Source organism: Pristiophorus japonicus, chromosome 4 (genome assembly GCF_044704955.1).
Source record: "Pristiophorus japonicus isolate sPriJap1 chromosome 4, sPriJap1.hap1, whole genome shotgun sequence".
Taxonomy (NCBI): Eukaryota; Metazoa; Chordata; class Chondrichthyes; family Pristiophoridae; genus Pristiophorus; species Pristiophorus japonicus.
Genome location: NC_091980.1, coordinates 146,622,342 through 146,867,509, shown reverse-complemented (window position 1 = coordinate 146,867,509; position 245,168 = coordinate 146,622,342). Strand labels below are relative to the sequence as shown.

At 47.5% G+C, this 245,168-nt stretch overlaps 2 protein-coding genes across 3 annotated transcripts; one reads left to right on the top strand and one right to left on the bottom strand.

Moving 5' to 3' along the window:
- Window positions 1-78,548: 78,548 nt before the first annotated feature.
- On the bottom strand, window positions 78,549-81,947 carry LOC139262235 (uncharacterized). The gene is made up of 3 exons (XM_070877377.1): window positions 81,388-81,947; window positions 79,787-79,964; window positions 78,549-79,640 (listed from the first exon to the last, which is right to left on the bottom strand). Exons 1-3 carry the CDS (start codon window positions 81,625-81,627, stop codon window positions 78,598-78,600), a joined length of 1,461 nt encoding a protein of 486 aa, XP_070733478.1. The 5' UTR covers window positions 81,628-81,947; the 3' UTR covers window positions 78,549-78,597.
- A 127-nt stretch (window positions 81,948-82,074) lies between these two features.
- LOC139263094 (F-box/WD repeat-containing protein 11) lies at window positions 82,075-242,214 on the top strand. 2 transcript variants are annotated; one of them, XM_070878638.1, is made up of 13 exons: window positions 82,075-82,218; window positions 121,956-122,057; window positions 166,960-167,022; window positions 179,438-179,660; window positions 202,581-202,767; window positions 204,607-204,697; window positions 227,108-227,245; window positions 228,401-228,519; window positions 230,447-230,696; window positions 232,759-232,877; window positions 238,016-238,126; window positions 239,882-239,960; window positions 242,025-242,214. In XM_070878638.1, the coding sequence occupies exons 1-13, from the start codon at window positions 82,174-82,176 to the stop codon at window positions 242,184-242,186; spliced, it is 1,689 nt and encodes a 562-aa protein (XP_070734739.1). In that variant the 5' UTR covers window positions 82,075-82,173; the 3' UTR covers window positions 242,187-242,214. The 2 variants fall into 2 exon arrangements, with proteins under 2 accessions (XP_070734739.1, XP_070734738.1); XM_070878637.1 differs by lacking the exon at window positions 121,956-122,057.
- The last annotated feature ends 2,954 nt before the right edge of the window (window positions 242,215-245,168 follow it).

Sequence of the window (245,168 nt, the reverse complement as noted above, 5' to 3'; positions counted from 1 at the left end):
TTTAATGTTTTATGTAGTGTTTGAGTGTTTCGGGGCATTTCTCATTCATAGTAATAGGAGTTTCGGACTTATGAAACTCCTGTTACTATGAATGAGAAAATACTTTACCATGATTGGGTGTCCAGGCCCACGTGAACGCGCTTCATTGCACAAGAAGAGGAGGCCTCGACTCTGGGATCTCTGGCGAGCATTCGACCAAAAGGTAGGCGCGCATCTTTTCTCTTATTTTTAATCTAACGCCCGGGGAAGAAGAAACCGGGATTTCTGGGCCATTATAAAAAGGCATTGGAGAGGGTGCAGAGAAAATTTACAAGGATGATATCACAAATACAAGGGTATACATATCAGGAAAGGATGAACAGGCTGGGTCTTTTTTCTATTGAAAAGAGAAGGCTGAGTGATATAATAAAGGTCTTTAAAATTAGGAAAGGTTTTGATAGAGTAGGTACAGTGAGAATGTTTCCACTTGTGGGGAAGAGCAAAACTAGAGGCCATCAATAAAACAGTCATCAATAAATCAAATGGGGAATTCAGAAGGAACTTCTTTATCCAGAGAGTGGTGAAAATATGGAACTCACTACCACAGGAAGTGGTTGAGGTGAATATTATAGATGAATGTCAGGGGAGGCTAGATAAGCATAGGAGGGAGAAGGGAATTGAGGGTTATAGTGATACAGTTAGATACCACAGAAAGTTGTTGAGTCCAGTTCGTTGGATATATTCAAAAGGGAGTTAGATGTGGCCCTTACGGCTAAAGGGATTAGGAGATATGGAGTGAAAGCAGGAGTGGGATACTGAAGTTGCATGATCAGCCATGATCACATTGAATGGTGGTGCAGGCTCGAAGGGCCGAATGGCGTATTCCTGCACCTATTTTCTATGTTTCTATGAGGAAGGATGGGAGGAGGCGCGAGTGGAGTATAAACGCCGGCATGGACTGGTTGGGCCAAATGACCTGTTTCTGCGCCATATATTCTATCATCCCAGTCACTTACAGCAATGTGGTCTCAAGACATGAATGACGGGGGTATTACCCAATCGTCTCCATTCAGGTTGGGAATAGTACTATCAATATATGCAGCCAGATCAAAATTTGGGATTGGAGGGTGGATTGGGTCTGTAATGGATTCGTTGGTGGGCATTAGGAATTCGGGATCACGGAATCACCCTGATATGCAAAGCTCTGTGATAAGTGCTCTAAAGCATAAAGTTTGCCTTGTATTTCTTTTCTATTTTAATTCTTTTCAATATTTCTGAAAAAAAATCAATACACTTTAAATCGAACATAAAATTACCCACAGAAAATCGATATGGAGCTATTTTGCTAATGAATGTACACAAATCATTTAAAATAAATGAAGGTTTGATTATCGCAAATAATAACATGGAGATTTCCTCTCATTTTAAATCCACGCTCCCATTCCTTCTTTCTGTACTTTTGTGATTCTTGAAATTAAAAGGATTTCAGGAACAGAAGAAATACATGCAAGTAAAGCAAGAGAGATGATTGCATCTGATTTTCAGGGAGGTGCTGACTCTGCCACTTGTTTACCGGGTTCCTTAAATCGAACAAGAGATTCAGATCTGATTATTTCAAACAAAGATGGAAAATTCAGAACAGAGCATTGGAAAAGCCACTTACTAAACTTGCCCTTTTTTGGGAGATTCACTGAATATTATGAAGGGTGTTGATAGAGTAAATAAGAAGAAATGGTTTCCACTGGCAAGAGGTCGGTAACCAGTGGACACAGATTTAAGAAAGTTGGAGGAAGAACCAGAGGGGAGAAGAGGAGAATTTTGTTTTACGCAGCGAGTGGTTAGGATCTGGAATGCACTGCCTGAAAGGGTGGCGGAGGCAGATTCAGTAGTAACTTTCAAAAGGGAAATGGATAGATACTTGAAGGGGAAAAATGTGCAGGACTGTGGGGACTAATTGGATCGTTCTTGCAGAGCCAGCACAGGCACGATGGGCCGAATGGCCTCCAGCTGTGCAGTATCATTCTGAGATGCAACTAACAAAGATAAAAGCTCTGAAAGACGGAATATTAATCTGTATTGTCGCTGTACAAATTTCAAGTAGAGATTTTTGAAAACAACCAACTTAAAGGTACTTTAGAACTCATAAAAAAAAAGAGTTGATTTGTACTAATTAATTGCTATTCCAGATCCTTGTAATAGAGGAAACCAATTGCCCACTGCACCTGACCCATTGTAACCATGCGGCATCCATCTCAGGCTACACGTGGCTCTTTTAACAAAGGGATGGAATCGACACTGAGCCAGACGCGGGGCACATCACCGGCTGCGGATCCCTTTCAAACCCACCAATGGATAGCGGCCCGTCCCTCCCTCCACGGCCCCAAGGCAACGGCGATGGGGATGCAGAACCATAAATCTGCGCAGCAAACCTCACGGCACGTCGCTTTGGGACGAACCAGCCACTCACATTGACCCACAGGGGTGATGATGAACGAGTTGTGCGAGTTAGGATATGGGCAGCAGAGTTTTGGAATAGTCAAGACTGGAGGTAACAAAGGCGTGAGTGAGGTTTTCAGCAGCCGATGGGCTGAATCATGGTGGAGACAGACGATAGTCAGAGGTGAAAGATCAGCTATCTGCAGCACAGACTTCAACCAGGTATGTTACAGGAATGCTGCCAGTGGAATATATCACCTCTATGGTCCCTCAATGATTCAAATTAAACATTTTCATGCAGCAGGCCACATCCCTCCGTTTCTCTGTAACTTCCCCCAGCCCTATAAAACCCTCCGCAAACAATCCGTTCTTCCAACTCTGCCTCGTGCATTTTGCTCCCTCCCTTTACCCTACCTTTGGCATCCATGCCTTCAGACATCCAGGCGACATATTTTGGATTTCGCTCCACAAACCTCTCATTTAGGATCCATTTAACCAATTAGGAGTGAAATCAAGAAGGACTTGTTGGGGGAATGAGTCACTGCCTACAATCAGATCTGGTTACCATGGGCCTGTGTCTACAATCTGATTTGGTTACCATGGGCATGTGTCTACAATCAGATCTGGTTACTATGGGCCTGTGCCTACAATCAGATCTGGTTACCGTGGGCCTGTGTCTACAATCAGATCTGGCTACCGTGGGCCTGTGTCTACAATCAGATCTGGTTACTGTGGGCCTGTGTCTACAGTCAGATCTGGTTACCATGGACCAGTGCCTACAACCAGATCTGGTTACTGTGGGCCTGTGTCTACAATCAGATCTGGCTACCGTGGGCCTGTGTCTACAATCAGATCTGGTTACCATGGGTCACTGTCTACAATCAGATCTGGTTACCATGGGTCACGTCGAAAATCAGATCTGGTTCCCATGGGCCTGTAACTACAATCAGATCTGGTTACCATGGGTCTGTACCGAATATAAGATCTGGTTACCATGGACCACTGTATACAATCAGATCTAGTTACCATAGGTCACTGCGACAATCAGATTTGGTTACCATGGGCCTGTGTCTACAATCAGATCAGGTTACCATGGGCCTGTGTCTGCAATCAGATCTGGTTACCATGGGCCTGTGCCTACATTCAGATCTGGCTACCATGCGCCTGTGTCTAAAAGCAGATCTGGTTTCCATGGACCACTACCTACAATCAGATCTAGTTACCATAGGTCACTGTCGACAATCAGATCTGGTTACCATGGGCCTGTGTCTACAGTCAGATCTGGTTACCATGGGCCACTGTCGGCAATCAGATGTGATTACCTTCAGATCTGTTTACCATGGGCCTGTGCCTACATTCATATCTGGCTACCATGCGCCTGTGCCTAAAAGCAGATCTGGTTACCGTGGGCCTGTGTCGACAATCAGATCTGGTTATCATGGGCCTGTGTCTACAATCAGATCGGATTACTGTGGGCCTGTGTCTACAATCAGATCTGGTTACCATGGACCAGTGCCTACAATCAGGTCTGGTTACTGTGGGCCTGTGTCTACAATCAGATCTGGTTACCATGGGCCTGTGCCTACAATCAGATCTGGCTACCATGGGCCTGTGTCTACAATCAGATCTGGTTACCATTGGCCATTGTCTAGAATCAGATCTGGTTACCATGGGCCACAGTCGAAAATCAGATCTGGTTGCCATGGGACTGTGACTACAATCAGATCTGGTTACCATGGGTCTGTACCGAATATCAGATCTGGTTACCATGGATCACTGCCTACAATCAGATCTAGTTACCATAGGCCACTGTCGACAATCAAATCTGGTTACCATAGGCCTGTGTCTACAATCAGATCTGGCTACCATGGGCCACTGCCTACAATCAGATCTGGTTAACATGGCCTGTGTCTACAGTTAGATCTTGTTACCATGGGCCACTGTCTACAATCAGATCTAGTTATCATGGGCCTGTGTCTACAATCAGAACTGGTTACCATGGGCCTGTGTCTACACTCATATCTGATTACCATGGGCCTGTGTCTATAACCAGATCTGGTTACCATGGGCATGTGTTTACAATCAGATCCGATTACGATGGGCCTCTGGCTACAATCAGATCTGGTTACCATGGGCCTGTGTCTACAATTGGATCTGATTACCATGGGCCAGTGTCTACAATCAGATCTGGTTATGATGGGACTGTGTCTAGAATCAAAACTAGTTACCATTGGCCTGTGCCTACAATCGGATCTGGTTACGAAGGGCCTGTGACTACAATCAGATCTGGTTACCATGGGCCTGTGTCTACAATCAGATCTGCTTACCATGGGCCTGTGTCTACAATGAGGTCTGATTACCATGCGCCTGTGCCTACAGTCAGATCTGGTTACCATGGGCCTGTGTCTACAATCAGATCTGGTTACCATGGGCCTCTGGCTACAATGGGCCACTGTCGACATTCAGATCTGGTTACGATTGGACTGTGTCTACAATCAGATCTGGTTACCATGGGACTGTGTCTGGAATCAGATCTGGTTACGAACGGCCTGTGACTACAATCAGATCTGGTTACCATGGGCCTGTGCCTACAATCAGATCTGCTTACCATAGGCCTGTGTCTACAATCAGGTCTGATTACCATGTGCCTGTGCCTACAATCAGATCTGGTTACAATGGGCCTCTGACTACAATCAGATCTGGTTACCATGGGTCTTGTGTCTACAATTGGATCTGGTTACCATGGGCCACTGTCGACATTCAGATCTGGTTACAATGGGACTGTGTCTAAAACCAGATTGGGTTATGATTGGGCCCGTGTCTACAATCAGATCTGGTTACCATGGGCCTGTGTCTACAATCAGGTCTGGTTATCATGGATCTGTGTATACAATCAGATCTGGTTACCTGGGGCCACTGTCCACAATTGCCTACAATCAGACCTGGTTACCATGGGCAACTGCCTACAATCAGATCTGGTTACCATGGGCTTGTGTCTACAATCGGATCTGGTTACCAGGGGCCTGTGTCTACAATCAGATCTGGTTATCATGGGCTTGTGTCTACAATCTGATCTGGTTACCAGGGGCCTGTGTCTACAATCAGATTCTGGTTACCATGGGCGTGTGTCTACAATCAGATCTGGTTACCTTGGACCTGTGCCTACAATCAGATCTGGTTACCATGGGCCACTGTCTACAATCAGATCTGGTATACCATGGGTTTCTGTCTACAATCAGATCTGTTTCCCATGGGCCTGTGGCTAAAATCAGATCTGTTTACCATGGGCTTGTGTCTAAAATCAAGTCTGGTTACCATGGGCCTGTGTCTACAATCAGATCTGTTTACCATTGTCCACTGTCTAGAATCAGACCTGGTTACCATGGGGCTGTGTCTACAATCAGATCTGGTTACCATGGGCCTTTGTCTAGAATCAGATCCGGTTAGCATGGGACACAGCTTGCAATCAGATCTGGTTACCATGGGCCTGTGTCTACAATCATATCTGGTTAGCATAGGCCTGTGTCTACAATCAGATCTGGTTTCCATGGGCCACTGTCTACAGTCATATCTGGTTACCATAGGCCTGTGTCTACAATCAGATCTGGTTAGCATGGGCTACTGCCTGCAATCAGATCTGGTTACCATGGGCCTGTGCTGACATTCAGATCTGGTTACCATGAGCCACTGCCCACAATCGGATCTGGATACCATGGGCCACTGCCGACAATCAGAGCTGGTTATCATGGGCCTGTGCTGACATTCAGATCTGTTTACCATGAGCCACTGCCTACAATCGGATCTGGATACCATGGGCCACTGCCGACAATCAGAGCTGGTTATCATGGGCCTGTGTCTGATTGCAGGCAGTAGACCATGGAAACCAGATCTGGTTGTAGACATAGGCCCATGGTAACCAAATCCGATTGTAGGCAGAGGCCCATGGTTACCAGATCTCATTGTAGGCACAGGGCCATGGTAACCAGACCTGATTTCAGACAGTGGCCTATGCTAACCAGATCTGATTGTAGACAGGGGCCCATGATAACCAGATCGATTGTAGGCAGTGGCTTATGGTAATCAGATATGACTGTAGACAGTGGCTCATGGAAACCAGATCTGATTGTAGACACAGGCCCATGGGAACCAGATCAGATTGTAGACACAGCCCCATGGTAACCAGGTCTGATTCTAGACAGTGGACAATGGCAAACAGGTCTGATTGTAGACACAGGCCCATGGTAACCAGATCTGATTGTAGACAAAGGCCCATGGTAATCAGATCAGATTGTAGGCAGTGGCCAATGGTAACCAGACCTGATTGTAGACAAAGGCCCATGGTAACCATTCCTGATTGTAGACAGTGGCCCATGGTAACCAGATCTGATTGTAGACACAGGTCCATGGTAACCAGACCTGATTGTAGATACAGGCCCATGGTAACCATCCCTGATTGTAGACACAGGCCCATGGTAACCAGATCTGAATGTAGACACAGGCCCATGGTAACCAGATCTGATTGTAGACACAGGCCCATGGTAACCATCCCTGATTGTAGACAGTGGCCCATGGTAACCAGATCTGATTGTAGACACATGTCCATGGTAACCAGACCTGATTGTAGACACAGGCCCATGGTAACCATCCCTGATTGTAGACACAGGCCCATGGTAACCAGATCTGAATGTAGACACAGGCCCATGGTAACCAGATCTGATTGTAGACACAGGCCCATGGTAACCAGATCTGATTGTAGACACAGGCCCATGGTAATCAGATTTATTGCAGGCAGTGGCCCATGATAAACAGATCTGATTGTAGACACAGGCACATGGTAACCAGGTCTGAATGTAGACACAGGCCCATGGTAACCAGATCTGATTGTAGACAAAGGCCCATGGTAATCAGATCAGATTGTAGGGAGTGGCCAATGGTAACCAGACCTGATTGTAGACACAGGCCCATGGTAACCATTCCTGATTGTAGACAGTGGCCCATGGTAACCAGATCTGATTGTAGACACAGGTCCATGGTAACCAGACCTGATTGTAGACACAGGCCCATGGTAACCATCCCTGATTGTAGACACAGGCCCATGGTAACCAGATCTGAATGTAGACACAGGCCCATGGTAACCAGATCTGATTGTAGACACAGGCCCATGGTAACCGTCCCTGATTGTAGACAGTGGCCCATGGTAACCAGATCTGAATGTAGACACAGGCCCATGGTAACCAGATCTGATTGTGGACACAGGCCCATGGTAATCAGATTTATTGCAGGCAGTGGCCCATGGTAAAAAGATCTGATTGTAGACACAGGCCCATGGTAACCAGATCTGATTGTAGACACAGGCCTATGGTAACCAGGTCTGATTGTAGTGAGTAGCCCATGGTAACCAGATCTGATTGTAGACACATGCCCATGGTAAGCAGACCTGATTTAGACACAGGCCCATGGTAACCAGATCTGAATGTGGACACAGGCCCATGGTAACCATTCCTGATTGTAGACAGTGGCCCATGGTAACCAGATCTGATTGTAGACACAGGTCCATGGTAACCAGACCTGATTGTAGACACAGGCCCATGGTAACCATCCCTGATTGTAGACACAGGCCCATGGTTACCAGATCTGAATGTAGACACAGGCCCATGGTAACCAGATCTGATTGTAGACACAGGCCCATGGTAACCATCCCTGATTGTCGACAGTGGCCCATGGTAACCAGATCTGATTGTAGACACAGGTCCATGGTAACCAGACCTGATTGTAGACACAGGCCCATGGTAACCATCCCTGATTGTAGACACAGGCCTATGGTAACCAGATCTGAATGTAGACACAGGCCCATGGTAACCAGATCTGATTGTGGACACAGGCCCATGGTAATCAGATTTATTGCAGGCAGTGGCCCATTGTTAGAAGATCTGATTGTAGACACAGGCCCATGGTAACCAGATCTGATTGCAGACTCAGGCCCATGGTAACCAGGTCTGATTGTAGTGAGTAGCCCATGGTAACCAGATCTGATTGTAGACACATGCCCATTGTAAGCAGACCTGATTTAGACACAGGCCCATGGTAACCCGATCTGATTGTAGCAACACGTCGATGGTAACCAGATCTGGTTGGAGACACAGGCCTATCGTAACCAGGTCTGATTGAAGACACAGGCCCATGATCACCAGATCTGACTGTAGACACAGGTCCATGGTAACCAGATCTGTTTGTAGACACAGGCCCATGGTAACCAGATCAGATTGTAGACACAAGCCCATGGTAACCAGATCTGATTGTAGGCAGTGGCCAATGATAACCAGGCCTGATTGTAGGCACAGGCCCAGGGTAAACAGGTCTGATATTAGACACAGGCCCATGGTAACCAGCTTTGATTGTAGGCAGTGGCCCATGGTAACCAGATCTGATTGTAGACACAGGCCTATGCTAACCAGATCTGATTGTAGACAAAGGTCCATGGTAACCAGATCAGATTGTAGGCAGTGGACAATGGTAACCAGACCTGATTGTAGACACAGGCCCATGGTAACCATCCCTGATTGTAGACAGTGGCCCATGGTAACCAGATCTGATTGTAGACACATGTCCATGGTAACCAGACCTGATTGTAGACACAGGCCCATGGTAACCATCCCTGATTGTAGACACAGGCCCATGGTAACCAGATCTGAATGTAGACACAGGCCCATGGTAACCAGATCTGATTGTAGACACAGGCCCATGGTAACCAGATCTGATTGTAGACACAGGCCCATGGTAATCAGATTTATTGCAGGCAGTGGCCCATGATAAACAGATCTGATTGTAGACACAGGCCCATGGTAACCAGGTCTGATTGTAGTGAGTAGCCCATGGTAACCAGATCTGATTGTAGACACATGCCCATGGTAACCAGACCTAATTTAGACACAGGCCCATGGTAACCCGATCTGATTGTAGCAACACGTCGATGGTAACCAGATCTGATTGGAGACACAGGCCTATGGTAACCAGGTCTGATTGAAGACACAGGCCCATGATAACCAGATCTGATTGTAGACACAGGTCCATGGTAACCAGATCTGATTGGAGACACAGGCCTATGGTAACCAGGTTTGATTGAAGACACAGGCCCATGATAACCAGATCTGATTGTAGACACAAGCCCATGGTAATTAGATCTGTTTGTAGACACAGGCCCATGGTAACCAGATATGATTGTAGACACAGGCCCATGTTAACCACATCTCATTGTAGACACAGGCATATGGTAACCAGGTCAGATTGTAGACATAAGTCCATGGTCATTAGATCTGTTTGTAGACACAGGCCCATGGTAACCAGATCTGATTGTAGACACAAGCCCATGGTAATTAGATCGATTTTTAGACTCAAGCCCATGGTAACCAGATCTGATTGTAGACACAGGTCCATGGTAACCACATGTCATTGTAGACACAGGCCTATGATACTCTTTTGGGGTAAACATAATTAAACATTAAATCAAGTGCCCCCCGATCTGGGGGACACTCCAAACACTTTTCATGTGCCCTTTTTTTTGTTGATTTTTTACGTTTTTTTTTGTTTATTTTGGGTAGTAAAATCATAATTTACAAGTGCCCCCTATAAAAGGGGAGGGGGCCATTGTCTACAAAAGGCCTGATTACCATAGGGCTGTGTCTATAATCAGATCTGGTTACCATGGGCCTGTGTCTTCAATCAGATCTGGTTACCATGGGCTACTGCATGCAATCAGATCTGGTTACCCTGCGCCTGTGTCTACAATCAGATCTGGTTAGCATGGGCTACTGCATGCAATCAGATCTGGTTACCTTGTGCCTGTGTCTACAATCAGATCTGGTTACCATATGCCTGTGTCTACAATCAGATCTGGTTACCATGGGCCTATATCTACAATCATATCTGGTTTGCATGGGCGCGTGTCTACAATCAGATCAGGTTACCATGTGCCTGTGTCTATAATCATATATGGTTACCAATGGGCCTGTGTCTACAATCTGATCTGGTTACCATGGGCCTGTGTCTACAATCAGATCTGGTTACCATTGGCCATTGTCTAGAATCAGATCTGGTTACCATGGGCCTATGTCTACAATCAGATCTGGTTGCCATGGGACTGTGACTACAATCAGATCTGGTTACCATGGGTCTGTACCGAATATCAGATCTGGTTACCATGGATCACTGCCTACAATCAGATCTAGTTACCATATGCCACTGTCGACAATCAAATCTGGTTACCATAGGCCTGTGTCTACAATCAGATCTGGCTACCATGGGCCACTGCCTACAATCAGATCTGGTTAACATGGCCTGTGTCTACAGTCAGATCTTGTTACCATGGGCCACTGTCTACAATCAGATCTAGTTATCATGGGCCTGTGTCTACAATCAGAACTGGTTACCATGGGCCTGTGTCTACACTCATATCTGATTACCATGGGCCTGTGTCTATAACCAGATCTGGTTACCATGGGCATGTGTTTACAATCAGATCCGATTACGATGGGCCTCTGGCTACAATCAGATCTGGTTACCATGGGCCTGTGTCTACAATTGGATCTGATTACCATGGGCCAGTGTCTACAATCAGATCTGGTTATGATGGGACTGTGTCTAGAATCAAAACTAGTTACCATTGGCCTGTGCCTACAATCGGATCTGGTTACGAAGGGCCTCTGACTACAATCAGATCTGGTTATCATGGGCCTGTGTCTACAATCAGATCTGCTTACCATGGGCCTGTGTCTACAATGAGGTCTGATTACCATGCGCCTGTGCCTACAGTCAGATCTGGTTACCATGGGCCTGTGTCTACAATCAGATCTGGTTACCATGGGCCTCTGGCTACAATGGGCCACTGTCGACATTCAGATCTGGTTACGATTGGACTGTGTCTACAATCACATCTGGTTACCATGGGACTGTGTCTGGAATCAGATCTGGTTACGAACGGCCTATGACTACAATCAGATCTGGTTACCATGGGCCTGTGCCTACAATCAGATCTGCTTACCATAGGCCTGTGTCTACAATCAGGTCTGATTACCATGTGCCTGTGCCTACAATCAGATCTGGTTACAATGGGCCTCTGGCTACAATCAGATCTGGTTACCATGGGTCTTGTGTCTACAATTGGATCTGGTTACCATGGGCCACTGTCGACATTCAGATCTGGTTACAATGGGACTGTGTCTAAAACCAGATTGGGTTATGATTGGGCCCGTGTCTACAATCAGATCTGGTTACCATGGGCCTGTGTCTACAATCAGGTCTGGTTATCATGGATCTGTGTATACAATCAGATCTGGTTACCATGGGCCACTGTCCACAATTGCCTACAATCAGACCTGGTTACCATGGGCAACTGCCTACAATCAGATCTGGTTACCAGGGGCCTGTGTCTACAAACAGATCTGATTATCATGGGCTTGTGTCTACAATCTGATCTGGTTACCAGGGGCCTGTGTCTACAATCAGATTCTGGTTACCATGGGCGTGTGTCTACAATCAGATCTGGTTACCTTGGACCTGTGCCTACAATCAGATCTGGTTACCATGGGCCACTGTCTACAATCAGATCTGGTATACCATGGGTTTCTGTCTACAATCAGATCTGTTTCCCATGGGCCTGTGGCTAAAATCAGATCTGTTTACCATGGGCTTGTGTCTAAAATCAAGTCTGGTTACCATGGGCCTGTGTCTACAATCAGATCTGTTTACCATTGTCCACTGTCTAGAATCAGACCTGGTTAACATGGGGCTGTGTCTACAATCAGATCTGGTTACCATGGGCCTTTGTCTAGAATCAGATCCGGTTAGCATGGGACACAGCTTGCAATCAGATCTGGTTACCATGGGCCTGTGTCTACAATCATATCTGGTTAGCATAGGCCTGTGTCTACAATCAGATCTGGTTTCCATGGGCCACTGTCTACAGTCATATCTGGTTACCATAGGCCTGTGTCTACAATCAGATCTGGTTAGCATGGGCTACTGCCTGCAATCAGATCTGGTTACCATGGGCCTGTGCTGACATTCAGATCTGGTTACCATGAGCCACTGCCTACAATCGGATCTGGATACCATGGGCCACTGCCGACAATCACAGCTGGTTATCATGGGCCTGTGTCTGATTGCAGGCAGTAGACCATGGAAACCAGATCTGGTTGTAGACATAGGCCCATGGTAACCAAATCCGATTGTAGGCAGAGGCCCATGGTTACCAGATCTCATTGTAGGCACAGGGCCATGGTAACCAGACCTGATTTCAGACAGTGGCCTATGCTAACCAGATCTGATTGTAGACAGGGGCCCATGATAACCAGATCGATTGTAGGCAGTGGCTTATGGTAATCAGATATGACTGTAGACAGTGGCCCATGGAAACCAGATCTGATTGTAGACACAGGCCCATGGGAACCAGATCAGATTGTAGACACAGCCCCATGGTAACCAGGTCTGATTCTAGACAGTGGACAATGGCAAACAGGTCTGATTGTAGACACAGGCCCATGGTAACCAGATCTGATTGTAGACAAAGGCCCATGGTAATCAGATCAGATTGTAGGCAGTGGCCAATGGTAACCAGACCTGATTGTAGACACAGGCCCATGGTAACCATTCCTGATTGTAGACAGTGGCCCATGGTAACCAGATCTGATTGTAGACACAGGTCCATGGTAACCAGACCTGATTGTAGACACAGGCCCATGGTAACCATCCCTGATTGTAGACACAGGCCCATGGTAACCAGATCTGAATGTAGACACAGGCCCATGGTAACCAGATCTGATTGTAGACACAGGCCCATGGTAACCATCCCTGATTGTAGACAGTGGCCCATGGTAACCAGATCTGATTGTAGACACAGGTCCATGGTAACCAGACCTGATTGTAGACACAGGCCCATGGTAACCATCCCTGATTGTAGACACAGGCCCATGGTAACCAGGTCTGAATGTAGACACAGGCCCATGGTAACCAGATCTGATTGTAGACAAAGGCCCATGGTAATCAGATCAGATTGTCGGGAGTGGCCAATGGTAACCAGACCTGATTGTAGACAAAGGCCCATGGTAACCATTCCTGATTGTTGACAGTGGCCCATGGTAACCAGATCTGATTGTAGACACAGGTCCATGGTAACCAGACCTGATTGTAGACACAGGCCCATGGTAACCATCCCTGATTGTAGACACAGGCCCATGGTAACCAGATCTGAATGTAGACACAGGCCCATGGTAACCAGATCTGATTGTAGACACAGGCCCATGGTAACCATCCCTGATTGTAGACAGTGGCCCATGTTAACCATTCCTGATTGTAGACAGTGGCCCATGGTAACCAGATCTGATTGTAGACACAGGTCCATGGTAACCAGACCTGATTGTAGACACAGGCCCATGGTAACCAGATCTGAATGTAGACACAGGCCCATGGTAACCAGATCTGATTGTGGACACAGGCCCATGGTAACCAGATCTGATTGTAGACACAGGCCCATGGTAACCATCCCTGATTGTAGACAGTGGCCCATGGTAACCAGATCTGATTGCAGACACAGGCCCATGGTAACCAGGTCTGATTGAAGTGAGTAGCCCATGGTAACCAGATCTGATTGTAGACACATGCCCATGGTAAGCAGACCTGATTTAGACACAGGCCCATGGTAACCATCCCTGATTGTAGACACAGGCCCATGGTAACCAGATCTGAATGTAGACACAGGCCCATGGTAACCATTCCTGATTGTAGACAGTGGCCCATGGTAACCAGATCTGATTGGAGACACAGGTCCATGGTAACCAGACCTGATTGTAGACACAGGCCCATGGTAACCATCCCTGATTGTAGACACAGGCCCATGGTAACCAGATCTGAATGTAGACACAGGCCCATGGTAACCAGATCTGATTGTAGACACAGGCCCATGGTAACCATCCCTGATTGTAGACAGTGGCCCATGGTAACCAGATCTGATTGTAGACACAGGTCCATGGTAACCAGACCTGATTGTAGACACAGGCCCATGGTAACCATCCCTGATTGTAGACACAGGCCCATGGTAACCAGATCTGAATGTAGACAAAGGCCCATGGTAACCAGATCTGATTGTGGACACAGGCCCATGGTAACCAGATCTGATTGTAGACACAGGCCCATGGTAATCAGATTTATTGCAGGCAGTGGCCCATGGTAAAAAGATCTGATTGTAGACACAGGCCCATGGTAACCAGATCTGATTGCAGACACAGGCCCATGGTAACCAGGTCTGATTGTAGTGAGTAGCCCATGGTAACCCGATCTGATTGTAGCAACACGTCGATGGTAACCAGATCTGGTTGGAGACACAGGCCTATGGTAACCAGGTCTGATTGAAGACACAGATCCATGATCACCAGATCTGACTGTAGACACAGGCCCATGGTAACCAGATCTGTTTGTAGACACAAGCCCATGGTAATTAGATCTGTTTGTAGACACAGGCCCATGGTAACCAGATCAGATTGTAGACACAAGCCCATGGTAACCAAATCTGATTGTAGGCAGTGGCCCATGATAACCAGGCCTGATTGTAGGCACAGGCCCAGGATAAACAGGTCTGATATTAGACACAGGCCCATGGTAACCAGCTTTGATTGTAGGCAGTGGCCAATGGTAACCAGATCTGATTGTAGACACAGGCCTATGCTAACCAGATCTGATTGTAGACAAAGGTCCATGGTAACCAGATCAGATTGTATGCAGTGGCCAATGGTAACCAGACCTGATTGTAGACACAGGCCCATGGTAACCATTCCTGATTGTAGACAGTGGCCCATGGTAACCAGATCTGATTGTAGACACAGGTCCATGGTAACCAGACCTGATTGTAGACACAGGCCCATGGTAACCATCCCTGATTGTAGACACAGGCCCATGGTAACCAGATCTGAATGTAGACACAGGCCCATGGTAACCAGATCTGATTGTAGACGCAGGCCCATGGTAACCATCCCTGATTGTAGACAGTGGCCCATGGTAACCAGATCTGATTGTAGACACAGGCCCATGGTAACCATCCCTGATTGTAGACACAGGCCCATGGTAACCAGTTCTGAATGTAGACACAGGCCCATGGTAACCAGATCTGATTGTAGACAAAGGCCCATGGTAATCAGATCAGATTGTAGGGAGTGGCCAATGGTAACCAGACCTGATTGTAGACAAAGGCCCATGGTAACCATTCCTGATTGTAGACAGTGTCCCATGGTAACCAGATCTGATTGTAGACACAGGTCCATGGTAACCAGACCTGATTGTAGACACAGGCCCATGGTAACCATCCCTGATTGTAGACACAGGCCCATGGTAACCAGATCTGAATGTAGACACAGGCCCATGGTAACCAGATCTGATTGTAGACACAGGCCCATGGTAACCAGGTCTGATTGTAGTGAGTAGCCCATGGTAACCAGATCTGATTGTAGACACATGCCCATGGTAAGCAGACCTGATTTAGACACAGGCCCATGGTAACCATCCCTGATTGTAGACACAGGCCCATGGTAACCAGATCTGAATGTAGACACAGGCCCATGGTAAATATTCCTGATTGTAGACAGTGGCCCATGGTAACCAGATCTGATTGTAGACACAGGTCCATGGTAACCAGACCTGATTGTAGACACAGGCCCATGGTAACCATCCCTGATTGTAGACACAGGCCCATGGTAACCAGATCTGATTGTAGACACAGGTCCATGGTAACCAGACCTGATTGTAGACACAGGCCCATGGTAACCATCCCTGATTGTAGACACAGGCCCATGGTAACCAGGTCTGATTGTAGTGAGTAGCCCATGGTAACCCGATCTGATTGTAGCGACACGTCGATGGTAACCAGATCTGGTTGGAGACACAGGTCTATGGTAACCAGGTCTGATTGAAGACACAGGCCCATGATCACCAGATCTGACTGTAGACACAGGTCCATGGTAACCAGATCTGTTTGTAGACACAAGCCCATGGTAATTAGATCTGTTTGTAGACACAGGCCCATGGTAACCAGATCAGATTGTAGACACAAGCCCATGGCAACCAGATCTGATTGTAGGCAGTGGCCCATGATAACCAGGCCTGATTGTAGGCACAGGCCCAGGGTAAACAGGTCTGATATTAGACACAGGCCCATGGTAACCAGCTTTGATTGTAGGCAATGGCCCATGGTAACCAGATCTGATTGTAGACACAGGCCTATGCTAACCAGATCTGATTGTAGACAAAGGTCCATGGTAACCAGATCAGATTGTAGGCAGTGGCCAATTGTAACCAGACCTGATTGTAGACACAGGCCCATGGTAACTATCCCTGATTGTAGACAGTGGCCCATGGTAACCAGATCTGATTGTAGACACATGTCCATGGTAACCAGACCTGATTGTAGACACAGGCCCATGGTAACCATCCCTGATTGTAGACACAGGCCCATGGTAACCAGATCTGAATGTAGACACAGGCCCATGGTAACCAGATCTGATTGTAGACACAGGCCCATGGTAACCAGATCTGATTGTAGACACAGGCCCATGGTAATCAGATTTATTGCAGGCAGTGGCCCATGGTAAACAGATCTGATTATAGACACAGGCCCATGGTAACCAGGTCTGATTGCATGCAGTAGCCCATGGTAACCAGATCTGATTGAAGACACATGCCCATGGTAAGCAGACCTGATTTAGACACAGGCCCATGGTAACCCGATCTGATTGTAGCAACACGTCGATGGTAACCAGGTCTGATTGTAGTGAGTAGCCCATGGTAATTAGATCGATTTTTAGACTCAGGCCCATGGTAACCAGATCTGATTGTAGACACAGGTCCATGGTAACCACATCTCATTGTAGACACAGGCCTATGATACTCTTTTGAGGTAAACATAATTAAACATTAAATCAAGTGCCCCCCGATCTGGGGGACACTCCAAACACTTTTCATGTGCCCTTTTTTTTGTTGATTTTTTACGTTTTTTTTGGTTTATTTTGGGTAGTGAAATCATAATTTACAAGTGCCCCCTATAAAAGGGGAGGGGGCCATTGTCTACAAAAGGCCTGATTACCATAGGGCTGTGTCTATAATCAGATCTGGTTACCATGGGCCTGTGTCTTCAATCAGATCTGGTTACCATGGGCTACTGCATGCAATCAGATCTGGTTACCCTGCGCCTGTGTCTACAATCAGATCTGGTTAGCATGGGCTACTGCATGCAATCAGATCTGGTTACCTTGTGCCTGTGTCTACAATCAGATCTGGTTACCATATGCCTGTGTCTACAATCAGATCTGGTTACCATGGGCCTATATCTACAATCATATCTGGTTTGCATGGGCGCGTGTCTACAATCAGATCTGGTTACCATGGGCCTGTGTCTACAATCAGACTTGGTTACCATGGGCCTGTGTCTACAATCAGATCTTGTTACCATGGTCCTGTGTCTACAATCAGATCTGGTTACTATGGGCCCATGTCTACAATCAGATCAGGTTACCATGTGCCTGTGTCTATAATCATATCTGGTTACCAATGGGCCTGTGTCTACAATCTGATCTGGTTACCATGGGCCTGTGTCTACAATCAGATCTGGTTACCATTGGCCATTGTCTAGAATCAGATCTGGTTACCATGGGCCACAGTCGAAAATCAGATCTGGTTGCCATGGGACTGTGACTACAATCAGATCTGGTTACCATGGGTCTGTACCGAATATCAGATCTGGTTACCATGGATCACTGCCTACAATCAGATCTAGTTACCATAGGCCACTGTCGACAATCAAATCTGGTTACCATAGGCCTGTGTCTACAATCAGATCTTGTTACCATGGGCCACTGTCTACAATCAGATCTAGTTATCATGGGCCTGTGTCTACAATCAGAACTGGTTACCATGGGCCTGTGTCTACACTCATATCTGATTACCATGGGCCTGTGTCTATAACCAGATCTGGTTACCATGAGCATGTGTTTACAATCAGATCCGATTACGATGGGCCTCTGGCTACAATCAGATCTGGTTACCATGGGCCTGTGTCTACAATTGGATCTGATTACCATGGGCCAGTGTCTACAATCAGATCTGGTTACGATGGGACTGTGTCTAGAATCAAAACTAGTTACCATTGGCCTGTGCCTACAATCGGATCTGGTTACGATGGGCCTGTGACTACAAACAGATCTGGTTACCATGGGCCTGTGTCTACAATCAGATCTGCTTACCATGGGCCTGTGTCTACAATGAGGTCTGATTACCATGCGCCTGTGCCTACAGTCAGATCTGGTTACCATGGGCCTGTGTCTACAATCAGATCTGGTTACCATGGGCCTCTGGCTACAATGGGCCACTGTCGACATTCAGATCTGGTTACGATTGGACTGTGTCTACAATCAGATCTGGTTACCATGGGACTGTGTCTGGAATCAGATCTGGTTACGAACGGCCTGTGACTACAATCAGATCTGGTTACCATGGGCCTGTGCCTACAATCAGATCTGCTTACCATAGGCCTGTGTCTACAATCAGGTCTGATTACCATGTGCCTGTGCCTACAATCAGATCTGGTTACAATGGGCCTCTGGCTACAATCAGATCTGGTTACCATGGGTCTTGTGTCTACAATTGGATCTGGTTACCATGGGCCACTGTCGACATTCAGATCTGGTTACAATGGGACTGTGTCTAAAACCAGATTGGGTTATGATTGGGCCCGTGTCTACAATCAGATCTGGTTACCATGGGCCTGTGTCTACAATCAGGTCTGGTTATCATGGATCTGTGTATACAATCAGATCTGGTTACCATGGGCCACTGTCCACAATTGCCTACAATCAGACCTGGTTACCATGGGCAACTGCCTACAATCAGATCTGGTTACCATGGGCTTGTGTCTACAATCGGATCTGGTTACCAGGGGCCTGTGTCTACAATCAGATCTGGTTATCATGGGCTTGTGTCTACAATCTGATCTGGTTACCAGGGGCCTGTGTCTTCAATCAGATCTGGTTACCATGGGCTACTGCATGCAATCAGATCTGGTTACCCTGCGCCTGTGTCTACAATCAGATCTGGTTAGCATGGGCTACTGCATGCAATCAGATCTGGTTACCTTGTGCCTGTGTCTACAATCAGATCTGGTTACCATATGCCTGTGTCTACAATCAGATCTGGTTACCATGGGCCTATATCTACAATCATATCTGGTTTGCATGGGCGCGTGTCTACAATCTGATCTGGTTACCATGGGCCTGTGTCTACAATCAGATCTGGTTACCATTGGCCATTGTCTAGAATCAGATCTGGTTACCATGGGCCACAGTCGAAAATCAGATCTGGTTGCCATGGGACTGTGACTACAATCAGATCTGGTTACCATGGGTCTGTACCGAATATCAGATCTGGTTACCATGGATCACTGCCTACAATCAGATCTAGTTACCATAGGCCACTGTCGACAATCAAATCTGGTTACCATAGGCCTGTGTCTACAATCAGATCTGGCTACCATGGGCCACTGCCTACAATCAGATCTGGTTAACATGGCCTGTGTCTACAGTCAGATCTTGTTACCATGGGCCACTGTCTACAATCAGATCTAGTTATCATGGGCCTGTGTCTACAATCAGAACTGGTTACCATGGGCCTGTGTCTACACTCATATCTGATTACCATGGGCCTGTGTCTATAACCAGATCTGGTTACCATGGGCATGTGTTTACAATCAGATCCGATTACGATGGGCCTCTGGCTACAATCAGATCTGGTTACCATGGGCCTGTGTCTACAATTGGATCTGATTACCATGGGCCAGTGTCTACAATCAGATCTGGTTACGATGGGACTGTGTCTAGAATCAAAACTAGTTACCATTGGCCTGTGCCTACAATCGGATCTGGTTACGAAGGGCCTGTGACTACAATCAGATCTGGTTACCATGGGCCTGTGTCTACAATCAGATCTGCTTACCATGGGCCTGTGTCTACAATGAGGTCTGATTACCATGCGCCTGTGCCTACAGTCAGATCTGGTTACCATGGGCCTGTGTCTACAATCAGATCTGGTTACCATGGGCCTCTGGCTACAATGGGCCACTGTCGACATTCAGATCTGGTTACGATTGGACTGTGTCTACAATCAGATCTGGTTACCATGGGACTGTGTCTGGAATCAGATCTGGTTACGAACGGCCTGTGTCTACAATCAGGTCTGATTACCATGTGCCTGTGCCTACAATCAGATCTGGTTACAATGGGCCTCTGGCTACAATCAGATCTGGTTACCATGGGTCTTGTGTCTACAATTGGATCTGGTTACCATGGGCCACTGTCGACATTCAGATCTGGTTACAATGGGACTGTGTCTAAAACCAGATTGGGTTATGATTGGGCCCGTGTCTACAATCAGATCTGGTTACCATGGGCCTGTGTCTACAATCAGGTCTGGTTATCATGGATCTGTGTATACAATCAGATCTGGTTACCGTGGGCCACTGTCCACAATTGCCTACAATCAGACCTGGTTACCATGGGCAACTGCCTACAATCAGATCTGGTTACCAGGGGCCTGTGTCTACAATCAGATCTGGTTATCATGGGCTTGTGTCTACAATCTGATCTGGTTACCAGGGGCCTGTGTCTACAATCAGATTCTGGTTAGCATGGGCTACTGCATGCAATCAGATCTGGTTACCTTGTGCCTGTGTCTACAATCAGATCTGGTTACCATATGCCTGTGTCTACAATCAGATCTGGTTACCATGGGCCTATATCTACAATCATATCTGGTTTGCATGGGCCCATGTCTACAATCAGATCAGGTTACCATGTGCCTGTGTCTATAATCATATCTGGTTACCAATGGGCCTGTGTCTACAATCTGATCTGGTTACCATGGGCCTGTGTCTACAATCAGATCTGGTTACCATGGGCCTGAGTCTACCATCAGATTTGGTTACCATGGGCCTATGTCTACAATCAGATCTGGTTAGCATGGGTCACTGCCTGCAATCAGATCTGGTTTCCATGGGCCTGTATCTATAATCAGATCTGATTTTCATGTTCCTGTGTCTATAATCAGATCTGGTCACCGTGGGCATGTATCTATAATCAGATCTGGTTTCCATGGGCCTGTGTCTACAATCAGATCTGGTTAGCATGGGCCACTGCCTGCAATCAGATCTGGTTTCCATGGGACTGTGTCTACAATCAGATCTGGATACCATGGGCCTGTGGCTACAATCAGATCTGATTAGCATGGACCACTGCCTAAAATCAGATCTGGTTAACATGGCCTGTGTCTACAGTCAGATCTGGTTACCATGGGCCACTGTCTACAATCAGATCTAGTTATCATGGGCCTGTGTCTACAATCAGAACTGGTTACCATGGGCCTGTGTCTATAACCAGATCTGGTTACCATGGGCATGTGTTTACAATCAGATCCGATTACGATGGGCCTCTGGCTACAATCAGATCTGGTTACCATGGGCCTGTGTCTACAATTGGATCTGATTACCATGGGCCAGTGTCTACAATCAGATCTGGTTACGATGGGACTGTGTCTAGAATCAAAACTAGTTACCATTGGCCTGTGCCTACAATTGGATCTGGTTACGAAGGGCCTGTGACTACAATCAGATCTGGTTACCATGGGCCTGTGTCTACAATCAGATCTGCTTACCATGGGCCTGTGTCTACAATGAGGTCTGATTACCATGCGCCTGTGCCTACAGTCAGATCTGGTTACCATGGGCCTGTGTCTACAATCAGATCTGGTTACCATGGGCCTCTGGCTACAATGGGCCACTGTCGACATTCAGATCTGGTTACGATTGGACTGTGTCTACAATCACATCTGGTTACCATGGGACTGTGTCTGGAATCAGATCTGGTTACGAACGGCCTGTGACTACAATCAGATCTGGTTACCATGGGCCTGTGCCTACAATCAGATCTGCTTATCATAGGCCTGTTCTACAATCAGGTCTGATTACCATGTGCCTGTGCCTACAATCAGATCTGGTTACAATGGGCCTCTGGCTACAATCAGATCTGGTTACCATGGGTCTTGTGTCTACAATTGGATCTGGTTACCATGGGCCACTGTCGACATTCAGATCTGGTTACAATGGGACTGTGTCTAAAACCAGATTGGGTTATGATTGGGCCCGTGTCTACAATCAGATCTGGTTACCATGGGCCTGTGTCTACAATCAGGTCTGGTTATCATGGGCAACTGCCTACAATCAGATCTGGTTACCATGGGCTTGTGTCTACAATCGGATCTGGTTACCAGGGGCCTGTGTCTACAATCAGATCTGGTTATCATGGGCTTGTGTCTACAATCTGATCTGGTTACTAGGGGCCTGTGTCTACAATCAGATTCTGGTTACCATGGGCGTGTGTCTACAATCAGATCTGGTTACCATGGGCCTCTGGCTACAATGGGCCACTGTCGACATTCAGATCTGGTTACGATTGGACTGTGTCTACAATCAGATCTGGTTACCATGGGCCTCTGGCTACAATGGGCCACTGTCGACATTCAGATCTGGTTACGATTGGACTGTGTCTACAATCAGATCTGGTTACCATGGGACTGTGTCTGAAATCAGATCTGGTTACGAACGGCCTGTGACTACAATCAGATCTGTTTACCATGGGCCTGTGCCTACAATCAGATTTGCTTACCATAGGCCTGTGTCTACAATCAGGTCTGATTACCATGTGCCTGTGCCTACAATCAGATCTGGTTATAATGGGCCTCTGGCTACAATCAGATCTGGTTACCATGGGTCTTGTGTCTACAATTGGATCTGGTTACCATGGGCCACTGTCGACATTCAGATCTGGTTACAATGGGACTGTGTCTAAAATCAGATTGGGTTATGATTGGGCCCGTGTCTACAATCAGATCTGGTTACCATGGGCCTGTGTCTACAATCAGGTCTGGTTATCATGGACCTGTGTATACAATCAGATCTGGTTACCATGGGCCACTGTCCACAATTGCCTACAATCAGACCTGGTTACCATGGGCAACTGCCTACAATCAGATCTGGTTACCATGGGCTTGTGTCTACAATCTGATCTGGTTACCAGGGGCCTGTGTCTACAATCAGATTCTGGTTACCATGGGTGTGTGTCTACAATCAGATCTGGTTACCTTGGACCTGTGCCTACAATCAGATCTGGTTACCATTGGCCATTGTCTAGAATCAGATCTGGTTACCATGGGCCACAGTCGAAAATCAGATCTGGTTGCCATGGGACTGTGACGACAATCAGATCTGGTTACCATGGGTCTGTACCGAATATCAGATCTGGTTACCATGGATCACTGCATACAATCAGATCTAGTTACCATAGGCCACTGTCGACAATCAAATCTGATTACCATAGGCCTGTGTCTACAATCAGATCTGGCTACCATGGGCCACTGCCTACAATCAGATCTGGTTACCATGGGCCTGTGTCTACAATCAGATCTGGCTACCATGGGCCTGTGGCTACAATCAGATCTGGTTAACATGGCCTGTGTCTACAGTCAGATCTGGTTACCATGGGCCACTGTCTACAATCAGATCTAGTTATCATGGGCCTGTGTCTACAATCAGAACTGGTTACCATGGGCCTGTGTCTACACTCATATCTGAATACCATGGGCCTGTGTCTATAACCAGATCCGATTACGATGGGCCTCTGGCTACAATCAGATCTGGTTACCATGGGCCTGTGTCTACAATTGGATCTGATTACCATGGGCCTGTGCCTACAATCAGATCTGGTTACCATGGGCCTGTGTCTACAATCAGATCTGGTAACGATGGGACTGTGTCTGGAATCAAAACTAGTTACCATTGGCCTGTGCCTACAATCGGATCTGGTTACGAAGGGCCACTGTCGACATTCAGATCTGGTTACGAAGGGCCTGTGACTACAATCAGATCTGGTTACCATGGGCCACTGTCTACAATCAGATCTGGTATACCATGGGTTTCTGTCTACAATCAGATCTGTTTCCCATGGGCCTGTGGCTAAAATCAGATCTGTTTACCATGGGCTTGTGTCTAAAATCAAGTCTGGTTACCATGGTCCTGTGTCTACAATCAGATCTGTTTACCATTGTCCACTGTCTAGAATCAGACCTGGTTACCATGGGGCTGTGTCTACAATCAGATCTGGTTACCATGGGCCTTTGTCTAGAATCAGATCCGGTTAGCATGGGACACAGCTTGCAATCAGATCTGGTTACCATGGGCCTGTGTCTACAATCATATCTGGTTAGCATAGGCCTGTGTCTACAATCAGATCTGGTTTCCATGGGCCACTGTCTACAGTCATATCTGGTTACCATAGGCCTGTGTCTACAATCAGATCTGGTTAGCATGGGCTACTGCCTGCAATCAGATCTGGTTACCATGGGCCTGTGCTGACATTCAGATCTGGTTACCATGAGCCACTGCCCACAATCGGATCTGGATACCATGGGCCACTGCCGACAATCACAGCTGGTTATCATGGGCCTGTGTCTGATTGCAGGCAGTAGACCATGGAAACCAGATCTGGTTGTAGACATAGGCCCATGGTAACCAAATCCGATTGTAGGCAGAGGCCCATGGTTACCAGATCTCATTGTAGGCACAGGGCCATGGTAACCAGACCTGAATGTAGACAGTGTCCGATGCTAACCAGATCTGATTGTAGACAGGGGCCCATGATAACCAGATCGATTGTAGGCAGTGGCTTATGGTAATCAGATATGACTGTAGACAGTGGCCCATGGAAACCAGATCTGATTGTAGACACAGGCCCATGGGAACCAGATATGATTGCAAGCTGTGTCCCATGCTAACTGGATCTGATTCTAGACACAGGCCCATGGTAACCAGATCTGATTGTAGACACAGGTCCATGGTAACCAGATCTGTTTGTAGACACAAGCCCATGGTAATTAGATCTGTTTGTAGACACAGGCCCATGGTAACCAGATTAGATTGTAGACACAAGCCCATGGTAACCATTCCTGATTGTAGGCAGTGGCCAATGATAACCAGGCCTGATTGTAGGCACAGGCCCAGGGTAAAGAGGTTTGATTTTAGGCACAGGCCCATGGTAACCAGCTTTGATTGTAGGCAGTGGCCCATGGTAACCAGATCTGATTGTAGACACAGGCCTATGCTAACCAGGTCTGATTGTAGACACAGGCCCATGGTAACCAGATCTGATTGTAGACAAAGGCCCATGGTAACCACATCAGATTGTAGGCAGTGGCCAATGGTAACCAGACCTGATTGTAGACACAGGCCCATGGTAACCATTCCTGATTGTAGACAGTGGCCCATGGTAACCAGATCTGATTGCAGACACAGGTCCATGGTAACCAGACCTGATTGTAGACACAGGCCCATGGTAACCATCCCTGATTGTAGACACAGGCCCATGGTAACCAGATCTGAATGTAGACACAGGCCCATGGTAACCAGATCTGATTGTAGACACAGGCCCATGGTAACCATCCCTGATTGTAGACAGTGGCCCATGGTAACCAGATCTGATTGTAGACACAGGTCCATTGTAACCAGACCTGATTGTAGACACAGGCCCATGGTAACCATCCCTGATTGTAGACACAGGCCCATGGTAACCAGATCTGAATGTAGACACAGGCCCATGGTAACCAGATCTGATTGTGGACACAGGCCCATGGTAATCAGATTTATTGCAGGCAGTGGCCCATGGTAAAAAGATCTGATTGTAGACACAGGCCCATGGTAACCAGATCTGATTGCAGACACAGGCCCATGGTAACAGATCTGATTGCAGACACAGGCCCATGGTAACCAGATCTGATTGTAGTGAGTAGCCCATGGTAACCAGATCTGATTGTAGACACATGCCCATGGTAAGCAGACCTGATTTAGACACAGGCCCATGGTAACCCGATCTGATTGTAGCAACACGTCGATGGTAACCAGATCTGGTTGGAGACACAGGCCTATGGTAACCAGGTCTGATTGAAGACACAGGCCCATGATCACCAGACCTGACTGTAGACACAGGTCCATGGTAACCAGATCTGTTTGTAGACACAAGCCCATGGTAATTAGATCTGTTTGTAGACACAGGCCCATGGTAACCAGATCAGATTGTAGACACAAGCCCATGGTAACCAGAACTGATTGTAGGCAGTAGCCCATGATAACCAGGCCTGATTGTAGGCACAGGCCCAGGGTAAACAGGTCTGATTTTAGACACAGGCCCATGGTAACCAGCTTTGATTGTAGGCAGTGGCCCATGGTAACCAGATCTGATTGTAGACACAGGCCTATGCTAACCAGATCTGATTGTAGACACAGGCCCATTTTAACCAGATCTGATTATAGACAAAGGTCCATGGTAACCAGATCAGATTGTAGGCAGTGGCCAATGGTAACCAGACCTGATTGTAGACACAGGCCCATGGTAACCATCCCTGATTGTAGACAGTGGCCCATGGTAACCAGATCTGATTGTAGACACAGGTCTATGGTAACCAGACCTGATTGCAGACACAGGCCCATGGTAACCAGATCTGAATGTAGACACAGGCCCATGGTAACCAGATCTGATTGTAGACACAGGCCCATGGTAACCAGGTCTGATTGTAGACACAGGCCCATGGTAATCAGATTTATTGCAGGCAGTGGCCCATGGTAAACAGATCTGATTGTAGACACAGGCCCACGGTAACCAGGTCTGATTGTAGTGAGTAGCCCATGGTAACCAGATCTGATTGTAGACACATGCCCATGGTAACCAGACCTAATTTAGACACAGGCCCATGGTAACCCGATCTGATTGTAGCAACACGTCGATGGTAACCAGATCTGATTGGAGACACAGGCCTATGGTAACCAGGTCTGATTGAAGACACAGGCCCATGATAACCAGATCTGATTGTAGACACAGTTCCATGGTGACCAGATCTGTTTGTAGACACAAGCCCATGGTAATTAGATCGATTTTTAGACTCAGGCCCATGGTAACCAGATCTGATTGTAGACACAGGTCCATGGTAACCACATCTCATTGTAGACACAGGCCTATGATACTCTTTTGGGGTAAACATAATTAAACATTAAATCAAGTGACCCCCGATCTGGGGGACACTCCAAACACTTTTCATGTGCCCTTTTTTTTGTTGATTTTTTATGTTTTTTTTTTGTTTATTTTGGGTAGAAAAATCATAATTTACAAGTGCCCCCTATAAAAGGGGAGGGGGCCATTGTCTACAAAAGGCCTGATTACCATAGAGCTGTGTCTATAATCAGATCTGGTTACCATGGGCCTGTGTCTTCAATCAGATCTGGTTACCATGGGCTACTGCATGCAATCAGATCTGGTTAGCCTGCGCCTGTGTCTACAATCAGATCTGGTTAGCATGGGCTACTGCATGCACTCAGATCTGGTTACCTTGTGCCTGTGTCTACAATCAGATCTGGTTACCATATGCCTGTGTCTACAATCAGATCTGGTTACCATGGGCCTATATCTACAATCATATCTGGTTTGCATGGGCGCGTGTCTACAATCAGATCTGGTTACCATGGGCCTGTGTCTACAATCAGGGATGGTTACCATGGGCCTGTGTCTACAATCAGGTCTGGTTACCATGGACCTGTGTCTACAATCAGATCTGGTTACCATGGGCCAATGGTAACCAGACCTGATTGTAGACACAGGCCCATGGTAACCATCCCTGATTGTAGGCAGAAGCCCATGGTTACCAGATCTCATTGTAGGCACAGGGCCTTGGTAACCAGACCTGATTGCAGACAGTGGCCTATGCTAACCAGATCTGATTGTAGACAGGGGCCCATGATAACCAGATCGATTGTAGGCAGTGGCTTATGGTAATCAGATATGACTGTAGACAGTGGACAATGGCAAACAGGTCTGATTGTAGACACAGGCCCATGGTAACCAGATCTGATTGTAGACAAAGGCCCATGGTAACCACATCAGATTGTAGGCAGTGGCCAATGGTAACCAGACCTGATTGTAGACACAGGCCCATGGTAACCATCCCTGATTGTAGACAGTGGCCCATGTAACCAGATCTGATTTTAGACACAGGTCCATGGTAACCAGACCTGATTGTAGACACAGGCCCATGGTAACCAGATCTGATTGTAGACACAGGTCCATGGTAAAAAGATCTGATTGTAGACACAGGCCCATGGTAACCAGATCTGATTGCAGACACAGGCCCATGGTAACAGATCTGATTGCAGACACAGGCCCATGGTAATCAGATTTATTGCAGGCAGTGGCCCATGGTAAAAAGATCTGATTGTAGACACAGGCCCATGGTAACCAGATCTGATTGCAGACACAGGCCCATGGTAACAGATCTGATTGCAGACACAGGCCCATGGTAACCAGATCTGATTGTAGTGAGTAGCCCATGGTAACCAGATCTGATTGTAGACACATGCCCATGGTAAGCAGACCTGATTTAGACACAGGCCCATGGTAACCCGATCTGATTGTAGCAACACGTCGATGGTAACCAGATCTGGTTGGAGACACAGGCCTATGGTAACCAGGTCTGATTGAAGACACAGGCCCATGATCACCAGACCTGACTGTAGACACAGGTCCATGGTAACCAGATCTGTTTGTAGACACAAGCCCATGGTAATTAGATCTGTTTGTAGACACAGGCCCATGGTAACCAGATCAGATTGTAGACACAAGCCCATGGTAACCAGAACTGATTGTAGGCAGTAGCCCATGATAACCAGGCCTGATTGTAGGCACAGGCCCAGGGTAAACAGGTCTGATTTTAGACACAGGCCCATGGTAACCAGCTTTGATTGTAGGCAGTGGCCCATGGTAACCAGATCTGATTGTAGACACAGGCCTATGCTAACCAGATCTGATTGTAGACACAGGCCCATTTTAACCAGATCTGATTATAGACAAAGGTCCATGGTAACCAGATCAGATTGTAGGCAGTGGCCAATGGTAACCAGACCTGATTGTAGACACAGGCCCATGGTAACCATCCCTGATTGTAGACAGTGGCCCATGGTAACCAGATCTGATTGTAGACACAGGTCTATGGTAACCAGACCTGATTGCAGACACAGGCCCATGGTAACCAGATCTGAATGTAGACACAGGCCCATGGTAACCAGATCTGATTGTAGACACAGGCCCATGGTAACCAGGTCTGATTGTAGACACAGGCCCATGGTAATCAGATTTATTGCAGGCAGTGGCCCATGGTAAACAGATCTGATTGTAGACACAGGCCCACGGTAACCAGGTCTGATTGTAGTGAGTAGCCCATGGTAACCAGATCTGATTGTAGACACATGCCCATGGTAACCAGACCTAATTTAGACACAGGCCCATGGTAACCCGATCTGATTGTAGCAACACGTCGATGGTAACCAGATCTGATTGGAGACACAGGCCTATGGTAACCAGGTCTGATTGAAGACACAGGCCCATGATAACCAGATCTGATTGTAGACACAGTTCCATGGTGACCAGATCTGTTTGTAGACACAAGCCCATGGTAATTAGATCGATTTTTAGACTCAGGCCCATGGTAACCAGATCTGATTGTAGACACAGGTCCATGGTAACCACATCTCATTGTAGACACAGGCCTATGATACTCTTTTGGGGTAAACATAATTAAACATTAAATCAAGTGACCCCCGATCTGGGGGACACTCCAAACACTTTTCATGTGCCCTTTTTTTTGTTGATTTTTTATGTTTTTTTTTTGTTTATTTTGGGTAGAAAAATCATAATTTACAAGTGCCCCCTATAAAAGGGGAGGGGGCCATTGTCTACAAAAGGCCTGATTACCATAGAGCTGTGTCTATAATCAGATCTGGTTACCATGGGCCTGTGTCTTCAATCAGATCTGGTTACCATGGGCTACTGCATGCAATCAGATCTGGTTAGCCTGCGCCTGTGTCTACAATCAGATCTGGTTAGCATGGGCTACTGCATGCACTCAGATCTGGTTACCTTGTGCCTGTGTCTACAATCAGATCTGGTTACCATATGCCTGTGTCTACAATCAGATCTGGTTACCATGGGCCTATATCTACAATCATATCTGGTTTGCATGGGCGCGTGTCTACAATCAGATCTGGTTACCATGGGCCTGTGTCTACAATCAGGGATGGTTACCATGGGCCTGTGTCTACAATCAGGTCTGGTTACCATGGACCTGTGTCTACAATCAGATCTGGTTACCATGGGCCAATGGTAACCAGACCTGATTGTAGACACAGGCCCATGGTAACCATCCCTGATTGTAGGCAGAAGCCCATGGTTACCAGATCTCATTGTAGGCACAGGGCCTTGGTAACCAGACCTGATTGCAGACAGTGGCCTATGCTAACCAGATCTGATTGTAGACAGGGGCCCATGATAACCAGATCGATTGTAGGCAGTGGCTTATGGTAATCAGATATGACTGTAGACAGTGGACAATGGCAAACAGGTCTGATTGTAGACACAGGCCCATGGTAACCAGATCTGATTGTAGACAAAGGCCCATGGTAACCACATCAGATTGTAGGCAGTGGCCAATGGTAACCAGACCTGATTGTAGACACAGGCCCATGGTAACCATCCCTGATTGTAGACAGTGGCCCATGTAACCAGATCTGATTTTAGACACAGGTCCATGGTAACCAGACCTGATTGTAGACACAGGCCCATGGTAACCAGATCTGATTGTAGACACAGGTCCATGGTAACCAGACCTGATTGTAGACACAGGCCCATGGTAACCATCTCTGATTGTAGACACAGGCCCATGGTAACCAGATCTGAATGTAGACTAAGGCCCATGGTAACCATCCCTGATTGTAGACACAGGTCCATGGTAACCAGACCTGATTGTAGACACAGGCCCATGGTAACCATCCCTGTTTGTAGACACAGGCCCATGGTAACCAGATCTGAATGTAGACACAGGCCCATGGTAACCAGATCTGATTGTGGACACAGGCCCATGGTAATCAGATTTATTGCAGGCAGTGGGCCATGGTAAAAAGATCTGATTGTAGACACAGGCCCATGGTAACCAGATCTGATTGCAGACACAGGCCCATGGTAACCAGGTCTGATTGTAGTGAGTAGCCCATGGTAACCAGATCTGATTGTAGACACATGCCCATGGTAAGCAGACCTGATTTAGACACAGGCCCATGGTAACCCGATCTGATTGTAGCAACACGTCGATGGTAACCAGATCTGGTTGGAGACACAGGCCTATGGTAACCAGGTCTGATTGAAGTCACAGGCCCATGATCCACAGATCTGACTTTAGACACAGGTCCATGGTAACCAGATCAGATTGTAGACACAAGCCCATGGTAACCAGATCTGATTGTAGGCAGTGGCCCATGATAACCAGGCCTGATTGTAGGCACAGGCCCAGGGTAAACAGGTCTGATTTTAGACACAGGCCTATGCTAACCAGATCTGATTGGAGACACAGGCCCATTGTAACCAGATCTGATTGTAGACAAAGGTCCATGGTAACCAGATCAGATTGTAGGCAGTGGCCAATGGTAACCAGACCTGATTGTAGACACAGGCCCATGGTAACCATCCCTGATTGTAGACAGTGGCCCATGGTAACCAGATCTGATTGTAGACACAGGTCCATGGTAACCAGATCTGATTGTAGACACAGGTCCATGTTAACCAGACCTGATTGTAGACACAGGCCCATGGTAACCAGATCTGAATGTAGACACAGGCCCATGGTAACCAGATCTGATTGTAGACACAGGCCCATGGTAACCAGATCTGATTGTAGACACAGGCCCATGGTAATCAGATTTATTGCAGGCAGTGGCCCATGGTAAACAGATCTGATTGTAGACACAGGCCCATGGTAACCAGGTCTGATTGTAGTGAGTAGCCCATGGTAACCAGATCTGATTGTAGACACATGCCCATGGTAACCAGACCTGATTTAGACACAGGCCCATGGTAACCCGATCTGATTGTAGCAACACGTCGATGGTAACCAGATCTGGTTGGAGACACAGGCCTATGGTAACCAGGTCTGATTGAAGACACAGGCCCATGATCACCAGATCTGACTGTAGACACAGGTCCATGGTAACCAGATCAGATTGTAGACACAAGCCCATGGTAACCAGATCTGATTGTAGGCAGTGGCCCATGATAACCAGGCCTGATTGTAGGCACAGGCCCAGGGTAAACAGGTCTGATTTTAGATACAGGCCCATGGTAACCAGCTTTGATTGTAGGCAGTGGCCCATGGTAACCAGATCTGATTGTAGACACAGGCCTATGCTAACCAGATCTGATTGTAGACACAGGCCCATTGTAACCAGATCTGATTGTAGACAAAGGTCCATGGTAACCAGATCAGATTGTAGGCAGTGGCCAATGGTAACCAGACCTGATTGTAGACACAGGCCCATGGTAACCATCCCTGATTGTAGACAGTGGCCCATGGTAACCAAATCTGATTGTAGACACAGGTACATGGTAACCAGACCTGATTGTAGACACAGGTCCATGGTAACCAGACCTGATTGTAAACACAGGCCCATGGTAACCAGATCTGAATGTAGACACAGGCCCATGGTAACCAGATCTGATTGTAGATACAGGCCCATGGTAACCAGATCTGATTGTAGACACAGGCCCATGGTAATCAGATTTATTGCAGGCAGTGGCACATGGTAAACAGATCTGATTGTAGACACAGGCCCATGGTAACCAGGTCTGATTGTAGTGAGTAGCCCATGGTAACCAGATCTGATTGTAGACACATGCCCATGGTAAGCAGACCTGATTTAGACACAGGCCCATGGGAACCAGATATGATTGTAGCAACACGTCGATGGTAACCAGATCTGGTTGGAGACACAGGCCTATGGTAACCAGGTCTGATTGAAGACACAGGCCCATGATCACCAGATCTGACTGTAGACACAGGTCCATGGTAACCAGATCAGATTGTAGACACAAGCCCATGGTAACCAGATCTGATTGTAGGCAGTGGCCCATGATAACCAGGCCTGATTGTAGGCACAGGCCCAGGGTAAACAGGTCTGATTTTAGACACAGGCCCATGGTAACCAGCTTTGATTGTAGGCAGTGGCCCATGGTAACCAGATCTGATTGTAGACACTGGCCTATGCTAACCAGATCTGATTGTAGACACAGGCCCATTGTAACCAGATCTGATTGCAGACAAAGGTCCATGGTAACCAGATCAGATTGTAGGCAGTGGCCAATGGTAACCAGACCTGATTGTAGACACAGGCCCATGGTAACCATCCCTGATTGTAGACAGTGGCCCATGGTAACCAGATCTGATTGTAGACACAGGCCCATGGTAACCAGATCTGATTGTAGACACAGGCCCATGGTAACCAGATCTGATTGTAGACACAGGCCCATGGTAATCAGATTTATTGCAGGCAGTGGCCCATGGTAAACAGATCTGATTGTAGACACAGGCCCATGGTAACCAGGTCTGATTGTAGTGAGTAGCCCATGGTAACCAGATCTGAATGTAGACACATGCCCATGGTAACCAGACCTAATTTAGACACAGGCCCATGGTAACACGATCTGATTGTAGCAACACGTCGATGGTAACCAGATCTGATTGGAGACACAGTCCTATGGTAACCAGGTCTGATTGAAGACACAAGCCCATGATAACCAGATCTGATTGTAGACACAGGTCCATGGTAACCAGATCTGTTTGTAGACACAAGCCCATGGTAATTAGATCTGTTTGTAGACACAGGCCCATGGTAACCAGATATGATTGTAGACACACGTCCATGTTAACCACATCTCATTGTAGACACAGGCTCATGGTAACCCGATCTGATTGTAGCAATACGTCGATGGTAACCAGATCTGATTGGAGACACAGGCCTATGGTAACCAGATCTGATTGTAGACACAGGCCCATTGTAACCAGATCTGATTGTAGACAAAGGTCCATGGTAACCAGATCAGATTGTAGGCAGTGGCCAATGGTATCCAGACCTGATTGTAGACACAGGCCCATGGTAACCATCCCTGATTGTAGACAGTGGCCCATGTAACCAGATCTGATTTTAGACACAGGTCCATGGTAACCCGACCTGATTGTAGACACAGGCCCATGGTGACCAGATCTGTTTGTAGACACAAGCTCATGGTAATTAGATCTGTTTGTAGACACAGGCCCATGGTAACCAGATATGATTGTAGACACACGTCCATGTTAACCACATCTCATTGTAGACACAGGCCTATGCTAACCAGATCTGATTGTAGACACAGGCCCATGGTAACCAGATATGATTGTAGACACACGTCCATGTTAACCACATCTCATTGTAGACACAGGCTCATGGTAACCCGATCTGATTGTAGCAATACGTCGATGGTAACCAGATCTGATTGGAGACACAGGCCTATGGTAACCAGGTCTGATTGAAGACACAGGCCCATGATAACCAGATCTGATTGTAGACACAGTTCCATGGTGACCAGATCTGTTTGTAGACACAAGCCCATGGTAATTAGATCTGTTTGTAGACACAGGCCCATGGTAACCAGATATGATTGTAGACACACGTCCATGTTAACCACATCTCATTGTAGACACAGGCCTATGCTAACCAGATCTGATTGTAGACACAGGCCCATTGTAACCAGATCTGATTGTAGACAAAGGTCCATGGTAACCAGATCAGATTGTAGGCAGTGGCCAATGGTATCCAGACCTGATTGTAGACACAGGCCCATGGTAACCATCCCTGATTGTAGACAGTGGCCCATGTAACCAGATCTGATTTTAGACACAGGTCCATGGTAACCCGACCTGATTGTAGACACAGGCCCATGGTAACCATTCCTATTTGTAGACACAGGCCCATGGTAACCAGATCTGAATGTTGACACAGGCCCATGGTAACCAGATCTGATTGTAGGCACAGGCCCATGGTACCCATCCCTGAATGTAGACAGTGGCCCATGGTAACCAGATCTGATTGTAGACACAGGTCCATGGTAACCAGACCTGATTGTAGAAACAGGCCCATGGTAACCATCCCTGATTGTAGACACAGGCCCATGGTAACCAGATCTGAATGTAGGCACAGGTCCAAGGTAACCAGATCTGATTGTGGACACAGGCCCATGGTAATCAGATTTATTGCAGGCAGTGGCCCATGGTAAAAAGATCTGATTGTCGACACAGGCCCATGGTAACCAGATCTGATTGCAGACACAGGCCCATGGTAACCAGGTCTGATTGTAGTGAGTAGCCCATGGTAACCAGATCTGATTGTAGACACATGCCCATGGTAAGCAGACCTGATTTAGACACAGGCCCATGGTAACCCGATCTGATTGTAGCAACACGTCGATGGTAACCAGATCTGGTTGGAGACACAGGCCTATGGTAACCAGGTCTGATTGAAGACACAGGCCCATGATCACCAGACCTGACTGTAGACACAGGTCCATGGTAACCAGATCTGTTTGTAGACACAAGCCCATGGTAATTAGATCTGTTTGTAGACACAGGCCCATGGTAACCAGATCAGATTGTAGACACAAGCCCATGGTAACCAGAACTGATTGTAGGCAGTAGCCCATGATAACCAGGCCTGATTGTAGGCACAGGCCCAGGGTAAACAGGTCTGATTTTAGACACAGGCCCATGGTAACCAGCTTTGATTGTAGGCAGTGGCCCATGGTAACCAGATCTGATTGTAGACACAGGCCTATGCTAACCAGATCTGATTGTAGACACAGGCCCATTTTAACCAGATCTGATTATAGACAAAGGTCCATGGTAACCAGATCAGATTGTAGGCAGTGGCCAATGGTAACCAGACCTGATTGTAGACACAGGCCCATGGTAACCATCCCTGATTGTAGACAGTGGCCCATGGTAACCAGATCTGATTGTAGACACAGGTCTATGGTAACCAGACCTGATTGCAGACACAGGCCCATGGTAACCAGATCTGAATGTAGACACAGGCCCATGGTAACCAGATCTGATTGTAGACACAGGCCCATGGTAACCAGGTCTGATTGTAGACACAGGCCCATGGTAATCAGATTTATTGCAGGCAGTGGCCCATGGTAAACAGATCTGATTGTAGACACAGGCCCACGGTAACCAGGTCTGATTGTAGTGAGTAGCCCATGGTAACCAGATCTGATTGTAGACACATGCCCATGGTAACCAGACCTAATTTAGACACAGGCCCATGGTAACCCGATCTGATTGTAGCAACACGTCGATGGTAACCAGATCTGATTGGAGACACAGGCCTATGGTAACCAGGTCTGATTGAAGACACAGGCCCATGATAACCAGATCTGATTGTAGACACAGTTCCATGGTGACCAGATCTGTTTGTAGACACAAGCCCATGGTAATTAGATCGATTTTTAGACTCAGGCCCATGGTAACCAGATCTGATTGTAGACACAGGTCCATGGTAACCACATCTCATTGTAGACACAGGCCTATGATACTCTTTTGGGGTAAACATAATTAAACATTAAATCAAGTGACCCCCGATCTGGGGGACACTCCAAACACTTTTCATGTGCCCTTTTTTTTGTTGATTTTTTATGTTTTTTTTTTGTTTATTTTGGGTAGTAAAATCATAATTTACAAGTGCCCCCTATAAAAGGGGAGGGGGCCATTGTCTACAAAAGGCCTGATTACCATAGAGCTGTGTCTATAATCAGATCTGGTTACCATGGGCCTGTGTCTTCAATCAGATCTGGTTACCATGGGCTACTGCATGCAATCAGATCTGGTTAGCCTGCGCCTGTGTCTACAATCAGATCTGGTTAGCATGGGCTACTGCATGCACTCAGATCTGGTTACCTTGTGCCTGTGTCTACAATCAGATCTGGTTACCATATGCCTGTGTCTACAATCAGATCTGGTTACCATGGGCCTATATCTACAATCATATCTGGTTTGCATGGGCGCGTGTCTACAATCAGATCTGGTTACCATGGGCCTGTGTCTACAATCAGGGATGGTTACCATGGGCCTGTGTCTACAATCAGGTCTGGTTACCATGGACCTGTGTCTACAATCAGATCTGGTTACCATGCGCCAATGGTAACCAGACCTGATTGTAGACACAGGCCCATGGTAACCATCCCTGATTGTAGGCAGAAGCCCATGGTTACCAGATCTCATTGTAGGCACAGGGCCTTGGTAACCAGACCTGATTGCAGACAGTGGCCTATGCTAACCAGATCTGATTGTAGACAGGGGCCCATGATAACCAGATCGATTGTAGGCAGTGGCTTATGGTAATCAGATATGACTGTAGACAGTGGACAATGGCAAACAGGTCTGATTGTAGACACAGGCCCATGGTAACCAGATCTGATTGTAGACAAAGGCCCATGGTAACCACATCAGATTGTAGGCAGTGGCCAATGGTAACCAGACCTGATTGTAGACACAGGCCCATGGTAACCATCCCTGATTGTAGACAGTGGCCCATGTAACCAGATCTGATTTTAGACACAGGTCCATGGTAACCAGACCTGATTGTAGACACAGGCCCATGGTAACCAGATCTGATTGTAGACACAGGTCCATGGTAACCAGACCTGATTGTAGACACAGGCCCATGGTAACCATCTCTGATTGTAGACACAGGCCCATGGTAACCAGATCTGAATGTAGACTAAGGCCCATGGTAACCATCCCTGATTGTAGACACAGGTCCATGGTAACCAGACCTGATTGTAGACACAGGCCCATGGTAACCATCCCTGTTTGTAGACACAGGCCCATGGTAACCAGATCTGAATGTAGACACAGGCCCATGGTAACCAGATCTGATTGTGGACACAGGCCCATGGTAATCAGATTTATTGCAGGCAGTGGGCCATGGTAAAAAGATCTGATTGTAGACACAGGCCCATGGTAACCAGATCTGATTGCAGACACAGGCCCATGGTAACCAGGTCTGATTGTAGTGAGTAGCCCATGGTAACCAGATCTGATTGTAGACACATGCCCATGGTAAGCAGACCTGATTTAGACACAGGCCCATGGTAACCCGATCTGATTGTAGCAACACGTCGATGGTAACCAGATCTGGTTGGAGACACAGGCCTATGGTAACCAGGTCTGATTGAAGTCACAGGCCCATGATCCACAGATCTGACTGTAGACACAGGTCCATGGTAACCAGATCAGATTGTAGACACAAGCCCATGGTAACCAGATCTGATTGTAGGCAGTGGCCCATGATAACCAGGCCTGATTGTAGGCACAGGCCCAGGGTAAACAGGTCTGATTTTAGACACAGGCCTATGCTAACCAGATCTGATTGGAGACACAGGCCCATTGTAACCAGATCTGATTGTAGACAAAGGTCCATGGTAACCAGATCAGATTGTAGGCAGTGGCCAATGGTAACCAGACCTGATTGTAGACACAGGCCCATGGTAACCATCCCTGATTGTAGACAGTGGCCCATGGTAACCAGATCTGATTGTAGACACAGGTCCATGGTAACCAGATCTGATTGTAGACACAGGTCCATGTTAACCAGACCTGATTGTAGACACAGGCCCATGGTAACCAGATCTGAATGTAGACACAGGCCCATGGTAACCAGATCTGATTGTAGACACAGGCCCATGGTAACCAGATCTGATTGTAGACACAGGCCCATGGTAATCAGATTTATTGCAGGCAGTGGCCCATGGTAAACAGATCTGATTGTAGACACAGGCCCATGGTAACCAGGTCTGATTGTAGTGAGTAGCCCATGGTAACCAGATCTGATTGTAGACACATGCCCATGGTAACCAGACCTGATTTAGACACAGGCCCATGGTAACCCGATCTGATTGTAGCAACACGTCGATGGTAACCAGATCTGGTTGGAGACACAGGCCTATGGTAACCAGGTCTGATTGAAGACACAGGCCCATGATCACCAGATCTGACTGTAGACACAGGTCCATGGTAACCAGATCAGATTGTAGACACAAGCCCATGGTAACCAGATCTGATTGTAGGCAGTGGCCCATGATAACCAGGCCTGATTGTAGGCACAGGCCCAGGGTAAACAGGTCTGATTTTAGATACAGGCCCATGGTAACCAGCTTTGATTGTAGGCAGTGGCCCATGGTAACCAGATCTGATTGTAGACACAGGCCTATGCTAACCAGATCTGATTGTAGACACAGGCCCATTGTAACCAGATCTGATTGTAGACAAAGGTCCATGGTAACCAGATCAGATTGTAGGCAGTGGCCAATGGTAACCAGACCTGATTGTAGACACAGGCCCATGGTAACCATCCCTGATTGTAGACAGTGGCCCATGGTAACCAAATCTGATTGTAGACACAGGTACATGGTAACCAGACCTGATTGTAGACACAGGTCCATGGTAACCAGACCTGATTGTAAACACAGGCCCATGGTAACCAGATCTGAATGTAGACACAGGCCCATGGTAACCAGATCTGATTGTAGATACAGGCCCATGGTAACCAGATCTGATTGTAGACACAGGCCCATGGTAATCAGATTTATTGCAGGCAGTGGCACATGGTAAACAGATCTGATTGTAGACACAGGCCCATGGTAACCAGGTCTGATTGTAGTGAGTAGCCCATGGTAACCAGATCTGATTGTAGACACATGCCCATGGTAAGCAGACCTGATTTAGACACAGGCCCATGGGAACCAGATATGATTGTAGCAACACGTCGATGGTAACCAGATCTGGTTGGAGACACAGGCCTATGGTAACCAGGTCTGATTGAAGACACAGGCCCATGATCACCAGATCTGACTGTAGACACAGGTCCATGGTAACCAGATCAGATTGTAGACACAAGCCCATGGTAACCAGATCTGATTGTAGGCAGTGGCCCATGATAACCAGGCCTGATTGTAGGCACAGGCCCAGGGTAAACAGGTCTGATTTTAGACACAGGCCCATGGTAACCAGCTTTGATTGTAGGCAGTGGCCCATGGTAACCAGATCTGATTGTAGACACTGGCCTATGCTAACCAGATCTGATTGTAGACACAGGCCCATTGTAACCAGATCTGATTGCAGACAAAGGTCCATGGTAACCAGATCAGATTGTAGGCAGTGGCCAATGGTAACCAGACCTGATTGTAGACACAGGCCCATGGTAACCATCCCTGATTGTAGACAGTGGCCCATGGTAACCAGATCTGATTGTAGACACAGGCCCATGGTAACCAGATCTGATTGTAGACACAGGCCCATGGTAACCAGATCTGATTGTAGACACAGGCCCATGGTAATCAGATTTATTGCAGGCAGTGGCCCATGGTAAACAGATCTGATTGTAGACACAGGCCCATGGTAACCAGGTCTGATTGTAGTGAGTAGCCCATGGTAACCAGATCTGAATGTAGACACATGCCCATGGTAACCAGACCTAATTTAGACACAGGCCCATGGTAACACGATCTGATTGTAGCAACACGTCGATGGTAACCAGATCTGATTGGAGACACAGTCCTATGGTAACCAGGTCTGATTGAAGACACAAGCCCATGATAACCAGATCTGATTGTAGACACAGGTCCATGGTAACCAGATCTGTTTGTAGACACAAGCCCATGGTAATTAGATCTGTTTGTAGACACAGGCCCATGGTAACCAGATATGATTGTAGACACACGTCCATGTTAACCACATCTCATTGTAGACACAGGCTCATGGTAACCCGATCTGATTGTAGCAATACGTCGATGGTAACCAGATCTGATTGGAGACACAGGCCTATGGTAACCAGGTCTGATTGAAGACACAGGCCCATGATAACCAGATCTGATTGTAGACACAGTTCCATGGTGACCAGATCTGTTTGTAGACACAAGCCCATGGTAATTAGATCTGTTTGTAGACACAGGCCCATGGTAACCAGATATGATTGTAGACACACGTCCATGTTAACCACATCTCATTGTAGACACAGGCCTATGCTAACCAGATCTGATTGTAGACACAGGCCCATTGTAACCAGATCTGATTGTAGACAAAGGTCCATGGTAACCAGATCAGATTGTAGGCAGTGGCCAATGGTATCCAGACCTGATTGTAGACACAGGCCCATGGTAACCATCCCTGATTGTAGACAGTGGCCCATGTAACCAGATCTGATTTTAGACACAGGTCCATGGTAACCCGACCTGATTGTAGACACAGGCCCATGGTAACCATTCCTATTTGTAGACACAGGCCCATGGTAACCAGATCTGAATGTTGACACAGGCCCATGGTAACCAGATCTGATTGTAGGCACAGGCCCATGGTACCCATCCCTGAATGTAGACAGTGGCCCATGGTAACCAGATCTGATTGTAGACACAGGCCTATGCTAACCAGATCTGATTGTAGACACAGGCCCATTGTAACCAGATCTGATTGTAGACAAAGGTCCATGGTAACCAGATCAGATTGTAGGCAGTGGCCAATGGTAACCAGACCTGATTGTAGACACAGGCCCATGGTAACCATCCCTGATTGTAGACAGTGGCCCATGGTAACCAAATCTGATTGTAGACACAGGTACATGGTAACCAGACCTGATTGTAGACACAGGTCCATGGTAACCAGACCTGATTGTAAACACAGGCCCATGGTAACCAGATCTGAATGTAGACACAGGCCCATGGTAACCAGATCTGATTGTAGATACAGGCCCATGGTAACCAGATCTGATTGTAGACACAGGCCCATGGTAATCAGATTTATTGCAGGCAGTGGCACATGGTAAACAGATCTGATTGTAGACACAGGCCCATGGTAACCAGGTCTGATTGTAGTGAGTAGCCCATGGTAACCAGATCTGATTGTAGACACATGCCCATGGTAAGCAGACCTGATTTAGACACAGGCCCATGGGAACCAGATATGATTGTAGCAACACGTCGATGGTAACCAGATCTGGTTGGAGACACAGGCCTATGGTAACCAGGTCTGATTGAAGACACAGGCCCATGATCACCAGATCTGACTGTAGACACAGGTCCATGGTAACCAGATCAGATTGTAGACACAAGCCCATGGTAACCAGATCTGATTGTAGGCAGTGGCCCATGATAACCAGGCCTGATTGTAGGCACAGGCCCAGGGTAAACAGGTCTGATTTTAGACACAGGCCCATGGTAACCAGCTTTGATTGTAGGCAGTGGCCCATGGTAACCAGATCTGATTGTAGACACTGGCCTATGCTAACCAGATCTGATTGTAGACACAGGCCCATTGTAACCAGATCTGATTGCAGACAAAGGTCCATGGTAACCAGATCAGATTGTAGGCAGTGGCCAATGGTAACCAGACCTGATTGTAGACACAGGCCCATGGTAACCATCCCTGATTGTAGACAGTGGCCCATGGTAACCAGATCTGATTGTAGACACAGGCCCATGGTAACCAGATCTGATTGTAGACACAGGCCCATGGTAACCAGATCTGATTGTAGACACAGGCCCATGGTAATCAGATTTATTGCAGGCAGTGGCCCATGGTAAACAGATCTGATTGTAGACACAGGCCCATGGTAACCAGGTCTGATTGTAGTGAGTAGCCCATGGTAACCAGATCTGAATGTAGACACATGCCCATGGTAACCAGACCTAATTTAGACACAGGCCCATGGTAACACGATCTGATTGTAGCAACACGTCGATGGTAACCAGATCTGATTGGAGACACAGTCCTATGGTAACCAGGTCTGATTGAAGACACAAGCCCATGATAACCAGATCTGATTGTAGACACAGGTCCATGGTAACCAGATCTGTTTGTAGACACAAGCCCATGGTAATTAGATCTGTTTGTAGACACAGGCCCATGGTAACCAGATATGATTGTAGACACACGTCCATGTTAACCACATCTCATTGTAGACACAGGCTCATGGTAACCCGATCTGATTGTAGCAATACGTCGATGGTAACCAGATCTGATTGGAGACACAGGCCTATGGTAACCAGGTCTGATTGAAGACACAGGCCCATGATAACCAGATCTGATTGTAGACACAGTTCCATGGTGACCAGATCTGTTTGTAGACACAAGCCCATGGTAATTAGATCTGTTTGTAGACACAGGCCCATGGTAACCAGATATGATTGTAGACACACGTCCATGTTAACCACATCTCATTGTAGACACAGGCCTATGCTAACCAGATCTGATTGTAGACACAGGCCCATTGTAACCAGATCTGATTGTAGACAAAGGTCCATGGTAACCAGATCAGATTGTAGGCAGTGGCCAATGGTATCCAGACCTGATTGTAGACACAGGCCCATGGTAACCATCCCTGATTGTAGACAGTGGCCCATGTAACCAGATCTGATTTTAGACACAGGTCCATGGTAACCCGACCTGATTGTAGACACAGGCCCATGGTAACCATTCCTATTTGTAGACACAGGCCCATGGTAACCAGATCTGAATGTTGACACAGGCCCATGGTAACCAGATCTGATTGTAGGCACAGGCCCATGGTACCCATCCCTGAATGTAGACAGTGGCCCATGGTAACCAGATCTGATTGTAGACACAGGTCCATGGTAACCAGACCTGATTGTAGAAACAGGCCTATGGTAACCATCCCTGATTGTAGACACAGGCCCATGGTAACCAGATCTGAATGTAGGCACAGGTCCAAGGTAACCAGATCTGATTGTGGACACAGGCCCATGGTAATCAGATTTATTGCAGGCAGTGGCCCATGGTAAAAAGATCTGATTGTCGACACAGGCCCATGGTAACCAGGTCTGATTGTAGTGAGTAGCCCATGGTAACCAGATCTGATTGTAGACACATGCCCATGGTAAGCAGACCTGATTTAGACACAGGCCCATGGTAACCCGATCTGATTGTAGCAACACGTCGATGGTAACCAGATCTGGTTGGAGACACAGGCCTATGGTAACCAGGTCTGATTGAAGACACAGGCCCATGATCACCAGACCTGACTGTAGACACAGGTCCATGGTAACCAGATCTGTTTGTAGACACAAGCCCATGGTAATTAGATCTGTTTGTAGACACAGGCCCATGGTAACCAGATCAGATTGTAGACACAAGCCCATGGTAACCAGAACTGATTGTAGGCAGTAGCCCATGATAACCAGGCCTGATTGTAGGCACAGGCCCAGGGTAAACAGGTCTGATTTTAGACACAGGCCCATGGTAACCAGATATGATTGTAGGCAGTGGCCCATGGTAACCAGATCTGATTGTAGACACAGGCCTATGCTAACCAGATCTGATTGTAGACACAGGCCCATTTTAACCAGATCTGATTATAGACAAAGGTCCATGGTAACCAGATCAGATTGTAGGCAGTGGCCAATGGTAACCAGACCTGATTGTAGACACAGGCCCATGGTAACCATCCCTGATTGTAGACAGTGGCCCATGGTAACCAGATCTGATTGTAGACACAGGTCTATGGTAACCAGACCTGATTGCAGACACAGGCCCATGGTAACCAGATCTGAATGTAGACACAGGCCCATGGTAACCAGATCTGATTGTAGACACAGGCCCATGGTAACCAGGTCTGATTGTAGACACAGGCCCATGGTAATCAGATTTATTGCAGGCAGTGGCCCATGGTAAACAGATCTGATTGTAGACACAGGCCCACGGTAACCAGGTCTGATTGTAGTGAGTAGCCCATGGTAACCAGATCTGATTGTAGACACATGCCCATGGTAACCAGACCTAATTTAGACACAGGCCCATGGTAACCCGATCTGATTGTAGCAACACGTCGATGGTAACCAGATCTGATTGGAGACACAGGCCTATGGTAACCAGGTCTGATTGAAGACACAGGCCCATGATAACCAGATCTGATTGTAGACACAGTTCCATGGTGACCAGATCTGTTTGTAGACACAAGCCCATGGTAATTAGATCGATTTTTAGACTCAGGCCCATGGTAACCAGATCTGATTGTAGACACAGGTCCATGGTAACCACATCTCATTGTAGACACAGGCCTATGATACTCTTTTGGGGTAAACATAATTAAACATTAAATCAAGTGACCCCCGATCTGGGGGACACTCCAAACACTTTTCATGTGCCCTTTTTTTTGTTGATTTTTTATGTTTTTTTTTTGTTTATTTTGGGTAGAAAAATCATAATTTACAAGTGCCCCCTATAAAAGGGGAGGGGGCCATTGTCTACAAAAGGCCTGATTACCATAGAGCTGTGTCTATAATCAGATCTGGTTACCATGGGCCTGTGTCTTCAATCAGATCTGGTTACCATGGGCTACTGCATGCAATCAGATCTGGTTAGCCTGCGCCTGTGTCTACAATCAGATCTGGTTAGCATGGGCTACTGCATGCACTCAGATCTGGTTACCTTGTGCCTGTGTCTACAATCAGATCTGGTTACCATATGCCTGTGTCTACAATCAGATCTGGTTACCATGGGCCTATATCTACAATCATATCTGGTTTGCATGGGCGCGTGTCTACAATCAGATCTGGTTACCATGGGCCTGTGTCTACAATCAGGGATGGTTACCATGGGCCTGTGTCTACAATCAGGTCTGGTTACCATGGACCTGTGTCTACAATCAGATCTGGTTACCATGGGCCAATGGTAACCAGACCTGATTGTAGACACAGGCCCATGGTAACCATCCCTGATTGTAGGCAGAAGCCCATGGTTACCAGATCTCATTGTAGGCACAGGGCCTTGGTAACCAGACCTGATTGCAGACAGTGGCCTATGCTAACCAGATCTGATTGTAGACAGGGGCCCATGATAACCAGATCGATTGTAGGCAGTGGCTTATGGTAATCAGATATGACTGTAGACAGTGGACAATGGCAAACAGGTCTGATTGTAGACACAGGCCCATGGTAACCAGATCTGATTGTAGACAAAGGCCCATGGTAACCACATCAGATTGTAGGCAGTGGCCAATGGTAACCAGACCTGATTGTAGACACAGGCCCATGGTAACCATCCCTGATTGTAGACAGTGGCCCATGTAACCAGATCTGATTTTAGACACAGGTCCATGGTAACCAGACCTGATTGTAGACACAGGCCCATGGTAACCAGATCTGATTGTAGACACAGGTCCATGGTAACCAGACCTGATTGTAGACACAGGCCCATGGTAACCATCTCTGATTGTAGACACAGGCCCATGGTAACCAGATCTGAATGTAGACTAAGGCCCATGGTAACCATCCCTGATTGTAGACACAGGTCCATGGTAACCAGACCTGATTGTAGACACAGGCCCATGGTAACCATCCCTGTTTGTAGACACAGGCCCATGGTAACCAGATCTGAATGTAGACACAGGCCCATGGTAACCAGATCTGATTGTGGACACAGGCCCATGGTAATCAGATTTATTGCAGGCAGTGGGCCATGGTAAAAAGATCTGATTGTAGACACAGGCCCATGGTAACCAGATCTGATTGCAGACACAGGCCCATGGTAACCAGGTCTGATTGTAGTGAGTAGCCCATGGTAACCAGATCTGATTGTAGACACATGCCCATGGTAAGCAGACCTGATTTAGACACAGGCCCATGGTAACCCGATCTGATTGTAGCAACACGTCGATGGTAACCAGATCTGGTTGGAGACACAGGCCTATGGTAACCAGGTCTGATTGAAGTCACAGGCCCATGATCCACAGATCTGACTTTAGACACAGGTCCATGGTAACCAGATCAGATTGTAGACACAAGCCCATGGTAACCAGATCTGATTGTAGGCAGTGGCCCATGATAACCAGGCCTGATTGTAGGCACAGGCCCAGGGTAAACAGGTCTGATTTTAGACACAGGCCTATGCTAACCAGATCTGATTGGAGACACAGGCCCATTGTAACCAGATCTGATTGTAGACAAAGGTCCATGGTAACCAGATCAGATTGTAGGCAGTGGCCAATGGTAACCAGACCTGATTGTAGACACAGGCCCATGGTAACCATCCCTGATTGTAGACAGTGGCCCATGGTAACCAGATCTGATTGTAGACACAGGTCCATGGTAACCAGATCTGATTGTAGACACAGGTCCATGTTAACCAGACCTGATTGTAGACACAGGCCCATGGTAACCAGATCTGAATGTAGACACAGGCCCATGGTAACCAGATCTGATTGTAGACACAGGCCCATGGTAACCAGATCTGATTGTAGACACAGGCCCATGGTAATCAGATTTATTGCAGGCAGTGGCCCATGGTAAACAGATCTGATTGTAGACACAGGCCCATGGTAACCAGGTCTGATTGTAGTGAGTAGCCCATGGTAACCAGATCTGATTGTAGACACATGCCCATGGTAACCAGACCTGATTTAGACACAGGCCCATGGTAACCCGATCTGATTGTAGCAACACGTCGATGGTAACCAGATCTGGTTGGAGACACAGGCCTATGGTAACCAGGTCTGATTGAAGACACAGGCCCATGATCACCAGATCTGACTGTAGACACAGGTCCATGGTAACCAGATCAGATTGTAGACACAAGCCCATGGTAACCAGATCTGATTGTAGGCAGTGGCCCATGATAACCAGGCCTGATTGTAGGCACAGGCCCAGGGTAAACAGGTCTGATTTTAGATACAGGCCCATGGTAACCAGCTTTGATTGTAGGCAGTGGCCCATGGTAACCAGATCTGATTGTAGACACAGGCCTATGCTAACCAGATCTGATTGTAGACACAGGCCCATTGTAACCAGATCTGATTGTAGACAAAGGTCCATGGTAACCAGATCAGATTGTAGGCAGTGGCCAATGGTAACCAGACCTGATTGTAGACACAGGCCCATGGTAACCATCCCTGATTGTAGACAGTGGCCCATGGTAACCAAATCTGATTGTAGACACAGGTACATGGTAACCAGACCTGATTGTAGACACAGGTCCATGGTAACCAGACCTGATTGTAGACACAGGCCCATGGTAACCAGATCTGAATGTAGACACAGGCCCATGGTAACCAGATCTGATTGTAGATACAGGCCCATGGTAACCAGATCTGATTGTAGACACAGGCCCATGGTAATCAGATTTATTGCAGGCAGTGGCACATGGTAAACAGATCTGATTGTAGACACAGGCCCATGGTAACCAGGTCTGATTGTAGTGAGTAGCCCATGGTAACCAGATCTGATTGTAGACACATGCCCATGGTAAGCAGACCTGATTTAGACACAGGCCCATGGTAACCCGATCTGATTGTAGCAACACGTCGATGGTAACCAGATCTGGTTGGAGACACAGGCCTATGGTAACCAGGTCTGATTGAAGACACAGGCCCATGATCACCAGATCTGACTGTAGACACAGGTCCATGGTAACCAGATCAGATTGTAGACACAGGCCCATGGTAACCAGATCTGAATGTAGACACAGGCCCATGGTAACCAGATCTGATTGTAGACACAGGCCCATGGTAACCAGATCTGATTGTAGACACAGGCCCATGGTAATCAGATTTATTGCAGGCAGTGGCCCATGGTAAACAGATCTGATTGTAGACACAGGCCCATGGTAACCAGGTCTGATTGTAGTGAGTAGCCCATGGTAACCAGATCTGATTGTAGACACATGCCCATGGTAACCAGACCTGATTTAGACACAGGCCCATGGTAACCCGATCTGATTGTAGCAACACGTCGATGGTAACCAGATCTGGTTGGAGACACAGGCCTATGGTAACCAGGTCTGATTGAAGACACAGGCCCATGATCACCAGATCTGACTGTAGACACAGGTCCATGGTAACCAGATCAGATTGTAGACACAAGCCCATGGTAACCAGATCTGATTGTAGGCAGTGGCCCATGATAACCAGGCCTGATTGTAGGCACAGGCCCAGGGTAAACAGGTCTGATTTTAGATACAGGCCCATGGTAACCAGCTTTGATTGTAGGCAGTGGCCCATGGTAACCAGATCTGATTGTAGACACAGGCCTATGCTAACCAGATCTGATTGTAGACACAGGCCCATTGTAACCAGATCTGATTGTAGACAAAGGTCCATGGTAACCAGATCAGATTGTAGGCAGTGGCCAATGGTAACCAGACCTGATTGTAGACACAGGCCCATGGTAACCATCCCTGATTGTAGACAGTGGCCAATGGTAACCAAATCTGATTGTAGACACAGGTACATGGTAACCAGACCTGATTGTAGACACAGGTCCATGGTAACCAGACCTGATTGTAGACACAGGCCCATGGTAACCAGATCTGAATGTAGACACAGGCCCATGGTAACAAGATCTGATTGTAGATACAGGCCCATGGTAACCAGATCTGATTGTAGACACAGGCCCATGGTAATCAGATTTATTGCAGGCAGTGGCACATGGTAAACAGATCTGATTGTAGACACAGGCCCATGGTAACCAGGTCTGATTGTAGTGAGTAGCCCATGGTAACCAGATCTGATTGTAGACACATGCCCATGGTAAGCAGACCTGATTTAGACACAGGCCCATGGGAACCCGATATGATTGTAGCAACACGTCGATGGTAACCAGATCTGGTTGGAGACACAGGCCTATGGTAACCAGGTCTGATTGAAGACACAGGCCCATGATCACCAGATCTGACTGTAGACACAGGTCCATGGTAACCAGATCAGATTGTAGACACAAGCCCATGGTAACCAGATCTGATTGTAGGCAGTGGCCCATGATAACCAGGCCTGATTGTAGGCACAGGCCCAGGGTAAACAGGTCTGATTTTAGACACAGGCCCATGGTAACCAGCTTTGATTGTAGGCAGTGGCCCATGGTAACCAGATCTGATTGTAGACACTGGCCTATGCTAACCAGATCTGATTGTAGACACAGGCCCATTGTAACCAGATCTGATTGCAGACAAAGGTCCATGGTAACCAGATCAGATTGTAGGCAGTGGCCAATGGTAACCAGACCTGATTGTAGACACAGGCCCATGGTAACCATCCCTGATTGTAGACAGTGGCCCATGGTAACCAGATCTGATTGTAGACACAGGCCCATGGTAACCAGATCTGATTGTAGACACAGGCCCATGGTAACCAGATCTGATTGTAGACACAGGCCCATGGTAATCAGATTTATTGCAGGCAGTGGCCCATGGTAAACAGATCTGATTGTAGACACAGGCCCATGGTAACCAGGTCTGATTGTAGTGAGTAGCCCATGGTAACCAGATCTGAATGTAGACACATGCCCATGGTAACCAGACCTAATTTAGACACAGGCCCATGGTAACACGATCTGATTGTAGCAACACGTCGATGGTAACCAGATCTGATTGGAGACACAGTCCTATGGTAACCAGGTCTGATTGAAGACACAAGCCCATGATAACCAGATCTGATTGTAGACACAGGTCCATGGTAACCAGATCTGTTTATAGACACAAGCCCATGGTAATTAGATCTGTTTGTAGACACAGGCCCATGGTAACCAGATATGATTGTAGACACACGTCCATGTTAACCACATCTCATTGTAGACACAGGCTCATGGTAACCCGATCTGATTGTAGCAATACGTCGATGGTAACCAGATCTGATTGGAGACACAGGCCTATGGTAACCAGGTCTGATTGAAGACACAGGCCCATGATAACCAGATCTGATTGTAGACACAGTTCCATGGTGACCAGATCTGTTTGTAGACACAAGCCCATGGTAATTAGATCTGTTTGTAGACACAGGCCCATGGTAACCAGATATGATTGTAGACACACGTCCATGTTAACCACATCTCATTGTAGACACAGGCCTATGCTAACCAGATCTGATTGTAGACACAGGCCCATTGTAACCAGATCTGATTGTAGACAAAGGTCCATGGTAACCAGATCAGATTGTAGGCAGTGGCCAATGGTATCCAGACCTGATTGTAGACACAGGCCCATGGTAACCATCCCTGATTGTAGACAGTGGCCCATGTAACCAGATCTGATTTTAGACACAGGTCCATGGTAACCCGACCTGATTGTAGACACAGGCCCATGGTGACCAGATCTGTTTGTAGACACAAGCCCATGGTAATTAGATCTGTTTGTAGACACAGGCCCATGGTAACCAGATATGATTGTAGACACACGTCCATGTTAACCACATCTCATTGTAGACACAGGCCTATGCTAACCAGATCTGATTGTAGACACAGGCCCATGGTAACCAGATATGATTGTAGACACACGTCCATGTTAACCACATCTCATTGTAGACACAGGCTCATGGTAACCCGATCTGATTGTAGCAATACGTCGATGGTAACCAGATCTGATTGGAGACACAGGCCTATGGTAACCAGGTCTGATTGAAGACACAGGCCCATGATAACCAGATCTGATTGTAGACACAGTTCCATGGTGACCAGATCTGTTTGTAGACACAAGCCCATGGTAATTAGATCTGTTTGTAGACACAGGCCCATGGTAACCAGATATGATTGTAGACACACGTCCATGTTAACCACATCTCATTGTAGACACAGGCCTATGCTAACCAGATCTGATTGTAGACACAGGCCCATTGTAACCAGATCTGATTGTAGACAAAGGTCCATGGTAACCAGATCAGATTGTAGGCAGTGGCCAATGGTATCCAGACCTGATTGTAGACACAGGCCCATGGTAACCATCCCTGATTGTAGACAGTGGCCCATGTAACCAGATCTGATTTTAGACACAGGTCCATGGTAACCCGACCTGATTGTAGACACAGGCCCATGGTAACCATTCCTATTTGTAGACACAGGCCCATGGTAACCAGATCTGAATGTTGACACAGGCCCATGGTAACCAGATCTGATTGTAGGCACAGGCCCATGGTACCCATCCCTGAATGTAGACAGTGGCCCATGGTAACCAGATCTGATTGTAGACACAGGTCCATGGTAACCAGACCTGATTGTAGAAACAGGCCCATGGTAACCATCCCTGATTGTAGACACAGGCCCATGGTAACCAGATCTGAATGTAGGCACAGGTCCAAGGTAACCAGATCTGATTGTGGACACAGGCCCATGGTAATCAGATTTATTGCAGGCAGTGGCCCATGGTAAAAAGATCTGATTGTCGACACAGGCCCATGGTAACCAGATCTGATTGCAGACACAGGCCCATGGTAACCAGGTCTGATTGTAGTGAGTAGCCCATGGTAAATAGATCTGATTGTAGACACATGCCCATGGTAAGCAGACCTGATTTAGACACAGGCCCATGGTAACCCGATCTGATTGTAGCAACACGTCGATGGTAACCAGATCTGGTTGGAGACACAGGCCTATGGTAACCAGGTCTGATTGAAGACACAGGCCCATGATCACCAGACCTGACTGTAGACACAGGTCCATGGTAACCAGATCTGTTTGTAGACACAAGCCCATGGTAATTAGATCTGTTTGTAGACACAGGCCCATGGTAACCAGATCAGATTGTAGACACAAGCCCATGGTAACCAGATCTGATTGTAGGCAGTGGCCCATGATAACCAGGCCTGATTGTAGGCACAGGCCCAGGGTAAACAGCTCCTATTTTAGACACAGGCCCATGGTAACCAGCTTTGATTGTAGGCAGTGGCCCATGGTAACCAGATCTGATTGTAGACACAGGCCTATGCTAACCAGATCTGATTATAGACAAAGGTCCATGGTAACCAGAACAGATTGTAGGCAGTGGCCAATGGTAACCAGACCTGATTGTAGACACAAGCCCATGGTAATTAGATCTGTTTGTAGACACAGGCCCATGGTAACCAGATCAGATTGTAGACACAAGCCCATGGTAACCAGATCTGATTGTAGGCAGTAGCCCATGATAACCAGGCCTGATTGTAGGCACAGGCCCAGGGTAAACAGCTCCTATTTTAGACACAGGCCCATGGTAACCAGATCTGGTTGGAGACACAGGCCTATGCTAACCAGATCTGATTGTAGACACAGGCCCATTGTAACCAGATCTGATTATAGACAAACGTCCATGGTAACCAGATCAGATTGTAGGCAGTGGCCAATGGTAACCAGACCTGATTGTAGACACAGGCCCATGGTAACCATCTCTGATTGTAGACAGTGGCCCATGGTAACCAGATCTGATTGTAGACACAGGTCCATGGTAACCAGACCTGATTGTAGACACAGGCCCATGGTAACCAGATCTGAATGTAGACACAGGCCCATGGTAACCAGATCTGATGGTAGACACAGGCACATGGTAACCAGATCTGATTGTAGACACAGGCCCATGGTAATCAGATTTATTGCAGGCAGTGGCCCATGGTAAACAGATCTGATTGTTGACACAGGCCCACGGTAACCAGGTCTGATTGTAGTGAGTAGCCCATGGTAACCAGATATGATTGTAGACACATGCCCATGGTAACCAGACCTAATTTAGACACAGGCCCATGGTAACCCGATCTGATTGTAGCAACACGTCGATCGTAACCAGATCTGATTGGAGACACAGGCCTATGGTAACCAGGTCTGATTGAAGACACAGGCCCATGATAACCAGATCTGATTGTAGACACAGTTCCATGGTGACCAGATCTGTTTGTAGACACAAGCCCATGGTAATTAGATCTGTTTGTAGACACAGGCCCATGGTAACCAGATATGATTGTAGACACACGTCCATGTTAACCACATCTCATTGTCGACACAGGCCTATGGTAACCAGGTCAGAATGTAGACACAAGCCCATGGTAATTAGATCTGTTTGTAGACACAGGCCCATGGTAACCAGATCTGATTGTAGACACAGGTCCATGGTAACCACATCTCATTGTAGAACACAGGCCTATGATACTCTTTTGGGGTAAACATAATTAAACATTAAATCAAGTGCCCCCCGGTCTGGGGGACACTCCAAACACTTTTCACGTGCCCTTTTTTTTGTTGATTTTTAAGTTTTTTTTTGTTTATTTTGGGTAGTAAAATCATAATTTACAAGTGCCCCCTATAAAAGGGGAGGGGGCCATTGTCTACAAAAGGCCTGATTACCATAGGGCTGTGTCTATAATCAGATCTGGTTACCATGGGCCTGTGTCTCCAATCAGATCTGGTTACCATGGGCTACTACATGCAATCAGATCTGGTTACCCTGCGCCTGTGTCTACAATCAGATCTGGTTAGCATGGGCTACTGCATGCAATCAGATCTGGTTACCTTGTGCCTGTGTCTACAATCAGATCTGGTTACCATATGCCTGTGTCTACAATCAGATCTGGTTACCATGGGCCTATATCTACAATCATATCTGGTTTGCATGGGCGCGTGTCTACAATCAGATCTGGTTACCATGGGCCTGTGTCTACAATCAGACTTGGTTACCATGGGCCTGTGTCTACAATCAGATCTGGTTACTATGGGCCCATGTCTCCAATCAGAGCTGCTTACCATGGGCCTGTGTGTACAATCAGATCAGGTTACCATGTGCCTGTGTCTATAATCATATCTGGTTACCAATGGGCCTGTGTCTACAATCTGATCTGGTTACCATGGGCCTGTGTCTAGAATCAGATCTGGTTACCATGGGCCTGAGTCTACCATCAGATTTGGTTACCATGGGCCTATGTCTACAATCAGATCTGGTTAGCATGGGTCACTGCCTGCAATCAGATCTGGTTTCCATGGGCCTGTATCTATAATCAGATCTGATTTCCATGGGCCTGTGTCTATAATCAGATCTGGTCACCGTGGGCATGTGTCTACAATCAGATCTGGTTAGCATGGGCCACTGCCTGCAATCAGATCTGGTTTTCATGGGACTGTGTCTACAATCAGATCTGGATACCATGGGCCTGTGGCTACAATCAGATCTGATTAGCATGGACCACTGCCTACAATCAGAGCTGCTTACCATGGGCCTGTGCCTACAATCAGATCGGGTTACCATGTTCCTGTGTCTATAATCATATCTGTTTACCATGGGCCTGTGTCTATAATCAGATCTGGTTACCATGGGCCTGTGGCTACAATCAGATCTGGTTACCATGGGCCTGTGTCTACAATCAGATCTGGTTACCATGGGCCATTGCCTACAATCAGATCTGGTTACCATGGGCCACTGCCTACAATCAGATTTGGTTACCATGGTCCTGTGTCTTCAATCAAATTTGGTTACCATGGGCCACTGCCTACAATCAGATCTGGTTACCATGGGCTTGTGCCGACAATCGGATCTGGTTACCATGGACCTGTGTCTACAATCAGATCTGGTTACTGTTATATGTGCAACACCATGTAACGAGCATTCTACCGCCAGCAGAGGGCGCATCTGTTGGAGTCCCAAAGGATCCCAGCGTCCCTCTCCTTTTCCATAGTTAGTCTAAACGTTATGATACTGTGATCACTGTTCCCTAAATGTTCCCCGACTGACACTTGCTCCACTTGACCCACTTCATTCCCCAGAACCAGGTCCAGTAACCATCGTTGCGCTGGAAAGATACCGATCAAGAACGTTCTGCTGAACGCAGTTCAGAAATTATTCTCCGTCTCTGCCTTTTACAGTATTATTATCCCAGTCTTTATTATGATAGTTGAAGTCCCCCATTATCACTACTCTAAGTTCTTGCACCTCTTTGTAATTTCTGTGCAAATTTGCTACTCCATAATTTTCCCACTCGTTGATGGCCTATAGAATACGTCTCATCATCATCATCATAATCGAGGAAGACTTGATCGATTATGATGATGATGATGAGGTGTATTCTATACTTAGCATCAGTTCTTAGGTGACTGTACAGTCCAATACGAGAACCACAGTCTCTGTCACAGGTGGGACAGATAGTCATTGAGGGAAAGGGTGGGCAGGGAGCCTGGTTTGCCGCACGCTCCTTCCGTTGCCTGCTCTTGATTTCTGCATGCTCTCGGTGATGATACTTGAGGAGCTCAGCGCCCTCCCAAATGCACTTCCTCCACTTAGGGCCAGGGACTCCCAGCTGTCAGTGGGGATGTCGCATTTTATCAGGGAGGCTTTGAGGGTGTCCTTGTAACATTTCCTCTGCCCACCTGTGGCTCGTTTGCCGTGGACAAGTTCCGAGTAGAGCGTTTGCTTTGGGAGTCTCGTGTCTGGCATGTGAACTATGTGGCCTGCCCATTGGAGCTGATCAACTGTGGCAGTGCTTCAATGCTGGTGGATGTTGGCCTGGACGAGGATGCTAATGTTGGTGCATCTGTCCTCCCAGGGAATTTGTAAGATCTTGCGGAAACATCGCTGATAGTATTTCTCCAGTGACTTGAAGTGTCTACTGTACATGGTCCACGTCTGTGAGCCATACAAGAGGGCGGGTATTACTACGGCCCTGTAGACCATGAGCTTGGTGACAGTTTTGAGGGACTGGTCTTCAAACACTCTTTTCCTCAGGCTGCCGAAGGCTGCACTGGAGGCGGTGTTGGACCTCGTCGTCAATGCCTGCTCTTGTTGATAGGAGGCTCCCGAGATAGGGGAAGTGGTCCACATTGTCCAGGGCCATGCTGTGGATCTTGATGTTTGGGGGGTAGTGCTGTGCAGCGAGGACAGGCTGGTGGAGGACCTTTGTCTTACTAATGTTTTGCATAAGGCCTATGCTTTCATACGCCTCGGTCAATACGTCGACTATGTCCTGGAGTTCAACCTCTGTGTATGCAGACACAGGCGTCGTCCATGTACTGTAGCTTGACGACAGAGGTTGGAGTGGTCTTGGACCTGGCCTGGAGACGGCGAAGGTTGAACAGCTTCCTACTGGTTCTGTAGTTTAGTTCCACTCCAGCGGTGAGCTTATCAACTGTGAGGTGAAGCATGGCAGCGAGGAAGATTGAGAAGAGGGTTGGGGTGATGATGCAGTCCTGCTTGACCCCGGTCCGGACGTGAATTGGGTCTGTGATGGAACATGGTGGAGGTTACACCTTCTTCTGGAAAGGGATACCAGAGGCAGAAAGCTGCCTCCACGGAGTTGGCTTCGCCATCAAAAACGAGCTGGTCAACTGCCTCAAAGACTCCCCCTGCAGGGCTCATGATGCTTCGAATCACCCTATCCTGGAACCAGTGCACCAGACATCAATGTGTACGCCCAACACTCGATGCAACAGATGAGGCCAAAAAAGGCTTTTACTCCAACCTTGAAAAATCCCTGACCTGCATCCCCGTGGGCGGCAAACTGATCCTCCTCGGTGACTTCAACGCCAAGGTCGGCAAGGACACAGACCTCGGGGAGACGTGATTGGCAGAGAGGGAGTAGGGAAAGCCAACTCCAGCGGTACACTACTCCTGACAAAATGTCTAGAGCATGAACTTGTCATCACCAACACCTTGTTCCGCCAGAGGGACAAATACAAGGCATCATGGCAACATCCTCGCTCCAAACACTGGCACCTGCTCGACTATGTCATCGTCTGAGCCAGGGATCGCAAAGATGTGCGCATCACCCATGCCATGACAGGAGCTGACGACTGCTGGACGGACCACCGCCTAATCCGATCCATCAGTGACATCATAGAATACACCTAGTAGTGTAATGGCATCTCTATTATTTAATTCTAACCAATTAGATTCTGTCCTTGACCTCTCCAGGACATCCTCTCTCTTCGGCACTGTAACTATTTTTCTTAATTAATATTGCCACCCCACCTCTTACCTTTCCTGAACACCTTATATCCAGGAATATTTAATACCCAATCCTGCCCTTTTCTGAGCCAGATCTCCGTTATTGCCACAACATCATATTCCCATGTAGCTATTTGCCCCTGTAGCTCTCCAACCTTATTTACTCTCTCTCTTAGGAAATTCCCCGGAGTTGAGGATGACTTGCTTCCACACTAAAATGAGTTCTAAATGCGGTTGTGCATGAGGGTCCTGATGTTCCAGGTCCCGAACTTCATTTGAGAGGGTGGAAGATGCCTGTGTGTGAATTATTTTAATGTGGGGTGGCCATTGCACGTCAGCTTGTTTACTATGCTTCGTGCATTCGCATACATACACTGTAAACCTATCTTAGACCATCCTATGTTCTCTCTTAGTTTGATCCAACCTACTACCTTGTAACAAGCATTCTACCGCCACCAGAGGGTACATCTGTTGGAGTCCCAAGGGATCCCAGCATCCCTTGGGAGAACTGCATATAAGCTGGCCTCCCATGCTGTGCCAACACTCTGGAGTCAGAATAAAGCGACTAAGGTCACACTTACTCAAGTTGACAGGACTCAGTCACGTTGTTTTATTTGAGACATAACAACTGGCGATGAATAATAGATAACGAACCATCACGCGAAAATGCAGAGAACTGTTGGTATCCTGGAGAAAGTCTTAGAAGGTGACGATTGGGAAGCCTTCGTGGAGCGACTCGACCAATACTTCGTGGCCAACGAGCTGGAAGGGAATGAGAACACTGCCAAACGAAGGGCGATCCTCCACACCGTCTGCGGGGCAACAACCTATGGCCTCATGAAGAATCTTCTTACTCCGGTGAAACCAACAACCAAATCATATGAAGAACTGTGTAAGCTAATCTGGGAGCACCTTAATCCAAAGGAGAGCGTTCTGATGGCAAGGTATCGAAATTATACATGTCAATGGTCCGAAGGCCAGGAAGTGGCGAGCTATGTCGCCGAACTAAGGTGCCTTGCAGGACATTGTGAATTCGGTGGATTCCTGGAGCAAATGCTAAGAGACTTTTTTGTGCTTGGCATGAGCCATGAGGTTATCCTTCGCAAACTATTAACTGTTGAAACACCGAAACTGAGCAAAGCCATAATGATAGCCCAGGCATTTATGTCCACCAGACCAGCGATAACACCAAACAAATTTCGCAGCAAAAAAATGCATTGGCAAGTTACGTCTGCAGTTGCACGACCTCAGATGATTCAGAGTCCGCCATCAAATGTGAATGCGAGGCAATTAATACCTTGTTGGCGCTGCAGAGGTGATCATCGAGCCCATCAGTGCTGCTTCAAACACTATGCGTGCAAAGGCTGTGGAACAACGGGACACCTCTAGCGATTGTGCAGATGAGCTGCAAACCCTGCAAACCACCACATTGCAGAGGAAGACCAATCCATGGTGGAACTGAACTAGAGACTCGAACCGAGGAGGCAGAAGTGTACGGGGTACACACCTTCACCATGAAATGTTCAACGATCATGTTAAAAGTTGAACTGAATTCCAGTATCCATTGAATTGGACACATCAATCAGTCCATCATGAGCAAAAAGGCCTTCCAGAGGCTGTGGTGCAACAAGGCACACAGGCCTAAGCTGAGCCCCATTCACACCAAGCTGAGATCTTGCACTAAAGAGCTGACCCCTGTAATCAGCAGTGCAGCAGTAAAAGTCTCCTATGATGGAGTGGTGCACGAACTACCACTATGGATTGTACCAGGAGATGGCCCCACACTGTTCGGCAGAAGCTGGCTGGGAAAAATCCGCTGGAACTGGGACAACATCCGAGCGCTTTTGTCCGTCGACGATGCCTCATGTGCCCAGGTTTTGAGCATCCTGTCATTGTTTGAGCCAGGCATCGGAAATTTCTCTGGGGCGAAGGTGCAGATCCACTTGGTCCCCGGTTCATGACCCATCCACCACAAGGCATGTGCAGTGCTATACATAATGCGAGAGAAAGTGGAGATCGAACTGGACAGGCTGCAACGAGAGGGCACCATCGCACCAGTTGAGTTCAATGAGTGGGCCAGTCCGATTATTCCGGTTCTCAAGGGCGATGGCATGGTCAGAATTTGTGGAGACTATAACGTAACGATTAACCGTTTTTCGCTGCAGGACCAGTACCCGCTACCCAAGCCAGACGACCAATTTGCGACGCTGGCAGAAAAGAAGACGTTCATAAAGTTGGACCTGACCTCGGCCTACATGACACAGGAGCTGGCGGAATCTTCGAAAGGCCTCACCTGCATCACCAGACTGATTCCCAGGTTGGCAGGACTGACATATGAGGAGAGACTGGATCAACTGGGCCTGTATTCACTGGAGTTTAGAAGGATGAGGGGGATCTCATAGAAACATATAAAATTCTGACGGGACTGGACAGATTAGATGCAGGAAGAATGTTCCCGATGTTGGGGAAGTCCAGAACCAGGGGACATAGTCTAAGGATAAGGGGTAAGCCATTTAAGACTGAGATGAGGAGAAACTTCTTCATTCAGAGAGTTGTTAACCTGTGGAATTCCCTACCGCAGAGAGTTGTTGATGCCAGTTCATTGGATAAATTCAAGAGGGAGTTAGATATGGCCCTTGCGGCTAAAGGGATCAAGGGGTATGGAGAGAAAGCAGGAAAGGGGTACTGAAGTGAATGATCAGCCATGATCTTATTGAAGGGTGGTGCAGGCTCGAAGGGCCGAATGCCCTACTCCTGCACCTATTTTCTATGTTTCTAACACGGACAAAGGTCTGTTCATCTACAATAGACACCTGTTTGGGATTTGATCGGCCGCGGCTATTTTTCAAAGGAACATGAAGAGTCTGCTAAAGTCAGTTCCGCGCACCGTGGTTTTCTAGGACGACATATTGATCACAGGTCGGGACACCATCGAAGACTTGCAGAACCTGGAAGAGGTTCTAAGTCGGCTAGATCGTGTGGGACTCGGGTTGAAATGCTCGAAGTGTGTTTTCCTGGCGCCAGAGGTCGAGTTCTTAGGCAGAAGAATCGCGGCTGACAGCATGAGACCTGAAGCCAAGACGGAGGCCATCAAGAACACGCCTAGACCACAGAACGTGACGGAGCTGCGGTCATTCCTGGGATTCCTCAATTATTTTGGTAATTTCCTACCCGGGTTAAGCACCTTGCTAGAACCCCTATATGTGTTGCTACGCAAGGGAGATGACTGGGTATGGGGGAAATCACAAGAGACTGCTTTTAAGAAAGCCAGAAATCTGTTATGTTCCAACAAACTACTTGTTCTGTATGACCCATGTAAACGTTTAGTGCTAGCTTGCGACGCGTCTTCATACGGGGTCGGGTGTGTGTTACAACAAGCAAACGAACCAGGAACATTGCAACCGGTTGCTTATGCGTCCAGGAGTTTGTCCAAGGCCGAAAAGACCTACAGCATGATTGAAAAAGAAGCTCTGGCATGCATTTATGGGGGTGAAAAAATGCACCAGTATCTGTTTGGGCTTAAGTTCGAGTTAGAAACTGACCATAAGCTGCTCATATCGCTATTCTCAGAGAACAAAGGTATTAATACCAATGCCTCTGCTCGCATCCAAAGATGGGCGCTCACGCTGTCTGCATATAACTATGTAATTCTCCACAGGCCAGGCACAGAGAACTGCACTGATGCTCTCAGTCGGCTACCATTGCCCACCACCGGGGGTGGAAATGGCACAGCCTGCAGATTTGCTCTTGGTGATTCATTTGAAAATGAAAAGACACTCGTTACGGCCTGCCAGATCAGGACCTGGACCAGCCAGGATCCTTTACTGTCCCTTGTAAAAAACTGTGTCCTCCATGGGAGCTGGTCCAGCGTCCCAGCAGAGATGCAAGAAGAGATCAAGCCATTCCAGCGGTGCAAAGACGGAATGTCCATACAGGCGGACTGTCTTTTGTGGGGTAATCGCGTGGTTTTGCCTAAGACAGGCAGGGAAACATTCACACGTGACCTACACAGGCATAGTGATGATGAAAGCTATAGTCAGATCCCATGTGTGGTGGCCCGGCATCGACTCAGATTTGGAGTCTTGCGTGTGCCAATGCAACACTTGCTCTCAACAGAGCAATGCACCCAGGGAGGCACCGCTACATTTGTGGTCATGGCCCTCCAAACCGTGGTCTAGGATCCACGTTGACTTCGCTGGCTCGTTTCTAGGCAAAATGTTTTTGGTTATTGTGGATGCTTATTCAAAATGGATTGAGTGTGTAATAATGTCTGTAAGCACGTCCACTGCCAACATCGAAAGGCTATGAGCCATGTTTGCCATACACGGCCTGCCTGATGTCCTTGTCAGCGACAATGGGTCGTGCTTCATCAGCGCTGAATTCAAGGAATTCATGACCCGTAATGTGATCAAGCATATCACATCTGCCCCGTTCAAGTCCGCTTCTAACAGCCAGGCAGAACAGGCAGTCCAAACTGTTATGTATCTGGACTTGTATATACTCTGTACAACCACCAGAGTGCTCATTCCCCAGAGTCCCAAGGGATCTCATAATCCCTTGGGGGCACAGGTATTTAAGAGTGCTTCACAGGTTGGAGAGGCACTCTGAGACCTGCAATAAAAGACGAAGGTCACACTTTACTATGAGCTCACAGTGTTCAGTCTGACTCTTTCTCCATACACTACAACTCTCGATGAGATACAGATAGCGAACCCAATGATGCAGAGAACAGTGGGCATCCTGGAGAAATTCTCAGAGGGAGATGATTGGGAAACTTTTATGGCCAACGAGCTACATGGGGAAGAGAGCGCTGCCAAACATTGAGCGATCCTCCTCACCATCTGTGGGGCACCAACGTATGGCCTCAAGAAGAATCTGCTCTCTCCAGCGAACCCACGGAGAAATTGTACGACGATTTGTGCACACTGGTCCGAGAGCATTTGAATCCGAAGGAAAGCATTCTGATGGCGAGGTACCGGTTCTACACCTACAAAAAATCTGAAGGCCAGGAAGTGGCGAGTTATGTCGCCAAGCTAAGACGCCTTGCAGGACATTGCGAATTTGAAGGACATTTGGAGCACATGCTCAGAGACTTTTTCGTACTTGGCATTGGCCATGAAACCATACTTCACAAGCTTTTGACCGCAGAGACTCCAACCTTGAGTAAGGCCATAGCGATAGCCCAGGCGTTCATTGCCACCAGTGACAATATTAAGCAAATCTCTCAGCACACAAGTGCTGCTACAAGTACTGTGAACAAAGTGATGTTGTTTTCAAATTGTAATGGACAGGGCAGGTCACGCATACCTGCAGCTACATGTCCGCAGATGTCTCAGAGTCCACCATCAAGGGTGATGAATGCAAGGCCATTAACACCTTGTTGGCGCTGCGGGGGTGATCATCGTTTCCATTCATGCTGATTCAAACGATACATTTGCAAGGGCTGTGGAACAATGGGACACCTCCAATGACTGTGTAGGCGAGCTGCTAGGTCTGCTAAACCTGCAAACCACCACATTGCAGAGGAGGACAGATCCATGGAGGATCACGACAAAACAGAACCTCAGATAGAGGAGGTAGAGGTACATGGGGTGCACACATTCACCGCGAATTGTCCCCCGATAATGCTGAAGGTTGAACTAAATGGACTCCCGGTGTCAATGGAACTGGACACGGGTGCGAGCCAGTCCATCATGGGCAAAAAGACTTTCGAAAGTTTGTGGTGCAACAAGGCTAGTCTTAACTCCAATTCGCACGAAACTAAGGACTTACATGAAAGAACTGATTCCTGTAATCGGCAGTGCTACTGTAAAGGTCTCCTACGGTGAAGTGGTACACAAGCTACCACTCTGGGTGGTACCAGGCGATGGTCCCACGCTACTCGACAGGAGCTGGCTGGGAAAGATACGCTGGAACTGGGATGACATCCGAGTGCTATCGCCCGCTGACGACACTTCGTATGCACAGGTCTTAAACAAATTTCCTTCACTGTTCGAACCAGGCATCGAGAAATTCCTAGGAGCAAAAGTGCAGATCCACCTAATCCCGGGGGCATGACCCACCCATCACAAGGCGAGAGCAGTACCGTACATGATGAGAGAAAGGGTAGAAATCCAGCTTGACCGGCTACAAAGAGGGGGCATCATCTCACCGATCGAGTTCAGCGAGTGGGCCAGTCCTATTGTCCCAGTCCTCAAAGGATATGGCACCGTCAGAATCTGTGGCGATTACAAAGTAACTATCAATCGTTTATCCTTGCAGGACCAATACCCACTTCCAAAAGCCAATGACCTCTTTGCAACGCTGGCGGGAGGGAAGATGTTCACGAAGCTGGATCTGACCTCAGCCTACATGACGCAGGAACTGGAGGAATCATCGAAGGCCCTCACCTGCATCAACATGCACAAAGGTCTTTTTGTTTATAACAGATGCCCATTTGGAATCCGATCAGCGGCGGTGATATTCCAGAGAAACATAGAAAGTTTACTGAAGTCGGTCCCGCACACCGTGGTCTTTCAGGACGACATCTTGGTCACAGGTCAGAACACAGTCGAGCATCTGCAGAACCTGGAGGAGGTTCTTAGTCGGCTCAATCGTGTGGGGCTCAGGTTAAAACGCTTGAAGTGCATTTTCCTGGTGCCTGAAGTGGAGTTCTTGGGAAAGATAATTGCGGCGGATGGCATCAGGCCCACCAACGCGAAGACGGAGGCAATCGAAAATGCACCGAGGCCACAGAACATGATGGAGCTGCGGTCGTTCCTGGGACTCTTGAACTACTTTGGTAACTTCTTACCGGGTCTCAGCACCCTGCTAGAACCACAACATGTCTTACTACGAAAAGGGGGCGAATGGTTTTGGGGCAAAAGCAAAGAAAGTGTCTTTGTAAAAGCAAGAAAATTGTTATGCTGAAACACATTGCTTGTGTTGTATGATCCATGTAAGCGTTTGGTACTCGCACGTGATACATTGTCATATGGCGTTGGGTGTGTATTGCAACAAGCTAATGATTTTGGGAAACTGCAACAGGTTGCTTATGCATCTAGGAGTCTGTCTAAGGCCGAGAGAGCCGACAGCATGATTGAAAAAGAAGCGTTAGCATGTGTCTATGGGGTAAAGAAAATGCATCAATACCTGTTTGGGCTAAAATTCGAATTAGAAAATGACCATAAGCCACTTATAGCCCTGTTTTCCGAGAGCAAAGGGATAAATACCAATGCGTCGGCCCGCATTCAGAGATGGGCGCTCACGTTGTCCGCATACAACTACGCCATCTGCCACAGGCCAGACACAGAAAACTGCGCCGATGCTCTCCGTAGACTGTTATTGCCCACCACGGGGCATGGAAATGGTGCAGCCCGCAGATCTAGCCATGGTTATGGAAGCATTTGAGAGTGAGCAATCACCCGTCACTGCTCGGCAGATCAAAACCTGGACAAGCCAGGACCCCTTATTATCTCTAGTCAAAAGCTGTGTGCTTCACGGGAGCTGGTCCAGTGTCCCAGTGGAAATGCAGGATAAAGCCGTTCCAGCGGCGCAAAGGTGAAATGTCTACACAGGCAGACTGCCTTCTGTGGGGCAATCGAGTAGTGGTCCTTTATCAATGACCTCCACAGTACCCACCCAGGCATCATAATGATGAAAGCGATAGCTAGATCCCATGTGTGGTGGCCCGGCATCAATGCAGACTTAGAGTCCTGCTTTCACAGATGTAATACATGCTCGCAGTTAAGCAATGTACCCAGGGAGGTGCCACGAAGTTTATGGTCTTGGCCCTCCAAACCGTGGTCTAGGGTACACGTCGACTATGCAGGCCCGTTCTTTAGTAAAATGTTCCTTGTGGTTGAAGACACGTAATGCAAGTGGATTGAATGTGAGATAATGTCGGCTAGCACGTCCGCTGCCACCACTGAAAGCCTGCGGGCCATGTTTGCCACACATGGCTTACCCGATGTCCTGGTGAGCGACAACGGGCTATGTTTTACCAGTGCTGAGTTCAAAGAATTTATGACCCATAACGGGATCAAACATGTCACACCTGCCCCGTTTAAACCAGCGTCCAATGGTCAGGCAGAAAGAGCAGTGCAAACTATCAAGCAAGGCTTGAAGAGGGTAACTGAAGGCTCACTGCAGACTCGCCTATCCCGTGTCCTGCTTAGCTACCGCACGAGACCACACTCACTTACTGGGATCCCACCTGCTGAACTGCTCATGAAAAGAGCACTTAAGACAAGGCTCTCGTTAGTTCACCCTGATCTACATGAACAGGTAGAGAGCAGGCGGCTTCAACAAAGTGCATACCATGATAGCACAAATGTGTCATGCGAGATTGAAGTCAATGATCCTGTATTTGTATTAAATTATGGACAAGGTCCCAAGTGGCTTCCCGGCACTGTCATGGCCAAAGAAGGGAGCAGGGTGTTTCGGGTCAAACTGTCAAATGGACTCATTCACCGGAAACACTTAGACCAAATCAAACTCAGATTTACGGACTATCCTGAGCAACCCACCTTGGATCCCACCTTTTTTGATCCCCCAACATACACACCAGTGGCAACCGACACCACGGTTGACCACGAAGCAGAACCCATCATCCACAGCAACCCTGCAGGGCCCAACACACCAGGCAGCCCAGCAAGACCAGCTGCACAGCAACCCAGCGAGGGGCCCAACAAATGATTCAACAACACCAGCCTACACACCAAGACGATCAACCAGGGCAAGAAGGGCCCCAGATCGACTCATATTGAAAATAGTTACACTACTGACTTTATTGGGGAATGTTGTTATATATCTGGACTTGTATATACTCTGTACAGCCACCAGAGTGCTCATTCCCCGGAGTCGCAAGGGATCTCATAATCCCTTGGGAGCACAGGTATTTAAGAATGCTTCACAGGTTATTGTGGCACTCTGGAGACCTGCAATAAAAAACTAAGGTCACACTTTACTTTGAGCTCACAGTGTTCAGTCTGACTCTTTTTCCATACACTACACAAACCATCAAGCAATGCTTGAAACGTATGTCGGAAGGCTCCCTGCAGACCTGCCTGTCCAGAGTCCTGCTCAGCTACTGCAAAAGACCTCACTCGCTCACCGGAGTCCCCCTGCCGAACTGCTCATGAAAAGGGCACTCAAAACAAGGCTCTCTAGTCTACCCTGATCTCCATGATCATGTCGAGGGCAGGCGGCATCAACAAAGCATGTACCATGATCGCGCAATTTGTCAGGCAATATTGAAGTCAATGACCCTGTATTGTACTCAACTATGGACATGGTCCCAATTGGCTCGCTGGCACTGACGTAGCCAAAGAAGGGAGTAAAGTGTTTGAGATCAAACTTGCAAATGGACTAACTTGCAGAAAGCATTTGGACCAAACCAAACTGCGATTCATAGACAGCCATGAGCAACCTGAAGAGGACACCAACAACTTTGACCCTCCCATACACAAACAAGTGGCAACTGACATCACGGTTGAACTCATCATCCCCAGCAGCCCAGCAAGGCCAGCTGCGCAGCAGCCCAGCGAAGGCCCAACCAACTCACCTGCACCTGTGTTTGTACTGAAATGATCGACTAGGGAGCGGGAAGCCCCAGATCGTCTCACCCTGTAAATAAGTGTACTATTGACTTTGGAGGGAGTGATGTTATGTATGCAACACCCTGTAACCAGCATTCTACCGCCACCAGCGGGCATATCTGTTGGAGTCCCAAGGGATCCCATCATCTCTTGGGAGCACTGCATATAAGCAGACCTCCCATGCTGTGCCAGCACTCTGGAGTCAGAATAAAGAGACGAAGGTCACACTTACTCAAGTCTACAGTACTCAGTCACATTGCTTTGTTTGAGACATAACACTTATTATTTCTTGCTTTAGTGCTATCTATCTATCTCTCCTAGTCCTTTGTGCCCTTTGTTTCTCCTTTCTGATGCTACATCCTGGTGTCATCCCCTGCCAACTTAGTTTAAACCCTCTCCAAACAGCACTAGCAAACCTCCCGGTGAGGATATTGGTCCCGGCTCTGTTGAGGTGCAGTACAGGTCCCACCTCCCCCCTCCCCCAGAACTGGCCCTAATGCCCCAGGAATCTGAAGCCCTCCCTCCTGAGGAGGTATAGTTAACACTGAGGGAGACAGCAACAAGAAGACATTTACAAACTTGCAGAATGGGCATGTAAATAGCAAATAAATTTCAATATATACAAGTGTGAGGTGGTATATTTTGGTAGTAGGACTAAGGAGATCATATACTCCTTGGAAAATGTCTAAATAGGGTAGAAAAGAAAAAGAGTCTTGGGGTACAGTTACACAAATCATTAAATGTAGCGATGCAGGTTAATATGGCCATAAAAAAAGCAAACCAAGCACTGGGGTTAATTTCTAGAGGAATAGAATTAAAAAGCAGAGAAGTTGTGTTAAATTTGTATAGAACCTTGATTAGACCACAGAGTACTGTGCACAGGTCTGGTCTCCATGTTACAAAAAGGATATAGAAACACTAGAGAAAGTGCATAAAAGATTTGCAAGGATGATATTGGTATTGAGAGGGTATAACTAGCAGCAAAGATGGAACAGGGTGGGGCTCTTTTCTCTAGTAAAGAGAAAATTGAGAGGTGACCTGAGGTCTTTAAAATGATGAAGGGGATCGACAGGGTTGATGTAGAGATGTTTCCACTTTTGGTGGAGTCCAAAACAAGGTGCCATAAATATAAGATACTCACTAATAAAACTAATAAATTGTGAGGTGGACGTAAAGAATCTGCAAAGGGATATAGACAGGCTAAGTGAGTGGGCAAAGATTTGGCAGATGGAGAATAATGTGGGAAAGCGTGAGGTTATCCACAGGAAAAATAAAAAAGCAAATTATTATTTAAATGGGGAGAGATTACAAAATGCTGCAGTACAGAGGGACCTGGGGGTCCTTGAGTATGAAACACAAAAAGTTAGTATGCAGGTACAGCAAGTAATCAGGAAGGCAAATGGAATGTTGGCCTTTATTGCAAAGGGGGTGATGCAGTATAAAAGAGGGAAGTCCTGCTACAACTGTACAGGATATTGGTGAGACCACACCTGAAGTGCTGCGTACAGTTTTGGTCTCCTTATTTAAGGAGGGCTTTACTTGCATTGGAGGCAGTTCAGAGAAGGTTGACGAGGTTGATTCCTGAGATGAAGGAGATGTCTTATGAAGAAAGGTTGAGCAGGTTGGGCCTATACTCATTGGACATTAGAAAGATGAGAGGTGATCTTATAGAAATGTATAAGATTCTGAGGGGGCTCGACAAGGTAGATGCAGAGAGAGTGTTTCCCCTTGTGAGGAAATCTAGAACTAGGGGGAATAGTTTCAGAATAAGGTGTTGCCCATTTAAAACTGACATGATGAGGAATTTCTTCTTTCAGAGGGTTGTAAATCTATGGAATTCTCTGCCTCGGAGAGCTGTGGAGGCTGGGTCATTGAATATATTTAAGGTGGAGATAGACAGATTTTTGAACCATAAGGGAGTCAAGGGTTATGGGGAGCGGGCAGGGAAGTGGAGCTGAGCCCAAGATCAGATCAGCCATGATCTTATTGAATGGCAGAGCAGGCTTGAGGGGCCAAATGGTCTACTCCTGTTCCTATGTAATAAGGAATTCAGGAGTAACTTTTTTACTCAGCGTGGTTAGAATGTGGTACTCACTAACTCATGGAGTGGTTGAGGAGAATAGGATAGATGCATTTAAGGGGATGTTAGATAAGTACATGAGGGTGAAAGGAATAGGATATGTTGATAGGGTGAGATGAAGTACATAGGGCCCAAGTTTCCACATGATTTGCGCCTGATTTTTAGGAGCAACTGGTGGAGAACGGACTATCTTAGAAATCGCAATTCTCCACATTTTTTTTCTGCAGTTCTAGTCAGGTAAAACAGTTCTACTTTAGAACAGAATTTTTTCTTCAAAAGGGGGCGTGTCCAGCCACTGACACCTGATTTGAAAGTTTCCACAGTGAAAACGTACTCCAAACTAACTTAGAATGGGGCAAGTGAAGATTTTTGTAGAACTGAAAAAACCTGTTCTACACATTAAAAAATCAGGCGCAGGTTACAAATTAGGCGTCCAGAACGAGGTGGGGGAAGGGAAGTCATTAAATTCTATAATAAATCCTTATTTATACTTCTACAAATATTATACAAATAAATCCAACCTGAATAAACATTTATAAGCAAAGAAAAGATTAAATAAATCATCTTCCTACCTGTGTGAAAGTGCTTCAGGGACGGAGAATGCTGCAGTCAGCCTGAGGCGCCCGTTCTTCCCGCGGTGGGGGGAGGAGGCGCCCGTTCTTCCCGCGGGGGGGGGGAGGGGAGGAGGCACCCGTTCTTTCCGCGGGGGGGGGAGGAGCGCCCGTTCTTCCCGTGGGGGGGGAAAGAGGCGCCCGTTCTTCCCGCGGGGGGGGGGGGGCGGGGAGGAGGCGCCTGTTCTTCCCGCGGGGGGGAGGAGGCGCCCGTTCTTCCCGCGGGGGGGGGGGTGGGAAGGAGGCGCCCGTTCTTCCCGCGCGGTGGGGGGGGGGGGAGGAAGGAGACAGTGAGAAGGCTGCAAGTGCTGATGTGCTGATGGCAATGTGGTTTTATTTAAAAATGTTCAAAAATTAAACAGCTACAAAGAACTACAAAAATGGCCGAGTGCCAATGTTTACTTCACACTGCGCGTGCGCGAACACTCCAACACGCATGCACAGCGTTGCCGGCAGGAAAAAAACTAATTTAAATAGTACCCGCCCCCTCCCACTTACAAAATCGGCGCGAGTGTAGGCTCCGCCCTCCTGGGCACCACGCCAGGCAGACAAGGAGCTGCAGAACGCTCCAGAATTGCGAGTTTTTTTCCCGGCGCCCTTTTAGGCGCAAAAAACGGGCGCCCAGCTCGGAGGGGTGCCTGTTTTTTTATCGTGTGAAAACTTGGGCCCATAGAGTGGGAGGTGGCCTGATATTGTGCTGTAAATTATAAACTGAATTCACTGAGGAGTTCTTTGGTGCAAAGACTAAGGAAGGAGCGGTGGTAGAATATCTGGAGGGCCGAGCCAGCATTGGTGGAGTAAAAAGTGCACATGGAATCAAACGGCTGGATAAGTTACAGATATGGTAGGACGAAGACATGGAGAGATTTGAAGGTGTGGACAAGGATCCCAAAACAATTTGCAGAGCCATGGAGAACTATAAGAGCTTGGCAGGGACAGGTCTGTTGGGGTTGTAGTCTATGCATTCTGGATCAGTTGTAGTTTGTGGAGGGCGGAGGCTGGAAAGGAGTGCATTGGAAAGTCTAAGCCTCAAAGTGAAAAAGGCATGGATTGGGGATGGTTTCCCCTTTCCCAAGATTTAGACTGATCCAGGTTTTCCATTTCAGGTAGCTGGGAAGGGATTGATGAAAGAGGTGGATAGAGCGGATTATTGACAGAGTTCATATTGAAGCTGATGTTGTGCTCCTGGGGGGGGGGGTGGAGGGGGGAGATTTACTCAGCCGCATCCTCCGCCAGGATCAACTGGGAGAAATGTTCCGGACTTCTGGTGGGTCAGTGGCGAGTGGACTCCCTGCCGGAGGAGCTCAGGTCTTTTGCCTGGAGCACGACCCATCTCCTCTATCTGGGAGTCTACCTTTGCCCCGACGAGGAAGCCTGGCCGGCGAACTGGCAAGAGCTGGAGGCCAAGGTCGCCGCTCGCCTAGGGCGCTGGACAGGACTGCTCCGAGTGCTGTCCTACAGGGGTCGAGCGCTAGTCATAAACCAGCTGGTGGCCGCTATGCTGTGGTACTGGCTGGTCAATTTGACCCCTCCCCCTGCGTTTGTCGCCAAGATACAGAAGAAGCTGGTGGACTTCTTCTGGAACAACAGGAAGCACTGGGTCTCTGCTGCGGTCTTGAGTCTCCCGCTTAGGGAGGGCGGTCAGTCGTTGGTGTGCGCCAGCACCCAGCTCGCGACTTGCCGTCTTCAGACCCTGCAGAGATACCTTTACATTGAGCCCCCTCCTAGGTGGCATGCGCTGGCGACAGCAGCACAGCCTCAACTATGACACGCAGCTCCTGTTTGTGAGCTTGGGGGGCGTCAGGACCGCCGTCCAGGAGCTGTCTGTCTTTTACAAGGAACTCACCAGGGTCTGGAACAAAGTCTCCGCCAAGCGCAGCTCTCCACCGGCTGGAGTGGCGGCTGTCCTGCAGGAGCCGCTGCTCGGGAATCCGTACCTCCACGACCGAGGTTTTAGGTGGCGGTCGGATGAGAGGGCTGTGGCTAGTGAGGTGACCAGGGTCAGGGACCTGCTCGATGGCGGAGGAGCGGGCTGGTTGGCGCCAGACACGCTGGTGTGGCGCCTAAATTCGGCCGACGTCCGCCGCGCGGCCGATGGCATCGAGTCGCTAAAAACAGCTCTGGGCCCTGACTCCATTAGGTGTGTCGAGGAGGTTCAAGCATGTGGGGAGATCCCACCTGAACTGACCCCAGACGGAATTCCTCATCGGCGCCAAACCCCGGAACCTCCCTCGGGAGCCGGTGCCTCACAACTTGAGCTGCCTCGGGGAAATAGCCTCCGTACCTTTCAGTTCTGCGCGGAGGGGTTTCCTATACGGGCTGCTCCTGCACACCCTCAACTTTGCCATCCTCGCCTGCCGTCCGGACACGCCTTGGCGTACCATCTTGCCGTCCGGAGGAAGCGGGGGTCCCCGATGGAGTGCACTCTACGCGGGAGTCCTCCCACTATTTTTCGGGACTTGGCCTGGAGGGTGGTGCACGGAGCAGTCCCGTGAAATAAATTTTTAAGCCGGTTCATGGGCTCCCAGGCCGCCTGCAATTTCTGCGGTCTGGAAGAGTCCGTGTTCCACGTTTTTATGGGGTGTGCGAGGTTGCAGACCCTGTTTCATTATTTAAAGGGGCTGCTCCTCAATTTCTGGTTGCACTTCAGTCCCACACTCCTGATCTTTGGGCACCTTGTGCAGAGGGGAGTGGGTTGGTCCGAAGGCCTCCTTGTAGGACTGCTCCTGGGCACGGCCAAGGGTGCCATCAGCTGGTCCAGGCAGTGGGCGGTCGAGGGGATCGTTCAGCCTGACTGCCTGCCTCTCTTCCATGCGTACATCTGAGCCAGGATATCTTTGGAGATGGAGCACGCGGTGTCCACCGGTACGCTCGCGGCCTTCTGTGAGAGGTGGGCACCGGAGGGACTGGAGTGCATTATTACCCCCGGCAACCAAAGTTTAATTTGTTTTAACTGCCGGGTTTTAGTGTCCCCCTCCCCTTTTATAGGGAGCACTTGTAAAATGTATGATTTTAGTACCCAAAAAAAACAAAAAAACCCCAAAAATACAAAAAAAGGAAAAAAGGGCCTTGAAAAATGTTTGGAGTGTCCCCCAGATTGGAGGGCACTTGACTTAACTGTTTTATTTTTATCCAACCAAAAAAGTTGTGCTCCTGGGGGGAGGGGCCAAGGATAGGGGTCTTGTGATAGACTAGAGGTGACTGTGTGAACAGTGCAGAGACCATCTCTGCCTCGGACCCGCTCTTGTCCCCACAGTATTGATGTGGCTGGGCCAGTTAAGTTTCTGGTTAATGGTGACCCCCCCAGGATGTTGATGGTGGGGGATTTGGTGATGGTAATGCCATTGAATATCAAGGGGCGGTGGTTAGACTCTTGCTTATTGGAGATGGTCATTGCCTGGCACTTATGTGCCGCAAATGCTACTTGCCAGCCCAAGTTTGAATGTCATCCAGGTCTTGCTGCATGTGGCATGGACTGCTTCATTTTCAGGAGTTGCGAATGGAACTGAACACTGTGCAATCATCAGCGAACATCACCACTTCTGACCTTATGATGGCGGGAAGGTCATTGATGAAGCAACTGAAGATGGTTGGGCCTAGGACACTGCCCTGAGGAACTCCTGCAGTGATGTCCTGGGGCTGTGATGGTTGATCTCCAACAACCACAACTATCTTCCTTTGTGCTAGGTTTGACTCCAGCCAGTGGAGAATTTTTCCCCAATTCCCATTGACTTCAGTTTTACTAGGGCTCTCCCCTCACCTCTGGAATTCAGCTCTTTTGTCCATGGCTGTAATGAGGTGTAGAGCAGAGTGGTCCTGGCAGAACCCAAACTGGACATCGGTGAGCAGGTTATTGGTAAGTATTGCTTGATAGCACTGCTGATGACACCTTTCTTCACTTTGCTGATGATTAAGAGTCGGCTGAAGGGTAATTGGCCGGATTGGATTTGAGCTGCTTTTTGTGGATAGGACATACCTGGGCAGTTTTCCACATTGTTGGATAGATTCCAGTGTTGTAGCAATGTGACAGGCATGAGTGGAGCTGTAAGAGACTGATACCACAGAGATGGACAATAGAAGTCATGTTCTTACTATTAAATTAATAAGCAATACTAGCACTATGCTGAGACACCAAAAGTCTTTGCTTCATTCTGGATCAGAGCCTTTATTACTGTTTGTTTTAAATTGAAACAGAGCCTATAATAGTGCGACCAAGGAGACCTATGCTCTGTCTGGACCACAGCTCAAATAGTCATAACCTTGAGGCATTTTCTCTCTCGATGTTGACCTGCCTGCAGTGCATTTAGAGCAGCTTCCACCTGACAAGGTGACCTGCTTGCAGTGCGTTTCGAGGTGGTTTCCCCATCAGCTACTGACCTGCTTGCAGTGTGTTTCCAGATGCTGACCTGCCTGCAGTGCGTTTCCAGGTGGTTTCCCCATCAGGTACTGACCTGCATGCAGTGCGTTTCGAGGTGGTTTCCCCCTCAGATGCTGACCTGCCTGCAGTGCGTTTCCAGGTGGTTTCGCCCTCAGGTGCTGACCTGCCTGCAGTACATTTCCAGGTGGTTTTCCCATCAGGTACTGACCTGCCTGCAGTGCGTTTCCAGGTGGTTTCCCCATCAGGTACTGATCTGCATGCAGTGCGTTTCGAGGTGCTGACCTGCCTGCAGTGCGTTTCCAGGTGGTTTCCCCGTCAGGTGCTGACCTGCCTGCAGTGCTTTTCCAGGTGCTGACCTGCTTGCAGTGCATTTCCAGGTGGTTTCCTTACCAGGTACTGATTTGCCTGCAGTGCGTTTTCAGGTGATTTCCCCGTCAGGTGCTGACCTGCCTGCAGTGTATTTCCAGATGGTTTCCCCATCAGGTGCTGACCTGCTTGCAGTGCGTTTCCAGCTGCTGACCTGCTTGCAGTGCATTTCCAGGTGGTTTCCTTACCAGGTACTGATCTGCCTGCAGTGCGTTTCCAGGTGATTTCCCCGTCAGGTGCTGACCTGCCTGCAGTGTATTTCCAGATGGTTTCCCCGTCGGGTGCTGACCTGCCTGCAGTGCTTTTCCAGGTGCTGACCTGCTTGCAGTGCGTTTCCAGTTGGTTTCCCCGTCAGGTGCTGACCTGCCTGCAGTGCGTTTCCAGGTGGTTTCCCCATCAGGTGCTGACCTGCCTGCAGTGCGTTTCCAGGTGGTTTCCCCATCAGGTGCTGACCTGCTTGCAGTGTGTTTCCAGGTGGTTTCCCCCTCAGGTGCTGACCTGCCTGCAGTGCATTTCCAGGTGGTTTCCCCGGTGCTGACCTGCTTGCAGTGCGTTTCCAGGTGCTGACCTGCCTGCAGTGCATTTCCAGGTGCTGACCTGCCTGCAGTGTGTTTCAACAACAACTTGCGCCTTGAATATAGTAAAATGTCCCAAGGCACTTCATAGGAGATATCAAACAAAATTTGATACTGAGCCATATAAGATATTTGGACAGGTAACCAAAAGCTTAGTCAAAATAGTTGGTTTTAAGGAGAGTCTTAAAGAGGAGAGGCGAAGAGGTTTATGGGGGGAATTCTCGAGCTTAGGACCGAGGTAGCTGAAGGCACTGCCACCAATGGTGGATGCTCAAGTAGCCAGAATTGGAGGAGCAGAGAGATGTTGGAGGGTTGTTGAGTTGGAGGAGGTTCCGAGATAGGGAGGGACGAGGCCTTGGAGGGATTTGAAAACAAGGATGAGAATTTTAAAACTGAGGCACTGACAGTTAATGTAGATTTGAGTACAGGGTCTTGGAGGTGTTACTACAGTTGTATAGGGCCTTAGTGAGGCCACACCTGGAGTATTGTGTACAGTTTTGGTCTCTTAACTTGAGGAAGGACATTCTTGCTATTGAGGGAGTGCAGCGAAGGTTCACCAGAATGATTCCCGGAATGGCGGGACTGACATATCAAGAAAGACTGGATCAACTGGGCTTGTATTTACTGTAGTTCAGAAGAATGAGAGGGTATCTCATAGAAACGTTTAAAATTCTGACGGGTTTAGACAGGTTAGATGCAGGAAGAATGTTCCCAATGATGGGGAAGTCCAGAACCAGGGGTCACAGTCTAAGGATAAGGGGTAAGCCATTTAGGACCGAGATGAGGAGAAACTTCTTCACCCAGAGAGTGGTGAACCTGTGGAATTCTCTACCACAGAATGTTGTTGAGGCCAATTCACTAAATATATTCAAAAAGGAGTTAGATGTAGTCCTTACTACTAGGGGGATTAAGGGGTATGGCGAGAAAGCAGGAATGGGGTACTGAATTTGCATGTTCAGCCATGAACTCATTGAATGGCGGTGCAGGCTCGAAGGGCCGAATGGCCTACTCCTGCACCTATTTTCTATGTTTCTATCAGCGAGCACAGGGGTGATGGGTGAAGGGGCTTGGTTCATTTTAGCATACAGGCAGTAGAGTTTTAGATGAGCTGAAGTTTAGGGAACTTTAAGCAATTTCCCTCTCCGATGCTGACCTGCCAGCAGTTTCCTCTCATGCGGAGTTTGCTGTCATCCTTTACCAAGATGCACTTTCCTTCTCCATCCATGCGGCAACTCTGTGACTCTTTGGCCGAGAAATTTGGGAGTTTAGCGTCGACTGTTAATGTTCGTTTTGATGAAAATAATGGAAGCTGGCAAACTTCCGCCCGCTTCCGGCCGGTGTCGCGGCGACCACCATTTTGGGGAGGTCGGCAGTGCCGTTGCCAGCACTCACTAGGGAAATGCATACGAGGTAGATCACGACATCAATTAATGTGCAACGTTGATTTGACACACTAACCACCATTTTCGACGCTGCCGCTCCACTTAGCGGCCTCTCTTAATCCTGACCAAGCGGTCAGCGGCAGGAAGGGGCCCCCAGCAGCGCCAACAACTTGCAGCTGACATGGTGTCTCCGTTTTACTGGCTCGGTCTAAGTTTTTGCAACTCCTGCAGTTTTCTAAACTTGTTTAAAGTCACTGCCAGTGGAGAACGCCTTGATTCTCATGGGGGCTTTACTTGCAGTCACCCTCATGCTCAAGTATCTTCGGGAGAGGAAGCCGAGGCAGCGAAGAGGAGATGCTGAGAGAGGGAGGAGGAGGGCAACGAGGGCTCTCAGCAGCAGACCTTATCCACCTAGGGTCTTCCGAGAGCACTTCTCTTACTGCCACTGAAGCGAGGGGCCGTGTATTAGGAGGCTCCGCTTCAGGAAGGAGGTGGTCACAGAATCTCTGCCAACTCCAGCAACCAGACCTGCAGCCTGAGAGCAGGGTGACCATGGCTCTCCCAATGGCCCTCAATATCTTCGTCAGCAGATCCTTCCAGTCTGCAGCAAGAGATATCGGTAACATTTCCCAATTAACCATTCATCGCTGCATCTGAGAAGTCACAGAGGCTCACTACACCAGGAGAAGGGTCTCTCTGAACAGAAAGCAGGAGGAAGAGCGTGCATGTGGCTTTGCCAGGATAGCTGGCTTCCCCATGGTGCAGGGCTCCATCGACTGCACATATGTGGCTACGCGGGCATTGTATGTTGTCATCCTGCGATGTTCTGCAACTGCAAAGGCTACCACTCACTTAATGTGCAGTTGGTGTGTGACCTGATGGTCCAGGCCTGCTATCTTGACTGCTTTCATGCTGCGCTAGTCCGGTGTGCCATCAATCTTGCAGCCACCACGCCAAACCCGTGGGTGGCTGCTCGATAATGAGGGCTATCTGCTCTGCGCCTAGTTGATGACTCCCCTCTGCAACCCCACCACGTGGACAGCACACATAATGAGAGCTATGCTGCCACCAGGAACATCATCGAGCAGACCACCGGAGTGCTCAGGTGAGCGGGTGTCTCATTTTGTGGTGGTCCGCAGCATGCTCCATAACTTGGCCGTCATGTAGACGTAGCCCTTGTCACCAGGAATTGTAGGCCACCTCAGAAGGACGAGGAGAACGAGGAGGAGGAGGTGGCAGCAAATCCCCGTTCCGGATAGGCTCTCTGTGACCGCCCCATTAGACTCCCGATTCTTGTGATTAAAACCCCCAGATCCCCGATGTTCATCACTACCCCATCATACCATCCCTCTGTCGAGGAACATCACATCATCCTCCTGGGCACAAAGCTGAAATGAGAGTCACCATAAAATACACATTCCAAACAAAATGTATAAATTTATTCAAATGCAATCAAAATGACAATATCAACTATTCATCTGTATGCCTTTGCCTGATCTAGTGCTCCTACGCAGTGCTCCCCCAGTGGCTTCAGCCCGGTTGGTGGAAGGCTGCTGACTTTCAGTGGAGGACACTACAGATGCCTTTGCACGACGCCTTCGACCAGCCGTGGACTTAGATGGCCTGGCTGTAGACTGCACCATCTCGGCATGGGCGGTGGCAGTCTGGTCGACGGGCATCGGCAAGGGTAATGGCGGAGTGGCAGTGGTGGAAGTTGGAATGCTGTCATCCTGAGAGAGGACTGTCGGTTCTTGCTTCACAGACCGACTAACACTCCCCCAGAGCCTCGCCTCAGCATTCCTAGCAATCTGAGGTCGGACAGATTGCTGGCCTGCTGTGACACCCTGCAAGCCCCTTTCGAGACTCGTAAACCCAGTGAAGATGGCAGCAGTCTGAGCTTCCATTGCAGCGGTGAGATACTCGGTTGCTTCCGCCTGTGCCGCAATGGAGGCTGCAAGATCGTCCATCACACCCATCATCTGTGGGTCCACACGGTCTCTCCTGGAGTTACGCATCATTTCCATTCTGGAAATCATGGGCTCCATATTCTGTGCGAAGCTCCGGGCAATGTTGGAGCCGGACTCCTCTATGCTCCTTGAGACTGTCAAGAGGCTCTCTGGCAGGCTTGCCATTGTCCCTAGCATTTCCGTGTGCATGCCCATCACCCTTCTTCTGAAGGCCGCCCCATCGAGGTCATCATCTGAGTCCCGTGGAGCAGAACTCGTGCGTGAACTCGCCCTCCGGGGAGCTGGCTCCTGAGGTACCCTTTCCCCCTGGCCTAGCTGTAGTACACTTGTGCCCGCTGACATCACATGCGCAGATCCCGCCTCTATACTACCCTCTAAAGTCCACACAGTGCCATTTTCTGAGTTGGTCTCCGCGAGTGTCAGATGTAGTGCCAGTGTCTCTTCTTCTTCCTCTTCTTCTTCTTCTTCTTCTTCTAATTCGTCTCCTCCTTCAGTATGTGGATGAGGAGGGACAGGCTGGCCTGCTGGCATTTCTTGGGTATCTGAAAGCAGAAAGGCACATGGGTCGGATTGTGGTGAGGGGAGGGGGGAAATAAAGATATCCAGCATCAGCAGCTTGTACACAAGAGGAGATTGTGGGATGAGGGGGAAAGTGGGATGCGAGGAGGAGGATTAGGTATGACCATACCATCATCATCAGCAACTTCCCCGCTGGCCACGTTTTCAGCTTCTCCGCTGGCCACAGACTCCGTCACTGCTCCTCCGATGATTTCGAGCACAGATTCCTCCAGGTCCGTCAGGTCCTCTATTGCGGGCTGGCTGCCTCCCGTCTGTTGTTGCTCTCTCCTGTTATGCGCCACCTTGGCCTGTAAGAGAAAGAGAAGTGTGTCAGTGTGTGTGGTGCAACGTGTTTGGGTGAGTAGTTGGCAGTGTGTATGTGCAAGGTGTGAGATGTTGGTGTGAGCGTTGCAGCAGTGTAAGGTTGTGAGGGTGAAGTGAAGTTCGGATTGTGAGGTGTGAATGGTGAAAGGGAGAGATTGTGAGGTGTGAGCGATGATACGCAGAGATTGCTGGAAGGTGTGAGTGGTGATACGGTGATGATTGTGAGGTGTGAGCGGTGATACGCAGAGAATGTTGGAAGGTGTGAGTGGTGATACGGTGATGATTGTGAGGTGTGAGCGATGATAGGGAGAGATTATGAGGTGTGAGCGGTGATACGCAGAGAATGTTGGAAGGTGTGAGTGGTGATATGGTGATGATTGTGAGGTGTGAGCGGTGATACGGTGATGATTATGAGGTGTGAGCGGTGATATGCAGAGATTGTTGGAAGGTGTGAGCGGTGATACAGTGATGATTGTGAGGTGTGAGCGGTGATACGGTGATGATTGTGAGGTGTGAGCGGTGATACGGTGATGATTGTGAGGTGTGAGCGGTGATATGCAGAGATTGTTGGAAGGTGTGAGCGGTGATACAGTGATGATTGTGAGGTGTGAGCGGTGATACGGTGATGATTGTGAGGTGTGAGCGGTGATACGGTGATGATTGTGAGGTGTGAGCGGTGATACAGTGATGATTGTGAGGTGTGAGCGGTGATGATTATGAGGTGTGAGCGGTGATGATTATGAGGTGTGAGCGGTGATGATTGTGAGGTGTGAGCGGTGATATGCAGAGATTGCTGGAAGGTGTGAGCGGTGATACGGTGATGATTGTGAGGTGTGAGCGATGATACGCAGAGAATGTTGGAAGGTGTGAGCGGTGATACGGTGATGATTGTGAGGTGTGAGCGGTGATACGGTGATGATTGTGAGGTGTGAGCGGTGATACGCAGAGAATGTTGGAAGGTGTGAGCGGTGATACGGTGATGATTGTGAGGTGTGAGCGGTGATACGGTGATGATTGTGAGGTGTGAGCGGTGATGATTGTGAGGTGTGAGCGGTGATGATTGTGAGGTGTGAGCGATGATATGCAGAGATTGCTGGAAGGTGTGAGTGGTGATACGGTGATGATTGTGAGGTGTGAGCGGTGATACGGTGATGATTGTGAGGTGTGAGTGGTGATACGGTGATGATTGTGAGGTGTGAGTGGTGATACGGTGATGATTGTGAGGTGTGAGCGGTGATACGGTGATGATTGTGAGGTGTGAGTGGTGATACGGTGATGATTGTGAGGTGTGAGCGGTGATACGCAGAGAATGTTGGAAGGCGTGTGGCGGGGTATGTTGCATTGAGCCGTGTGTGAGGCATGTGGTGCCGACGGTGGGATTTGGCATTTGCCGACGCCTGCACCCACCTTGCCCAGCCGTGCCAGGTCATTAAACTTCTTGCGGCACTGGACGGCCGACCGTGGCACCACGCTGGTGGCCGTGACTGATTCGGCAATCTCTTCCCACAGCCTCCTGCAGGCCAGCTTGGAGGGAGGGGCGCCGCCGGGAGGGTAGAGGGCAGCTCGCCTCCGCTGCACCTCCACCACCAAGGCCTCCATTGCCTCGTCTGAAAACCTCCGGGCTCGTTCGGCACACTGCTGGGCCATGGGCTGGCTGGCTGCGGCAGGGCGGAGCGGCGGCCCGGCTTGGCCGCGGCAATTTCGCGTGCTGCCAGCACCGCTCGGCAGGGGGAGGAGCGCGGGCCGTGTTCAGCTTCTGTCGGGGGTTCCGTCAGGGGAAAGTCCCCTAGCGCCCATCAAATAGCGGGGGGGAAGAGAGCTCCGGGGAGTAGGCGGCCGACACGGCGACCAGTCAGGCGGAAGGACAGGACCGCCGCACCGCGGGTGGGAGACGGGGGAGCAGCGAAGCTTGACGCCGCGAGCCGCCGCCACCCCGCCCAACGCGTGACGTCAGACGCACCCGAAGCAGCGGCCGAACGCATGACGTCAGACGCGCCGGAAGCGGCTTCGGCCTACAAACGCGTGACGTCAGACGCACCCGACGCTATAAATAATGGAGGGCTCGGCGCGGTGACGTGATTGCGTCAGACGCAGAAAGTGCGCCGATCGGTTTGGCTCGGCTCGGCTCGGCTCGGAGCGGAAGACGGACGGCAGCGGGGTGGGATCGGATCGCAGTGCGTTTCATTGATCGCGATGGAGGCGGACTCGGTAATCGAGGATAAGACGATCGAGCTGATGGTAAGTGCGGGCCCCGGGGGTGGGGGAGGTCCCGGGGGCTGCGGGGAGCGGGCGGGCCGGGCCGGGCCGCCGGGCGGAGGAGGGAGGCTGCGGGCCCGCGCCTCACCTCACCTCGCCTCCCGGCTTCAGGGTACGGGGCTGGGGCCGGCACAGGCCGCACGCTTCCGCCCGAGGCCCCCGCACCCAGCACTCGGCTTTTGTTTTACTGTGGTTTGTGTCCCGGTACCGTCAGGGCCACAGGCAGGCGGGCAGGGTGTAGGGGGCTGGGTATAGGGGACAGGAAGGGGCTGGGTGTAGGGTACAGGAGGGTGGAGGGGGCAGGGTGTAGGGGGCTGGGTATAGGGTACAGGAGGGGGCAGGGTGTAGGGTACAGGAGGGGGCAGGGTGTAGGGGGCTGGGTATAGGGTACAGGAAGGGGCAAGGTGTAGGGTACAGGAAGGGGCAAGGTGTAGGGTACAGGAGGGGGCAGGGTGTAGGGTACAGGAGGGGGTAGGGTACAGGAGGGGGCTGGGTGTAGGGGGCTGGGTATAGGGTACAGGAAGGGGCAAGGTGTAGGGTACAGGAAGGGGCAAGGTGTAGGGTACAGGAGAGGGCAGGGTGTAGGGTACAGGAGGGTGGAGGGGGCAGGGTGTAGGGGGCTGGGTATAGGGTACAGGAGGGGGCAAGGTGTAGGGTACAGGAGGGGGCAGGGTGTAGGGTACAGGAGGGGGCAGGGTGTAGGGTACAGGAGGGGGCAGGGTGTAGGGTACAGGATGGGGCAGGGTGTAGGGTACAGGATGGGGCAGGGTGTAGGGTACAGGATGGGGCAGGGTGTAGGGTACAGGATGGGGCAGGGTGTAGGGTACAGGATGGGGCAGGGTGTAGGGTACAGGAGGGGGCAGGGTGTAGGGGGCAGGCTGTAGGGTACAGGAAGGGGCAAGGTGTAGGATACAGGAGGGGGCAGGGTGTAGGTTACAGAAGGTGGCAGGGTGTAGGGTACAGGAGGGGGCAGGGTGTAGGATACAGGAGGGGGCTGGGTGTAGGATACAGGAGGGGGTAGGGTACAGGAGTGGGTAGGGTACAGGAGGGGGTAGGGTACAGGAGGGTGTAGGGTACAGGAGGGGGCAGGGTGTAGGGTACAGGAGGGGGCTGGGTATAGGGTACAGGAAGGGGCAAGGTGTAGGGTACAGGAGGGGGCAGGGTGTAGGGTACAGGAGGGGGCAGGGTGTAGGGCACAGGAGGGGGCAGGGTGTAGGGTACAGGAGGGGGCAGGGTGTAGGGTACAGGAGGGGGCAGGGTGTAGGGTACAGGAAGGGGCAGGTTACAGGAAGGGGTGGTGGGGAGCAGTACAGGAAGGGGCAGCGTATAGAGTATGGGAATGGACAGTGTGGGGGGTGCAGGAAGGGGCAGTGAGGCATGGTATTGGCATGAAAGAGCATTGGGGTTACAGGAAGAGGCCTTGGGGCATGGTATGTGGGGGTACAGAAAGGGGCAATGGGCTGTACAGGGAGAGACAGGGCATGCAGGGTGGTGGGCAAGGGCTACAGTGGGGCAGGCTATGGGGTACAGCAGGGGGCAGTGATGCCGGGCATGGGGTGTGTACAGAAAGGCAGAGGGGCATGGTGTGGCGGGTACAGAAAGGAGTAGTATTCCAATGTGACTGTTGCCTACTCTGGTGCAATTCATGATGTATCCCAGTATAGCTCGTGTGGCCGGGTGCACCACATGGTCTGTCCCAGGGCATGGTGCTTGGACACAGCAATGAGTGATACCAGCACTGCTTTATGCCACCCATGTTCAACTGGGCACAGTGCTGGGGGCCAACTTGGCATGCACCCATATTGCACAGGGTATCTGGGTACAGGACGGGGCAGTGGAGCATATCATGGGGATACAGGAGTGGGCAGTGGAGCGGGGTACAGGAAGGGACAGTGAGGCAGGATATTGGGAATACAGGAAGGGGTTATCAGGGAGGATACCTGGGTACAGGAAGGGATAGTGGGGCATGACATGGGGCCGGGGGGCACTGGCTTATCCCAGGGAAGCAGTGACTGCTTATACTGGACATGGCACTGCTCGATACGGTGGCACAGGGTTATACAGCATGGTGCTATGCCTCCCTGTTGGTTCACTGTGATTTGGAATAATGCTACATGTCACTCAGCTGTTTGTCTCCATAATAGGGCAGTATGTTGGATTCCATTTGGGGTTCTTGAGAAGCATAATCTGGATTAAAATAATTTTTCAGGGTTACATTAGTTTTTAGTAGTGGCGACGCTTCATACACTGTTAATTTTCATCTCCTGAATGTGCTGGGGTTTCATTGGTCCCAGATGATCTCCAGTTGCTATTTTCCATATGAGCTTGTATAGTGTCAGTGGGCTATTTGACTATGGGGGCAGCACCCAAGCTGTGTACTGACGTGGGCACTCTCCAGTAGCAAACTGAAGCAGGAAGCTGTCTGATATTGCCGCTCCCTAGCCCAGTGACACCATGCCCTATTATAGCATTCATGTTCTAACTGCTGTCGGCTAACTTAGCACAGAGCGGGGAAAAAAACCTGGGTGCCTTCTGCATGGCTCACCAGTACCAGGCAACGGGTGTACACACTAGATCATTGTTGGAACTGTGATTTTAAATTTATAACTCTGAATGAGGCCCAAGACTGTAGTAAGGTAGCGTTCCTGCTGATGTGATTACAATATTTAGTCAGGTTGACTCATTTCTGGAGACCGAGCCACCGTAACCATGTTTACTGTGTTGGCCAATAAAAAGGGAGATGAGGTTTTATTTACTTGACAGCACGCTGATTCCTCAGGTGATTCCAAGCTTTTACCTGTCAAAGAGCTCTTTGTAGTTGTTGGATGTTCTGGGCCTAAAATGCTTCCAATTCTGATAGCCTCCACCATGTGATTGTGCGCCTGGATAGTAGCAGGTGTGGGTACAGATAAATGTTGCAGTGGGGCAGCTTGGGGCACCCTGCCAGGGAGAGAGGGGCGGGCAGTTTACTTGACTGGCTGTCTGAAATAGACGACTTCTATTTCCCAGCGCTAACATCCCTCGTATTGAAAAAAGATTCATAAAACATTGTAGAGCTGTCATATGGTTTAGGCCTACACATACGATATTGACGGGCAAATAAAGACCTGCTGGTCCATTAAGCCTGCCCCACACTTCAAGATGGCTGGAACATCATAACTAAACACTTGCTCTGGGAGAGGCAGAAAACCCAGGGCCAATATGGGGAAATTCCTCTCCCCCCACACTCAGGCGATTGAAACCAGTCCAGGAGATCTCACGGAGCAAGAGTTATCTATACAGATAATGTGATGCGATCTGTGGCCCCAGTCAAAAACCGATCCAGTGCCTGATGGAAGGCATCCACAGAGTCAGCACACACCACACCATGCAGCAATTAGATCTTCAAAAAAAGAAGTGCACAGAACTACTTTTCTTGCCTCTTGCATTACATGGGGATCAATATTTTTATTTTAAGTGACTTTGGACGCCGATTCTAATAACAAGGTAGTCGGACAGATGTAGTGAGAGTCTGAGGTTTGTACCTTATTTGGGGGTAGACACCTGCAAGAGAAGTGAGAAGCCGTTTTAAGATCTTTACTCAAAGAGTGGTGAGAATGTGGAACTCTACCACATGGAGCGGTTGTGGCGAATATAGATTCATTTAAGGGGAAGTCAGATAAGTACATGAGAGAGAAAGGAATAAGAAACGTTGATAGGGCGAGATGAAGTAAAATGGGAGGAGGCTCATGTGGAGCGTAAAGACTGGCACAGACCGGTTGGGCCAAATGGCCTGTTTCTGCACTACAACATTCTATGCAAATTGGGTTGTGTGCTGGGCAATGGGGGGTCATGGCAGGGTTTTAATTAAAAGGGAACTTTCTGCTCCCGTCTCTCTCTCTCTCTCTCTCTCTCTCTCTCTCTCTCTCTCTCTCTCTCTCTATAAATACAGTTTGGGCCTGAAGCATGCAGATCCGGTTCGATTCTCGGTCTGCAATGAGCTGTGGATACTTGGAAAGAATGGATTGGACTCGACTATGAAAGTGAGGTGCGGGTACTGAGGACAATAAATTTGGTTGTGGGTACATCCGAGACACGGTGCATTAAGCAGCAGGATTGCTGGTTGTCAATTTTCCTCAAACTAATATTGCCAGGCTTACTCCCTTAAAGCAGAACAATATGGAACACTTCCGACAGAAGGAGACAAATAATAATGTGAGAGGAGCAATTAGAAACGTGATCAGTTTCCTGGGATAAACCATGTAAGGGTAGAAAAGTCTTATTTGGATGGTGTGTGGCTTGTCATTATAGTGAGAAGTGTCGTCATTTGGTGTGGATACTGTAGGCAAAAGTCCCGCTTAGACCAACTCACTTCAGCGTGCGATGGACTGCTTTTGTGATGCGTTTAATTGAACCTATCGCTGCCATCACCATTACCCCCTGTTACCCAGCACACAACCCAATTTGCGTAGAATTTTGTAGTGCAGAAACAAACGGTCTCTGCCAGTATTTATGCTCCACATCAGCCTCCTCCCATCTTATTTCATTTCGCCCTATCAACGTTTCTTATTCCTATCACCCTCATGTACTTATCTGACTTCCCCTTGATTGAATCTATATTTGCCACAACGACTCCATGTGGTAGAGAGTTCCACATTCTCACCACTCTTTGAGTAAAGAAATTCTCCTGAATTCCTTACTGGATTTATTAGTATTTGTCTTGTGGTGATGGGGCCCTTATTTTGGGCTCTCTGAGTCTACCCTGTCAAACCCGTTCATAATTTTAAAGATCTCAATCTGATCGCCCCTCCATTTTCTCTTTTCTAGAGTTTGCTCGGACAAGGTCTATCATTGTTCTGCTTGGTGTCTTTCGAGTGGACGGTTGTGTGATTTGTGCCCGCTAACAATTGCATGCGTGACTGCACCTGTCGGGTCCTTGATGCTGAGCTGGTAGATCAGTGCTTGTATTCTTTTTGGGAAGATGTGTACAGGATGGTTCTTTACCCTAAGGCAGAGAAGGCAATCTTGGTGTTTGCCCCTGGAAAAAACTCTCTCTCTGCCTTTGGCCCTCCATTCACCATGACATTTCTGCAGCTACCGATCTACCCAACCACACCCTCACCGCCACCTTTGATGCCCTAGTCCCTGTTAAAACCATTACTCTCTCTCTCTCACCCTGGCCATTCCCCCTGGTACAGCTATATCTTCACTCCCTTAAGTCCAAGAGACATAGACTTGAACGGATATGGCAACAACTGGTTTAGCCATTCACCGTCGGATCTGGCTGGACCACATAAAGCACTATTGGGACTTGCTCTCATCTGCCAAAATCGCTCACTATTCCAGAATCATTCTGGACTGTAAAGATAAAGCCCAGCTTCTATTCTCCACTGTTGACCGTTTTTTAAATACCTCTACCCAGTCTCCACCCTCACCTCCGACAATCATGAACTTCTTTGTCTCTAAGATTGAGACCTTCCCTTCGGCTGCCTCTTCCCTTCCTTCCCCTAGCTCACCAGGCCAAACTTCCTTTAAGGCTCCCCCTGCCCTAGCCCTGACCTCACATCTTTCTCCAGTTTCTCTCCGATCTCCCCTCATGAACTTTCCGAGCTCACCCTGTTCAGTAGACCCACTATATGCTCCCTTAACCCTATTCACACCAAACTGCTGACCACCCAACTTCCTTTTCTGGCTCCGATGTTAGCTGACGTTTTTAACAGTTCGCTCTCTTCCGGTACTCCCTCAAATCTGCCATCACTCCTCTCAAAAAAACCAACCCTCGACTACTCCGTCCTTGCGAGCTACCACCCCATCTCCAACCTCCCTTTCCTCTCAAAGTCCTTGAACGGGTTGTCTCCTCCCAAATCTGTGTCCATCTTTCCCGCAATTCCATGTTTGAATCCCTCCAATCGGTTTCTGCACCTACCACAGTACCAAAATGGCGCTGATCAAAGTCTTTGACCCGGTTGACCACTCTATCTTTCTCCAGCGCTACTCCACCGTCGTCCAGCTGGGGGGACTGCACTTACCTGGTTCCATTCTTATCCATCTAATCGTGGGATTGTTTTCGGTCATCGCCACAAACTCCGTTCCTTCGACACTGACTCTATCCCTCTCCGAAACATCTGACTGAGGAAGAACCAGACTGTTCGCAATCTTGGTATCATATTCGACCCTGAAATGAGCTTTCAACCACATTCCATCCTACGTAATCTAGAAGTGATCCAAAACTCGGTGCGTGTTAGGACACGGGCAGCCAGTCTCGCTCGTCCACCACCCCTGTGCACCCTGACCTACATTGGCTTCCGGTTAAGCAACGCCTTAATTTCAAAATTCTCATCCTTATTTTCAAATCCCTCCATGGCCTCGCCCCTCCCTATCGCTGTAATCTCCTTCAGCCCCACAACCTCCCAAGATGTCTGCACTCCTAATTCTGCCCTCCTGAGCATCCCTGATTATAATCGCTCAACCATTGGTGGCCGTGCCTTCTGTTGCCTGGGCCCCAAGCTCTGGAACTCCCTCCCTAAACTTCTCTGCCTCTTTTTCCTCCTTCAAGACGCTCCTTAAAACCTACCTCTTTGACCAAGCCTGCCTTAATTTATACTTAAGCGGCTCGGTGTCAAATTTTAACGCATAGTACTCCTGTGAAGCGCCTTGGGACGTTTCACTATGTTAAAGGTGCTGTATAAATACAAGTTGGTGTTCCAAAGCTCCAAATGGGGAGTGGTATATGGTTGCAGAATAGCATTGGCAAATATTTCTCTCAGTCTTTCACACATCACTCGTGTGTTTAAATTTGTCTGGCTGGAAGAATGAGGGGTGCTAATCCTGCATCTTGATTTATTTGGCTGAGCAAAAGTTGTACTTTTTGGGTTTCCTTGGAATAAAATCTCTACGCTTTGTAAGATGTGCCACTAACATTGCTTTTATCTTGTAATGCTCCTGCGGGAATAGGCTATTCAGCCCTTTGAGCCTGCTCCATTCGGTTAGATCGTGGTTGGATCTGTACCTTAACTTCTCTTATCCGCCATGGCTCCATATCCCTTGATACCCTTAACTAACAAAAACATTAAGAACATAAGAAATAGGAGCAGGAGTAGGCCATATGGCCCTTCGAGCCTGCTCTGCCATTTAATACGATCATGGACTCTGCTCACTTCCCCGCCCGCTCCCCATAACCCCTTATCCTCTTATCGTTTAAGAAACTGTCTATGTCTGTCTTAAATTTATGCAATGTCCCAGCTTCCACAGCTCTCTGAGGCAGCAAATTCCACCGATTAACAACCCTCTGAGAGAAGAAATTTCTCCTCATATCAGTTCTAAGATCATGCCCTCTAGTTCTAGTCTCCCCCACCAATGGAAACATCCTCTCTGCATCCACCTTGTCAAGCCCCCTCATAATCTTATACGTTTCGATAAGATCACCTCTCATTCTTCTGAATTCCAATGAGTAGAGGCCCAACCTAATCAACCTTTCCTCATCTCAACCCCCTCATCCCCGGAATCAACTTAGTGAACCTTCTCTGAATTGCCTCCAAAGCAAGTATATACTTCCATAAATATGGAAACCAAAACTGGACGCAGTATTCCAGGTCTGGCCTCACCAATACCCTGTACAGCTGTAACAAGACTGCTCTGCTTTTATACTCCATCCCCTTTGCAATAAAGGCCAAGATTTCATTGGCCTTCCTGATCACTTGTTGTACCTGCATACTATCCTTCTGTGTTTCATGCACAAGGACCCCCAGGTCCCGCTGTACTGCAGCACTTTGCAATCTTTCTCCATTTAAATAATAATTTGCTCTTTGATTTTTTTCTGTCAAAGTGCATGACCTCACACTTTCCAACATTATACTCCATCTGCCAAATTTTTGCTCACTCACTTAGCCTGTCTATGTCCTTTTGCAGCATTTTTATGTCCTCCTCACACGTTACTTTTCCTCCCATCTTTGTATCGTCAGTAAACTTGGCTATGTTACGCTCAGCCCCTTCTTCCAAGTCGTTAATATAGATTGTAAATAGTTGAGGTCCCAGCACTGATCCCTGTGACACCCCACTTGTTACTGATTACCAACCAGAGAATGAACCATTTATTCCGACTCTCTGTTTTCTGCTTGTTAGCCAATCTTCTATCCATGCTAATATATTACCCCCAACCCCGTGAACTTTTATCTTGTGCAGTAACCTTTTGTGTGGCACCTTGTCAAATGCCTTCTGGAAGTCCAAATACACCACATCCACTGGTTCCCCTTTATCCACCTTGTTCCTTACATCCACAAAGAATTCCAGCAAATTTGTCAAACATGATTTTCCCTTCATAAATCCTTGCTGACTCTTCCTGACCAAATTTTGCTTTTCCAAATGTCCTGTTACTGCTTCGTTAATAATGGACTCTAGCATTTTCCCAACCACAGATGTTCGGCTAACTGGTCTATAGTTTCCTGCTTTTTGTTTGCCTCCATTTTTGAATAGCAGCATTACATTTGCAGTTTTCCAATCTGCTGGGACTTCCCCCTAACGATCTTCAATGAGTGCCACAACAAGCTTTATCCGTTTCTTCCACCTTCTCCCCATGGTCTGTAATCTCTGGGTTAAATCCTCGTGACTTCCTACGTGTTGAGTTCCTGTACTCTGTGAGAAGTGGTGGGTGAGCAGCCACACCCCAGACTGAGAGCAAGTTGGACGGCATGGTTGGCCTGGGCTGCCCTTGAGCTGCTCTCTCTGCAGCCGGTTCACGAGGTTTTTAAATGGTTTCCACCCTTCTCTCCCATCACAGGGTAGCACTCCTGTCTCTGAGACAGAAGGTTGTGGGTTTAAGTCCCACTGTAGAAACTTGAGCACATAATCCAGGTAGATACACCAGTGCAGTACCGAGGGAGTGCTGAACTGTCACAGGTGACGTCTTTCAAATGAGATGTTAAACCCCGGTCTGCTCTCGGGTGAATTGTAAAAGATCCCATGGCACTATTTGAAGAATAGGGGAGTTCTCCTGGTGTCCCGGCCAACTTTTTTCCCTCCACCAACACCAGAAACAGATTATCTGATCATTTTCACATTGCTGTCTGTGGGAGCTTGCTGTGCGCAAATTGGCTGCTGCATTTCCTACAATTGTAACAGTCACTGCATTTCAAAAGAATTTAATTGCCTGTACAGAAAGAAAGACTTTTATTTATATAGCGCCTTTCATGACCACCGGACGTAAAGCGTTTTGGGATGTCCTGAGGTTATGAAAGACGCTATAGAAATTCAAGTTCTTTTCTTTTTCTTAATTCATTCCAGGATGTGGGCGTTACTGGCAAGTTCAGCATTTATTGCCCATCCCTAATTGCCTTGAGAAGGTGGTGATGAGCTGCCATCTTGAACCATTGCAGTCTGTGTGGTGAAGGTACTCCCACAGTGCTGTTGGGGAGGGAGTTCCAGGATTTTAACTCCGCAATAATGAAGGAACGGCGATATATTTCCAAGTCAGGATGGTGGGAAACTTGCAGATGATGATGTTCCCATGCACCTGCTGCCATTGTCCTTCTGGGTGGTGGAGGTCGCAGGTTTGGGAGGTGCTGGCGAAGAAGCCATGGTGAGTTGCTGCAGTGCATCTTATAGATGGTACACACTGCAGCCACGGTGCGCTGGTGATAGAGGGAGTGAATGTTGAAGGTGGTGGATGGGGTGCCAATCAAGCGGGATGCTTTGTCCTTAATGGTGTCGAGCTTCTTGAGTGGTGTTGGAGCTGCACTCATCCAGGCAAATGGAGTGTATTCCATCACACTCCTGACTTGTGCATTATAGATGGTGGAAAGGCTTTGGGCAGTAAGGAGGTGAGACACTCGCCGCAGAATACCCAGCCTCTGACCTGCTCTTGTTGCCACAGTATTTATGTGGCTGGTCCAGTTAAGTTTCTAGTTAATGGTGACCCGCAGGATGTTTATGGTGGGGGAATTTGACATTGGTAATACTGTTGAATGTCAAGGGGAGCTGGTTAGATTCTTGCTTGTTGGGGATGGTCATTGCCTGGCACTTTGGTGTTGTGAATGATGCTTGTCAGCCCAAGTCTGAATGTTGTCCAGATCTTGCTGCAAGCAGGCATGGACTGCTTCATTATTTGAGGAGTTGTGAATGGAACTGAACACTGTGCAATCATCAGCGAACATCCCCACTTCTGACCTTATGATGGAGGGAAGGTCATTGATGAAGCAGCTGAAGATGGTAGGGCCTAGGACACTGCCTGATGGACTCCTGCAGCGATATCCTGGGGCTGGGATGATTGACCTCCAACAACCATTTTCCTTTGTGCTAGGTATGACTCCAGCCAGTGGAGAGTTTTCATCATGATTCCCATTGACTTCAGTTTTACTCGGGCTCCTTGATGCCACACTCGGTCAAATGCTGCCTTGATGTCAAGGGCAGTCTCTCTCGCCTCACCTCTGGAATTCAGCTCTTTTGTCCATGTTTGGACCATGGCTGTAATGAGTTCTGGAGCTGAGTGGTCCTGGTGGAACCCAAACTGGGTATCAGTGAGCAGGTTATTGGTGAGTCTGTGCTGCTTGATAACACTGTCGACAACACCTTCCATGACTTTACTGATGATTGAGCGTAAACTAATGGGGCGGTAATTGGCCAGATTGGGTTTGACCTTTTGGTGGACAGGACATAACTGGGTAGTTTTCCACATTGTTGGATAGATGCCAGTGTTGTAGCTGTACTGGAACAGCTTGGCTAGAGGTGTGGTTAGTTCTGGAGGACAAGTCTTCAGCACGACAGCCAGGATATTGTTGGGGCCCACAGCCTTTGCTGTATCCAGTGTGCTCAGCCGTTTCCTGATATTGCATGGAGTGAATCGAATTGGCTGAAGACTGGCTTCTGTGATGGTGGGAACCTCAGGAGGAGGCCGATATGGATCATCCACTCAGCACTTCTGGCTGAAGATGAATTGCAAATGCTTCAGCCTTGTCTTTTGCACTGGCTTGCTGGACTCCGCCATGAAGATATTCATGGAGCCTCCTCCTCCCATCAGTTGTTTAATTGTCCACCACCATTCACGACTGGATGTGTCAGGACTGCAGAGCTTTGATCTGATCTGTTAATTGTGGGATTGCTTAGCCCTGTCTAGAGCGTGCTGCTTCCGCTGTTTAGCATGCATGTAGTCCTGTGTTGCTGCTTCCCCAGGTTGGCACCTCATTTTTAGGTACACCTGGTGCTGCTCCTAGCATGCTCTTCTGCACTCCGCATTAAACCAGGGTTGGTCCCCTGGTTCGATGGTAATGGTAGAGTGAGGGATACAGTGAGGTTACAGATTGTGGTGGGATACAATTCTGCTGCTGCTGATGGCCCACAGCGCCTCATGGATGCCCAGTTTTGAGCTGCTAGATCTGTTCTGAGTCTATCCCATTTAGCATGGTGGTAGTGCTACACAACGCACTGGAGGGTGTGCTCAGTGTGAAGACGGGACTTCATCTCCACAATGATTGTGCTGTCCCTGCTACCAATGCTGTGGGACAGATGCATCAGCGACAGGTAGATTGGTGAGGACAAGGTCAAGTAGATTTTTCACCATCAGGCCAAGTGGTTCTCTCTCCATCTGCCGCAGGCTCAGTCTGGCAGCTATGTCCTTTAGGACTCGGCCAGCTCGGTAGTGATGCTACCGAGACACTCTTTGTGATGGACATTGAAGTTTCCCATCCAGAGTACATTCTGTGGCCTTGCTACTCTCAGTGCTTCTTCCAAGTGGTGTTCAACATGGAGGAGTACTGATTCATCAGCTGAGGGAGGGCGGTAGGTGGTAATCAGCAGGAGGTTTCCTTGTCCATGCTTGATCTGAAGCCATGAGACTTCATGGGGTCTGGAGTCAATGTTGAGGACTCCCAGGGCCAGTCCCTCCCCACTGTATACCACTGTCACCACCTCGGGTGGGTCTGTCCTGCCAGTGGGACAGGACATACCCAGGTATGATTGTGTGAGTATGATTGTCAGGCTTGACGAGTCTGTGGGACAGCTCTCCCAATTTTGGCACGTCCCCAGATGTTAATGAGGGAGACTTTGCGGAGTCGACTGGGCTGGGTGTGCCGTTGTCGTGTCTGAAGCTGAGGTCGATGCCGGGTGGTCTGTCCTGTTTTATTCTTGTTTTTCGTAGTGGTTTGTTACAACTGAGTGTCTTGCTGGGCCATTTCAGAGAGCAGTTAAGAGTCAACCACATTGCCGTGGGTTTGGAGTCACATATAGGCCAGACCGGGTGAGGACGGCAGATTTCCTTCCCTAAAGGACATTAGTGAACCAGATGTTTTTTTTGGGGGTGGGGGGCGGTGCGAGCCGATTGTAAATACATCTTCCTCCATTCGCTGTGCCCTGTTGTTTAAACAAGCGCGGTGTTTATCACGATGGCATTGCGGACGCACAAAAATGCAGGTGTACCATTGCGCTGCTGGTCTTGATTATGAAAAGCAGGGCGGGTGTCCTGTGTTTCTGTTCCAGCTGGCCTAGAATGGGATGGAGGCACTCCAGTGCAAATGTAAAACTGGGAGAGCCATCCACGAATGTCGCACCCAAAATAGTTTTGCGTATCCAGCGTACAGATAGAAGCCCTTGAAGCTTGGGTGCTACGATACGACCCAAGGCTAGGGTGTGGGGGAAGGGAGAAATCAGCCAGGGTTTCTACTGGAAAATGTGGTCATCAAGTGCGGGCAGAATTAGGCTTGGCTGTGAAGCCTTGCATGAATCACTCGTGATTGAAAAAAGGAGCACTTGGGTAAGGGATGGTTGCAGGTGTCTGTATAACTGTCCCCCAGCGAGAGCCAGCATCTTCAGGAGTTGGGAATAAGGAGCGTCTTCAAGCGGCAAGTAACATCACTGGGCTTAATTTAGCCGATCAGTCCAGATACACTATTGGAAAAAATGTAGTTATTTAGTACAGCTACTGATTTCTTTGTGGGAATGTGCAGCTCATGCTCTCTCAAGAGCAAAAGGAGATGTAAGGAAATCATATTTTTGCTGAGAAGTGTTAGGATCTGGTGGGTTCTGTCTGAAACGGTGGTAGAAACACAATCCGTAATAGCTTTTAAATGGGAATTGGAAAATGAATGCATAGGGGGATGGGACTAAGTAGATAGCTGTTTTAGAGAGTTAGTATAGGTGCGATGGGCTGAATGGCCACCTTGTGTGCTGTCAAATTCTGTGTTGGCCTACTCGCTGCTTAAAACTAAGCCCTTGTTTACTATTCATGCACTGTTTGATTTTCTATTAGTTATTCCTTTGTATTAATTCTACTGGTACAGTCTTTTACATTTTTCTATGATGTTTTGAACTTTTAATCTAACGTGTGGTTTTGAAGGCGTGGAATTCAGCTGAAGAGACCAAGAATGTCCCAGGTTTGATCCCTAATCTGTGTTGAGATTTCTGGAATGGTAATACCCCTGTAGCTACAGATGTTTAAGTTGTCTTCCTTGGCCCTAGAACCGTAGACATTTACAGCACAGAAGGAGGCCGTTCGGCCCATTGTGTCCGTGCTGGCTCTTTGCTGGAGCAATCCAAAGCTAATCCTGTGTTCTTCTCCCCATAGTCCTGCATCTACATCTGATTCAAATATTTATCCAGTCTGACCTTAAAAGTTGCAAATTTCCCTGTCTCGACTGCTCCCTTTGGCAAAGCATTCCACGTCACAACCATCCTTCTGTGTGTAAAGATATTTCTCTGAACCCCTCTTTCCTCACTCTCTGACATTTTAAAATTGATGACTATTTGTTTTGGCTCCCCAACCAGTGGAAATGGTCTTTCTCTATTTACTCTACCAAAAGCCTTTATCTCTTTGAAAACCTCGATCAAATCTCCTCTTAGCCTTCTCTGCACCAGTGGAATTGGGCTCAGTATCTCAAGTGTTTCCCCATAAACATTGTTTCCCATCCTTAGTATTATCCTGGTGAATCTATGCTGTACAGACTCTATGGCTTTCAAATCCTTTCTATAATGGGCTGACCAAAACTGCACATGATACTGTGGCCTAACCAATATTTTCTACCAATTGATCATATCCCCATTACCCTTGTACCACAAAATGCTGCTGACCATATCTATGGCTTTTGTCTACTTGCACTTTCATGAAATGTATTTGAAACCTAAATCTCACATCTTTCAGTATCTTGCCATTGATTGCCGGGCCCTGGAACATCGTGGGCGGAGGTGCGGCGAATGAGGGTACGGGACCCAGAAGAGGCGAGGGCCCAGGGGCAGCACGGGCCAGCCCACACTGCGATATGTGTGCGCACTAGGTCCGTGCAGCAGAGCAGGTCTCCAGTCGTCCTGGTTCAACCCTCGCCACTGGACCAAGACCTAGCTCTGTCAAGCCCATGTGGTGGCTGGTGTGCAACGGTCACCACACGTTTATAAAAAAAAAAAAAATCCACGCACAGGCATCTTCCACCCCCTCAAGTGGGGTTCAGGACTGGAACATCGGGTCCTTCATTGAAACTTCTGTGAACTCTTGTGGAAGCAAGTCATTCTCATTCGAGGGACCGCCTATGATGATGGTGATTGATTGCATACATCCATTCCTTGTCCTTCCACCCACACTGGCCAGGGAGGGATGAGAATCACCCAGGGCTTGTAGGGGTGTGTGTGGTAATCTATTTAAAGAAGAGTCCATTATTGAAGCTGGGTTCTGATAAAGTTCCTGGCAGATTGTTTTCTGTAGCCCAGGGAGATTAATGCCAATTGTTCATCTGATTGATACAGGACCTCTCCTGCTCTGTACAGTCCCCTGTGGTTTAGTTATCTGCTCGTCTGGAACACTGGGACTGCCAGATTCTGTGCCTGCAGAGGATGAGGGCAGAAAAGTTTGGCAAAAAAACTGCAAAGATATAAGTTTTGTGGTGATTTAATTTGTGTTCAGATGCACTCCACCCAAGGGAGTGTCTGTGTGTGTGTGAATCTATTTAAGGAAGAGTTAACGAGCCATGTCACGATTCTGATTCACCTTGGAACTATTGTCAGTGTTTTACAAATGTTCATCCACTTGTGCAAACTGTGGTCCCTGTGGTATATTGGTTTACTCCACCTGCAATCATTTCCGTGTAAGGCAGGAATGCATCACAGGTTAAAAATTCCCGCTCCCCGTCCCCGCCCTTCCTAAAACACTTTGAATTTGGTTTGAAATGAAGAGAACACTAGAGGGATGTGGAATGCTACTCTCACCAGTTGGGGTTTGTGGGTATTGGGAGAGGAAGGAAGAGTGGCAGATGGAATTAGGAGAAACACGGGACTGCAGTTCAGACCCGAATGATGCCATCATTTACCTAGTGCCCTGAACATGTCTTAACATCTCAAGGTGCCATGAACAATGAATAACTCTGGAGTGGAGTCATTATTTATGTAGGCCGACGTGGCAACCGTTCTGTACAAGCAATGGTCCTTGAATATGGTCTGAGGTTGGCACCTTTAATCAAGATCTTTAAAAGTGATTCGGTAGGATAGATGCAGAGAAAATGTTTCCTCTGTGGGGGAATTCGGAACAGGAGGGCACAATCTCAGAATTGGAGTTGGGTCATTCTAGTCATGCTCGAGTGGCTGCATGGCCTACTTAATGTTTCTCCGGGCCCAAATTTCCCCATGAGTTGCACCTTTTGTTTTGGTGTAACTTGATTTTTCTGGTGTAACTTTTTAGTTACAAATATGGCCATTTAATTTGCGCCAGTGTAAGTGAGTTAGTTAGGTTTTTTGTTAGGTCAGCTTTTTTCAAAAGGGGGCGTTCCCAGCCACTTACACCATTTATGCCAATTTGGCCAGAAAAAAGTTGTACTAAACTAACTTAGGGCAGTGTATGTGTCCACTTTTGTCCGCACAGAAAGACCTTGCTTACAGTTAAGGAATCGGTGCAAGTAACTACATTTAAAGCACCACCAAGTAATGAGCAATTAATTAACAAATAAAATAGGAGCCCTGTCCCTAAAGCACCAAGAGCAAAGTAATAAACAATCAATAAATAACACACAAAAAAATAAAAGGAATCCTGCCCCTAAAGCATCAAAATCAATCAGTAAAATAACAAATAAAAAAATAGAAGTCCTACCTTAGGGAACGCAGCGGGCCGCTGATGGGGGAGCCCATTCGGCGAGAAGGGGAGGGAGGGGGGATAGGAGGAGGAGTTGGGGGAGAGGAGGAGTGGGGGAGATGGAAGTACCCTCTTATGAAGCACGTCTAGACTGATGTCCAGCATGGCATCAAACACCTGCATGAATCCCTGGTTCATCTGGTTGAGAGTTACAAACCCAGACCCCCAGAAACTCTTCAGGAGTTTTACAATCAGGTCAGAGGCGTCGTCACTGGTGGATTCAAGAACCATCACCACGGGCTCATCCCAGGCCAAAGTTCCATCTTGATTTTCTTAGTGTTTCTAATCTGTAAATCCCTTAATCCAAGGCTGAAAGGAATCAAATCATCTTTTGACATGAAGGGAAGAAAACAATCAGATGACGTAGCCTGCAGAGCACACTCTGGCTGCCATTGAGGGAGCCCATTCGGCCAGGGCTAGGGATGGTGTGCTTCAGGCCCCTCCCACACAGCCTGCAGCGCGTGTTTGCAGAATCAGGACCTGGCTCCGCCCCCAATCCATTGGGCCATGCTGCGCCACGACGGAGGAGAGGCTGGGGAGCGGCCAGAATACGGAGGTCTTTTCTCTGCGCGCTTGGAGGCGGACAAAAGCGGCGCAGCTTGAGTGAGGGCTCCAGAAAAACAGGTTAGGGAAATTCTAGCCCTCTGTTACTAGGATGGTACCTCCAACAATGTAGAACCATATTGGTGCTGCATTGGGATGTTAGCTAGGATTACATGCTCAAATATTGGGTTGAGGCTTCAACCTACAACCTTTGGATCCAGCGGCATAATCTCTGCCAAGCTGATAGGGCATCTTGAGGGCTTAATTGGTGCATCAGCTGGTGTGGTCCTGAGCCAGACACCAGTGCAGTCTCAGGTTTGATTACTGGTCCGTATTTCATGAGCTGATCTCAGCCAGACCAACAGTACAGTCAGCCTCAGTGCTCTAGGCGAAGGTAACAATCTACTAGGGTTCTTCCTCCTGATTGCTATCCAGTGATCACCTGCTAAATGGAGGAAGTGCATACGGGAGGGCGCTGAGCACCTCGAGTCTTGTCGCCGAGAGTATGCAGAAACCAAGTGCAGCCAGCGGAATGAGCGTGTGGCAAACAAGTCCCACCCACCCTTTCCTTCAACGACTATCTGTTCCAGTTGCGACAGGGTCTGTGGCTCTCGTATTGGACTGTTCAGCCTCCTAAGGACTCATTTTAAGAGTGGAAGCAAGTCTTCCTCGATTCCGAGGAACTGCCTATGATGATGATGATGCTAATAAGTACATTTGTATACATTGGGTGCAAGCAGGGACTGGGCTTTGATTTAATGCCTGGTACAATTGAGTAACCTTCCAGTACTCTGCCCACCCTCGCACATGGATGAGGTACCATTGGGCTGCAGTCACCTTGAGGAACTGAAGCCTTGGGAAGGAAACTGAAACTAAATTGCAAAGGTTCACAGGATTTAGAGATGGAGAAAGTTTCCAAAAAAAGTTGCATTATAATGTTGCCTTCCTGATAACAGTACTCAACCCAACACTCACCTTACTCCTCTTCCCGCTGCAGGATATTTGGAAAAGCATAATTTAGTCAAGCAGAGTCAGCATGGTTTTATGAAAGGGAAATCATGTTTGACAAATTTGCTGGAGTTCTTTGAGGATGTAACAATCAAGGTGGATAACAGGGAACCAGTGGATGTGGTGTATTGCCAGAAGGCATTCGATAAGGTGCCATTTAAAAGGGTTACTGCATAAGATGAAAGTTCATGATGTTGGAGGTAATATATTAGCATGGATAGAGGATTGGCTAACTAACAGAAAATACTCGGGATAAATGGGTCATTTTCCAGTTGGCAAACAGTAACTAGTGGGGTGCCACAGGGATCGGTGCTGGGGCCTCAACTATTTACAATCTATATTAATGATTTGGATGAAGGGACTGAGTGTAATATAGCCAAGTTTGCAGATGATACAAAGATGGAAGGAAAAGCAATGTGTGAGGCGGACACACAAAATCTGCAAAGGGATATAGGCAGGCCAAGTGAGTGGGCAAAAATTTAGTAGATGGAGTATAATGTGAGAAAGTGTGAGGTTATCCATCTTGGCAGAAAAAATAAAACAGCAAATTATTTTTTAAATGGAGAAAAATTACAAAATGCTACAGTACAGAGGAACCTGGGGGTCCTTGTGCATGAAACACAAAATGTTAGTATGCAGGTACGGCAAGTAATCAGGAAGGCAAATGGAATGTTGGCCTTTATTGCAAAGGGGATAGAGTATAAAAGCAGAGAAGCCCTAGTACAACTGTGCAGGGTATTGGTGAGGCCATACCGAGAGTACTGCGTATAGTTTTGGTCTCCGTATTTAAGGAGGGATATACTTGCATTGGAGGCTGTTCAGAGAAGGTTCACTCGGTTGATTCCAGAGATGAAGGGATTGACTTGTGAAGATAGGTTGAGCAGGTTGGGCCTAAACATATTGGAGTTCAGAAGAATGAGAGGTGATCTTATTGAGACTTATAAGATAATGAGGGGGCTCGACAAGGTAGATGCAGAGAGGATGTTTCCACTCGTGGGGGAAACTAAAACTAGGGGGTATAGTTTTAGAATAAGGGGCCGCCCATTTAAAATTGAGATGAGGAGGAATTTCTTCTGAGGATTGTAAATCTGTGGAATTCTCTGCCCCAGGGAGCTGTGGAGGCTGGGTCATTGAATATATTTAAGGCGGAGATAGACAGATTTTTGAGTGATAAGGGAGTAAAGGGTTATGGGGAGTGGGCGGGGAAGTGGAGCTGAGTCCATGATCAGATCAGCCATGATATTGAATGGCGGAGCAGGCTCGAGGAGCAAATGGCCAACTCCTGCTCCTATTTCTTATGTTCTTATATACTCCGTATCCAAGGGCAGTGGACTGTGCAGAATTGCTGACCACAGTAAATCGGAGAGGTCAACTCAATAATGCTGTATAGTCTTATTTTCATATCACTTGGCAACCTTAGTTACCCTTTACTATAAAGTAAGCTTTCCGCCATCTCATGCAAAGCATTAGATATTTTAGGCTAAGGTTTATTTGAGACAGTCTCCAGGAACTTTTGGGTTTTTTTGCAAATTATTTGTGCTCCGGATCCAGGAATGGCAGATTCACTGAGGGCTGAGTTGTTGTGGGACTGCCTTCATTGTCACTGGCCCAGCGTCCAGCTTCTGATAAAATAACAACAGAGGGGGGAAAACAAGTGTAAGGGTTTTGGTATCATTGAACGTGTTTTGTACTGAGACAGTTGCTAACGGGTTAACATAGCCTGCTCCTCCTCCCAATAAGTACCTTGTACATTTACATTTTATCTCCTGCCCCACATTTTGATATTGACACAAGCGCCCAGAGATAACCTTCTGTAGTCTCCAGATCGAGATAACCGTAAGCCGCAGTTCTGGTACAGTGCAGATTGATACCCGAGTCCTTTACTGCTTGGACCGATGAGTCACCATAAAACTTGTTTTAAAATATCATCATGCGATTACGTTGTAGCATAAATTAGTTCCACTCATTGCATGTGGTAATATTCAGCACTGCGCTGCTGTGCATTTTGAAAAGAATGTTCTCCTATTGCTTCAAAGGGCAGTGAAAAGGAATAAAAATGTCACTCTCTTTTCCGGCCCCCCATAGCTCACTAGATAATTGTATAACGTGATTTGATACTATTTTGGGTCCCAAGGTTAATTCCTGCTGTGATTTCTGTTGGCCTGCTCCAATTGACTTCATTACCTTTGATCAAGAAGTTCCTAATCCTGAAAGCACTTGTGTCTAGACATTAGGCAAAGACAGAATTTGGCACAGCTGTGATGCCCTCCATGGTCAAATAACATGCTCACATGAAGCAAGGCCTATTGGCCCATCGTGCCTGTGCTGGCTCTTTGGTAGAACTATTTAATTAATCCCATACCCCGGCTCTTTCCCCATGGCTCTAATTTTTTTCCCTTCAAAGTATTTATCCAACTTTCTTTTGAATTTAACTATTGAATCTGCTTCCACCACCCTTTTTGCCAGTGTATTCCAGATCACAACAACTCACGATGTAAAGAAAGAAAATAGTTTCCCCATGCCACCTCTGGTTCTTTTGCCGATCACCTTGTATCTGTATCCTCTAGTTACTGACCCGTCTGTCACTGGAAACAGTTACTCTTTACTTACTCTATCAAACCCTAAAATAATTTTAAACACCTCTATTAAATCTCCTCTTAACCTTCTCAGCTTTAAGGAGAACAGCCCCAGCTTCTCCAGGCTATCCACATAACTGAATTCTTTCAGCCCTGGTACCATCCCAGTAAATCTCTTCTGCAAGGGAGTATGACGGGAAAGGCATTCTTGGAGTTGTTCCTTCCTTGCGAAGGCAGTGTTAAGCCAAATGTAATTAAGGAAACGCTTGCCATCTGGTGATCATAAAATTGTTAATTTTAAGATTGAAATGAGGACAGAATGTTGTAAAAAAAATTGCAAAGAAATTTGATTTCAGGAGTGAAGACTTTGAGGGGATGAAATGACATGCCGCGTGAAAGATAGAAAGAGAAGGAGATTGCAGATCCCCATTAAGATCTGTCAGATCAGGTGCCTTTCCAGTGGATTGGAAGGTTGTCACATCTTTAAAATGGAGCAAGGGGTGGCTGGTCAAATTACAGATCTGTGATCCCCTTTAGTGTGAGAAAGTGTGTGGGATTTTGATGAAGGATAGCGTAAAGGACCAGCGGGAAAGACACTAGTCCGATTAAAGAGAAACAGCGTGGGTTCAGACAGGGCACGTCGTGCCCGATCAATTTACTGGAGTTCTTTGATGAGGTCACAGAACTAGTGGGTAGGGGTGAGCTAGCGGATATTGTGAAATTAGATTTCAGGGAGATTTTTATGCCACAAAACTGACTGACGAGGTATGTGCCTTGAGCATAAACTAGGCTGGAGCGAGATGTGGCTGAAAAGTGGGCAACAGTGAGTGGTGGTACTTATGGAGGCATCAGAGTGGGAAACTGGCTGCCAGCGGAGTCCCACAGGGGCCAGTGTGGAGTTGCTGCTGTTTCTAATTGTTACCAATGACTTGGAGGGTGAAATGGTGTCTGATAAATGTTTTTGGGAGACACCGGATGGGGTGAAGTGGTCATTCATACTGCCCAATGTACGATAGACCATGGGGTTCTGGAGCGGCCTGGCCAAATGGGAGAGAGGTGACAGATGGAGTGCAATGTCATGAGATTAGGTGGAAGAAAGAATTTTGGTGGGCAGGTTTTAAAAACCACTGTTTCAGTATTTGCAGACATTGAAGAAAGCGAATAAAATGTTGGGATATAAAGCCAAGGGTATGACGCACAAGTTGAAGAAGGTGGTGAATTGGATCTGGAGTATTCTTCAGTTTCGGTCTCTGTTTTACAGAATGGATGTAGTTATTGGACCGATCCCAGACAGGGCTCCTAGGCTGCTTCCTGAGCTTACCTGTATGGGTTATCAGGGAATGTTGTCTGCCTTGGGACTGCACTCTCCCAGAGAAGAGGTAGGCGATCGAGGGGATGGGGAAGGGAGAGGAAAGAGAGTCTTGGAAGATTTTAATGCATGTGGAGAATTTGCCTCTAGGATTGTTCTTTTGGGCACAGGATTCAAAATCAAGGGTGCCAAATGAAAATGAATTTAGGCAAAATATTTTGAGTAGGAATATGATAGAATTTTAGGTTTCCAGCAGTGGAGAGAAAACGGTAGCAGGTTTTTAAGAAGGACTGGATGGATTCCTATTGGGAAAGGGGAGAGGAGAATCGGAGGAAAGACCCCGATGGAAGGTTTGGGTCACTGTAAAAGAGTACTGATTATTTGAGTTAGTGCTCTGGTGAGGTATGTCACCTGCCAAGGGTGCACATTGGTTATTTGAGCGCAGGTGGTGCACGATTTTGCGGGCATCGGCAAATAATTTCCAGAGTGAATTTCTGATTGCTGCTTCGGTTGGGCAAGCCTACCCAGCTGGGGTGTGAAGTCTGAACATACCCCGAAAATAAATTGTGATGGAACTGCAGCTGATTTGCGTTCAGCGTTGTCAGCACAGAACAGGGATCGAGTCTGGCTCCATCTGGTCTATATGGTTTAGTACGACACTGTATTTTCCCACGTGGTTATCAGGGAAACTAAGACCACGGCCTTGAGGGGGAAATAAAAGGAGTTGCATTTATATAGTATCGCATGGCACACAGCAAGATCCCACAAGGCATGGCTACTTTTTTGCTGGTCATGTTTGTATGGTGGTAGTTGAAGGACACCAGGGGAACTCGCTGCTGCTCATTAAATTGGTGCCATGGGATCTCTTAAGCGGGCAGGCTGCTTTAACCTCTCATCCGAAGGATGGCGCCCGACGCGAGCAATACTCCCTCGGGAAGTGTGGTCCACGTTGTCGAGAGCCGCACCGTGAATCTTGATGACTGGGGTGGGGCAGTGCAATGTGGCAAGGTCAGGCTGGTGGAGGACCTTTTCATATGGATGTTAAGCATCAGGCCCATGCCTTCATATACATCGACTGTATCCTGGAGTTCAACGTGGACCACTTCCCATACCTCGGGAGCCTCTTGTCAACAAAGGCAGACATTGATGCGGAGATTCAACACCGCCTCCAGTGCAGCCTTCGACCGCCTGAGGTAGAGAGTGTTCGAAGACCAGGCCCTCAAAGCTACCACCAAGCTCGTGGTCTACAGGGCTGTAGTAATACCCGTCCTCCTGTATGGCTCACAGGCATGGACGATGTACAGAAAGCACCAAGTCACTGGCGATCTAGCACCAACAATGTCTCTGCAAGATCCAGCAAATCCCCTGGGAGGACAGACGCACCAACATTAGCGTCCTCGTCCAGGCCAACATCCCCATCATAGAAGCACTGACCACACTCGATCAGCTCTGCTGGGCAGGCCACATAGTTCGCATGCCATACACGAGACTCCCAAAACAAGTGCTTTTTGCGGAGCTCCTTCGTGGTAAATGAGCCAAAGATGGGCAGAGGAAACATTACAAGGACACCCTCAAAGCCTCCCTGGTAAAGTGCGACATCACCTGGGAGTCCCTGGTTGAAGACAGCCCTAGGTGGAGAAAGTGCATCCGGGATGGCACTGAGCTCTTCGAATCTCAATGCCGCAAGCATGTAGAGGTCAGGTGCAGGCAGCAGAAGGAGCGTGTGACAAATCAGTCCCAGCCCCTTCTTCCCTCGTCGAATGTCTGTCCAACCTGTGACCTGGACTGTGGCTCTTGTATTGGACTGTTCAGCCACCAAAGGACTCACTTTAGGAGTGGAAGCAAGTCTTCCTCGATTCTGAGGGACTGCCTATGATGATGATGACTCCCTGTGGGTAGATAATGTGCTCAAGTCCTGGGTTGATGCTTCTGACTCTGCCACTTCCATCTCTGTCCAAAAGGATGAATCGATCCTGTGAGCAGTACATTTACTCTGTCTTGGAGTTGCATTTTAAGCCAATAAAATGGTCAGCACCAGACTGTGTTTCATCCTGAGAACCACACACTCTGATATTGTTTGAGTGGCGAGCTACCATATCTTAAAGAAACCTGATTCGGATTTGTTGGTTAATAGTTTTGGCAAAAGCTGTGCGTTTACCAGCTGCAGAAACATTTTTCGACCGAGTTGCAACTTCCATCCGGGGCACAACACAATCGAGGAAGACTTGCTTCCACTCCTGAAGTGAGTTCTTAGTTGGCTGTACAGTCCAATATGAGAACCACAGTCTGTCACAGGTGGGACATAGTCGTTGAGGGGAGAGATTGGTGGGACAGGTTTGCCGCACGCTCCTTCCGCTGCCTGCGCTTGATTTCTGCATGCTCTCGGCGATGAGACTCGAGGTGCACAGCGCCCTCCCAGATGCACTTCCTCCACTTAGGGCAGTCTTTGGCCAGGGACTCCCAGGTGTCGGTGGGGATGTTGCACTTTATCAGGGAGGCTTTGATGAATCTTTGTACATCTCACGCACAAATGTTTTGTCTGGGGCCACGATCCAACCATGGCGTTCACTCCCATGTGATGTGTGCACCTTGGGTCTGCACCTCTGATTCCTCACACTGAATTCAGGGTGTTAGTTATTCCATGGGGAATCCTGATTGATTTTCCTGTTCTTAGTACAGAGGGTTATTGGCAAGGATTGGGGGGGGTGGGGGGGTAAGAAGAGCAGGGAGTTCAAAACCAGGGGCCATAAATATGAGTCCCTAATAAATCCAATGGGGAATTCAGGAGAAACTTCTTTACCCAGAGAGTGGTGAGAATGTGGAACTCGCTACCGCAGGAGTAGTTGAGGTGAATAGCACAGATACATTTAAGGGGAAGCTAAATAAATACATGAGAGAGAGAGAAAGGAATAGAAGGTTATGTTGATAGTGAGATGAATTAAATAGAGTGGATGAAGGCTTGTGTGGAGCGCAGACACCGGCATAGACCTGTTGGGCCGAATGGCCAGTTTCTGTGGGTAAATTCTGTGTAACTTGGGAGAAACTGAGGATCACGACTGACAGTTCCACCGAGTAATTGTGGAAGATGGTGCTGGGGTGTGTGTTTCTGAAATCTGTGAAGCCTCCCTCCTGTGTCATAAATACTTCTGAATTCATGTAAGAACAGGAGTAATGTGCAGTACAAGCAGCCGGAACGCTGAAATAATGAAAGGATGCCGGGTGTAAGACAAGAATGCGTTTGTTTGAAGGCTGAAAGTAGAGGGCTCGGCTCGGAGGTGGATTACTGCAGTGGGTGTTACTCTGCTGGGGCACACAGTCGTGTCTCGCAGCTGATATTACCAGAAGGATTTTGTCCCATTGCAGGGCACAGACTTGTGCTTTTCAGCTGGTAAGGTCCTGCTGGCAGGATCAAGGGGCAACAGCACCTGGGCAAGAGGCTGGTGTGGCATCCTGGCTGGGTGTCGGGCTTGGGGACAAGTTCTGGCAAACTGCGGCTTTGCGAGTGATTCTTGCATTGCAAAACCGTTTTATTAAAAAGAAGGCACCGTTGATTACCCATAAAGAGGCAAGTATGTGAACCAGGCTAGTCGCTCAGTGATGCTTATAATGTCAGCTCTTGTATTAGCTGAAAAATAAGGGTGTTTTGTACGTGAGTATATACGGTATATATTTTTTCTCGACACAGAGGTCTTTAAAATCAGGAAGGCGCATGGTTCAATTTCAGGTGGAGCATTATAATGGGTTTAACGCAAGGATAATGGTGATCGTTGTCCAGTGAATGCAGCACAGATAGGGATCTGGCTACGAGTACAGCGAACCTGACTGATGCCCCTCCCCAGTAAGATCGCATGCATTCTCTCACTGTTCACGTGAATACTGGCCAGTTGAGTGAGTTATTGGAGAGTGGCTCGGGCCTTAAGACTGAGGTCGCTAGATTATAGTTGGGCAAGAGTATCAAGGGATACGACAGGAAAATGGAATTGAGGTGCAGATCTAATTGACGAATGGGCTCGAGGGGCTGTATGACCTCCCCTTCCTATGTTTCTGACGCGGCGTGAAAATTGAGCACGGATTTTGAAGAAACGTATTGTGGGAGCCTCTGTGCATTTCATTTTTTTGCTGCAGTCTGTTTCTGGTGCTCTACAATTGTTCATTCTCCACTTGTGCTTTCTTTTAGTTCTGTTTCATTTCACTACGCTTTCTTTATTATTGGTCCCCCTGCTGGTAGAACTGGCTTAAGACCCTGGAGATGGACGCAGGGTATCATGTCTATTAACTGTTCTGCAGCGTTCATCCAAGGTGCCGCCCCTGCTGGGCATCGCTCAGCAGGAAAATTGCAGGCTTCAATCGGGCCTGGCTGGCTGTTTGCAGGAGCTGTGATCAACCCTCAGCATATTCCCCTAACACTCGCTGTGTTTACATTCTGTCTCCATGTTTGAAAACGTTTTATCTCCACAACATGCCATGTTGTTCAACCCTGTTACTGGGTACTAAAAGTCTTGAGCAAGATTTGTCTGCTGATTTGGATACAGGCAGTAGACAAGCTCGGAAAAACTTTAATCCAGTGTATTTTTGATAATTAAAATGAAGAGGAAAATGATTACTGACTCAAATTATTTTATTAACAGATTAAAGTTGGGATTAAAATAAGACTAAAATTCAAGATTCCTGACTAAAATTACAATTATTTCTCTCAGTAAAACCTAGGTCACTGATCCACAATGTTTGGTACAGATACTGGGAATTGAAAGACCAGCAAGGTCTTCCTTCAGGCCCCAGTTTATTAATTCTCAACATTTATTGCATCTGTACAAATTGATTGAGAAGTGAAGCAACAATTGAGAGCTGAAAAACAGTTGATACCTACAGTTGGTCCTATAGGTGTCAATCACGATAATGTGATAAGCAAAAGGTGAAGACCAAGGTTGTTGTATGAAGAATATAAATAAATAAGCTTTAAATTTCAATTGAAGAAAGTACCAAAATGCTGCTATCGACCCCACGGTTTTTAGTCAACATACTTGGAATAGGCTTTCCAAAGTCACAGAAGGGTTCTTTTCTGGTCCTTCACTAATGTGGTTGGTAGTTTTTTTTTTGTAGCTCTTCAAAGGAGTGTTGGTCCATGCTGTGCTTCAGTGACCCTTTTAATAGACACGCAGATAATTGGTCCTGTAGGTGTCAATCATGATAAGCAAGAACAATTCTTCAACTTAGTCCCTCAATATTATTTTCCGTTCACAAATACTGACTCGCCCAAGTGGCTATTCCTCCTGTGAGAATCCAGACATTGGGCTCAATTTTCCTCGGTGATTTGTGCTGTTTTTTTTTGAGCAGGCTGCTTTTTTTGCCCTAAATTTAAAAAAACCACAGTTTCCCCAATCAATTTGCACCAATGTAACTCAGTTAGTTACAATTTTTTTTAGGTCAGTTTTTTTTTCAGCCAAAGGAGCGTAATCTGCCACCCGTGCCAATTTTGGCCATTTCGACAATTTTGGCCAGCTGAGAGTTACTCCAGTTCTGCTTAGGCCAGCGTATGTGGCCTCTCCAGAAAACCCTTGCGGAGAGTTAAATAAATTGGAGCAAGTAAGGAAATCGGACTCTCACACTCACGTGTTTTTTGCCCATCAATTCTGTAAATGGTGTGTGGGGGCGGTGCAGTTGATTATAGAAATACATACGTAGCAGTTACATCATGGAACCTACCGTTCGGTCCAACCCAGCAGTGTCACTGCCTCCACGCAAGCAAATATCCCTCCTTGTTCCCAATACCCCTTTTATCCCTTTTCCTTCATGTTGCAACCAGTGCTGCCTAGACTTCCCTTCAGAACATTTTCTTTCAGAACATTTTCTTTTGTTCCTGTCGGTGCAGCCTCTGATAGTGTCAGAGTTCAAGGACTGAGACGTAGGCTCATGCACTGCTGACCTGACCATATACTGTTGCCATATGACACAATTGCCCCTCATGATCTATGTAATTCACTGGTGCCCCTAGTGGTAGCTCTGCAAATATGAAGAAGCACAGTCATCGGTCCATTAGGCCTGTCCCATCCAGACATGGTGCGTGTCGGCTGCACCATCACCCTGCCCCACATCCATCATAACATCTCCTGACAGCGGCAAAGACCCGAGCAAAGAAAACCGTGGCGGGGAGGGGGTGGAATCTCTGGGAAATTCATCTGACCTCTGGATGCAATCAAGCAAGCTCCAGGAGACTGCAGTAAATGATATCAATGGTTACCCCTCGCATATCTTCTGTAATGGGAGATGACCACAATTCTCTTGGATGTGCAATACTGCAGCGTTAGTGTAACTCTACATACAGCATTTTCCACTAATTGAAACCACTTTCTCTTTGAGTACATGCATACTGTGGCCCTGACCTTCAGACCAGGAACATTTTCAGGCAGTGGAGAGCTGTTCCCACTCTTATTATCTGGGATTTATTTTTGCTACCACCACTCTTTTTCTCCCCCACCCCTCCCCCCCCCCCCCCCCCCTACACATGAAGGCGTTGACTCCCCCTCCCCCCCCCCCCCCCACACATGAAGGCGTTGACTCCTTGCTGAGTATGTTTCCGACGGCCCAGGTGCCTGCCGTGTATGACACTAGACTGCAAATGTCAGCAGGTTATTTGACTCATCATCATTGGCAGTCCCTCAAACGAGGATGACTTGCTTCCACATGAGTTCTCAGATGTTTCAATGAAGGACCCGATGTTCCAGTCCTGAACTCCAGTTGAGGAGGTGGAAGATGCCTGTGCGTGGATTTTTTTAATGTGTGGTGACCGTTGCACATCAGCCACCACAGCCTCGACAGAGCTAGGCCTTTATCCAGTGGGAAGGATTAACCAGGACGACTAGAGACCTGCTCTGCTGCACGGACCTAGTGTGCACAAATATCGCAGTGTGGGCTGGTCCGTGCTGCCTCTGGGCCCTCGCCTCTTCTGGGCTCCGTACCCTCATTTGCCGCACTTTCACCACGATGTTCTAGGGCCCAGCAGTCAATGGCAAGATACTGAAAGACGTGAGATTTAGGCTTTTACTATGGGAATGATTGTAGCTGTGCCTGAGCCCTTTGTCGCCTAATATCTATAATGTGCAATTTGAGTAGGGGTATCTCTTCCCCCACATCCCTGCTTCCTAGCCCAGGGGCACTGAGATTACTTTAAGCCTTCCTAGCTGAATCACGAGATAGGTTCGGATGAAGAAAGTTCTTCGACCCATCATATCCTTCTGGAATGTCAACTCTACTATTTTACTACTTATGTCAGCTGTGGCTCGGTGGTGGTGCACATGCCTCTGAGTCGGGGGGGGGGTTCAGGTCTCACTCCAGGGACTTGAGCACATAAGTCAAGGCTAACACTCCCAGTGCCATGCTGGGGGAGTGCTGCACTGTTAGACCGGCCCCCTGTCTGCACTCGAGTGGATATGAAGGGCCCGTGGCGCTATTATAGAGGAGCAGGGGAGTTGTCCCCGGTGTCTTAGCCAGTGTTTGTCCCTCAATCAACAGAACAAAAAACAGATTATCTGGTCATTGACATAAAAGGAGCGGCGAGCGGTGGCCCGGGAGCAGCATGGAGGCAGGCTACTCCAGGGAGCAGCACGAGCTGGTGCAGGAGGGCGACAGCAATGAAGTGATGTCATCAGGGTTCAGGTCGGTGATTGGAGCATGGGCAGGTACAGCAGGAGCGGCGAGAGACTGTGGAAGGATGTGATGGGGGCCCAGGAGAGGCGGGAGTTCGGGGCCAGGGGCCCAAGGGCAGCATGGGCCAGCCCACACTGCGATGTGTGCACGCACTAGATCTGTTCAGCAGAGCTGGTCTCCAGTCGTCTTGGTTAATCCTTGCCACTGGACCAAGACCAAGCTCGGTGTCACCAGCCACCCGTGTGGTGGCTGGTGTGCAACGGCAACCACACGTTAAAAAAATCCACGCACAGGCATCTTCCACCCTTGACGATGTAGTTCGGGATCTGGAATATTAGGTCCTTCATTGAAACACCTGTGAACTCATCCCTTTTTGGCGTGGAAGCAAGTCATCCTCGAGGGACCGCCTATGATGATGACTTTAAACAGTGATGCTACCATCTCAGCTGGGAGAAGCTAACTCAGCACCCGGGACCTTGCTCCGTTGCTCACTATATTAAACACTGAGTGAGCCATTATGTCCTGGGTTCCATCTCAGTCTCAAACACTTATAGCCTCTTCATTCCGACCCAACTATAATTGTTCTAAAATCGCCCACTTCCTTCAATGGCGTGCATGAAAGAGAAATGGCAAGAGCTACGGTCCAACAATCACCTGTACAAACAGTTCACTTGTGGTGTTTACCGTTTCAGTTTGGCACCTTCCTGGCCAAACAGTCAGGTGGACTGATGAAAGCTGAGGCCTGTTTAGTTAGTGAGAGTTGGAAGGGCAGATATCACCGCCTCCTGCGGAGATTACTTGAGTGTTCAGAAGGGGTATCTGAAACATTTTTTGGATTCTGGTAAGTAATGTGAAAACTGACCTAAAGCAAACATTCATAGCGTGTTTTATACATATTTTCCAGAAGTAAAAAGTATTTTAAGTCTCGCTTTGTTTTTAAAAAAAGCAATTTTTATTTTTTTGATTTCTCTCTAAATGCTGTGCATTATATGGGTTTGCACGCACCACAGTTTAACGGTTACTGCGCTGTTTAACAGTGACCCCTTGAACTTGGGAGTCAAAAAGATGAGTTTCTGGAAAGAGAAGTGTTTAAAGAATATAATGAGAAAGTGGGTGGTGGAGCTGAGGGATAGGGTGGGGTTGAGGGATATGGTGGGGAGGTGGGGTTGAGGGATAGGTTGCGGAGGTGGGTAGCTATCATTGAGGATATCAAATAGTTAGCAATGCAAGCAAGCTCCTTAACACTCGAAGTTAAAATGCACCTCTATTTTCCGATGACCATTTAACCTGTGTGGATATGTCTGGTTTAAACAGTCTCGAAGCACTATTGAAACCGAGAGCTGTGATGCACACCTCCAAGGCACCACCCTGTGATGCTCCAATGTACGGTGTGACCATGGCAACCGAAGAATGACTTTATATGCATGCTGGAAACCAGTTTCAATACGAAGATATTGAAGTAACTTATACTGTTCCAGAACCAGGTGTCACAGTCTAAGGATAAGGGGTAAGCCATTTAGGACCAAAATGAGGAGAAACTTCTTCACCCAGAGTGGTGAACCTGTGGAATTCTCTACCACAGGAAGTTGTTGAGGCTAATCCACTAAATATATTCAAAAAGGAGTTAGATGTAGTCCTTACTACTAGGAGGATCAAGGGGTATGGCGAGAAAGCAGGAATGGGGTACTAAAGTTGCATGTTCAGCCATGAACTCATTGAATGGTGGTGCAGGCTCGAAGGGCCGAATGGCCTACTCCTACACCTAGTTTCTATGTTTCTATGTTTCTAGAACAGGACTTTCCTGAGCAGTGCTCTTGCTGTGAATTTGTTTTCTGTGTAAATACTCAGCTTAGACCACATCTAATTGGCAGTTCACACTTCCTTGGCTTGGCAGGAGCATTGGTCAACATGCTGTAGCAAAACATGATTGATTTTTGGTTGATTTTAACTTGTCAGGGTACCATGTGGTAATTTGGCAACTGCCTCCACAGTACCTACTTCATCCCTTGCCTTCAAGGTAGCAGATCATGTTTCTGATCTTCGTCCTTCCACCAGCTCCTTTACACCTCTTTCCCAACATTTTACACTATGTGCTTTGCAGACTGGCACTGAAACAGGTGTCGGCCTTGCTTCAGGGGGTAGCGCTCTTGCCCGCGAGTCAGGCCCACTCCAGAGATTTCAGCACCTAATCTGAGGGAGTGATGTACTGTGCTATGTGGGAAATCAGGGATGCTTCCAGTGTCCCTGACAACTACATGTGCAGGAAGTGTATCCAGCTTCAGCTCCTGACAGACCGCATTGCGGCACTGGAGTTGCGCATGGATTCACTCTGGAATACCCGCGATGCTGAGGATGTCGTGAATAGTCGTGAGGATGTTTAGTGAGTTGGTCACACCGCAGGTAAAGGTTACACAGGCACAGAGGGAATGGGTGACCATCAGGAAGAGCATTGGAAGGAAGGTAGTGCAGGGGTACCCTGCTGTCATCTCCCTCCAAAACAGATACACCACCTTTGGTACTGTTGGGGGAGATGAATCATCAGGGGAAGGCAGCAGCAGCCAAGTCCATGGCACCGTGGGTGGCTCTACTGCACAGGAGGGCAGGAAAAAGAGTGGGAGAGCTATAGTGATAGGGGATTCGATTGTAAGGGGAATAGATGGGCGTTTCGACGGCCGCAAACGAGACTCTAGGATGGTAAGTTGCCTCCCTGGTGCAAGGGTCAAGGATGTCTCAGAGCGGCTGCTGGAGGGGGAGGGTGAACAGCCAGCTAACGTACATATAGTTACCAACGATATCGGTAAAAAACGGGATGAGGTCCTACAAGCTGAATTTAGGGAGCTAGGAGTTAAATTAAAAAGTAGGACCTCAAAGGTAGTAATCTCAGGATTGCTACCAGTGCCACGTACTAGTCAGAGTAGGAATCGCAGGATAGCTCAGATGAATACGTGGCTTTCGGAATGGTGCAAGGGGGAGGGATTCAAATTCCTGGGGCATTGGAACCGGTTCTGGGGGAGGTGGGACCAGTACAAACCGGACTGTCTGCACCTGGGCAGGACCGGAACCTATGTCCTAGGCGGAGTGTTTGCTAGTGCTGTTGGGGAGGGGTTAAATTAAAAAAGGCAGAAGGATGGGAAACAATGCAGAAGGGCAGAAGCAAAAGGAAGGAAGGAGAAAAGCAAGAGTGGAGGGCAGAGAAATCAAGGGCATAAATCAAAAAGGGCCACATTATAACATAATTCTAAAAGGACAAAGAGTGTTAAAAAAACAAGCCTGAAGGTTGAGTCTCTGGAATTTTTTGAGGATGTGACTAGTAGAGTGGACAAGGGAGAACCAGTGGATGTGGTGTATTTGGACTTTCAAAAGGCTTTTGACAAGGTCCCACACAAGAGATTAGAGTGCAAAATTAAAGCACGTGGTATTGGGGGTAACGTATTGGCGTGGATAGGGAACTGGTTGGCAGACAGGAAGCAAACAGTGGGAATAAACGGATCTTTTCAGAATGGCAGGCAGTGATTAGTGTGGTACCGCAGGGTTCAGTGCTGGGACCCCAGCTATTTACAATATATATTAATGATTTAGACGAAGGAATTGAGTGTAATATCGCCCAAATTTGCAGATGACACTAAGCTGGATGGTAGTGCGAGCTGCGAGGAGGATGCTAAGAGGCTGCAGGGGGACTTGGACAGGTTAGATGAATGGGCAAATGCATGGTAGATGCAGTATAATGTGGATAAGTGTGAGGTTATCCACTTTGGTGGCAAAAACAGGAAGGCAGATTATTATCTGAATGGTGACCGATTAGTAAAACGGGAGGTGCAACGAGACCTGGGTGTCATGGTACATCAGTCATTGAAGGTAGGCATGCAGGTACAGCAGGCAGTAAAGAAAGCAAATGGCATGCTGGTCTTCAGGGGATTTGAGTCTAGGAGTAGGGAGGTCTTGCTGCAGTTTTACAGGGCCTTGCTGAGACCACACCTTGAGTATTGTGTGCGGTTTAGGTCTCCTAATCTGAGGAAGGACGTGCTTGCTATTGAGGGAGTGCAGTGAAGGTTCACCAGACTGATTACCGGGATGGCAGGACTGACATATGAGGAAAGACTGGATTGGCTGGGCTTATACTCACTGGAATTTAGAAGATTGAGAGGGGATCTCATAGAAACATATAAAATTCTGACGGGACTGAACAGGTTAGATGCAGAAAGAATGTTCCCGATGTTGGGGAAGTCCAGAACCAGGGGCCACAGTCTAAAGATAAGGGGTAAGCCATTTAGGACTGAGATGAGGAGAAACTTTTTCACCCAGAGTTGCGAACCTGTGAAATTCTCTGCCACAGAAAGTTGTTGAGTCCAGTTCGTTGGATATATTCAAAAGGGAGTTAGATGTGGCCCTTACGGCTAAAGGGATCACGGGGTATGGAGAGAAGGCAGGGGTGGGGTGCTGAAGTTGCATGATCAGCCATGATCATGTTGAATGGTGATGCAGGCTCTAAGTGACGAATGGCCTGCTCCTGCACCTATTTTCTATATTTCTATGTCCCTGTCAGAGTTGCTGTCTTTCGGATGGGCATTGTATCTTGATGTGTCAAATCACGGCAAAACGGTTTTATATATGTGAGCCTTTGGGATGTTCTCAGTGAACATTTGCAATTCAGTAGCGAAATTGAAAACATTCTAGAATTTGGTGCATCACACCTGAAATGCTGCAGTCTAATAATTCTGCTCATTTCTTTTCAAAGTGGGATGCTGCTTTTGTGGTGGCTTTAGTGGGTGAATGTACGGCTTTGCTGGGGTACTGAGCTCAACAACCCACGAAGGTCCAGGTTTGATCCTGGTCTGCACAGAGTTAGCTGATCTGAGCCAGGTCAGTGGTATGGAAGCTACCAGTGACATCAACAATCCTGGGCTTACTTGGGGGAAAAAATAACCATCGAGGTTACAAAATGGAAACAGGCCATTCGGACCAACCTGTCTGTGTCGGCGTTTACCTACCACGTGAGCAAATACAGTTGGACCTCTCTGGTCCGGCACCCTTGGGACTTGACCGGTGCCGGAACAGAGAATTTTCCGAACCACATTTCTGCCACCATATCTGACATCTGATAGTGTCACTATGAGTTAGAAGATAAAGGCTGGTTAATACAAAATTGGCAAAAGGAATATGTTACAAATCATTTATTCACACTTCTTCAGCAATCACCTGAAAGCTTGCTGCTGCTGCTTCTTGGGCAGTCCCTCGAAGTCGAGGATGACTTGCTTCCACAATAAAAATGAGTTCTCAGGTGGCTAAAGAGTCCGATGTGGGACCCACAGTCTCTGTCACAGGTGGGACAGACGGTGGTTGGAGGTTGGGGTGCCTGAGTTGCCGCGTGCTCCTTCCGCTGTCGACACTTGGCTTCAGCTTGCTCTCGGCGAAGAGACTTCCCGGATGCTTTTCCTCCACTTTGGGTGGTCTTGGGCCAGTGATTCCCTGGTGTCAATGGGGATGTTGCACTTTTTCAAGGAGGCTTTGAGGGTGTCCTTGAAGCGCTTCCTGTGCCCTCTTGGGGTTCTCTTGCTGTGACGGAGCTCCAAGTAGAGTGCTTGTTTTGGGAGTCTTGTGTCAGGCATGCAGACGATCTGGCCCATCCAGCGGAAATCCAAATGCAAATCTCGAGGTGGCATTTTATGCTCCTCGCGAATTTCAGAAAACCCTTTCTATTTAGACCGTTTATACAAGAAAAGATGAAAAGCTGAGTTCAAAGTGAAGGCTAGTGATTCTCACTCAAATCCAAGCAATTTCTGTACAAAACATTGCTCCCAAGATGAAACATTTGTATCATTAACATCCAGATTATCACATTTCAAAGACAAAGCAAAATCAATGCATGGACCATATTGAAAGCTACATTCCAATAATATTGGAGTGACCATATTACAAGGCAATAGAGGAATCCTCCTTCTGTTGACAGCCCCCAGGCTCCTGTGTGTGCGTGCTGGCAGCCTGTGGGCGGCTCCCTGAGCCGAACACAATGGCTGACTGACAGCCATTCCAGTCGATCACCAAACACGATTGCCAATCAGACCATTTAAAAAAAATAAACCCTCCTCTCCCTGAGGCCCAACTAATGCCGAACCACGGATGTTTCCCGTACAGGAGAGGTAAAACTTGCAGATCAATCACATTTACTTGTTCTGTTCCCATATCACTTTTTATTCGTCTATCCATGCTGTTCTTTTTGTGTAAGCTTTGGCGAGTGAGCCATTAGGCAGAGGGACATTGTAATTGAGTTCATTATTGTCCTTGCTCAACATCCATATATATATATATACATGCTCTTTCCCACACAAGTCACAGGAATCATAGCTGATCTTATTTTCCTTTCCCAACACAGTGGTATAGAGGACCGTTGTAGTGCCCCACTGCCCCCTCAATAGAACAGAAGAACATAAGAAATGGGAGCAGGAGTAGGCCATTTAACCCCTCGAGCCTGCTCCGCCATTCAATAATATCTGATCCTGGCCTCAACTCCACTTTCCTGCCCGCTCCCCATAACCTTTACTCCCTTATTGTTCAAAAATCTGTCTATCTCCACCGTAAATATATTCAATAACCCAGCCTCCACAGCTCTCGGGGGCAGAGAATTCCAAAGATTCACGACCCTCAGAGAGAAGAAATTCCTCCTCATTTCTGTTTTAAATGGGCGACTCCTTATTCTGAAACTATGCCCCCTAGTTCTAGCTTCCCCCACGAGGGGAAACATCCTCTCTGTATCTACCCTATCCAGCCCCCTCAGAATTTTAGTTCGACCATCTCTCATTCTTCTAAACTCCAATGTGTATAGGTTCGAGATCAACTAACTCAGCACAGACTGGGGGCTGGAACTTGGAACATGTGTGGCTCAGTGTCACATAGGCGAGGCATATGCTAACAGCCATTGAATGCACTGATAATATTTGTATGTTATTCGAATGTACTCTCCTTCCACATTCTAATGTTCCCTCCAGTGTCGATGGGTCAGGACTGAATAATTAGTTGGATAATGGTGTAGGGTGGCCCAGGAGCACTTCATGCCCAATGTAAACTTTCTGGAACATAAAGATCCAGTTCTCTTGTTGCAAACATGAGGGTTTTTCAGTTAAAGTGGTGCAGTGACCCAGCAGTACCTCCCTTCAAAAATGAGTGCTAGTATCAACAGTACTAGCTTCACTGAGAAGTTGTAGCATCTTTCAAAGTCTGTAGCCTGTGCTAATTTCAATAGATAATGCACTTTTTTTGCTGCTAACCCTGTGATGCACATAATTCAACAGACAAGCTGGTACGTGTGCTTTTGGTGTATATCAATAAACTTGCCAGCTTTGAGCTGCGACCCAGAAGAGATGGGGCGAGGAGAGGATGGATAAACAGAGATGTCTTGGTGAAACTCATTCAGTACTCTGATCTCTAGTACATTAATAATCTTGCATCTGCGAAAATCTCCTGTCAGGTTTGCAATTATAAATTCCATTGCCCACATTTATAATGGAAATTGCCTGTGTAAACTTGTTGGGTTGTAATCATATTCTCCAATCAGTGGAAGCAGTGCAGCACCACCACTGGCAGGAGGGTGTCATTGCAATATGACAAATTATGTAAGTAGTTTCCATTATAAATAAGGACATAGCTTGTAATGGAAATATAAAAATGAGGAAAAAATATGACTTTAAAATGGGGATTCAATTGCATCTTGTGCTCTGGTCTAGTTATCCCCTCACTTCTCCTAAAAACCACATTTGCCCTCGACTCCCCATGCTATGTATGGCATTCTGGGGCGAGCAACTTATCACGGTGGGATTTGAGCTTTCAACCTTTGGACTGCTCACCTAGTATCATATTCACGACATGACTGTACCTGCTGCTCTCCATAATAGGAAAGCAAATGAAATAACAGCAACTTGTATTTAAATAGCACCTTTAACATTGTCAAGTCTAGAGGTAACAAAAGCATGGATGAGGGTTTCAGCAGCGGATGAGCTGAGGCAAGAGTGGAGATGGGCGATGTTACGGAGGTGGAAATAGGCGGTCTTAGTTGTGCTGTGGATATGTGGTTGGAAGTTCATTTCAGGGCCAAATATGATACCAAGGTTGCGAACAGTCTGGTTCAGCCTCAGACAGAAGTTGGGGAGAAGGTTGGAGTCACTGGCTAGGGAACGGAGTTTGTGGTGGGGACCGAAAACAATGGCTTCGGTCTTCCCACTATTTAATTGGAGGAAATTTGTGCTCATCCAGAACTGGATGTGGAACAAGCAGTCTGACAATTTAAAGACCGTGGAGGGGCCGAGAGAAGTGATGGTGAGGTAGAGCTGGGTGTCATCAGCGTACATGTGGAAACTGACGCTGTGTTTCCGGATAATGTCGCCAAGGAGCAGCATATAGATGAGAAATAGGAGGGGGCTGAGGATAGATCATTGGGGGACACCAGAGGTAATTTCAATAATCTGAAGCAAAATGAAAGAATAGATGCATGAAAATAATCTAAGAGGTGATGTAGCTTTAAAAAAAGAGACCATAGACATTACTGTGGGAGGTGCGGGGGGGTGGAGCAGAGAAACCATATGATGTAATGCATCTTAACCTTCAAAAGTCCTTTGATAAAGTACTGCATGACATTACTGAGATGAGCAGATAGTGAAGGTAAGACATGGGTTAGTGACTGGTTAAAAGACAGGAAGCAGAGGCCATTTGCAAAGGGAATCCCCAGGGATTTCCGCTAGGGTCTCTTGTCCCTGGTGTACAGTCTCAAAGCAAAGGAGTTCTATTTTTAGATGACACCAAGCTGGGGAAGGAGCTGTGGACTCTGAGGGCACGGGCATAATCTGAGAACGCAGCAGGGTTTGAGCATGTGTTAATGGCAAATGGGAGTTAAATATCGAAAAATGCAAATGACTGCTGACTGGAAGGTGAAAGTGGAGGTTGAAAAAAGGGTTAATTGATTTGTGGGTAGCAACAAAGAAAACAAATAGGATGCCAGGTTAAATTGCTAAATTAAGTGAGTTTAAATATCCAGAGCCAGAAGTCATGCTGAAACTGTGGGAGCCCTGGTCAGCCTGCACTTGGCCATGGTCAGTGATATAAAGGGACTATCCGGGTCTTCCAGCAGGGCAGAGGAGAGCGATGAGGCAGATCCTCGGTGTCGGTGAATAGATGTGTGACTTGATGAGCAAGGGCTCTTCGACATTTGAGACATGTCAAAGACCATCTTATAGAGGCACATAGGGTACTTGGTGTGACAGAAAATGTAACTGCAAAGCAATATGTTTAGGTAGGGCAGGGCAAGAGGCAAAGGTTTGGGGTTTGTGACCAGCAAGTTTAGAACTGGTGTCAGGAAATATTGATTTACAGTGGGTGATCAACAGCTGCAGTGAGTTGCAAGGAGGGATAATTTAGGCCAGACACTGAACTTATTTAAGGAAGGAGTTAGATGTAATAGGAAGATAGCAGAAGTTGGTGTTCTGGAAGAATGAGATTAACTGGGCTGAGTGGCTAACCTGTGGAATAGGGACTGCCCTTTTGGGTCAAATGGCCTTTTCATGTTCCTAAAAATGTTAGGCCAATTCTAGGTTTCAAATGTGTATTCCACTTTTCATGTGAGTCTTGACAGCAAGTGACTAGAGCTGCTCTCCCATGGAGAGGTTCATGTCCGAGCGCAGTTTCCTCCATCTCACGCTCTCGCTTGCTCACACTCGTGCTTTCACGCACTCTCACTCTTGGTGCCTAATTTCTTATCCCCTCCTGAGTCGTTCAGAGGTGCTGAGGCCAGTTGTACCATCCCAGATACTGGTTGTGGCTGAGGTTGGTCAACTCACAGGATCAAACTCTGCGACCCTGTGGTGTGTGTGATGAGATCAGTGCTGCAGGTTTCTTTACCCATTGGCCCATTGAGGGGGTTGGGTATCTTTTAGGTTTTTTTTTATGGGAATTTCCAACCCTGTGTTTGCAGCTTTATTTTTTATCAGACTTTATTGTAGTGCAGCTGTAAACGCATCGATCTATATGCTCTCCAGTACAGGCACACTCCAAAAAGGGAGTTCACGATGGCGTCAACATTATACAAAGCCTTTTTTCCATATCTAGTCATTCTAATGCAGTACTAGTTTGTAACAAAAGGATTACTGAGGGGATTATCAGGTAAAGATCGAAATGGGAAGAGAAATGGCTTCACATTTCACTTGGTTAACGATGTGTGCTGAGTAATTGTGAAATCTGAACTGGAGTTGAGAATTTTGAGAAAGAGGATTGAGGTATATGGAGAGGGGCAGGAGGAGGAGGGTCAGTCTTTGAAAATGGGACGGACTTGTTGGGTTTAATGGAATTTTCCTATTCTGAATAGTCCTTGCACACTGCAGTACTCTTAGCTACAATGTTCAATGTACAGTTTTCAACGAAATGATTTATGAGGGTCATTGCACGTTACTATTAAATTTCAACTTCTTGTCTGAATGCAACCAAAGCCTTGTGCTTTTACTTACTAACAAATAAAGCTGCCTACTTCAATGTGATCGTGTCTGGCTTCTAACTGCTTCTTCTCTTCCTTCCTTTTGTTATTCTGCAGTGTTCTGTGCCCAGGTCTTTGTGGCTAGGCTGCTCCAACCTGGTAGAGAGCATGTGCGCACTGAGATGCCTGCAGAGCATGCCCAGTGTCAGATGTCTCCAGGTGCCTTATCTTCTTTACTTACTGTGTTTTTATTTTTTGCTATGGTTCTGTGACTGTGTATATATAACCCTCTGAGTACTGACTACAAATTCCACTTACAGTCTGTCTCTGCTACAGTTGGGGAGGGGGGGTGGTGAGCGGTGCTCCCTGTGTGTGTGTGCGCGCCTGTGTTAACAAGAACAGATTTAAACCTTTGAAGCGCGCCTAGTTGAGCTGCATTAGCTGTCCTCAACTGAGGTGGCGGTAGGGACACTACAATTGGTCTCCGCACCCTTGACTGTGGACAAGAAACATCTAGGGCCCCTGATCGCCATCCAGTGACTACTGCTGGAAAGTATGCTTGTGTACGCTGGGTGAGTGCATGATTGGACTCCGCCGTGATCCACCCTTTGGCCAAATAGCATGCCGACTGCTTATTGTCTAGCCTCATGCATGATGAATTGCTACTTGGGTGACGTATCTGAGGGCTGTCGGTGCCTCCTGTGGAACTATACGTCTGTGCCTTCAAGACAAGAGGGGAGAAGATTGGCTAAATAAAGAGAAAGAACATGGAGGGGCGTGAGCTGCGGGTGGGGGGTGGGGGGGAACATGTGGGAGCTGCAGGTGGAGGGGGGAGGGGATAGCCGGTTGGGGGGTGGGGCGGGAGCTGCGGGGGGAGGGGGTGCGAGAGCTGCGGGGGAGCTGCAGGGGAGGGGAGCTGCGGGGGGAGGGGGCGCGGGAGCTGAGTGGGGTGCGGCTGCGGGGGGAGGAGGGGGCGTGGGAGCTGAGGGGGGGTTCGCGGGAGCAGGAGGAGCTGCGCGGGGAGGGGGACGAGAGCTGTGTGGGGATGCGGGGGAGCTGCTGGTGGGGGGGTTACGGTGCGGGGGGAGCTGCTGGTGGCGGGGACGGGGGAGTTGCAGGTGGTGGGGCTTTGCGATGCGGGGTGCGGGAGCTGCGGGGGAGGAGCTGCGGAGGGGTGGGGCGGGGGGGTGTGAGCTGCAGGTGGGGGTTTGTGGTGCGGGAGCTGTGGGGGGGAGCTGCAGGTGGGGGTTTGTGGTGCGGGAGCTGTGTGGGGAGAGGGCGGAGGGAGCTGCAGGGGGTGGGGCGGGAGCTGCAGGTGGGAGTTTGTGGTGCGGGAGCTGCGGGGGGGGGGAATCGGGAGCAGCAGGGGAGGGGGCGGAAGCTGGAGGGGGGTGTGGGGGGGGGGTTTGCGGTGCGGGAGCTGCGGATACTCCCAGTGCCTGTTGCAGGAAGTGCTGCATGCCTCAGTGAGCACCATGCTTTAGGCTGCCTGTATTGATGCATTGAAGTCTCTCTCGCTGAAAATTGTGACTGGCAGTATGAGTAGGGCAGTGCTCTGTAGTTTGTGACAGAGTCCCGATACCCTCTCTTTCACTACCCTTCCCAATCAAATGAAGCTGGGAAACAGTTTTAGGTACTTTTTTGAAAATAACTATCTGGATTAGTCTTTGAGGGATCCTGATACCAACAGGCGAGGATTAGGAGCTATCTCTGCTCATCCGATTCCTGAACAAGTAACGGGCTTCCCTTTCAGGGACAAAGTTCACTGCAGAAAATTGTAAAGAACTTAAGATTGAAAGGCTTTGCCTCAGGGAATAACGGGACTATAAAATAAGTTTGGTATACGGAGAAAATGCAAGTTTCCAGAGCTTTTATGCTGAAATCAAAGGAATTGAAACTATTTGGTCCAAATTTGGATCGTTAAAATGCAGTCTGATTCTTTCCTCCCACATTTTGCAGCCCTACAGCACTCAGAGGGTTACATTTATTTTGATGTTGAATCTTTTTTTGTTTTGCTTGTACAGCTTGGTATTTGACACGTGTGTCTGTGTGTTTGTAGTGTGTTAGTGTAAATTTGTCACATTCCAATAATGCATAACAATAAATGTTAAATATTGAATGTGTCTGCATGTGGCATGCGTTTTAATGTCAGTCGTTGTAGCTGGTGGCGTTTAGCTTCTGGGTTGATGGGACCGTGTGTACCAGTTAGACTTTACATACTGTGTTGCCGGAACAATTGATACCAGCTCATTTATGTGCAGTTATTAACCAGTAATGTGGAGGCCTAGATTGACAAAGAACGGTATGGATCCGAAACACGCGCTAGATTGTGACCCATTTTAGAACCAGCGTGCTCGGGGGCTATTGAAATAAATTGGGGACTGACCAATTTTTGTCATCTTAACCAAATAGCTGACCGGTTAACTAGCTCCCAGGTCGGCAGTGTGTAGTGAAACTGTAACTTGCCTTGAACTTTTTTTTTTAAATAGCACCTTTCACAACCTCAGGATGTCCCAAAGCACCTTACAGCCAAGGAATTGCTTTTTCAGTATAGTCACTGTTGTAATGTAGGAAACTGGGCAGCCAATTTGTGCACACCAAGGTCCCACAAACAGCAATGTGGTGATGACCAGCTATTCTGTTTGTGATGTTGATTGAGGAATAAATATTGGCCAGGGCACTGAGGAGAACTCTCCTGCTGCTCTTCAAAATAGTGGGATCATTTACATCTACTCAAGAGGGCAGAAAGGACGTCTGATTAATGTCTCATCTGAAAGACGGCACCTCTGACAGTGTCAGCCTGGATTATGTGCTCAAGTCTCTCGAAGTGGGACTTGAACCCACAACCTTCTGACTCCGAGGTGAGTGTGCTACCAACTGAGCCACAGCTGACACCAGAAGGTCCCAGTCTTGGTTTCCAGTCTTGGTTCCCAGTGTGTACTGTTGGTCGATCTCAGCAAGGTGACTGTAGGACACTGCAAACGGCCTGAACGCCCTGGTCATTGCATCAGGGAATAACTAGATCAATAGATGACGAAGCACCCAGGATTCCCGCTCCTGATAGAAGTGCAGTCATTCCTTTGGGAAATAGTGTGAGTGTATGCATTGGCAGAGGACAGTATCGCTATTGGCCGCAATGCCCCTCGCCGTCAAATGGACTGCCGCATTCACTCTGCTCGCGCATGAAAAACGCCCACTTGGCTGAGGCCCAGGAGGGTACCTCTGGCGAGACCCATGATGTCATTTTTCCCAATAAGAGTCAGCACCTTCAGGAGAGAAATAGGGGAGAGGTGGGCGGGGTGGAAAGAACTGGCTTTAAAACAAGTTTCCAAAAGGACTGAGTGTGCGTGTCAGTGTTCTTCATTTTGTAAGTAAGTATGATTTGATGTCTGCCAGGTGCATGGAAGGATAGTGACAAAGAATGATGGAAATTTATGACCCTAAAGGAGGCGCTTTGGCTCATCATGTCTGTTTGAAAGCTCATTATATTGAGGGTTTCAGTGCCCCTGATCGAAGGATGTGATTTCTGCCCCGTTTCTTTTTTTAAACCGGCTTGTTTTGAATAGATTACATTGGAGCATAATTCCTGATCAGTGATGGCACTGTTCAAATCTCGCGCCTGTGAAAAGTTTAAGGCACATTTGTGGTCTGATATGGCGGTAGAAGCAAGCACGTTGGCTCATTCCGAAGGTTCTGTCCTCGCTCCTCCCTCCTGCACCAGTAAAGGAAATGAAGAAATTCTGACCTCGGGTTGCAAACTTTTGTTGGATGTATTCCTGGAGGTTTCGTCACCAGACCTCTAACCGCCTCGCCCAGTCAAATAGCCTTGCTTTCCCTCATCTCCAAAATTTTTAGAACTAATAAATGAAAGTGTTCAAAGAACATAATTTTTTTTCCCCAGTCCATGTATTTTTCTCCCAGATTTCTCATGGCATCTTTCATTCCTGGAGACTCGGGGACAAATGTGGAAGGTTGGCAACCTTATCCTGACTGGGTATCTCACATTGCAGCTTCCCAATTAAACAAAGTATTGACAAAGGAATCTGCTTGTGCGAGGAGCTTGGTTAGCAGCAGTCTGAAGCGAGGGAAATGATAATGGCAACTTGCTGACTTAATTGTTTTTGAAAACCCTGGTGCTCTGAATGTCACGGTGATGCTTCGATGATACATTGCACCTGGCAATTCCATTGATTTTGTTCAATAGGCTTATCTTTCATTGATGCGTGGGGGGGGTGGGGAGGAGTAAGTCTGTGGAAGAATGATGTATTTTAAAGACTCTGTTGGAAGCTTGCTGTGGTATCACATCGCACAAATCAGAAGGGCCTACTTTCAGTCCTCTGGCTGTGCTGAGCAGTTAGGCCGCAGTGCCTTGGTAAAAGCAGCCATCCATTCCTGTTCCTGATTGTTATCCAGTGACCTCTGTGACATCTACCTCAGCTGTGAGGCAGAACTTGCTGACATTCACTGTCTGGGCTCACAGAAAGGATGGGTACTTTAACAAGTTACCAGATTGCGCATGAAACTGTACCCAGCTACCTTCAGGAGAAGGGGCTGGAGAGAATGGCTGTACAGTAGTCTGTCCTATGCTGGACCTCGGCGTGTTGAACTACTTCAGTAAATTGTATAATATTGTGCTTATGTCAGTCAACTTGCTTTGGTTTGTGCTGGAAGGCAGGCATACTGATATATTGCGATTGGCTCACTGGTGTATATATCCTTGTCTTGCTGAAAAATCAGTGCATTTTCAAGCTTTGCTTTAAGTTGGTGCAAGGGTTTGACTTGTTTCAGACCCTGGAGTTGTATACACATTAAACCAGCTGCCTTGCTGCAACTGGTCTGCTTGCTTGTGTAATTACGTGCTGTTGATCAATGTTGCCTGCACTTCACTGATTCTGTGTCCATTCTAAGCTGGGTTTCATTGAACGAGTGCTGAATAGTGATTTGTATACCTACTGCAGCTTCGTATTCCATGAACGCAACCCAGGATTTCAGATGTAATGTGTGGTGTCCCATAGGGTTTTTTTCTCTTTCTGCAGATGCTGTACTGTAATTCTGCACATAACTGACTGTTCCCCAACCCTCCTACCCCCCGGAGACAGATCTCAGCCAAGTGACAACTCGGCATGTGTGATCTGTGACGGCGAGTGTCAGCAGGCTCTTTGACTATGGTGGCAATCACAGCTGTGTCCGCTCCTGTACCTTGCCAGACAGACACGCACTCTTGCTCTCCAGCAGTATGCACCTTTCCCTCCATGCCTAGCAGCGCAAAAGGCAACCCATTCCTTCCACTGCCTTTTACACCCAGCGGATCGTGCTCTGGGTTGTGTCCGTAACAAAGATCATTTATACGAGCATGGGTTGTTAGCCTGACTCGCAACTTCTTGCCAGGAGAACCGGCTAGATGTGATGGGGAGGGGGGCCACTCTGCTACCATCAGATGGAAGTACCCTGCTGGATGGCAGCCCAGTGTTCAGTGACTGGAACGCTCGCTCACTGGGACCGAGCAGGCGCCACCGGATATAAATCAATTAATAAGAAGCTGACATTTTAAAATTATCGTCCTGGTGTTCAAATCTTTCTATCTCCTTGCCTCCCTATCTTCAGCCCTACATACCTCTGATATCTGCGCTCAGGGTAGGAAATTTAGGACCGAGATGAGGAGAAATGTTTTCACTGAGGGTGGTGAACCTGTGGAATTCTTTACCACAGAAGGCTGTGGAGGCCAAGTCACTGAATATATTTAAGAGGGAGATAGATAGATTTCTAGATACAAAAGGCATCAAGGGGTATGGGGAAAAAGCGGGAATATGGTGTTGAGATAGAGGATCAGCCATGATCATATTGGATGGCGATGCAGACTCGAATGGCCGACTACTGCTCCTATTTTCTATGTTTCTATGCCTATGTTTCTATGCTCCTCCAATTCTGGCCGCCTGCACGCCCCCAATTTCCATCGCTCCACCATTGGCGGCCGTGCCTTCAGCTGCCTGGGCCCTAAGCTGTGGAATTCCCTCCCTAAGCCTCTCCGCTTCACCATCACTCCTCTTTTAAATCATTCCTTAAAACCTACCTCTTTGACCAAGCTTTTGGTCACCTGTCCTAATATCTTTTGGTGTCGAATTTGTGAAATCCTGTGAACGTTTTTACTACATTAAAGGAGTTCAATTAATGCAGATTTTGTTCTTTTGCCTCACTTAAGAGCACTGAGGCCAATTGTAACGTGCAAGCTGTGCCCTGAGCACTGGGCTTGGAAGCTGGGCACACTGCTGTGTGTGGCTCAGGCACACATCCCCTTACCCAAGGAGCATACAAGTTGGCATTTCCCATGGGGCTCCACTAAACCGTACTGAGTTCAATTCCAAAAGTGAAGTAATGGCAACTTTGTTAACTTGGAGCCCATTATGCTGAAAGTCTGATCTCTCCTGACTTTTATTGGTCCGGACAATTTATTAATTAAAAAAAAATCTTGATTGCTGATTAATTCATTGTGTAAACATCAGTTCGTGCCTCCTCAGAAATGAGCTGCAAGCTGTTAAATGAACCTATTGTATCCTGATAATGCAGGCCACGGATATTCACTTGGAAAGTGACCATCTCCTATACCCTAGAAGCAATTCGGCCCATTGTATTCAATCACATGTTGCCTTTTTGGCAATTGTGGGAACGTGTTGAGTTTTTTTTCAGATTCATGGAATTTGCTGCATGAGTGCTGACTTGTTTTCCCACACAACATTGTGCTTTACAATCCATTCAGGGAGCAGAGTTGTGTGCTGCGAGTCATTGGTGTTCCTACCTGTGAGCCTTTCTGATCTGGGGCAAGGCAGTGGGGCAAGACTGAGCAGTGCACTGTAGGGCATTGTTTCCGAGTGCCACACTGGTGTATGTCCTAACGGCTGGTTAAATAATAGCTTGGGAGGTGGGGTGTCATAGAAACATAGAAAATAGGTGCAGGAGTAGGCCATTCGGTCCTATGAGCCTGCACCACCATTCAATATGATCAGGCTGATCGTTCCCTCAGTACCCCTTTCCTGCTTTCTATCCATACCCCTTGATCCCTTTAGCCGTAAGGGCCACATCTAACTCCCCTTTGAATATATCTAACGAACTAGCCTCAACAACTTTCTGTGGTAGAGAATTCCACAGGTTCACAATTCTCTTGAGTGAAGAAGTTTTTCCTCATCTCGGTCCTAAATGGTTTTCCTCTTATCCTTGGACTGTGACCCCTGGTTCTGGACTTCTCCAGTATCGGGAACATTCTTCCTGCATCTAACCTGTCCAATCCCGTCAGAATTTTATGTTTCTATGAGATCCCATCTCATTCTTCTAAATTCAAGTGAATATAAGCCTAGTCGATCCAGTCTTTCTTCATATGTCAGTCCTGCCATCCTGGGAATCAGTCTGGTGAACCTTCGCTGCACTCCCTCAATAGCAAGAATGTCCTTCCTCAGATTAGGAGACCAAAACTGTACACATTATTCCAGGTGAGGCCTCACCCAAGGGCCTGTACAACTGCAGTAAGACCTCCCTGCTCCTATACTCAAATCCCCTAGCTATGAAGGCCAATATGGCATTTGCCTTCTTCACCACTTGCTGTACCTGCATGCAAACTTTCAATAACTGATGTACCATGACATCCAGGTCTCGTTGCACCTCCCATTTTCCTAATCTGTCACCATTCAGATAATATTCTAACTTCCTGTTTGTGCCACCAAAGTGTAGGCTCTCTGCTCACCTTTATTGCTTGGTGTGGAGTAAGGGTGCAAAGGAAAAGGAGAAATTTCACTTCATTTGAACCGCATTACACCACCTCCCATTCTCTTGTTTCACTGCCTCATGCTGGGGTATGTTACACTGGGCGCCCACTGCCTTCTGGACGTTCCTCAAATGGCTATTGTCTGGTGAGAGCCACAGCCAATCATGTCGACACCTTTGTGCCTCCCGTCAGGGGTCACTGAGTAGGAGAGGGAAGCCTGGTGGATTTTTCTCTCCCTCGACAAGGGATGGTAAGGCCAGCTGTGGTGTCCCGAGTGCTGCTTGAGCAGCTAATCCGACTGAGATTGGGAATCGCCTGATCAGCACGGTTCGGTTACACATCGTTCTTACCGACTGATCCAAACTGTGAAGAAGTGTAGAGCAGAGAGGCACAGCAGGGTGGAGTGACTCTGAGCCACATGCCAGCACATCTGGTGGTTTGTTCCAGAATCATTTTGAGGTGGAGGGGATGTGGGGATTGTCTGCTCACCCATTTGGCTAAGGATAGATCTCGAGTTGTAGTCCGAAGGCGGGTGGGTGAGGAGGGGAGAACTTGCACTTGTCATTGCAACCGACAATCTTTACAACTGCTCCTGAGGAATGTTTCATTTTCTTTTTCTCATCGTCCCCTCCCATCCGCCCAGGTTTCTTCGCTTCCTCTCCTAAAAAGGCTGACCTTCCCTTGGGTATGGTTGCACAATTGCTGTAACTGCTTGGATATTTTGCCCAAGTGATAGTGAGCAGGTGTGGCTTATTTCTCCCGATTTCCTCACCCTCTCACTCACTAACGCGAGTATTTGTGTATTTAATCATTGTGAACGTTAAAATACCACTCAAAATAATACATTTTAAAATTGCATTGAAACGCAAAACTTTTCAAACACGAGCAAGGTTTGATTGACCGGACCCTCATTCGAAGCCTTCGGGAGTGTGTGTTCATGCCTCTGGTGGGAATGAAGCAGAGTCAGTATAAGGACGTCCTCATGTCTTCGATCCACAGAAGAAATCTTCAGCTTGTTTAGTCTTGCGATTCAACAACAGGGACGCTTCATCTGTCTTATGGTTTGCAGTGCTCGCAGTTGAATCTAGATTTGTGCACATCAAACAAGCCAGAGCTAAAACTATCAAATGCACTTTTTTATCAGGCAATTTACTTGTGAGGGAATTAAAGTGGCAGAAACAAAGGAGCATAATTTCTTTTTTTATATATAAAATTACAGTGAAAACTTCAAAACAACCCAGGCCGTGGCTTTGATGGGCAGTCTGGCAAGAGTTTGGTCATTACTTAAAAACCTGTGTCTGGAGTGTTCTGAATCTAAATGACTGGTGGCCAATGTTATCATGGCTGTTGGTAATGGTGGGAGCAATTCAAGGCGACTTGAGAAACTCTCAGGAGAATGCGTTTCCATTTATCTCTGCCATTGTGTCTCAGGATGTCCCAAAGTGCTTCACATATAATGAATAGATGATTTGCATTACATAATATAATATGCCAGGTGTGGCTCAGTGAGACGCTAAGTCACAAGGTTGTGGCTTCAAGTCCTACCCCAGAGACTTGAGCACGTAATCCAGGCTGGCATTTCAATGCAATACTGAGGGAGTGCTGCGCTGTTGGAGGTGCCGTCTTTTAGATGAGACGTGAAACCGAGGCCCCGTCTGCCATTTCCGGTGAAAGTAAAGAAAAAGGGGATGTGCTTATTAGCACTGCAAAAATGGCCGCCATGCTCCACCCTTTGTCTATGATTGGTCCCCTTGGAGGAGAAGCCACACCCTGAAGTTTCACCGGAATCCCAAGGTCTCAAATTATAACTCGATCCATTGAAGGGACAGAGCAGAAGACAGCAAGGGCCAGCCAAAGTGCCTTACCCTAGCCCAAGTACTCCCACCCCCAGCCCAAGTGCCTTCCCCCAGCCCACAAATGGGACATTGTGTACTGATTGTTAACCGGTTTATTGGTTATATTGACAGTATTGTGACTGCTTGGGTATCATCCACTCCAACGATGTCCTTTGTAGGGGGTTGGAAGAAGGTGATCAGTCTTCCCTGAGTTTCCTCTCTCCCCTCCAAAACCCCCACCCCATCTCACCCCTGTTTCTCTGCTCCCCCACCTCTGTGTGTGTCTCTCTTCCCTCACCCCCCAGCCCCTCTCTCTCCCCCCACCCCCCCCAGCCCCTCTCTCTCTCCCCACCCCCTCCAGCCCATCTCTCTCTCTCCCCACCCCCCCAGCCCATCTCTCTCTCTCCCCACCCCCCCCAGCCCATCTCTCTCTCCCCACCCCCCCCAGCCCATCTCTCTCTCCCCACCCCCCCCAGCCCATCTCTCTCTCCCCACCCCCCCCAGCCCATCTCTCTCTCCCCACCCCCCCCAGCCCATCTCTCTCTCCCCACCCCCCCCCAGCCCATCTCTCTCTCCCCACCCCCCCCCAGCCCATCTCTCTCTCCCCAGCCCATCTCTCTCTCCCCAGCCCATCTCTCTCTCCCCAGCCCATCTCTCTCTCCCCAGCCCATCTCTCTCTCCCCAGCCCATCTCTCTCTCCCCAGCCCATCTCTCTCTCCCCAGCCCATCTCTCTCTCCCCAGCCCATCTCTCTCTCCCCAGCCCATCTCTCTCTCCCCAGCCCATCTCTCTCTCCCCAGCCCATCTCTCTCTCCCCAGCCCATCTCTCTCTTCCCAGCCCATCTCTCTCTCTCCCCAGCCCATCTCTCTCTCTTCCCCCCCCCCCCCCCCCCCCCCCAGCCCATCTATCTCTCCCCACCTCCCCACCCCGCCCCTCCCCCTCCAGCCTCTCGCACTCGCAAACAAAGCCACAAACTAACTGGCCTCCCCGGCTGCCAGTTAGTGTAAAGAAAAATATATCTCATGGCACTATTTCGAAGAAGAGAAGGGGAGTTCTTCCCGCTGTCCTGACCAATATTTATCCCTCAACAAACATCACTAAACAGATTATCTGGTCATTATCATATTGCTGTTTGTGAAACCTTGCAAATTGGTTACCTCGTTTCTTACATTACAACAGTGGCTACACAACAAAAGTACTGCATTGGCTGCAAAGCACTTTAGGACGTCCTGAGATTATGAAAGGTGCTATTGAAATGCAAGTCTTTCTTTAAGTGTGAGTTGTGTCTGACCGCCTCAAACAGCATACTGGCACCGATAGACTAAATGTGCCTCGTTTTAAGGTAGTACACAACGCTGGAAGGGAAGACAGCAGTGGGACCAGTCACAAACACACAGTTACGTTTAGATTTTGCTGCCCACGTGAAGCTTTGTCACTATCTTTTTTTGTATACATTCTCACAAAAGCGAGTCAGAGGTTTTTGTATGGCATCCTGTGTGTAATGTGCAGAGGGCGAAAATGATGCGGTAATCCTCTGTTCAGGGTTATCTCTGTGTTCTCGTATAGTCTCCGGATTTTATCTGAACAGAATTGAGTGTGAATGACATTGTCCAGTAATGGATTGGGGTCAAGGTCTGGAGTCTTATCAGGATAACCTTTATTTCCACTAACCAAATGATCATTCTGGAGAAATGATCAGCACCTCGGGTTGCCTGGCAGTTATGTCAATGTTTTATGCCTCCATCTGTGCTCAAACAGTGAGATGCAGATTGCATACAGGAGGCCACATCTCAAACCTGAAGAAAAGACCTGTTTTGTGTGAATGTACATATATGCAAGTGTTGGCGAGTTTACTGTAGACAGCAAAAGCTAGAAACTGTGAATATTTGCAACGGATTCTGTTGCTTTCTGCGAAGACTGATCGTGTTTTCTTGGGTTGTGCGCTAGCTTGGAATGTTGGGGAGTTTCAGTAAACCTAAGGTGTCAGCCGTGGCTCATTGGTAGCACTCTCGCCTCTGAGTCAGCAGGTTGTGGGTTCAAGCCCCATTCCAGAGACTTGAGCACATAATCCAGGCTGACACACAGTGCAGCACTCCCTCACTACTGCACTGGTCATTTCAGATGAGAGGTTAAACCCTCAAAAAGTCCTACCCGTGACAATGAATGATACATCAAGGTGGGGATTGCATCATTTGGTCACTTCACCATCCCAGGTCAGTGAATAGTCCATTATCAAACAAAGAAATGTGCTCCTTCGGTTTGATTGTTCAACAAGTATCAAATTGTATTTGATGGCGGGTCTTCTGCAGAAAACGCTAGTGGGAGTTGTGTGCAGACCAACAAACAGTAGTAGTGAGGTTGGGGACAGCATCAAACAAGAAATTAGGGATGCGTGCAATAAAGGCACAGCAGTTATCATGGGCGACTTTAATCGACATACAGATTGGGCTAACCAAACTGGTAGCAATGCGGTGGAGGAGGATTTCCTGGAGTGTATTAGGGATGGTTTTCTAGACCAATATGTCGAGGAACCAACTAGGGAGCTGGCCATCCTAGACTGGGTGATGTGTAATGAGAAAGGACTAATTAGTAATCTTGTTGTGCGAGGCCCCTTGGGGAAGAGTGACCATAATATGGACATGGAGAGTGATACAGTTAATTCAGAGACGAGGGTCCTGAACTTAAGGAAAGGTAACTTTGATGGTATGAGACATGAACTGGCTAGAATAGACTGGCGAATGACACTTAAAGGGTTGACGGTGGATAGGCAATGGCAAACATTTAAAGATCACATGGATGAACTTCAACAATTGTACATCCCTGTCTGGAGTAAAAATAAAACTGGGAAGGTGGCTCAACCATAGCTAACAAGGGAAATTAAGGATTGTGTTAAATCCAAGGAAAAGGCATATAAATTGGCCAGAAAAAGCAACAAACCTGAGGACTGGGAGAAATTTTAGAATTCAGCAGAGGAGGACAAAGGGTTTAATTAGGAAGGAGAAAATAGAGTATGAGAGGAAGCTTGCTGGGAACATTAAAAACTGACTGTAAAAGCTTCTATAGATATGTGAACAGAAAAAGATTAGTAAAGACAAACGTAGGCCCCTTGCAGTCAGAATCAGGTGAATTTATAATGGTGAACAAAGAAATTGCCGACCAATTGAACAAATACTTTGGTTCTGTCTTCACGAAGGAAGACACAAATAACTTTCCGGAAATACTAGGCGACCGAGGGTCTAGCGAGAAGAGGAAATCCTTATTAGTCAGGAAATTGTGTTCGGGAAATTGATGGGATTGCAGGCCGATAAATCCCCGGGGCCTGATAGTCTGCATCCCAGAGTACTTTAAGGAAGTGGCCCTCGAAATAATGGATGCATTGGTGATCATTTTCCAACAGTCTATCGACTCTGAATCAGTTCCTATGGACTGGAGGATAGCTAATGTAACACCACTTTTTAAAAAAGGAGGGAGCGAGAAAACGGGGAATTATAGACCAGTTAGCCTGACATCAGTCGTGGGGAAAATGTTGGAATCAATTATTAAAGATGAAATAGCAGCGCATTTGGAAAGCAGTGACAGGATCGGTCTAAGTCAGCATGGATTTATGAAAGGAAAATAATGCTTGATAAATCTTCTAGAATTTTTTGAGGATGTAACTAGTAGAGTGGACAAGGGAGATCCAGTGGATGTGGTGTATTTGGACTTTCAAAAGGCTTTTGACAAGGTCACACACATGTGATTTGTGTGCAAAATTAAAGCACGTGGTATTGGGGGTAACATATTGACATGGATAGAGAACTGGTTGGCAGACAGGAAGCAGAGAGTCGGGATAAACAGGTCCTTTTCAGAATGGCAGGCAGTGACTAGTGGAGTGCCGCAGGGCTCAGTGCTGGGACCCCAGCTATTTACAATATACATCAATGATTTAGATGAAGGAATTGAGTGTAATATCTCCAAGTTTGCAGATGACACTAAGCTGGGTAGTGGTGTGAGCTGTGAGGAGGATGCTAAGAGGCTGCAGGGTGACCTGGACAGGTTAGGTGAGTGGGCAAATGCATGGCAGATGCAGTATAATGTGGATAAATGTGAGGTTATCCACTTTGGTGGCAAAAACATAAAGGCAGAATATTATCTGAATGGCGGCAGATTAGGAAAAGGGGAGGTGCAACGAGACCTGGGTGTCATGGTACATCAGTCATTGAAAGTTGGCATGCAGGTACAGCAGGTGGTGAAGGCGGCAAATGGTATGTTGGCCTTCATAGCTAGGGGATTTGGGTATAGGAGAAGGGAGGTCTTACTGCAGTTGTACAGGGCCTTGGTGAGGCCTCACCTGGAATATTGTGCTCAGTTTTGCACTCCTAATCTGAGGAAGGACTTTCTTGCTATTGAGGGAGTGCAGCGAAGGTTCACCAGACTGATTCCCAGGATGGCAGGACTGACATATGAGGAGAGACTGGATCGATTGGGCCTGTATTCACTGGAGTTTAGATGATGAGATGGGATCTCATAGAAACATATAAAATTCTGACGGGACGGGATAGGTTAGATGCAGGAAGAATGTTCCCGATGTTGGGGAAGTCCAGAACCAGGGGTCACAGTCTAAGGATAAGGGGTAAGCTATTTAGGACCGAGATGAGGAGAAACTTCTTCACTCAGAGAATTGTGTACCTGTGGAATTCTCTACCGCAGAGAGTTGTTGATGCCAGCTCGTTAGATATATTCAAGAGGGAGTTAGATATGGCCCTTACGGCTAAAGGTATCAAGGGGTATGGAGAGAAAGCAGGAAAGGGGTAAGGTGAATGATCAGCCAATAATATAGAAGTGTCAAATTCACAGTCTTCAAATAAACATGAATGGTGGTGCAGGCTCAAAGGGCCGAATAGGCTACTCCTGCTATTTTCTATGTTTATCATGGTGCAAATAACAGTTATGATGCTCAACCAACACCCTCACATGCACTCTCTGGTAGGGGTCACTGGATACCAATTGGGAGAGAGGAATCCTGATTAATTCCCCCGCCTCCCCCCCCCCCCCCCCCCCCAAAAAGGTGCTGAAGCTATTTGTAGCCCCCTCCACAACTAACTCAAGACAGACTGAGAATCACGCTTTGAACTTTCTGATCTATATGGTGTAGTGCTATATCAGCTGATGCTTTCTTTCTCTTGACTAGGGGGCGGCCTCGGTGCATATCAATAAGAACATAAGACCATAAGAAATAGGAGCAGGAGTAGGCCATACAAACCCCTCAAGCGTGCTCCACCATGGCTGATCTGATCATGGACTCAGCTCCACTTCTCTCCCCTTATCGTTTAAGAAACTGTCTATTTCTGTCTTAAATTTATTCAATGTCCCAGCTTTCACAGCTCTCTGAGGCAGCAAATTCCACAGATTTACAACCCTCTGAGAGAAGAAATTCCTCCTCATCTCAGAGGAGAAATTTCCTGAGATGAGGAGCCTCGCGCCAGAATAGAGTTTAAATCCGCATTCTCAAAAATTTCTATACACCTCAAGTTGCTGATGCTAACAGGTGAATGCTATCGGTGAAGGAGGCCATTCGGCCCATCTTAATTCATCCATCTGGAAACCGACTACAGCTCACCCTGCCATTGCAGCATTTAATTAGTTCTTAAATGGTTCCAGGGATTTCACCACTTGCTCGGAGAGGCTGCTCCACGCGCTGGGCACTTTGTGCAAAGAATTTCCTGATTTCCATTTTAAATTTACCTTTTGCTGCTTTGTACCTGTGTTCCTGTCCTACTCCCGCAACTTACTTAGAAATGATATTTTATCGTTGCCATCTCCTTACTTGCCGTGTATACTTCTCTAAGGTTGTCTCTTGGGCGCCTTCTTTCTGAGCTGAAGAGCCCTTGTTTCTCTAGCCTTTTGGCTCTTCAGTTTTTTGAATATCTCTCGTGTGTTGATGACCAGAACTGGATGCAGTATTCATGATGCAGTCTGACCAGAGCATTCTATAGTTTGATCACCATCTCCTCTGACTTGGATACTGCGGGTTTGGGCCATGCAGCTCAACATTCTGTTGACTTTGTTGATTGCAGTTCTGCGCTGGTTAAAAATATTTAGTGCCACGTCTTCTAAGACTCCTAACTCTTCAATGTTATCCATAGCTATTTCCATAACTATTCATGGAGTATCTGTGCTGCTTAATTTTCCTTCCTATGCGCAGTATTTATACTGCATTAAACTTTAATCTGCCCACTTAGTTATCTTGGCCAATTCACTCGAATTTTTGAGCTGCTTCTTCCGGCTGGTTCACGGTGCAGCCCGGTGCCTGATCCCCGGGGATCACGGTGCAGCCCGGTGCCTGATCCCCGGGATCACGGTGCAGCCCGGTGCCTGATCCCCGGGGATCACGGTGAAGCCGACGGCCTGATCCCCAGGGATCACGGTGAAGCCGGGGGGCCTGATCCCCGGGGTCCCATGGTCCTGCTTCTTGACCCCGTTGGCTTCAAATATCCTCCACCACTTGTCTTCAGGCGAGAACCTGAGATTGAAAGATTCAACCACTAACCTAAACGTGTTCTTGGACTTAAGGCAGCAACTCCGAGATTTCTGGAGATTTTCATTGACTCACAGATCTGAGTTTGCCAGGGCCCCGTTGTATTCTTTGATTATTGCTGCTTCCCTTGGCAAGAGATGGGTACCAGACTGTGGGTGTTGGTTTCAGTACTCCTGTAATGAGCATTGGTTAGTTGCATGGCGCTAAGATTCCTAGATATATTTCCTGCCCATGCTGCTGTGCAATATGCAGCTTGTGAGGGAACCTGCTGGAGGGCGTGAGCATCTGCTCCCCCGCTGCTCTCTGATAATTTGTGGATTACGTTGATCCTAGTCCTTATCCTGCCTGCAGTTTTTATTCACATGCTGCCTGTATGTGAGATTGATCCAGAACTACTCGCACGGTAAATTGGGAAGTCCTTGTGCCCGAGTTCAGTACCACATACGATGCTACTTTGAGTGCTGGTTGCTCAAATGAAATGCAGAGACGAGCGTTTTCTGCGCACTGGACAAAGCTGCCAGAGCTTGTAATAGTTCTCAAGTACTTTGAAGTCTTCTGCAAGTGTGTGGTCCACCTGGGCGACAGTTCTCGCGTGAATTGTTATCGCAAGGTCATCTGCTCATCCAAATGTCCTTGTCTCGGCTGGTGGGATATCGCTGATGTAAAAATTAAAAGTGATGACCCCAAGACCGAGCCCTGCAAGAGCCCGTTATTCAGTTGTCAAGGTCGGCTAATCTGCTCCATGAGATGTATGTTACATTACAACGTTGCATTTCCTTCACAGTAAACGAGCCAAAGGTGGGCAGAGGAAACATTACAAGGACACACTCAAAGCCTCCCTGATAAAGTGCAACATCCCCACTGACACCTGGGAGACCCTGGCCAAAGACCACCCTAAGTGGAGGCAGTGCATCCAGGAGGGCGCTGAGCACCTCGAGTCTCATCGCCGAGAGCATGCAGAAACCAGGCACAGGCAGCGGAAAGAGCGTGCGACAAACCAGTCCCACCCACTCCTTACCTCAACGACTGTCTGTCCCACCTGTGACAGGGACTGTAATTCCCGTATTGGACTGTACAGCCATTTAAGGACTCATGCTAAGAGTGGAAGCAAGTCTTCCTCAATTCCGAGGGACTGCCTATGATGATGATGCATTTCCTACACACACGCCCACGCACACACACACAATGTTGCGAGTGCTTTGAGATCATTGTGTGCTTTACTTCCTTGGTTGCTGAATGGTGGTAGATGCTTAAGTGAATTATACACGTGAAGTACATCTACCTGTACTGTGTGAATGAATGCATGTGGCTAAGACAGTGTCACTGTGGCCACAAATGGCTTGTCAGCAATTTCTATTGGACAACGCGAGGCTTCAGTTAACTGAAAATGAGCGCAAACCACATCTAACTTTCCCCTCGCAGGTAACTCAGTGACTTAAGATTATTCAAGCCAAATCCACAGAGCATAAAAACATTGAACTAAATGGGAGCTCAGCACCAGATGTTGCATTTTAATTGAAGTACGAAACAGTAAGGCTGGAGCCTTGTCTGTCACAATGCTGCCATCAGCTGATCGTGTTGGCACATTCTTTCCAAACCGGTGAATAACTGGAATCTTCAGGCCCATCATTTTAAGTGAGGTGTAATGGCGGTGGATTAAATATTCAAGCGAATGAAACTAAGAAACACTCAGAAGTACGATCCTGGATTCTCTTTTGACCTTTCAAACTTTGGGTTGAATCTGCAAAGTGAGCTCTTGAGTTGTATAGCACTGAGGTGAAGTTCTGGTGGGCATAGGCCTATCACTGGTGGTGGGAACAGTCCAAGCAACTGGAGCTGACTAATGCATTACATGCTGCAGCCATTGGGTCAACAACAACAACTTGCACTTATATAGTGCCTTTAACATGACAAAATGTCCCAAGGCGCTTCACAGGAGTATTATGAGACAAAATTTGACTCCAAGTCACATGAGGAGAAATTAGGGCAGGTGACCAAAAACTTGGTCAAAGAGGTAGGGTTTAAGGAGGATAGAGATGTAGAGAGGCGGAGAGGTTGAGGCAAGGAATTCTTGGGGCCTCGGCAACAGAGGGCACGGCCACAGATGGTTGAATGATTATAATCAGGGATGCTCAACAGGGCAGAATTAGAGGAGCGCAGATATCTGGGTGGGGAGGGTGCTGAAGGAGATTACAGAGAAGGGGAGGGTCGAGGCTATGGAGGGATTTAAAAACCAGGATAAGAATTTTGAAATCAAGGCGTTGGTTAACTGGGAGCCAATATAGGTCAGCGAGCATAGGGATGATGGGTGAGCGGGACTTGGTGTGAGTTAGGACATGGGCAGCCGAGTTTTAATCACCTCAAGTTTACATGGTGTAGAATGTGGGAGGCCAGCCAGGAGTGTGTGGGACTAGTCAAGTCTAGAGGTGAGAAAGGCATGGATGAGGGTTTCCGCAGTGGATGAGCTGAGGTAAGTGCGGAGACGGGCGAAGTTACGGAGGTGGAAACAGGCAGTCTTAGTTATGCTACGGATACGTGGTTGGAATCTCAGTTCAGGGCCAAATATGACACCAAGGTTGCGAACAGTGTGGTTCAGCCTCAGACAAAAGTTGAGGAGAGGGATGGAGTCAGTGGCTAAGGAACGGAGTTTTGTGGTGGGGACCGAAAACAATGGCTTCGGTCTTCCCAATATTTAATTGGAGAAAATTTCTGCTCATCCAGAACTGGATGTCGGACAAGCAGTGGAGGGGTCGAGAGAAGTGGTGGTGATGTAGAGCTATGTGTCATCAGCGTACATGTGGAAACTGACGCTGTGTTTCCAGATGATGTCACCAAGGGGCAGCATATAGATGAGAAGATGAGGCCAAGGATAGATCCTTGGGGGACACCAGAGGTAATGATGCACGAGCAGGAAGAGAAGCCGTTGCAGGTGATACACTGGCTACGATTAGATAGCTAAAAATAGAACCAGGCGAGTGCAGTCCCACCCAGCTGGACGATGGTGGAGAGACGTTGGAGAAGGATGAACTGGTCAACCTTGTCAAAGGCTGCAGACAGGTCAAGAAGAACGAGGAGGGATAGTTTCCTTTGTCACAGTCACAAAGGATGTCATTTGTGATTTTGATGAGAGCCGTTTCAATACTGTGGCAAGCGCGAAAACTTGATTGGAGGGATTGAAGCATGGAGTTGCGGGAAAGATGGGAGGTGACAGCACGTTCAAGGACTTTTCAGAAGATAGAGAGGTTAATAAGGACATAAGAAATAGGAGCAGGTGTAGGCCATATGGCCCCTCGAGCCTGCTCCGCCATTTAATACGATCATGGCTGATCCGATCATGGACTCTGGTCCACTTCCCTGCCCACTCCCCATAACCCCTTAATCCTTTATGGGTTAAGAAGCTGTCTATCTCCGTCTTAAATTTATTCAATGTCCTAGCTTCCACAGCTCTCTGAGGCAGCGAATTCCACAGATTTACAACCCTTCTGAGGGAAGAAATTCCTCCTCAACTCAGTTTTAAATGGGCGGCCCCTTATTCTAAGATTATGTCCTCTAGTTCTAGTCTCCCCCATCAGTGGAAACATCCTCTCTGCATCCACCTTGTCAATCCCCCTCATAATCTTATGTTTCGATAAGATCACCTCTCATTCTTCTGAATTCCAATGAGTAGAGGCCCAACCTACTCCACCTTTCCTCATAAGTCAACCCCCTCATCTCCGGAATCAACCTAGTGAACCTTCTCTGAACTGCCTCCAAAGCAAGTATATCCTTTCGTAAATATGGAAACCAAAACTGCACGCAGTATTCCAGGTGTGGCCTCACCAATACGCTGTATAACTGTAGCAAGACTTCCCTGCTTTTATACTCCATCCCCTTTGCAATAAAGGCCAAGATTCCGTTGGCGATGGGGCGGTAGTTTGCAAGGCTGGAGGGATCAAGAGTTTTTTTTGAGGAGCGGGGTGATGGCAGATTTGAGGGAAAGAGAACCATTAACTGTCAGCTAGCATGAGAGCTAAAAAAGAAAGTTGGGTGGTCAACAGGTTGGTGTGAATAGGGTCGAGGGAGCAGGAAGTGGATCTCCTGGACAAAATTAACTCGGAGAGGTCATGAGGGAAGATTGGAGAGAAACTGAAGAAAGATGTGAGGTCAGGGCTGGGGCAAGGCGGGGAAACTTAGAGGAGGTTTGGCCCGGTGGACTGAGGAAGGAAGGAAGGGAAGAGGCAGCGGCAGCTGAAGGAATGGTCTCAATCTTGGAGGCAAAGAAGTCCATGAGCTCCTCACACTTGTTGCCGGTGCTAATGGTGGAGGACACGAGAGGGGTTTAAGAAGACGGTTAGCAGTGAAGGATAGAAGCCTGGGTTTATCTTTACATTCCAGAATGATTCTGGAATAGCGAGCGATTTTGGCAGACGAGAGCAGTATCCGATGATGCTTTGTGGTCCACCCAGATCTGGCGGTGAATGGCTAAACCAGTTGTCCGCCATATCCGCTCAAGTCTGCGTCCCTTGGACTTAAGGGAGCAAAGATGAGGGCCGTACCGGGGGAACGCCCAGGGTGAGAGAGAGAGTAATTGTTTTAATAGGGACAAGGTCATCAAAGATAGTGATGAGGGTGTGGTTGAGCAGATCTGTAGCTGCAGAAATGTCATGGTGAATGGAGGGCCAAAGACTGGAGTGTTGGGAGTTGATAAGTGAGGTTGTAGGAAAGTCTGGAGAGAATTTTTTTTTCCAGGGGCGGACACAGAAGGAGGTACTGGGGTGCGCGTTCGAAGGGGCATGTGGGTGGAGAGCGATACGAGGAAGTGGTCAGAGATGGTCTTATCTGTGATTGACACGATGGGAGTAGCAAGGCCACGAAAGATGGCAAGGTTGAGGGGGTGGCTGTTAATATGGGTTAGGAAGTTTACATGGGGGGAAAGTTTAAGGGAGGGTTGGAGGCTAGTGAACTCCGAGGTAATAGAGGATGATGAATTGAGATGGAGGTTGAAATCACCGAGGATGAGAAGTTGCTCGGTGCAGAGGTTGAGGGAGGAAAGCAGTGAAGATATATCAGTATTGACATTTTTATGTTACTTGGGTAGCAGGTAGAGAACAAGAATTTTAAATTAGGTGAGAGGGGTGGAATAGGGTGAGATGCTCAAAGGAGGAGATAGTGCCGGAGGAGTAGGGAGACAGAGCAAGATGTGATCACACTGCCACCATGGCGGTCTAAAGGTGTGGTGGAAGCTATAGCCAAGTGGGGAGGCTTCATTTAAGGGTAAGGTGTCATCACCCCTCAACCAAGTTTCTGTCAGAGCCATGGTATCGATGATAAGCTCGTGGATAGCAAGGGCCTTGTTCTCAAGCGAACGGACATTCTGGGAAGTGATCCAGAGAGGCTCAGCGCTGGGGGAGGATGACGAGATTGGCAAGATTAGCCCCCGCTGGGCGGCAAGGTCAGCGAGAGAGTAGGAAGGGACAGTTGGGGTTGCTGCTCGTAGGGAGACAGTGATGAGTGCCTCGGTGGGCCCTTCGGAGGATGCCAAGAGAGGCACAGAGGGAAACTGTAGGTTAGCTAAGAGAGAGTGAGTCAAGTCTCGGATGGTGGCAGGAAAGTAGGTTGGTCGAAGAGTAATAAAGAGTTGGGGTAGGGATTTGGGAGGGTAGAGTGTCCGAAGAGAGATGAGATGAAGGGAGGCATGACGACAAGAGAGAGCAGTCAGGGAGGGATGGAAGGAAAAGAGGGGAGAAAGTGGAACTGTATTGAATGATTCGGGTCCGGAATGGCAGCTAAAGGCGCACGCGAATAGCCACGGGAAAAGCTCCGGTTACATAGACCTGTTTAAATGTAGTAGTTTTGGGGTTACAATACTAGGGAGACCAGGGTTAAAGTCTGAGGACCCACGGAAGGACAAAGCCAACATGAGAAGGATGGGGCTGGAACAGAGCATCAGCGAACCGCTGTCCAAAGAAGGCCAGTGAAACTATTTGAAGTGGAGAGAGTTCGAGGATGGAGGTTGTTACCATAGGAAAGCGAGTTGGTCGTAGTTCAGAAAGGTGATGGCGAAGTTGATGCAAGTTGGAGGTCAGCGTAAATCAAAGCAGCATAGAAAAAGTAAAACCACAAGCCAGCGACCAGCAAAGTTGAAAACCGGTAGAAGGGGTCACCGGACAGCAAGTGAAGCAGCAGCAGCTGATAGCTAGAAGCCCGCAGAGCTGAAAAACCAATAGGACCAGTTCAGCAGAGACACAGCTGCCGTTAAAAGGTAAAAGATGCTCTTTAGCAGCAGAGATGGAGATTACAGTATAATTCAGTGTAGTCCAGTGCAGAAATGTAGTGGTGTAAACCAGTGTAGTTCAAAGCAGACACGTACGTAGTCTATGTCCAGAGACATCCAGGAGATCGGAAACCAATTTGACAAAATAATTCAGCAGCAAAGACTTGAAGCGCCTGAAAGCAAAGCCACAGCCGCGGAGTCCTTTTCGCGAGGTACTGAATAGAGCAACAAAGTCCTATACGCCAGAAATCAAGTTTCTTCAGCGATCCAGTAGTTGAAAGAGCTGAGTGAGAACAAAGACATGCTGGGGGATTGGTCCATTGGTACCATTACACTAAAGTAACAGCACTGCTGGCTGCTTAAATCTTCTCACTTGGAAAATGATAAGTTCTTCTAGAATGTTCTTAAATGGATCATGTTGTAAATGCGGGTGGTTTGTACAATTTGGTACATTGACATTGGTGTGAGCTGAAGCCCGAGTGGTTTAAGCATCCAGTAAAGCCTAGAGATTGACTTACTGCCATAAACTCATCGTCAACTACTGCTTTTACAGTGTCAGGAGAGCTTGGAGCCTTTGTCAGTGCGAAAACAAGTATTTTAAAAATCTTTTTGATTCGTTCATGGGATGTGGGCGTCGCTGGCAGTGCCAGCATTTATTGCCGTTGAGAAGGTGGTGGTGAGCTGCCATCTTGAACTGCTGCAGTCCGTGTGGTGAAGGTGCTCCCACACTGCTGTTAGGGAGGGAGTTCCAGGATTGTGATCCAACGACGATGAAGGAATAATGATATATTTCCATATCAGGATGGTGTTTAACTTGAAAGGGAACGTGGAGGTGATGGTGCTCCCATGCACCTGCTGCCCTTGTCCATCTAGGTTGTGAAGGTTGTGGGTTTGGGAGATGCTGCTGAAGAAGCCTTGGCGAGTTGCTGCAATGCATCTTGCGCACTGCTGCCATGGTGTGCTGGTGGTGGAGGGAGTGAATGTTTACTGGTCTCTGGAACAACGCTCCCAATTTTGGCACAAGTCCCCAGATATTAGTGAGGAGGACTTTGCAGAGTCGACTGAGCTGGGTGTGCCGTTGTCGTGTCCGAAGCCGGTACCGAGGTCGATGCCAGGTGGTCCACCTGGTTTTATTCTTATGCTTTTCGTAGCGGTTTTTCACAATTAAATGGCTTGCTTAGGCCATTTCAGAGGGCAGTTTAGAGTCAACCACATTGCTGTGGGTCTGGAGTCACATGTCGGCTAGACCAGGTAAGGACGGCAGATTTCCTTCCCGAAAGGATATTCATGAACCAGATCGGTTTTATACGACAATCCGATAGTTTCATGGTCGTCATTACTGATACTAGCTTTTGTTATGTATCCAAACATATTTACTGCTTGTACTATTACATATGATGTGCCACCAGAGGTCACTATTATGGGAAACTTGTACACCAGCTACATGGTCACTAAGGTATGCCCACCAGAGGGCACTGCAGTAGGAGACTTGTAAGTTACCTGTACAGGTGGGCTAGGCCTAGTATAAAAGGCAGGCCACCATGTGTGATCCTCACTCTGGAGTTACATTAAATGGACTAAGGTCACTACAATACATTGTTCAAGTACAATACATTGCCTCCTGGAGTCATTATCAGAGCACAGAGCATCTAAAGACATAACAGCTTTTTATTCCCGATTTATTTAATTAGCTGAATTTAAATTCCTCAGCTGCCGTGGTGGGATTTGAACTCGCATCGCCGGATCTTTAGTCCAGGCCTCTGGATTACTGGTCCAGTAACATGACCACTGTGCTACCATTCCTGTGTTTCACAATCCTCCCCCCCACCATTGAGAACTCTGTTCCTTTAACTCTGCCCTCTTGTACATCATCCCACCATTGGAGACCGTGCCTCTCTAAACCTCTCCAACTCTCCATCTCCCTCTTCTCCGTTGAGACCCAGCTAGTGCCTTGGGACTTTTTATACATTAAAGGCACTATACAAATACAGGCTTCCAAACCATCTTCGACTTTAAAGTCATTGTTGTCTGCTGGCTTGCAGAGTCCGTTGTGCAATGAGTTTATACAGTCACAACTCAGTTCCTCGTTAAGTGCATGCCCTCCGCACAAAGCTGGCACGTGATTGGCTGTTGTGCACTGAGTGGCCAAAGGATGAATGGTGTCAGACATGCAAAGTGAGCTTACGGCTAACTTTAGTCTGCATCTAACTGTAATACCTCAACGGGCAATGCTTGAAGCTCATACAAGGTATCCCAAATAGTGTTCCCTAACACGAACATCCTCACTTGAGCACACATTTTTACAGTAAATAGGGTAAATAAAACTCCTCCAAATGAGTGAAAATGATGTAACTTTACATCTGTAAATTAGGTTTTTTTAATTCGTTCCTGGGATATAGGCGTCGCTGGCAAGGCCGGCATTTATTGCCCATCCCTAATTGCCCTCGAGGAGGTGGTGGTGAAAATGGTTGCATTTATATAGCACCTTTCACATCCTTAGGAAGTCCCAAAATGCTTCATAGCAGTGAAGTAGTTTTGAAGTGTAGTTACTGGTATCATGTAAGCAAATGTGGCAGCTATTTCTGCACAGCAAGGTCCCACAAGCAGCAAGATGATAAATGACCAGGTAATCTGTTTTGGAGGTGTTGGTTGAGAGTTCAATGAATGGCAGGAGAACGTGTGATGTTTGACCTCCATTTAAAAACAGATGGCCAAGCTAAGACTTGGGAAAGCCTGCAGATTGTAGAAGGAAGAAAAGGCGAAGGGAGGGGAAGCAGTTTCACAGTTTTGAGGCCCAGGGAAACGAGGTGGTAAAGTAGAAAGTTGGGCGTCTTGATTTCAACTCTGCGGGCAGGTAGGAGAAACAGCCTGTTGGATGTAACGTTTGGAGCTTCAATTAAACATGTCTGGGAAGCTGAGAGGAGTGGTAACCATAGTAGTATTGATTAGGATAGAAAAAGTCATGATTCATTGTCAGACAAAGCAAGACTGAAGGCCCTTCGGTGAGAGAAGGATCAGACAATAAGCTTTTGCTTGGATGTTCCGAGTACGAGGGAGTCCCTCCAGATATGGGAACATAATTCAAGTCTCTGGCAGACTTGAGCTCTACCGAGAGTTAAGATTCGTTTGACACACGAGAGAGCGGAGCTTTTTGAAGGCCGTTTTAGCAATGGAGGAAACGTTGGCATCCCATTTGAAGTGCGAAAGATAGAAAGGCCAGGAATGATGGAGGAAGATCGAAGGCTGGAACCATCAAAGGAAGGATGTTCTGGCTGCTAGCAACTGTCTTTTAGTAATTGGCAACGTTTTCATTGCGTCCATGTCAGTCAGTCATAGGCAGTCCCTCGGAATCGAGGAAGATTTGCTTCCACTCTCTAAGTGAGTTCTTTGATGACTGAACAGTCCGATACGAGAGCAACAGACCTTGTTACAGGTGAGACAGACATTCGTTGAGGGAAGGGGTGGGTGGGGCTGGTTTGCCGCGCGCTCCTTCCGCTGCCTCCGCTTGACCTCTTCACGCTCTTTTCGTTGAGACTCGAAGAGCTCAACGCCCTCCTGGATGCACTTTCTCCACCTCGGGTGGTCTTTGGCCAGGGTCTCTCAGGTGTCAGTGGTGATGTCGCACTTTACCGGGGAGGTTTTGAGGGTGTCCTCGTAACGTTTCCGCTGTCCTCCTTTGGCTTGTTTACCACAAAGGAGCTCCGCATAAAGCATTTGCTTAGGGAGTCTTGTATCTGGCATGCGAACTATGTGGCCTGCCCACCGAAGCTGATCGAGTGTGGTCAGTGCTTCAATACTGGGGATGTTAGCCTGGACGAGGACACTGATGTTGGTGGGCCTGTCTTCCCAGGGGATTTTCAGGATCTTGCGGAGACATCGTTGGTGATATATCGCCAGCGATTTGAGGTGCCTTCTGTACATCGTCCATGCCTCAGATCCATACAGGAGGGCGGGTATTACTACAGCCCTGTAGACCATGAGCTTGGTGGTAGATTTGAGGGCCTGGTCTTCAAACACTTTTTTCCTCAGACGGCCAAAGGCTGTACTGGCGCACTGGAGGCGATGTTGAATCTCCGCATCAATGTCTGCCTTTGTTAAGAGGCTCCTGAGATATGGGAAATGGTCCACGTTGTCGAGGGCCACGCCGTGAATCTTGATGATTGGAGGGCAGTGCTGTGCGGTGGGGACAGGCTGATGGAGGACCTTTGTCTTGCAGATGTTAAGCGTAAGGCCCATGCTTTCAGATGCCTCAGTGAATACATTGACTATATCCTGGAGTTCAGCCTCTGAATGTGCACAGACGCAGGCATCGTCCATGTACTGCAGCTCAACTGATCTTGGACCTGGCCTGAAGGCTGCGTAGGTTAAACAGCTTCCTACTGGTTCTGTAGTTTAGTTCCATTCCAGCGGGGAGCTTGTTGAGTGTGAGGTGGAGTATGGCGGCGAGGAAGATTGAGAAGAGGGTTGGAGCGATGACACAGCCCTGTTTGACCCCGGTCTGGACGTGGATTGGGTCTGTAATGGATCCGTTGGTAAGGATCACAGCCTGCATGTCATTGTGGAGCAGGCGAAGGATGTTGACAAACTTGGGGGCATCCGAAACGGAGGACGCTCCATAGATCCTCACAGTTGACAGTGTCAAAGGCCTTTGTAAGATCGAAAAAGGCCATGTCGCGCTGCAAAGATCATGTCTGTTGTGGCCCGTAGGGGACGAAATCCGCATTGTGATTCTGGGAGGAGCTCCTCGGCCACACGGAGAAGTCGATTGAGGAGAACTCTAGCGACAACTTTCCTAGTGGCTGATAGCAGGGAGATTCCCCTGTAGTTGCCGCAGTCGGACTTGTCCTCTTTTTCAAAAATGGACACAATCACTGTGTCTCTGAGATCTCCCGGCATGCTCTCCTCCCTCCAGATAAGAGAGATGAGGTCATGTATCCGCTCCAACAGCGCCTCTCCGCCATACTTTAGCGCCTCAGCAGGGATTCCATCCATTTGAAGTGCGAGAGATAGAAAGGCCAGGAATGATGGAGGATGATCGAAGGCTGGAGCCATCAAAGGAAAGATGTTCTGGCTGCCAGCAACTGTCTTTTAGTAATTGGCAACATTTTCATTGCGTCCATGATTTTAAATGAGACAATCGCAATGAATGATGATTCAACCATTGTGCAGAGAGAGGGTAGGAAGCGGTGAACACTGAGGATGTATAATCTGAAGGAAGTTAATGAATGTACACTGCAGTCATCAGCAAAAATAGGATCGGGTTGGATGATCAGTGGTGGAGATTCTGATGGAAGAATGGAGTGAGCGAGGGCACACAGCTCCAGGGAATAAATGGAAAAAAGGCCATAGGAAGAGGCAGAGAGAGATGAACAGTTTATAAGGAGCTCGATTGCTTTGGTAGGAGGATACAGGGGTGCACGTACCAGACCCTGTCTGAATCGGTTGATGTTTAAGGCGATGATAAATGATTTGCTGAAGTGTTAAGAACTGAATTCCACACGTGCCTCCTGGGCAATGTGTTGCAAACTATACTCTATACTGATGGTATCGTTAGCAGGATTTCTAGACAGGACTGGTGAAAGTGCTGAATAATGTGAGTGTTACTGACAGCTTCCTGGTGGAATTACCAATTATCCAGCCATTCCATGGCTTTCACCTTCCTCTTCCTGCATGGACCTCCGCTTGGGACAGTGTGGGAGAACATGGGTCAGAACGCACCAATCTGATCCAGACCTGACCAGTTATACATGCGATCCTGAGTAATCATCATTTACACAGCATGTGACAGACACTGGTGAGAGGTTATCTGTCCAAGTAACGCGCAGTACAGAGCAATGCTTTGGTTACTTCTGCAGAGGTATCTGAGGCAGGATAACTGGGCGAATGATCCTACCCTCGTCATTCAGACCCAAGGTAGTAAGTTTGGCTGCTGATCAATACCCCGTTAGCTAATCTCTGGCAAGGTTCCCATTGGTCTCAACCCTTGGGTTAGGAAGGGGATTGGTCAATCCAGGTTCCTGGCCAGTGATCGCTGCAGGAATCTGTGGCGGAGGATTGGGCCAGGATACCCTATTCATACAATTTGCAATTATATTGTGCAAAGTTTTAGGCAAGGGCCCAGTAACATGAAGAATGTATTCAGTGTTCTATTTTATGCCCTCAAAGCCTCCCTGATAAAGTGCAACATCCCCACTGACACCTGGGAGTCCCTGGCCAAAGACCGCCCTAAGTGGAGGAAGTGCATCTGGGAGGGCGCTGAACACCTCGAGTCTCGTCGCCGAGTGCATGCAGATATCAAGTGTAGGCAGCGGCAAATCTGTCCCACCCACCCCTTCCCTCAACGGCTATTTGCCCCACCTGTGACAGAGACTGTGGTTCTCGTATTGGACTGTACAGCCATCTAAGAACTCATGTTAAGATTGGAAGCAAGTCTTCCTCGATTCCGAGGATGGTTATGAAATAATATACTTCATGCATTTTTTTTTAAATGAAATAAAAGGGAGAAGGGCCCCACCCAAAGAAATCCTGGGGAGGATGATTGTATGAATGCCATTTGACCCGTATGCATTTATTTTTCTACTCATGTCTGAGTCCGGTGTTTGAAACGAGCATTTATTCTGCAGTAAAGAGGCTGCTCAAACTCTTAAAACATTTTTAGATACCTTCAATTATCTTTGAAGTGTCGTCGAGTTACATAGTATTTCTGCTTGGGAAATAACAGTGCTGCAGAGCTTTAGCTACTGGTGCAGAACATGTATTACCCCCAACATATACACAGACAGACACACACCTATTATACGTCAGTAGCTCTCAGACATTGGCCCTCTCTCCAGCACTGGGTAAATACTGGTTTTTCCACTGTCGGCTGACTCAGCTTTTTTCTCGCCTACGATTTGCAGTTCAAGGCAGACAACCATCAATATGGCAAAACTCCGAACCAGTGCTAGTCTTTTACTCTAGTTTTCCGGTGGATTGCAGTAAGTAATTACTATTGTGATGGAAGAAAATGGGGCGTTTTTTATTCTGGTTGCTATAGGAATAGCATTTCCAGTAGCGAGGGCAGGGCAGCCAGCCAGGAAGCAATGTTGGTGCTCGGACGATATATGCTGAGTTAACACTGTACTGCTGAATTACAGTTAGAGTCCAAATAAATTCAGCATTGTGTAGCTGTGAAGTTCCAGTCGTTATGGGAGAATGCATTAACATTCCTAATGCCTTGCTACAGTGATGTACTCTACCAGGGTTCATCACTGTGCTGGATGCTGCCTGTAAATAAAATCTTCCTTTCCAAGCACTTGTAGGGTTTAATTGTAACTGAATTCTGCAAGGTACCAAGAACAGGGGTCATTGATTAATCTTTTAGATGACTGAAAAAAAGGGCGTAGGAATGAAAAAAGGCGATCTGTGGAGGTTTGCAGTCCAGCGCTTGCAAATGCAGCCATTGTAGTGTTGCAGAATCTGTTCCACAAACTACCTGTCCCTACTGTCCATTACTCTATCTACTCATCTCTCCTCCTCTCTCTCCTTCTCTGGTTTTTCATTTGTTCTCTTCTCTCTAGTTCTCTCTCTGGTTTTCTTGCTCTGTGTCTGATCCTCTCTCACTCACTCTCCCTCCTGCCTCACGTGCGCTCTCTCTCTCCCTGCTTCTCGCGCTCTCTCTCTCCCTGCTTCTCGCGCTCCCCCTCTCCCCCGCCTCTCGCGCGCTCCCCCTCTCCCCCGCCTCTCGCGCGCTCCCCCTCTCCCCCGCCTCTCGCGCGCTCCCCCTCTCCCCCGCCTCTCGCGCGCTCCCCCTCTCCCCCGCCTCTCGCGCGCTCCCCCTCTCCCCCGCCTCTCGCGCGCTCCCCCTCTCCCCCGCCTCTCGCGCGCTCCCCCTCTCCCCCGCCTCTCGCGCGCTCCCCCTCTCCCCCGCCTCTCGCGCGCTCCCCCTCTCCCCCGCCTCTCGCGCGCTCCCCCTCTCCCCCGCCTCTCGCGCGCTCCCCCTCTCCCCCGCCTCTCGCGCGCTCCCCCTCTCCCCCGCCTCTCGCGCGCTCCCCCTCTCCCCCGCCTCTCGCGCGCTCCCCCTCTCCCCCGCCTCTCGCGCGCTCCCCCTCTCCCCCGCCTCTCGCGCGCTCCCCCTCTCCCCCGCCTCTCGCGCGCTCCCCCTCTCCCCCGCCTCTCGCGCGCTCCCCCTCTCCCCCGCCTCTCGCGCGCTCCCCCTCTCCCCCGCCTCTCGCGCGCTCCCCCGCCTCTCGCGCGCTCCCCCGCCTCTCGCGCGCTCCCCCGCCTCTCGCGCGCTCCCCCGCCTCTCGCGCGCTCCCCCGCCTCTCGCGCGCTCCCCCGCCTCTCGCGCGCTCCCCCGCCTCTCGCGCGCTCCCCCGCCTCTCGCGCGCTCCCCCGCCTCCCCCCCCCCCCCTCGCGCGCTCCCCCCCTTCCCCCCCCCCCTCGCGCGCTCCCCCTCTTCCCCCCCCCCCCCTCGCGCGCTCCCCCTCTTCCTCCCGCCCCCTCGCGCGCTCCCCCTCTTCCCCCCCCCCCCTCGCGCGCTCCCCCTCTTCCCCCCCCCTCCGCCTCTCGCGCGCTCCCTCTCTCTTGGCCCCACTCCAGTTATACTTGCAGAAACCACCTGAAGTGAGTCCCAGTGGTATCTTTTGAATCAGCAGATGCTGGTGTGTCTGGTTACAATGGGATATCCCAGAGTGGTCATTGGCAAAATGGCAATTGTCTTTTAGCAAATCTAGATAGAAGCTCGTGTTCGCTGCCATCTCTGCTTTGTCACTGAAATATCCTGGGATCGCAGTGCATGCTGTGGGAATCTTGCTCCTCAATAGAATCAACACTAATGCAGTTCCCATCCGTCCATGCTATCCTTCTGATATATTGTCTACTGTAAGGGCGCAAAACCAGGGATTTCAGGGAAGACCCTTAAACTGTAATCATTGTTGTGCCCTTTTCAATGAATATACAATTTGAATGCCTTCATCTGCTGTTATCACTTGAGATTTTTGAACGATAAGGGAGCCAAGGGGAGCGGGCAGAGAATTGGAGTTGAGGCCAAGATCAGATCAGCCAAGATCAGATCAGCTATGATCTTATTGAATGGCAGAGCAGGTTCGAGAGGCCTTATGGCCTAATCCTGCTCCTATTTTTTATGGTCTTACGTAAAACCTCTTTCCACCCCTCCCCCACGTCTCCACCACCACCCCCACCTATCCACTCTCTTTAACTTGTGTAAGTGTCTCCCAAAGTATTGATAGTTGGGTAACTTTTATATTAAGATAAATTTACCCCCTCTCTTTTGTTACAATGTTTCTACTCTTAAAGACATTTGCTGTGGTACATTTTCATGGGCATTGCCACCTCGGCACTAACTCGCCAGAGAGAGCTCTGAACAGAGGGAGTTCAGAAATTCACTGACCGGCTAGTTAATGGAGAGGTAAATAACCCCAATCTCCTCACCTGATGCCCACAAATATAAGTGTCAGCTGTGGCTCATAGAAACATAGAAAATAGGTGCAGGAGTAGGCCATTCGGCCCTTCGAGCCTGCACCGTCATTCAATGAGTTCATGGCTGAACATGCAACTTCAGTACCCCATTTCTGCTTTCTCGCCATACCCCTTGATCCCCCTAGTAGTAAGGACTACATCTAACTCCTTTTTGAATATACTTAGTGAATTGGCCTCAACAACTTTCTGTGGTCGAGAATTCCACAGGTTCACCACTCTCTGGATGAAGAAGTTTTTCCTCATCTCGGTCCTAAATAGCGTACCCCTTATCCTTAGACTGTGTGACCCCTGGTTCTGGACTTTCCCAACATTGGGAACATTCTTCCTGCATCTAACCTGTCTAAACCCGTCAGAATTTTAAACGTTTCTATGAGATCCCCTCATTCTTCTGAACTCCAGTGAACACAAGCCCAGTTGATCCAGTCTTTCTTGATATGTCGGTCCCGCCATCCCGGGAATCAGTGTGGTGAACCTTCGCTGCACTCCCTCAATAGCAATATGTCCTTCCTCAAGTTGGGAGACCAAAACTGTACACAATACTCCAGGTGTAGCCTCACCTAGGTTCTGTACAACTGTAGTAACACCTCCCTGCCCTTGTACGCAAATCCCCTCGCTATGAAGGCCAACATGCCATTTGCTTTCTTAACCGCCTGCTGCACCTGCATGCCAACCTTCAATGACTGATGTACCATGACACCCAGGTCTCGTTGCACCTTCCCTTTTCCTAATCTGTCACCATTCAGATAATAGTCTGTCTCTCTGTTTTTACCACCAAAGTGGATAACCTCACATTTATCCACATTATACTTCATCTGCCATGCATTTGCCCACTCACCTAACCAAGTCACTCTGCAGCCTCATCGCATCCTCCTCGCAGCTCACACTGCCACCCAACTTAGTGTCATCTGCAAATTTGGAGATACTACATTTAATCCCCTCATCTAAATCATTAATGTACAATGTAAACAGCTGGGGCCCCAGCACAGAACCTTGCGGTACCCCACTAGTCACTGCCTGCCATTCTGGAAAGTACCCATTTACTCCTACTCTTTGCTTCCTGTCTGCCAACCAGTTCTCAATCCATGTCAGCACACTACCCCCAATCCCATGTGCTTTAACTTTGCACATTAATCTCTTGTGTGGGACCTTGTCGAAAGCCTTCTGAAAGTCCAAATATATCACATCAACTGGTTCTCCCTTGTCCACTCTACTGGAAACATCCTCAAAAAATTCCAGAAGATTTGTCAAGCATGATTTCTCTTTCACAAATCCATGCTGACTTGGACCTATCATGTCACCTCTTTCCAAATGCGCTGCTATGACATCCTTAATAATTGATTCCATCATTTTACCCACTACCGATGTCAGGCTGACCGGTCTATAATTCACTGTTTTCTCTCTTCCCTCCTTTTTTAAAAAGTGGGGTTACATTGGCTACCCTCCACTCCATAGGAACTGATCCAGAGTCAATGGAATGTTGGAAAATGACTGTCAATGCATCCGCTATTTCCAAGGCCACCTCCTTAAGTACTCTGGGATGCAGTCCATCAGGCCCTGGGGATTTATCGGCCTTCAATCCCATCAACTTTATAATGGGCTGATGGTAGACATACCTGTAGCGGGATCCAGAATAGTGATGGACAGGTTCAGTCTTTCATCCTAGTAAGAGAAATGCTGTGAGCAGTTGCTTCCTCGTGTCCCCTGACACAAGTTTATTACATTTTGAGTCTGTCTTTGAGACATGAAGCTAACAATGGGGGGGTGGGAGGGGAAGCAATGTTATCCCTAACTTGCATTCATTAATCACATCTATGAAACATCACAACGGGAATTAATTACTTTGAAATGCAACTGGGATCTAATATTTCTTTCCCCTCCCCGAACTTGCGGTAGTTTCTGTACTGCCATATTTCAACTAATTCGGCACAGCCGAGGGATCAGACCCAGGGCCTTTCTGGTCTGTGATGGTCAACTATACAGTGTGATAATACACTTAGTCACCAAGGTATTCACAAGCAGATGCAACATGTAAGTGTGGGCATGTAATAGTTATCTCTTTAAATCAGTAACTGCGTATACCAGGAGTAGGTTCTATAACATGCGGCCATTCCACTCTGTCAGCTTATCACCCTAGCGATGAAGGTGAAAATAACCCCCACACCCCTGCCAGCCCTGTGACCCTTACTTCCGCTGGGAGAGGCACTAGTTTTGATTAACTCTAAGAATTACATAGAAGTGGGCAGCACTCTCGCCTCTGAGTCAGAAGGTTTTGGGTTCAACTCCCACTCCTGAGACTTGAGCACATAAATCTAGGCTGATGCTCCAGTGCAGTGCTGAGGGAGTGCTGCGCTTTCAGCGGTGCTGTCTTTCAGATGAGACGTTGAACCGAGGCCCCATTTGCTTGCTCAGGTGGGTGTAAAAGATTCCGTGGCACTATTTCAAAGAAGAGCAGGGGAGTTAGCTCTGATGTCCTGACCAATATTTATCCCTCAATCAATATTACCAAAAACAGATTATCTGATCATTGTTGCATTGCTGATTTTGGGAGCTTGCTGTGCACAACTTGGCTGCCGTGTCTCCTATTTTACCACAGTGACTACACTCCAAAATTACTTAATTGGCTGTAATGTGCTTTGGGTTGCCCTGAGTCATGAAAGGTGCTATATAAATGCAAGTCTGTCTTCCTTTTCTTGTTGGGAGCAGTGAATCATGATCAGGAGTGGGGTACTTGTACTTAGTTTTCCTTTTCTAGTTGAGACAATTACAGGCCCGGCTGCTATCGGCTAACTCAACGCTGATTGCATTAAAGCCCCAAAATTTTTAGTTTGTAACTTTAATCTGCGATTTCTGCTATTAATCTGGTGAACCTTTGCTGTACCTCCCTTTATTTGTGGCTTTAATATCCTTCCTATAATGGGTTGACAGGCCTGTAAGCAATACCCCAACAATGTCTTGTGCAAATTCCGCATCAGCTCCTTATTTATTTCTATTTAGTGCCTCTTGTATTTAAAAAAAAAACAGAATCCGGTTTGCTGCCTTTATAGATAGCCCTTTCTACCTGCATGCGCACCGTTAAAGATCTTTGTATTAGCATCCATAGATGTCTGTTTCTGCACTCTAGAATGTTATGATTTAGGTACACTTTCTTTGACTGTTCTTTAACCAAAATGCATGAACTCTCATTTCTCCACATTGAACTGCATCCACCATTTGTCTGCCCACTCGGCTGAACTGCATCCACCATTTGTCTGCCCACTCGGCTAAACTTTGTCTGCTGTCTCCCTGCCCACCCCACTGAACTGCCTGTCCTCCTTCATTCTCCCTCACGGTTTGTAACAGTAGGATATGAGAAGGGAGCAGAGTTGGCGCGTGTAATGGCCTCTCCGGCTAGTCTTTACTTGCTAACTAAGCTTTCGTTTGAGGGGGTTGCTGCTTTAATGCAACCTTTTCTCACCTCTGGTTTTCTTTTCTTGCTCTCTATCAGGTGGGGAAGGGCACTGCTTCTACTGGTGTGGTGCAGTTACAATCAGGAACTAGTGATGTGCAGAATTGTACAAAGGGTCCGAACCTACATCCGACCACACCAAGCCCATGTGCTACCTATAAATGGTCGTTTTGGATTACATTTTTTTGTTGAGGAAGACATTAATAAACTTGCAGAATGGTTGTGTAATTGGCAAATGACCTTCAATATAGTTAAGTGTGAAGTGGTACATTTGGGTAGGAAGAATGAGACCACATACTCCTCAGAAAATAAGTGTCTAAATGGGATAGAGGTGCAAAGGGATCTAGGGTTACACATACACATCGGTAACAGTAGTGACGCAGGTTAATATGGCCATTTAAAAAAAGCATGTTATACCTATTGGGAAAGATGGACAGACCGTGGCTCTTTTCTCTAGAAAAGCGAAGACTGATAGAGGCCTTTAAGATTGTGAAAGGGTTTGATAGTGTAGATGTAGAGAAGATGTTTCCACTTGCGGGGGGAGATCAGAACTAGAGGCCTTAAACATTAGATAGTTACTAATAAATCCAATATGAAATTCAGCAGGAACAACTTTTCCCAGAGTTAGAATGTGGAACTTGTGACCACAAGTAGTAGTTGAGGCAAATAGCATAGATGCATTTAAGGGGATGCTAGATAAACAGTCGGTAAGCTGGAGTGGAACTAAACTACAGAACCAGTGGGAACCTGTTCAACCTTCATCGTTTCCAGGCCAGGTCCAAGACCACTCCAACCTCTGTCGTCGAGCTACAGTACGCGGACAACGCCTGCGTCTGCGCACATAGAGGCTGAACTCCAGGACATAGTTGACGTATTTACTGAGGCGTACGAAAGCATGGGCCTTACGCTAAACATCAGTAAGACAAAGGTCCTCCACCAGCCTGTCCTTGCTGCACAGAATTGCCCCCAGTCATCAAGATCCATGGCGCGGCCCTGGACAACGTGGACCGCTTCCTATCAAGAAGAGTAGGCATTGACGACGAGATATATAACCGCCCCCAGTGCGCCAGTGCAGCCTTCGGCTGCCTGAGGAAAAGAGTGTTTGAAGACCAGACCCTCAAAACTACCACCAAGCTCATGGTCTGCAGGGCTGTAGTGATACCCGCCCTCCTGTATGGCTCAGAGATGTGGACCATGTACAGTAGACACCTCAAGTCGCTGGAGAAATACCACCAACGAAGTCTCCGCAAGATCCTACAAATCCCCTGGGAGGACAGATGCACCAACATTAACGTCCTCGACCAGGCCAACATCCCCAGCAGTGAAGCATTGCCCACACTCGATCAGCTCCGCTGGGCAGGCCACATCATCCGCATGCCAGACACAAGACTCCCAAAGCAAGCGCTCTACTCTGAACTCGTCCATAGCAAACGAGCCAAAGGTGGGCAGCGCAAACGTTACAAGGACATCCTCAAAGTCTCCCTGATAAAGTACGACATCCCCACTGACATCTGGGAGTCCTTGGCCAAAGACCGCCCTAAGTGGAGAACATGCTTCCGGGAGAGCACTGACGTCCTCTAGTCTCATCGCCGAGAGCATGCAGAAACCAAACGCAGGCAGCGGAAAGAGCGCGCGGCAAATCAGTCCTTCACCCCTTCCCTCAACGACTATCTGTCCCACCTGTGACAGACTGTGGTTCTCGTATTGGACTATACAGCCACCTAAGGTTTCATGCTAAGAGTGGAAACAAGTCTTCCTTGATTCCGAGGGACAGCCTATAATGATGAGATAAACACGAGGGAGAAAGGGATAGAAGGATATGTTGATGGGGTTAGATGATGTAGGGTGGGGGGGAGGTTTATGTGGAGCACTAATACCAGCATAGACCTGTTGGGCCATCTGACCTGTTTTTGTGTTGTAAATACTATGTAATGCCAATAAGTTGCAGATATTCCTTACCCCGCCCAGCTTTAAAATATGAGCAGAATGCAGTGACAAGCTCTTGCACGCAAGATATAAGGTAGGAACATCAGTGTTGTATTAAGACACATGCAATCAATGAAGAACTCTTAAAATAAACTTTTCTTCTGTGACATTTGCAAACAAGACACATTGTTGCTCCCAATAACAGCGTCCGTGCATTATATAGTGACTTTAAGATGGGAAAGTTTTCCAAAGGGGCTTCATAAAGGAATAAAGAATGGAGACTTGGGAAACATGAGCAGTGAGGATGGCCGTGATGGGCGAGCGGGACATAGTATGGTTCAGGACATAGGATAAGAAAGACTTGCGTTTCTATTGTGCCTTTTACAACCCCAGGACGCCCTAAAGCTCTTTGCAGCCATTGAAGGGTTTTTGAAGTGTAGTCATGGTTGTAATGTAGAAAATGCGGCAGCCAATTTGCGCACAGCAAGGAACCATGAACAGCAATGTGATAGTGACCAGATAATCTGTTTGTGATGTTGGTTGAGGGATAAATATTGGCTAGGACATCGAGGAGAATGCTCCTGATCTTCGAAATAATGCCATGGGATATTTTAAGTCTACCTGAGAGGGCAGATGGAGCCTTGATTTAACGTCTCATCCGAAAGAAGGCACCTCCAACAGTGCAGCACTCCCTCGGTACTTGATTTTGTGCTTCAGTCTCTGGAGTGTGACTTGAACGCGCAATCCTGCTTCAGAGGGGAGAGTGCAACCCACTGAGCCACTGCTTGCACCCTAGAACTTAACGCATGTCCTATCTGCTGGTGTCATGATTTGTGATTTCCTGCCTTGTGCATTTGCAACTGCATGTGATGCACATGCGCGACCTTGTCCTACAGTCCCTGTTCCTTGCCAGCAGCTTGTACTACTGTGTCTCAGGAATAAAGACGTGGCCTTGTTTGTCATCACCATTTCACGCAAATAAAGCATTGGAGCCTAGATTAAAGTGTTTCAGAAAATGCTTTAAAAGTAATGAATTTGTTGTGCCTGCCCTTGAAATTAAAAAAGCATTTGAAGATATTAATATCCAGTCATAGGGCTCAATTTTCCCCAATTATCTGCGCCCGTTTTTTTTGGAGTAAATAAAAATCTCCCAAGTTTCTGCGCCAGTGTAATTCACTTCGGTACGATTTTTTTATGGCTACGATTTTTTTGCGTCATAGGGGCGTAACCTGATGTTTTTGAGATTTAAGCAAGTTTGGCCAAGTTATATTTTTCCTAGGATGGGGTATGTGACCACTCCTTTTTTTTAAAAAAAAAAAAACAACCCCTTCTGGGCACTTAACAAAAATCAGCGCACATTACAAAATCATGCACCATACTATGTGCCGCTCGCCCATCACTGCCGTTTTTAGCCGAAGTTTTGGAGGCAGTGAAGAAGGCAGAGAACATACATCATAAATGTAAATTTTTTTCAAAGGCAGAAGGGAGAAATTAGAAGTCTAGTGCAATTCTTGAATTTTTGATTTCTTTCAAAGTACCATCCCACCACTGAACGTCTCCTCACCGGGCTGGAGGGTCAGACATCAGCCGGAAGAACGTTCCGTCGCCCGGACACTGGCTCGGGGCTCTGTTTTTACCTCGCGCCCCCCCCCACCTCCCCAGGGCTTCTTTTGAAGCTGCTGAGATGGAAACAGCTTTTAGAAATTAATAATTTACAGCCGAAGGATTCTCATCCCTTATATAAGAAATATAAGTGGCTGGCAGTTCAGTTCGGCTTTTGGACGAGAGAGCGATTCTGCTGGCCGACGCTCCGACTCTCGAGCCCGGTGGGCAGACTTTCGGTGGTGGGGTGGTACTTTGGAAAAAAAAATTGAAAATTCAAGAATTGCGTTACACTTTGTTGCTCCAAATGTCTTCATTGAATGCCTAGCTTCCCATTGTAAGCAAGCCTATTGCGCATGCACAGACCAGGGTGTGGTCCATATTAGGGCATTAACCTTCGGGAGAGAGAGTGCTTTGTCCTGCTGTTTGGAGCTTGATGCAAAGCTACAATTAAATTATGGGGGCAATATTGACAATGCCATACCTCGTGCAAACCTTCTGCATAATGGTGCTGCGGAAGAGAAGATTGATCAGACAGCATCGCCCGAGTAACCTCAGAGCACATAGAATGATGGGCAGGAGGCCTTGCCCACATCGGGTATATCGAGACAGGCATTCATACCTGCTCCTGAGTGAGGCAGACTGTGTGAGAAGGCTGCATTTCTGCAAAGAAGTTGTAACTGAGATCTGTGAGTTAATAAAAACAGACCTGTCCGGAGGACTGCTTTGTCAGTTGAAAAGTAAAGGCTACAGCTGCACTTTTTCATTTTATGCATCTGGATCATTCCAGGTCACAACTGGGGATGTGTGCACCATTTCTCAAAATACAACACATATATCTGCATTCGGCAGGTGACTGCTGCACTATATGCTCGGAGGAATGACTACATAAAGTTTCCCATGACCGCCCAGGCAATGCGTGACAGGGCTGTGGGGTTCTCCAGGATTGCTGGCTTCCCCAAGTTACAGGGTTGCATTGATTGTACCCACACCGCCTTGTGAGCACTTTTGGAGGATTCCGAGATTTCCAGGAACAGAAAAGGCTTCCACTCCATTAATGTGCAGCTCGTCTGACGACATGCATCGCATCATGTCAGTTGATGCAAGATACCCTGGGAGCACCCATGATGTGTTCATCCTATGAGAGCGTGCTATATCTGCTATTTCAGCAAAAGCCAGAAAAGCACAGCTGGCTACTGGGAAACAAAGGGTATGGCCGCGCCACTTGGCTCATGACGCCCCTACGCGTAACCCAGACGGAAGTTGACCGGGAATACAACATGTCGCACATTGCGATGCGCAGCATAATAGAGAGGACCATTGGCACCTTGAAGCAGCGTTTCCGATGCCTGGACTATTCTGGAGGCTATTTGCAATACTCCTCTGAGATTGCCTGTCATTTCACTGGTGTCTGCTGCATGCTGCATCGTGAGGCAGCAGCAGCAGCAGCTGGTAGTGGAAGACCCACCTGCGGTGAGAGTGGCTGATGAGGAAGATGCAGATGATGAGTAGGAGGAGGACAAGGAAGCCATGCAACAACCTGAACCTGGAGCATGACTGCAGAGGAGGGCGGGCCGTCATGCCCCTTTAATGATTGCTCGAGCCTTGCGCCAGCAGCTTATCCGTGAACGCTTTGCTGCCTGAAGGCTCAGTGACAACTATTCCAAATGGACCGTGTTTACTGTTTGGACCTGTTCTGTAATGTGTTGTGTTAATGGAACAAATAATGGAAATGATTCAGTTATTTAAAATATATTTTATTCAGAATTTTAACACTTGTTTGTACTTAACTTTAATAAAAAATATTTCATACTTTAAACTATTCAATTAAGATCACTTACAAACTTTTAAATTTACATCACTTGCAAAAACTTTTAATTTGAGAACAGTTCCGACAGTAATAACAGCAGCAGCAGCAAAGAAAGGCTGCACCCATCTCTCCTCCACCTTATTCTAAGACCTCCCGCTGCGCTTGGTCTTGGTGACTCCACCACCCCTGCCGTAAGCGGTGGCGCAATGTTTCTCGGGTTGGTACCAAGCTTATTCTTTCGAGCATCTCGAGTAATGCGCACTTCTTGATGGGGGGCATGGGCAGGCAATAATGTGGAGGGCCCAGCTTGGGCCTCTTCAGAGGCTGGTCTGGGGATTGGAGTGGGAGTGGCAATTGATTCCGTCAATGGACGTCGGGTTTGGATGTGTTCCCTTATTGCAGTAGCTAACTCCGACATTCCCTCCTTCATGTACTCCAACAGCGACTCAACTACCTGATCAGCTACCTGCGACATTCCCTCCCTCATGTTCCCTGAAAGTGTTTCCATTTCTTGCGAGTGTGCTGTTACTTCTCCCGACAGTCCCGATATCTCATCACCACCCTACCGATGGTATCCAGGAGTGATCGCATAAAGTCAATGCTCTCCCCACTCATTGCCATCATCTGAATCACATCTGTTACATCCTGCATCTCGGGAGAGCGCTGTCGAGCTCTCCTTCCCCTCCTCACCCTGGTTGTGGCTTGCTGCACACCACTGGGACCCGCAGCCCCGGACAGTGGGGCCCTGGGTGTGCCTCACTGCACCCCACTGGGACCCGCAGCCTTGGACAGTGGGGCCCTGGGTGTGCCTCACTGCACCCCGCTATGACCCTCAGCCTCGGACAGTGGGAAACCATGGAATGTCCCAACACTCGTACCATTCCGGAAAGGGCCTGGCACCTCAATGGGCGGCACCAGCACCACCTCCAGAGTGAGTGTAAGAGTGGGGGCTTTACCCTCTCCCTCCCCCTCACCCTCATGCTCTTGGTCTGGAACGTCGGATTGGAAGATATTCTCTTCAGGCTCGTCCGAGTCTGAATCTTCTGCATCAGCTTCAGCCTCCTCAGGGTTGGCCTCAAGTTCTGCAAACTAACAGAACAGACAAATGGTTAGCAGCAGAGGAGGGGGCAGGGTGGGTGGCATGAGTAGGCTCTCACAGCACAGGCCAGGCAGCAGGCTCATTTGAAGGACTACGATGAATGATAGCACATTACATCAATGAAAGCGTAGCTGACAGAGACATCCCCATGAACCGAAGCATGGCTTGTCCATGCAGACATAACGTAGCAAAGCCAGACTCTGGAATTTGCAGGACTTGCCCTCTCCCTCAAGTGTGGGCCCAGCTTGTGCAGTGGTGGTTGCTTTTCTCCAGGCAGGACCCATCAAAGCAGCGACCCTCTCTTCCACGGGTGTCAGTGGGTGAAGATTTGCCGGGCCTCCTCCCGTTCGAGTTCTCTCTCTTGTTGTGAGCCACCTTCTGCAAAGGTGAAAATATAACTTTTTAGAGAGGGCGTCTTTCTGCTGGGTGGGACATACAGATGGTCACATTAACAATTACAATTCCAGTGAATAAATGAAAATATTACTTAGACTAACTGCTTGACCAAGGTCCTGCCCATTCTTTTCGCATTGTCCTCTGGACTTCGGGGTGGTCACCATTGCACGGTAACCTTGTGAAAGTTGGTTCCAGCGTTTCTTCATTTCTTTTTGGTGAAACTTTTATGTGACCTCTGCTGGTGTCCAGCTTGTGCCATCTGGCCTCAATTACAATAACCAGTGCCTCCACTTCGTCCTAAGAGAAATTCTTGGTCCTTGAGCCGCATTGCATATTGCAGCTCCTGATTTTTTTTCCACTCAGAAGAAAAGTTCTCACACACAATTGGCTCTTTAAACATGAATGCAGACCTGGAGCTGTACTGAGCATGTACGCCCATACTAGTCATGTGAAAAACGTCTTTTTTTTTCTCTCGCATGCACCAAGGGGGGGGTGGGAGGGGGGCTCCTTTTTTTGGTGCAGGCCTTAGACTTCACCCCCCCCCCCCCCCCAAAGCTAAAGGAAGGCTACGCGGCGCCAATTTCAAAAATTAGAACGGGGAAACTTTCAAGGTTTTTTTTGGTGTAGACGGGCCCCAAATAAACGGGCTTAGCTCTTCAAATACGCCAAAAAACAGCATTGGGGAAAATTGAGCCCATAGTTTTTTTTAGTTCTACAAGCAGAAAAGGCCATTTTTTTTTCATCGTTGTAAATGTATTCTTGCCCAACAGAAATCAAAATCCTCTGGACTTCTGAGTGAAAAGAAGCAGAATTGCTGCCGAGATGGTCTCCCAGTGTAGTAACTCCAAACTCTTTACCCTCCCCGACTACCCCAATAGTCTGCTGTACAGTCAGTTGAAATTTGTGTTCTGGGTCCTCCTGTGGTATTGCCAGCAACTTTGCCTCACAATGAAAACCCTTCTATCAGAGAAGAGGGGGCAAGAAATGCAGCAAAATCTACTATTTCAAACCAAGAAAGCTCTGTTGATGAGCGAAGAACCCTGCTGTTTCCAAACTCCTTATTGCTCTGGAGCATTCGGTGCTGATGTCAGATTTGACCATTACAGTTCCTTTTCAAAATGTTTCTGAACAATTGCCCCTCTCTGAACCAAAACTTAGGTATTGGTTGTCCTTTTTAGCCATACTTAAGTCACAGCCCTGTCTCAGTGGTAGAACTCTCCCCTCTGAGTCAGATGCCCACTCCAGACACTTGAACGCAAAATCGTGGCTGACACTCCAGTGCAGTACTGAGGGGGTGCTGTATTGTCTGAGGTGTCCTCTTTCAGATGAGACATTGAACCGAGGCTCCGTCTGCCCCCTCAGGTGGATGTTAAAAGATTCCTATTCAAAGAACGGTAGGTCAATTCTCACTGGTGTCCGGGCCAATATATATCCCGCAACCAACATAACTCGAGCAGATTATCTTGTCATTTATCTCATTGCTGTTTGTGGGGCCTTATTGTGCTCAAATTGGCTGCTGCTTTCCCCAACATTACAACAGTGATTACAATTCATTGTCTGACATGCTTTGGGACACCTATGGACCCAGTAAGCCTTTGCACTGAACCTTCTGCTGTCTCACTTTACCAATATTGAATGGTTTGAGCATACAAGGCATATACTCGCCCTGCAGACCAAGGATCCAGAGTTGTTCACGTGAATAACAAGACTGATCTAAATTGCTGCTGTTGTCGCAGTAAAGCACCTCCTTAGGAACATAGAATTGCTGGATGAAGAAAGACCAAAGTCCATCTAGTTTGCCTTTTACCAGTCACACGATACAACAATAACAGCTAATCGTAACCACCAATTTCAATCCATTAGTCTGCAATAGACTCGGACAAGCAGTGAGGAAAACCTGCCAGTGCCAAAAAGCTTTGGGATCCATAGGTCCAAAGTCACCTGCTCTCAAACATACTGCACTTGTCACTTCCTGTCTCCGATTACTCCTATCGTGTATCCCAAAATATGTTGTGACAGAAATCTTTCTCATTAACATTTGCGTGAATCAATACTTCCTACACTAAAGTCTCAAAGTTGCCTCAGCGTTAATAACCTGGAAATCATCAGCCACATGTGGGGATGAGTTTTGTTTGGTTTGTATCTTGGAGTAGGACTGTCATAGTTGTGATGAGTTAAGTTCTTGCTTGGGCTGTTGAACTGCTTTCTGGAAATGGAGGCTTTTGAGAAGGGATTGGAGGCTAGCAGCGAGTGTCCACCTAAAAGCTCTTTGAATGAGCTGTCTCGTATTGAAGACACTCTCTCTGATGTCCATAGCCTGAAACCAAGCTCTGAAAATGTCCTACGGTGTTCTGGTTTGGGGCTATTCTGTCGAATGTCTTGTCTGTGCATCATTCTACTAAACTTCAAAACACAACGCAAGAGGGGAAGGAACGAACCCTTGAAATATTTTGCAAGATAACCAGGGCTGTGTTCAAAAGTTTAACTAACTAGCGCTCTGGTTCTAGAGGATGCTTGGAAACCACTTGAGATTTTGTTTATATGGGTTGACATTGTTGGGTTTTGCTACTGTATGATTCCTGTTATTACCTGTATTGCTAGCTATAGCATAGTGCAGATACGCTGATTGAAGTTGGTTGTATAATGGAGTTGATTGGAAGGAAGAGACCTCTTTGCCCTAATTCCCCATTTTGTAGTGTGGGTAATGACAGGGCCACAGGTTTCTCCCCATTGAGCCAGTTTTCTGCAGTCTTCTCTGTAATCTTGTGGCTCTTTCATGTCTATTACTAAGTCACTACTAACTTCCCATTAGCAAGCTTCACATCATACATTACCAGGATTCTTTTTCTGCACAAAATATCATCACATCCATCAGGCTTATTAACGTGGAATAAGGTTTGGTCAGATGGGTTGTCTGCATTTGTGAAATGCCTCTGGTGCATTTTAAAATGTTATTTCCCCAAGCAATTCTCCATTATTTACATGTTCTGTTTCTTCCATTGTAGAATACATCGGGTATGGAAGATCAGAATGAGGACGAGTCCCCAAAGAAGAATACAGTATGGCAGGTAAGGGTTGTGTGCATAAAACCCTGAACGCTATGGATGTGAATAACATCTGCACCTTTCTCCTTAGTGTGGTGGTGAAAACCAACATTGCTCTCTGTATACAGATCAGTGCCACCATCAGGCTCGTTTAGTGGACAGAAAGCCAGTACACTGTAGGAAAAGTTGGAGTAAAGGGTTCTGGCATCGTGCTCTTAATTGATCTCAAAATTGCTCCCACTGCCAGGATAGACCTGTGCCCACCAGTACTTCACCCGATTATAGATTCTGTCCTTGTGTTTCTCCAAACACAAGGACAGAATCTATAATTGTACTGTTGGGTCTGTCAACATTTCCTGCAGCCATCAACTCTGAAATCCTAGCAGCATCTGCAAGTTGATAGAAATTCTGTCCTTCCAAAATTGGGCTGTATTTGGAGCTGTAGCATCACCATAGGCAGTCCCTTGAAGCGAGGATGACTTGCTTCCACGCCAACAAGGGATGAGTTCACAGGTGTTTCCATGTTCCAGATCCCGAACTAATATTCCAGATCACGAACTACATCTTGAAAGGTGGAAGATGCCTGTGCATGGATTGTTTTAACATGTGGTGGCCATTGCACACCAGCCACCACACGGGCTTGACAGAGCCAGGTCTTGGTCCAGTGGCAAGGATTACCCAAGACTAACTGGAGACCAGCTCTGCTGCACGGACCCTGTGGGCTGGCCCGTGCTGCCCCTGGATTCTCGCCTCTTCTGGCCCCAGACTCAGGCCTCTCCTTCGCCCCTCCTGCTGTGCCTGCCCGCACTGCAATCAGCGACCTGACTTCGCAGCCATCGCTCTCCTGGAGCAGCACGCGCTGCTCCCTACAGTGGCATGCCGCCGCACGCTGCTCCCTCCAATGGCCCCGGCCTGCTGATGGGGTGAGATACTGCTGGTAGCGGCAGTATTGGGAGTAATGTGATGTGGTAAATTAAGAGCTGCCCAGCATTAAAGCCTACTGGCTTAAGCACAATTTTACCAGCAACAACTTGCATTTGTAAAGCACCTTGAATGTGATGATAACCATCCCAGAATGCTCCAAAATAACCTGGGCACAGCGCAATGGTGGGAGAAGACTAACAATATTCCAACAGTGGATAGTCAAGGGGCTATAGGGGGGGGGAGGAACTTAACACAATCATTAAGTAGTGGTACTCAGTAAGATAATGGGACAAAAAGCCGATAAATCCCCTGGACCTGATGGCTTGCGTCCTCGGGTCTTAAGAGAAGTAGCGGCAGAGATTGTTGATGCATTGGTTGTAATTTACCAAAATTCCCTGGATTCTGGGGAGGTCCCAGCAGATTGGAAAACTGCAAATGTAACGCCCCTATTTTAAAAAAAGGAGGCAGACAAAAAGCAGGAATCTATAGACCAGTTAGCCTAACATCTGTGGTTGGGAAAATGTTGGAGTCCATTATTAAAGAAGCAGTAGCAGGACATTTGGAAAAGCAAAATTCGGTCAGGCAGATTCAGCATGGATTTATGAAGGGGGAAGTCATGTTTGACAAATTTGCTGGAGTTCTTTGAGGATGTAACGAACAGGGTGGATAAAGGCGAACCAGTGGATGTGGTGTATTTGGACTTCCAGAAGGCATTTGACAAGGTGCCACATAAAAGGTTACTGCACAAGATAAAAGTTCACGGGGTTGGGGGTAATATATTAGCATGGATAGAGGATTGGCTAACTAACAGAAAACAGAGAGTTGGGAATGAATGGTTAATTCTCTGGTTGGCAATCAGTAACTAGTAGTGTGCCGCAGGGATCAGTGCTGGGACCCCAACTATTTACAACCTATATTAATGACTTGAATGAAGGGACCGAGTGTAATGTAGCGAAGATGGGTGGGAAAGCAAATTGTGAGGAAGACCCAAAATATCTGCAAAGGGATATCGACAGGCTAAGTGAGTGTGCAAACATTTGGCAGATGGAGTATAATGTGGGAAAATGTGAGCACTTTGGCAGAAAAAAATGGAAAAGCAAATTATAATTTAAAAGGAAAAAAATTGCAAAGTGCTGCAGTGCAGAGGGACCTGGGGGTCCTTGTGCATCAAACACAAAGTTAGTATGCAGGTAAAGCAAATAATCAGGAAAGAAAATGGAATGTTGGCCTTTTGAAATGGGGATAGAGTATAAAAGCAGGGAAGTCCTGCTACAACTGTGCAGGGTATTGGTGAGGCCACACCTGGAGTACTTCATAAAGTTTTGGTCTCCGTATTAAAGGAAGGATATACTTGCTTTGGAGGTAGTTCAGAGAAGGTTCACTAGGTTGATTCTGGAGATGAGGGGGCTGACTTATGAGGAAAGGTTGAGTAGGTTGGGCCTCTACTCATTGGAATTCAGAAGAATGAGAGGTGATCTTATCGAAACATATAAGATTATGAGGAGACTTGATAAGGTGGATGCAGAGAGGATGTTTCCACTGATGGGGGAGACTAGAACTAGGGGGCATAATCTTAGAATAAGGGGCCGCTCATTTAAAACTGAGATGAGGAGGAATTTCTTTTCTCACAGGGTTGTAAACCTGTGGAATTCGCTGCCTCAGAGAGCTGTGGAAGCTGGGACATTGAATAAATTTAAGACAGAAATAGATAGTTTCTGAAACGATAAGGGGTTATGGAGAGCGGGCAAGGAAGTGGAGCTGAGTCCATGATCAGATCAGCCATGATCTTATTGAATGGCGGAGCAGGCTCGAGGGGCCGTATGGCCTACTCCTGCTTCTATTTCTTATGTTCTTAATGGTAACCGAAGGCATGGTCAAAGGAAGAGGTTTTGAGGAGGCTTTTGAAGGAGGGGAATTTGGGGAGAGTATCGCACAGTGTGGGGCCAAGGGGAAGGCTTTCCTACTGAAGGTGGACCAGAGGTGAAAGAACGGTGGGAGGGTGTAAGCCCATGGCCATGGAGGGACTTTTAGCTGGACAAGAATTCTGAAATTGTTACGTGGGAGTGACAGGAGAGAGAGCATACCAGGCTGGCAGCATGAGTAAAAGGGGTTTGGAGACACGGTGACGATGAAGAGAGCAGGGATCAATCGTGTAAATGTAGTGTTGAAAGGTAAGAGAACAAAGCTGGATTGGGGGGGGAACCATATTTGTCAGCAAGCATTGGGCCAAGGAGGAATTGTTTGGGAAGGAGCATTAGTCGGAGGTCAAGGGTGCGGGAGGTGAGTCTCATGACGATGATCATTTGGTGAAGGTCTGAGTGATGTGCAAAATGGGGGAGGTTGAGGGAAGCTCGGGAAAGCAGAGGTGTGAGCGATGGAGGCTGCTGAGTAGATCGGCTAGACCGTTGAGATGCAGAAATTAATAAGCTCTTTTTGTGTTGATCGGTCAAAATAGGGGGAATCCGAGGAAGGGGTATCTTTGAAAAGACGTTACAGCACGGTGGGGCGGGTGTTAAACAGGAGCTAGCTACTGCCATTTTCTTGCCCTGCGAAGGAATTTATTTTAAAATTAATTCTCTGTGGGCATTGCTGGCATTTATTAACCATCCCTAGTTGCCCTGAGGTGTGGCCACTCGGACAGCAGTTAAGTCATCCATGTCACCATCATCATAGGCAGTCCCTCAAAATTGAGGAAGACTTGCTTCCACTCTCAAAATGAGTTCTTAGGTGACTGAACAGTCCAATACAGGAATTACAGTCTCTCTCATAGGTGGGTCAGATAGTCGTTGAGGATAAGGGAGGGTGGGACTGGTTTGCCGCACACTCTTTCCGCTGCCTGCGTTTGATTTCTGCATGCTCTTGGCGATGAGACTCGAAGTGCTCAGCGCCCTCCCAGATGTGCTTCCTCCACTTAGGGCGATCTTTGGCCAGGGACTCCCAGGTGTCAGTGAGGTAGAATGTGGGAGGCCAGCCAGGACTGTGTTGGAAGTCTAGTGGTAACAAAGGCATAGATGAGTGCTTCATCTGTTGCATCCATGTAACTAGATAACGACTGCAAAAGATATTAGTGAACCATTTGGGTTTTTATAACGATCAACAGCTTCATGGTCACTTTTACTGATACCAGCTTTTTATTCCAGATTTTTTAAACTGAATTCAAATTCTCAAATGTTCTGGATTAGCAGTCAAGTAACCTAACCAATACACTACTGTACTCGCAGGACAGTAAATTGCATGATTTGCATTAGATGATTGTCTGTTGGACCAGCTGCTCGCCAGCTTGTGGCCCTTAGATTTGAGGGCTGTAGTTGAGATATTTGCCGAAGGAAATGGTGGGCAAGGGAGCCGCTGAGGGTATAGAGGATAGGTTTCCGCCCCGCCACAGTACTGAAACGGCTTTCATCAAAGTCACAAATGACAACCTTTGTGACTGTGACAAAGGTAAACTTTTCCTCCTCCTCCTTCTTGACTTGTCTGCAGCCTTTGGCACAGTTGACTACTTTATTCTTCTCCAACACTTCGTCCAACTCATTTATCTAATGGTAGCCAGAGAATCACCTGTAATGGCTTCTCATCTCACCTCCGCATCATTATCTCTGGTGTCCCCCAAGGATCTATCCTTGCTCCCCCTCCTATTTATCATCTATATGCTGCCCCTTGGTGACTTCATCTGAAAACACAGCGTGTTTCCACATGTATGCTGATGACACCCAGCTCTACCTCTCCACCACTTCTCTCGACCCCTCCACGGTGTCTAAATTTTCAGACTGCTTGTCAGACATCCAATACTGGATGAGCAGAAATTTTCTGCAATTAAATATTGGGAAGACCGAAGCCATTGTCCCTGTCACAAACTCCATTCCCTAGCCAGTGACTCTATCCCTCTTCCCAACTTCTATCTGCAACTGAAGCAGCCTGTTCGCAACCTTGGTGTTATATTTGACCCTGAAATGAGCTTTCGACCACATATCCGCAGTGTAACTAAGACTGCCTATTTCTACCTCTGTAACATCGCCCATCCTTGCCCTTGCCTCAGCTCATCCGCTGTTGAAGCCCTCATCTATGTCTTTGTTACCTCCAGACTTGACTATTCCAATGCACTCCTGACTGGCCTCCCACATTCTACCCCACTGGATGTGATCCAAAACTCGGCTGTCCATGTCCTAGCTTGCACCAAGTCCCACTCACCCATCACCTTGTGCTCACTGACCTACATTGGCTCCCAATTAAGCAACGCTTCAATTTCAAAATTCTCATGCTTGTTTTCGAATCCCTCCATGGCCTTGCCCCTCCCTATCTCTGTAATCACCTCCAGCCCCACAATCCCCCAGCATCCCTGATTATAATGGCTCAACCATTCGTGGTCATGCCTTCTACTGCCTAGGCCCCAAACTCTGGAACTACCTGCCTAAACCTCTCCGCCTCTCTACCTCTTTTTCTACTTTCAAGACACTCCTTAAAACCTACATCTTTGACCAAGCTTTTGGTCACTTGCCCTAATTTCTCCATGTGTGGCTTTGTCTCAAATTTTTTTATCTCCGAATACTCCTGTGAAGCGCCTTGGGACGTTTCACTACGTTAAAGGCGTTACATAAATGCAAGTTGTTGTTGTTGACAGAAGCCAGGAAACTATTCAACAACTGAAGTATAGCACGATAGGTAGTAGGAGTGTTGGAGGAGAGGACGTTGTGGATGTGAGCGGGTTAAGAGAGAAATTTGCTCCAGGGACACACAGGGTGATTGTAAAAGAACTTGAAGCAGGCAGGGCAATGTGGATGATGATGAAAAGTAGGAAGTATTAAGAGATGGCTTTATCCAAGATGGAAACCACCGATAAAGTGGGCTCTCGCAATGATTAGCTCAAACGCATGACCATGGATTGGAGAGTTTACTTGGAGAATGAGGCAAGAGTACAAGTAAATTGGAGGAAAAGAGGTTGAAGAATTGAACCAATGGTTGAAATCACCTGGCTTTATCTGTGACTTGATGCAAAGGCTGAGTAAGGAGATGAGGGAGAAGATTTCAGCTAAGTTGCTAGGGGATGTGGGAAGGGGGCAGATGAGAAGGACTTGGAAGGGTTGGTCAAAGCTGTGGTGCTGGAAGGGACCTGCTGATGACCACAGCACCACCATGGTGGTTAGGGCAGCAGTAGGATTGAGAAATAGGATTGAAACGGGTCCAAGAACATCGATGGTGGAGTGAGAAGTGCCAGAGTGTCTCATGGGTACTGAACAAGGCCAAAAACCTGCTGGAAAAAATCTGAAACCAGCTTTAGACTCTCTTCAGCCACCACCAAGGCTGTCCCTTCTCTCCCAGCATTAGGCCAAAGCCTATTGACGGGGAGAGAACCTGGGGTCTGATTGTATATGAAGAGTATAAATTTGAGCGTTCAGGGCCTGATTGAGCTCGAGGAAAGCCTGAGGCCTGGTGGTACTGAAGGATGGTCCACAGTTTAGCTAGCTGGTTTCTAATCCAGGTGAGGACCTGGCATGTAGCTGGAGCTTGGGGTTCAGGGTGCAGGGCCAGTGCTGTATTGGCAGCAGCACACTAAGCCCATTGCCGGCGCTGAGAAGTACTTTACCGGGTTAGATTTTGCTCGAGGACTTACGAGCTGTAGGATGTGTTGAAAAATGGATCTTCACAATAGTAGCTGCAGATGGGTATAAAATATTAATTGACTGGGTGCTTTTAACTTTAGTTCACTCCTAATTGAGTGAAGCCAACACTTTTGCCTGGAGTTTGAATAAAGATCACTAGTACTACCTGGAAGCAGTTCCCTTTTGTTTGTGTTATGTATTCAGTATTTTATGTCAGCGGTTTGGTCTCACTCACTTAAGCACAGTTATGCCAATAGGCTGAAGCACGGTGTCATCGAGCTACAGTACGCGGACGATGCCTGTGTCTGCGCACATTCAGAGGCCGAACTCCAAGCCATCGTCAACATTTTCACCGAGGCGTACAAAAGCATGGGCCCCTTACACTAATCATCCGTAAGACAAAGGTCCTCCACCAACCTGACCCCGCCACATAGCACTGCCCCCCAGTCATCAAAATCCACAGCACGGCCCTGGACAACGTGGACCACTTTCCATACCTCTGGAGTCTACTATCAGCAAGGGCATACATCGACGACGAGGTCCAACACCGCCTCCAGTGTGCCAGTGCAGCCTTCGGTCGCCTGAGGAAAAGAGTGTTTGAAGACCAGGCCTCAAATCTGGCACCAAGCTCATGATCTACAGGGCAGTGTGATACCCGTCCTCCTGTATGGCTCAGAGACGTGGTATATACAGTACACAGTGCTGGAGAAGTACTACCAACGATGCCTCCGCAAGATCCTGAAAATCCACTGGGAGGACAGACGCACCAACGTTGGTGTTCTTGTTCAGGCCAACATCCCCAGCATCGAAGCACTGACCACACTCGACCAGCTCTGTAGGGCGGGCCGCATTGTTCACATGCCCGGCACGAGGCTCCCAAAGCAAGCGCTCTACTCGGAACTCCTTCACGGCAAGCGAGTCCCAGGTGGGCAGAGGAAACGTTTCAATGACACCTGCAAAGCCTCCCTGATAAAGTGTTACATTCCCACTGAAACCTGGAAGTCCCTGGCCAAAGACTACCCTAAGTGGAGGAAGTGCATCTGGGAGAGCGCTGAGCACCTCGAGTCTCATCGCCGAGAGCATGCAGAAAACAAGCGCAGGCAGCGGAAGGTGCGTGCGGCAAACCAGACTCCCCACCCACCCTTTCCCTCAACGACCCACCTGTGATGGACTGTAATTCTCGTATTAGACTGTTCAGTCACCTGAGAACTCACTTTTAGAGTGGAAGCAAGTCTTCCTCGATTCCGAGGGACTGCCTATGATGATGCTTCAGTTCAATAATGTAATTGGTCAAACCACTGCAGGGTTTGCTCATTTAAATGTTAATTAGTAAATGGCCGCAAACATACGCGCAGTCCGCATTATCCACAGGTCCATTCTAAAGCAATTCAGTCCTTAAAAAGCTGGATGTAAATAAAATGTAACTCAATTCACATCTGCCAGTTTGAAAATTTCAAAATAATATTTTCTGTATTTAAAAAAAATATATATTTTTGTTCCAGGTAAGGAATGTTGGTGACTAAAACAAAACTAGTGCTGGAAATCTGAAATTAAAACTAAGTCCTGGAAATATGCAACAGGACTGGAATTACCTGAACAGGGTAAAGGCTGGGTTGGATACAGAGGAAAGCTTCCCTCTACACTGTTCCATCAAACACTCCCAGGGCAGGTACAGCACTGGGTTAGATACAGAGTAAGGCTCCCTCTACACTGTCCCATCAAACACTCCCACATCACTCAGCTCAGTAAATGGGAGCTACACTCATCACTCATGGCCTCTTCCCTCCCTCGCTCCAGCATGCGTGGTGATGGTGATGTGTGGCTTCGACAGCCCCCCCAACCCACGATCTCTGCCACCTAAGTGGACAAGGGCAGCAGGTGCATGGGAACACCCATCACCTGTAAGTTCCTCTCCAAGTCACACACCATCCAGACTTGGAAATATAACGGCGTTCCTTCATTGTTGACCCTTCGCTGGGTCAAAATCCCGGAACTCCCTACCTAACAACATTATGGGATTACCATCACCACATGGACTGCAGCGGTTCAGGAAGGCGGTTCACCACCACCTTCTCAAGGGCAACCACGGATGGGCAATAAATGCTGGTCTTGCCAGCAACGCCCACATTCCAAGAATGATTTTTAAAAAGAAGGCAAAGTATCAAAGGCAGAAACATGAGCGGCTGCCAAACTGACTGGCTTAATTGCAGTTAGGCATACTAGAGGGGTGAGCTTCACTGAATCTAATGGCCTCTCTCGGCCTTGACTTTTCTTGTGTTTGTTACTAAGCCAAGTTGTACATTATGATTGAGCTAAGTGCACCACTTTTTTCCGCCTCTTTGTACTTTTGTCCTTTGGATTTTGCCTTGAACGCCCAGCCTAGGCAACAACTACAGACCGGTCGGTCTGTCTTGAGCCTTTGGTCAGTGCCACTCGACACTTGCTGCCAGGAGTTGTTTGTGTGAGAGAACAGCCTGGTGGTGCTAGGTCTGGCTATAAGGTAGCACTCAATCTTCAGTTCATGCTAGCTTCAGATTGAGACCTGAACAGTCTTGGCTAAATGGCAGCCTCCCTCATTTATTCACCTTTTGCGTGGAATTGGCAATTTGCCCTACAGTTTTGGGGGAGGGGCCTCTTGTGTAGATGTAAAAAAATCCCATGGCACTAATGGAAGAAGAGATGGGTGATTTCTCCCCAGTGTCCTGGCTAGCATTTACCATTCAACTAAAACAGATTATTGTCTCATTGGTCTCGCAGCGGATTAGAAAACCGCAAATGTAACGCCTCTTTAAAAAAAAGGAGGCAGACAAAAAGCAGGAAACTATAGACCAGTTAGCTTAACATCTGTCATTGGGAAAATGCTGGAGTCCATTATTAAGGAAGTAGTAGCGGGAAATTTGGAATAGCATAATTCAATCAAGCAGAGTCAGCATGGTTTTATGAATGTTTAATCAGTTTTCTTGAGTTCTTTGAGGATGTAATGAGCAGGGTGGATAAGGGGGAACCAGTGGATGTGGTGTGTTTGGATTTCCAAAAGACATTCGATAAGGTGTCACGTAAAAGGTTACTGCACAAGATAAAAGTTCATGGGGCTGGTGGTAATATATTAGAGGAATTGGCTAACTAACAGAAAACAGAGAGTTGGGATAAATGGGTCATTTTCCAGTTGGCAAACAGTAACTAGTGGGGTGCCGCAGGGATCAGTGCTGGGGCCTCAACTATTTACAATCTATATTAATGATTTGGATGAAGTGTAATGTAGCCAAGTTTACTGATGATGCAAAGATGGGTGGAAAAGCAAATTGTGAGGAGGACAAAAAAAATCTACAAAGGTATATAGACAGGCTAAGTGAGTGGGCAAAAATTTGGCAGATGGAGTAAAATGCGGGAAAATGCGAGGTTATCCACTTTGGCAGAAAAAATAGAAAAGCAAATTATAATTTAAATTGAGAAAAATTGTAAAGTGCTGCAGTACAAAGGGACCTGGGAGGCCTTGTGCATGAAACGCAAAAAGTTAATATCAGGTACAGCACGTAATCAGGAAGGCAAATGGAATGTTGGCCTTTATTGCAAAGGTGATGGAATATAAAAGCAGGGAAGTCCTGCTACAACTGTTCAGGGTATTAGTGAGGCCACACCGAGAGTACTGTGTTCAGTCTTAGTCTCAGTATTTAAGGAAGGATATACTTGCATTGGAGGCAGTTCAGAGAAGGTTCACTAGGTTGATTCCGAAGATGAGGGGGTTGACTTATGAGGAAAGGTTGAGTAGGTTGGGCCTCTACTCATTGGAATTCAGAAGAATGAGAGGTTATCTTATCGAAACATGTAAGATTATGAGGAATCTTGACAAAGTGGATGCAGAGTGAAATCTTAGAATAAGGGGCCACCATTTAAAACTGAGATGAAGAGGAATTTCTTCTCTGAGGGTTGTAAATCTGTGGAATTCGCTGCCTCAGAGATCTGTGGAAGCTGGGACATTGAATAAATTTAAGACAGAGATGGACAGTTTCTTAAACGATAAGAGGTTATGGGGAACGGGCAGAGAAGTGGACCTGAGTCCATGATCGGATCGGCCATGATCATATTAAATGGCAGAGTAGGCTGAAGGGGCTGTATGGCCTACTCCTGCTCCTATTTCTTATGTTCTTGACAAGGTGGATGCAGAGAGGATATTTCCACTCATCGGGGAAAATAAAACTAGGGGCATAGTCTCAGAATAAGGGGCCGCCCATTTAAAACTGAGACGAGGAATTTATTCTGAGGGTTGTAAATCTATGGTAACTCTGCCCCAGAGAGCTGTGGAGGCTGGGTCATTACCTAAGAATTAGGAGCAGCGGTAGACCATACGGCCCCTTGCGTCCTTGTACACCAGTCATTGAAAGCAAACATGCAGGTGCAGCAAACAGTTAGGAAGGCAAATGGTATGTTGGCCTTCATTGCAAGAGGATTTGAGTACAGGAGTAAGGATGTCTTACTACAGTTATGCAGGGCCTCGATAAGACCACACCTGGACTATTGTGTGTAGTTTTGGTCTCCTTACTTGGCCTAGAGGGAGTGCAGTGAAGGTTCACTAGACTGATTCCTGGGATGGAAGGACTCGTATGAGGAGAGATTGGGTCGACTAGGCCTGCATTCACTAGAGTTTAGAAGAATGAGAGGGGACCTCATTGAAACGTATAAAATTCTGACTGGGTTGGATAGACTGGATGCTGGGAGAATGTTTCCCCTGGCTGGGAGGTCTAGAACAAGGGGTCACAGTCGCAGGATACGGGGTACGAAATTTAGGACCGAGATGAGGAGAAATGTTTTCACTGAGGGTGGTGAACCTGTGGAATTCTCTACCACAGAAGGCTGTGGAGGCCACGTCACTGAATATATTTAAGAGGGAGATCAATAGATTTCTAGAAATAAAAGGCATCAAGGGGTATGGGGAGAAAGCGGGAATATGGTGTTGAGATAAAGGATCAACCATGATCATATTGAATGGTGGTGCAGACTCGAAGGGCCAGGTGGCCTACTCCTGCTCTTATTTTCTTATGTTCTTCTGTTGTTTGTGGGACTGTGCTGTGCGTAAGTTGGCTACCGCACTTCCCTGCATTGCAACTGTGCTGACGCTCCAAAAATACTTCAATGGCTGTGAAGTGCTTTTGGGACCTCCTGAAGGCTTTCTCTAGCTCAAAAGTGGTTGGGGCAGTTACCGTGTCCTAACTGTTGACCTGACTGAGATCGGCGAACTCCGTGATCCTGATATTTCAATCTCATTTTCTGTGCGCTGCTCTCCTGCTGCTCCTGCTGCTTGACCTAGTTTCCCGGTACAACACTTTGGAGGATGTACAGGACCAGATCAATACCATGATGGTCTCTCTGCTTCACTTAGGACGATCCCTTTGATGGTCTGCTGCTGTGATGATTTTTTTTTAAGTTAACAGCCACAGACACCGAATGCACCAAATCTAGATGTAGGTAGAGATTTATTTTTTTAATTTTTGCTTAAAGCTTATATAGGCCAAGATTACAGAGCTGATATAAATAGAGTTTATGCATATTGGCTTTAAATATATCGCACCTACTTCATATGCGTTGCCTCTTGTGATGTACATGTTTTCGATCAAGTGAATGCTTTGCAAAAAAGCTTTGCTGATGTATTGGGCTCCGAAGTCCCTGAGATGTCTAAATATTTGCTAAAAGCCAGCATGTTTTGACAGATCTGAATGCTAATTTCTTGCTCCTTTTTCTCTCTCTTTCTCCCCTGCGCCCCCTCCCCCCCCCCCCCCCAGCTTAGTGCAGAAAGTCTTTGCTGCAGTCTTTAAAACGTTTAGCATTGAGCAATCTGTATTGATTTGGTCTGGAACGTGAATTTAAGTGTCCATAATGTTTGTGTTTCTATTTCTCTTTCCTTTTCCGATTAATGAACCCAGATCACTAATGGACCCCCGTCTATGATCGTCTCCAGAAAGCGACCTTCAGGCAATTACCAGAAAGAGAAGGATTTGTGCATTAAATATTTTGACCAGTGGTCTGAATCTGATCAGGTCGAATTTGTGGAGCACCTAATCTCCCGGATGTGCCATTACCAGCATGGACATATTAACTCGTACCTGAAGCCCATGTTGCAACGGGACTTCATCACTGCTTTGCCAGGTAGGAAGTGACAACGCACGCATGTGTGTGTATATGTGGGCAAGAGCAAATGTGACTAGTGCGTGAGGTTTCCTTGGCGCTGGCTTATTGGTGGATCTCTTATTAAATCAATAAATAGAAATTAGAGAAACCAAGTTGAATGGCAAAAGTCCATTGTGTAATGCACGGTCAGAGTCGCAAAGAGTCAGGAAGATCTGTTAATTCATGGTGACCACACAGCGTCACGGTTGGGCTTTACAAGGGTGAGGATCACCGGAGGAAGGGAAGACTGAGGGAGGTAAGTAGTTCCTGCTGTTTTGAGGGCCTGGGAAAAGAATGAATTTGAGAAACAGAATGCAGTGAGTGTGCACAAAGGATGCAGAGCAGGTTGGGGGGAGTGTTTGGAAGAAATGACACAAAGGGAGAATTTTCTATTTTTCGGGGGGAGATCAGAAAGGCAATATATGGTAAAAGAGCAAGGAGTGGCAAGGTGGCTGTGAGGAGGATAACATTAAGGTTATGTATTGCCCAATTACTTAAAAGTAATCAGATGCACTACTGCTGGGACTGGGATGACACAAATGGTAATGTACAGTAAGTTCTTGTCTGTCACTTTTGATGAATTGATCTTGGGTGCTTTTAACAGTATTTGTGGGCCTCCATCAATTATAAGATTGTGGTAGACACAAGCTTACTGAACCTCACCATCTCTGTTCGCCCCGATTGCCGTGGCTTTTAGTACAGCCATTGTTTCAAATTGACAGGTAACACACAAAAGGCCAAGGCAAGTTGTACAAGCCACCTGCAAGGTTGCAGAGAGTGGGAGAGAAGTTGCGATAAATGAAGTAATGGTTAGTTGAAGCTAAGCTTGGGTTTTAAAAGCCTGAACACTAAGACGGAGAGAATATCTTGCATTTCATAAAATTACAGCGCAGAAGGCCACTCAGCCCATCGTGTCTGCTGATGCTAGCTCTTCAATTGGAGCTACCTACTTTAAAACCATTTCACTGCCCTTTGCTGTCTCTTTTTATATCCCCTTTCAAATATTTGACTAGTTCTCTTAAATTTATGTTCTAGTCTCTGCCTCAAGAGTCACTTGTGGAAAAACATCTGGGAATCCTCGGGGGGGGGGAGAAACATCATCTTACTTCTCCCACTAATAATATTCTTACGGATATTTATGGTTAATTACAGTGGTTTGAGATCACTTTAACCTTACAGTAATATCCTGAAATTATGGGTCTGATTTGGTTTTTGCACTTGAGTTATCTGAGGAAGATGTTTAGTCTCGGAACAGAGTTTGTGGCATTTTGTATTTCCAGAATCACTACTGAAATATCCAGCAATCTACATGTTTATTTTGGCATCTTGTAACTTCGATTTTGCAATTCTACTTTAAGTGGTTGTACAGTGCTACTAAATGCAGCTAGGCCCACCAATCTGGACAACAACACCAATATAAAAGTGTTTCAAACATTACTTTTTTAATTAAAGCTCATCAAGCTGAGTGTTGTCAGTGTGGAGGAACACTTTTTCCATTTCAGTTCCATTGTCGGCCCCAAGCAGTGCCAGGTCGGGTCATCATAGGCAGTCTCTTGGGATTGAGGAAGACTTGCTTCCACTCTTAAAATGAGTTCTTAGGTGGCTGAACAGTTCAATACGAGAACCACAGACTCTGTAGAGTGGACAAGGGAGAACCAGTGGATGTGATGTATTTGGACTTTCAAAAGGTTTTTGACAAGGTCTCACAAGAGATTAGTGTGCAAAATTAAAGCACATGGTATTGGGGGTAATGTATTGGCGTGGATCGAGAACTGATTGGCAGACAGGAAGCAAAGAGTAGGAATAAACTGGTCCTTTTCAGAATGGCAGGCAGTGACTAAATGGGGTACCGCAAGGTTCAATGCTGGGACTCCAGCTATTTACAATATACATTAATGATTTAGACGAAGGAATTGATATCTCCAAGTTTGCAGATGACACTAAGCTGGGTGACGGTGTGAGCTGTGAGGAGGATGCTAAGAGGCTGCAGGGTGACTTGGACAGGTTAGGTGAGTGGGCAAATGTGTGGTAGATGCTGTATAATGTGGATAAATATGAGGTTATCCACTTTAGTGGCAAAAACAAGAAGGCAGAATATTATCTGAATGGTGACAGATTAGGAAAAGGGGAGGTGCAACGAGACCTGGGTGTCATGGTACATCAGTCATTGAAAGTTGGCATGCAGGTACAGCAGGCGGTGAAGGCGGCAAATGGCATGTTGGCCTTCATAGCTAGGGGATTTGAGTATAGGAGCAGGGAGGTCTTACTGCAGTTGTACAGGGCCTTGGTGAGTATTGTGTTCAGTTTTGGTCTCCTAATCTGAGGAAGGACATTCTTGCTATTGAGGGAGTGCAGCGAAGGTTCACCAGACTGACTCCTGGGATGGCAGGACTGACATATGAAGAAAGACTGGATCGACTAGGCTTATATTCACTGGAATTTAGAAGAATGAGAGGGGATCGCATAGAAACATATAACATTCTGAAGGGACTGGACAGGTTAGATGCAGGAAGAATGTTTTCGATGTTGGGGAAGTCCAGAACCAGGGATCACAGTCTAAGGACAAGGGGTAAGACTGAGATGAGGAGAAACTTCTTCACTCAGAGAATTGTGAACCTGTGGAATTCTCTACCACAGAAAGTTGTTGAGGCCAGTTCGTTAGATATATTCAAGAGGGAGTTAGATGTGGCCCTTACGGCTAAAGGGATCAAGGGATCAAGGGGTATGGAGAAAAAACAGGAATTGGGGTACTGAAGTTGCATGATCAGCCATGATCATATTGAATGGTGGTGTAGGCTCGAAGGGCCGAATGGCCTACTCCAGCACCTATTTTCGATGTTTCTATGTCACAGGTGAGACAGATAGTCGTTGAGGGAAGGGGTGGGTGGGACAGGTTTGCCGAACGCTCCTTCCGCTGCCTGCGCTTGGTTTCTGCATGCTCTTGGCGATGAGACTCGAGGTGCTCAGCGTCCTCCCGGATGTACTTCCTCCACTTAGGGCGGTCTTTGGTCAGGGACTCCCAAGTGGGGATGTTGCACCTTATCAGGGAGGCTTTGAGGGTGTCCCTGTAACGTTTCCTCTGCCCACCTTTGGTTTGTTTTCTGTGAAGGAGTTCCGAGTAGAGCACTTGCTTTGTGGGAGTCTCATGTCTAGCATGCGAACAACGTGGCCTGCCCAGCAGAGCTGATCAAGTGTGGTCAGTGCTTCAATGCTGGGAATGTTGGCCTGGTCGAGGACGCTAATGTTGGTGCGTCTGTTCTCCCAGGGGATTTGCAGGATCTTGCGCAGACATCGTTGGTCGGGTACAGCACAGGTTAAAGGCTCCTCAGACCCAACCTCAGCACAAGACGCCTATCACTATGGCAATTCCTACCCCCACAGGCCTATCTGGATCAGGGAGCGTTTGTGCTGTCAGCCCATGCCTACCAGGAATTGGACTGATTCTGACCAAACTTGTTTCTCATGCAACTCTTACAGCCAACAAGAGTGAGAGATCCCTCTCATCAGTCTGGGTTTGAATTGAGCTTAGCTCCCGGAGATGAAAGGCAGCCATCTAACCCACAGCACCACCCAGTTCCCAAGGTTTAGTTTTTCTGTTGACGATTTGAGATTGGGTGTGGTTATGGTGACGTGGCTGGTGTCAATGCAAGGTCACTGTCCTGAAATAGTCTTTCACTTCCTAAAAATCTGATTATTTTTCTGATGAAACACTCAGCCAATGTCCTGTTGTATATGTAAGTCTGTGTTGTCACAGTTTATTTACAGTATTGGTTCCAATACACAATGGGAAAAATTCCACTTCATCTAAAATGCTTTAATGTTGTGATATGCTTATTATACAAGGTATAATTTATTCCCTCAAATCCCTTCCAGTCTCAGACCAGTAACAACCTGTCCTTGGCTGGAGTTGTACAGTTCACAGTGCTCCCTCCAGACACAATTCTAGTTCAGAACAACGGAATGGTTAATTGTACTGCGGGGTGCTTTCTCGCCGTCCAAATGAACATCGTGTGAAAATCTCTCACTTGTTGTTTTAGTTCACTGGAGTCCCAGTAACGACACTGACTGAGACTGTGGACATGAGCAGGGAGCTTGTGGATGCATTCTGCCAGAGATCCAGCAGATGGCAGCATTAGCTGACGCATCTCCCTAAAGCGGTTTTTAAAAATCCCCATTCATCTCGTGCCATGGAAACTGTAATGATATGGCAGGGCTCGAGCGTGAGCTGGTATGCAAGATGGAATCTCCTAAACCCTCCAGTTTAATCTTCACCACAGTGCATGGGATTCCTGTCTCATGCAATTGAGCTGTCTGCTGAGGTAGCTTTGTCCAGGACAGTGAATGCAGGGCTGGTTAGTGCTTTGACTGGACGGGGCTGCAATAACAGATTAATTGACGGGGCTGCAATAACAGATGAATGCTACATTTGAGCTGATAGCACACCCACATCTGGATTTAACTGCCTTCTTTATCCCTCCCCACCCAAAAGAAAACAAATTAAATCTTTCAGAATGTATGAAGCAAGCAGCTAATGCTCCACCAAATTTAAAAGCACCTGCACTTAGGCAGTCAGCCTGTAGAGGGTGCTGTTTACAGTATTAAAAGCAACCAGTCACTAATTCTAATAGTAAAAATTGCTTTATATGTGGTGGAATCCTTCGCTTTATCTTTTTTTTCCCTCCCCTCTCTCATCTCCTTCCCCCAAAATGTTTACCTAGATAAAACTTAAACTTGAGGCACTTTGCCTTAACTGATCAGTGGCAAAGCATGGCTTGGACTGATCTAGTGCCCGATGATGACTTTGTCTTGCTCGCCTAGCAAGAAGGCCGGATTTAGCCTTGCGTCCTCACAGGGTGCCTGCTCTCTTTCCCATTAACCCCGCGCTGGCTGGGTGGGTACGGTTATGGCCAAGTGTTTAGCTGCACAGGCGTTGGGACAGGGTCTCCGGTGCTGAGCAGGTTGCTTATGTCCCCAAATGGCGGCGCACGCACACCGGCCAGCCTGATTTGTCTTTGGGCTTGTGGAACATTTATTTCAATGTGTTGGAGCATTAACATTAAGCAAATATTCTAGCAGGAAAACGGGTGACCAGCCAGAATAAGCATCCGCAATTGAAATATTTTATATCAATGGAAACGTTTCTGATGTTGAATATTAAGAGTGGGACTACAGAAATATTTAGAACCATAGAACATTTCTTAAATTGCTATATTTCCTGTATATATAAACTGAAATATTGCTAACTGTTTTCTTGGGTCGGGGGAAGACATGGTACTGCTGTGTCCACAGGGCTTTTCTTCAGCCGGCACATTTTTATATTTAAAAAAAAATCTTTCTATTACATCAATCAAAAATTGGGAAGTTAGGAGTAAGCAGGGCAGTTTGACGGAGCCTTTTTAGCCCACAGGTAATTGAGGGACAGTTAGTGAAGTGGACAGCATAAAATGGTATTGTAGTGTAGTGGTTCTGTTACCAGTAACCAGAGGCCTAGGCGAATAACCCAGAGAATTCAAATTCAAATCCCTCAGACATATTGAGGATTTGAATTCAGTTTATATATTTAAAAAAAAACAATTCTGGAACTAAAAAGCTGCTATCAGTGAAAGTGACCATGAAATGGTCTGATTATCATAAAAACCCAACTGGTTCACTCATGTTATTTAGGGAAGGAAATCTCTCCTGTCCCAGTCCTTCGTCTAGTCGCATACCAACATGGTTGGTTCTTAACTGGCCTCTGAAGTGTCGCAGCACATCAAACTTGGGCAAATAGGGACGGCAATAAATATCAGCCTTGCCAGCAATGCCCACATCCTGAGTGTGGATGAATGGGGGGAAAAGAGACCATTAGATGCATTTCCTGAAAGAAGTAAAAAATGGGATTGATCTATTGGAAAAAAGGCAACGTTTGTGTCTAATCGCTTTTTCCAGTTCCTAGAAATATTTTTTATTACATGTGCACGTTCCATCTAGATCAAGCTGTAGGATAGCCATATAACGCTTTATTCAAAGTACTCTCAGCACCTGACTTGAGATTTTAAGCAACATGTGTGTGACAGTGGATGACTGTTGCAGGGAGTCACTTTGCCTGGGGGATGTTGGATCATAGAGGCGAGACTGGAGTGAGAACCCTTTGCAAGCATGTTTTCTGAAATGTGTTGGGTTCAAGTGGGCATAGATCAATCTGAAACTTCCAAAAATTGGCATTACATTGAATAGGGCAGAGTTAAGGGAGTTTTACTCTGCATTCACTCTATCCAAGTTGGGAGTGCTTGAAGCAGACACCAGGCACCTGAAACAGAAAATTGTTCCGTTTTCTGCAGTGATGCTTCTCGACTTGTGGTCGTACACCACTGTTTTATTTTCTTCACAAACGTAGCCAGGCACTTTACAGTGAGCACCAGATAGGAGTGAGCGTTCTTTTTCACATCTCTTGCTGCCCTGTCTTTGGTAATTATTGGTTTCGTACATCGAAGGATGTAATGCTGGGATAAAGTGACCATCTCACTGCAACTCCACCAGCTAATGTGAGTAGCTTCAGACATGCAGCCCCATGACCCAGGCCACTTGGTCCAATTTAGAATTCTTATTTTGTTCTGTTTGAATGTAATGGATCGTGGGTTTTGGAAAGTGCTGCACTGAGTGATGGTGACTCATTGGTGTATACATGCTAAATCCAAACACCAAGCTCTGCTGGTGTCATATCTACAGGTGAATGGAAATGCATTTAAACTTGGGATCATGCCCATTCATGTGGCCCATGAAAACAAGGCCTTGGACATCCCAGGTTTAAGGCAGTGAAACATAAGCGAAAGGCTTAACACAACATTCACAAAACATCCAGGTACTTCAGTGTGGTTGAAACAACATTGTTTCTGTGGGGTACGTCTGTTCATGTTGATGCAGTTCCTCTGTGTTACCTGTAAGAGATTTGTTTTGGTACTTGGTTACAATATTATAGTGCAGCTCAGGCCTGTTAGCTCTGACCTGTGCAGGATTTAAAACCACTTCAGTGGTTTGCTGTAGAGCGCAGAGCTGCTCACCGTGATTATCCTGCATGGCACCAGAATAATGTGTTTATCCAGGTACCCAATACCAAAGGAGCCAAGACCTGTTTGTGAGATGGCGGGAAGTTGTGTTGAGGTTTTGGTGCATCTTTTAGCCTCCTTGGAAATAGCAAGCAACCCAGACACATTGCGGCAGACTCGATTGGTGTGAGCAGCCCTGAAAAGACAAGCGATCAAATCCGCTTGAGCGGCAGAAATGAGCAGCATCCCACCTTGGAAGCCCATATTTAAGGTGACCCAGGCCGCTGTGCCTTCCCACAGAGCCTTAGCTAATGAATGACTCGCACATCTCCTTAGAATCATAGAAATTTACAGCACGGAAGGAGGCCATTTCGGCCCATCGTGTCCGCACTGGCCGATCAAGAGCTACCCAGCCTAATCCCACTTTCCAGCTCTCGGTCCGTAGCCCTGTAGGTTGTGGCACTTCAGGTACATATCCAAGTACTTTTTAAATGTGGTGAGGGTTTCTGCCTCTACCACCCTTTCAGGCAGTGAGTTCCAGACCCCCACCACCCTCTGGGTGAAGGAATTTACCTTCAAATCCCCTCCAAACCTTCTATCAATGACTTTAAATCAATCAATCCTTGCATGATGCTTCCCAAATACATGCAGCATGGATGGTACCAGTGTATGAAGTGCCATGTGAATACAATGTAACTTGAACCAGATGTACATTTTGTATTCACATTTAAAGACTCCTCCAGTTCTTGACCAGAGTTCAAGATGGGACTTCTCTGAGAAGCTGTGCACCTCTCCTTGTCAAAGGGAAGTAGTGTTTGTATGGATGGTGTACGATTCTAACTGTCCATGGTGAGGCAGAATTTTATCACCGAAACGTTGAGGCAATGTATTTATCTGGCGTGTGTGGTGTTAGACCGGCAGGATCCCAGATTCAATCTATGGTCTCTGATGAGTTCACTGATGTCGACCTGGGTCGCAGTTTGGGCTTCAATTGGCCTCTGTACCCCTGGGCTAAGGAGGGGAGAAATCAGCCCACGTTCAGAGTTATTTGTGGATGTGGTATGGGATACTGTCGGGCATGTTGTGGTACCCCCACCTGTTCCTGGCGAGGCTGAAATGAAGATTGGCCCCTTGGATATGGTAACATAAGGGCTACTGATGCCTGTTGAACTGTGTTCATGTACGCTTCAGAACATTCAGGTGAGCCATACTGACCAGGAAAGTCCGAGGTTCAATCCCTCACTTATTACTAAATCAGCTGGGGTGGCCGGTAAGCTGCTAGAATGTGGTCTCTGTTCAAAGTCGGGTGGAAAGAGGGCGATCGGGAGCTTTTCTACTCTTTGTTGCAAAGCAGTGATTGCCATTACCAAGTGCCTGTGTGTGAAGTTTATCCGAGGACAGGATCGGACTGGCTGTGATGCCCTCTGTAGTTAAATACTGATGCAGACCTTTCCAGGCCACTGACCAAGAGTGACCGCTTGGGTGACTTGTACTGCAGAAAGAGTCAGCAAGTTCAGCAGTACAGGGAAATCCTAGCGATCAGTTTGGACATGAGAGCCAAAGTCTGATTTCAAGCATTGGTTAAGTGAATAAAGGTGCAGTAATAGTGCCGGCTTTGTGTAAAACTCGATTTGTGCAGCCAGCAGATGGGGTTATTGTGGTGTGTTATGGTATTGTAACCTGTGCACAGAGATGTTATAAATGAGCGGCACCTCCTTTTGGTAGCCAGTTTCACCAGTTACTGGTTGAATCACTGGCCGATTATACTGTCCCTTCAAGCATAGCTTCAGGATGATTGACCAATGATCCACGATCCAACACAACGACCAAAATGGAGGCACTGTCGAAGTTCACAAGTTTTCTATTCAGTGAATTTTTCTAAATAGATTCCCACTGTAATTCCAAAATTTGCCTGGAAAATGTCTGCTTTTCTAAATAGCCACAAACCTTTTGCCACATTCCAAAGCTTGGGGGATGGGGAACGCTGAGGTCAGGGACTAACTAAACTCAACAGAGTTAGATTATTATTAACTTGCATGTCTACAGTGTTCCTGTATAGAGAAATAACGTGCAGAAACTCTCCGTCGTACCCTCATGGAAAAAGTTAGTCAATAGATCTGGATGGAAGAGAAAAGGAGAAAGGAATATAATGGAACATTATATTTACCCATATATTTAAAATAAAAACCTTCCCTGTGGGCCTGATACAAGAATGGCAACCCTCAATGTGCCCCAACTCCCTTTGTGATATAGTTCTGTTAAAAGATTATTGCACATCCTCTGCAGTAGAGCAGTATACACCTTAAATGAGATCCTATAGGCATGTAGCTCTCAAAGTGCTGTGAGGTGCACAGCTGTCAAGTGCGCTACGGATGGCGATATTTATTTATTCCTTGGTGGCCAAGACATGTTTGATTTGCATTGCATTAAAACTTGTGCCATTTACAGACTATAGCATTTAAATGTAGAGATATGAAAAATATTGCTCCAGTTTCCCAGATTGTTAAACTGGTTAAATACATGTTAATTGGCTACAGGTAATATAAGTCGGTGCTTAATGTACCATGGTTATGGGGCTTAATATTGTTCTGATGCCAGTCTGAGCAGTCTCCTCATCTTCGGATGCTGGTATTGGGACCTAGCTCTGTTCTGATACTGGTATTGGGGTCTCCTCATCATAGGCAGTCCCTCGGATTCGAGGAAGACTTGCTTCCACTCCCAAAGTGAGTTCTTTGATGGCTGAACAGTCCGATACGAGAGCCACAGACCCTGTGGAACAGACATTTGTCGAGGGAAGGGGTTGGTGGGGCTGGTTTGCTGCGCGCTCCTTCCGCTGCCTCTTCATGCTCTTTGCGTTGAGACTCGAAGAGCTCAACGCCCTCCCGGATGCACTTTCTAACTCAGTTCTGATACTCGTGTGGAGTGCTAGTTTGGTTCTGATACTCGTATGGAGGTGTAGTCCTATTCTGATACTCGTGTGGGGGTTTAATCACCCATCACCCCTGTGCTTGCTTACCTATATTGGACCCCAGTTAAGCAATGCCTTGATTTTAAAATTCTCATCCTTGATTTTAAATCCCTCCATGGCCTCTTCCCTCCCTATCTCTGTAATCTCGCACCAATTTTCCTCCTGCGCTCCAATTCCGACCTCATCCCCGATTTTAATCGCTCCACCATTGGTGACCATGCCTTCAACTGCCAAGGCCCTAAGTTCTGGAGCTGTTTCCCTAAATCTCTCCGTCTCTCTACCTGTCTTTCCCCCTTGAAGACACTCCTTAAAACCTACTGCTTTGCATCTGCCCTATTACCTCTCATTGTGGCTCTGTCAAATTTTGTTTAGTATAGTAGTATTAGGCAGTCCCTCGAAGCGAGGATGACCCACTTCCAAACCAAAAAGGGATGAGTTCACAGGTGTTTCAATGAAGGACCTGATATTCCCTGAAGAGTGGAAGATGTCTGTGCGTGGATTTTTTTAACGTGGGGTGACCGTTGCACACCAGCCACCACACGGGCTTGACAGAGCTAGGTCTTGGTCCAGTGGCAAGGGTTAACCAAGACAACTGGAGACCAGCTCTGCTGCACGGACCTAGTGCGCACAGTGTAGGTTGGTCCGTGCTGCCCCTGGGCCCCAGACTCGCACCTCACCTCCGCTCGGATCTCTCGCTGCTCCCCCGCCCCGACCTCACCGCTCCTCCGCCCCGACCTCGCCGCTCTGATGGTCCTGCCCACGCTCCAATCGGCGACCTGGATTGTGGTGATGTCAATGTAGTCGCCCTCCTCGAAGCCGTTACACTCCTGGATTAGCTCGCGCTGCTCCCTGTAGGGGCTGGCTCCAGCTCGTCGTCCTGTGGCGATGGTGTTCCCTCGTAGGTCGGGGGCCACACTGTGTCACTCCAGTGAAGCACCTAGAGACATTTTACTACATTAAAGGTGCTATCAATGCAAGCTGTTGTTGTGGTCCTGTGCTGATGCCGGTCTGGTTGTTGTTCAGATTCCCAGTTAGGGAGCCTGTTGACACTGGGAGTATCTGAGCATCCCATCTTCCCGACCATGTCCTCGTCTGTTTTCACTTCCAGATGCTGATCGATGTATTTCTGGTATGTGTTTGGATGCTGATAGATGTGCTTTGTAGTTTATGCTCTTTTTACCCCAGTGTCTGCATCTCAAATATTTGTCATTCTCTTTCAGTAACCTCATCAGTGTTTACTGAGAAAACGGTCATTTTGAGTAAATTGCAGGTTAAAGTGTGAAGTAAATGGTTAAAGTACAGTCTGAGGACGATGGGCGAGGTACAGAGAGCCATTGCCAGCTGCAGAGGGTTATTAAGCCCCCGGACTCGAGGTGCCAGACAGTACAATGTTCTCTGATTCTAACAGCTGCTGAGGACGCTATTGATCCATCTCGCCTCTACTGAAGTCATTGATTTTTTTTCCCTTTCTCTTCCCTCCCCCCACCACCTTGGGCCAGCTGAGATTTTGTCATTCTAGCTTTTGTAAGTAGCTCACCACTGCAGGTAGAGCCCTGAATGAAGAGATGTGGTTTCAAGTCACTTTGGGGTTTCATAGTGCTCTGTTCTGTACTTGTGTCCCAGTGTTAATGGCGAGGGAGGTCAGCACAAAAGATGGAAATGCCTCAGAATAGTACTACAAATCTAAGTATCATCTCGCGGGAACGAGGAGGTCCATGGGAAGGGCATTTTTATTCAAAATATAGTATATATGTCACTCATTATATTGTCACTCCCTACCTAACAGCACTGTGGGAGTACCTTCATCACAGGGGTTGCGTCAGTTCAAGAAGAAACCTTGCTGAGGGGAAAAAGTCGCTGGTGGGGTGTAGTCTATAGGCCCCCTAACAGTAGCTACACTGTTGGACGGAGTATAAATCAAGAAATAATGGAGGCTTGTAATAAATGAATGGCAATAATCATGGGTGATTTTAACCTTGATATTGATTGGATAAAGTAAATTGGCCAGGGTAGCCTCGAGGAAGAATTCATAGAGTGTATCCGGGATAGTTTCCTTGAACAGTACATTGCGGAACCAACCAGGGAGCAGGCTATCTTAGATCTGGTACTGTGTATTGAGGCAGGATTAATAAATGATCTCCTGGTGAAGGATCCTCTAGGAATGAGTGACCATAATATGGTTGAATTTCAAATTCAGTTGGAGGGTGAGAAGTTGGTTCTCAAACCTGTGTCTGAAGCTTAAATAAAGGAGACTACAAAGGTATGAGGGCAGAGTTGGCGAAAGTGGACTGAGAAAATAGATTAAAGGGCTCAAATTTCCCCAGGTTGTTGCCCTGCTTTTTTTGGAGTAACTTAAAAATCGCAAATTTCCCCCATTTAACTTGCTCCAGTGTAAGTCAGTTAGTTAGGTTTTTTTTTTAGTTGTTTTTTCTCCAAAAGCGAGCGTGACCAGCCACTTAGGCCTGTTTTGGCCATCGAAGCAAATTTGGCCAGCTAAAAGTTACTCCAAACTAGCTTAGGCCAGTGTATGTGGCCACTTTTGTAGGCACAGAAATACCTTACCTACATTTAAGAAATCAGCATAGGTAACCAGAGATTGGGGGTGGAGGGGTGCGGGCAGGAGAGGTGTGTTCGAGGATTCTAAAGCACTAAACACCTTCACAGCATCAGCACAACATCTTCAAAAATAAATGAAAGATAAATCAGCTACTGAAAATAGAGCAGTCCTGCCTTGCCGACGAAAGGCAGACAAGTCCCCTGGACCTGATGGCTTACATCCTAGAGTCTTAAAAGAAGTGGCTGCATTGGTTGTAATCTACCAAAATTCCCTGGATTCTGGGGAGGTCTCAGCGGATTGGAAAACCTCAAATGTAACACCCCTATTTTAAAAAAGGAGGCAGACAAAAAGCAGGGAACTATGGACCAGTTAGCCTAACATCTGTCGTTAGAAAAATGCTGGAGACCATTATTAAAGAAGCAGTAGCGGGACATTTGGAAAAACATAATTCAATCAAGCAGGTCAGCATAGTTTTATGAAAGGGAAATCATGTTTGACAAATTTGCTGGAGTTTTTTGAGGATGTAATAAGCAAGGTGGATAAGGGGGAACCAGTGGATGTGGTGTATTTGGACTTCCAGAAGGCATTCGATAAGGCGCCACATAAAAGGTTACTGCACAAGATAAAAGTTCACAGGGTTGGGGGTAATATATTAGTATGGATAGAGGATTGGCTAACTAACAGAAAACAGAGAGTCGGGATAAATGGGTCATTTTCCAGTTGGCAAACAGTAACTAGTGGGGTGCCGCAGGGATCGGTGCTGGGACCCCAACGATTTACAATCTATATTACTGACTCGGATAAAGGGTAATGTAGTCAAGTTTGCTGATGATACAAAGTTGGGTGGAAAAGCAAATTGTGACGAGGACACACAAAATTTGCAAAGGGATATAGACAGGCTAAGTGAGTGGGCAAAAATTTGGCAGATGGAGTATAATGTGGGAAAATGTGAGGTTATCCACTTTGGCAGAAATAATAGAAAAGCAAATTAGAATTTAAGTGGAGAAAAGTTGCCAAATGTTGCAGTACAGAGGGACCTGGGGGTCCTTGTGCATGAAACACAAAACGTTAGTATGCAGGTACAGCAAGTAATCAGGAAGCAAATGGAATGTTGGCATTTATTGCAAAGGGGATAGAGTATAAAAGCAGAGACGTCCTGCTGCAACTGTACAGGGTATTGATGAGGCCACACCTAGAGTACTGCGTACAGTTTTGGTCTCCGTATTTAAGGAAGGATATACTTGCATTGGAGGCTGTTCAGAGAAGGTTCACTAGGTTGATTCCGGAGATGAAGGGATTGACTTACGAAGAAAGGTTGAGTAGGTTGGGCCTATACACATTGGAGTTCAGAAGAATGAGAGGTAATCTTATCGAAATATATAAGATAATGAGGGGGCTCCACAAGGTGGATGCAGAGAGGATATTTCCACTCGTAGGGGAAACTTCAACTAAGGGACATCGTCTCAGAATAAGGGGCCGCCTATGAGATGAGGAGGAATTTCTTTGAGGGTTGTATGCTGTGGAATTCTCTGCCCCAGGGAGCTGTGGAGGCTGGGTCATTGAATATATTTAAGGTGGAGATAGACAGATTTTTGAGCAATAAGGGAGTAAAGGATTATGGGGAGCGGGCAGGGAAGTGGAGCTGAGTCCATGATCTTATTGAATGGCGGAGCAGGCTCGAGGGGCAAATGGTCTACTCCCGCTCCTAATTCTTATGTTATGTTCTCACTACTACCTTTTCAAAGTGTAGAACCGCCAACCCCTCAAGCCTATTCCACCATTCAATTTGATAATGGCTGGTCTGTATCTTAACTCCATCTACCCACCTCTACAGTCTTTTAGGATAGCAAGTTCCAGTTGGATGAAATATTTACTTCCAGAACTCCTGGCTTCCCGTTGGTGACATCAATTTACGCAGCCGGTACTGTGGTTTCCTGGGGTGGGTTGGCTTTATATGGAGCTGTGTGCGGATCCAGATCTTCCAGACCGTGGGAAGGTATGTTGCACGCTGGGTTAGCAATGTACACACCAGAGAAATTACAGACTGACTCACCTTCAAGGGCATCCGACCAAGACATATTTGACATTTTAAACAAAGTCGGTCTGTGCATTTTTCTATGTGCAGTGAGGGAGTAATTTGAATAAAAATGGCTCACCGAGCATAATTTTAAGTGCTGTTAAACTTTGAAAATGTAAGTTTGATTTACCTGTGGTCAATATCCCTGCTGCAGATGCCTGTAGGAGCGTAATAAAGCCCCGATACACACTCCCAGTTAACTGTGGCAACATTTTTCTTCATTGAGCCCTCCCACTCCACTCTAAATATTCTGGGACAAACTATTACAAATTGAGAGTGTCAGTCATTTCAGTCCACTTTGACTGTCATTGGTACTTCAAGGTTAGTTAAGGTGTGGGATGTGGTGACTAATCATAGGGCCATTCCTCAATCCATTGCCAGTGTGGTAGAAGTTCACTCGTTGATGTGTGGGTGTACCATATTGGTAGGTTAGGGTAACCATCATGTTTGCTATTGCATGAGTCGGCTGCATCTCTGAGAAGGCTCACTGGGAGCTCTTGCAACCAACTAGAGCTGCATTTCTGTAACACTCCCATCACATTAATTTGAAGCCACTCTGAACAGCAGGCTCACACAAACGGCAATGAGATGAATAACCAATAATTCTGTTTCTGATGGTGTTGGTTAAGGGAGGGATCTGGACCAGGACTTCAGAAGATCTCGCTGCCCCTTTTTGAATAGTGCCGTGGGATCTTTGACATCGACCTGAAGAGGCAGCCAGCACCCGACTTCAATTTCGCAATGTGCCACCTCTGACAATGATGGCATTTCTGACAATGCAGCACTCCCTCTGGAGGGCAGTGGGCTCATTTAATGAGTGGCTGTTTTTCCATTACACTGGGCAACTTAAAAGAAAAAAAAATGTTGCCCTTTATTTTCTATTTATTTATTCATGGGATATGGCAAGGCTGGCATTTATTGCCCCTCCCTCGTTTCCCTTGCGAAGGGGTGGTGAGATTTCTTCTTGAACCGCTGCAGTCCATGTGGTGAATGTACTCCCACAGTATTAGCTAGAGAGTTCTAGTGAGTATATTTCCAAGTTGGGATGGTGTGTGCATTGGAGAGAAATGGAGGTGGTGTTCCCCTGCGCTTGTCCTTGCAGACGGTAGAGGTCGCGGATTTGAGAGGTGCAGTTGAAGAACCCTTTCCAAGTTACTGCAGGTCTTCTTGTAGGTCAACAGGGGGCCTGTGGCCCACTAGGGGTCCATGGGAGGATTTCAGGGGGCCCGCTATAAATAACCTCTGGGATTTAAAAAGAAGAAAAGACAGATGCACCGTTGCGTAACGGTGGGATCGAGCTGAACAAACTGGCGACTCCGGCCCCGACACAGACCTCTGTTTCCCCTGCAGTACGTCTCTGTGACGATGGCCGCGCCTGCCTCTGAGCCCAGGCCCCCGCTCGCTGAGAAGGGAGAGACTGCGGCCACTGGTCACTGAACGCAGATGCCGTGGCTCGAGCTCTCTGTCCTCCGCTTGCCTCTCACCAGGCCCCGCTGTATCTATGGACAGACTGGCTTGCTGGCCAAACGCTTGCAGTATATTCGTCAGAGCGCTGCTGGAACCACCTACATGTCCAACCGATTCAACATCTCAACTCGCGACCCAGTACGTCCAACTGCCCCCGTAACTTATTCTGCGGATCAGGTGATTAGGGCTTGCGTGGAGAGTAAGAGCGAGAGGGATGGACATGAGCACCAGTGCAATGCCGGGATAGCAGGAGCAGCGGTAACATGGTGAGTGGGAGCAGCGCTGCGAGAATTTTTATACAGAAAAGATATTTGTATTGTGCTACAGCGGGTCTGTGGAATTTTTATAATATAGGAGAGGGCCTCAGAAGCAAAAAGGTTGAGAACCCCTGTGTAAATGGTACACCTTGCAGCCATGATGTGCCGGTGGTGGAGCGAGTGAATGTTTAAGATGGTGGCTAGGGTGCTGAGCAAGCGAACTGCTGTGTCCTGGATGGTGTCTGGCTTCTTGAGTGTTGTTGGAGCTGGACTCATTCAGGTAAGTGGACAGTATTCCTTAACACACCTGATTTGTGCTTTGTTGATGGTGGGAAGGAGTTGAGTCACTTGCTTCAGAATACCTAGCCTCTGACCTGCTCAGTGTGCCCCCCCCACCCCCAAAATGTTGGGGACATTTATGATGGTTGCCATTGAATGTCAAGGGGTGATGATTAGTCTCTTTCTTGTTAGAGATAATAACTTTTATTTATATAGCACCTTTAACGTAGTAAAACATAGATGGCCACTACCTGGCACTCGTGTGGCATGAATGTTACTTGCCACTTATCAGCTCAAGCCTTGATGTTGTCCAGATCCTGCTGCATGCGGGCATGGACTGCTTCATTATCTGAGGAGTTGTGAATGGAACTGAATACTGTGCTGTCAACAGCGAACATCCCCACTTCTGACCTTATGATGGAGGGAAGGTCATAGCTGAAGCAGCTGAAGATGGTTGGGCCGAGGACACTGGCCTGAGGAACTCCGGCAGCGACGTCCTGGGGCTGAGATAATTTGTCTCCAACAACTACAACCATCTTCCTTGTGCTAGGTATGACTCCAGCCAGTGGAGAGTTCCCCCCCCCCCCCCCCCTGCCTGATCTCCATTGACTTCAGTTTTACTAGGGTTCCTTGGTGCCACACCTGGTCAAATGCTGCCTTGATGTCGCCTGGCCTCTGGAATTCCACTCCTGTACCAATGACAGCCAGGATCCAACCTGCAAGCCTAGTCTGACTGCTGTATCCTTCAGGCCAGCTCAGTCAATGGTGGTGCTACCGAGCCACTCTTGGTGATGGATGTTGAAGTCCCCCACCCAGTGTACATGCTGTGCTTTTGCTACCCTCTGTGCTTCTTCCTAGTGGTGTTCAGTATGGAGGAGTACTGATTCATCAGCTGAGGGAGGGCGGTAGGTGGTAATCAGCAGGAGGTTTCCTTATTCCTTTGGAACTGATGGCATTAGACTTCATGGGGTCTAGAGTTGATGTTGAGGACTCCCGAGGCTACTCCTCCCGAGTGTAGACCACTGTGCCGCCACCTCTGGTGAGTCTGTTCTGCCGGTGGTTGTGTTCAGTGGAGGATGCTTTTCCACTGAAGCAGTAATAAATCTTTTTCTTAATCGGCATTGCTGCTGGAGGTAGATGCAATCGCGACTCTGCCGTATCATAGCAAGAGTTGTCCCTGTATGTGGATCGAGTTCCTCAATTTGATGCACTTTGGGTTCCAAATCCGCCCTGTTCACTTGGGTGGGTTTACAGTTCAGCCAGCGGCGGTGAGATATGTGCCTGTGCGTTCGATGCAAAGCTGCGTTTGGGCTCTTGTCATTCTGGCCACGATACTCCCCTGACTGGGAGGTGGCCACGCAGACCGGGAATAACAAAGTTTCATTGGTGGGCCCTCTTGCAGCCCGAGGAAGTGGAGCCTCCCACGGTATGTCTGCCCACCTTTGCCTGCAGTGTGCCGTTTTGTCTCTGGAGCTCGATGACAAAATGTCCCCGAGCAGATTGGGGATCAAACTTGGGGACCATGTGGGTGTTTGTGTGCGGCTCCGACCACACAGGACAGCAGTGCATTTCCACCTGCTGAGCCAGTTTTATATTTCCTGGGAGATGGGCTTCGCTGGCAAGGCTGGCATTTATTGCCCATCCCCAATGGTCCTTGAGATGGTGTGGTGGGTTGCCGCTGCAGTCCGTGCGGTAAAGGTACATTGTAAAATGGTGCTGAAATGAACCGCACTAAGAACATAAGCAATAGGAACAGGATTAGGCCATTTGGCCCATCGAGCCTGCTCCGCCACTAAACAGGACGATCATCTATCTCAACTCCACTTTCCCGCAGTATCCCCATAATCCCTTAATTCTTTTTGCTCCCCAAAATTTATCGACCTCTGACTTGAATATAATCGATCACTGAACACCGACAACTCTCTGGGGGAAGAGAATTCCAAACATTCACAACCCTTTACATAGGAAAACATAGAAAATAGGTGCAGGAGTAGGCCATTTGGCCCTTTGAGCCTGCACCGCCATTCAATAAGATCATGGCTGATCATTCACCTCAATACCCCTTTCCTGCTTTCTCTCCATACCCCTTGATCCCCTTAGCCGTAAGGGCCATATTTAATTCCCTCTTGAATATATCCATTGAACTAGTATCAACGACTCTCTGCAGCAGGGAATTCCATAGGTTAATAACTCTCTTGAGTGAAGAAATTTCTCCTCATCTCAGTCCTAAATAACCTACCCCTTATCCTAAGACTATGTCCCCTGGTTCTGGACTTCCCCAACATCGGGAACATTCTTCCCGCATCTAACCTGTCCAGTCCCGTCAGAATCTTATATGTTTCTATGAGATCCCCTCTCATCCTTCTAAACTCCAGTGAATAAAGAGTGAAGAAATGTCTCTGCAATAACCTCGTTGGGCTGAGACCGGGGTGCTTGTCAGTGTAGTACACTTGGTGTGAAGATTAATCTGTTCAAATGTTGCTCGAGATCCTGTGATTATCTTGAACATGGTTGGCTGTAGACTTGTGTCAGTTCAATGTCACTGGGATTTCAGTGAAGTGTAATGGTGTGTAGTTGGCTTATTCATCATAGGACCTGTGGAAAAACATCTGGCAGTGTTTGGAAACTTGTGTCTGGAGAGTAATTTGAGCTGGGTAGGAGTACTGGGAATAATTCAAGTGTTGAATTAAGCGTATTTTAAATAATTGAAGTGTTTTGGTTTAAGTGCAAATTATTTTATACTTCCAATAGACTGGTGACAACACTGAAATTGGAGCTAATTAGATCAAAATCTCTAAAATATTCAGCTCATTAAGCTGCCTGTTCAGCCTATGATATACAGTGAGAGAATCCTGACAGATCACTGGAGAGCTTTAAAGGGAATACAAACCAGATTAATAATGCGGGAAGTTTGTTAGTGCTGGCAGGGCAACACAAAAGAAAGGAAAGAACTTGCATTTATATTGCACCTTTCACAACCATAGAATGTCCAAAAGCATTTTACAGCCAATAAAGTACTTTTGAAGTGTAGTCTCTGTTGTAATGTAGGAAACGTGGCAGCCAACTTGCTCACATCAAGGTCCCACAAACAGCAATGAGATAATGACCAGATTATCTGTGTTTTTAATAATGTTGGTTGTGGTATGGATTTTGCCCAGGACACTGGGAGAACTCCCCTACTGTTCTTCAAAGAGTGCTATGGGATCTTTTACGTCCATCTGAGGGCCGACGAAGTCCCAGTTTAATATCTGACCGCAAGACGGCACCTCTGACAGTGCAGCACTCCCTCAGTACTGCGATGGAGTGTCCGTGCTCAAGTCTCTAACGTGGGCTTGAACCCGTGACCTTCTAAATCTATGGCAAAAGTGCTACCACTGAGCCATGGCTGGCACCCAAAGCAGTTGTTAATGCATGCTGTCTTATTGCATCTGGGACACTGGGCGCATTCTTATATTGCAAAAAACTGTTCGACTGGGCAAAAATTAGGCACTTGTTTGAAAACTCCATCCATGGAATGAGCTGCTGCTGAAATGATTTATATTGCAGGGGTAACTCACACCTAAACCTGATTCTATTACAGAATGTACAGCACAGAAACAAGCCATTCAGCCCAACTGGTCTATGCTCCACATCCTGCATTATCTAACCCCATCAACATATTATTTTATTCCTTTCTCCCTCATGAGGTTATCTAGTTTCCCCTTAAATGCATTTATTCCTTGTGGAACAAGTTCCATATTCTCACCCTTCTCTTGAGTAAAGAAGTTTCTCCTGAATTCCCTGTTGGATTTATTAGTGACTATCTTGTATTTATGGCCCCTAGTCCTGGTCTCGCCCGAAAGTGGAAACATCGTCTCTACATTATCAAACCCTTTCATAATTTTAAAGATTATCAGGTTGCCCCCTCGGGTCTTTTCTAGAGAGAAAAAATACCAGCCTAGCTCACCTAACTTCGTATCGTCAGCAAAGTTGGATACATTACACTCGGTCCCTTCATCTAAGTCATTAATATTGTTTGTAAATAGCTGAGGCCAAGCACTGATCCTTGCGGCACCCCACTAGTAACTGCTTGTCAACCTGAAAATGACCCGTTTATCCTTGCTCTCTTTTCTGTCCATTATCTAATCCTCTATCCATGCTAATATATTACCCCAACCCCATGAGCCGTTGTCTTGCGTAACAATCTTTTATGTGGAACCTTATCAAATGTCTTTTGGAAATCCAAATATATTGTATCCACTGGTTCCCCTTTATCTACAGTACTAACTCCTTCCTCAAAAAAGTCTAAATTTGTCGAACACTATTTACCTTTCATAAAGCCATGTTGACTCTGCTTAATCATGTTATGATTTTCTATGCCCTGTTACCAATTCCTTAGTAATGGATTTCAGCATTTTCTTGATGACTGTTGATATGCTAATTGGTCTGTAGTTCCCTGCTTTTTTCTCTCTCCCTTCCTTGAATAGCAGGGTTACATCTGCTACCTTCTAGTCCGCTGGACCATTCTACAATCTAGCCAATTTTGGAAGATCTTCGTTTCTGAAGTACTTTTTCTCTACTGATATTAATTACTTTAATTTCCTCACTCTCATCAGCTCCACTATTTTTGGTATGCGTTTTGTGCCTTTTACCACAAAATATTTGTTCAAAGTCTCTGCCACTTCCTTATTCCCCATTATAATTTCTCCTATCTCAGCCTCGGGAGGGTGAGACCACTACATGTGTATATCGATTATAGCTTATGAAATATTGTCTGTGGCTAGTTTCACGAGGCTGTAAGGAAGTGAATGTTGGGCATTATCGCGAGGGCAGCTGAGCATAAAGCTCGAAATACAATACTTGCCCTGCACAAGGCTTGGGAATGGATGCAACGAGAATACGGTCTAATTTGGGTGGGGTGAGTTGTTGAGGTATGTCGGCTGCATAGTGTCTGGGTGGGGCAGGCAGGATGGACCAGTCGGATTTTCCAATTCACCTTGTGTTATGTAATATTTGTAATGTTTTGAAACCTTTTGTTCTGTATTTGTTATAGTGCCTGGCGATAAAGAAATTCTTGAATGCCAGTGAGACCCACTGAGCACGCACCACGAAATCGCCAGGAGCACAGAGCAGTCGCATTTTATTTTTAAATGAGGCGGGAGATTTATCTGTTATTGCCTTCCAGCTGTGTCGGGAAGCCCCACAGTGAAATCATGCAGGAACCGACTGAAGGTGTAAGCCAGATGATGCCATGCATGGGGAGAATATGCATTCAAATAGAGGGCCAGTTGATGGGAATGAGAATTTGGCGATTGATTAAATATAAAATGGCCTGGTTTAGATGGGGGGGGAGAGCCGTAAATCTGAAACTAAAACAGCAAATCCCTCAGCAGCTGTAAAAGGTAGAAGACAGATTGATGTTTCTGGTCTGGAAACCGAAGGATTGGCAAGTAGTTTAGTCGGGTTGTGGGGAAAAATAATGGGTGGAGGTGGGAGCGGGGGGAAAGAACTCCTCAGAGAAGAGGCTTAACGACCTGCAAACTGCTTATTAGCAAAATAATTGAAGTTGGTTTGGTTCCGAGCTTGTATTGTGGGTCACAGCTTTTATTTTATTCCCTGCAGTGCGAGTGTTTTACAGGCTAATGTACAGTCAAGAGGCAAAGTATTTGTTCAAATTGAAAATGGTGCCTGTCTCCCCAGCATCCCCCTTCCCCAGTGATGGTGGTGCTTGCTGATAAATTAAGTTCAAAATAGTTGGTGTCTCTTTTTCCCATCAGCTTTCTTGCTGGAACATTTGGCAGCAGCTCTTGCCCAAATAGCTGCCATCAGTGTGTGGACCTGGACAGTGAGAGGCAGCAGGGTATTCGGCTATGGTGCGAAGAGGGTGGATTCAGTCAAGCCTGATCCCGACATCGAGATCTACACACTCACTCCAGCAGGGCCCACCAGGCAGCGAGCGAGCGCTGTGGCTGACTTTTCTCCCCTCCCACCAACTGAGCTCAGGGACATCGAGGTGAATTGTAGTGCCCCTTGCTGAGATCAGTGAAACCAATGGGGACCAGGGATTGAAACTGGGACCCTTCATGTCAGTGTGGCTCGGTATCACGCAACAGGCCACATTTACCCACAAAACCATCAGTGGGCAGTGATGGAGAGCAGCAATGATCTTAAAAGGAATCCAGTGTCTATGTTTCATAGTGGGGTTGCTATGTAATGCCCTGACTAGTGGCATGTATTACTGGACTGTATTAATTGATGTGCTTTTCTCTCACGCTTTTCTGATTTCACAGCCCAAGGATTGGACCACATAGCAGAGAACATCCTGTCATACCTGGATGCCAAGTCGCTGTGTGCCGCTGAGGTGGTGTGTAAAGAATGGCAGCGGGTGATCGGCGAGGGCATGCTGTGGAAAAAGCTGATTGAGCGGATGGTGCGCACTGACCCGCTGTGGAGGGGGCTTGCAGAAAGGAGGGGGTGGTGAGTTACATATAGTGCACGGTGAAGTGTTTCGCAGTGTCAAATTAACCCACTCCTAAGTCACAGAAGGAGCGCTACTCTTTCTATAAAGAGAAACTCCATGCAGTTGTCCTAGATATGAGTCAGAGAATTTCAGGCAGTAATCTAAACTCTGGGTACAGCTGACTCTCTACTTTTGTAAGCTCTGGAATTCCCTCTCTTAGCCTCTCCACCTCCCTCTCCTCTGAAGACTCCTTCAAGCCCACCTCTGACCGAGCTTTTGATCACCCCTCCTACAAACTCCTCCTTTGGCTCATCATCCATTTTTTGATTATGCCTCTGTGATGCACTTTGGGATGTTTTTCTATGTCAAAGGCGCTATATAAATGCAAGCTGCATTGCCTCTGAACCTTTTGAATTAGCCTTCTGCTTTTAAGTCACCCATAATCCATATCCCAGGTGACAGATCTATGGTTCTCGGTATGTGCACTCTATCTCCTAGGCCCAGGTTCGAAACTGGGTCACAGGTTATTAATTCTTCTCTCATTGCCCCCATCACAACTCTTTTCTCCCCTCCACACCCCAACCCCCAAATTAACCCGTGGGCACTGATGTCAATCTAGTTGCCCCATGATCATTCCAGCTGAGAGTAACTAACCCAACACAGATTCTGGGGACTAGGCATGGTTCATGGATCGAACCAATGTTGGTTCAGGAAATGTAATATGCTTGTTCCCTTTACAGAGACGGCAATGTTTAAGAGGGCACTTGTCTCGTGCTGCCAGAAGAACAAATTTCCTTTGTAGGAATGCAGCTGAAGTTGTGTGAGAGTAAAGATGAGATGTTGATTGGGAGGGAAGCACATTACATAGGAGTGTAGAGTTAGAAGCAATTCCTGCTTGCCTCTCCATCAGTGATGCCGAGCGGCATTGGCACAGATCAGACTCCATGGAGCTGAAAGATTTGAATAAGCAGTTCAGTATTTTTGTAAATAGTTTATTCCTTTTGCAATGCTCATCATTTTTTTTTAAAGCAGTTTTTGATTTAAACGTCCCATCAGCTGACACCTTTGTATGGGCTTGCTCCTAAATTGAGTTCTGGGTTGGCATGAGTTCAACCCAAACCTTCAACTTTCAGTTACAGAATTTAAATAGTTAAATTATTTTCACTTGCTTAAGTTCTCAGTTTTTAATGTGGAACCGTAATGCCAGCCTTTTGTGTTCTTTGCGCGTTATAATTGGTCTGATTTCATTGGTGCTTGCTAGCTATGTGATGAGCACCACATTGTCCACACCGCCCAATGAAAAAGCTATTTAAAAAGCTACAATCATACGTTTGTATTGCTGCATATAATGATTGGCGAATACTTCAAATAAAAAGTAGACTTCCCTTCCATTTTTGAGGTTTTTGCCTGGCTCCCTCAGCTGTTAATTCAGTTCAACATGCCAGCAGAAAACAATTCACTCCAGTAATTAGTAACCAGGGTTGAGCCCGTGATGCAGTGAAGTGACACTGAATGATATTAGTAAGTGTTTCCAAGTAGCTTAAACTACTTAAAGGTACCGCCAGCTCTCCGGTGACATCAACATGTCATTTCACTTCCTCTGGTAATGCTGTGAGTAGGGTATGCGTGACTCCAGCTGTGGGGAAGGCACGCACCCCTGCATGTCACAAAAGCTTGAGAGCTATATTGCCAGTATGATCGATGCAATTACCTACTCCACTACAAGACTTCAAATTCCTCCTTTTGCTATTAACCAGCCAAATGGTCTATAACAAGACAAATGTAGATGTTGGCTCGCGTTGTCGTTAAATGTGCTTTTGCCATTATTTATACATGTCTGTGTCCTTCCTCCTTAGGGAACAGTACCTGTTTAAAAATAGGCCTGCTGATGGTCCGCCAAATTCATTTTACAGAGGATTATACCCAAAGATTATCCAGGATATAGAGGTACGGTTTAACTAAACTCAGGGTCACATAAAAACAGTTGAAATGTCCTCAGTTATTAACTGATTGAACTTGTGATGGATGCTTAATTTTGGTTTATAGCCCCCCTTTGTATTGTTACTAATGTATCCCTGGGTGTTCCTGTTCACATCGTCGAAACACCATCGCCTGGCACTCCTGTGTATGTGTGTAATATTACAGTTTGCTGGTACAGCCCAGTGCAGTTTCTGGGACACCACTTTCTGAATAACATTCTGTGTTTGGCTATAAAGTATTAAAATAACCGAGCTATTAACTGATAATTAAGCATCGGATTGAGGTACTGCTTTCCGTGAACCCCAGAGCTAATTACCCGATGCAAGTAAATAGTTTAACATTTAAAGATGCAAGTATCGTTTTGAGATAAAACGGTGTAAAATACTAGGTCAAGTAGTGGTCAACCTCTGGTCCGCAGGTCAGTCAGCATCTTGAGCGAGAAAGGACAGGTTAACATTTCGGGTGTAGACCCTCCATCTGGACTTGTCGTTGTCATGTTCAGTCTCATCTGGAGCAGCAATCAAGGTCCTACGGTTGGCCTCAGCCACCCTTTAGGTGAGGTAGAGGAAAATCGACCAGCATCGTGCCCTGATTGCCATCCTGTTGGCGAGTGCATGTTGGGTGGGAACGGGATTGGCTCTGCTGTGACTGACATTCCTTTGTGACTGAGTAGCCTGATCATACATGAAGAATGAGTACTTGCTTTAAGTAGTGGAGGCTCTGAGTCACTTCGTCAGATATGTTGTATTTCAGTATGAATCGGCATGTTTACAACATAAGAAATAGGAACAGGACTAGGCCATTTGGCCCCTCGAGCCTGCTGCGCCATTCAATAAGATCATAGCTGATCTGATCTTGGCCTCAACTCCACTTCCCTGCCCGCTCCCCATAAACCTAGACTCCCCTGTAGTTCAATAATCTGTCTATCTCCAGCCGCCACAGCTCTCTGTGGTAGAGAATTCTAAAGATTGACGACCCTCTGAGGGAAGAAATTCCTCCTCATCTCCGTTTTAAATGGTCGACCCCTTATTCTGAAACTATGCCCCTAGTTCTAGATTCCCCCTCTCTGCATCTACCCTGTCAAGCCCCCTCAGAATCATATATCTTTCAATAAGATCACCTCTCATTCTTCTAAACTCTAATGAATATAGCCCAAGTTGCTCATCCTTTCTTCATAAAACATAGAAACATAGAAATTAGGTGCAGGAGTAGGCCATTCGGCCCTTCTAGCCTGCACCGCCATTCAATGAGTTCATGGCTGAACATGCAACTTCAGTACCCCATTCCTGCTTTCTCACCATACCCCTTGATTCCCCTAGTAGTAAGGACTTCATCTAACTCCTTTTTGAATATATTTAGTGAATTGACCTCAACAACTTTCTGTGGTAGAGAATTCCACAGGTTCACCACTCTCTGGGTGAAGAAATTCCTCCTCATCTCAGTCCTAAATGGCTTCCCCCTTATCCTTAGACTGTGTCCCCTGGTTCTGGACTTCCCCAACATTGGGAACATTCTTCCTGCATCTAACCTGTCTAATTCCGTCAGAATTTTAAACGTTTCTATGAGGTCCCCTCTCATTCTTCTGAACTCCAGTGAATACAAGCCCAGTTGATCCAGTCTTTCTTGATAGGTCAGTCCCGCCATCCCGGGAATCAGTCTGGTGAACCTTCGCTGCACTCCCTCAATAGCAAGAATGTCCTTCCTCAGATTAGGAGACCAAAACTGTACACAATACTCCAGGTGTGGCCTCACCAAGGCCCTGTACAATTGTAGCAACACCTCCCTGCCCCTGTACTCAAATCCCCTCGCTATGAAGGCCAACATGCCATTTGCTTTCTTAACCGCCTGCTGTACCTGCATGCCAACCTTCAATGACTGATGTACCATGACACCCAGGTCTCTTTGCACCTCCCCTTTTCCTAATCTGTCACCATTCAGATAATAATCTGTCTCTCTGTTTTTACCACCAAAGTGGATAACCTCACATTTATCCACATTATACTTCATCTGCCATGCATTTGCCCACTCACTTAACCTATCCAAGTCGCTCTGCAGCCTCATAGCATCCTCCTCGCAGCTCACACTGCCACCCAACTTAGTGTCATCCGCAAATTTGGAGATACTACATTTAATCCCCTCGTCTAAATCATTAATGTACAGTGTAAACAGCTGGGGCCCCAGCACAGAACCTTGCGGTACCCCACTAGTCACTGCCTGCCATTCTGAAAAGTCCCCATTTACTCCTACTCTTTGCTTCCTGTCTGACAACCAGTTCTCAATCCATGTCAGCACACTACCCCCAATCCCATGTGCATTAACTTTGCACATTAATCTCTTGTGTGGGACCTTGTCGAAAGCCTTCTGAAAGTCAAACTATACCACATCAACTGGTTCTCCCTTGTCCACTCTACTGGAAACATCCTCAAAAAATTCCAGAAGATTTGTCAAGCATGATTTCCCTTTCACAAATCCATGCTGACTTGGACCTATCATATTACCTCTTTCCAAATGCACTGCTATGACATCCTTAATAATTGATTCCATCATTTTACCCACTACCGATGTCAGGCTGACCGGTCTATAATTTCCTGTTTTCTCTCTCCCTCCTTTTTTAAAAAGTGGGGTTACATTGGCTACCCTCCACTCCATAGGAACTGATCCAGAGTCAATGGAATGTTGGAAAATGACTGTCAATGCATCCACTATTTCCAAGGCCACCTCCTTAAGTACTCTGGGATGCAGTCCATCAGGCCCTGGGGATTTGTCGGCCTTCAATCCCATCAATTTCCCCAACACAATTTCCCGACTAATAAGGATTTCCCTCAGTTCCTCCTCCTTACTAGACCCACCGACCCCTTTTATATCCGGAAGGTTGTTTGTGTCCTCCTCAGTGAATACCGAACCAAAGTACTTGTTCAATTGGTCCGCCATTTCTTTGTTCCCCGTTATGACTTCCCCTGATTCTGACTGCAGGGGACCTACGTTTGTCTTTACTAACCTTTTTCTCTTTACATATCTATAGAAACTTTTGCAATCCGTCTTAATGTTCCCTGCAAGCTTCTTCTCGTACTCCATTTTCCCTGCCCTAATCAAACCCTTTGTCCTCCTCTGCTGAGTTCTATATTTCTCCCAGTCCCTGGGTTCGCTGCTATTTCTGGCCAATTTGTATGCCACTTCCTTGGCTTTAATGCTATCCCTGATTTCCCTTGATAGCCACGGTTGAGCCACCTTCCCTTTTTGATTTTTACGCCAGACAGGAATGTACAATTGTTGTAGTTCATCCATGCGGTCTCTAAATGTCTGCCACTGCCCATCCACAGTCAACCCCTTCAGTATCATTCGCCAATCTATCCTAGCCAATTCACGCCTCATACCTTCAAAGTTACCCTTCTTTAAGTTCTGGACCATGGTCTCTGAATTAACTGTTTCATTCTCCATCCTAATGCAGAATTCCACCATATTATGGTCACTCTTCCCCAAGGGGCCTCGCACAACGAGATTGCTAATTAATCCTCTCTCATTACACAACACCCAGTCTAAGATGGCCTCCCCCCTAGTTGGTTCCTCGACATATTGGTCTAAAAAAACCATCCCTTATGCACTCCAGGAAATCCTCCTCCACCGTATTGCTTCCAGTTTGGTTAACCCAATCTATGTGCATATTAAAGTCACCCATTATAACTGCTGCACCTTTATTGCACGCACCCCTAATTTCATGTTTGATGCCCTCCCCAACATCACTACTACTGTTTGGAGGTCTGTACACAACTCCCACTAACGTTTTTTGCCCTTTGGTATTCTGCAGCTCTACCCAGATAGATTCCACATCATCCAAGCTAATGTCCTTCCGAACTATTGCCTTAATTTGCTCCTCAACCAGCAATGCTACTCCACCTCCTTTTCCTTTTATTCTATCTTTCCTGAATGTTGAATACCCCTGGATGTTGAGTTCCCAGCCCTGATCATCCTGGAGCCACGTCTCCGTAATCCCAATCAAATCATATTTGTTAACATCTATTTGCATAGTTAATTCATCCACCTTATTGCGGATACTCCTTGCATTAAGACACAAAGCCTTCAGGCTTGTTTTTTTAACACCCTTTGTCCTTTTAGAATTTTGCTGTACAGTGGCCCTTTTTGTTCTTTGCCTTGGGTTTCTTTGCCCTCCACTTTTCCTCATCTCCTTTCTGTCTTTTGCTTTTGCCTCCTTTTTGTTTCCCTCTATCTCCCTGCATTGGTTCCCATCCCCCTGCCATATTAGTTTAAATCCTCCCCAACAACCCCTTCATCTTAGGAATCAACCGTTCAAGAGGGAAAAGAGCTCACATTGATATAGCGCCTTTATCGGGCCTCTTAAAATACCCCAAAGCACGTCACGTAAACTATTTGAGTGCAGTGATTCCACTTACACCACAGGAACAGTCAGCTGGGGGCTTGGCTTAATGTCTCATCTAAAGGGGGTGGCGGCGAATAGGGTGAGAGAAGAAAGTGATGATGTATGATTAATTCTACGCAGAAGTCCAGGTGGTTTGATCAGCCAGTCAGATTGTATAAATCATGTCGGATAAAGGACATTTGACTGTACTTGTGGCTTAAATGATTCCAAGGAGCAATTTAACAATTTTGCTTTCATTTTGTTCAAAAAAGGCACCTTCCTTTTCAAGAGTTGACTCTGTTTTGGCCCCAAGCTTCCAGTGTGCAGTGCCCCTCGATGACTGGTTAAAGCTAATGTTGCATTAAGTCACAAACACCTTTCACCATGTGGTAAAATACTTGGATTTTACAAGCCAGAAATGAAAAATATTTTTGATTAAAATGTGACACCTTCTGTTTATATATTTTCCTTTTACAAAAACTTGCTAGAAAGCTCTCTGGGGGAAAAAAAGGAAATCCTTTCACGATGTAATGTAATCTTCGTAAAGCATTTTCAGATCTGTTCTCAACAAAGTTCCCAAAGGTTTCATTTTTGGCTGACTTTCCATGGCCTTGTCATTCTTCCTAAAGTAGGACACCTGAAACTAGACACACTATTCTAACTGTGGTCTGGGGTATCTACTAACTGTTCCTCATAACCTCGTCCTCAGCACTAGAGACCAACCTCACCTCCCTACTCTGTTTGGATGGTTCTCCTGTGCCTACGTGACCAGAACTGGACGCAATCTTCAACCTGATCAGAGCATTATACAGCTTCAGTGCCGTGGTCTTGGACTGACCGGGTAGTATTGCTCAGCGATCTAATTCATTGCTGCTCTTCAGTGACTGGACATCATCAGTGTGAAGTCTATGTTCACTCCCAGATCTCTCTCGATCTCTCCCTAGATGCTAGTCAAAGAGTAGGAATTGCAGGATAGCCAAGATGAAAATGTGGCTTGAGGAGTGGTGCAGAAGGGAGGGATTCAAATTCCTGGGATATTGGAACCGGTTCTGGGGGAGGTGGGACCACTACAAACCGGACACTCTGCACCTGGGCAGGACCGGAGCCAATGTCCTAGGGGGAATGTTTGCTAGTGCTGTTGGGGAGGGGTTAAACTAATATGGCAGGGGGATTGGAACCTATGCAGGGAGACAGAGGGAAGTAGAATGGGGGCAGAATCAAAAGATAGAAGAAAAAGTAAAAGTAGGGGGCAGAGTGTGTTATAAAGACAAGCCTGAAGGCTCTGTGCCTCAATGCTAGGAGTATTCATAATAAGGTGGACGAATTAACTGCGCAGGCAGCAATTAACGAATATGATATAATTGGCATCGCGGAGACATGGCTCCAAGGTGACCAAGGCCGGGAACTCAACATCCAGGGGTATTCAACATTCAGGAAGGATAGACAGAAAGGAAAAGGAAGTGGGGTAGCGTTGCTGGTTAAAGAGGAAATTAACGCAATAGTAAGGAAGGACATTAGCTTGGATGATGCGGAATCTGCATGGGTGGAGCTGCGGAATACCAAAGGGCAGAAAACGCTAGTGGGTGTTGTGTACAGACCACCAAACAGTAGTAGTGAGGTTGGGGCAGCATCAAACAAGAAATTAGGGATGCGTGCAATAAAGGTACAGCAGTTATCATGGGCGACTTTATTCTACATCGCGATTGCGCTAACCAAACTTGTAGCAATACAGTGGAGGAGGATTTCCTGGAGTGTATTAGGGATGGTTTTCTAGACCAATATGTCGAGGAACCAACTAGAGGGCTGGCCATCCTAGACTGGGTGATGTGTAATGAGAAAGGACTAATTAACAATCTTGTTGTGCGAGGTCCCTTGGGGAAGAGTGACCATAATATGGTAGAATTCTTCATTAAGATGGAGAGTGACACAGTTAATTCAGAGACGAGGGTCCTGAACTTAAGGAGAGGTAACTTCGATAGTATGAGACGTGAATTGGCTAGAATAGACTGACGAATGATAATTAAAGGGTTGACGGTGGATAGGCAATGGCAGACATTTAAAGATCACATGGATGAACTTCAACAATTGTACATCCCTGTCTGGAGTAAAAATAAAATGGGGAAGGTGGCTCAACCGTGGCTAACGAGGGAAATTAAAGATAGTGTTAAATCCAAGGAAGAGGCATATAACTTGGCCAGAAAAAGCAGCAAACCTGAGGACTGGGAGAAATTTAGAATTCAGCAGAGGAGGACAAAGAGTTTAATTAGGAGGGGCAAAATAGAGTATGAGGGGAAGCTTGCTGAGAACATGACTGACTGCAAAAGTATCTACAGATATGTGAAGAGAAAAAGATTAGTGAAGACAAACTTGGGTCCCTTGCAGTCAGAATCAGGTGAATTTATAATGGGGAACAAAGAAATGGCAGACCAGTTGAACAAATACTTTGGTTCTGTCTTCACGAACGAAGACACAAATAACCTTCCGGAAATACTAGGTGACCGAGGGTCTAGTGAAAAGGAGGAACTGAAGGAAATCCTTATTAGTCGGGAAATTGATGGGATTGAATGCTGATAAATTCCCGGGGCCTGATCGTCTGCATCCCAGAGTACTTAAGGAAGTGGCCCTAGAAATATTGGATGCATTGGTGATCATTTTCCTACAGTCTATCGACTCTGGATAAGTTCCTATGGACTGGAGGATAGCTAATGTAACGCCACTTTTTAAAAAAGGAGGGAGAGAGAAAACGGGTAATTATAGACCGGTTAGCCTGACTTCGGTAGTGGGGAAAATGTTGGAATCAATTATTAAAGATGAAATAGCAGAGCATTTGGAAAGCAGTGACAGGATCGGTCCAAGTCAGCATGGATTTATGAAAGGGAAATCATGCTTGACAAATCTTCTAGAATTTTTTGAGGATGTAACTAGTCAAGTGGACAAGGGGGAACCAGTGGATGTGGTGTATTTGTACTTTCAAAAGACTTTTGACAATGTCCCACACAAGAGATTGGTGTGCAAAATCGAAGCACATGGTATTGGGAGTAATATACTGACGTGGATAGAGAACTGGTTGGCAGACAAGAAGCAGAGAGTTGGGATAACTGGGTCCTTTTTAGAATGGCAGGCAGTGACTAGCAGGGCTCAGTGCTGGGATCACAGCTATTTACAATATACATCAATGGTTTAGATGAAGGAATTGAATGTAATATCTCCAAGTTTGCAGATGACACTAAGCTGGGTGACGGTGTGAGCTGTGAGTAGGATGCTAAGAGGCTGCAGGGTGACTTGGACAGGTTAGGTGAGCGGGCAAATGCATGGCAGATGCAGTATAATGTGGATAAATGTGAGGTTATCCATTTTGGTGGCAAAAACAGGAAGGCAGAATATTATCTGAATGGCGGTAGATTAGGAAAAGGAGAGGTGCAACAAGACCTGGGTGTCATGGTACATCAGTCATTGAAAGTTGGCATGCAGGTAAAGCAGGCGGTGAAGAAGGCAAATGGTATGTTGGCCTTCACAGCCAGGGGATTTGTGTATAGGAGCAGGGAGGTCTTACTGCAGTTGTACAGGGCCTTGGTGAGGCCTCACCTGCAATATTGTGTTCAGTTTTTGTCTCCTAATCTGAGGAAAAATGTTCTTACTATTGAGGGAGTGCAGCGAAGGTTCACCAGACTGATTCCTGGTATGGCAGGACTGACATACGAGGAGAGACTGGATCGACTGGGCCTGTATTCACTGGAGTTTAGATGATGAGAGGGGATCTCATAGAAACATACAAAATTCTGACGGGACTGGACAGGTTACATGCGGGAAGAATGTTCCCGATGTTGGGGAAGTCCAGAACCAATGAACACAGTCTAAGGATAAGGGGTAAGCCATTTAGGACTGAGATGAGGAGAAACTTCTTCACTCAGAGTTGTTAACATGTGGAATTCTCTACTGCAGAGTGTTGTTGATGCCAGTTCATTGGATATCTTCAAGAGGGAGTTAGATATGGCCCTTACGACTAAAGGGATCAAGGGGTATGGAAAGAAAGCAGGAAAGGTGTACAAAGGTGAATGATCAGTCATGATCTTATTGAATGGTGGTGCAGGCTCGAAGGGTCGAATGGCCTACTTCTGCATCTATTTTCTATGTTTCTATGTTTTAACCATTCATTACATAAATATGCCTCACTCTTTCCCCCCCCCCCCCCCCCCCGTTTTCTTCCAATCTATAAGACCTTGCACTTAATCTTTATGCATTTTATTTGCCACAGTTCTGCCCACTTGCTAATATTGTCTAGCTACTTCTGTAACTCCTCAGTTTTTCAGTAACCGGCTCAACTTTACAATTATCAGCAAATTTGACCACCTTGCATTGAGCTTCTGAATCTAAGCCATTCCTCAGCTCTCTGGGACACCCCACCCAGTACATCTCCCAGCCCGATCCCCGGGACCCTCAGTCCATCCCCCGATCCCCGGGACCTTCAGTCCATCCCCCAGTCCCAATCCCCGGGACAACTCAGTACATCCCCCAGTCCCAATCCCCGGGACAACTCAGTACATCCCCCAGTCCCGATCCCCAGGACACTCGGCACATCCCCCGATCCCCGGAACACTCAGTACATCCCCCAGTCCCGATCCCCGGGACACTCAGTACATCCCCCAGTCCCGATCCCCGGGACACTCAGTACATCCCCCGATCCCCGGGACACTCAGTACATCCCCCGATCCCCGGGACACTCAGTACATCCCCCTGCCACTGATCTCTGGGATACCATCAATGTCACCATCAAACAACTGGGCCAGCAAGGGATGGTTGTCCGTGCCTGATTTGCGTTTTGTCGTCAGAAGCCCAGGTAAGTATTGTTTAGCCTGTCCACATGTTATGGAAGCTGAATGGTACCTCCTCCAGCTCTTCCTCCATCCGCAAAACAACCTTGGAGAGAGATTCCAGTCAGTGCAAGAGTTGGTTCCAGTCAATAAAAGGCTGATAACAGGCATCCCATAAAGCTCTCCATCTCCATTTGTCATCAGCTCAATCTAACTTTTTTTTAATTCTAAAAACTCAGCTGTTGTCTGAGATGCTATGTGGAAGTTATTGTTCTGTCAGAGCGAGTTGGCTTCTCCACGCACTTCAACTACAAGCGAACACATTTTATCCATAAAGAATACCTTGTAAAAAAATATATCTTTTATGATGTGGATAGACCTATAAACTCTTGATGTGGTTCAGAAATATTAACCAAGGTCTCTTTGGCTGCTGCGCAGACATTCCATCCGTTCAGAAGAAAAATGTATTACGTAAAGAGCTATGTTTTTCTTTTCAAAGGCAAATTATACAATTTTTCCAGCTGCTTTAGATGTTTTTGAAGCTCAGCTGTGGGTGTGTCTGTGTGTGCTGGGGTAACATTACCAGGACTAAAATCTATTCTTTATTCAATTAAACTTCTTGCAGCTTGCACAGCCACAATTCTGTTTCTACACATCTTCACACAGAAACTTACATCGTGGAACATTCTGCGGTCTGTGACTTGCAATACTGTAATTACCAGCTTAGCACTTTTGTCTCTGAATCACAGATAGTGTGTTCAAGTCCCATGATAGAGATTTGAGCACAAAATCTCGGCTGACACTCCAGTGCAGTACTCAGGGAGCGCTGCACTGCTGGAGGTGCCGTCTTTCGGATGAGATGTTAAACCAAGGCTCCGTCTGTCCCCTCAGGTGGACATAAAAGATCTTTCTGCACTATTCCAAGAAGATCACGGAAGTTCTCCCAGTGTCCTGGCCACCATCACTATCTGGTCATTTATCTCATTGCTGGCTGACACTTCAGCATTGGGCTGTCTTTCAGGTGGCATGTTAAAGATCCCATGGCACTCTTTGAAGAATTATCTTCAACCAGCACCAAACATCTGTACATCAAATTGTAGTTCAGCTCAGTGCTATTTGAGACAGGGCTTACAAAGGCCTTTGACACTGTCAACCGCGAGGGACTACGGAGCATCCTGCTCCGTTTCGGATGCCCCCAAAAGTTCGTCACCATCTTCCGCCTGCTCCACGACGACATGCAGGTCGTGATCCTTACCGACCCAATTACAGATCCAATCCACATCCGGACCGGGTCAAACAGGGCTGCATCATCGCCCCAACCCTCTTCTCAATCTTTCTTGCTGCCATGCTCCACCTCACAGACAACAAGCTCCCCGCTGGAGTGGAACTAAACTACAGAACCAGTGGGAACCTGTTCAACCTTCGTCGTCTCCAGGCCAGGTCCAAGACCTCTGTCGTCGAGCTCCATACGCGAACGATACCTGCGTACATACAGAGGCTGAACTCCAAGTCGTAATCACCGTATTTACTGACCACACTTGATCAGCTCCGCTGAGCAGGCCACATAGTTCGCATGCCAGACACGAGACTCCCAAAGCGCTCTACTTGGAACTCCATCATGGCAAATGAGCCAAAGGTGGGCAGAAGAAACATTACAGGGACACCCTCAAAGCCTCCCTGATAAAGTGCAACATCCCCACCGACACCTGGGAGTCCCTGGCCAAAGACTGCCCTAAGTGGAGGAAGTGCATCCGGGAGGGCGCTGAGCACCTCTAGTCTCATCGCCGAGAGCATGCAGAAATCAAGCGCAGGCAGCGGAAGGAGCGTGCGGCAAACCTGTCCCACCCACCCTTTCCCTCAATGACTGTCTGTCCCACCTGTGACAGGGACTGTGGTTCTCGTATTGGACTGTTCAGCCACCTAAGGTCTTATGCTCAGAGTGGAAGCAAGTCTTTCTCGATTCCGAGGGACTGCCTATGATGATGATTTGTGGACGTTTGCTGTGTTTTACATTTACCTATATAACACTGAGTATGCACTGCAGGCTAGCTCAGTGTACATGAAGTGATTTGACATATTTGCGAGTCATGATGAGCTGTTTCATACACGTTTTTAAAAAAAATTCTACTGGAATCTTTTCTGTGAGGTGGCAGAAGTGACAATGAATGAAAGCTCCTCAATTTCTGTCCCTTCCCATGTGCTCACAATGCCGACTGTTGCTGGATTGTGGTTCCATGGGCGCCTGAGCCCTCCAGTACTGTGACCAACTGGTGCGTAAGCGTAGGTGGTAAATATTGGCAGGCTGTTCGACTACGTGGAACATCAGTCGGACACGTCCCTTTCCTTGCCTGATCTCCCGACACATTGACGTGGAGACTGTATAATCCCACAGCTTGTTGACTTAACCCAAATCCGTATTGATAGCCCGTGGCCTTGGCTTTCCTGCAGAGTGGTTGTGCCCTGTCAGAAGAGTAACGGGCATAGAATTTTGATATTGTAGCCAGGTTCTGCATGTGAAAGTGGGCAGTAGTTTCTCTGGTGAAGCTTCTCTCCCGATTAGTGTAGTAGGGTTCCCCTAGTCGTGTAAAGGCGAGTGTGTCATCAATATTTTCTTTTGGCTGGAAGTTTGTGTTCAAAAGAAGTGATTGCCAGCAGCCAGCTATAATCTGGGTGGTTATGGTGAGTGTTTTCAGACTCTGCTCTCCTATGGTGTATAAAATAAAAGCTGCGTCTTTGTATCCTCAACGTGAATAATGCCCTAATCGAAGAGTGCAAGGTATGCTTTGTACCTTGAAGCCTTCGGGTACACGATAAACCTATTGCAGCAAAAGGAATCCTGAAAGATGTCTGAGGTTAGGAAGGTTGGGATCCATCCCTTTCTATTCTGCCCACCCAGAATTCATTTCTTTAACCTAAGCTAATGTTATTTCTTTGTTCTAACATCTGTTTTCTCTCCTTTGCCAATCCAAATTCAGCTTGACAGAAAAAAAACACCTCTCTTTTGTGAAGCGAAGGCTCTCTTCCCATTGCTGTGTTAATTTACAGTGCAGTGGAATTTTTTTGGTTACGAAAAACTTCATGAAATTTCCTACAATGCTTGAAACCAAATGATGGTTAAATAGAATTACATCCAGTCATGAGATTGAAATGTGCACCTGCGTCTCCCTGTTTCATGTTAAATCGGCTGCTGTATTCTAGAATTGTTATTCATTCAGTAAGCTGTTATCGTCCAGTGCTTTTAAAGGAGGTGTGTGTGGGTAGGTCTAAAGCCAGTCAGTAGTATTTGCCTGAGTTTGTTTTCAATGCAAGGGAAAAATGGTACAAAAACCTATTCATTGAAAAATCAGCATCAAAAACTGTTTTAATCACTGTACAGCCCTATCGATAACACTGAATATACTCGAGTTGATCCCCACACACTTCAGTGAAAATGTGCACTCTTCTAAATACACCTTGCTAGTTTTTGACCCATGCAGTCATGGGCTGCCCTTCAGAATTTCTGAACTAGATGTCGAGTGGAACTGAGCAGTGTGACGTGGTGTTGGATTTTTTACATTGGCGCTGAACCATATCACAACTGGGGAGTGGTCACAGGAAGCACCTGTTCATGTAGTGTAGGTCTGTCTTTATTATCGTTTCAGGGCTCAGCATATAAAGGTGCTGATGAAAGGTTTTGAGTAGGGTTCAGATGAAGTAGAATTGTTCTGGAATTGAAGCCGGTTTTGTTGAAGTTCCCACGCTGTCCTTTTCATATCTGGGTCCCGGTTTGTGTGAGTGATGGGCAACAGTGAGGATCGTCTCCCATCAGCTGGTGCTTTTCGACTCACTGATTTTTTTTTCGCCAGACATCTCTGCAGGTAAATGCAGCCAGTGAAACATTACTGTGTTATATTGAGAGTTGTAAGCCGATAAACGTAAAGATTTACGATGGAATATATAAAATAAATGAATAATGAACCTATTCACCTTACCAGTGACGAAGGCAATGGCACCAATCACATTTGATAAGTGTAATATATATAGCTCCACCTGTGGACTACTGTGGCACTGCAGCCAGTGCTGTGTACCTGACTAGAGTTCTGCAATGCTCTGCCATCTTAAGGCTTGTGTGTGTTTGTGAGTTGTACTGAAGATACAACAATACTTTGCTCCTCTGTTATCTTGAGGGTCATTGATTAGAGGTTCTTGAACAATTCTGCTTCACAAATTCTTGGTATCTCCTTCTAGAAATATCCCAGGATAGGACACCCTTCCACGTGTCGATGTAATCTTCCTTAGCTTCACATCACCAGCATGTCACTTAATGCGAGTACTTCAGTAAACAAAATGGTGTTGTACCATCATCATAGGCAGTCCCTCGAGATCTTCCACTCTAAAAGTGAGTTCTCAGGTGACTGAACAGTCCAATACGGGAATTACAGACTCTGTCACAGGTGAGACAGACAGTCGTTGAAGGAGTCTGGTTTTGCCGCGCGCTCCTTCCGCTGCCTACGCTTGGTTTCTGCATGCTCTCGGCGATGAGACTCGAGGTGCTCAGCGCCCTCCCGGATGCTCTTCCTCCACTTAGGGTGGTCTTTGGCCAGGGACTCCCAGGTGTCGGTGGGGATGTTGCACTTAATCAGGGAGGCTTTGAGGGTGTCCCTGTAACGTTTCCTCGGCCCATCTGGGTCTCGTTTGCTGTGTAGGAGTTCCGAGTAGAGCACTTGCTTTGGGAGTCTTGTGTCAGGCATGCGGACAATGTGGTCCGCCCAATGGAGCTGGTTGAGTGTGGTCAAAGCTTCAATGCTGGAGAAGTTGGCCTGGTCGAGGACGCTAACGTTGGTGTGTCTATCCTCCCAGGGGATTTGCAGGATCTTGCGGAGACATCGTTAGTGGTATTTCTGCAGCGACTTGAGGTGTCTACTGTACATGGTCCATGTTTCTGAGCCATACAGGAGGGCAGTACCTAAAATGAAATGGCCACGAGCAACCATTCTTCACGCTCACCACTATTTCATTGCACCATCGATAAGTAATAAAAGATGTAGCATCGTGTCTAATAACCTAGTGGTTCTCGAATATTTTTGATTAAAGGGCCCCTTTTCAAATGGATTAATAATCACAGAAACCGCCCCCCCCCGACCCCATCTAAATTATAAAACTCTGTAATGCTCATATGAAAATGATGCATGTAAATAGTATTTTAAGAAAAGCGGTATTTATTTCCAGATATCCGTGAGGTGGATGTGCCTGCTTCTCACTGCAGAGTCTGTCTATCCTCGTTGTGACGATGACACATAAATCATTCTACATTTCCATTTTAGATTCTCGTTTTTTTCACTCCTTTTAGCTTTAGTAACACTTTTTTCTACTTTCCAATGCTCCCTCCCTTCGACCTGAAGGTTTGGACTTTTACTGGAGTATGAATGTTGCAACCCTCTGGAACCTTGCCTAAGTGAATAGATGGTGAATGTTGACCAGCTGTGTGACCATGCCGGAAGGGGAATCGAGGACAACCAAGCTCGCTCCTCTTGTCCAATGTGTGCACTGGAGAACAACCAGACACAGTGGCCCACATTGGTTTTTCCTCTTCCCTTCCCTCCTCTCCCACACTCCGATACTGAGACTATATTGTAGTACATAGAAACATAGAAAAATAGGAGCAGTACTGGACCATTCGACCCTTCAAGTCTGCACCGCCATTTGATATGATCATGGCTGATCCTCATATTCCTGCTTTTCCCTCATAACCCAATAAGGGGTTATGGGGAGCGGGCAGGGAAGTGGACCTGAGTCTATGATCGGATCAGCCAAGATCGTATAAAATGACTGAGCAGGCTCGAGGGGCTGAATGGCCTACTGCTGCCCCTTTTTCTTATGTCTTTTGTGTCTAGAAATCTATCTATCTCCCTCTTAAATATATTCAATGACTTGGCCTCCACAGCCTTCTGTGGTAGAGAATTCCACAGATTCACCACCCTCTGAGTGAAAATATTTCTCCTCATCTCGGACCTAAATTTCCTACCCTGTATCCTGAGACTGTGACCCCTTGTTCTAGACTTCCCAGCCAGGGGAAACATCCTTCCCGAATCCAGTCTATCCAACCCAGTCAGAATTTTATACGTTTCAATGAGATCTCCTCTCATTCTTCTAACCTCTAGTGAATACATGCCTAGTCGACCCAATCTCTTCTCATACGACAGTCCTGCCATTCCAGGAATTAGTCTGGTGAACCTTTGCTGCACTCCCTCTATGGCAAGTATATCCTTTCTTCGGTAAGGAGACCAAAACTGCACGCAATACTCCAGGTGCGGTCTCACCAAGACTCTGTATAACTGTACTCAAATCCTCTTGCAATGAAGGCCAACATTTCATTTGCCTTCCTAACTGCTTGCTGCACCTGCATGTTTGCTTTCAATGACTGGTGTACAAGGACACCCAGGTCCCTCTACATCAACACTTCCCAAGCCATCACCATTTAAATAATACTTTAGCCTTATGTTTTTCCTACCAAAGTGGATAACTTCACATTTATCCATGTTATACTGCAACGGCCATGTGTTTGCCCACTCACTCAACCTATCTAAATCGCCTTGCAGCGTCTTTGCATCCTCCTCACAACTCACAATCCCATCTAGTTTTGTGTCATCAGCAACCTTGGAAATATTACATTTGGTTCCCTCATCCAAATCATTTATGTATATATATATATATATATATTATGTACATCGACCGCTGTCCTGGCTGAGATTATCGAGATTGGGAATCAACTCTGAGACATTCAGATCTTTTATGATTGACTGCTTCGCTCCTATTGGCCATTGGGAACTGGTTGCATCGCTGGTTGCCGAGAACTCTGAACCTCACTCATTGATCTACTATCCTTAGTGCGTTCCAGGTCACACTGTGTCTCTTTGCAATCCCAAATTATACAGTCAGTGGTGATTTAAATAGCCTAAGGAGCTTAATTCAAGCCCACATTGACGGTTCTGCTTGTCCTAATGTAAGACTGCAAAAGAATGCCGTTGGCCAGCTGTAGCCCATTCCCTAGTGAAGCCGAGTCAGTGCCACACAACTGACTGCACCACATCGCCAGTGTCACACCAAGCACACACCAAGGCTGGCATGAGAAGTGAGAGCTGCACAGAATACAGTGGGTGGGGTATCCCACGTAAAGTCACAGTTACTGCACAGCGTTGGGTCAGAGAGACTTACACTTATCTAACTGATCCTAGCACCAAGTGGGAAATGTAGGAAAACGTTCCTTTTACCCCAAGTCTCACGAGTCAATGAAAGCGAAAGAAACGAAAATGTTTTGGTTCTGTGAGCAGAGCTTTAGTCTTGGGTCCCGTGCCATTGCTCAACTATGGGCCTAAAACCAAATTGGATTCCCAACACAGGCCTGATTTGCTCCTGGCCCACTGCTGTTTGGGTGTTCGTTATGGATAAGTCGCATTTTGCTCCTATTAAATATCCGAATTAGAACTGATGAATTACAATTATTTACTACCCTGAGGTAATTTCTCAAGCCAATTCTTCAAGCAAGTGTTTTTTAACATCAGAGGCCAGCTTAACAGCAAGCACTTTCATACCTCCCTGAAAAATTCTGGGCTACCTCTGCCAGGTTAATGTCAAGGCAGCCACTGGATCCAAAACAAAAAAGCTGCAAAGCACACTGCATCAGTCGTCATCGGAGGGAGAAAAGACAAGTTAATGTTTTGGGTCAGAAGTTCTACACCTGAAATATTGACCTCTCTCTCAGCTGCTGACCCAACACTCTATCTGTTCCCAGAGATTTCCTAGTTGATTCTGTGATGTTTCTAGCTTCCAGGTCTGGTGGGTTATCGTTTCATCTTAAGTGCTGAGCAGCTTTATAGCCGATTGTGTTTGATTGTTTTCATGTTGACGTAACTGCATTATTGCATTAACCACGATTGTGTATCTGTTGGGAATGATGGTGTTTTGCACTCCGTGCAGCATAGTCAGTTGTATACTGAGGTCCGAATCCTTAGAGATGTTGTACTGCACAAATAATTGCTATTCCTTTTTGGAGGTGGCACCACCTTCCCCCAACGCCTGTGCCCATAGTCTGAACCTGACCACTGTTCACCCTCCATAAACAGCATCTCATCTCAAACTTTGCTGCCCTTATCCTAACTCGCACCAAGTCCCGTTCACCTATCACCCATGGTCATTGATCTACATTGGCTCCCAGACTGGCAGTGCCTTGATTTTTAAATGTTCTCATCCTTGTGCTCAAACCCCTTTGTGGCCTCGCTCCTCCCCACCTCTGTAACCTCCTCCAGCCTAATAACCCTCTGTGCTCCCATCAATTCTGCTTCTTACACATCCAGAGGATAGAGGAGCAGATTTGCAGGCAAATTACAGAAAGATGTGTAAGTAGTGATAACGAGGGACTTCAATTATCCCAATATAGACTGGGATAGTAACAATGTAAAGAGTACGTTTGTAGCCCAACGAGGAAGGAAGCAGTGCGTGATCTAGTTCTGGGGAATGAAGTGGAGCATGTTTCAGTGGGAGAGCATTTGGGGAACAGTGATCATATCATAAGGTTTAGAATAGTTACGGAAAAGGACATGGTACAATCAAGCGTAAAAATGCTTAACATCCGTGAGTTGAAGAGAAATCTGCTGCAGGTAGATTGGAATCAAAAAACAGTAATTGAACATTGGGAGACTTTCTAAACGGAGGTTATTCTTGTACAAAGAAAACACATTCCTATTAGGGAGCAAGGAAGGGCATCCAAAACTAGAGGTCCCTGGATGGCTAAAGATATAGAGGTAAAAAGGAGGCATTTTGACCATTATAATCATAATCCATAGAGAACCAAGCTAAATATAGAATGTACAAAGGAGATCTGAAAAAGAGGGGCAAAGAAAGAGTACGAGAATAGATTAGCGGGAAACATGAAAGGGACCCAAAAATCTTTATTATATCTCACAAATAGTAAAAGTGAAAGGAAGGGTGGGGCCAATTAGGGACCATAAAGGAGATATTCTTGTGGAGGCAGAGGGCATGGCTGAGGTACTAATGAGAGCTTTGCATCTGTCTTCACTAGAGAAAATGATGCTGCCAATGTAACTGTAAAGGAGGAGGCATTAGCAATAGATAGGATAAAAATAAATAAAGAGTATGGCCTTAAGATTGGCAGTCCTCAAAGTAGAAAAGTCACCTGGTCTGGATGGGATGCATCCTGGGTTACTGAGGGAAGTAAGGGTGGAAATTGTGGAAGCTCTGACCATAATCTTCCAATCCTGCTTGGATATGGAGATGGTGCCAGAGGACTGGAGGATTTCAAATGTTACACCCTCTGATCTTCTTCAGTCTCGTCCTTCAGTAATCCAACCCGCCCTCAGTTTGGCAAAACAGTAGGCATGCACACGCATCATTAATTGATGAAATTCTGAATAGTGCACAAAATTCAGTACCTCGGAGGGGCTGGTCAGCATCCAGGGGACCTAAAATACAACCGTTGGCCTTGCTCCTTGCACTTTTAATTAACTGATTAGTTTATAGTGTAAGGGGGAGGGTGCATGTCTGTTATCACACTTTTAAAATATTACATTTCCTTTCTCTCTCCAATGTTTGACAGCCAAATGTATGATACTACATGTTATATGCTTGGGCTCCGAGATTGATTTGCATTTAACTAAGAAATCTGCTGGCCTGGTGTTGCAAGCACTTGCTTAGAAACAGTGGGTCATTGAGTATCACTTCGATATTACAGGACAGTAATGTACCCCAGGTCCTGTTGTGCAAAACCCGCTCTATTTATGTTGCGGGATAGTTTGGGCAATACTGGAGCAATTCCAAGGCATACAAAATAATTCATCACCGAGAAGCTAGGTCCTCGGCACTACTTCAAGCTGACTTGAGGACAAAGACACTGGCGCAAGTTAGAGTAAGGTGAGTTAAGTTCTTCAAATGATGCAGTGGACTCGTGGGTAGAAGTAAATTCAACTCTGGGTGCTATGTGTGTGGGACTGTAGGTTATTTCTAGATAGATGAACAGGAGTGGGCTGAATGTCCTTTCTTCTTGATACAAATCTTCTGTCCATAGACCTCCCTCTGGAAGGGACTCCCCCATTTATACCACAGCATGGCCTGGAAGGGGGAGGGGGTGTATATGATCATGAATAGCATTGGCGAAATATGCAACCTGGCACTTTTGGCTGCTGGGAGGGGGCTGGCTACGTGGGGGATAATGGGGGTTGGGGAACGGAGGAAGATTGTTTTTTTAGTCATTCTGCGCTGTGCTCTGCACATCACTTTAAAACTGTTGGGAAACGCAAGATTTCCTCACTCCCTGTCCCAGTGTACAGAGGCAATGGTGGGATACTGACCCACACACACCAGGCATGCACTCCCTGTCCCCACTGTACAGAGGCAATAGTGGGATACTGACCCACACACCAGGCATGCACCGCCTGCCCCAGTGTACAGAGGCATAGTGTGGTGGGATACTGACCCACACACCAGGCATGCACTGCCTGTCCCAGTGTACAGAGGCAATGGTAGGATACACACACACACACACACACACACACACACACACACACACACACACACACACCAGGCATGCACTCCCTGTCCCAAAGAAGGAGGCAGCAGGGAGGAATCATCCTAGTTGGCCAAAAAAGGGTAGAATTTTATTTTTCTTTCAACAAAAACAAGAGCAGCATAGTTGGCCATCGTGCCATCACCTGATACCCGTGGTTTCACCCTGTCCGTATAATTTGTATCCAGCTGGCTTCGCTCGTACAGGAATAGGTGCAGAATTAAAAAGAAAATTAAAGCCAAGGTTGGGTTTTGTGATTCCTGGCATGCCCAATGTTGGGTAGCTGGGCCATTTTAAGCTTCAAGGCACAAATGAATTAATACCAAATTGTTCTATAAATGTCAGCAGACTTCATCTGTGCAGCCCTTGCAATGGTCATATTGTAGGATTGTGATTTGTTTGATGGGTGCAACTCTGAGCATTCTGCCTCCTGGAGCCAGTAAACCAAGCATGTCAACAGGATCTTCAGCTGTTGAGCCTGGCCCCAGCTGGTGCTGATAAAACCATGATGGCCAACTTACTTACCAGTGTGCTGATGTTGCTTTGTGAAATATTGTCGGTAACATTTTGATGAAACATACTATGGCTTCGGTGTATTTTACTAGTGGGGGTGTAGAATTTCCATCCTGTGGAAAATACCTAACCATACAATTATAGAATCTGTCCTTCCAAAAACGCTGTGTACTTTTGAGCTGAAGTTCCAGGGTACAGGCCTGCCCTCCATGGTTTGAGTGATTTGAGGTGACTGATCTACCACCTATCGGCAACAATAGGCTAACTGCATCCAGTGGCAGCACTGGACCCCAGCTATTAAAGTTCAGAACTTCTCCCAATCGTTTTTGTTGTGTGTTCATGGCAGAAAGAAGAAAAAAAATGTTCACTATAAAGCTGGTTCTCCCATGAGCAGGAACCGGCACTCTTGGTACTTAGGATCACGTGGCAGGGGAGTGACAATTACCAACTAGCTGTGGCATATGGTATAATGAACATCATGTAGGATGCCCACCAGATTCCCTTGTCTGCTCTGAAAGGAAGTACATGTCGCACTATTGAACCAAAGTGTTCAGGCTAAAGCAAATAGATCTCTTTACTCGTAGAGTAAGACACAGGAAGATACTGAAAATACAACACTTAAAGGAAGGAATACACAAAGGGTTAAAATGCCTCTCTTGATAACACATTTCTTACACAAGTTTGACTGCACTTTTACAGGAAAGTCTTTTGCAGACCTCCATAATGTGAAGTTATAGGTGGTGGTGCAAGTTTCACTTCAAACTTCAGGGGACCGAAATTCAGGGTCTCAGAAAGACTCGTTACAGTCTGTTTGCGGTGGCCATGCGTCACAATCCTGTGGTCACTGCTTTATGGTCAACTGGCCGCCCCAACCCAAATTCAGGTCGTGATTTTTCGGCCTGGATCCGATACCGCCCGATGCTGGTGACCGCCGCAAGCGCCACTTTCCCTCACCTTAAAAACCCACCCAGCAAAATTTGGGTAGAAAAATCAACTCCCCCCACCCCAGCCGCGCAGTGTACCCAACAGCCTTTTCTGTCGGTGCATCTTCTTTATCCCCAGTGAGTGCAGCCCAGCAGCGTGGCGGCCCTTCAAGGGGAGGGCGCACTGCCACGGCTGCCATCTATTTATTATTGCCAACCGACTTCCCGATCGGCCGGCAAGATACTGTCACTGGGTTCAGCCGGGCTGTCAATGGGCAGCCTCACACCCCCTCTTGGGTGCCAGGCTGCTGGCCCGGCCGAAACCCTCCCTGGTGGCCCAGTTACCGAAGATGAAAACAGATTCTCTCCTCTTTAACGGAGGGGAAGAGCTTGGTGATGCACACACGCTGTGATGTCACCACCACTCTACCGCTGATTGATAGCGGCGGAGTCCCGGTCCCGACCCAAATTCAGCCCCTCAGCCTGCTTTCCTGTCTATCTCCCTCCCCCACTATGACCCATTTCATTTCGGTCTTTGAAAAAATTTCAAAGTCCTGAAAATCGATCATCCAACCGCATCATGGTGCGACAGCTTTCCTGCGCTACTAAATTTTGGGCCTCAGATCTCCAAATAGAACTAAAGTAGAATAACAAGATTTATGACATGCCATGGGATTCCTTTCGTGTTAAAACCACACCTTTGAAACCTTCACCTTGTGAAATAGGGTGTTAATGCCTTGGCGCTGCCTTTTTCCTGCCAATATTTCATTTTAATGGGTAAACAGTCAGAGTAATTAAATTAACTTATTCCCCAATCTATTAACCAGCATACATTGACATTTTAAGCACTCGCTCCCAGTCTTTAAACAGCTAATTTCTGAAGCAGCATTGACATAATTAAAGAATACCTGACCAGGCATACAGCTTCCATTGCTACTGTAGTTATGCAGCCAGTTGTACACAAGGCTATCATTGACACACAAACAATGGATTCACCCAGACACGTACCTGACTGAAGGCCATTCATAAATCGGATTTTCACTACCTGTTGAAAGTTATGCAAACCACAGCAATCCCCCATTTTGTCACAACAGCCAGTGCTTTTCCAACATAGATCGTTGTCACTTTTATCCTGATTTTGTTCTCTCTCTCTCTCTCTCTCTCTCTCTCTCTCTCTCTCTCTCTCTCTCTCTCCAGACCATAGAATCCAATTGGAGGTGCGGGCGGCACAATCTTCAGAGAATCCAGTGTCGGTCGGAAAACAGCAAAGGAGTTTACTGTCTGCAGTACGACGACGAGAAAATAATCAGCGGTCTGAGAGATAACTCCATCAAAGTGAGTAGTGAAAATGCCTCTCTCGACCTTTCATTTTCTCGACTATAAGAACATAGGAGCAGGACTAGCCCATTCGGCCTTCAAGCCTGCTCCGCTATTCAGTGAGATCACGGCTGACCTGCCTGAACTCCATGTTCCTGCAGTATCTGCATATCCCTCGATTCCCTTAGTATCCAGAAATCTGTCGCTCTTTATCTTAAATATATTCATCGACTGAGCATCCACTGCCCTCTGGGGTAGAGAATTCCAAAGATTCACAGCTCTTTGAGAAGAAATTTCTCCTCATCTCAGTCCTAAATAGTATCTCAAAATGATGACGCCTGCAAACAAAACCAGTGTGCAAAACCTGGAGTTTCTTAAACATAATTTGTATATAAATATTAATAAAATGCTATATGTTTTCTTATTTTCCCTCCTCAAAATGTCCCTATAAGTCTTGTATATGAACACTTTGTCGTATGCTGCCTTCACTGTGGCCTTTGACTCACTTGAGTTGCTTAGTTGCCTGGCGTGTACAGATAGCAGGACTAAGCTCTAGTGGTTGTCCAATTGGCTATAAAAATTTACCCAAAGGCACAGAATCTCTAGGATGGGGATTGCTTGGAGGAGTGTGTGGGAGATGAACCTTTCATTGCAGGAGATTCTAGGACAATCCGGGAGGAACCCTAAACTATCCTTTGGGGTCAGCAATCAGGAACACCACCCTTAGTCGATCTTCCCCTAACCTGGGAATGCTGAGGCCATTTGTAATGCCATCTGCGTAAATTTCTGCTTCTGCCCGCCATCCTGGCTGTGATCAGTGAACTCAGCAATACATTTAGAACCATCTTATGGATAAGTTCGCTGAGCCATTGGGGTTGTGTCTGGAGGAGAGCATCTTAATGGTGATTTACTCCAGGATGTGGTGAGCAGTCTGTCACAGATGAAAGCAATTTGAGATGATGAGTTAAGAGTACCAGACGAAATATATTGTTAAAACGTATTGATTTGTGAGATTTTTTTTTTTCTTTTCCCCTAATGTATTGGTGGAAAAATAAGCTCAATAACCACAAGAGCTTCTGTTCTGCTTAAGGCAAGAAACCTTCGCAGTAAAGAGGATAATTCGGCACTAGGCTTAATTTTAATTTTGTTTATGGTTTTGTTTGGCTGCTGCAGATTTGGGACAAACAGTCGCTGGAGTGTTTGAAAATACTAACGGGTCACACAGGCTCTGTGCTGTGTCTGCAGTACGATGAGCGTGTCATTGTTACTGGGTCTTCAGACTCTACAGTAAGGTAAGATGCAGGAACCCAGTGGCGTATTAGAGAGGCACCATCCCAGCAACTAAATGTTTGGCCATTTACTGACTCCGCAGAGCAGCTATCTACTCCCGGGCATCTGCCATGGTATACACCAACCACCGGGACTCTGATGACCTCCTTTTAATTTCCCCTTCTCCTTCTCCCCATACCCCAGCAGCATATCTGATGGAAGAAAGAAGGAAAGAATTAGAATTTATGTAGGACCGTTCACAACTTCAGGGCATCCCAAAGTATTGCATAAGAACGTAAGAAATAGGAACAGGAGTAGGCCATACAGCCCCTCAAGCCTGCTCCGCCCTTCAATAAGATCATGGCTGATCCGATCATGGACTCTGCTCCACTTCCCTGCCCACTCTCCATAACCCCTTATTCCCTTATCATTTAAGAAACTGTCTATTTCTGTCTTAAATTTATTCAATGTCCCAGCTTCCACAGCTGTCTGAGGCAGTGAATTCCACAGATTTACAACCCTCAGAGAAGAAATTTCTCCTCATCTCTGTTTTAAATGGGCGGCCCCTTATTCTAAGATCACGCCCTCTAGTTCTAGTCTCCCCCATCAGTGGAAACATCCTCTCTGAATCCACCTTGTCAAGCCCCCTCATAATCTTATATGTTTCGATAAGATCACCTCTCATACTTCATGGCTAATGAAGTACTTTTTGAAATGTAGTCCGTGTTGAGTGAGAAAAATATTCAAATAATTTATTTTTATGATATTGGGTGAAGATTAAATATTGGACAGAACCCCAGGAGAACTCCGCTGCTCTTCTTCGATCAGTGCCATGGGACCTTCCACATGCACCTGAGGGGGCAGACAGGGCCTCAGGTTAACGTCTCATCTAAAAGATGGCACATCCGTCCATGCAGCACTCCCTCAGTATTGCTCAAAAATGTCACCCTATTTAATATCCTCGGGTGTCTGGAGTGGGCTTTCAGTGCACGACCTTCTGACGGGAGCGAAAAGTGTTCCCACTGAGCCAAAACAATTCATTAATGTGGTAAACGTCTCACCTCAGCCCTCTCACCCTGCTGAAGTACAGCTTGACTGCCACCTCTTTTACAAATAGATTTTCCGCTCTTTCCCAGGAGATCAGCGGGCTAAGAAAGACAAATAACTTGCATTTATGCGGTGCCTTCTCGCATCTCAAAATGTCCCAAAGTGCTTCACATGCAACAAATTATTTGAAAAGTACTAGCTGTTGTGTATCTGCGGCCATTTTGTGCTCAGCAAGGTTCCTCAAACAGCAAATGAGAGTAACCAGTTGATGTGTTACTGAAGGTTGAAGGAGCACGGCTCAGCCCAAGGAGCAGTGTTGGCCAGTGTGCCAGGAGAGCTCCCCCCTTCTAAAAGGGCTTTACTGTCCATCCCAACTACTGCAATTGGTATCTCGTGCAAGTGACGGAATACACGACAGCGCAGCACTCCTTCAGTACGACACTAAGGCGTTCCTCTATACTATGTGCTCATGTCCTGGAGTGGGGCTTGAACCTCGGCAAGAGTGCTACCAACTAGGCTAAGCTGACCATTGATGGAGTGTGTAACATGGTTCACATGGTTCAGTTCCTGAGCTTGCTGAATTAGCAAGAAGTAGGGTGAGTGCACGAAATTGGGCTGAGCTGTGATTTCCCCTCCTGAATGGGAGAACAACCTGCGAACACTCGCTGTGTAGGCTAACACTTGAAGAAGGGCAGCTTAAATAAGGTACAACAGGGCAGGCTGTGCCTGTGGAACTGTGTGCCATCAGCAGATGGTGCCTTCAACAAAGGCAATGGAAAAATCTTAATATAGTGTTGATTCTGTTCATTTAGACTTTTTCATGATTCAGTGCAGTGTTGCACCGTGTGTGGCCATTGTGAAATGGTAATACATTCCATAACTGGGCTTTTGTTTATTCAATAGAGTCTGGGATGTTAATACAGCAGAGGTTTTGAACACACTAATTCATCACAATGAGGCAGTATTGCACCTTCGGTTCAGTAATGGACTGATGGTCACATGCTCAAAGGACAGATCTATAGCTGTGTGGGACATGGCCTCTCCGACTGACATCACTCTGCGGCGGGTGCTGGTTGGCCATCGGGCAGCGGTCAACGTAGTGGACTTCGATGACAAATACATTGTATCAGCGTCAGGTGACCGAACTATTAAAGTGAGTTTAAATTTCCATTTATCTACTTTTCTGTCTCTTTATCTTTCACTTGTGTGTGTGTCTCTCTCTCCAATATGTCTGCCCCTCTCCCTCCCCTGCCTCGGTCTCTCCTTCTCCCTCCCCTGCCTCTCCAGTGCCCGCCTCGGTCTCTCCCTCCTCTGCCTTGCTCTGTCCCTCTCCCTCCCCTGCCTCTCCCGTGCCCACTTTGGTCTCTTTTCCCCCCCCCCCCCCCCCCTCTCCCTCTCCTGCCTCGGTCTCTCCCTCTCCTTCCCCTGCCTTGGTCTCTCCCTCTCCCTCCTCTCCCGTGCCCGCCTCAGTCTCTATCCTTTCTAGCCCAGAGCTTTACTGTGGAATGGATGTCCTTTATTCGAGCTTTGACAAAGGGTCTACACCCCAAAAGTCAACTACCTGATCACCAGTGTTTCCAGCACTTTGCTTTTGATGTTGCAGATTTTGAGCGTCTGCAGTTAATGTTCCTTTAGTCCATGTTTGCTATGTCACCATCTGTCCTTGTGTGTGTGTGAAGCTACATGACTAATGTTACATGCTTTAAATAGCTATATGTCTTCCATATAAAAACAGCCTGTATCCTTTTACTTTTTGTACTTTATTCCATTTTTTTTTTATCCCCAAGTTTCCCTCTAATAATTTTTGCCTGACCAGCTGTGAGGTTGTGTATACAGACACTGCCAGTACCCCTTGTAGACGGTGGCTGAGCAGGGCCAAGCTCCGACCAGACATTGAAACATATGATTCTGATGAGGATTGACTCGAGATGCTGAGAGAATGTTTCCCCTGGCTGGAGATTCTAGAACTAGGGGGCATAGTCTCAGGATTAAGGGCTGGCCATTTAACACTGAGTGGAGGAATTTCTTCACTCTGAAGGTTGTGAATCTCTGGAATTCTCGTTGAGTATATTGAAGGCTGAGATCGCTAGATTTTTGGACTCTAGGGGAATCGAGGGGCATGGAAATCGGTGGAGAAGTGGAGTTCAGGTCAAAGGTCAACCAAGATCCTATCATCGCATGGCGGAGCATGCTCAAGGGGCAATATGGCCTACTACTCCTCCTAGTTCTTCTGTTCAGACGCGGTTCTCCCTCCGTTTGCAGAGTTGTGCTTGGTGCCTCCCAGCTCAATGTGACTCAGGCCAGTGGCCGAGCAGCACGAGGCTGGAACATGCACCCTTCCTGAGAGACCCATTTAATGTTTGCTCAGGTTGCCTGGACATTGTCTAAATTTAGCTTATTTATTTCATGCAGAATACTGTCTGAACGATATGTGAGGGGGGAGTATTTGTTGCAGTAAAGGGTCCCTTTCTCCCTGTTTTTTTCCGATGCTGACTGACCTGTTGGGTATTTCTAGCATCTCCTGTTTCTATTTCCTATTTCCAGTGTTTGCAGTTTTTCTTTATCTCCTGGAGCATTTGGGTGAACTGTAAAGCAGCAACCCAGCTAGGTTCCGATCATTGGTTTCACTAGTGTGGTTTTTCATGTTCCATGAGCTCCCCAGTCTGCTGTGGTCTTTCAATGTAGTCCTGCGTTTTAGCTCTTTCTCACCTCGCCCAACGTACTGATTCTCTCTGGGATATGGTGCCCTCGGTAACTGCCCAAGTGACCATTCATTGTGTGATTGTTGTCGGTGAGTGTTGGCAGGCCATCAGGCCATCACTGGCAAACTTTGATCCTTTCCACGAGGAGTCACTGGATTGCAATCTGGTGTGGATACCCTCACACAATTATTCCCTCTCCTTAGCCTAGGAAAGCGGTGGCCAATTGTAGCACCCTTATGCTTGGGCAGCTTAATTTAACACCTCAAATTGGGAATTGAAGCAGAGCTTGAGGTCTGTGTGGCTGAGGAGTACACTGGGCAGTACCATTTTGCTCACCTTTTCTCTGAAGGAATATTGATTCATTTTCTTGATGTGCCTTTATCTTCAGAAATTTAGGGCTTTGGACTTCAGGAGCTGTTTTGACCCTGTGCGAGCTCGTGGTGGAAAGTAGAGCATGTTTTTTTTTAAAGTTGTTTTCATGGTGTGACATTTGTTTTGTGTTCAATTCTGCAGGTGTGGAGCACAAGCACTTGTGAATTTGTACGTACCTTGAATGGCCACAAGCGTGGAATAGCGTGCCTTCAGTACCGAGACCGACTGGTTGTCAGTGGCTCTTCAGACAACACCATCAGGTAGAGGCTGTCGAATGTGTGATTGTCCATATCCATATATAAACGATCCGCACACGTGCATATGGAGTGCAGGGCAGTGGGACTAATTGGATAGCTCTTTCAAAGAGCCGGCATAGGCACAATGGGCCAAATGGCTTCCTGTGCTGTATGATTCTATAATTACACAGAACTCTATAGATTGATTATCACACATGGTATAGAGTGATGACCACATAACTGTTTAGAGATTAGCATGCATCCATATATAATCACCACAATACCAGTATAGATTGATCACGCATCCGTATAAATTGATTACCATTGTGCAGTGTTTCTGGTAGTTTTGTAACATGCTAAAACAACTAATTAACAACCTTACTGTAGGCACTTTATCGCTTCCCTCCACCCAATCTCATGCTGGGGTACATTCCACAAGGGGCGTGGCATCCTCTGGTACCTGGCCCAGGTAACCATTCTTTATTTGGGAGCCTACAGCCTGAGCGCTGATCGGCTATTCATTTCAAGGAGGGTTATTGCTCTCCCCTGCCTGACATGCATACACTAGGATTATTGGATAATGATCAGGAACCTTGGCTGTGGGGAACTGGGCAGCCTCCATTGGGCAGCTGCCTATAGTAATGTCATTCTGGTTCAGCTTGGTCATTCCAGTGTGATTGTGATGCTCGAGAGATGGTGAGCAACAGTGAAGGATGTTGGTTTGGGGAGGGGGAACCACAGTGTTTGGATTATGAGGAGCGATTTATGTAAACTGGCCATGTTCTCAATGGAAAAGAGAAGATTGAGAAGTGATATGATTGCTGTTTTTAGGATTGTAAAGGGACTAGATCATGTCACCTTGTCCAGAAGACTAGAAACAGGACATGGCCTGTGCTTGAAGAGGGGTAAATTCAAAACGTATGTGCGGAAACATTATTTCAGTGAATGAGTGGTCAATTTGTAAAACTAACTCCCAAGAGTTAGTATCGACTCATTCAAATATAAATTAGATAGATTTCTTTCAGAAAATCACATTTTGGGATACGGTGTATGAGTAATTTGAGACGTGACATGTGGTAAGTGGAGCGAGCTCGGGAGGGACAGGGGTCTTCGGACCCTGGTTCCCAAAGTACTCCACCACTGGTGGTTTCCTCTCATCGTGCCTGGCTCTGTCGTTGAGGGAAAGGTTGGGTGGGACTGGTTTGCCGCACGCTCCTTCTGCTTGATTTCTGCATGCTCAGCGCCCTCCCAGATGCATTTCCTCCACTTAGGGTGGTCTTGGGCCAGGGACTCCCAGGCATCAGGAGGGATGTCGCACTTTATCAGGGAGGCTTTGAGTGTGTCCTTGTAGCATTTCCGCTGCCCACCTTTGGCTCGTTTGCCGTGAAGGAGTTCCGAGTAGAGCACTTGCTTTGGGAGTCTCGTGTCTGGCATCGGACCAGCGGAGCTGATCAAGTGTGGTCAGTGCTTCAATGCTGGGGATGTTGGCCTGGTCGAGGACACTAATGTTGGTGTGTCGGTCCTCCCAGGAGATTTGTAGGATCTTGCGGAGACATCGTTGGTGATATTTCTCCAGCAACTTGAGGTGTCTACTGTACATGGTCCATGTCTCTGAGCCATACAGGAGGGCGAGTATTACTACAGCCCTATAGACCATGAGCTTGTTGGCAGTTTTGAGGGTCTGGTCTTCAAACACACTTTTCCTCAGGCTGCCGAAGGCTGCACGGCACACTGGAGGCGGTGTTGGATTACACGAATACCAGAGTGGTGGAAGGACATCTAGATAGGCCTTGGTCCTTTTTTGCCAATAACCCCCCCCCTGTTCCTAATGTGCACAAAAACATTACACCAAATAAAAGAAAGCTCATCTAATGGACACTTGAAAGGAAGCGGAAATTTAACTTTTGAGTACATTTTGTTCGTCCTATTCCCTAGTCTATCGAGGGGAAGGAAGCCATTTGACCTTGTAGAAATGTCAGTTTTATTGCTGATGTGGTAACCGTTGAGTCTGGTTCCTGTCACAGCTAGGCTGCTTCAGTGACACGGCTGACCGGTATCGCTAGGAAACCGTGGGGGTGGGGGGGGTCACTGCTTCAAACCAGAGCCTGAGCTGGCTGTCTCGGGACAAATGGGCGGGGAGGGGGCAGGGTTGAGGGGAGGTCGGGGGGGGTGGGGCGGAGAGTGGGGTTGGGGGGGTGGGTGGGGCGGAGAGTGGGGTTGGGGGGGTGGGTGGGGCGGGGTTGGGGGGGTAGGGGGGAATGGAGAGCGGGGGGGTAGGGGGGAATGGAGAGCGGGGGGGTAGGGGGGAATGGAGAGCGGGGGATAAGGGGGAATGGAGAGCGGGGGGGTAGGGGGAATGGGGAGCGGGGGGTAGGGGGAATGGGGTTGAGGGGAGGTAGGGGGGAATGGGGTTGGGGGGAGAGGGGTTGAGGGTGGGGGAAGAGAGAGAGGGGTTGAGGGTGGGGGGAGAGAGAGCGGGGTTGAGGGGGGAGAGAGAGAGCGGGGTTGGGGGGGAGAGAGAGAGCGGGGTTGGGGGGGAGAGAGAGAGCGGGGTTGGGGGGGGGGGAGAGAGAGCGGAGTGGGGTTGGAGGGGGGGGCGGGGTTTGGGGGGGGGTGAGAGAGAAGAGGGGGGGAGAGCGGGAGAGAGGAGGAGCGGGGGAAGAGCGGGAGAGAGGAGGGGGGGGGAAGAGCGGGAGAGAGGAGGGGGGGGAAGAGCGGGGAGAGAGGAGGGGGGGGAAGAGCGGGAGAGAGGAGGGGGGAAGAGCGAGGGGGGGGAAGAGCGACGGAGAGGGGGGGGGGGGAGAGCGGCAGGGGGGTGGGGGAGAGCGGCAGAGAGGGGGGGGGGAAGAGCGGCAGAGAGGGGGGGAGAGCAGGAAAGAGGGGAGGGGGAGAGGAGGGATGGGGGGAGAGCAGGAGAGAGGAGGGGGGTTGAGAGGAGGGGGGGGGAGAGGTTGAGAGGGGGGGGGGGAGAGCGGGGTTGAGGTGGGGGGAGAGGGGGAGCGGGGTTGAGGGGGGGGAGAGGGGGAGCGGGGTTGAGGGGGGGGAGAAGAGAGAGCGGGGTTGGGGGGGGAGAAGAGAGCGGGGTTGGGGGGGGAGAAGAGAGCGGGGTTGGGGGGGGAGAAGAGAGCAGGGTTGGGGGGGGGGAGAAGAGAGCGGGGTTGGGGGGGGAGAAGAGAGCGGGGTTGTGGGGGGGGAAGAGAGAGCGGGGTTGTGGGGGGGGGAAGAGGGAGCGGGGTTGTGGGGGGGGGAAGAGGGAGTGGGGTTGTGGGGGGGGGGAAGAGGGAGCGGGGTTGTGGGGGGCAAGAGGGAGCGGGGTTGAGGGGGGAGAGAGCGGGGTGGGAGAGAGCGGGTTGAAGGGGGTGAGCGGGGTTGGGGGGGAGAGAGAGCAGGGTTGTGGGGGGAAGAGAGAGCGGGGTTGTGGGGGGAAGAGAGAGCGGGGTTGTGGGGGGAAGAGAGAGCGGGGTTGTGGGGGGAAGAGAGAGCGGGGTTGTGGGGGGAAGAGAGAGCGGGGTTGTGGGGGGGGGGGGGAAGAGAGAGCGGGGTTGGGGGGGGGGGGAGAGAGAGCGGGGTTGGGGGGGGGGAGAGAGAGCGGGGTTGGGGGGGGAGAGAGAGCGGGGTTGGGGGGGGGAGAGAGAGCGGGGTTGGGGGGGGAGAGAGAGCGGGGTTTGGGGGGGGAAGAGAGAGCGGGGTTGGGGGGGGGAGAGAGAGCGGGGTTGGGGGGGGGAGAGAGAGCGGGGTTGGGGGGGGGAGAGAGAGCGGGGTTGGGGGGGGGAGAGAGAGCGGGGTTGGGGGGGGGAGAGAGAGCGGGGTTGGGGGGGGGAGAGAGAGCGGGGTTGGGGGGGGGGAGAGAGAGCGGGGTGGGGGGGGGGAGAGAGAGCGGGGTGGGGGGGGGGAGAGAGAGCGGGGTGGGGGGGGGGAGAGAGAGCGGGGTTGGGGGGGGAAGAGAGAGCGGGGTTGGGGGGGGGAGAGAGAGCGGGGTTGGGGGGGGAGAGAGAGCGGGGTTGGGGGGGGGGAGAGAGAGCGGGGTTGGGGGGGGGGAGAGAGAGCGGGGTTGGGGGGGGGGAGAGAGAGCGGGGTTGGGGGGGGGAGAGAGAGCGGGGTTGGGGGGGGGGAGAGAGAGCGGGGTTGGGGGGGGGGAGAGAGAGCGGGGTTGGGGGGGGGGGAGAGAGAGCGGGGTTGGGGGGGGGGGGAGAGAGAGCGGGGTTGGGGGGGGGGAGAGAGCGGGGTTGGGGGGGGGAGAGAGAGCGGGGTTGGGGGGGGGAGAGAGAGCGGGGTTGGGGGGGGGGAGAGAGAGCGGGGTTGGGGGGGGGGAGAGAGAGCGGGGTTGGGGGGGGGAGAGAGCGGGGTTGGGGGGGGGAGAGAGAGCGGGGTTGCGGGGGGAGAGAGAGCGGGGTTGGGGGGGGGGAGAGAGCGGGGTTGGGGGGGGGGAGAGAGCGGGGTTGGGGGGGGAGAGAGCGGGGCTGGGGGGGGGAGAGAGAGCGGGGTTGGGGGCGGAGAGAGAGCGGGGTTGGGGGGGGAGAGAGAGCGGGGTTGGGGGGGGGAGAGAGAGCGGGGTTGGGGGGGGGAGAGAGAGCGGGGTTGGGGGGGGGAGAGAGAGCGGGGTTGGGGGGGAGAGAGAGCGGGGTTGGGGGGGAGAGAGCGGGTTTGAGGGGAGAGAGCGGGGTTGGTGGGGAGAGCGGGGTTGGAGGGGGGGGGAGAGCGGGAGAGGGGAGGGGGGAGGGAAGAGCGAGGGGGGGGGATGGAGAGCGGGGGGGGGAGATCAGGGTTGGGGGGAGGGAAGATCAGGGTTGGGGGGGTGGAGAGCGGGGTTGAGGAGTGGGGGGGCGGGGGAGCGGGGTTGAGAGGCGGTGCGGGGGATGGTACACTTTCCTGTACCTGACTGGGTAGGAGGTGAGTACTGACAGTCGTCCCCAAATGGAAAAGTGTTCCAATCAGCAACACTGACACCTCTCGCCTTTTGATGAGAACAGAATTCAGAGAAACATATTTCAGGAACCCTATATGAAAACAAACACGAAACATGAGGAAAAGCAGCGTGGGGCCTGGCCAACCCAAAACCTACCCAGTAAGAAGGCACTGATATAGCTCCAATACCATTCTAATTCTCTGATGTAATGCAAGAATGTTGAAATGGCTTGTAATGTTGGTGTTTCCTGTTGCAGGTTATGGGACATAGAATGCGGCGCCTGTCTGCGGGTCTTAGAAGGGCATGAGGAGTTAGTTCGATGCATTCGATTTGACAACAAAAGGATTGTGAGTGGAGCTTACGATGGGTACGTAGTCTTGATCGTGGACAATACTTGGGAGTTTGGAAATAAAGGACTTGCAATTATATAGTGCCTTGCACAACCTCGGATATCCCAAAGCGCTTTCGAGCCAATGAGATACTTTTGACATGTAGTGCCTGTTGTAATGTAGGTAAACATCGCATTCGACACATGCAGGCTGCAAGTCCTGCCTACCCGCTCCACAAAGCCCCTGCAAGTTAGTTTCCATTTGCACTTTTATTCGCTGGCTTTCCCTGCTTGAATTACGTGGGCCTGGAGCTTCAGAAAGGGCTGGTGGATAAATCCCAAAGATAAATATCAAAATCTGCTGGTATCGGCAACCTGTGGGGCACACGGGAAGGACAAGTGAGAGCGATGTGGTCCAGCCCGATACGGTGCAGGCATGTGTGTGCCATTCAGTCCCTCTCCCTCGGCCATGCAGTCTGTTGGGAAACACAGGCCCAACTCCAGGGAAAGCACCTCCAGCCCTCTCATGTAATCAAATGGAGACGCAGAGAACCACAGAGAAATCCTTCTCATCCTCAACTTGCTCTCCCTATCTGGGAATGTCCACTTCTTTCAAATCTGTCCAGCTCCCTTTTGAAAGTATGGAATCCATACTTACCACACACACACAGTAATCTGTTCCCGAGGGCTTTGATTGTCGGAAAATATATACTTCCTAATATCTAATCTAACTGTTTGGCACCATATTTTAGTCATGTTAACTATCTGTCTCAAATACCCATTACGATGGCAAAAACTTAGGCTGGGAGGAGATATGACTGAGGTTTATAAGACTATATTTCTCGAATGAGAATAACTTTCACTTGCAGAATTACAAAGAAAATTCACTGAAATGGGCCATTCAGCCCAACTGGTCCATGTTGGTATTTATCCTCCGTACTACCTGTAGTCCTAATCCCCATGTGCCTGCCCTGTTCCCATATCCCTTTATGCCCCTTTCCTTCATGCGTGCTTGTTCTGTAACCTTTAACGGTGCCCCTGCATTGTATGTACATGCCTGGAGTTTTCCCGAAACCAAATGCATAAAAAAGAAATAACTTTCATTTTATTTAACATCTTTCACGGCCTCAAGCTGTCCCAAAGCACTTCATTGCCAAAAGTACTTTTGAAGTATAGTCACTGTTGTAAGAGACGCAGCAGCTAGATTGTGTACAGTAACATCCCACAAACAGCAATGAGATAAAAGATGGGCTGATCTGTTTTAGTGATACTGGTTGAAGGTTAAATATTGGCCAGGACACCAGGAAGAATCCTCCTGCTCCTCTTCCAGTAGTGCCATGGGATCTTTTACGTCCACCTGAGAAGGCAGACGATTTTAATGTCTGATCCGAAAGACAGCACCTCCAACAGGGCAGCACTCCCTCAGCACAGCACTGGAGTGTCAGCCTGCATTATGTGCTCAAGTCCCTGGAGTGAGACTTGAACCCACAACCTTCTGACTCAGAGGCGAGAGCCCTGCCGATGGGCTACAACTGATGCTTAACACTATGTTTACCATATTGACAAATATTAGACACCCAGGCACATTCCCCTAATTTATCAAACCTATCCAGTGATGTGTGTGAAACGATAGGTACACGGGGTACAGTATGCATCTAGATAGCTGCCAGAATTAAAATCTTGACGTCCTTAGTGTACTGTAGTTTAGTTCGGCACTTCATTGCTTAGAGTTTTTTAGAACTATGAAGTGTTTCTCAGGATAACCTGTATATTTGTGTCTCCTTCTCCCTCCAGCAAAATCAAAGTATGGGACTTGCAAGCTGCACTTGATCCCCGTGCCCCTGCAAGTACCTTATGTCTACGCACTTTGGTGGTACGTATCCATGCTTCGGCGTTGCCAACCTAGCAATACAGCTCCTATTGGAAGGGTCACACCAAGCTACCAATATTCAGTCGCAGGAAAAGTTACTCATAGCACATGTGGAGGGCGCGATTGAACTCTACTTTTGTCAGTAGTCAGTAGTGTAAAAAGTGTTTGCGATCTAGAATGCACTGCCTGAAAGGGCGGTGGAAGCAGATTCATTAGCAACTTTCAAAAGGCAATTGGCAAAAGGAAAAATTTGCAGGGCTATGGGGAAAGAGCAGGGCAGCGGGACTTGTTGGTAGCTCTTTCACAGAGACTGCACAGACACGATGGTCTGAATTTGGAAGCTTCCCACTTTACATGACTCAACCACTCACTGTGTAAACCCACTGAGTTGCCAGGGAAGTCTTGCAAATGATGTGCAGCATCCAGCTTTGCATGTTAATTTGTCTGGTTCCAGTTCGAGAGTCCTGTGGCGAGACGCAGCGTAAAGCCCTTCCCTGCTACCCCAGCAGCACACGTCAGCCCCAGCCTTAGAGTAGCGCCAACTCCTCCACTAAGCTGCCTTGTGTATTTTCACTTCCAGCCATCCTGTCGCCGCCGAGCCAGTTGAGTGTGTTAATTGGGGGTAATTTTGAGCGACGGACCCAGTCTTCGCCAAGCTGTGATTAGCCAAACTCATTTCATGCAGGGCCCGCGCACAGAGCCAAGAGAATCAGAGCTTGATTCGAATCCCAAAACCCAGCCTCCCTCTGTCCCCTTCTCTCCACCCTTGCCAAAATGAATTTCTGTAAACTAGAAGGATAGATGCAGTTTACGATTTTAAACAGGAGCGCAATTTGCAACAACTGCTTTTAAAAAGAAAACAGAAGAGACGTTGAAGGCAGTGATGGCTGTTTAGCGGAACATTATAGCCATGTTGACAGGTTGAAGAATAGCACTTGCTCCAGGGTTTGGAACAGTCCAAATACATTACGATCGCTGACTGGAAGCCAGTGTTGGAGGGATGTAGAAAGCCCGTCACTCGTCAAGAAAAGCATCGCAAGAGCTGTCGGGGCTTGCTGTTTATAATACAAGAGTTACTGTGGCTGCACCTCAAAATTCTGCATCCAGAGACAGTTCACCAGCAGTGACTGAGGTTTCACACACCGCTCCTCCTGTGCCACTCTGTCCGAGACTGCATCAGCACCCGCAGTCCTCTCAGTTTAGATACAGTCGGCCATCGAATCGGAGGAGTGCGCGTTAGGCCGGAGAAGAGCATTGGACTCGCGTTGGGTCATCGGGAGAACTGCGTCAGGCAGAAACCTCGAACTGCCGAGCGCCGCTCTCTCTGATTTTGTTTGGCGGTGCAGCGGCTGTCACTACTGGGACAAGTAAGACAGAGGTCCCCATTTTGAGCCACCCCCACCCCCCCCCCCCCAAATACGAAGTTCCTGCGATCCATGAAAGTTTACATTTGTGAGGAGTTTTGATAGAGTAAATGAGGAGAAACTGTTTCCAGTGTCGGAGGGTCGGTAACCAGAGGGCACAGATTTAAGGTCATTGACAAAAGAGCCAGAGGGGAGATGAGAAATGTTTTTAATCAGCAAGTTATAATGATCTGGAATGCACTGCCTGAAAAGGTGGTGGAAGCAGATTCAGATTCAATAGTAACTTTCAAAAGGGAATTGGATACATGCTTGAAAAGGAAATCATTTATAGGACTATGGGGAAAGAAGAGGAAAGTCGGACTAATTGGATAGCTCTTCCAAAGAGATGGCACAGATACAATGGGGGTGACCTCTGGTTTCCAATAGTAGTTTTTTCTGTATATTGATGTGCCGCTGACCAATGTTCCCCCTTATGCTTCAATTGGGGGTCCTATGCAGGCCGCTCATGAGCTCTTGCCGCTGGAGGATACCGAGCATGCGCAGCCGCGCATCGATTGGGGGTCCTGTGTAGGCCGCTCGCGAGCTCTTGCTGCTGGAGGATACCAAGCATGCTCGGCAACGCAGCAAATTTAAAGGGACCGCACACGGGGAAAAAAAAATTTGAGGAAAAATTGTCATTGACCCACTGTTGTTTCAATTGCAGGAACACTCCGGCCGGGTATTTCGGCTGCAGTTTGACGAGTTTCAGATCATCAGTAGTTCCCATGACGATACCATTCTAATCTGGGATTTCCTGAACGTGCCGTCAAGTAACCAGAACGAAACGCGTTCTCCGTCGAGGACGTACACCTACATCTCCAGATAACGGAATACGTGGCCACTACCTGGAGCAGGTACTGCCCATCTTGCTTTTAAACCAGCCCGTTCTCGCTTGCTGCTCCTTCCCTCCTTCTGTCTTTGTCTCTTTGTTGTCCACTGATCGAGCCCACCCTTGTCCCAAGTCGGCTCTACCAGTGCTGCTCCGTAACTGGGCACTGTTTGATGTATAAAGGGTGCCCTGGGACAGCTCGTTCTCGAGGGGTGCATGTCTGAGTTCAGCAGCACCCATTGACAGCTGAGATTGGGTGCTTGGCTATGCTGAGAATGATACAAACGCCCTATCAGCTCCCTGCCAACTTTGCTAGGGTCGCATTGAGTGGCACCTGTTTGGTATTCACTGGAGGAGTCAAATACCAATTTACTAATTTATATCTAGAGAAATAAACTAAGGTATTGAATGTGCTAATGATTGAACGGTATTCCCATTAGGAATAACTAACAGGGAGAGTATATCCATTGTACTGGCTGAGAGGAATTACTGAGGGAGCTGGATTAACAATGGTAGACATACAATCAGTAATATAGGGAGCTGGGGGGGAGATGATACCGGGTGGAGGGGTTACTGAGTGATCGAGAGCAGGATTAACATCAGTAGAGATAATTAGTAACACGGTGCTGGGGGAGGGGTTACTGAATGATAGTGAGGGAGCTGGATTAACATCAGTACAGGTACAGTCAGTAACACAGGGCGCTGGGGGAGAGGGGTTACTGAGTGGCAGTGTGAGGGAGCTGGATTAACATCAGTAGAGATACAGTCAGTAACACAGGGCACTAGGGGAGGAGTTACTGAATGATAGTGAGGGAGCTGGATTAACATTAGTCAAGAAACCTTGAATCACTGTGGCAGTTTGAGTGATTGTGTAGATTGATAGATGGTGCAGGGTAGTCATTGGATTGAGTTTGCCCTGAAGGCACGTCTAGAGCAATAAATCTATGTTGCTTCTTGTACCAATACAGCTACAATTGAGTCATAAGCTTTTACAGTAACACCGCAGCTTCAATCTGAAATACTGTCCGTTTAACCAATGAAATTAGGAGGTGGTTTGCATCTGTCCTGATACTGCAAGCATGTTTCCAATCGAACTTGGTGGAAAGCTTTCTGTCTTTCATTACAAACCCTTGTGCATTGTAGAATGCCAAATAGGAAGTTGTGTTTACAGTTACACATATGCTGTGGAGTGCATCATCATCATCATCATCATCATAGGCGGTCCCTCGAACGTGGATGACTTGCTTCCACACCAAAGGGATTTTTAGCGTGTGGTGACTGTTGCACATCAGCCACCACACGGGCTGACAGAGCTAGGTCTTGGTCCAGTGGCGAGGGCTAACCAGGATGACTGGAGACCTGCTCTGCTGCACAGACCTAGTGCGCTCATATATCGCAGTGCGGGCTGGTCTGTGCTGCCCCAGGGCTCTCGGCTCTTCTGGGCCCCGTACCCTCATTATAAGATCTCCTTAAACATCAAAGCCATTTGGGCCACCCCCATGCATTGGTAGAGTGTCAGGGGATGACTATCTGTAACTTGACCTTCACAAACCCCAGAATTAACCAACCCATAACAGTGGGATGACTAGAAACTGGGGCAAGTCAGATACCTTGGTGAAGATGTCCAGCTGTATCCCTGATGAGGTGAGCTACAATATCCCAGAGCATTTGCTATGAGTGAATTCACAGCATTCCTGAGAGCAGAATCACTGAAACGGAAAACTCCAGGTCAAGAGCCAAATTGCCATCTTTCGGGTTGAAAACAGGTTCTTTAATTCACAGCAATCTTTACTTGAGTGACTTCTTTTTGGTGAAGTAATTTTTGTGCTGATCAAGGCTAGGGAACAAAACACTTTCGGTACTAGTTCAGGCATCTAGTCAGTGGAGCATGGTTAGATTTAGAGTAAAAGCTCCTACTCTGCCCCAACAACATACCTTAGACCCAACTTCCAAAAAGGAGGCCACAGTAGCATTTCTCCACTTCCCACACCAGCTATCCTGCAGCCTCTGAGGGAGCTGTCAATTTAATGCCAATTGAGGGGCAGTCACTGGGAACTACTCAAACTCATTTCATGTTGGACACATTACAGCCAACAGAGACCTTCATCCCATTAGTCTGGGCTAAGTGTGTGAAGCCAAGTTCCGGAGCTGCAAGGCCAGGCTGCTTGTATTCAGCTGTTACTGCGTATTTCAGGCCTGACCTTCAGCTTTCTCGACTTATGAATTGGGGAGGTAAAGTCAAGAGGCCATTTGGTAAATGGGTCACCCTCATCCATTGGTGTTCCTCGAGCCCAGATGAAGCCAAACATCATCTCAGGCCGGCAAACTCAATGCAGCAATAACGTCTGTGTTCACCTTATTCTCGGGAACAAGGACCCCTATAGCAAACGGGCGTGTGAAATTCTTCCGAGCAGTAAGAGGATAGATTCCCTCGCTATAATACAGTTCAGTTACCTCTCTCAAAGTGCGCTCTCTTGCTGGAGCTCTCCCGCTCCTTCTCGCACTCCTATCCCTCAGGGGCCTTGCCCTCATTCTCGCCAACCGATTTAAAATCGATGGAACAATTTTACAAAAGGATTTTTTAGTTGCTTGAAGGTGAACTGCCCCAAATTTTGCTGAGCATATTTCATAGAGCCATTTGATACGTCCTCATCCAGCCTGTGTAAAATCAGAGCCACCAGCGGGATGTGTTAAATCAACATTTGTATTTTCCACTTTTTCCGCCCTCCCAATAGAGTGCAGATCCACAAGGACTGGTGACCCCTTCACCTGCCCCAATTGACCATTCTTTGCCTTTTGCAGTGTGGATTCACATACAAAGTTCAATCCTCCTAATGTCCACACAGGTACTTCCGGGCAGAATGAATTGGGTAACGATGGGGAATGGAAACGCTGGCTGATTCCTCCCCACTTGGCTGGGATCAGCTAACTCCACACAATCGAACCTGCTCTCTGCGTCTGTAGTATGCTGGCTTTACT

Bases quoted from the DNA above. Each gene is read 5' to 3' on its own strand.
- LOC139262235 (XM_070877377.1), bottom strand. From the start codon at position 81,627: ATGGCCCAGCAGTGTGCCGAACGAGCCCGGAGGTTTTCAGACGAGGCA. The intron at 79,965-81,387 runs GTGGGTGCAGGC...TTTCTCTTACAG, and splicing joins ACCTGGCACGGCTGGGCAAG to GCCAAGGTGGCGCATAACAG. The intron at 79,641-79,786 runs GTATGGTCATAC...TTCTGCTTTCAG, and splicing joins GGAAGTTGCTGATGATGATG to ATACCCAAGAAATGCCAGCA.
- LOC139263094 (XM_070878638.1), top strand. From the start codon at position 82,174: ATGGAGGCGGACTCGGTAATCGAGGATAAGACGATCGAGCTGATG. The intron at 167,023-179,437 runs GTAAGGGTTGTG...TAATGAACCCAG, and splicing joins AGAAGAATACAGTATGGCAG to ATCACTAATGGACCCCCGTC. The intron at 238,127-239,881 runs GTACGTAGTCTT...TTCTCCCTCCAG, and splicing joins GTGAGTGGAGCTTACGATGG to CAAAATCAAAGTATGGGACT.